This window comes from Thamnophis elegans, chromosome 3 (assembly GCF_009769535.1).
Source record: "Thamnophis elegans isolate rThaEle1 chromosome 3, rThaEle1.pri, whole genome shotgun sequence".
Taxonomy (NCBI): Eukaryota; Metazoa; Chordata; class Lepidosauria; order Squamata; family Colubridae; genus Thamnophis; species Thamnophis elegans.
The window spans coordinates 56,840,011-57,120,002 of NC_045543.1; the positions used below are offsets into that span (position 1 = coordinate 56,840,011).

General features: G+C 42.0%; 6 protein-coding genes across 6 annotated transcripts; 4 read left to right on the forward strand and 2 right to left on the reverse strand.

Moving 5' to 3' along the window:
* The first annotated feature begins 10,601 nt into the window (after positions 1-10,601).
* Positions 10,602-154,624, forward strand: GRIN3A (glutamate ionotropic receptor NMDA type subunit 3A). Its single transcript, XM_032213814.1, has 9 exons — positions 10,602-11,318; positions 94,197-94,801; positions 99,002-100,049; positions 125,105-125,250; positions 127,647-127,762; positions 132,502-132,653; positions 144,451-144,615; positions 146,642-146,715; positions 154,291-154,624. Exons 1-9 carry the CDS (start codon positions 10,602-10,604, stop codon positions 154,622-154,624), a joined length of 3,357 nt encoding a protein of 1,118 aa, XP_032069705.1.
* Positions 154,625-159,601: 4,977 nt separating this feature from the next.
* On the reverse strand, positions 159,602-201,613 carry RNF20 (ring finger protein 20). The gene is given in 22 exon segments (XM_032213582.1): positions 159,602-160,820; positions 161,068-161,169; positions 161,665-161,805; positions 171,761-171,886; positions 173,007-173,219; positions 174,037-174,186; positions 174,993-175,110; positions 175,795-176,186; positions 188,177-188,298; positions 188,955-189,090; positions 189,574-189,753; positions 192,625-192,689; positions 192,692-192,743; positions 192,851-192,928; positions 194,097-194,243; positions 196,552-196,670; positions 198,426-198,521; positions 198,524-198,607; positions 198,738-198,885; positions 198,972-199,139; positions 199,651-199,819; positions 201,499-201,613. Coding segments are annotated over 21 exon segments (2,943 nt in total). The 5' UTR covers positions 199,780-199,819; positions 201,499-201,613; the 3' UTR covers positions 159,602-160,643.
* A 784-nt stretch (positions 201,614-202,397) lies between these two features.
* On the forward strand, positions 202,398-212,059 carry PGAP4 (post-GPI attachment to proteins GalNAc transferase 4). Its single transcript, XM_032214578.1, is given in 3 exon segments — positions 202,398-202,606; positions 209,141-209,437; positions 209,440-212,059. Coding segments are annotated over 2 exon segments (1,251 nt in total). The 5' UTR covers positions 202,398-202,606; positions 209,141-209,193; the 3' UTR covers positions 210,447-212,059.
* A 17,772-nt stretch (positions 212,060-229,831) lies between these two features.
* ALDOB (aldolase, fructose-bisphosphate B) lies at positions 229,832-249,738 on the forward strand. The gene is made up of 9 exons (XM_032212514.1): positions 229,832-229,941; positions 237,882-237,998; positions 239,030-239,241; positions 239,828-239,882; positions 240,583-240,743; positions 240,903-240,986; positions 242,827-243,001; positions 244,616-244,815; positions 249,141-249,738. Exons 2-9 carry the CDS (start codon positions 237,887-237,889, stop codon positions 249,234-249,236), a joined length of 1,095 nt encoding a protein of 364 aa, XP_032068405.1. The 5' UTR covers positions 229,832-229,941; positions 237,882-237,886; the 3' UTR covers positions 249,237-249,738.
* A 1,889-nt stretch (positions 249,739-251,627) lies between these two features.
* On the forward strand, positions 251,628-254,308 carry MRPL50 (mitochondrial ribosomal protein L50). Its single transcript, XM_032212554.1, has 2 exons — positions 251,628-251,894; positions 253,790-254,308. The coding sequence occupies exons 1-2, from the start codon at positions 251,725-251,727 to the stop codon at positions 254,175-254,177; spliced, it is 558 nt and encodes a 185-aa protein (XP_032068445.1). The 5' UTR covers positions 251,628-251,724; the 3' UTR covers positions 254,178-254,308.
* Positions 254,309-263,490: 9,182 nt separating this feature from the next.
* On the reverse strand, positions 263,491-267,083 carry LOC116506163 (phospholipid phosphatase-related protein type 1-like). Its single transcript, XM_032213815.1, has 3 exons — positions 266,877-267,083; positions 265,270-265,401; positions 263,491-263,746 (listed from the first exon to the last, which is right to left on the reverse strand). The coding sequence occupies exons 1-3, from the start codon at positions 267,081-267,083 to the stop codon at positions 263,714-263,716; spliced, it is 372 nt and encodes a 123-aa protein (XP_032069706.1). The 3' UTR covers positions 263,491-263,713.
* Between the last annotated feature and the right edge of the window lie 12,909 nt (positions 267,084-279,992).

Sequence of the window (279,992 nt, forward strand, 5' to 3'; positions counted from 1 at the left end):
GGAAGAGGAGAAGGAGGGGGAGGAGGAAGAAGGGGAGGAGGGGGAAGGAGGAGGAAGAAGAGAGGAAGAAGAAGAGGAGGAGGAGGAAGAAGAAGGGAGGAGAGAAGAAGGGGAAGGAGAAGGCCTGTGACATTATAAATCACATTATACACTGCATTACATATAGTTCTCAACTTACAATGACAACGGAGCGCAAAATTTCTGTCGCTAAGGGAGACATTAGTTAAGTGATTTCTGCCCCATTTTACAACCTTTCTTGCCATATTTGTTAGGGGAACCACTGCCATTGTTGAGGTAGCAACACAGTTGTTAAGTGAATTTGGCTTCCCTGTTGCCTTGGCTTGTCAGAAGTTTTCAAAACATAATCCCCTGACTCCGGGACACTGCAACTGTCATAAATATGAGTCAATTGCCTAGGGTCTGAATTTTTATCATGTGACCAGGGAGATGCTGCAATGGTTGTGTGAAAAACGGTCATGAGTCACTTTTTTCAGTGCCGTTGTTAACTTCAAGCTGTCACTAAATGAACTGTTATAAATCAAGGACTACCTGTATATACTTCTCGACAAGCAGCAACAGAGCTCCCAGAGTACCCCATTCTACCATGTTTTCCCTAATAATCTATTGTATTTCTTTTTGCCCCTCTTTTCTTATGAAGCCACCTTTTTTTCTCTCCTACTTTAAAATATGCTAATCAGAATAGAACTTTGTACAGAATATCCCAGCGGATGCCCAAGGGTGCAATTTGAGGATGATGAAAATGATGACTTGAATGTTTTATTGGGGGTGGGTGGGTGTAATAAACTGTGGTTCCTCTATGCTACTTAACAAACAGCTTTTTATCAAGAGAGAGAAAAAGTTACTGTTTTACATATCTTGGTGTATGCAAATCAGGAAGTCTGCACTGGTTTGCAATTAGTGTAAAATCAAACTCTTCGCTTGCTCTAAATCACATGGTTGCCTGGTTCGAGATATGGACAAATCAGACGTCTGAAAGGACAGAGTAGTCATAACAGTGTCACATTATCAGGAATACTCCTAGAATTTATTATATGCATAGAGAAGGAAAGTTGCAAAAAATATTCACAATTGAGAAGTGGATTGTGAAATGGATGAAATTTGCAGGAATAGCAAAATTGACCTGTTTGATCAGGAATAAGCACTTTCATAACAGACTGGAAGCCTCTTATAGATTTTTTTTTTGCTCAAAATGGAAAAAATAGAATTCTTGATTTATAGATTTGCTGATTTAAAAAGACTGAATATGAAAACAAGGGAATCATATGTAATTTTAAGGAGCTGTGGGAGACTATAGGTTTGCTAGCAAGTGCTGTAAAGATTGGAAGTTGTTTATATTAATTTTATTTCTATCCGTATTACTTTTCAGACTTTTTCTTTTAACCTTTCCTCTTTTTACTTTTCTTACTTTGTGTTAAGTAAAGGTAAAGGTTCCCCCGCTCATATGTGAGACTCGTTTCTGACTCTAGGGGGTGCCGCTCATCTCAGTTTCAAAGCCAAAGAGCCAGCGCTGTCTCAAGAAGTCTCCATTGTCATGTGGCCAGCATGATTAAACGCTGAAGGTGCAGGAACTCTGTTACCTTCCCACCAAAGGTGGTTCCTATTTTTCGACTTGCATTTTTACATGCTTTCGAACCGACTACTTGTCCCGGCAGAAGCTGGGACAAGTAACAGGAGCTCACTCTGTTATGCGGCAGTAGGGATTCGAACCACCGAACAGCCGATCTTTCTAATCGACAAGCTCAGTGCCTTAGCCACTGAGCAACTGAGATGAATATTTTTTTTTTAAAGAAAGAGGAATGTGCCTAGAACTTTACCTTCTTAAGAATACTCAGGTAGCAATAATAGCTGAAAGGGTTCTTCATTCCTTTTTAAAACAAATCAAAACTGGGCTAGTCATTCATGAGGTCATCTTGAAGCTAATCATTTTAGAGCTCTCTATGTGAGTTTCTTTATGGACATTCCTGTTGGATCAGTTAATCACTTCTCCTTTATCAGCTTTGCTGATTACTGTATTACTTTTAGCTCCATGAAATATTATTGGTTTCACATCAATATTTCAGGAACTTTATCTCTTCTAAAGAAGCTCACCCAAAATTTCCACCCCAAATTTTAAAAATCTATCTTGCGGAACTCCCTGCCACCAGAGCTATCAATGCTCAGTACTGAGACCAGAACATTTTCATTTGTGGGGATTTGAATTAGAAATTAGGATCAGGGCAACATCATTTGAGGGCATGCATAATCTGGGAAGTGCTGAAATGGAAACTTTTGCTCTTCAAAGACTAAAAGCTCTGCCCTGCTCTGTCCTATTGAAACCATGCTGAGATTTTTTTTAAAAAAATATTAAAACTATTAAAAAAAATTTCTACATATTTTTAAACAAATGGAATCCACTATCTACCATCAACTACCTTGCAAAATTTAGAAAGTAAACACCATTATTACCAAACCTGCTACTGATTATGTCAAGGGGGGGATTTTGTTTTCCTAGCTAGTTACCATCTCTCTGTGATCCTTTGACAATAGAAGGTCAGCATTTGCCTCCAAATCTTTATGACTGAATTCTTTCTAATCAAGGTTTGCTTTAGTACAAAGTTTTTCAACTATTTCAGACTGCAGAAACTTTTTTTTAAAAAAAACCCAAAGCCCCTGACTGAGAGAAAAAGATGCAGAGATAGACAACTGGTTGCATTTCACCATGGCTTTTCTCTCATGGTCTTTCGTAGAATCCTTTCAAGCTTCTGTGGAGCCCTGAGATTCTGCAGAACACATTTTGTAGGCTATTCAAAAGATGGTTTTCCCCTCTCTTTTGAATAGTCTATAGAGTAAGGCTATTCCCCTTTCTTGCTTTTGCAGCAGCACACAATTGTTTGAGCTACTGAAGGGAAAACAAAAAAGATCTGTGTTGTTCTCAATGTTAAATAATTGCTATGTTAAATTTCATCTCTGTGATTTTTTTTTACTTGTTCAGACATTAGTGTCTAAAGAAGAATCTGGTTAAAACTCCATCTAACCACCCTTGAGAAGCAGTAACTTGGACGTGAAGGCAATACCAATTCTTCTGCAGTTATTTCCCAGCTACTGGCTACTTCTTGCTGCTCCTGTCTCAATGCTGTGCACAAAATTATTGCTTTTTAATCATATTGATATTGTTCCATGAGATCATAATCATGCCAGCAGTGGCATTCCCTGCAACACTCAATGGAAGAGAAAATTGGACCATGGAAAAAGAAGGATAGAAAGAGTGTTGATGCTTTTGAACCCTGGCATTAGAGAAGATTCTTAAGAATATCATGGACAGCCAAGAAAACAAACAAATAGATCATAAAGCAATCGTTCCAAAATTCTCACCAGAGGCACAAATGACCAAGCTCAAAATTACCTACTTCAGACACATTATGTGAAAAACCAACTTCTGGAGAGGACTCTAATGGTAGAAAAGGTGGAAGGAAAGAGTAAAAGAGGACAACCAGCAACAAGGTAAACAGACTACATTACAGCAGTTATTGGAAGATTTAAAAGGCCAGATTAGAGACAGATACACTGAGGAAAAAAATACCTACAGAATTACTAAGAATCAAAACCAACTTGATGACATATCATCTATCAATATTGTTTAAGTATACTGTAAGCCACTCTTGTAGTTTTTTAACAAGTGGATTACAATTATTAGAACAAGTAAGATAAACCTATTTATTGCATGGAGCCACTGTAATTTTACAGCTATTTGCAATTTCTCCCTTTAAAGAGTAGTATCACTAGAGAAAATTCATTCACCTTTCTTCCTGATTCCATGTGATAATAGGGAAGATTGTAAACAGATAACTGATGTTCCTATTTAATATGGGGTCTAGGTACTAACTATAAATAAATAATTTCAAAGTCTCTACATTTTTCTCTTGTACTTAAAAAAAACCATAATACATAAGGAAAGGGGGCTGAATAAGATGGGGGAGAGCTTTGGAGCCAAATGGGATGAGAAAAGACCAGACAGCAAGATGGGTAATAAGTAAGGTGACCAGATTTTCAGATTGGTAAAGAGGGACACGATTGACGGGGGGGGGGGCACGGGGGGGGGGCGGCTTGATTAAAAATTTTATATTTTGTCAAAAGGTCACACAAGGCGATTACATGACCCCAGGACACTGAAAGCATCATAAATATGAATGTTGCCAAACATCAAAATTTTGATCACGTGACCATGAGGATGCTTCAATGGTCGCTAAGTGTGAAAAATGGTCGCTAAGTGTGAAAAATGGTCATCAGTCACTTTTTTCAATGCCATTGTAACTTTGGTCACTAAATGAACTGTTTGAAAGCTAAAGCTAGCTTGCATTATGCTAGCTTACATTTTCAAGAGAGAGAAACTAAACTCCTTATTAGAATTGAAATAGAAATGAGTAGAGTAGAGCAGAGTAGAGTAGAGTAGAGTAGAGTAGAGTAGAGTAGAGTAGAGTAGAGTAGAGTAGAATAGTTTATTAGCCAAGTGTGATTGGACACACAAGGAATTTGTCTTCGGTGTACATAAAAAAAATAGAATACATTCATCAAGAATCATAAGCTACAACACTTAGTGATAGTCTCTCTCTCTCTCTCTCTCTCTCTCTCACACACACACACACACACAAACACACACACACACTCCTCCTCTGGATTCAATGGGACTTTTAGAAAATCCCCACTCCTGTGCACGCACTCCCTCTTTCTCTCTCTCTCTCTCTCTCCCCTCCTCTGGATTCAATGGGACTTTTAGAAAATCCCCACTCCTGTGCACAAACTCCCTCTTAGAGATAGAGATAGGAAAGGAGACAAGAAATGAAGGAAAGAAGGAAGGTGATAGGAATAAGAAGGAAAGAGGGAAGGAAAGGAAGGAACAAGATGAGAAGGAGGAGACAGAGAAAGGAAGGAAGGAAGGAAGGAAGGAAGGAAGGAAGGAAAGCTCCTCAAAGGCAGATCTTCAGAGATCTACTGCACATGGGAGAAGTTCTGACAGATGGGACGGAGCGAGCCAGAGGGGTGTGTGGGGCTTACAGGGCTGTCTGGAGAGGCGAGGTTTCTGAAGGTTGGTCTCCCGCACCCCACGCCCTCCCCTCCAGCCGGGCGACGCCACTGAGCTCTTTGCCACCAGTGACTCTCGGTGCTGCTGGAAGAAAGAGGCGGGAATGGAGTTTGGCCACCTCCATTGCCCGATCCTCGCTGGCCCCGCATCCCCCGCCAGTTCCCTTTTATCCACACCACCTTCACCACGCCCCTGCCTGGGACAACCACCGCTGCTCGTGGCTTTGCCAACCTCTCGCCCTCCCCTCATCCTGGGCTCTCCTCATGGTCTCTGGTCTTGTTTCCAAAGGGGAGGGGTCCCTGGCCACCCACAGCCTGTCGCCCTTTAGCCCCCCCCCACTCATCCCCTCCTGAGAAAGGAAGGAAGGAGGGAGGGAAGAGAAGGAGATCGAGAGAGGGATGGAGATAGGAAAGGAGGCAAGAAATGAAGGAAAGAATGAAGGTGATAGGAATAAGAAGGAAAGAGTGAAGGAAAGGAAGGAACAAGATGAGAAGGAGGAGGAGACAGAGAAAGGAAGGAAGGAAGGAAGGAAGGAAGGAAGGAAGGAAGGAAGGAAGGCTGCACATGGGAGAAGTTCTGGCACATGGGACGGAGCGAGCTGGAGGGGGGGGCTTACAGGGCTGTCTGGAGAGGTGAGCTTCCTGGAGGCTGGTGTCCCGCACCCCACACCCTCCCCTCCAGCCGGGCGATGCCACCGAGCACTTTGCCACCAGCGACTCTCGGAGCTGCTGGAAGAAAGAGGCAGCCATGGAGTTTGTCTGCCCCCCTGACTCCACCTTGCCCGGTCACATCCCCTTGCCCTGCGGAGGGCTTGCCTGGTGATGAAGACGCCTGGAGAGTCGGTGCCAGCAGGCAGGCGGGGCACAGAGGGAGGGAAGCACCGCTGCAGGTAGCTCGAGGAGGCACGCCTTGTCACAAGCGGCTCTCCAGCCACCTGGAAGGAAACAGTGAGTCAAAGGGTGGGCTGTTGCACCCCGCAAGCAAAGGGGCCGCTGGGGCCCCCACAAGACTGCTTCGTTTCTGGCGGGTAGTTCTAAGCGAGGCGGCAAGAAAACCATGTGCAATTCAGTAAGGCTTACTCCTTAATATATTAGTTCAGGACTTACAGCTTAATGACGTCCGAGTAGGATAAGTCTTCCCTTGAATATCTAGCCTTTCTGCTTTCCGAAAGCATTGAACTCAGAGATTAAATATTTGTCTCAACGGATTGGGATGAGTGACATTCTCGTTCCTACAGAGACGGCTATTCTTTAGGCAAAGCTACAGCGCTTTTTGTCCTCCTTCGGAAACCATCTCTCGTGACGTTTGCGAGCCAATCAAGAGTGTGGCTTTGAAAACCTGCGGCGTGATCGTGCTGCACGGGAGCGAGTGTCTCTCCCCGAATATGGAGGACGTAGTAGGCAACTTGTATGTATCCTAGAAAATCAGTAAGACCCGCTGGCGGCCCCTATCTGCCACGGCCTTGCAGCCTCTTTACATTGTAAAAAAAATCGGGCCTTTTTAAGAACGTGGTGGGACACGTGACAAATTGTAGAAAAGCGTGCCTGTCATGCTGAAAGCGTGACCTCTGGTCACCTTAGTAATAAGACAGCAAGGGATAATTAACATGGAAAAGTTTCACCTGTCTCCATTGTCATTATCTTCTGCACATTGCTGGAAATGGCCACCACTAGATGGCAGCTAAAATAAGATTACAAACAGCTAAGCCTTAACTAAAGGGATGGAATAGTCTTGTTTCCCTCTTAGAAAAGTGAATACTGGGAGAATTAACAGCTGCAGATCTTCCAGGACAAGTAATGAAAAGGTTTTTTTTTCTCTTCTGCTTTTCTCTAAGCTGATGGAACAGTTTTATTTGCATAAATTTTTAAAAAGTATATCCTGTATGCTAAATTATGCATGTTTTAATCCTAGTGGGTATTTCTCCGTGATACACTGTCTGTTATCTCCATAGCTCTCTGTAGAAGTGTTTTTAATAGATGCTTCAATTATGAGTGAAAAACAGCCAGAATTCCGAAGTGGGTCCATCTTAGAAAAGGCATATATTAATCTAATATATGTCTATGACTAAATGTCTAAAGTATTACATCAGGTCCATCTATCTATAGAAGCATGTCTAGCATTAAAACATATGCTCATTCCTTGGTTTCTTTTCAATTCCTTTTGCACCTATGGGGTTTATATTACCCTGCAGCAAATAGCTGTTTCAAAACCGACCAATAATCTTTATTTATGTTTGTAAAGCAAATGACAAGTGTCCACCAATCAGCAAGACAGCAGAAGTCCATCCAATATGACAAAAAGAAACCAAGATGATGGTAGTCCTTTTGTGCCTTCTTTTATTACAGCTGGAGCAAAAGAAAACCAACAGTTTAAACATTACCTATTGTCTATTGTCATATAAAAATGATAAAAATGGAAGAAATGGTTCAAAAGCTGATACCTCAGGCCAAAATCTAACCAGATCTATGCCTAGAATTGAACAAAATAGCAATAGCACTTGGACTTATATACCGCTTTGCAGTCCTTTACAGCCCTCTCTCAGCAGTTTACATAGAGAACATATTGCCCCAACAATCTGCCTCCTCATTTTACCCACCTCGGAAGGATGGGAGGCTGAGTCAACCTTGAGCCTGGTGAGATTTGACCTGCCAAACTGTAGGCAGCCAGCAGTCAGCAGAAGTAGCCTGCAGTATTGTACTCTAATCACTATGCCACCATGGCTCATGGTTAAATGGGCCTACCACTTCAAATTTCAGGTCTGGGATAGCCAATGCTTAAATCCAGTAAAAACACAAGCACACATCCCTTTGCAAATAAGAATTAAGAAAATCGTTATTCAAGATACCTGGAGGAAATAGCTCCAAGTATTGGATCTGTTTATATTTACCTTAACTCCAGCAGCAAGTTAGCTATCCTTCCTTATTTTTTCCTCATGAAAAACCTATGCAAATAGGATAGGCTAAGAGTAGTGGTGGTAAAATAATTAACTACAGAGCTTAGTTAGAATGTGAACATGAGCTTCCTTAGTCCTTGTCCAAAACTCTAATTTCTTCATTTTATGGACTTTCTCTTCATCTCTCAACATACAGAAGTACTAGCTGGATACCATGCTTCGCAACAAAACTATGTGATCATGCAATGCAGGAGAAATCCGGTTCACACTGGTTCAATCTGTTGGCTCAGTGGTGGTCTGTGATTGAAATACATAAGGGAATATCGCTCCCGCTGCCTTGAGTCCAGAAGCAGTTCCATAGATGGATGGCATAGACATTTTGGTGAGATACTGACATTTAATACTGTAAGGAGCCCCAGACTGCTCCTGAGTGAAGGAGTGGAACATCTGCCAGTTTGAACTGAGGTAATGGAATGTGAGGCAACTGGCAGTTGGAACAAAGTTCTTTTTAGGTTGGGAGGGGGAGTAGAATATCTAACTCAGCATCCAAGTATGTTAATATAAGGCAACTGGCAGTTGGAAGTGAGTTCTTTTCACGTGGGGAGGGGGAGTAGAACTCCTTAGCATCAGAGCGTTTTAATTACTGTATAAGAAATACTAACAATCTGATGGCCATTTTGAAAAATCCTTTCTTAGCGAGCACCTAGCAGCCAAGAGGAACATACATGCTAAATTTCAAGTTTGTAGGCTTTATGGTTCTGGAGATTTTGTTATGAGTGAGTGGTACTTGGCTTTTATATATATATATATATACTGTAGATTTAAAAAGTAGAGAACATAACAGATATGAGCTTGATATTAATTTTCCTTTCAATACAAATGATTAATTTAAGGAACAGGGAACAATTTTGATTGTTTTCCAAACTCTTGGCTATAGATGTATGATTCACTCCCAAATTTTCCTAGCAAACATTATCTCTGTGAAATACTTTTGTCTACTTGTTCAGGCTCCTTCTCTTTGTTGTTGGTGTTCTTAACTTAAAGGAGCTGAGCATGAACACCTTCCTGCAGGGCAGAATGATTGTGTTTAGTGTCCCAACAAAAAAGGAATATCAGTTTGGATATATGGTTTCATTTCTGTGATGTCCTTAGTTCTGCCATAATAAACTATCAGCTTCACGTTAATGGAGACTTCCCTTTTGTTTGACTACTCCATTGTTTCAGAGGGGTAGCTCAATCAGACGTATAAAGTCTCAGATGAACAGTATGAACAGTGCCCTATCTTCAGCATCACAGTTTTCTCTACAGAAAGTACTGGATAATATAATTGGTGGGAGAATGTCAAATACTGTGAAGGTTCTTACTACTATTTAGGGAACCGGAATGAGAGCAGGAATGAGATAGACACCTCCTGGGCTGATGGATCACAAGTGCTCCATAGAGTCTCCTGTTCTCTTCCCAGTTGTTGGAATTGATCCTCTCCATTTCCACTACCACTCATCCTTCCCTTCCCCCATGCCTTGGTTAGTCACCAAAAAAGCAAAAGGACAGGGGATCACTTTGACTCGTCTTCTTGAATGTCTCCTTCTCATCATGCAGCTCTGAACGGAAAATGAATCTGGAGGAAAGGGAAATCTCTTGCCGGAGAATATATGTTTGGAGCAAGAAATAAAACGTTTGGAGATGTATTTTTGCTCTATCCTTAAAAAGGGGGTGGGGTGTGGGTGAGAGTAGAATTTCTTAACTGCGTCCTTTTTTCCCTTCAGATCCTAATAGGGAAAGAAGAGAAAAGACTCCTAAAACATGGCTCCACTAGCACACTAAATGCGAATTACAGCAAAGCGTTTGGAGAAAGCCCCAGTGCTAGGGAGACTTCCAACAGTCCGGCGAGGGTGACTACAACTCCCAGCGTTCCTCGCGGGGCGTTTGTCCCGCTCAGAGCGCTACCTGTTCGCCTTTCCAAAGCCGTCTTGGCAGGCAGGCAGTGGGTGTTTAGCTAGCGAAGCGACCGACTGGAGCTCCATCGGACGAGGAAGAAGCGTCGCTGCTACTTGCTTACCCTCCTGCTTGGCAACTTTGTGTTCCCTTGAACAAGAGCTTTGGAAACAAACTGCCAAGGGAAGGCAGAAGACTGGAAACGAGGGGAAGGAAGAAGTGGGGGAAAGAAGCGGCGAGTAGAAAGGGGAAGTGGCCCAAGGGAGATGGGGCGTCTCTGGAGGGTGGGGTCCTGCCTCTTGCGTTCCTCAGAGGCGTCTGAAAATCTGGATCTCCGGGTCGGTTCTTCTGGTGGATTCGAGCCATGGAGATCCAGCAGATCGCCCCGAAGGGTGGCGATGACACTCCAGGGATAGAACGGAATGGATCTTAATCCTTAGAGCCTAGTCTGGTTAGGCGGCCACCGGGAGAAGTCTGCGGGAGATCTTTCTGAAGCAGGGAGAGGAAATCGGCTGTGTAGGTTTGGGGAGCCTCCGAGGGGCCTGAAGAGCCCCGCAACTTGTATGGCTGGCGGTGGGAGACCGGCTGAGAGAGGAGCGCCTAGCATCGGTGGAGGGGGAGGTGGCTGAGGTGGGAAGGCAGATAGGGAGAAGGGGGTTTCTCCTAACGTGCCGGGCATTTGGCTCTCCAGTGATGTGGAGACTGAGTGTTTGGTGGCTCCTGAGCAGAGTCTGTCTGCTGTTCCCGCCGCCCTGTGCCCTCGTGTTGGCCGGGGTGCCCCTCTCTTCTTGCCACCCGCAGCCTTGCCGGATCCTCAAACGGATCGGGCACACGGTAAGGATCGGGGCGGCGCACCTACAACCTTGGGTTGCCTTCCAAGGCGGGGCAGGAGGCTGGAGAGCTCACAATGATATCCTGCTTCGAAGCCACTCTGCTGGGGAAGAATCTGGGTGGCAGGACCCCGGGACTCCAGAGAGGTGGAAAACGGGGATCGGTGTGAGAAGGCGAGCAAACCTGGGCACGGAGAACCTGATCGACAAAGAGAGTCCGGACCAGGCGCCACAACTGCCTCTAATACCGAGGGAGGCGCTCCTGTTGGCGGCGGAGAACCTCAACCGCGTCAAGGGGCTTCTGCCTTACAACCTTTCTCTGGAAGTGGTGATGGCTATCGAGGCGGGCCTGGGCGATCTACCTCTTTTCCCATTTTCTTCGCCCAGCGCCTCCTCCTGGAGCAACGACCCGGTCTCCTTCTTGCAGAGCATCTGCCACACTGTGGTGGTACAAGGCGTCTCGGCCATTCTTGCCTTTCCGCAGAGCAGAAGCGAGATCCTACAGATGGACTTCGTTGCCACCGCTTTGCACATTCCAGTGATCAGCATCGTACTCAATGAGTTTCCTCGAAAGAGTCAGGTAAGGGACGGCGGGAGATCAGGACGGGAAGAGGGGAGGGAGAGAGGGAGAGAGACCTGGGATCTTGCCTCTGTGAATGTGCGCGGAGAAGTGGCGACATGGAGAGGACCCACGCTCCCGGATCCGCGATAAATATTTAAGATCTCCAGCAGGGATGCCGGGAGGGGGGCGGTTCCTATGTAAGAATTCGGGCGAGTTGCCTTTAGTTTGCAAAGCTGATTTCAGAATTCAGTACCATGGACAGCGTGTAATGCTTCCCAGCAGCCAATTCTGGTGCTGCAGCGGGACAAAGCCGAGTTCAACAACATTCTCTGCTCGATCCAACACCACCATCCTTTCGGTGAACGCCGCTCGTTCTGTGTTACTGCTTGAGAAGCTGAATTTTTACTTGGACTGGGTTTTTTCTCTCTCTCTGAGTTAGAAAGGTAGTCTTTGCTCCACCAGGTGAAGTTGCTGAAGATCTAAAACGACATTTGTGCTCAGACTGTTTCCACCGCATAAGAGAAATAGGGATGAATGTATCTGCACGTTTGCCTGTCTGCTTGTGCGTGTGTGTTCAACTCTAATTAACTCTGAATTCGGAGGCTTTGCATGTTCTCAGAGAATTCAGATGGAGAGCCATCCAATCCAAATAAATTAAATATACTTTACTTTTGTTGTGCAAATATCGTGGATGATTGCAGGATAGATTAAACTTCTCAAAGTGTCTTTGTTTCCCCTATTCCATGTCTCTGAGATCATTTAATGTACTGAGAAAAGAAAGGCAGCTACATATATTCCAGCAGAGAGAGAGAGAGAGAGAGAGGCAGAGGAGGGGGGGGGGAAGGATAGGGATAGGGGGAGGGGGAGGGAGGGAGAGAAAATTAATTCCTTGGTTTGTGTATAAACCAAATAAAATGATGAGATTATTTTATTTATTTATTTAATTTATATAGCCACTCATCTCTCAGACAAGTGACTCTGGGAAGTGTACTACAAAACTAAAACACTATATTTGAGGTGCTTGGCTATTAATAATGGAAGCAAGAAACTGAGCAACTTCAAATATCTGTAAAAAGGAAACATATCTGTGCCTTCAGTTTATATTTAGTGTCTAGGAACAATCACCAGGCATTAGTGATTTGACTACTAGGTTTTGAGAAAAGGCAATATTATACGAATTAGCAGCTTATTGGAACTTGTGAAAGCTTTATTTTCCCTCTTCCTTAAGCCCAATTTATATTATTTTCTTACTACTAAAAAGTCAGTTCAAAGTTTGAAAAGACTTTTTTCTTCTCCAGCTTGGAGAACTGACGAATTGGGAAGCTTAAGATTACAAACCTCACTATTTACTTTGGAACAATCCTTATTTAACTCTGTGGGATTTACTTCTATTATAAAGATAGATAAGATTTGGATGATATAATGACTGTAATGTACATACGCATGGAGAGTGGGAATATGGGAATTTATTAAGGATAACATCGTAAATATATTGACAAGTCCTATGCAATACAGAGATTGTAAGGTTGCTTTAAAACTACATGTATAATTATGATATCACAGAATCACACATCTCTAAATCTTAAACATTTCATAGAGAGAAGAAAAACCAAAATCTTCTAAAACAATATGTTCCATTGCAGTCTGTACTTTCATTCATTGAAGAATGTGTATATGTAATTTAAAGTCATACACTCAGAAACATTAGAATATGTGATTGTTCTTAATTTTAAAAATGGTCTCCTCCTTCTCCTATGCATCCAAGTTCTTCCCCTACTTTCAAAGGACTTGATCTTTACATTATTTTCATAGCCTTTCTTCAAATACATTTCAGTATGTCAATAACCTTTTTCAAGTGCAATGCCTAAAATTGGACAAAAAATTTATAGGGTGACCAGATTAAAGCAGAACAAAATTGGAACACTTTCTCCTCAACTAAAGAACGCACAGTGTTTCTAGATTGGAAATGAAAATTGCATCAACACATTTATTTATTTATTAGGCATTCCACACATCATCACTGATTCATATTTAGCTTCTCCTTTACTAACTTCTCTAGTTTCTTTGCAGACATGGTGCTTCTAAATTCACTAAACCACATTGGGTATTTAAGAGTAAATGCTGAAGTTTTGATTTAAGTCTAAAAATGCAGGTTCTAAGTGTTGACCTAGTGCTCCAAAGCATGTGACATGATGGTTAAAGTCATGAACTCAGATCAGAAAATCCCCGATTCAAGCAGTTACTTAATCATCAAACTGGGTGATTTGGGGCCAGGCATTATCTTTCTCTCTACCCACAAAAAGTCATTTATCAAAAATAAAATAAAGGGAGATCCCTTGTGTCTAACCTGGAGTTTCATGAAGGAAAAAGATGGGATGCAATTGTAAAAAATTACATTTTCTTTTTTAAAGTTAAAATTATATTTCTATCTTAAATTGATAGCCACCACTTCTAAATTGGAGATCTTTTTATTTCTTTAGTCAACATGTTAGACAACGGTAAAATTAGGAACTTTCTTCTAAATTTAATCTTCAGTTTGACAACTCTATGAATTTGAGAATTTTTGAAAAGTAAAGTTTGAGAAAGGTGCTCAATCAAATTTTTAACTTTACTTGTTACTAATCTGTATTTCCTTTGATTTACAAGCTGCATGTAGAGCTGCATAATTCTGGGACTGCTTGCCAGCTTGCAAGGCAGGGTGCAGTTGACCAAAATGGCAGAGTTGAGGATTGGAGGGACCAAGCTCAGAATGGCTTGGATTGGAGTGGATCCTCAGTTAGCAACTGGTGGAATTCAATTTACGATGGCAATGGGGAGTGCCAGAATTGCCATCACTAATTGCCATTCCTGTGAACTCATGCTCTACGTCTCTGTTGCTTAGCAGTGGGACTTCCAGTTCCAATTGTGGTTTTAAGTCAAGGACTACATACTAACATGCCTACATATATAAATACACATGTACATATTTCAGTCTTTATGTAAAAGAGACACATACATTTTTGATTGCAAGCAGGCAGCAGCACAAGCTGACATTGGCTGATTCTGATTTTGAAAATGTTAAGCAGAACTGCAATTCTGCTTTAAAAGGACAACATTAGAAAATATTGTGCTTATAGACTAGACTGGGAAATGAAAAAGAAGGCAATGGCAATTCCATTCTGTAAGGTTGCCAAGAAACAGGCATGGACATGTCCATGCAGTTGCAATGAATCAAGAGAAAAAATTGTCTCCTTTTTTTACCAAAAACTGACACTTTTAATGTACATCAAAAACATTGGTTTCAGGAATATTACACCTTAAATTGCATCGGAAAAAATATTTTAGTGCTCCTCACACAAATGTCACAGATGCTACTTCTTCCTTGCTGTAATGTGGAAGTTTATTAAATGCAGAATAATTTTAGATGGACAGGGGGGAGTTTATATGAAAAGCACTGTTAAACCAGGTAGCTTTGGATTCTGTCAACTCAATTTTATTTGTTCCATAGGCAAGCTGAATTTATATAACTTCATTCATGTATTTATTTATTGCTAGATTTATACCTTCCTTGGGTCTCCTTGGCCCTATCACCTTTGCCATGACACTCCTCTGATCTCTAGGGTAATTACTACTAGAAATTAACCTGTCAGTTTATCCAGCTATGTCATCTTTTAGCTTCTATGAGGTGCTCATGTTTCAATCCAACCATAGCCATCCCAATTAGCTCTGTTCTTGGATATTGTGCTAATGTATATGTCCTACAAGAACATAGCTCAATGTATATGTCCCACAAGAACATAGCTCAAAGAGTAGGGCTTCAAGAGGTGATCCAAATGGTGGAAAAGCATCAAGGAAGCCAACATCAAGTCCATGCTTCAGAAATATGTGCAGTAGCATATAATTAGAAGAACCTATTTGAGTAGGAATATTCAAGCATCTGAGATCCTAAAGTCTAGGAAAGACTAGGAAAAGTTATAGCTAGCATTCTATCCAACATTTGACTACCTTTTGCCCAAAGCTGTTCATGTATAAATAACAGAAGATTCTATACAAGCTTTGTCCATTGTTGAAAACTCAATAATACTTCCATTCTTATAGACTAGGAGTTGCGGATTAACTTCAAGAACTGGTGCTGGGATACATGTTCCTGGCTAGTTTTGGGATATCAGGAGAAAGGCCCCTTCTCTCCTGTTAGTGTGATGAGGATTCATCCAGGAGGTAATAACCCAGGATTTGGAAGTTAGTAGCCTTCCAAAGATTGTTGAACTGCAGGTAGCTCCATCAACATAGTTTGTGAAAAATGGTATTGGAAATGAATGGCCATAAATATGCCATGCATGTTTTCTGTTAGCAACCAGTTGAACTTCTTCCCAATAGTAATAGCAATACTGGTAGAAATTAGACCACTTTATAGTGCTTTACACTCCTCTCTAAGAGGTTTACAGAGTCAGCATATTGTCCGCAACAATCTGGGTCCTCATTTTACTCATCTTGGAAGGATGAATCAACCTTGAATCAGTGAGATTTGAACTGCCAAACTGCAGCTAGCAGTCAGCTAAAGTAGCCTGCAGTACTCTAACCACTGCACCACCTTGAATAGCAAACATGCCACTCGAAATATGTATCTATATTTGTATATTTGTAATGGCTAGATTAACACTCTATTCTTCAACCATCAGCTGGTCCTCATTATTTTTTATTTATAATACAATTTGAAATTCTGTTACATCCCCATTACACTGCAGATAGTCCTTGACTTATAACAGATCATTATGTGACCTTTCAAAGTTATGATAGCATTGAAAAATGTGACTTATGACAATTTTCACAGTTGTGTTCTTTGCAGCATCCCCACAGTCATGTAATCAAAATTCAGTCGCTTGGCCATTGGCTCATATTAATGACAGTTGCAGCCAGTGGTGAAATTAAAAAAAAAATACTACCGGTTCTGTGGGTGTGGCAGGGGAAGGATACTGCAAAATTCCCATTCCCACCCCACTCTGGGGCCAACCAGAGGTGGTATTTACTCATTCTTTGAACTACTCAAAATTTTCGCTATAGGTTCTCCAGAACCAGTCAGAACCTGCTGAATTTCACCCCTGGTTGCAGTATCCGGGGATCATGTGATCCCTTTTGCGCCTTCCAACAAGCAAAGTCAGTGGGGAAGCCAAATTCACTTATCAACCATGTTATGAACTTAACAACTGCAGTGATTCACTTAACAACCATGGCAAGAAAGGTTGTAAAATGGGGCAAAACTCTCTTAACAAATATCTCACCTAGCAATATAATTTTTGGGCTTAATTGTGGTCATACGTTGAGGACTACCTGTATGTATCTTTAGCCTTGACAATGGGGCCACATTTCAACAATAGAGTATACCATTCTAAAATTTCAGCGTGCGTCTTTCCTCTTGCTTGGTATCAATCTTTCATTTTAAGCTACACTGTTAACATTTTTAGCTCCAAAGCATTTGATTTCCTAGTATAGTTGTTTTGTCCAGAATGATCAACCACTTTGGTGAGGATTCTTTGATGGCTTTGTAAATAGGTTCATCCTCCAGGACCATAAAGCAACTTTATATCTCAGGCCCAGAGCCAGTAATTTTACTCGGAATTACTATAAATTGCAAAATTGGCCTGGTCGTATTTAATAATGAGAGTTATTAGCCTGTGCATGTAATTCTACATGTGCTAGTAGTACATCGCTAATCTAGAAGAATGAGCACGGACGCTGATAAAGGACAGCTTCATTTGCAGTGAGCTTGCCTGCAAAGCAGTATAATGAGGTTACTGTTTGTTTTTCTGTCTCTTGATTCTGTGGCAGTTCTCAATAGGCTATTTATGGAAATGGGTTATGGGATAGTTGGCATATTTTGTGCTCTAACCTCTAAAGCAAGGGGCTAAACCTGTATCATTAGAATCCTTGGACCCCGAAGAAGTTAGCCTCCAAAGCCTAATTTCTGTGATTCAGCTGAGACAAAATAATCAGCTTGTTTGTTAATGATTCAGGAGTAGAAACTGGGAAAACATATGCACCTTCTGGCACAAATAGGTTAAACAATAATGGGAACTGAGGATAGAAACTAAATTGCTGAGTATCAGAGAAGGAAGGGAACATCTTCAATCTACAGCATAAGCAAGTTGGTTCTATTTGGGCCAATTTCTCTTTCAGCCAAGCCTCTTCCATCTGGACTCACTCCAGTTCTTGGCCTTAATGACACACTTTCTTAACTTGAGGCTTCAAGGTGCTTTTCAACCTGCACCTGCTAGGAAATTATCCTGGGATTGTTGGTATACAGGACAGCTACCACTGAGCTAAGAGGCCATCTTTTTCAGAGTTCAAACTTAGGGGGGGAAATACCAAATGAATATAATGAAAAGATCCTAGTGGAAGATTTCTGGGATGTTCTCTGTAGATCAGAGGTCTTCAAACTTGGCAACTTGCTGCCTGGAGAATTCTGGGAATTGAAGTCTACAAGTCTTAAAGTTGCCCAGTTTGGGGACCCCTGCTGTAGATGGTGACAGGTATGTATGTGAAATAGTTTAAACTCTTGTTTTCAGGAAGAGAGTTTTATGCCAATATAATTTCAGTAGAAATGTGAATGTATTTAGGAATCTGCTTCAGACATCCCCCCCTCTCTCTCTCCCTCCCTCCCCCCCTCTCAAGTCAGCTAGGGTATTGGTTAAAGTGTTAGGCTAGAAACTGGGTGACCGGGAATTCTAGTTCTGCCATAAGCACAAAGGCGTCTGGGTGAACTTTAGCTAGTCCTTCTCTCAATCCTAGGAAGAAACACAAGGCAATTCATTTCCCAAAAAACTTTGCCAGAAATGCAGGGACTTGTTCACCAGGAGTTGACTTGAAGGCATCTGTCTGTCTGTCTGTCTGTCTGTCTGTCTGGCTGGCTGGCTATCTATCTATCTATCTATCTATCTATCTATCTATCTATCTATCTATCTATCTATCTCTCTCTCTCTCTCTCTCTCTCTCTCTCTCTATCTATCTATCATCTATCTATCTATCTATCTATCTATCTATCTATCTATCTATCTATCTATCTATCTCTATCTATCATCTATCTATCTATCTATCTATCTATCTATCTATCTATCTATCTATCTATCTATCTATCTATCTATCTATCTATCTATCATCTATCTGGAGTTAAATCTTCTAATCCACTCAAGATCACTCTTTCAGCTCTCCCAGGGAAAAGATGTTCATCTCCAAGGATGCAACAGAAACTATTGCTGCCACTCTCACATGAAAAGATGTATCAATCTGCAAGGGCATTTTTAAAGAGGCTTAGCTTCCAGTTTGACTCATTGTGCATCCTTGCCTTGATTCCATGCATGCACCAAAGTAGCTTAGAATGTGCTACTGGAATCATCTTCCCAGAAATCTGGGGATTTTTTTTCTTTGTTTAAATAATTTTCTATGGATTAAAGTACCAATGTAAACAGAAGCTATTGAACCTCAGAGGCAGAATAGACAAGATGAGGGCAACCAATTGACAGGAGTGTAAGAGTTTTGTGCTCTACAAGGCCTGGAATAACATAATGTAGCAAATCTATATACAGTACTTTATTGCAGCCCAACAACTATTGAGCTCTGGGTCAACTCTACCCTTCCATAACTTTGCATGGTGATGTTGCCGCATGGCTGTATGCCTTTAATACTCAGCGCTTTATACTTAGTCTGTTAAGGCTCAGTTCAAACCAAAGTCTCAAAGTTCACAAAGTAGCACCAACCTTTCCCTTCTCCAAAAGGTCTTGCACTAGTTGGGATTAAGGTCCTTTTTCAGTGTGGTTGCTTCTTCTAAGGGGAATGAGACAATTTGCCACAGCCAACTTGCTGCAGCAAACTCACTGTGGCCGACTCACCACAGCCAACATGTGGCAAGAGAACTCGCCACCGTCAGCTCGCTACATGACAACTTGTTGTGGGACAATTTAACAATTCTATTTAACTATTTAAAATAAATACAAATTATTTTAATTTTTGCTGTTCACACTTGATTCTCTCCTTTCTTTTGCATCCTTTCTTTAATTTCACCATTCCTTTGATATTAGTGTAACTCTTACCCTGCAGCAAGTTGTCCTGTGGCGAGATGGCCATGATGAGTTTTTCTCTCTTGCGCTCTGCAGTAGGACTTCCTCTGCATGGAGGTGGAAAAGAAACTCCACTCGCAGGGGAGCTGAAGCCTGAGCAGCCCGTGGGGTGCCAGGGGATTTTCAGCGGGTGAGACTACAGACCCGTGCTAAGGTGAGCAGGACGCATTGGAGATGTCCTGTAGCAAGTTGGCCATGGTGACTTGGCTGTGGCAGGTCATAGACCCTCTTCTAGGTGCTGCTGAGATCCATTCAAAGCTCTGCTCTTAAGCAGTGTTGCTTTCCAGCATTCCAGCTGAGCTTCCAAGCGAGGCTCCAGACAAGGAACCCCACCAGGAACATAGCTTGTGGTCCTTGCAACTGACTGATAGACTAGCCTGTAATAGCTATCAGTCTCCAGAATATTACCTCTCACTTCCTCACCTGCAGGCTGTTTGCTGTCTCCTTTCTCTCCTAAACACACACAACATTCTGTTTTAGCATTAGCTTTTGCAAGCTAAGGCTCTGGATGGGGTGAGACTGCCTCTGGACACCAGATGTGACTCAATTAGTCAAGTAGCTGGAATGCCAGCTTGGATGCTTGTAAGAATGAATGCATGCACGAGCATATTTCTCAGGTTTCTAGGGCCATAAACTTTTTATATCCTTTTGAGGGGGAAAAAAAGCATGAGCTATACTGAGCCCTGGGAAGGTAAATGGAAAACATTTCTGTCTGTACTCTTCCAAAGTACAGACAGCAATTCCAGCTTTACTTCCCCATACAATCTCTTCCTTGTATCTCTTTTTTATTTGGGGAAGGAGGTGGAGGTGTTTGAAATCAGAGCCATAGATGTTATATATGTTGACAGCAGCAGGATTACTGTAAGCACAAAAATGGAAGGACACTTTGATTCCCACAATGGAAAAATGGCTGAAAACGTTGACGGAGTTAGAAGAGATGACTAAATTGACTTCTGAGATTAAGAAGAAATTACTTTTCTTTCTACTTGGAAACCACTTCTGGGTTTTGTGCTTGAGATGGGGAAAAAATGAAACTTTGATTTTGGGTTTTACTGATTAGATAGGTTTATTGTTACAGAAATGTCTAGTTTTTACTATGATGTAAAAGTAAAACATTGAGGTTTGATGCTATTATCTTATTCTACTGCACCAAAGGGAGTTGGAAGTCAATGCCTTTTCTTTCTTTCTTTCCTTTTTCCTTACACTTTTCCCTTCACTTCTTCCTCTCTAATTGTCCTACTATTTTTTGTTTTTTTGTATTTTATATTATAAATTAATAAAATGAATAAATAAAATCAGAGCCATAGCAACACTCCATATCTGCAAGTGGGATTTTCCCATGCGTTGTTTTCCCAATTTAAATGCTGTTCATACAGAGACAATACAAACACCTCTGTGTCTTTTCTTCTTGGAGAGGCCTGAGCAATTAAAATTGGAAACGTGCTTGGTCTCCAAGCATCGTAGCTCCATCTTTCAGGCAGCTGATAATTGATATTCTTACTTAATTCAATTCAATTCAATTTACTTTATTTGTATGCCGCCCTTTTCCCTGAGGGGACTCAGGGCGGCTCACAGTTCAAAGGGGGGGGGGGAACAGACAAGTTACAAACATGAAAACCATACACCGTTAAAAAGCACAACAGTCATACCATTCGAGTGGGGTTGCAAGTCTTTTAGCCCCAGGCCTGTCAGAACAGCCAGGTTTTAAGGGCTATGCGGAAGGTCTGGAGGGTGGTGAGGGTACGAATCTCCACGGGGAGTTCGTTCCAGAGGGTCGGAGCAGCCACCGAGAAGGCTCTCCTCCGGGTAGTTGCCAGACGACATTGGCCGGCAGATGGAATTCGGAGGAGGCCTAGTCTATGGGATCTTATCGGTCTAGTGGAGGTAATTGGCAGTAGGCGGTCTCTCAAGTACCCAGATCCAATACCATGCAGGGCTTTGTAGGTGACAACTAGCACCTTGAAGCGCACCCGGAGATCAACAGGCAGCCAGTGCAGCTTGCGGAGGATAGGTGTTACGTGGGTGAATCGAGGCGCACCCACGATCGCTCGCGCGGCTGCATTCTGGACCAGCTGAAGTCACCAAATACTCTTCAAGGGCAGCCCCATGTAGAGCACGTTGCAGTATTCCAGCCTAGAGGTCACAAGGGCATGAGTGACTGTTGTGAGAGCCTCCTGGTTCAGATAGGGACGCAACTGGTGCACCAGGCGAACCTGGGCAAATGCCCCCCTGGTCACAGCTGACAAATGATGTTCAAGAGTCAGCTGTGGGTCCAGGAGGACTCCCAAGTTGCGAACCCTATCTGAGGCGCGTACTATTTGACCCCCCAGCCTGAGAGATGGAACACTTGGCCAATTAGTGGGAGGGAAGCACAGCAGCCACTCGGTCTTATCTGGATTGAGTACAAGCTTGTTAACCCCCATCCAGTCTCTAACAGCCTCAAGGCCCTGGCTCATCACGTCCATCGCTTCATTGAGTTGGCACAGGGAGGACAGATACAACTGTGTATCGTCCGCATACTGGTGGTATTTTATCCCGTGCCGTCGAATGATCTCACCCAGCGGTTTCATGTAGATATTAAAAAGAAGGGGGGACAGGACCGAACCCTGCGGCACCCCATACGTTAGGGGCCTAGGGGTCGATCTCTGCCCTCCCACTAACACCGACTGCGACCTGTCCGAGAGGTAAGAGGAGAACCACCGTAAGACAGTGCCTCCCACCCCCACCTCCCGCAGTCGTCGCAGAAGGATACCATGGTCGATGGTATTGAAAGCCACAGAGAGGTCAAGGAGTACCAGGATGGAGGCGTGACCTCCATCCCTGGCCCTCCAGAGATCATCGGTCAATGCGACCAAAGCGGTTTCCGTGCTGTAGCCAGGCCTGAAGCCTGACTGGAATGGATCTAGATAACTGGTTTCCTCCAAGGACCGCTGGAGCTGAAAGGCCACCACCTTCTCAACAACCTTCCCCACAAAGGGGAGGTTGGAGACTGGACGATAGTTGTTCAGGACAGCTGGATCCAAAGATTGTTTCTTCAGGAGGGGTCTCACCACCGCCGCCTTTAATGTGGGGGGAAAGACCCCCTCCCGAAGGGAGGCGGCAACAACCGCCTGGATCCAGCCCCGTGTCACCTCCCTGCTTACCAAGAAACGTCCCTGCATTTTTCCTACCAATTCTCATTTCAGTTTGATGGAAGAGAATTGGCTTTCAAAGCACATTCAAAGGAGTGAAGAAAATCTCAGGAGTGGCGTGTGATATTTGGGTGGCATTTAATTCTGAGATTGTTAAAGAGTGGTTGTAATGTCCTGTTTTTCTCTGCGCTGTACGCTCCCTATCAATCTGCAGCTTCCAGTTTCTTGCAGTTCAGTTAAATCTCGAGAGAAAACTTCAGGAAGGAAATGTCCCCCTATTCATTATTTCTGGCAGTAATGGTTACTATCACCATTGCTCTTGAAAAATGATTAGAGAATTTCTCTCTCCTCCGGAGAAATTTGAGAGATACCGACTGTCCATGATGTCTGCCCACAAATGCAATGGTAATCTAGAAAGAAAAGTTGTGGTTATCTGACTATTTATGTGATTTAGATCACAGGTGTCAAACTTGTTGTACCACGTTGCCGTCACGTGACGTTTTGTGATGTTTTTTCCCTTCGCAGAGCTGGGGTGGGCATGGCCTGTGTGTGACACATCCGGCCCACAGACTACCAGTTGGACACCCCTGATTTAGACCAACCATATGCTACTTTAAACTAGAAAGTAGTACCCAGCTGACTCTGGCTGGTCCTGAAAACAATTTAAAAAGATTCCAGCCAGGCTTGCATTTGGATAGGAGACCACCAGAAGATCCCAGAACTGTAGGCTACATCAAAGCATTGTAGAAAAAGGTAGTAGCAAATCACTTTATTTATTTATTTTCAACTTATTAGTCACCAAACTCCAATACACAGATAGTCCTCGACTAACAACAGTTCATTTAGTAGTCATTTGAAGTTACAACAGCACTGAAAAAAGTGTCTTATGACCGTTTTTCACACTTACGACCAGTGCAGTATCCCACAGTCATGTGATCAAATTTCAGGTACACTTGGCAACTGGCATGTATTGATGACAGCTGCACATGATTCCCTTTTGCAACCTTCTGATAAGCAAAGCCAATGGGAAATCTGGGTTCACTTCACAGTCGTGTTACTAACTGAACAACGGCAGTTATTCACTTAACAACCATGGCAAGAAAGGTTGTAAAATGGGGCAAAATTCACTTAACTCTCTCACTTAGCAACAGAAATGTTGGGCTCCACTTTAGTCATAAGTTGAGGAGTATCTCTACTACTTAATTGTTTATTAGCCACTCAACGCCAATGAACTATTTATTTATTTATTTATTTATTTATTTATTTATTTATTTATTTATTTATTTATTTATTTATTTATTTAAAAATGTATTAGTCTCCCAACTCTAGTGGATTTAATGCATATTGCCAATAAAACTATGTGGGCTTGTAATGACCAGGAGCTTAGCTCAAGCTTAGCTCAAAGCATATTATTATTAACGTTTGATATTATAATATTCTTTTGTGCTAAAGCTATGAAAGAATGCCTCACCAAGCATTACAGCTCAAGAGAATAAGCCATCTTCAAGGCATTAAAGCAACTGTGTCCTCTAAAAGGTTTGGAAAAGCTGCTTTGAACCTCTTCCCCTGTTGTGCTGAAGAGTGATTGAAGCTTTATATTAGTTCACCGGGCTCTATTCCACAAAATGAAATTTAACTTAGAGAAAAGCAAGATTTTACACTCAAGCAAGAAAAATTGAAAGTACAGAACTAGGTGGAAACCTGGTTCAAACTAATAAGCATGAGAGGAGTCTTAGAGTCCTAGTGGACAACCCTCTAAACATGAGCCTACAGTGTACAGCAGCAGCTTTAAAAAGCCAATGCAATCCTAAATTGCATTAACAAAGGAATAGAATCATGATCTCATGAAGTACTAGTACCGCTCTATAAAGCCTTATTCTAAGACCACACATAGAATGCAATTTTCTGGTCACCTCAGTACAAACAAAAAATGTTGAGACTTTGGAAAGAGTCCACAGAAGAGCAATGGAAATGATTAGGGGCCTAGAAGCTTAGAAAATGAAGAATAATTGCAGGAACTGGCTATACCTAGTCTAGTGAAAAGAAGAACCAAGTGTTATTCAGGAGGTTCTGACCAGTTCTAGAGAACTGGTAGCAGAAATTTTGAGTAGTTCAGAGAACTAGTAAATACCACCTCTGACTGGCCCCACCCCAGGGGTGGGTTTCAACTGGTACGGACCGGTACAGCTGTACCGGATGGTGAAATTTAACGTAACTTCCCATACCTATTGGTCAGGAGGCCCCGTACCAGAATGCTCCCGCCCCTCGTTTGCTCTTTCACTCGCCCCGCCCATTCTCACCATGCTGCAGAAAAGTTCTCAAAAGAAGAACCAGAAGAAGAAAGAACTGGTGAGGGCTGGGGTGGGGGGGAGGATGTTGGGGAAGAGGAAAGAGGCAGAGGGGCTGCTAGAAGAGTGTGTGCGTGTGCACAGGCTGTGAGTTTTAAAAAATGTCTGAGTGAATCCAGGAAGAGGGAAGAGGCAGAGGGGCTGGAAGATACTATAGGAATACACACTTCTAGCCCTTCTGCCTCTTCCCTCTTCCTGGATTCACTCAGATGTTTTTAAAACTCACAGTGTGTGCACACGGACATGCTTCCAGCCCCTCTGCCACTTCCCTCTTCCTAGATTCACTCAGACGTTTTTAAGACTCACAGCCTGTGCACAGCACACACTCTTCCAGCCCCTTTGCCTCTTCCCTTTTCCTGGATTCACTCAGACGTTTTTAAGACTCACAGCCTGTCACACACAAACACACTTCCAGCCCCTCTGCCTCTTCCCTCTTCCTGCATTCACTCAGACGTTTTTAAAACTCACAGCCTGTCACACACACACACTTCCAGTCCCTCTGCCTCTTCCCTCTTCCTAGATTCACTCAGACGTTTTTAAGACTCACAGTCTGTGCACAGCACACACTCTTCCAGCCCCTTTGCCTCTTCCCTCTTCCTGGATTCACTCAGACATTTTTAAGACTCACAGCCTGTGTACATGCACACACTCTTCCACTTCCATTAAAAATGTCTGAGTGAATCCAGGAAGAGGGAAGAGGCAGAGGAGCAGAGTGTGTGCTGTACACAGGCTGTGAGTTTTAAAAACGTCTCAGTGAATGCAGGAAGAGGGAAGAGGCAAAGGGGCTGGAAGTGTGTGTGTAAGGTGGTTAGTAATGTTGAAGACTGGCAAGGACAACCATATTTCGTCTGTAAGTAGCTGTTTTATTGTTTTTTGTACTTATTCTTATTTAAATAGTAAGTGCACAAAATAATAAATTTACTTTTTATATCTTCTTTTTGTAGGTCATTCTTTGGGGCAAATAATTCAGTGACATCGACCTGGCCACTCCCACCAAGTCACATAACTGCCAAGCCACTCCTACTCAGTCACATGACTGCCAAGCTACTCTTACCCGGTCACATGATTGCCAAGCCATTCCCACCTGGTCACACAGGCACCAAGCCCCTCCCAGAAAACAGGCCACGCCTACAGAATAGGTTCTAAAAAAATTTGAAACCCATCACTGCCCCGCCTCCATCTGCCTCCTGAGTCCCAGCTGATCGGGAGGGAATGGGGATTTAGCAGTAACCTTCCCCTGGAGTGAGGAGGGAAAGGAGATTTTACAGTATCCTTCCCCTGCCATGCCCATCAAGCCAAGCCATGCCCACCAAACCATGCCACTCCCACCAAGCCACATCCACAGAACCGGTAGTAAAAAAAATTGAATCCCATCATTGGGGTGACATGATAGCATCTTCCAATACTTGAAGAGCTGCCATAAAGAAGAGGGGGGCAACTTATTTACCAAAGCACCTGTCGGTAGGAAAAGAAGCAATGGATGGGAACTAACCAAAGTGAGAAGCAACTTAGAACTAAGGAGAAAATTCATAACAGTCAGAACAATTAGCAGTGGAACAAATTGCCCTTGGAAGTCATGAGCGCTCCATTACTGGGGGCTTTTAAGAAGAGACTGGATATCCATTTATCAGAAATAGTATAGGCCTTCTGCGAGAGCAGGGGTGTTGGACAAGATGACCTCCAAAGTCTCTTCCAACTCTGTTACTGTTACAAAGCAAAGCAGCTCATGCATGCAGAAACCATCTGGAGACATTGTTTACCAAGCCTTCAACATTGCACCTTGCAGAAGATTCTTTCAAAGGCTTTGTAGACTTCTATTTTACAACATGGTAGTGTTTACAACGTTAGCAATTTCATTTCTTAATCATTTGAAATTATTTGGGTCAAAAGAAGATGGCTGTTTAAAACATCCACAATAAATCCTATTCACAAATCTTCTACATTATCTGGAATGCCCGAAGCAGTGACTGAGGGACCCAGAACATCATTTCCTCACAAAAAAGCAGGAGAATTTGTGCAAAAAGAGTAAAATGTATGGGTGTTGTCGGTTTCTATAATTTTATACTCCTTGCAGAATTAGGTTTCTATTCATTTATTTTTTTCCTTCCTTGCTTGACTGCCTGCCTGGCTGCAGTGCAAAACCCTGGCTTTAATCCTTTTTTCAAGGGACCATGAAGGAACTATGCCAACTAACTGCAAACAGCCCTGACCTTGCCAAAATTCTTGCTGATGCTTAACGTGAGTATAATTGAGTCAAAATGTGATTTTGCTTGTTTGTATTTTACAGCAATCTTTGCAAACACTGGTTCATGCCTTGATACAATCTGCAAAGGCATGAATTATTGTGTTATTTAATAATAGGCTAATAAGAGGAGCTGAAGAAGCTTCTTGAATAAGTAGTGAAATGTCCTCAAAGAAAAACCAGAAAGTCAATTTGCCTCTTGAAAAAGCATCTTTAGGAGAATTTCCATAGACAGTTGTTTAATAAACAATAGTTAAGCAAATCCTAGGCAGCCTTAAGGTATGCCCATAGAGTTTCCTGTTGAATCAGAAAGCTCATTTAAAACCCACCACCAATCAGAAAATATCTTTATCTCTAGAGGAGAAGTGGACATTTAATGGCCCTTTGACCACATCAGGTTCTTTGGCTGTCCTTGTCTGACCTGCAACATCAGTGACAGAGAACGGGTTGACAGAGGCAAGGCGGTGCAGTGCTGGTGGGGGTGGAGCCATGGCAGGGGGCAGGGCCATGGTAGTGGCCCCACAGTCCCAATTTCTCATGTGACCCTTTGGGAAAATGAATTGCCCACCCTACTCTAGAGGTAACACCAAGGACACTTGGCTTGGAGGAAAGACCAAATACAGGTAATCCTCAATTTATGGCCACAACTGAGCCCAACATTTATGCTGTTAAGTGAAAAATTTGTTAAGGGAGTTTTTGAACCATTTTGCGACTTTTCCCACCACATTGGTTAAGCGAATCACTGCGGTTCTTCAATTAGTAGCACGGTTGTTAAGTGAATCGGGTTTCCTCATTGACTTTGCTTGTCAGAAATTCAAAAAAGGACATCACATGACTCTGGGACACTGCAACTGTCATAAATGCGAGCGAGTTATCAAGCATCCAAATGTAAACCATGTGATCATGATTTTTGGGATGGAACAATTATTATAAGTGTGAAAAATGATTTTTGGGATGGATTTTTGGGATGGAACAATGATCATAAGTATGAAAAATAGTTATAAGTCATTTTATTCAGTGCTGTTGTAACTGCGAATGGTCATTAAGTGAACTGTTTTAAGTCAAGGACTACCTCTACAATTCCTATACAAAGATAATTTGTCTCTCCACTTTAAGGTTAAGCTAGCCACATTGTTTACTAGGGGCTATTGATGTTAGAGAGTTTACTAGAGGCTTTTTATATTTAGAGTCTTCCAGGGTGCAGGGAGGGGAAGCATGAGAGATTACATGGACTAAGAAACTTTTTTGGGATTTATGGAAGAATCAAGTCCATGCAGGCTTTTAGCATTAGTAAATTAGACCATGTTGGCATTTTTTATTTTACAATCTACATCCATTATTCATGGATTCTCTATTTGCAAATTCGCCTATTTGCTAAATGTAACTGGAACAGCAAAATCAATACTCAAGGACCTTTCATGGTCATTCATGGACATGCAGAGTGGTAACAGATTTGAATCACCCGTGCTCATGTTCCATCTGAGGTTTCAGTATTCGCTAATTCCATGTTTGCAGTGACTGTAACTACCATGAAAAATGAGAATCAATGTATTTGGGGTGTACTCAATTCCTTACCCAATTCCTTTCATAGCTACAGTATTTCCCCACAATTGTCAGTCTTCAAGGGGATAAACTTAACTTCCTGGTCCTTTACTTAGTTTCTATTCTTTGAACCTACTCATTTTTCTCTAAGCCCAGTTTCCACCCGTATCCATCTTTTTGTTGAACATTTTCTAAGTTTTAAAAAATAACTTATGTTTTAAACCAAGATTTATGGTACCAATTTGTGTCTTTGGGAATGGAAACCAGAAGCATACCTCAGATAGCTTAGGCTTTTGCAAATTGATTAAAGAAAATTCCCAGTTTAAGAACGAGTACTGTGACTTATTCTGTCTTTAATCTGAATTAGTATTTAAATCAGAACTCATACTTACAAGCCACGGTGGCGCAGTGGTTAGAGTGAAGTACTGCAGGCTACTTCTGCTGATCACTGGCTGCCAGCAGTTTGGCAGATTGAATCTCACCAGGCTCAAGGTTGACTCAGCCTTCCATCCTTCCAAGGTCAGTAAAATGAGAACCCAGATTGTTGGGGGCAATAGGCTGTCTCTGTAAACCACTTAAAAGGGGCTGTAAAAGCACTATGAAGCAGTATATAAGTCTAAGTGCTATTGCTATTGCTACGAAAAGACTGCATATTATGAAACATGCCAATGACATCATCCTTCCTCAAGCCAACAAAGTTTTGAGGCTTCTCAATGCTTTTAGGAACCACTGAAAACTGCTAAAAACGAGCTGTACATGTAGTCCTCAACTTACGACCACACTTCAGTCCAAAATTTATGTTCCTAAATGAAACATTATGTTGCTAAGTGAAACAAAATTTATGTTGTTTAGTGAAACTGTTAAGTGAGTTTTGCCTCATTTTATAACCTTTCTTGTCACAGTTGTTAAGTGAATCACTTCAGTTGTTAGTAACGTTGTTAAGTGAATCTGGCTTCCCAATTGACTTTGCTTGTCAGAAGGTCACAAAAGGTGATGACATGACTCTGGGACACTGCAGAAGTCATAAATATGACCCAACTGCCAAGCATCCAATTTTTGATCGCGGGGATGCTGCAATGGTCATAAATATGAAAAATGGTCATAAGTCATGTTTTTCAGTGCCGTTGTAAGTTCAGATAGTCACTAAATAAATGGTTGTAAGTCAAGGACTACCTGTATATTTAAAATGTGCAGCTTCAGTACTAAAGCAGCTTACGTAAGGAGAGCGCTGGCCACCATTTTCAGTAATAGGCACTCTATTCATAACAAGAGTTGTTCGTAAGTCAGGCCTTAACCAGGGGCTTGTGTCAAAGGTGGTATTCAGCAGGTTCTGACCAGTTCTGGAGAACCAGTAGCACAAATTTTGAGTAGTTCAGAGAACCAGTAAATACCACCCCTGACTGACCTCACCCCCATCTATTCTCTGCCTCCTGAGTCCCAGCTGATCGGGAGGAAATGGGAATTTTACAGTATCCTTCCCCTGCTATGCAGTGGTGGGATTCAAATAATTTACCAACCAGTTCTCTGCCCTAATGACCAGCTGGATAGGCGGGGCTCGGTGGTCATGTGATAATGTGGGTGTGGCCAAGTCAATGTCACTCAGGTCGATGGGCACTTTGCCTTAGTTGTTACAATGTAACAAGGGTTAACTGGAGAGGCAGTTTCTGTAATCAGGGCAATAAAGATTAGGCTAGAAACAACACCAGAATGTTTCCTTCCTGCCTTCCTTACAGGATTAGCCCTGTAAAGTGGGGAAAAACAAAAGATTTCTTCCAACAATCTGTTCCCCGAACTACTTAGAAAGTTACCAACTGGTTCTCCCGAATAGGTGTGAACTGGCTGAATCCCACCACTGCTGCTATGCCAACCAAGCCACGCCCCCAAGCCATGCCATGCCACCAAGCCAGACCCACAGAGCTGGTAGTAAAAAAAAATGAATCCCACCACCGGCTTGTGATACAAGTGCTGGGGTTAAACTGCTCTTCTGATTCTTGTGTGAACAGAAAGAAGGAGGCAGCCCCCTTCTCTTGGCCTTGCTCCTAACTCTGGAGGTTTGGGAATGAGGGAGCAGAGGAAGAAAGTGGAGATCAGCAAGCACAAATAAAATTGGTATATTTACATTCCTTGGTCTGGTATGAGACCCTTTCACAGTGGCAACAATGAACTAGTAAAATGCCAGGTTTAGTTCAGACAACACAACAGCCCAGGAATTTTCTGACTATTAGCATCACAAATTGCATCGCATAACAGTTGTGTTAGATGCACTTAGCTGATGACATCACTGTTGCTTGGGAGACAACAGTGTTATAGGGGACTCCTTTCATGTCTCCAGCAAGAGCTTTGAGCAAAGGACAGGAGCTTACCCCATCCCATGGCAGCATTCCGGTCTCGAACACAGGATTGCTAATCTCCAACCCAGCGTCCTAACCACACGAGCCACCGTGCTCTTTAGCATCACAAATGACTCATTGTGCTAAAGCAAAATGTTTGCAATCTATGGTTTAGAGAAGGAATTCCAAAATTGTGAGGTGTCCCTCCCTTAGAAAGGTGGAGACAGAGGCCTGGGGAGGTGTGAATTATCTTTTAGTTACATTGCTACCATAAATCCACCTTTCCCAAAGTTTCATCATATTGTTTTCATTATTCATTGGTGTTCATTTTGGTATTTGGGTTTTTAGGAGAAGTTGTACATTTAGATTACACTAAAGGGAGGTGTGGTGACAAAAGGTTTCAGAACTCCTGGTTTAGAGCTTTGTATTCATGCAAAGCCATCCAGCAATTTATTTAATACATTTATTTAAGCCAAATCCTCAATGATTATACCTGTATAATTACATCCTGAAATTATGTCCCTCCAAACTTTGAATAAGCCTACATAAAGGTAAAGGTTCTCCTTGCACATATGTACTGGTTGTTCCCGACTCTAAGGGGCGGTGCTCATCACTATTTCAAAGCTGAAGAGCCAATGCTGTCCAAAGATGCCTCCGTGGTCATGTGGCCGGCATGATTAAAAGCCAAAGGCGCACGGAACGTTGTTACCAAAGGTTACCACCAAAGGTGGTTCCTATTTTTCTACTTGCATTTTTACATGCTTTCGAACTGATAGGTTGGCAAAAGCTGGGACAAGTATCGGGAGCCGCAGCACTAGGGATTCGAACCACCGAACTGCCGACCTTTCTGATCAACAAGCTCAGCATCTTAGCCATTGAGCCTATGCGTCCCAAGCCTACATAGGGTTGCACTGAAAGTTAGGAAAAGATGTAGTCAGCCAGGAAGAGAAAAATCTCTTCTGTTTTTGAGTAAAAGAAAAAGCAATCAGGAGTTCAGTAACAAAAACACAAAAGCATCTGGGGAAACTAGCAAGGAACAATCTGATATAACGGCTTCATTTTTTTCTACCCCTCCACCAAAAATGCATTAATAAGGTCTACTGACAATAAATCCAAGAACTGCTATTACCAAGGAAGGCTGCTTACAATCTGGTATCTATTTGCAAATAATAAATCCTAATGTTGTAGAAATGCTGCAATCCGAAGCAATCGGTTTAGGAAAGGCAGTCGGAATTTTCTTTCAAAATAGCACTTTGAAGCTCCGACAAGTAATTGTTTGATGAGAGAGGAGATTGCAGGGCACACAAAGAAAAAAAAAACAACTTCAGAGGTCTCTTTAAAAATATACACACACTCTACATCAGTGGTTCTCAATCTGTGGGTCGGAATCCCTTTGAGGGTCGAATGACCCTTTCACAGGGGTCGCCTAAGACCATCAGAAAACACATATTTTCGATGGTCTTAGGAACCAAGACACCAATTTTATGGTTGGGGGTTACCACAATATGAGGAACTGTATTAAAGAGTCGTGGCATTGGGAGGGTTGAGAACCATTGCTCTACCTGCTAGATGCAAACATGCTGTCAACTCTGAATTTCGATTCAGAATGGAACCTGGATGAAGCCAGGTTCACAGTTGCCATGCACTATGGGGGGACGATGAGGGGAAAATAGCAGGGATATGCAGTCAGGGGAGGCAGGGGAGGTGGGGCGTCACCAGTGTCATGAGGAAAAGAAAAGAAAAATTGAAAGGAAAAAGGCTAAGTGCTGCCACACTCCAGAGTCACAGTGGATGACTCTGAGTCTGCTTAGTGCTAACTGTAGGAGGAGGCAAGAGAACTACGGGCCTCCTTTGCATAAGGAATTTTTCACCTTTTAACCCTTGCTGAGAGTTAAGCAAGGGTTAAAAGGCGAAAAATTCCTTATGCAAAGGAGGCACGTGGTTCTCTGCCTCCTGATCTGGCAGCAGCAAATCTTGCCTAAGTTATTTTTACATTTTTTACATTTTCATCATGGCGGGCGGACAAGAGGAGAGTTGAAATCCACAGCTGGAAAAGGTATGTGGATCGCACGGAGGGGGGGGGAATTCAAAATTATTGTAATTTAATTTATAATTTTTTATTGTGAGTAATTTGTGTGTGTGTGTGTGTGTGTGTGTGTGTGTGTGTGTTTCTTTCTTCACTTCACTCAAACAAACTCTCTCTCAATTTGAGAGAGAGTTTGTTTGAGAAGAGAGGGGCAGCCCCCTCCCCCCCCACTGGGAGCCCCATCCTGCTCCCCTCTCCCTTTCCTCTTCTTCCTCTCCCCTTTCTTTGCCGGCTGCCGCCTCACCCCCCACCTCCTCCATCCCCACTGCTGTGTCTGACAGGCAGGTTTCTCTCCATATAGTTAACAGTATACAGTTAACTAACCAAGACAGCTAATGCTGTCATGATCCATTAATAAAGACCAAGATCACAAGTCCACTGCTCCGAGAGGAATACGAGGTAGAGCATGTGACCCGCTGAATGGGTTGGGCCCCGAATTACCTGGGTCAAGCCCATGGCCATCATGGAAGCCATGAACTCCTGCGCCCCATCAGAGTGTTCACCGAGCGAAGGCAAATTGAAGTCCCCCAGGACCATAAGCCTGGGGAACTCAATTGCCAGCTCGGCTACCGACTCGAGGAGTGAGGGGAGGGCTGCTGCAACGCTGTTGGGAGGCAGGTACGTTAACAGCAAACCCACTTGACCCTTGAGGTCCAACTTTACCAGCAGGGACTCACACCCGACAAGCTCCGGAGCAGGGATCCTACGAGGTGCTAAAGACTCCCGGATAACAGCAGCCACACCTCCACCCCTTCCCTGGGCTCTCGGCTGATGAAGCACCTGAAATCCGTCTGGGCACGGATTTCTACGAGGGGGACTCCTCCCTCCGGGCCCAGCCAGGTTTCAGTAATACATGCCAGGTCTGCCCTCTCGTCTAAAATTAAGTCCCGGACGAGGGGAGCCTTGTGAACAACAGACCTGGCATTTAGGGACAACAGCCTGAGACCAGGGTCCTGATTACCCGCGCCATCTGGCCTCGGAGTGGGACTCATAGGGCCGGAAGGAGGGATCTCTGTGACGTAGCGAACCCTCCTTCCCCGGTAATGGCCAGCCCTAAAGTCCCCGCCATATCTGCCCCTCCCTGTTACGACCGTAATGCTCCAACCCACTCCCGTGGCCGTGGTTCCCTCAACCACCCCTATGGCTCCCGCGTTCCCCGGCAGGCCCTCCGAATCAGTCACACTCATTTATTCACTCAGTCAGTCCCCACGTGGTAATTAAAACACATAAAATACAGCAAAATGGAATAATAAAAGTGGGATCATTCATTCAATCACTAGCAATCCCATGCACTCACCATACCAGTGAAAAATTAAAAATTACGGAGCACTGCAACAGTGCGCTATCAAACGGTGATGTAAGAAATGAGGAGGGAGCTGCTCCGCTCTTCTCCCTCTTCTATGTCCCAGAGGAAAGTCCACAGCTGGAAGGCCAGAAGTCAATGATGTATAAGGCAGTCGCATGTGGAAAAGGGCAAGGCAAAAATGCCTGATGTTTATAAGCAGGGTCTGTTCAGTCTTGTTCCCCTTAAGGTCCCAGAGGAGATCAGCAGACCACGTAGAAGAAAGTCTCTTTCCTGAGGTTATATAAGGTCCATAGTCCAGTGGGCCAAAGTCTGAAGCTGGCCCCAGCTGCTCAAGGCAGAGGGGGAGAAAGCACCAGTTTTCTTGGTGCCAAGGCCTTGTCCCTACAGCTGCCATCGTCTATTGTTCCTAATAGGCAATCGATGAGATGGTAGAGAGATAAAAAAAGCTCCCCAATGACCGGGGGGAGCGACAAGTGGAGCAATGTCTGAGGCAGCTATGATGATAAAGGGGCCAGAGGATGGGGAGAGGAGGAGCGTTCAGGCCTCTTTTCTCTTCAGATCGAAAGTGCAGAATAATAATAGAGTTACTCAGGGCTCCGTCTTCCGTCCTCCATTCAATCCCCAGCCGAACAGACAAACGGCCCGGAGGACCACAGGACCACAGGATAAACAAGGCAGCTGGCAGTAGGGCAAACAGAGTAGGACGGGGGGGAATGTCCAGAGGGGGGGCTACGGCGGTGGCAAATACAGCCGGCCGCCCAACCCACAGCTCCCAATGATTTCCAGTGAGTTCTAATAACCCCCACTGTTAAGATGACAAAAACTGAGCCCCCGAGCTCACTGCACCACTCCGAGTCCGTCACAGCCGGCAGAGAGAGAGGGAGTGCCGAAAGGTTACAAAACGCTGAGATCGGCAGCGTGGCGCCGCCATCTTCTCTCTCACGCCGAAATCGCTGATCCGAGCCGCCGTAGTTCCGCTGCTCCGAGGGACGACCACAGGCAGCTACCGATGAAATGCTGGCCCTTACAGGATTCCTGGGACCAAGCCCTTCCAGGGGGCTTTGTTCGTATTGTAGGTGGACTCCGGAGGCTCTAGCAGTCTTTAGTATTTAGCACCGGCTTCTGTGCCTATCAGCGTGATGATATTTCTACAATTCCTTTGCTTATGTATACATTTATTTTTATGTATGTGTGTTTAAATATGTTTACCTTGAGTGGAAGTTATTCTGTTGATTATTTTAAGCCACTTTAATGCTTCTTATGTGATTATCCATTTTTTTCCAAAATGTACGTGTTTATTTTTATTCCTAATGTGTAATGTATTTCTTTGACTTGTAAAAAAAAGCTCCATGTCTAATTTGTCTGTAGTTCTTAGCTTTCTTTTTACCTCTTTTATTCTTCCCTTTGAAAATACTGTCTATTTTCTTCTACTTTTCTATTGTGTTTGGCCTTGTATTAAAAAAGTGTTTTTCACAGTGTCAATGGATTTCACTGTGTTACATTATTGCTGTTGGTCTACAGTTCAAACTAACCTATTTCATAATGTATTATATATGCAATAGTGAAAATAAACACGGTGCCTAGATTTATTTTTAAGAAGTGTCATACAAGTAATATATAATACAGCGTTCTTAGAAAAGACTAACCTTGCCACTGAGTCATAGCAATAAGTCAAATTAATATAAAAAAGCAAGTGGTCAGAAAGTTTGTGAGGAAGAAGACGGGGCTTAGCAGTGAGAAGACGGACTTTCAGGCTCTCCCTGAATCTCCTTCTATTCCAAAGCATCTGTACGGTTCCTTGGACCCAAGCTGTCCCGGAGAGACAGTGAAAGGTAGGGGGAAACCCAGTGGTCCCAGAGATGTTCGCAAAGTCTCTACGGATCCTGGAAAAAACCTCCTTTGCCAGTGACTTCCGGATTAGCCACAAGGCTAATTGAAACTGCAGGCAGCCCTAAAGAGAGAGAAAGTTTTTTCAGCTGGTAAGAACATTTTATTATTTAGAGAGAACGGACCGCCTAAAAATCCAAATTTAAATTAAAGAACAGAAGAATCTAGCGGCGATTTCGATCCTTTTAATGGTTTGGACGGTGGTTTTAAATGTTATTCACACGGATAATGGATAGATTACTTCAACATCTCCTCTGATCTTCTGCAAATGGGCTTAAACCAATCTATTATAATTTGGCTGTTTACATCTTGACATTTTTATTGCTTGGCAGTATTGGCTTAAGATCTGATAAGATTGTACAGCTTTCAGCCTGCTTTTATTTTTACTTGCAAATACTTTAGAGCTCTTAAGAAAAAAATACTAACTGCGTATAAACATGGCGTCTATTCAAGCATCTATTCAAATGATTTCTTCAGCACTACAGAAAATGTCTGACACGCAAGATAGAATTGAGAGAAAATTGGATTATTTGGTGTTTTTAGCAACAAAGTACGAAGAAAAAACTGAGAATGTTTTTCAAATACAAACTAAGGATGTCAGAGATAAAGATTCTCAATTTGTTGATATTCGGGGCAACTGGTTTACTTCTGAGGGAAAAAAGGATGGAATGTTTGAAGGGAAGGCAGCAACACAGAAAATTTACTTCAAAAGACAGGGCGCAGGAGGAATGAGAAGCATTAAAGAATTCATACTTTATGAAATACCATCTGCAAAACATTTGATACCACTACTGAGAATTAAAGACAAGCTGATAAAGGAAATAAAAAGAGGGCGGCAGCATTATATGAGAGGCACCATAAACAAAAAGGTGCAAAGATTTCTTCGTATGGACTTGCTCATAAAGATGTTTGGAGAATTGGACCCACGAATGGCAGCAGATATAAGACTGTTCTGTTACTGGAGAGACACAGGCTAATAGATGGAAGAGTATAATTCAAAATTAGCTAAACCTAGTTAAATTCATTTGCAATAGGTATAGTTGAATAATAATTGATAATGATAGTAATGTATATAATGTTGAGTTGCTATGATAAATAATAATTGGATATGAGAAGGGAAGGTTAGAAATATCTTTGGACTATATATAAAGATTATTAATCACAATAATAATTATTATAAAAAATAAAATAAAACTATATACAGTTAAATCTTAACTAATAGGGGGAAATGCTATGATATAGGATATAACTAAATAAAGAAAGGAGAATGATAATAAATTATATACATGGAGGATTGGAAATTAGAAATCTTTGGTATTAAATATTATGGATGTTTAGCTAAAACAGGATATGAGGACTTAATGTTAATGGAGGATTTTACAAATAAGTAAATGAAATGCCAGGATGTGGATAGGGATTGAATTTTTGGTATAGTTAAGGATGAAGGATGTTTAAATAACTGTAGTCAACTAAAAGTGGAGGTATGATGATGTTAATATAGTAAATATTTATGTTAAGACATTTGAATTAATATGAATTAATGGAAGAGATGCACAAAAACTTTTTATAACCAGCTGATATACTTTTTTTATAACATATGCATGTTGTGTTTTTTTTGTATGTGTGTGTGTTGTTGTTTTTTACCCAATATATAAGTATATACATAATAGAGAGATACAAAGCGTGTCTGTGGGGGGAAATATAGTTAGGATAGATCAAATAATAAATGTATAAGAATGATAAATGTTAAAATACTTGTAACCAAACGACATGCTATATGTGATGATGGCTTTTTTTCTGTTTTGTTTTTTGTTTTTGTTGTTGTCTTTTTTTTCTTTCCATTGTTGTGGATATGTGTTGTCCATGTAACAAAAAAATAATAAAAAAAATTTTTATAAAAAAAAAAAGAAAGTTTGTGAATACTTCAGTTTCTAGTAAGGACATTAAAGTCTATTTTTCAGTTGGAAAATTTGAGGACCTTTGTGCTGTTCTCTCATTATCTCTGCCTTCAAGAGGCATCATATTCATGGAAGGCCTTATTTCTAGGATAAAAGATTTGGAGAAATTTGGATTGTGTATTTATAGGTTTTTCTTAACTTCTTAACATCGTTTCCTTTAAATGGTGATACTGAATCTAAGTAGCATTCTAGAGGTTCTAGTTGATTTTGGATTACTTCTATTATCTAAATAAAAACCAAACAATAAAATGCTTTCTAGAAAAGACACTAAACCATAATCATGGTTCTTATGATTTACTGCAGGCAACCAGTTGGTTGTGTTTATATAGGAAAGTTGGACAATATCTATCAGCTTGAAGGCCAAACTTCAAATGTGGATTGGGCTAGAGTTTATTTGAGGAGGCAAAAGATTTTAGTAGTAAGATGTGTGACTTAAGCACTCGTTAAGCTAAAGACACCTATTTCCCCCCATAATCTCCATCCAAATGTTTAAAAAGTCCCCTATTTTTGACCTAACCCAGTCTGATGGCCACATAAGGGATGCTGGCAGGCAAGCTCTTAGTCATCTTTGTTATACAGACTCCATTTGCCAACCACACCTCCATTTATTATTATGTTGGATGGTTGCACAGTCTGCCAGATGTTTAGACTTAGATCTGTTTAGACCTATCAAGTCCTTCCTAAGGACTTGGGGTAGGCAAGTGTTGTTGCTCAATAATATTAAAGATATCATCACAGGTTGTAAGTGGTTCCAAGTAAAGCTGCCTTTTGCAATTGACTGATGGGGATTTTGTCAATGCTGATTGTGTTCAAGTGGTGCTCCAGATGTTTTGAAATTGCACCCAAGGTACTTATTACCGTGACCCGACAAATGCGTGCACGACAAATCCGTGCCGGCAAAACCGCGGCGCTAAAACCGCAATGTCATCAACGTGACGTCATCAATGCGGCGACAACAGCACGCCAACAGAAGGACAATTTAAGTTAAGATAAGGGTTAGGTTTAGGTTTAGGTTTAGGTTTAGGTTTACCTTTAGGTTTAGGGTTAGGGTTAGGGTTAGGGTTAGGGTTAGGGTTAGGTTTACAGTGCGCTTCTGTCACCACACTTCAGTGCTCATTCGTCGGTGTGCTTTAGAACTCGCAGTTTTGTCACCGCGGTTTAGTCGGGCACGCTTTTGTCGTTCGCCTTTTTGTCGGTGAACCACTTATTACTGTAGCACTTACCCTTGCTTTCTTTTGCCAAAGTCAGTCTACTCTTATTCGCAGATCTTTACATTTTGTGTATTATTATTCATTAAACATGAAACTCAGTCAACGGAACATTCAAAAATGCATCACAAATACCATTGACTGCTGCTAATGATTGATACGGGTTGCTGCCAGCATTCTAGGTATCAACCAAGTATTTCTTAAGATGTACAATGCTCCGAGGAGCGCAGTTTTTTGCAGTTCCATTGGTGTTATTGCAGGAAGCTACAATTTCTTGATGTGTTTGTTTAAAATTCTTAGACATGGTACCAAGTGTCCCAATGGCAATGGGTATCACAGTATTTTAGATGACGATGATGATGATGATGATGATGATGATGATGACGACGACGACCTGGCAAATAAATTAATTCAGAAGCTTGCTTCTATTTTTCTCAGAATAAATAGCACTTTATTTTGACAGTAGAAAAGCATACTTGTATTCTGAATCATCTATTATCAAAAGCAGGCAATAAGTTTGATCCATATGTAATCCAGTATCACTTTAGAACCCCATGACATACTAATATGTATCAACTCTCTACTATATCACCTCTGCAAACACATTTTCCCTTATCTGTTATAGCTCTTAGCTATGCCTGGAAGTCTTTTTTCCCCTATCTCCAATAGACTTTTGAAACTGTCTCCAGAATTCTGTTCTAATACTGTATATCTTACATTGCAGTTCCTAGAATATAAACAGATGACATTGACTTTTCCACTTTTCCTCTCCGTCACATTTTTAATTTAAAAATAACTAAATGTTCAATTTATCTCGAACTTCTTGTGCACATGCCACCACAAATAGAAATAGGAACACAACACAATTATTAAGAGCAGAAAAGGAATGTTTTAGCTTACAGCAGTTAGTACATCACTGATAGTTAAAGGTAAAGGTAAAGGTTCCCCTCGCATATATGTGCTAGTAGTTCCTGACTCTAGGGGGTGGTCCTCATCTCTGTTTCAAAGAGCCAGCACTGTCCGAAAACATCTCCGGGGTCATGTGATTGGCATGACTAAATGCTGAAGGTGCACGGAACGCTGTTACCTTCCCACCAAAGGTGGTCACTATTTTTTCTACTTGCATTTTTACATGCTTTCAAACTGCTAGGTTGGCAGAAGCTGGGACAAGTAACGGGAGCTTATGTCCATGTTACGTGGTGCTAGGGATTTGAACTGCTGAATTGCTGACCTTTCTGATTGACAAGTTCAGCGTCTTAACCACTGAGCCACCACGTCCCTTTTAACTTTGGATAGTATGAATCAAAAGATTGAAGAGAATCTATCAACAGTTGAAATAATTTTCCTGGGTAAATTAGGTATTTGGACATTAAGAAATGCATCTTCATCAAAGGTGATAGTGGAATATGCCTCACCATTACCACTACCATTAGGGCAGCCATTATGATCCCCTCCACCAAAGAAGCAGTGACCATTTCACAGATCAGGCTATTCATTTCTTCCCTTCCTTCAGCCTTATGAAAAATTCAGAACCCCAGATGGCAATACAAGATATATTTTATATATATATATATATATAACTATATATAACTATATAACTATATAACTATGTAACTATGTAACTACGTAACTACGTAACTACGTAACTACGTAACTACGTAACTACGTAACTACGTAACTACGTAACTACGTAACTATGTAACTATGTAACTATGTAACTATGTAACTATACAGGGACGTGCAGTCACTAGAGGCAGGGGAGGTGGGGCCTCACCAGTCCCCTGAGGGAAAGGAAGAATTTTAAATAATTTTTTTTAAACAATTAAAGCCAGGGTAGTTGCTACCAGATTCAAAGTCACAGTGGCTTGGTGTCTGCTCTCAGTGTTAACTATGGGAGGAGGCCAGAGAACTCGGAGCCTCTTTTGCCTAAGGAATTGTTCGCCTTTTAAAAGTTAAGGCGGAGTTAACAAGCGAACACTTTCATATGCAAAAGAGGCACTGATTCTCCCGCCTCCTGATCGGGGAGCAGCGAATCATGCCTTAGGAGCTTACGTTAGCACGCTTACGTTGGGCGGACAAGAGGAGAGTTGAGAGAGTTTCCACAGCTGGAAAAGGTGGATCGGACGGAGGGAGGGGGGGGATTCAAATTTATTGTAATTTAATTTGTAATTTGTAATTTAATAAAAAAATTAATTTTTTATTGTGAGGTTTGTGTGTGTGGTTTTTTTCTTTCTTCACAGCGGTGGGGTCGGAGGAGGCAGGGGGCGAGGCGGCGGAGCACGGAAGCGGCAGGGACGTTCTCGCCGCTGTGTTTCAACAGGCCAGGCGTCTCGCAAACACGAGATGGAAAATATGAGGAGCATATCTATACTACTGAGTGCGGATAGGCGGGCACATTAAACTGCTAACAAATACACATAATGTGTCTAATTTGAGCTAATTATTGTCAAACATTCCTCAAAACCCTGTCAGGCTTCTGATTTCCATGTTCCGTTTCTGTTAGGGCTGCAATTCCATTAAAATCACTCGCTGAGGAATGAAAGTGCAAAACCTTTTTAAAAAATTTCCTGCTCCTTGTCCACCACTGAAATGGTTGGTCAGTTTCTGAATAAAACTACTGGATCCTAAGGATACATTTAAGATTTCGTTACACCAATTCTTTGAAACACATATAAGGTGGTTTTGAAAAATGCAGTTGTTTTGTATTCCCACACACTCTTTTGAGAGATCAGCCATGAATTCTGTCGTACGAGCATAGGTTAAAACTGTATTAGGGTTTACAGATTTTCCATAATTGTACATTTATTTGAGCAGAATGGGCCATTTGATTGCCAGTCTTGCACCCTTTTCTCGAAAGAATGACATTAAATAGCCTTGGGGTACATTTGGTTCATTTCAAATTTGGCTGTTCAGAAATAACCAGAATGCCAGAATTCCTATGAAATGATTTATTCCACTAAGTTCCTATTTTATAGCCCAAGCTGAAATAAAGCTGTCAAAATAAGAGCTTGCAAAGTGATGTAAAAAGTCTCTTATTTGAACAGGAACTAAAAAAAATCTTTTAGCATCTTTTCTGAAAAGATGAAAAGGATTTGCTTGCTGGATGCTGCTCTTTACAATCCAGCAGCAAAACAGGCAGGATTTATAGTTGATTAAAACTGTTGGTAGAAAGCAACCAAAAGCATCTATGAAGCTGGAATGATCTACCAAGAAGGAGATAGTGAGCTAGCGCCAAGGAAGACGAAATCAGCAGGAATAAAATACTGTAGTCCAGGGGTGTCAAATTCGATTTCATTGAGGGCTGCATCAGGACTGTGTTTGACTTCAGGGGGCTGGGTGGCTGGAGTGGGTGTGGCCAGGGTGGTTTTGTTGGGGAGCACCTGTGGTGGCCCGAGTGCTCTGGCAGAGAAAACGTTCTCCCAAGCTCCATTTTCAGCTGGGATGGCCTCCTGCAATTCTCTGCCAGTGAAAATGGAGCTCAAGAGAGACAAATGCTGCTCTCTCAAGCTCCATTTTTACTGGCAGAGACACCGCAGGCTGATCCATCGTTGTTTCCAGGGCTGCCCAGTGGGCCATTTCTAAGCATCCTGTGGGCCGATCTGGCCTGCGGGCCTTGAGTTTGACACCCTTGCTATAGTCCATTTACAAAGCAACTCTTTTCAAAAATTTGTACCTTGCAACACTAACGTTGCCCCACTCCAATATCATAAGAATAAGCTAGATGAAAGAATCCGCCTAATAGTTATGATATCAAGCTGGATGATTCCACACTGAACATTTAAAAGAACAGAAGAAGAGGATGTTACTAATTTTTATGAGCAGGGAAATGGTCAGATGTAGAAAAATTAAAATAGATTGCCTGGAAGTCATGTGTTTTTAAAATAGAAACCCTCTCAATGCTTCATGAGTAAACCTGTGTTCATACGAAATAATATTTTTTTCTGCTTTCTGTGTCATTCTTGTCAGCTCAAAGATACATTTCTGAGACATAGTCCTATGATTTAGACATTGGGAACTAGCATGATGCAGTGAAGAAGGTGACATATTGGATCTTTTCAATTATAGATTTAAATCCATCTTCAGCCATGGAAGGTCAAAGAATAACTTTGAGCCAGCAATCTGCATTTCTGAAAGCTGGCCTTCTCAGTTTCTGCTTGGGAGCAGGGAGACTGGTGCTGGTTTTTGCCTCCCTTAAGATTTTTTCCCATTTTTCCTTTAGGGGAAATGCTCTATCCTGCGTTTTTTCAATATTTCCCCAAATATTTCATTCTTCTGGGGGAGAATGGGGGGGCTTCCCAAAATGTGCTGTTGCAATTTCTGATGTTTTGATTACATTCTTGTCTTTAACTGCCGAGAAACCCATTTTCATAAGTTAGACGGTTATTCATTCTTTCTTTCTCTCTCTCTTTCTCTTTTTTTCTTTTTTCTTTCTCTCTTTCTCTTTGTCTCTTTTTTCTTTTTCTTTCTTTTTTATTATTTACTTATTTTCTATGGCTTCCCATCAGGGGTGGGTTCCTGCTAGTTCTAACCTCTTCTATAGAAGAAGTTCCACAAATCTACCGTGCCATTTAGAACCGGTTCCAGCTCCCGCCCCCTGTCCATCCGCACCACGCTTGCCCTGTCCACCGCTCACTGATTGGCTGGCTCACCAATTGCCCCACCCACCTCTAAGAGTCCTATCTAAACCTTAAAGTCTTAAAGCTGTCAAGTTTGAACATCCCTGGGGTTTTTTTTCTAAAGGTTTAGGGATGCAAGGGTCTTGTAACTGGACTGCTTTAAAACTTTCACACTTCAATGTCAGAGTTCCTGAGCCAACATGACTGAAGAAGGAATTCTGGGAGTTGAAGTCCACAAGTCTTAAAGCTGTCAAGTTTGAACACCCCTGGTGGTTTTTTTTCTAAAGGGTTAGGAGAGCAAGGGTCTTGTAACTTGACAGCTTTAAGACTTGCGTGCTTCACATGCCAAAGTTTCTGAGCCAGTTGGTTGCTAAGCAAGAGCGTTGTTAAGTGAGTTTCATCACATTTTACAAGTTGGCCACGCTCACCCAGTCAGATGACTGCCAAACCACTCCCACTCTGCAACATGGCTGGCAAGCCACTCCCACCTGGTCACATGACCAGCAAGCCACTCCCACAAAGCAGGCCACACCTACAGAAGAGGTTTTAAAAAAAATTGAAACCCACCACTGCTTCCCATCTCACATGAAGTGAATCTAGGTGGCATTCAACACTTAAAATAAACAATAAATATACATATGTACATACATACACACATATACATACATACACACATCTACATCTACATCTACATCTACATCTACATCTACATCTACATATACATATACATATACATATACATATACATATACATATACATATAGCCTCCAGTGCAGGAGATGGTAGATTAAACAGAATGCTAAAGTCATCCTAAGACATCCCTGGTACCTTGGGGGCCCCAAGTCTGATGATAAAGCCAGGTCTTGAGAGACTTGAGAAACATTAAAGGGGACATTAAAATATCCCAGTAGAATTAATGAGAGTCAAGCTTCCCATTCCCAATGTTAAATAATTTGCAATGTGGACCTTGTAACCTGGAACCACTTTTTTATGCTTTAATAGTACCAGAAGATGGAAGAGGCCATTATTTTAATCATGTCATCTGTGGTCACAGATGCAACCTGTGATTCACTGTGTATCCAAGAGGAACCTTTCTAAAAGCAGGCAAATTCCAAAGGATCTATCTTTAATGCAGCACTGGTGCTAAAAATGTCTTTTCCCTGATTCTCTCTCTCTTTTTTTAATCCAGATCCTTTTTGCCAAGCAGTTTAGGCTTCCTCTGTAAAAAAGAAAGCTTCCAAATAACAGCCCTTTTCTTTTCTTTTTTAACTAATCCTTTTGTTACAGGAGCCCTGTGCAGTGATGATTTGTACGTTATCCAGTTCTAGTTGCTCTTACCCTGTTTCCAGCGTCAGGTTTTGCTGCCAGTGATTCTCTAAGGAAGCAAATTAATTATTTCTTTCTCCAAAAGGCTATGTGAGTCCAAGCAATATATATTCATAAATTCCAATAGCAATATTTCCCCTGCTACTGCAGCCAATGTGGAGACATGAATGCCTTTCATCAGGCTTATAGGTTTCTCCATGTTTGCAAAGAGGGCACTGAACTGACTTTTAATTTAAACAGGAAAAAGAACCAAGAAAAAGATCAAAGCTATAGAAGACAGAGGGCTCAAGTTGCCTACAATCACAGCTGAACACACAAATGGTCAGTTTCAACTGGTCACTATTTAAAGTGCTATTTAAATTTATATTTAGTACTGTTTAAAAATATTTAAAGTGGACATAGATTTCCCACAAGAGGTTAGGCTATAATTAGAACAATTATGGATAAATTGTGGAGTCCCTTTAAAAGTTTTATCTCAATAAAAGACAATGTAAAGACAAGAAAGAGAAAGTGCAAAAAACAGAACAGTAAAACAATAAAAGAAAAACAAAAAAACATAAATCAGAAAATAGCAATAGCAATAGCAGTTAGACTTGTATACCGCTTCATAGGGCTTTCAGCCCTCTCTAAGCGGTTTACAGAGTCAGCATATTGCCCCCAGCAACAATCCGGGTTCTCATTTTACCCACCTTGGAAGTCAACCCTGAGCTGGTGAGATTTGAACAGCCGAACTGCAGAACTGCAGTCAGCTGAAGTAGCCTGCAGTGCTGCATTTAACCACTGCGCCACTAAGCAACTTCCAACATTCTTTTCAACTGTAGTAAATTAACTCATTATTATTCTTCCATCTTAAATATTTCAGAGATCCCCACACCCCTTTATTCAATCCATTTTCAATTGTTGAATCCCCAAATCATCATTTGATTTATCTATTTTTCATTTGCGGGGGGGAGTTCATAAAGGGTTTCCAGGGTTTTAAAAAATATTTATTGTTTTGCCCTGAACAAATAGATCAGTTTTGACACTTCTGCCATTTTCACAATCCTTTCCGCTATTGTGGGTGTTTCATTATTTCTCTGTTGTTGTGCATATCTTGCTGCAGATGATCTGAAATCCTCAATATATAACCTCCTCCATAAAATGTACATAGGAACTGCTTTTCTGATTTTATTGCCATAACAGATAACCTGTTTTGTTCAGTTCTTGATGCTAACAGAGTATGATTTTTAAGGATGTTTGGTTAACATCCTTAACCAAAGAGTCAGTCACAACTATGATGTTTTGGTTTATATATTCAAGCCAAAGGCAATTCAGTCACTCCACATCAATTTTTAATAGAATATTCCAATCAAACCAACATGATCCAGCAAACTGAATCAGTTGTGCCAAATCAGTTCAGTGATTTGCACATTCTATACATGCACACACATTTGCTCAAATTAAATTCACACTGAATTGTCTGAATTCAAGTATTCTTGAGTGAATACTTTGAATCCGACCTTGGATGATTTGCAATCAGATCCATACCCAGATGTGAACATAAACATTCTTTGAAAATAAAAATGTTTCGTGCACCCAACCTTTCTGCTTTGTCTGTTATTTATTTGTTTTTACTTACTTACTTACTTACTTACTTATTCCTCATGTCTTGATAATCCGTTTCCTCAAGAAAAAATGGGCCTCTTACAGAATTGTTGCCAAATATCTGTCTTGAATTTCCCCAAAAACATTTTTCTTCTTCCATGCTTATAACTTACAACTTTTTTCCACTGCTCAATACTGTCAAGATCATTTGGTTCTAACAACCTTATTAAGTATTTTTATGTTTCTCTCCTATGTGAACAGTATGGCTACTTGTTATCCTATATAGTCATGATGGCGAACCTATGGCATGCGTTCCATAGGTGGCACGTGGAGCCATTTCTTAGGGCACATGAGGCATTCCCCTGTCAGCTCCAGCACACATGTGCATGCTGGCCAGCTGATTCCAGCCTTCATTTTCAGCTGTTTTTTGCCCTCCGAAGTCTTCCCTGAAGCTTCCGGAGGGTGAAAAATAATAGCAATAGCAATAGCAGTAGACTTATATACCGCTTCATAGGCCTTTCAGGCCTCTCTAAGCGGTTTACAGAGAGTCAGCATATTGCCCCCAACAATCTGGGTCCTCATTTTACCCACCTCGGAAGGATGGAAGGCTGAGTCAACCCTGAGCCGGTGAGATTTGAACCACTGACCTGCTGATCTAGCAGTAGCCTGCAGTGCTGCATTTAACCACTGCGCCACCTTGGCTCTAACCCAAATAACCCAACGCACAAACCGGAAATCCATTCCTGAACTTCCGATTTGCGCGTTGGGTTGTTTTTCACCCTCCGGAGGCTTCCCTGAGGCTTCCGGAAGGTGAAAAATATCCAAACATGAAGACTGAAATCAGCTGGCCAGTGCACATGCACACTGGAACTGACAGGGCAATGTGTCCCGTTCCCTGAAGCCTCTGGAGGGTGGAAAATGGCCCAATGCGCAAACTGGAAGTCCGTTCCTGAACTTCCGGTTTGCACGTTGGGCAGTTTTTGCCCTCCAGAGGCTCCAGGGAAGTGTGCCATAAGTTCCCCATCACAGCTATATAGAGTGTATCTAAAGAATATGCCTAAGAGGTACAATGCAGTTTATTCCCATGTAAGCGAGTATAGTATTGCCTATTTAGAAAACATTAATATATTCTGCAACGATTCCTCGGTAAAACCCTTAAACTAGCCATTAAGCATTTTCCAGAGATACCTGTCATGTCAAAGCAAATGACAGTTGGTGCAGGCCTTTCTTTTTCTTTCTTGTGAAGAAGAGCCAAGAGATTCTTGCAATATTTTTTTTAAACTGACGAGTGGGCAAGATTCTGAAATTGAAATCATTATTGCTATTGATTAATGCCACGATGAAAAGGGCAAGGAAAGCCACAAATTAGAGAATATTCCTGGTGCATTTCTCAAGTAATGTTGCATGGAAAGAATATGGAATGTAGCCATTTCTGTTCTTCATTTATTTTTTGAAATAACGCCATCGGGAGACTTTTTATATGATAGGAAATCACTTAAGGGATATTCTTGGAGTGGTGATGATTATTGTGGAGTGGGAGGGAATCTTTCTCAGCATTAGGCTCTTCACTAGTGAGTCCTTCCTTCTCATTAGGTGGCCAAAGTATTTGAGTTTCATCTTCAGGATCTGGCCTTCTAAAGAGCAGTCAGGGTTGATCTCTTCTAGGACTGACCAATTTGATTGCCTTGCAATCCAAGGGACTCACAGGAGTCTTTGACAGCAGGAGTCTTCAAAGGCCTCAATTCTTTGGTGCTCAGCCTTTCTTATGGTCCAACTTTCACAGCCATACATTGCAGCAATTTTTCCCAAACCTTGAGGGAGTGAGAAAGAGTCTGTATGGACATTCTTATAAAATATTATGACCTTATATGAGCTAGGATTTTTTTTTACTGGAGATCGCTCGGATGTGAAGTTTCTTTCATTAAGGCCTCTGCATTACCTGAATCCAAGAGAGGTGTGAATGGTTTCTGTTCTTACAGTAAAATGTTAAAACACATACATTAATAGCATTATAGCAAAGAAACAAAGGTATATAGAGATTTTCTGTTATCCAAGTCATGGTTGTCCCAAAGGTGCTTTTCAAAAGGGAACTGGATTTTCTTTCTTAGTTTTTTCTTTGACAATGTTTTGCTTCTTCAGGTCATGTTCTTCAATTTAGTTCTTCAGAACTGAAGGAGCTTCTTTTCTTGAATGAAAAGTGAAACGTTTTTAAGGAAAAAAACCAAGAAAGCCCACTGGCCTTTTGAAAAGCACCTTTGGGAAAGACCATTGTAAAACGAATATTAAAGCATAGCCCAGTTGTTGGTAGGTTCCTAACTTAATCTGCTCCCAGGGCTGTCTTAAAAGTCAGATTTTTGACACTTCAAATTTAAATGTGTTGCTGTAATCAAAATAAACTCAATCTAGACTGGTATCTTAAAAGGGCATTAGCTGCTTCATTTTCAAATAATGCCTTAATCTGAATTATCTCCGTCTTTGCCTACAATTTCAGTAACTCCAAAGAAACTCTGTTATGTTATTAGACCACATTTTGGTAATGTAATTTGTGGTTGTGGGAGTTTATATGGGAGATATGCTTGATCCTGGCTCCCAAGACTTAGTCCGTTATGTTTGCTTATAATTTTTTTAAAAAGAAAATCATAGCTGCCAGCTGCTATTTAAAGAAACTTCTTTGACACTTTCTTGTTTGAGTCTGTGAAAGCGCAAGATTTTTTAAATTGGAGGCAGACAGATAGACAAATCAAAAGCGACTTGAATTTCTTCCCAATTGCATCAGAAGTTCACAATTCTTCAAGAAGCAGCATCTCAGCAGGTGTATGAAACTGATTTTTCCAAAAAGAAACTCTTGTAGTAATTTATTATTTATTTCTGTGCCACTGTAGTAATTAAATGTATATTGATGGAAGTTAGGTAAAAATATCAAATTAGGTGGCACTCTCGAGACTGGCTTACCTGAAAATTCATCTCCTAGAAGACCAAGGAATCTGGTTGTAAGTGTATCTGTTTTGAAATCCTCAATATGGTTAACAAAAGGAAGCCACCTTGATTTCAACAGAGGTGGTATTTATGGCTAGCTGATGAGAGCTAAATAGCTTGAAATAGATCTATACTAGTTTCCCTTTATTTATTTATCAGCACAAATATAACATAAATATAACAAAGGCAACAGTAAAAATATTGGGTTTCTGTCGTGATGGACTCTTGTGACGAGCCGATTGACAGATAATGGAAGCAGTTAGCTTCCTCCCATAATTGGGGCATACCAGGGGTGTGACACTATATATATATGTGTATGTGTATGTGTATGTGTATGTATATGTGTATGTGTTTGTGTTTGTGTTTGTGTTTGTGTATGTGTATATGTATATGTATATGTATATACCTCTTTTAACTTCCCCAAACTTGAAAAAAATGCCCATCATTAGGATAAACAAGAATTTTGCCACAAATTCTCTTGAGAAAAACTTGTGTGTCTTTCTATTAAGCTATATTTCAGGGTGACATCCAGCATCAAAGAAAAAACCAATTTAGGGTATAACTTCTTGATCAAAACTCTGCAGCAGAGAAAATAACCCAAAATATATGTTGCTGATATGTCCCCAGTCACCTGCTCTTATTATAATTAAGGTGTCCTAATCTAACTGTCTACTACAGCAATTGAAGAGACCTAGCTATGTAGATACATTCTGAACAAACTGTAAAGGTCCTGCATTCATTAATTCACAGTAATAAAAGTAGTGGCAGATATTCTATGGCAGCAAATGCACTAAGTCTTCTGCTCATCCAACCATTTGGTCAAGCTAGTTTCCAATATTATGAGAACAGGAGTGAGTGTGTGTGTGTGTGTGTGTGTGTGTGTGTGTTAGAAAAAAAAATAAGAATAGTGAGAAAAGAGAAGAAATGGGAAAGGAAAAGGGGTAAACAAATAAAAAATAAACCTCCAATCTTTATGATAGCGGTTATAAACACATTTATATTTTAGCCTCTCTTTTTAAAGGAACATAATAATTTCCTTCTTTCCATAAACTACACTTTTTAATCCTCAAACCCATAAATCACAAGTCCATTTTCTCTTCTTTTCAGCAATAGATCCATAAAGGGTTTCCAGTCACTGATAAATGCAATTGTTGATCTTTCTATAATTGAACAAGTTAATTTTGCCATCTCTACTTCATCTTCACTAGCCATTCCTCCACTGTGGATATTTCAGTCTCCCAGCATAATCATATTGTATATACAAAAAAAAAACCCACCCTTCCATGGCTCTTTTCTAATTGGCTGTCCACTAATCCCAAAAAGTAAAATTCTGTTTTCAGTTGAATGTTGATTTTTAAAATCCTTTATTTCATACACTGTATGTTTGAACCCAGAAATGTCTGACTTTTTCACAATCCCACCAGGCATGATGAAATGACTCTTCCAGTTATGGCATCCTATTTTCTTCACTACTGGTTCAGTAGTGGGAGCGTAGCTCTGGGCATGCACAGAAAGTTTTGATGATGTCTGAGTGGGTGGGTGGAGCCTTGGGCCGCCACCACTACCGGTTCCCCCATGCAGGTGCAAACTGGCAGAACACCATCTCTGGACTCTTCCAATTTTCCACATTTCCAACATAACTTTCAAACTTCTTTATATATTCTAAACATTTTTTTTCTGGAAAGGTATACCAATGGTACATTGTTTTATAAACATTCTCTTTTGGGTTACAACAATGTAAATTTCAGTCCATTTAGCCACATATTTTCCCATTGTTCCATCAGTATAATGTGTGTCCACATTTCTTAGCCCATTTGATCATACAGTCTTTCACTTTTCTTCCGTTTAAAATTTGAATAAAAGTTTATACATTTTGACAGCTACACAGTCATCATTTGTACATAGTTCAACTTCAAATTCTGACTTCTGTTGCTGAATTTCAAATGCCCTATTATCAACCTTAAGTCTTTCTCTTAATTTGCATGCAAAAAAACCCTCCTGAAAACAATCCCTCTACAGCCCATTGCTCTTTTGATTTGGTAACCTTTTTCTAAAAGAAAGGACAGGGCACAAATGTATGCTGTGTTTTCATGCAGAAAATACCTGTTAAAGCAAGACTATTGATATGCTTTTAGTTTAAATAAATTAATAACAGGCATATTCATCAGGTTAAAAGCCCATGTTTAAGCACTAAAATTGGTGGCCCACAAAGGTGGAAATTGTTTATTTCGTTTATAGAAGCATTATAAATCACATCTCACTCCCATCTAAAAGCTTCCAAAGTAGTTTCCAATAATAAAACACAAACCTGACCAGGCAAGAATGAAACAGAATAAAAGCATAGCCCATTAAAACTCACAGGCATGCAGAATAATAAAGCAGCAGAATTTTGTATCGACAAACTAATAGCAATGGGGAGGATTATAAGATCTAAAAAGACCAGGTGGATCCTGGATGGCAGAAAGAGACACAAAAAGTCCTGGCTGCCATGTTTTGCTTCAGCAATATTTGGATTGCTATACACCTTCAGGATTTGGTTGAACCTCCAAGGGTAAAGACTTAGCAATAGCAATAGCACTTAGACTTATATACCACTTTACAGTGCTTTACAGGCCTCTCTAAGCAGTTTACAGAGTCAGCATATTGCCCCCAACAGTCTGGGTCTGCATTTTACTGACCTCAGCAGGATGGAAGGTTGAGTCAACCTTGAGCCAGTGAGATTCAAACTGCTAAACTTCTAGCAGCCAGCAGTCAGCAGAAGTAGCCTGCAATATGCATTCTAACCACTGTGCCACCATGGCTTCCATTAATAAGGTGATCTCACCAAAAATATCTTGTTTTGTGCTCACATCAGCTACCCATCTCTTGCTGATAAAGCATAGAGCATCTAATGATGACAGTAAATCTGGAGTATGGTGCCCATGGACAGATATTGCAGAACTATAACTCCCAATCAAAGATGTGTGCTTCAGTGGTGGGATTCAAAAAAAATTACTACCAGTTCTGTGGGTGTGGCTTGGTGGGCATGGCATGGTTTGGTGGGCATGGCTTGGTGGGCATGGCAGGGGAAGGATACTGTAAAATCTCCATTACCATACCACTCCAGGGGAAGGTTACTGCAAAATCCTCATTTCCTCCCAATCAGCTGGGGCTTGGGAGGCAGAGAATAAATGGGGTCAGAGCCAGCCAGAGGTGGTATTTACCGGTTCTCTAAACTATTCAAAATTTCCACTGCCGGTTCTCCACAACTGGTCAGAACTTGCTGAATACCACCTCTGGTGCGTATCCTGACGTAAAGAATGGCCAAAATCATGCAGGAGAACTTTGTTCAGACCTCCTAATCTCATATTATTTAAAGCGGGAATGTCCAAGCTTGCCAACTTTAAGACTTGTCAACTTCAACTTTCTGAATCCCACAAGTTACAATGTTGCCAAGGTTGGACATCGCTCATTTAGAACTGGAGACCCAACGAATTTCGAATGCAGACCCAAATCAACTGAAGATCTGAGAGGAGGAAGGTTGTTTTGTGACACCATTTAAAACCCCAGCAAATAAATGGCTGCTGCATTATTCATTCACTCCATTTTGTGAACATGTTGAGAAGGCATGTCTGATTAGATCTTGTTACAGGAATCAGATCTCATGACTTTGGCAGGTGATGCTAATGAGCCTCACAAAGACCCAGAGCCTTGCTGGAAGGCTCTGTTTGATAATGATGGGAGGCATCTGTTTGATAATAGATTGGAGACATCTGTTTGATAATGGATTGGAAAGACTGGACCTGCAACGTGTTGGTCAGTAAAGGTTTCTTAAGCACAGTAATTGACAGAAAAATTTCTAGCTTCGGTCCTTGAGAAATGAAGAGAACATAAGGTTAATCATTTGACTGCTAGAATGGCATCGTCAGGCCGTTCAAATGAAACACTCTTTTCTTTTCAAGCAGGCACATGAACGTTACCTGCCATATATTCAGCATTCTTCAGAACTAGAACTAAAGAAGCCTTTTTTGGATGAGAAGTGAAATGTCTTTCAGGAAAAACAAAGAAAGTCCAGTTGCCTTTTGAAAAAGCACCTTCAGGACATAAGTTGAGATGGAAAAGATTTACTGAGAGTAGAAATTTGCTGCCAGAGTCTTTCTGTAAATATAAGAGTATCTCCCCACAGTAGACTAAATCCATATATTTTTGGAACCAGTGGTGCAGGAGTGGGTTCCTACGTGAACCGGTACTGGTTCACTCATACACGTGTTGGCCGCAAGTTGCTTGCGCATGTGCAGTTCACTGTAAATTGTTGTGCACATGCACGAAGACCACTAAAAGCTAATAAACAAGATGCCAGCAATGCCAATGGAGACCAGGGAACCAGTTTGGGGGCATGGCCAGCCTGGGTTACTACCTGTTCTGCAACCCAGACTAGATTATATCACTACCGATTCAGCCAAACCAGGCCAAACTGGGAGCAACCCACCTCTGCAATGGTGGGTTTGTACCAGTTTTACTACCGGTTTGCTGGTGTGTACTCTCTCTCACGTGTGATGCTTCTGTGAATGTGCAGAAGCATCTGGGCGGGTGGGCAGAGCCTCCCGCCACTGTCACTACTGGTTCAGCCAAACCGGGAGCAACCCACCTACGTTTGGAACTCTGAAAAATGTTTTACACATGTTTGGTAATGTGACATCACAGAAATAACTTCTTTCGGCATAAGTATGGGGAAAACCAAATCATCTTCAGGTTATTCAGACAACATTTTAGAATCAATAAAATGGAAGGAAAATTGTCAACTGAAGCAGACTGCTCTTCTCAGAATGCCTGCTCTACTACATTTCCAGAAGACATCCATCATATTGTTGATGACCGAAGCATCCTGGTTTCACAGTGAAGATTTACAACCTGCTACATGTTATCTGCTTTGCAAAACAAATATCACTTGCTTCAGCTTGGACAATCTTTCTGAACAATAAAATGACCAGGTAGAAAAGGTCTTGGTCATTCAATAGCTGAACAGGTTTACATATATACATAGATATAATTACTGAACGTATTGCATACAATACAGCCCTTTCTCTGAACAAAACAATACAATTGAGGTAGATGTGCGGCATAGGTGGATCTGATTGGGGTAAAATGGATGAGTGACACAGGAGTGTGATTTGCATTTCCTTTTAGTCTTGCCTTTTACTCTGTTTTGTTACACTTGCATTTGTTATTCTGATATGGCCAACTGGCTAATCAATAAATTATTATTATATAGGGGACCAGAATGTTAAAGTTGCAAGTAAAATAGTATCTGGAATAATGGGAAAAATTCACATTAGTGTATGAAATTAATAAGAGGTGTGCTAATAGAATTCTGGCAACACACGCACATGCACACACACACGCACACACGCACACACACACACACACACACAAATTCAATCACCAGTGTTTGTAGCAAATACATTTCTTCCAACAACCTAAAAGATAATTCTACGTATGCAGATCACCGGCTGGACAAGTCCAAAATCAAACTGCAAGCAAAAAGAGCTGTGATGGTGCAGTGGTTAGAATGAAATATTTCATTGCAGGCTAATTCTGCTGACTGCTGACTGCCAGCATTTTGGAAGTTTGAGTCTCACCAGCTCAAGGTTGACTCAACCTTCCATCTTTCCGAGGTTGGTAAAATGAGGACCCAGATTGTTGAAGACAATATGCTGACTTTGTAAATTGCTTAGAGCGGGCTGTAAAGCACTGTGAAGTGGTATATAAGTCTAAGCGCTACTGCTACTGCTATTGTATTCAGTCAGCAAAAATAAGACTCAGTGTTGACCAACTCAGATCACAAAGTCCTTCTTACAAAATTGGAACTTAATGTCAAGGGAAAAGATGTCAAATCTACATAATAAAAGATTTGAGAAATAGTGCCTAAAGAACTCTGGACCAAAATTCAAGCCATCCCTAAAGAATGAACAAAATGTTCTGCATTGTAAAAGGAAAATAAAATGAAATTTCTGTTTGTTAAGGGGTTAAAATAGCTCAAGAACAGGAAAAAGGAACAGAGACACAAGAAAAGCTAAGCTAAACTTTAAAAAATGAGTTATAGAGAAGAGTAAGATGAGATAAGAAGGTGTATCTGAGTGAGCAGTGCATACTGGAGAGAAGAATTAAATGGGAAATACCATTTTTTCCTTGGAAAAAATCTCAGAAATTAAGGAACCCTGATATGCAAAGATGGGCACAGTAAAACACAAAGAAACAAAGTTCTATTGGAGAAAGAAAATATAAACAACAGTTAGCACACACATATGCAGATTCGTATCACAGAACTAGAGCCAGACATTTAAGAAAAAACAAATGAACTCTAGAAAATACTTGGACAACAGTGCTGTAATAGTTTGTGAGTTCTAGATAAATTGTATAGAACTTCTCAAGATAATGCAATTTAAGTGATGCTTGAGGTTTGTAAACAAGTCTGGAAAATCCACCATTGGAAAAAGAACTGAAGAAGATATTCCAATGACAGAAAGGGGCAGTTCTAAATAATGCTCAAAGGTCATGCAACTGCACTTCTTTCACATTATAGTAAGACAACTCACAAGATTTTGCAATCCAGACTTCAACAATACACCTTACAAGGCCTGCCAGACCAGCAAGAATTCAGAAGAGGGGTCTGTTGTGGCCCAGCAGGAGCTGTTGGAGCTGCCGATGGACTCTGATAGCAAGGAACCCTATGAGTCTGCTATGGAAGATGTGGAGAACCCTGGGCAGGGTTAGAGACTCAGAGCAGAGACCAGAGAGGCTGGTTGGCCACCAGGAGGTGCCTGAGGCATGGAGCAGTGGGGAAGATCAAAGGGAGTTTGTCCCTGACGCCAGGCAATGGAAGGCGGAGAAACGGAGGCAGCAGTTACAGACACTGACTCATAAGAGATAATCAAGCCCAGGTGGTTGTGGCTTGGGCCCTCCCAAAAGAGTATATAAGAAGAGACTTTGGGAGGAGTCCTTTTGCCGGACACAACCGTTCGTAATAATCTGGAGAACTCCTTGTCTGGTCTGCCTTGTGTTCCCGTGTCTGTTGGAGTCTGGATTGCTGCCAACATCTTGCCAGATAGTCGTGTCTGGGCTTTCAGCCAACAGGATTATAATTGCTGTGAATAAAGAGTGGCTAAGCCTGTGTCTGCATTCATTACCAGATGGAGGGGGGGCAGAACAGGGGTCTATGTCATAAACCAGTGATGACTAACCTTTTTGTCATTGCATGCCGAAAGGGCACATGTGTGACAGCATGCACGCACGCACCCGAACTCATAATGCAATGCATGCCCCTGCCACACCCTCCTGCACATGCACATGTGACCCTAACCCTATCCTCAACACACACACCCTGAGGCTTAGCAGGCCTCAGTGAAGCCTCCTGGGACCAAAAATGGGCCATAGGGGGGGGGACACCATACCCTTCTTTGTGCTCCGTTTTGGGCTTAACAACCTCACTGAAGCCTCCTAGAATGAAAAATTGGGGGGATCACTGCATCCCCCCCATGCTCTCCCTGCCCCCTGCACATGCATGTCCAACTCCCCCACCCCTCATGCATGCACAGGACACCTGCATGCGCCCTGCATATGCATGGCAGAGACCCAAAAATCAACTGACTGGCACATGCCACCTGTGTCACAGGTGCCATAGGTTCACCATCACAGTCATAGACACTATGATTTCATTACTAGCATCTGATGAATGATGAAAATCAAAAGGGGGTATCAAAAAACTTCTGTTTTTGCTTTATTTATTATGTAAGTCTGATTTTGCATAGCACAACAAATTATGGATAGCTCTTAAATCATGCGCATATCAGACCACCTTGTCTGATTACTGAAGAATTTTGTATGACACCCAGCAATCTAGAGTGAAATATGGAACAAACAGATGATTCAAAGCTGAGAAAAGAAGGCACTGGAGTTATATACTGCCAGCTTATTTCTTTAATTTATATGCAGAACATATTGTGATAAATGTTGGACTCGAAGAAATCGAAATTAAAATGGCTGGGAGTAACAGCAATAAGCAATGATATGTTGTTGATATTATTTTGATAGTTGGAAGCGAGTAAGGCTTAAGGATTCTCTTACTGACAATGAAAGAAGACAGTTTGAAGCCCAGCCTTTTGCTCAATAAAAAAGCCACTAAACTTATGTCAGTAGGCAATGCCAATCTAGTGCAAATCAAAGAAGAAGCTGAACAAGGAACAGGCTTTATCTTTCTAGCCTCCAAAATTCACTGGTATTCTGAACTGGAGCCATGAAATAAACAGCTGCTATTTTGGGAAAAAAGATTTTGACAATTCTAGACAAAATAGAAAAAGTGTGGACATCAGATTAACAATATATAATATCATCCATAAAATATAATACAAAATAATAATATAATTTATATATTATTGTATCATATAATTATGTTTAGTATAGTATAGTGTAGTGTAGTGTTGTGTTGTGTTATACTTGATTATCCTATGCTATACTATATTACATTATACCCATACTTTGTGACAAAACTATGTGATTGGGCAATGGAGGAAAAATCTGTTTCACTCCTGTTCAAGCCGTTGGCTCAGTGGTGGTCAGTGATTGAAATGCATAAGGGAATGACTTCCGGGGTGGGACCTTGCTGATGGCGGCAGCTTAACGAGCTGCCCCCGGGTTTCTGGTCGCGTTATCTGCCTAAATACCTGGTAGATAAACTCATTCTTCAGGCAAAGAAGGGTGAGAGAGAGATCCAGCTGGTAAGAGCTTTTCTTTGAAGTTTGCAGTTTTTTTTTTGCTGCAAATGGAAGGGGGGAGCAACCGTAGGCTGAATCACATCTCCGTGCCAGAAAACCTCTGCTGGTTTTTTTACGGCGCAAAGCAAGGATCCCCCCACTTAGGACAACTCTTGATATATTTATTTGAGATTAATACAAGCAGAGTCTGTACCTGAGAACCTTATCTGCCTTTTTTCTTTTTTTCTTTTTTTAAAAAAATCCTAGCTTCCTTTTACAAGAGTTCCCTTTGTGCACGGGATTTTTTTTTTCTTAAAAAATAAGCTCCTAAGATGGTGTTGGTCCCACATTTCTAACTATCCGGCAAGAGCACTGATAAAAAAGATCAAAGGAACAGCCAGCTTGCAGTCTCTCTCTTAATTAGCTTACAAGACTTTATTTTTTCTTATCAACTTTTAAAAGTTTTAAAAGATTCCTTGTTAATATAGAGACATTCCAAACAGAGATGAATATGTTGAACTGTTTCATTACAATGCTAATCTCTTGAAACCTGCTTTGTTACAATGCTCTTTTCTGAAACCCTTTGAAAAACCTCTAAGAACAAATAAAGGGGGGACTTAATACTTCTTTTCTTCGTAAGCTACACAGTGGGCCAGTGGATTTTGAATAATTGCTGAATAAGAAAAGATATAATGGCAACAAAATTAAATTCGGGGAGACCTTTTCCTAGATGCACATCGCACACACTTGGCACAAAGTCGCAGCTTCCACCCTCTACGCCCCCTACTGGAGATTTGCTAACAAAAGAACTTTTTTTTGAAACTTTTAGAGAATTTAGAGAGCAGAATTCAAAAGCTTTCAGAGAATTCAGAGAGGAGATAAAGAATGAGATGAAAGACTTATATGATAAGCTTGATAACAAGATTGCCAAAACAAATGATGATATGTTGGGACTTGTAACTGTACTGACAGAATATGTTTCTGGAATGGAAGATAAGCTAGAGGTTCTTGAAGAAGCCAACACTAACTTGACTTCCAAAATTGAAGTGGTGCAACAAAGAGTTGAAAACGCTGAAAAACAAATTGTTATGATGCAGTACACGCAGATGGAGCTTGCATTAAGAGTCAGGGGGCTGCGTGAGGATAAACAGGAGAACTTGAAGCAGATTTTTTCAGAGGCTTTTGACCGTCTGGTGGAAAGACCGGGGTCCAACTTTGACTGGCAGATCGAAAAAATTTATCGCGCTAACTCTTGGCTGGCAAAACAGAAGCAATTTCCCTGAGATGTAATTATATACTTTGCTACAAGAGAGTTCAGAAACATAATACTACAAGAGTCTTATAATACCAGGCTTCAAATTGGCGGGCAGGACTTGATTGTCTTAAAAAAAATACCACCTCAAATGCTAAGAGCCAGGAGAGATTATGCTTTTCTAGTGGAAGAACTTAGAAACCGTCAGATACAGTATAGATGGGATGTGCCATTCAGTATTATAATTACATTTGATAAGGAAAAATATCGTCTCAACTCTGTATGGGAAGCCCGAGATTTCTATCACAAGATCCTGAAGGTGGGACACCCTGAATTATCTGGATCTGGAGAAAGACCACGAGAAGGACAAGATAAACAGCAAATCACACAACTACCAGACAAAAAGCACCATTTCCTCCCTCCAGAGTGCCAGGGGTCAGGGAACAAAGACCTAACCGTATGACTACCAGACGAATGGGAAAACAAGGTACATCGCAACAACCTCAATAACCACCGGCCATTGACCAAGGAGTTGTGGTCTGAACTTTTTACAGAAGAGAAAGAAAATATTTTACTATCTCAAACAGTTTAAGAACGATATAATTTACTTGTAAGAAATTCATATCAAATCAACTGATCAAAAATATTTGTTCAAACCTGAACTTGGTCAATATTTTGTGACCTCTGCTATGGAAAAGAAAAATGATATAGTAGTATACTTAAGAAAAGACATTAAGGCTGAACTAATTGAAGCAGATCCCTTTGGTAGATATATCACATTAGACTTAATTCTAGAAGGGAAAAAGACTTGATGGATGACTTCTAATTGAGAAATGTTTGGCGAGAAAGAAATGCAGAGGCATATGACCTCACCCTTTTTTTTTTTTTCCTGATGGACATCTACCCTTTTCAAGGATTGATTCTACACAAATTACTAATGATTTATTTTCTAGGGTGAAGAAGACAAAGATTGCGGCGAGGGTCCTTTTGGATCATAACCCAGTCTGGATGGAATTGGGAAGGGTAGTGCAGACAAGAAGGTCTTGGAAGCTGAATGAGAGTTTATCTAGATATGAAAAGTATATTAATGATTGTAAAAAATTGCTATCTGAATACTTTGCTCTGAATAAGAATAAGGGTACTTTCATGGGATTTGTAGGGGATGCAAGTAAAGCGTATATGAGAGGAGTACTGATGAATATAAACAAAATACATAGATATAAACTAGGGCAAAAACGAAAAGAATTGGAAGAGGAAATTAAAAGAAAAATTTGAAATGTATCCAAATTGTGTTATAGAGGGAAGGAGGTGTTCTAACAGGAGGAGATTTAAAAGGCATTCCGGATTTTTTTTTCCTTTTTTTTTTTTTTTTTTTTTTGCAGAATTGTACAAAGGAGACAAAATTAAGGGTTTAGATATAGACAGATACTTAGATAAAGAGATAATACCCCTGGTTAGAGAAGAGTACAGGTAAAAGTTGAACCAACAAATAACCTCTGGGGAAACCCTGCAGGTAATCAAACAACTAAGATTAGGAATAATGTAAACTGTTTAAAGTTTGAGTAATGGCAAGAAGCTGAGTTCAACGTAGAGACTTTACTGATTTTTTTCCCCTCTTTTTCCTTCCTTTTTTTTTAAACTTCTTTGGTTTTAATATATTTCGACTGTGTTTGATAAAAAACTATACCATGTACGGGCTCTGGGAAGTCGGGGGGGGGGAAGGGAGGTGGGGTTTTAGGGGGGAGGGGGGGAGGGGGGAAATATAGTATGTGCTGGATTTTAAACTGATTAGTATGATTGCACTTGTATACTGTTGCGTTGCTAATTCTAGTGTAAAAATAGGAAGCTGGCTTCTGGGGGCGGAGCCTGTCACCGAAGGAGCTCAACGGAGCTCCTCTCAGAGTTCTGGTCTGTATATCTAATTAAGATCAATAGATATCACACCTTTTTGGCAGAAAGGGGCAGGCAGAAGCTCAGGTGCTAGGATTTATTCGTAGTTCACAGCCCCTTTTCTCTTTTTTGGGGGGGCTGCGAACGGAGAAAAGATCCAGCGTAACTGAGCTCTTATCTCCAGCCAGTTCTTCTCAGCTGCTTTTTTTTTGCAGCCCTAGACAGGCGATCCCCCCCTCAGGACAATGATAAACTGCTTAAAGTTACTTAAGATCAACACGAGCGGGTTTTACTCCTGAGATGTTCCTTTTTTTATAACTATCTAAACACCAGCCTCGTTTTCCTTTGAAGCTTCTTTGTTCAATCGTGCTACAAAATGGCGTTTTTACTGTGTTGGTGATTGATGACGCAATTAACCGGCTCTATCTCCCCGGAGACTGCTCCTCATTAACAAGCAAAATCTACAAATAACTTATTGAGAACTGAGCAGGTGAAGATACTGTTTATCTGTTTATTCTCAGCTTTTATCTATAATGCCTCCCAGGCAAAACGCTCCCCTTCGCATGTGCTTAAAGAACTTGTAAGAAAATCGCTGCCCTTGCCTCCTACACCCCCTACTGGAGATTCCTTAACACAGGAGCTTCTTTTTCAAATACTCAATTATTTTAAACAAGAAATCAAAGAATTTGTGCTGGATTTATGCGACAAAATACAGACCAAGATTGCCCAAATAAAGATGGATAAGTTTGAAGCTATGTCTACTTTGACAGATTATATCGAAGAAATGGAGACTAAACTGGAAACTTTGGAGGAGGCTAATTCTAATTTGACTTCCAACATTCAAGCATTACAACAAGAGATTAGAGATACTCAAACACAACTTATAATGATAAATTACAACAGAAAGGCGTTTGCAATAAGAGTCAGAGGACTGCCCGAAAAGAAAGGAGAGAACTTGAAACAGACATTTGTAGAGGCTTTCAGTCAAGCGGTGGGAAGTCCGGGATTCAATTTTGATTGGAATATTCGAAAAATCTATCGCCAGAATTCGTGTGTAGCAGAACAGCGACAGCTTCCAAGAGACATAATTATATACTTTTTCACAAGAGAATCCAGAAATGCGATCATCCAAAAGTTTTACAACAACAGGCTGCGAATCGATGGGCAGGATTTGTTTGTCTTTAAAGAAATACCACTCCAGATGCTGCAAGCAAGGAGAGACTATACTTTTTTAACCCAAGAGCTTAGAAACCACCAAATACAGTATAAATGGGAAGCTCCAGTTGGAATCACAGTTACATTCGAGAATCAAAGATTTCGTCTCAATTCTGTCTCGGAAGCTCGGGACTTTTATTATAAAACTCTGAAGGCGGGACTTCCTGACTCACTCGGAAATGCGGAAAGACAAGGTGAAGGAAAGACAAGCAGCAATTCACTTGGTTACAAGACGGAGGGAGTTGTTCTCCCCCTACCGGAGAGGCAGAAGAGCGGAAACTGAGGATTTAGCCATATCTTCAAAGCAGCGGGACACGTGGTTATAAGGCAGAGGGTTGCCTTCTCTTTCCGGAAGGGCAGAAGAGTAAAGAATATAGACCCAGCGACGTCTTTAAAATACTTTCTAAGCTTTTGGACTGATTAAAACTTTAGGATTTCTGTTTGGTATGAAATGGTAAAGCTGTGTACTGATGAGGAATGGAAAGAAGCATTGCTTATTCTAGACAGATATTATACGGGACTTTTACAAGACTTATTTGAATTTCAATCCAAACTGCGCATGAATTGTTTTCTGGTGTGAGGAAAGCAGCGACCAAGATTTATTTGAATTGCGGTTTGGGATGAATGGAGTCGGGAGGAGTGGGGCAGAAGGGAAGGTGGAGTGGGATATCGATGAAGGGATCTTGGGACTGAATGAAGTGGTATGGATTTTGGGCACACATTTTACGGATTTACATGCTTGAAGTATAACATAAAAAGCTCAGGATTTTAAAGTGAAGAGCGAGATCCTAATCTTATGGAATTTTGGCTTGGGAGGAATGGAGATGAGAAACGAGGGGTAGGAAGAAGAGTAGCGAAAGTATGATTAGACTGCTCTGTATTTGAAGGTAAATTGATTTTTGTATAAACTATTATCTGAATATAAGGTTAAGAAAGGCTATTTGGAGAGTCTACAGGAAGATGGGGGTAAATATCAAAGAAGCAAGGGACGAAGACAAAATATAAATGGAATGATCTATACTGTTTAAATTTTAAGAATGATGGGAGGCTGAGCATAATGCAAAAGATTTTTTTTTCTTTTTTTTTTCGGAGTGTTCTTTTTATTTTATTTTCATTATTATTGTTAATCTATTTGATTATAAGATATTCTAGAAGGTGAATGGTAGTGAACTGTGCCGGGTGTGGGACCTGGGAAGTCGGAGGGGATTAGGGAGGGGGGTTTATTGGGGGTGGGTGGGTGGGTGGAGATATAGTCTCAATATATAGAATAAGAAGAATACACTTGTATACTGTTGTTCCTTATCTTTTCTTTTTATTTTTCTCTTTTTTTTCTTTTTCTTTTTATTTTTTTTCCTTCTCTTTTCTTTTTAGCGCAATTTTTAGTAACTGAATAGATTAATGAATAGAGAAATGCACCAAAGTGAGAAGTAGAGGAAAAGAAGAGGGAGAAGTAAGGAGGGAGGAAGAGGGGAATGTAAGGAGGATGAGAGGGGAAGGAGGGTGAGGAAGGCGAGAAAGGAAGATAGGAGGGGAAAGGGAAGTAGGAGGGGTGATTGTTGGAGGGAGAAAGGAAAGTTGGAGGGGGAGAAGAAGGGGTGCATGAAAGCGACAGGTTGGGTTTATGATGAGTTGTGTTTAGGTTGGTTTTATTTTTTTATATTATTATTATTGCAAATATTCAGTATATAAGTGAATGTACAAAATTGAAAATGAAAATGAATAAAACATTTGAAATATAAAAAAATAGGAAGCTGAATATATTGATAGATAGTAGAAATACACCGAAGGGAGGAGTAGAAGGAAAGAAGAAAGAGGGGTAGAGAGGGTGGGAGAGAGGATCGGAGGGAGGGTGAGATGGAAGGGAGGGAGTGTATTGGGAGAGAGGAGTGATAGAGGGGGAAGGGAAGTAGGTTAGAGGGGAATGTTGGAGGGGAGAAAGGAAAGTTGGAGGGGGGTGAAAGAAAGGGTGTATGGAGGGTTGAAGTGGTTATATGTCCCCGGTTATGCACAGTATATGTGACCGTATGAAATGAAAATGAAATAAAACATATTTTAAACCAAAAATAAATGAACAAAATATGCTCCCCCGAGATATTACTTCCTGGCAAAAAAAAAAAAAAAAGAAATGCATAAGGGAATATTGCTCCCGCTGTCTTGAGTCTGGAAGCAGTTCCATAGTGGAAGGCATAGACATTTTGGTGAGATACCAATGTTTAGTACTGTGAGGAGCCTCAGACTGCTCCTGAATGAAGGAGTGGAACATCTACCAGTTTGAACTGAGATAATGGAATATGAGGCAACTGGCAGTTGGAACAGAGTTCTTTTCAGGTGTGAAGGGGGAGTAGAATGTCTAACTCCTTAGTATCAGAGCATGTTAATATAAGGCAACTGGCAGTTGGAACAGAGTTCTTTTCAGATGGGGAGGGGAAGTAGAACTCCTTAGCATCAGAGCGTGTTAATTACTGTATGAAATACTAATGATCTGATTGTCATTTTGAAAAATCCTTTCTTAGCAAGCACCTAGAAGCCAAGAGGAACATATGTGCCAAATTTCAAGTTTGTAGGCTTTCAGTTCTGGAGATTTCGTGATGAGTGAGTGGTATTTGCTTTTATATAGAGAGATTATATTAATCCAGGAGACAGTTTCCCTAGTTGTAACATGTGCTATGAGAGCTGAACCATCAGAAAAGCTACATGAGTATATATGAATGACTTTGAATTGTGGTGCTGAATAAAATTATGTAGAATACTTTGGACCTTCCTAATCTGAATTTTCTTCTGATTTCCAACTTGAAATTTGTGAAGGAACTGGAAGGGTAGAGAGAACTGTGGTTTGTGTTATAAATCTCACAATTTTGAGAGTAGTTTGGGGGGGGGATGGGATGAATTCTGATTTTAAACTAATTAGAACATCTGTGGAAATAAACTGTGCTGATTGGTTAAGCAGCAGTCACCTTGTTTCTGTTTCCCTCTCCAAAGCAAACTACTCAGTTAAATATTTGATGCTTCTGTTTGAATTGGAAAGGATATTGGTACTTGTATTATGTGACCTTGTAGCGTATGCTCAAGTAAAGAAAATATAGTGTATATAAAGTATAATATGTAGGCAATTAGGTATTGTCTCTGTATACTAACTGAGTAACACTATGGATACACATTATCTTGCTTCTTTCTGTTCATTCTCAATGAATCTGATGAAAGGGATTTGACTTTTCATGATCTTTTTTCATTTAAGAAGAGAAAGATGGAGAAATGCTCATAACCCAAGTATAAAGCTGACTTTTAATTAAGTGGAGCCTTTCATGATCCAGTCTCTCTCAGCTGTCTGCAGCCTGCCTTGCTTTCCATTAATTCCTTAGGAAACCAACTGGGTGGGTTTCCCCCCAAAAAACCTTCTATGAAGGCACAGATTAAGGCTTTAGAGCATTACAGAAAATTACACCTAAGCCCTCCTCTCACTATAAAGGAAGTACAAAAGCACCACCAAGAGAAATATGGACAACACTCTTGAGTATCCTGAGAATAATCTAGAACAGGGGTGTCAAACTCACAGCTCGCAGGCCAGAAGTGTCACCTGCTGGCCACACCCACACCTGGTTTAGCGAAGGGGAGAAAAAGTCATGATAACCCTGTGATGATGTGAGCTTGACACCCCTGATCTAGAAGAAAGGAAGTTTTTTCACCCAGGAAGAAAACTTCACAGAAAGATAATTTTTAGCACACCATTAATACATTATTAGAAAGTACACAGTGCTGTCAGGGATGATTGGTATTTTTTCCAGATCTATATTTACTTTTTAAAACATCCTTTTCCAGAAACAGTCTTTTTGAGGATCCAAGTCACATCATATATCTAGAGATAATAATGGCACAGGCAATGATATGGGGAAAGCAAAATGAAAGAGACAGCACAGTTGAAGGCTTTCCAACAGGAGAAAGCACCAAGGGATCTTTCAATCTTCCTGCTTTATTGCCCAGGTAGAAGCCAGACCAGGAGTGGCCCATGGTCATTCATTCTATGGTCAATGTCACAGAGGAAATATTTCAAAATATTCTATTGAATGCCTTAGTAGCACACCGCCTATAAAAACCTTATCTTCCCTAATAAAGCTGGAGATTCAACAGCCCATAGCAATCTGTTTTCGTAATGATTAGTGCAAGTAAGGAAGGCTAATTAAAGCAAAGGTGGAGAAGATGCTTAGCCCCTGTGACTAATACCTGCTGTCAGTACCTGGATACCATAATGGACTGTCTGGGCACGCTCAAGTGGATGCAGTACATTATAAGGCCAATGTACCAGCCTAAAATGCATCCCTTCTTTTAGCTCTTCTAATGGGGATGTTCTGTCTCTGATAATGATTTTAATAATTGCAAGACTGCTCTGTAGATCAAAGCAGGAGTTGCAGATTCTAGGTTAGGGTGACCAGACGTCCCGCATCTGGCGGGACAGGCACGTGTTTTCATAATTTTCCCCGCGTCCCAGGCCGTTCTCGAAAAACCCCGCTTTATTTTGGCGCTCGCAGCTTGCTCGCTCCCCCACCCATCAGCTGCTAGCTTGCTCGCTCGTTCCGTTCTACACTAAAAATCTAAGCCAGCCCAGCCTGCCGCTCACTGATTGGCCTGGACTCCAGCCAATCAGTTAGCTGGCTGGGATGGAAAACTTTAAGCACACGGCGTGCTTAAAATTTTCATCCCAGCCAGCTCACTGATTGGCTGGAGTTCGCTTAGCTTAGCACACTCCATTTCATTTCATCTTTTGCTTGCTGCTTAACTGGTGAGTAACATTACCGGTGGGAATCGGGAGGCGCTGGGGGGAGGAGACGGCCCTCCTCTCCTTCTCCCCCTTTGCGGAGTTTCCCTGTGTCTCCCAGGTCACGCCCATCCCCTCTCAAAAGGATTCGTCCCGCTTCCTCCTCTTCTTCTTCCTCCACCTCCTCCTCCTCCCCGTCCATGGTGGCAGCCACAGGGTGGGGCGGCGGCAAGAGAGAGAGAGAGAGAGGGTTCCATCCCGCGAGGAGACGCCCACCGAGCTGCGGGTCCCCCCGCCGCCTTCTTTCCCTCGTGGTCGCTTCCCTTCTTTCGACTCGTTGTTGCTTCCCACCGCTGGCAGCGCCTCGCTTCCCACCATCCTGCCATCACCCAGCCGCCGCCGCCTCCCCTTCCTCCCTCCCTCCCCCTCGGACTCCTCTTCCCGCCCCCACTGCCTAGGCTTGGAAGGGCCGGGAGAGCAAGAGAGAGAGAGAACAGGGGAATCTCTTGGGGCTCGCCGGAGCGCTGCTCCTTTCCCAGAGCGAGGGCGGCACAGGGAAGGCAATCCGCCGGAGGAACCTTCCGAAGTGGAGGTGGCGGTGGCTCGGCGTGCGCTGCTCTTTCCCTCCGCCTCCTGGTCCTCTCTGTTCCCAAGCAGCCGCATCCTCTCCTCCTCCCTCGGTCCTTCCCATGGCCGCCTCGCCAAAATCTTGCTCTCCCTCCCCCCGCTTCGGCCGCTGCTGGCCATCACCCAGCCACCGCAGCCGCCTCCCCTTCCTCCCTCCCTCCCCCTCGGACTCCTCTTCCCGCCCCTGCCGCCTCAGCTTGGAAGGGCCGGGAGAGCAAGAGAGAGAGAGAGAGAACGGGGGAATCTCTCGGGGCTCGCCAGAGTGCTGCTCCTTTCCCAGAGCAGAGAGAGAGAAGGAAAGAAGGGGGGAGAGAAAACTGGTCGCCCGAGCCCTTTCCCCACATCCCTATGCAGCGGGGAAAGAGAGGTCGCTCCTGGTGAAGTGTCGCCCCCGCGCTCACTGCTTCTGCCACAGCCACCTGAGGCTGAGACGGGATTCGGGGTTTTGACAGATGCCCGTTTTCCCCCCCCTGCGCGGCTCCCTCCAGCCGGAGAGCCATGTAGATCCCTTCTTCTTTTCCTTCCCCCCTCTCTCCTTCCTTCCTCTCCTTCCCACTCCTTGCAAATGGCGGCAGCAAAATCATAGTGATCCGAAGGGTTTGATGGCTGGCACAATGAAGGTCTTCTTCATCTCCTTGACCTCCACAGCATCCCCCATTTTCCTCCCCTCCCCCCCCACCCACGGAGCCTCTTCCCTTCCCCTCCCTCCCCTCCCCCTACAAGGGATCTACAACCCATGCGGGAAGTTTTGGGGGGGTTGCATCTTTTCCCTGGCTTCTCCGAGCTTTGTTCCTCCCGCTTCCGCTCCTTCAGCTGGAGACAATTACACACACACACACCAAAGAATCCTAGGCACACAAACAAGCAGTTTCCCCACCGTGAGCTTTGTTCTTAACCGACAGCCAGCAAAGGGAATAGAGAGAGGCAGCGGCGAGGCTATCTTTTGCGGGGAGAGCAGGAGCTTGGCCAACCGTGGAAAGGTGCCCTGGGGCTGGGATCCAAGGCGTGCTTAACTAGGCGAGGAACTTGTGCGGACCCGCCGAGGTGTGGGAACTGAGGAAAAGAATAGACAGGGGGCGTGTGGAGAAGAAGAAGCATGCCGAGTCCTAAGACACTGGCGATCTGGGGCTGCTGTAAGCAAGCGCTGGGCTTCAGGGGAGGGGGGATGTGCAAAGCCCCCTCCTCTAATGCTTCCAGCTCTTCTAAAGAAGGGGGTCGGGGGGGCTTGTGCAGACCCCTCCCCCCTATTCCCGCATCTCCTTGCAGGAACCCCCAATCGCCAGGGGCATCGGACTCCAAATCCCATCGCAGGAATCCCCACTCGCCAAGATCATAGGACTCCAAGTCCCATCCCATCTGCTTCTAGATCTCCCTCGCAAGCTTCAGCAGCCCCGATGACAGCTCGGCACGCTTCTTCTTCTCCACATGCCCCCCTCTATTCTTTTCCTCAGATCCCACGCCCTGGCGGGTCTGCACAAGTTCCTCACCTAGTTAAGCGCACCTTGGATCCCAGCCCCAGGGCACCTTTCCACGGTTGGCCAAGCTCCTGCTCTCCCCGCAAAAGGTAGCCTCGCCGCTGCCTCTCTCTATTCCCTTTGCCCGCTGTCGGTTAAGAACAAAGCCCACGGTGGGGAAGCTGCTTGTTTGTATGCCTGGGATTCTTTGGGTGTGTGTGTGTGTAATTGCCTCCAACTGAAGGAGCGGAAGTGGGAGGAACGAAGCTTGGAGAAGCCAGGGAAAAGATGCAACCCCCCCCCTCCAAACTTCCCGCATGGGTTAAAGTAGAGCCTCGGGATGCCTTCATATGGAATCTCCCCCCCTTCCTCTCGGCTTTGACCTAGGGAGATCCCAGGCACTCCCGCCACCCAGCTGGAAAGGAGGAAAATCACGTGGTTGGGGAGAATCAGTGAGCCGGCACGTCCTCCGCACCCTTAAAATCCCCATTCCCTCCCCACTCCAGGGGTGGGGAGGGAATGGGGCAAAATCCCCATTTCCTCCCCACTCCAGGGGTAGGATACTGCAAAATCCCCATTCCCTCCCCACTCCAGGGGTAGGATACTGCAAAATCCCCATTCCCTCCCCACTCCAGGGGTAGGATACTGCAAAATCCCCATTTCCTCTCCCCTCCAGGGGAAGGATACTATAAAATCCCCATTTCCTCCCCACTCCAGGGGTAGGATACTGCAAAATCCCCATTCCCTCCCCCCTCCAGGGGTAGGATACTGCAAAATCCCCATTTCCTCTCCCCTCCAGGGGAAGGATACTGCAAAATCCCCATTCCTTCCCCGCTCCAGGGGTAGGATACTGCAAAATCCCCATTTCCTCTCCCCTCCAGGGGAAGGATACTATAAAATCCCCATTCCCTCCCAACTCCAGGGGAAGGATACTATAAAATCCCCATTCCCTCCCCACTCCAGGGGAAGGATACTATAAAATCCCCATTTCCTCAATGTGACCACTGTCTGTGATCTGGTTCGTGATGGAAGGAGGCAGGAAAGCGCGGGGCACCGGACAGCTCACCCAGCTGTATTTCTTTCGTTAATTTATCCATTTCGGCACAATCCATAATTTTTCTGTATAATTTTTCCGTATAAATTTTTTAATTAAGCCCCCCCCCCCCCCCGGTCAAAGGTGTCCCTCTTTACCAATCTGAAAATCTGGTCACCTTATTCTAGGTAAGTCAGGAGAATGCATTAAGTGCTGCCTCTTTATATGGAGAGGGGTTTTTTAACAAATTGTTTTTGCAAGTAATGCATAGCAAGGATTTCTTTTTTATGCCATCTTTCTTTTAGTCAAACCTGAAATAACGCTTCTGTATCAGGCCTTGTGCTGCATCGTAAGGAGGGATGAATTTATAGCTATTGTATGAAGGTCTCAATTACCAACCCTGGGCCTGCCTCCCACCCAATTAGAACCGTCCAGGGAATATTTATTTATTTATTTATTTATTTATTTATTTATTTGTTTGTTTGTTTGTTTGTTTGTTTGTTTATTATTTATTTATTTATTTATTTATTTATTGTTTATTTATTTATTTATTTATTTATTTATTTATTTATTTATTTATTTTGTATGCCGACCACTCTCTAGAGACTCAGGGCGGCTTACAAGTAAAAAAGGGAAGGGGAAGACATACAAAAACAAAACAACATTAAAAGGTCCACAACATTCACACTTAGGATGGGACTGGATAAAGTCAACAGCCCCAGGCCTGCCGGAACAGCCAGGTCTTGGTAGCTTTGCGGAAGGCCGGAAGGGTAGTAAGGGTCCGGATCTCAACGGGGAGATCGTTCCATAGGGCCGGAGCAGCCCCCAGGGAGTCGCCAGCCAACATTGACCGGCAGATGGAATCCAGAGGAGGCCTAGTCTGTGCGATCTTATAGGCCTCTGGGAGGTAATTGGCAGGAGGCGGTCTCTCAGGTAGCCAGGTCCGATACCATGTAGGGCTTTAAAAGTAACAACTAGCACCTTGAAGCGAGTCTGGAGACCAATGGGAAGCAGTGAAATGCAACAGTGATTGCATTTGAAGGCATTGTTGTCTTCGGGGGTTGTTTTTTAGCCTCTGTAAAATAAGACTACAGCAAGGCTAACAACATCTTCCTGGTTTGTCAAATGAAGAGAAAAACATAAGGGGAATTGTACTTCAGCCCAAAGCAGAGACTCCACAAGTGGTTCTTAATCTGTTTGACGTAGATACATTTTTCCTGATCTCAAATATCTTTCACACGACAAAAATACCCTAGATTCTCTTGTATTACAAGCATCTTAACAGTGATGATCCCAAACCTCAATTTACAAACAAGCACTATGGATCCACAATTCACAAATTTTGTGGCTCTTCGATCCACAAACAAGAATTTCTCTGTAATCCCTGGGATATATCCAAATTACTCCATTGGGGATAATTACCCAGTGTAAGTAGGTAGTGTAGGCCACCCAGTATAGGCTAGGTCAGAACAAAATTCAGTTCCCAAGGCTAACTGGACCCAAAATATCTAAAGAAAAGATGTATCACAACAAATAGAAGAATGGGTGGTTTTAGGGCTTATAGAGAAAGGTTTGAATCCAGGAAGGAAGTGTAAATAATAAAATAATGAGCAAAATTGGAGAGACCTTCCATAGAAATACCAGTGAAAAGACTTAGGTAAGGCTTTGACCACATCTCTCCCTTTAAAAAAAAATCAACTTATACTCTAAGCTACATTTCCTTTTGCATCTAGAAGTCAATTTGTGATGGGTCCTTTCCTACTTGAACCTGGAAGGCTTCATTCCATCTTAGAATTGTTTTTCTCTTTCTCTGGTAAGATGTTTCAAGCAAACTCTTTCCTGTAGTTAACCTCAAGGAGGGATATGTGTGCATGTAAACATTTAATAATATTTCTCTTCTGGGTGTTCTGACATTTTGACTAGGGATAAATCAAATCTTTATTAAGGTCACAGATCCAATGAGTATGTGTGTGTTTGTGTGTGTGTGTATGTTCTGAACAATCAGAGACCTCTCCGGGTTTATTTACTTTGAGATTACTGTTAAAGTACACCGATAATTGCAATTATATCTAGAAGCAGGACAATGTTTACAAAAAGTCCATCCTTACTTTCAAAATGCTGTGATTTGGGTAGACTAGGAAGTAAATATAATGGATGAAGCCAACACTAAATCACTTTCATCTTGTTGCCAATGAAAGCACATGTACTTAGCCATATCATCATCAAAAAGCAAGCTTGACTTCAAGCAGGGATGGGCTGCTGGGGGTTTGCAGGGGTTCGGGAGAACCTCTAGCTAAGATTCTGTGCAGTTCAAAGAGCCCCCAAATCCCACTCCTGGCTGGCCCCACCCACCCCGCTCCTCCAGGAGTCTCCATGCATAAGGTGACCAGATTCTCAGATTGGTAAAGAGGGACACCATTGACCGGGGGAGGGGGGGGCTTGATTAAAAATTGTATATTTTGTCAAAAGGTCACAAAAGGCGATTACATGACCCCAGGACACTGAAACCATCATAAATACGAATCTGTTGCCAACCATCAAAATTTTGATCACGTGACCATGAGGATACTGCAACGGTCGCTAAGTGTGAAAATGGTCACTAAGTGTGAAAAATGGTCATCAGTCACTTTTTTCATTGCCATTGTAACTTTGGTCACTAAATGAACTGTTTGAAAGTTAAGGCTAGCTTGCATTATAATGCCTTATGCGAGCTTACATTTTCAAGAGAGAGAAGCTAAACTTGTTAGAATTGAAATAGAAAAGAGTAGAGTAGAGTAGAGTAGAATAGTTTATTAGCCAAGTGTGATTCGACACACAAGGAATTTGTCTTTGGTAAATATGCTCTCAGTGTACATAAAGAAAAATAAAATAGTAGGATAGTGGGATCCTTGCTGCACCAAGCTCAGAAAGCAGAGATCCCACCATCTCCCAAGCTGGGAGGAGGTGTGTGAGGTGAGGGATCCTAGGTGCACCAAGCTCTTTCTGAAAGAGGAGGTGTGTGAGGTGGGATCCTAGGTGCACCAAGCTCTTTCTGAAAGAGGAGGTGTGTGAGGTGGGGGATCCTAGGTGCACCAAGCTCTTTCTGAAAGAGGAGGTGTGTGAGGTGGGATCCTAGGTGCACCAAACTCTTTCTGAAAGAGGAGGTGTGTGAGGTGGGATCCTAGGTGCACCAAGCTCTTTCTGAAAGAAGAGGTGTGTGAGGTGGGATCCTAGGTGCACCAAGCTCTTTCTGAAAGAAGAGGTGTGTGAGGTGGGATCCTAGGTGCACAAGCTCTTTCTGAAAGAGGAGGTGTGTGAGGTGGGATCCTAGGTGCACCAAGCTCTTTCTGAAAGAAGAGGTGTGTGAGGTGGGATCCTAGGTGCACAAGCTCTTTCTGAAAAAGGAGGTGTGTGAGGTGGGATCCTAGGTGCACCAAGCTCTTTCTGAAAGAGGAGGTGTGTGAGGTGGAATCCTAGGCAGATGTCACACAAGGGCCCTTCAAAGACTAAACATTTTTTTTTTACTGGTGGGGAATTAAAACTCCCCTTTTCCTCAATGGGAAATCATATTCAGACAAAGAAAATTATTAAAAATATCCTTTCCTTTCTGAAGCCTGGCTCTTTCTCTGCACCTATATTGGGAGGGGGGAATAGGGGAAATGCAAACAGCGAGGCCAGCCTGCCCCCTTCTTGTCTCCCACCCACCCCCTTCCCAACGGGACAAGAAGGTGAAGGGCTGGTCTTGCAAATGGGGATCAGCGCACTCACCACCTCCCCCTCCCCCGGGAGGAGCTCTGCAGCGGGACAGACGAATGGAGGGGGATATCGCCCTTTCCTCCTCCGAGCCCCCAAACCCCATCTTCCCTGGCCTGCACCCCTGCACTCAAGCTCCTTTGGGTTTGGGGGTAATCTGAATGGGTGGAGTGGGGGATCCCCAGGGCAGAGGCCTCCCGGTGCAGCAACGGTCTTCCGCAGCTCCGGAGTGAACCTTCGCCTTCCCCGCCCAGGATTGCAAGGCTGGAGGCCTCGGCAGCAGCCACCCCCACTCCCAGCCAGCCAACCTTCGCCCATACCATGAGTGGCAGGACCCGCGCAGTTCCTCTCCTCCCCGGCCCAGAAGGGCTTGGCCGCCATTCAGCGACACATGTTTTGCTGAATGGTGGCCGAGGGGCACGCTAAACTGCCGGCATGACTTTGAAGGGCTGGCTTGCCTTCCCTGCGGGCCGACGTGGAAGGCAAGCCAGCCCTTCAAAGTCATGCCGGCACTTTAGCATGCCCCTCGGCCGCCATTCAGCGAAACATGTGTCGCTGAATGGCGGCCGAGTTCTAAACTGCCAGCATGACTTTGAAGGGCTGGCTTGCCTTCCGCGCGGGCCAACGTGGAAGGCAAGCCAGCCCTTCAAAGTCATGCCGGCACTTTAGCGTGCCCCTCGGTCGCCATTCAGCGAAACATGTTTCGCTGAATGGCTGCCGAGTTCTAAACTGCCGGCATGACTTTGAAGGGCTGGCTTGCCTTCCACGCGGGCCGACGTGGAAGGCAAGCCAGCACTTCAAAGTCATGCCGGCACTTTAGCATGCCGGCAGGCAGGGCTAGAGCGAGCGAGTGAGCGTGCTCCGTCCCGGTGGGTGCATGAGCGGAGCACTTTTCCAGCGCTCCTGTGCCTGGAGAGCTCTGTCTGCATATGAGCCCGGTATCCGCCGCTTGCGCTCCCTTGCTCTGCCCTGCCACCCGCCTTCCCTATCTAGGGGCTCCTCCAGCAGAAGTAGCAGAGTCGCGTCGAGCGCCGCTCTGCCTTCCTCCGCGCTCTTCCTGCCTGGACGCCCAAAGCCTCCCAGCCCGCCCGGCCCGGGGCGAGTCAGCTGCAGTGCAGCGGGCGGCGATCCCACCACCATCCACCCGCTCACTTGCCCCGCCCGTCACTTACTCTGAGTTCGGAGAAGAAGCGGCGGCCCCAGGTGGCTCTTTATACAGGGGCTTTCCCACGGCTTGTCCGGAAGTGGGGCTGGAAAGGCAAGCGCGCTCCCTTGCCCATCCGCCCGCTCACTCGCTAAACTACCCTGCCCATGCAAGTGGCAGCGGATGGGCGGGGGAGCGAGTCGAAGAAGGAGCCAAAATTAAGCGGGATCTTTTGGGAATGGCCTGGGACATGGGAAAAATTATGAGAAGGTGTGCCTATCCCGCCAAATGCGGGATGTCTGATCACCCTATCCATTCAGCCCATTTTGGATGCAGGAATGCGCACGGAGGCTCAGGGAGGACAAAAAATGGGCCTACCGGAAGTTAGGGAAGCCTGGCAATGGGCCCATTTCCAGCCTCCAGAGGGCCTCCGGAGCTTGGGGAGGCAGTTTTTGCCCTCCCAGATTCCCCCCCCCCCGCCAAGGTGCAGGAGGCTGACTAGGCCACACCCACCATAGCCACACCCAGCCAGCAACTGGGCAGAGAACTCCTTGTTAAAAATTTTGAAGCCCACTCATGACTTCAACGACATATGACCTTAATGAAACAATATGGGTGAACACTCCATATTCTGACTTGGCAAGAATTCTTTGAATTCCATCCAATTGTTTCCTTAAGAGAATATTGGCTTTAACAACCCATTGTTTCATAAGGTTTCCTGCATGAAGGCAATAGTTCTTGGACTACATCAAGATAAATGTTATGGGATGTTCCCGTACATAATTCAACTTCACCTGAAACCTGGACATTCTCGACTTGAGAGGCCAATAGTGCATTTGTATCACAATCACTCATAGGGACATTGCTAGTTAAACAGGTGATCGATTACATTACCACTTTTTTAAAAAAATGATAGCAGTAACCCAATCCACAGAAGCTGTAAAATGAAACAAGAATCATTTTTAAAATATAGAATTAAAAAAAAACATTTTTAAAAGACAAGATGCAAGAATATATCTTGTCTTTTTATGTATACTCAGAGCATATGCACCAAAGACAAATTCCTTGTCTGTCCAATCACACTTGGCCAATAAATAATTCTATTCTATTCTATTCTATTCTATTCTATTCTAATATATTCCTTACAAACAGAACGACTTGGTCTATTAACCAGTCTTTGCCAGTAGCTTCTGCTGAAGTGTATCAAATTCCATTCCCAGCTCCATGCAAAAACTTGATTTTTGAATGTTTGCCATTTTAATGAGTCCATTTTTTACTTTCTAAGCAAAGATGCAAAAGCATATTGTTTAGCTGGGAATGATCATTCATTCTTCTAGTTCATATCAATAATGACTACACAATCCGTCCTTATTTACAAGTAGTCTAGAGTCCTTGATGGTCTCTGACCTTGGTTGTTGGCTTGCAGAAATTTTGTCACCTGACTAGTTAATACTTTCAATTTCAGAAGAAAGTGGGGTTTGTGCTCTGTTTATATACAGTAGGTGGCCAGAGCAAATCTCTCTCCTTTCTATCACTGAAGATATTACCTAGTTGAGGGGGGAAAAAACATCCTCAGGCAAGCAATCAAGCTCAGAGAGCACCAAGGACTCCACAGTTCAACCCTGAGCTATCTATATTGTCTTCTATTGGTTTTAACTACTCTAAATCCGGTTGAGTGCAGTGGGGCTTACTTCCATGTAATGTGTATACGTTTGTGATGTTCATTGTAAAGTGTATGGTTGTGATGTCAAAATTTATTCTCCTTTTAAAACTAAGCAGTTTTCTTATGTCTGCTGATGTAGCATATGCTATGGTAAAATTATAGTGTAGCAAATGATCTGTTGTTTCTTCATAATGCTCTTTTGTGAACCCAAGATTAACGATCCAGTTTTGGCAGAAATGATTATGGCCAAAGTTGTCACTTTCCCTATGATTTTTGGGACCATTTTTTTTAAAAAAAACCAGGATGAATAATTCACTTTGTGTTACTAGCTGGCTAAAATAATTAGCATTGCATTTGCATCCAATTATGCCCAGAAGAGTAAGCATAATATCATTCAAAATATTTATTGTGCCTTCACTTGGCTGGAATTGTGAATTTTTTTACTGTGGAAATTAAATCCTTCCAAATGAATAAAATGGTTTTCTTTCCATACGGCAGGCCGTGATCCAGCATAACATAAATCGGCTATAATTGACCAGGATCAGAAAACATCAATTCAATTATATCTATGGAATTTTTGCGATTATGATACAGTAATTCCTCAAGTGGCATTCCTAAATTGTGCCTTGAAGTTGCAGTCAATTCTGTTCATAGAAACATTTGCTTGCAAGATAGACCAAATAGATATGATATTTATACTTAGATATTGCTAAAGTTTGCAACTGGCAACAGCTACCACTTACGTGAGTTTAGAAATTGATTCATTATAATCATAAAAATGGCTATCAATGACTGTTGGGCATAATGTATAAGTAATACCTCCAGAATTAGCCTACTGATCAGAAAGCTGGTTGGTTTCCAGGATCACCTCATTGAGCATTATGGGAATCAAGCTTGTTCACTGGATAGGTTAGGGGTTGGCAACCTTAAACACTCAAAGAGCAACAAACATCCTAACTGGAATCCCATCCTTCAATTCTGGAGCCAACTGGAAGTCCAGTTCCCCCACCATAGAGTCTCCTCCTAGCACAGGATCCTTTTTCCTCTATCTGTCCTAACCGAAAGCCCTATCAATTGTGGAGCCAACCGGCGACAGAAGGATGAAAGAGACATGGGGCTCCACAGGTTGCTGACTCTTGGGATAGGTCTTTGATTTGAATCAAGAAGACTTTTCATACACTTTGCTTTGAACAGGAGGCGTGCCAAGACCAGTGATTTATTCATAAACACAAAATCAGCTTTCCTTCTGAGAGGAGGAATCGAGCCTTCATATTTCAAGTGTGGGACAACTCAACAAGAAGAGTCAACCTCTTCTTGCATCAGGTCCTGGTATTTATAGTATCATTTCACACTTGTATAGTATCCTATCTGGAATCGTTCTAAGACAGGGATGGGGAACTCCTGGCCAAAGATGCTTATATATTTATTTATCCTTTTTGAAAAGAAAAACATAAACAAACAAACAAAAGGAGAAAAGAAAAAAGGAATAATTGGTATAGAAATATAATATTGATAAGTGGACTTAGATGTTATCAGGATTATAGTCAGTGGATAGTACATCTTTGATTAGTAGAAATTAATGACTAAAAATATTGTTCAGTACATTAAATTATTTCAATAATGTAAATAATAAATTCAATCGCCAAGCTAAGTGCTTAAATCACCACTATGTGGTGCTGGAGAAGACTCCTGTGAGTCCCTTGGACTGCAAGGTGATCAAACCGGTCAGTACTAGAGGAGATAAAACCTGACTGCTCTTTAGAAGGCCAGATCCTGAAGATGAAACTTAAATACTTTGGCCACCAAATGAGAAGGAAGGACTCACTGGAGAAGAGCCTAATGCTGGGAAGGTTAAGGTTTATTCAATTTGTATGCTGCCCTATTCCCGAGAGACTCAGGGTGGCTAACAATCTGGGGGGAAGGGGGGTACAAAATAAAAGTAAAAAGACAAACAATTTAAAAAGATTGGGGGCAAAAGAAGAAAGGGATGATAGAGAATGAGGTGGCTGGATGGAGTCACTGAAGCAGTAGGCGTTAGTTTAAATGGACTCCAGAGGATGGTAGAGGACAGGAAGGCCTAGAAGAATCTTGTCCATTGGGTCGTGATGGGTCAGACATGACTTCAAAACTAACAACAACAATATGTGTTTAAAAATACAAAAAGAAAGAGAAGGATAATGCGACTAAAAATATTATAGATAGTTGTTAGTTTCTAACCCGATACACTGCTTTAAGACAGCCCTGAGCAGGTCCACATGTGAAAGCCTGATTAAAATGATGTATTACTAAAACGCCTACACAGAGAAATCTTCTCACCTAACTTCTCAATTATCCAGAAATTAATGAATCAGGAAGAGGCAGGTTTCAGGGGCCCATGAGGCAGCTGTCAAAATTCCCAAGGATCACCAATTATGCATCATTGGAACCTAGGATGATATGGTTTCTCCATAGGGAGGCCCTGTTGTCGCAGTTCATGCATTGTTTTTTTAATCACCACCACATGTTTTAAAATTTACATGACTATGGCAATTGCAGCAATTAAAAAATTATCAGCTGACTAGATTGCCACATCAGAGATATTTTTATGTAACGTGGTATCTGTATCAAATATTCCGTAGATGGGAAAGTTGGTAACTATTTGTAGACCTCTTATGTAAAGGGACAAAAACACATCAGATACTTTTGATATACTTGCTAGGGTGGACTTTTTATGTTTAACATTAGTACGAATGATGCATACATTATTTATTTCTTTTCTCTTTTTTTGTACACATGGTTTTAACGTGAGGCGTGGCAGCACAGTGATTAGAATGCAATATTGCAGGCTGTCTCTGCTCACTGTCACGAGTTCAATCCTGGCCAGCTCAAGATTGACTCAGCCTTCCATCTTTCTGAGGTTGGTAAAAGGAGGACCCAGATTCTTGGGATCAATATGCTGACTCTGTAAACCACTTAGAGAGGGCTGGGGAGCACTCTCTATAAAAGTCTAAGTGCTATTGCTTTTTTTTATTAGTATCAGTTGGTTATTAGTTTGTTTCATTTTTTTTCTTTACTTTGTATTTTAACTTTGGGGGGAATATAAAAATAAAATAAAATGGCAATTGTACAGGGCAGTGTAATACCAGATGTTAGTTGTATATTGGAGAACTCTTTGTATAATCAAAGTAGGGATCCATCTATTACTCAATATTAATGAGGACTCCCTGATCTGATTCGAAATAAGGCTTTTTTAGTTTAATTATGATACAGGAAAGGAGAATTTTAAAAGATGCTCTAAATGCACAAAGCTACCTGTCCACTAATATTCACGCATTTTAACCATTCTTAAATATTACAGTATAAGGGGCGTGGTGGCTCAGTGGCTAAGATGCTGAGCTTGTCGATCAGATAACAGAGTGAGCTCCTGTTACTTGTCCTAGCTTCTGCCAACCTAGCAGTTTGAAAGCATGTAAAAATGCAAGTAGAAAAATAGGGACCACCTTTGGTGGGAAGATAACAGCGTTCCATGCGCCTCCGGCATTTAGTCATGCCGGCCACATGACCACAGAGACGTCTTTGGATAGCGCTGGCTCTTCGGCTTTGAAATGGAGATGAGCACCGCCCTCTAGAGTCGGGAACAACTAGTATATATGTGCGAGGAGAACATTTACCTTTAAATATTACAATGCAGTTCAGGAACATCACTATTCTAAATTGTTATTTTTGTTCTGTAGTAAAAACCTATTTTAAAAGGTCTGTTCAGAAGAGGCTTTCTTTGAGAAATGAGAATACATCTCTGAAGCAAGCACAAGTGTAACATCAGCAAGAAAATCTTATCTCAGTTCTGAATGCTGACTTTACCCCAGAAGGCTGACTACAAATTACATAGAGGTAGTCCTAATTGACAACTATAACTGGGAATGAAACACCATCACTAAATGATGAGATTGTTAAGTGAGTCACACCCAATTTTACAACCTATTTTGCTATGGTTGTTAGGTGAATTCAGCTTCCCCTGTTGACTTTGTTTGTCTGAGGAATTCCCTGGGAAGTTGGCAAATAGCTATCACATGACCCCAGGATGCTGCAACCATTGTAAGTACATGCCAATCGTTAAACAGGTGGATTTTGATCATGTGATTTCAAGGACACTGGAAAAGTCGTAAGTTCAAGGACTGCCCATAAATTGCTTTTTTCACCATTATAATATTTAAAAAGTCATTAAGCATTTTGTTTAATGGTCATAAGTTGAGGACTGCCTGTAATGCAATAGCAGTTCTCTAAATTAGAATCTCCTTCAATTTAAGCTTAGTTCCTGCTGATTATATCAACAAGCGGTCCAGATTTCTTGGCAACAATATGGATGTGATATGCAATTGCCTTCTTATTTATTTATTTATTTATTTATTTATTTATTTATTTATTAGACTTATATACCGCTTCATAGGGATTTCAGCCCTCTCTAAGCAGTTTACAGATTTTTTAGAAAATTGAGTCAGCAACTTGCCCCCACAGTCTGGGTCCTCATTTCACCCACCTCGGAAGGATGGAAGGCTGAGTCGACCTTGAGCCAGTGAGATTTGAACTGCTGAACTGCAGATCACAGTCAGCTGAAGTGGCCTGCAGTACTGCATCCTAACCACTGCGCCACCTCGGCTGTTCTATTTTTTTAAACATTTTCTAGTCTATAGGTCAAAGATTCCCTGAGGATCTCTCAACCAAGCATTAATCTTGCCTAACCTTTTAAAGATCAGCTTAGATTGACTAGGTGATTATCTTCTCTAGTAACTGGAAAACCAAACCATTTATGCAGCCAATCTCCTTTTCTATTAGTCTTCTAATTCTACCAGCAGTCTTTTGTTTTTTGTTTTTTAAAAAAGATTGCTTATTGTCCTTTCTTAACTTGTGGAACCTTTGTCGGTACAAAATTAGATCTCTTAGAATGCATTCCTAAATCTATGTAGCTCATAAACCTCCTAGAATTTGAGGCTTTCTTAGTGTCTCCAGAAGAAAATCCCCTTAACTTTTCCTGAGATTCTAAGGCCTAGAGCAGGGGTGAACAATTATGCTCTCTTTACAACTTGTAGTCTTAAATTCTCCATTGCCACCTGCTCCTCCCAAGATCCTGGCTTGCATGACCTGGACCTGGACCTGCTTGCCCTCTGGACTCCTCCATCTGGCCGCCACAGCCGCCCCTCCGCTACCCACTGCCCAGTGACCCGGCCGCCCAAGAGGAAGGCAAGCCGGCAGCCAGTCAGGCAAGCGCGGCAGGCGAGCCGGCGGCGTGGCAGAGGCCTGGGGCCTAAGGGCCGGCGGGCCTCCTTGACTGTCGTGGTGGTGTTGGCGCGGGCCCGGACCAGCCCGCCTCGGCGGGGGCGCCCATGTGGATGTAACACTCGGCGTCGGCCATTTTGAGAGTGCGAGGAGGAGGAGGATCCATGGCCAAGCCAGGTGGGTGCACAGAGGGCCGCTCTCCCACTGGAGCCGGCAGCCCTCGCCAGGTGGGCCTCACCTCCCTCAGCCTCGCCCACCGCCATTGGGAGCATCGCCAGCAAATACGTGCGCATCTCCCTGCCACCACCACTGCCCGCCAAGGAAGGCCGCAAGGAAGCCCCCGCCCCACCTGAGGGGCCCCTGGCGCCTGCCATGAACCACCACCACCACCACTCGCTGCCCCCGCAGCAGCAGCCCCCGCCACCACCGCCACCACCGCCGCCACAGAAGCCGGGCGAGCAGCAGCTCAGCGAGCCGGAGGACATGGAGATGGAAGAATTAAATGAGATAAAAACTACAGTGGTGTACCCAGCAATCGAAAAACATCTTCAAAAATACTTGTCTCGGTCCGTGTATCTCATCCAGGAGACGGGAGAGGATTATAAGACCATCACTCTTCCTTTTATCAAATCACAGAGCATCAGCATTCAGAGAGAGAGGACAAGGATGAGGAGGATGGAGAGCCTGGATCTGGATGGGGGTGAACAAACTTGTGCTCAATCCCGATAAGACTGAGTGGCTTTGGATGCTGCCCCAGAAGGACAGCTTAGACAGTCCATCCTTAACCCTGGAGGGGGTGAAAATTTATGCCCTTCAGAGAGGGTCTGCAATTTGGGGGTCCTCCTGGATTCGCAGCTGAAACTGGAACATCATCTATCGGCTGTGACCAGGGGGGCTTTTGCCCAGGTTCGTCTGGTGCACCAATTGCGGCCCTACTTGGATCAGGAGGCACTTCAAATGGTTACTCACGCCCTTGTCACCTCAAGACTGGATTATTGCAACACACTCTACATGGGGCTATCCTTGAAAAGCGTTCGGAGACTGCAACTAGTCCAGAATGCGGCCGCGCAAGCGATATTGGCTGCACCAAGGTACACCCACATTACATCTCTCCTCCGCGAGCTGCACTGGCTACCAATTGGGCTCCAAGACACAATTCAAGGTGTTGGTTATTACCTTTAAAGCCCTACATGGCTTAGGGCCAGCGTACCTTCGAGACCGCCTACTGCCACATACCTCCCAGCGGCCAGTAAGATCCCACAAATTGGGCCTCCTTCAGATGCCGTCAGCCAGACAGTGTCGGCTGGCGGGCCCCCGAAGGAGAGCCTTCTCTGTGGCTGCTCCAACTCTTTGGAATCAGCTATCCCCAGAGATCTGGACTATACCCACTCTCATGGCCTTCAGGAAAGCTGTAAAAATCTGGCTGTTCCAGCAGGCCTGGGGCTGTTGACCTCATTGTTGAGGTCCAGCCCCGATTAGAATGAATGTATGTGATTTTAAACTGTCTTTTTTTTCTCTTTTTTTCTCTTATTTTTGTAAGCTGCCCGGAGTCCTTCAGGATTGGGCGGCATATAAATTTTATAAATAAATAAAATAAATAATAATAAATTCCTGAGCCAGCATGGTTAAAGCAGAGGTGAAATGATACCAGTTCAGGCCAATTCGCCCAAACCGGTAGTAAAAAAAATTCTAAAAAAAAGAAAAAAAGTTTGGACAATCATGTGGCACAGCTGATTGTTGCACAGCTGATCGCCAGAACTTTTTAAAACTTTTTAAAGCATTTTTTTACTACCTGTTCACTCAGAGTGGTGGTAAAAAAATGGTAAAAGTGGGGGGGGGCGTTCTGACAATCAGCTGTGCATGCAATTTATATTTGCTAGAAGGAAATCCTGTTTTCTAGCGAATCTAAATTGTGCAACACAGCTGTTGTCCCTCCCTCGCAGTTCTACTTACCTTTGCAGACTCAGAAAAGTCTTCTTAGCACCTGCAGTGCGCACACATGCAAAGCATGCATTTGGTGTGCATGCACGCAAAGTGTGCATGCACACACGAATCAAACCGGTGGCAGACTTTAGAACATTTCACCCCTGAGTTAAAGTCCACAGGGCCATAGTAACTGATCCCTGGCCAAGAGTCTCTCAGTGCAGTAAATTTGTCTTTCTTCAGCAAAAGGAACCTGATTTTAAGGCAACTATATCTTTGAGAGGCATTGTATCCCGTTGACAGATATTAACTTTCTTAAAAAGAAAAGGAGAAAGGGAAAAAAGATCAGTCTTTGCTTCTTTCTTTTCTGACAATCAATGGAATGCTTCTTAATGGATTCTCTTGCCACTCAATACATCTCAGCTCAAGCTTCCAATTTTGTGACTCAAAATATACAAACAAACTGGCATGACCAGCATAGCAGAGGCTGTTGTGCGTACTTTACAGCCTTTCATGGAAAAAAAAGTGTTTTCTTTGAACTGTTTATCAAGGAATATGAAAAGTTCTGCCACGTTAGCTCTGTGACAATTCAATGACATGGAAGGCAGTTTTTCTTCTTGAAGTTCTCAAGAGTTCCATATAACATCCCTGGCTCTGTTCCGGGTTTCCTGGAATTTCCTTGATCGGATTTAAAAGGGCTACATTTTTTAGCAACAGATTATTTCTCTATTTCCATTCCAAAGCCAGCTTTGAGGAGACCATGAGGAGACCATTTTCATTTGGGATGCACATTTGTTTTTGCCTCTTAAACACCCTGGACTATCCAACCAGATTGATTCACTCTGTAATCCAGTAGTGAAATTCAATTTTTTTTTAGTACCAGTTCTGTGGCCGTAGCTTGGTGGGCATAGCAGGGGAAAGATACTGCAAAATCCCCACTCCCTCCCCACTCTGGGACCAGCCAGAGGTGGTATTTCCCAGTTCTCCGAACTGCTCAAAATTTCCGCTACTGGGTCTCCAGAACCTGTCAGAACCTGCTGAATTTCACCCCTGCTATAATCCAACTTCAGTTTACCGCTGAACATTTTCCAATTGGGGGAACAGCCAGGAGAAATCCTATCTCTGAACGATTAAAAGCAGACAACATTATTTAAGCAAATGTAGCATAAGAGGGTAAGACCTATAAATCATCGCCGAGAAGGACTTTTCCTTTATATTGAAAAGGATCTCTAAAATATATGCAATTAGCTTTTTCCTCCAGTGGCAGAATGCATTGCTCATTTTATTGAGTCGTAAGGGTTTCTTTCCCCGTTGTCAGCATCCTGAAATGTTGTACTTCACACTTTCCTACATGTGGACTGTGATTGGCTGTGCCTACTGACCCCTTGAAGGTTCAGGCACTGAATGTAGAGAGTATTAGCCCTAAAACATTTTAGACAGAAAATCAGTGTTGTGAACCTGCACGAGAAAATGACACAGATTGTTCTTTTGCTAAGTCTAAGTTCCGGTTATAAGATCTTTAGGAACGTCTTCTAAAAACACTAGCAAAGTTGCAATTCAGTTATTGTTGCTGGTTTGTTATAAAGATGCTCAGTTGCTGATTTTCATGGGTCATCAAATGTGATCCATTCATTTTGTGTGGCAATTAACCATGATCACAAGCACATACTAGTTATATTCATATTTGAAATGAACACATCACAAGCTCCTTGGGGAGACTGGAACTAGCTTCAGATGGTACTAGATATGAGTACATCTATTGATTTCCATTTCCCTTGGTTTCTCATTTTTGTCAACATGTCTGATTTGGCTTGTCAAGCTTGAGAAATGGTTTCCAAACTTCAGAGTCAACTGTGTATTTTTGGTGTGGCTGTTTCTCCTACTATTTTTTTATGTGCAGTTTGGTTTGATATGCATAGTTTCTTCAACTATATATTTCCCCCCAAACTAATGTATATTCTTTTAGTTATTGTAATTTACTTTGCAGAACTTACAAGGTTTTGTATTGGTGGTGTAGATCAGGTAATATTCAGCCGGTTCTGGCAAACCAGTAGTGGAAATTTTGAGTAGTTTGGAGAACCGGCAAATACCACCTCTGGCTGGCCCCGCCTCCAATCTATTCACTGCCTCCTGAGTCCCAGCTGATTGACATCTCAGCTAATCAGCTGGGTCTTCTTCTGTTGCCCTGCACAGGAGAACAGAGCTGGAAAGCAGGTAAGTGGGGTGAGGAGGGAATGGAGATTTTACAGTATTGTTCCCCTGCCACGCCCACCATACCATGCCCACTAAGCCACCCCCACAGAATCATAGTAAAAAAATGGAATCCCATTGCTGATGTAGATGTAGATATAAGTACTTGTTCCTAAACTGCAATGCAACATTTGGAGACCTGAGAATTTAGAATGAAGATTAAATTTAAGTTGGTGAATTAACTTAAAAAGACAAAAATTTAAGATCAAACTGCACCCATTTCTTCCCTTTGTTAATAACTAAAGCAGTCTCAAAGACAAAAGAGGAATCACAAAGTTTCATTACACAAAATCTACAGTTTTCCATATTTCTCAATGGTCTCTGATCACTGCATTATTAAGGTCCTATCATCATATTTTTTTACTTATCACAATGGCTTCATGCTGCTGCTCTTGTAATTACCATGCCAAAAACTGGGAGGGGAAAAATGCTCCAGGGACCTAGAAGTCCGAACGAAAACCTTTCTTTTACTACAGAGTCATGTTTACTAGCATATATTACTTGTATTCAGATTTTATGGGTATATTGGAAATTACTGAACTGCAGAACAAAATTCAAGATGCAGGAGACCTTCGGGCCAAGCCAGCAGTTTCTGTGGCAATCAAATCAAAGAAAGGCAGCCTTAGAGAACCAATGCTGATCTGGAAAATGGATGCAGGTTGCCATCTAGTGGTCTTTGAAAAGAGAACGCTAATGCTTTCTATGCTCCAAAGAATACTGCATGCATTGCTTAAAAAAAAAAGATTAGACCCAAGTCAAATCCTTGCAATCACAGAAAATAATTGCACTAGATGCAGGAAAGATTATCTGAGTTCTTATCACTCTGCCTAACCATTGTTTTGTTTTTACAAATCACAGTTTATGGGAGTGGAAGAGGAAGGTACTGATCTTATAGCAAGAGTTAGCCATGTTAGTTCATTAGATAATAAAAATTAGGACTTTACTATGTGAGCTGGATTAAATATCTTCATTTTACAATTCTATTTTAGGGGAAAAATTGTTACAATCTGCTAAGTTATCATTATGTCTTTATTTTAGGTTGAAGAAAAGTTATAAAGGAATTAAAACTTGCAGTCAGCGGCAGTCTGAATTCAGCAACAGAGACGCAATATAGAAGTCTTAATAGAAATCATTGAGAATCTTTTTGCTTGCAAACTCCTTCAGCTTCAATCCCCTACTACATGTCCCCTTGTAACTTAAAATAGGCAATGAAGATTTGAATATTGCAGTCCTCTTTAAATGTCCTTAACAAAGAACTACTGAAAAATCACATTATTTATCCACATTTGCAAGGAGAAACATGAATTAATAATATATAATTCTTTACAAAATGGCTGAATGTTCTTTTTTTATTCCAGCTTTAAAAGCTTAAAATATTCATACTGATGAGACTGGGGGTGTCTTTGTCGCCTTTAAAATGCTAAATAAGCCAGCACAATCACAATCTGGTGCAAAGATAAGTTGCTTTCAAGATAAACTCAGACAAGCCTTAAATTAATCAAAGAGAGAATGGTTAACTTTTTTATATGTGTTTTAAATCAACAATAGAGCAGGTTGACATTTGGCAGGTTGCCTGCTTTCTATAAGGAGCAGAAGAATTTTAAGAAGATTTAAATCAACTTCCATTCAAAGAATTCCCATTTAAACATATAAGGCGTTTATTTGGAAATCAACCTTGTTTTAAGAAAAAAAAACTCTGATGGGATTAATATTTAACTGGAGCAGATGGGTGAAAGGGTTCCAAATGAAATAGTAGGTAGTCTAGAACCAGTAGGCTACCTCTCTTTATTGCTCTCCATTCTGACATTTGTATGCCTCAGTGAATTTTTGCTATTATATTAGAAGTAGTTGGTGTAGAGATGTCAAGTGTAGATAAAGAACTAGCCCAAAAGTAAACAATAACAACTTGCAGGCAAAGGTCCCAAGTTTGATTTTTGGCATTTACAGGTATAGCTAGAAAAATCATACTTGATAACCTGGAGAGCTGAACTGGCCAGTATTATCAGCCATCTAGGCTAGGTGAACCAGGAGGCTGGTCTTCTACAGCTGTTCTGACCTAGGCTTCCTTAAAAAGCAAGAAGCAGAGTCTTGGTCCCGGCAAAACCCCTTTTATTTACACGACTATGAATTCTTTTCATTTACAGTCAGCAAGGCTTAGCAAACTGCCTTTCCAAGGAATATTTATCAACATGAACCTTATCTCATTTTGAGAGCTGCCAGATGACTAGTTTTCAAATGCAGGGCAAGGCAAAATTTGGCACAGTGTCTCTTATAGTCACAAACAGAACTTTCTACTCTTGAAACAATTAAATGAACTGCAAAAGCCCATTCCCCATTCGCTCCTCTTTTGTTTCCTATGGGAAGGGCCAATAACCTCCAAGGTGTAGATTTACTCCTAAGTCAACCCTGCTTTCTTAGTTGTTCTTGTCTTTTGGCAGCTCTGCGCATGAGCACACTGGGAACAGGCTCCAGCTGTTCCTCTGCCTCACTGCTGTTTAGCTCCCTCTCCAGTGACGTGTGGTGAGGATTACGGTTGGCGAGGCAAGAGCGCAGAAGCGACGAGAAGCAATGTCCCCGCCACTGTGTCCGACAGGCATCTCGCATTTATGGTGGACATAAATGTGAGATGCCTGTCGGACACAGCAGCGGGGGTTGCTTCTCTCGCCGCTGGTTCTGCTGCCTCACCCCCCGCCTCCTCTATCCCTGCTGTGAGATGCCTGTGACACAGCGGCAGGGGTTGCTTCTCTCACCGCTGGCTCTGCCGCCTCGCCCCCCACCTCCTCCATCCCCACCGCGAGACACCTGTGACACAGCGGCGGGGGTGCTGCTTCTCTTTCCACTGCCGCACACTGCTGCCTTGCCCCCCGCCTCCTCCGTCCCCGCCGCTGTGTCCCACAGGCGTCTTGTGTTTATGGCGGACATAAATGCGAGATGCCTGTCAGACACAGCGGCAGGGACAGAGGAGGGGGGAGAGGTGGCAGCTGGCAAAAAAGGGGAGAGGAGGAGGAGGAAAGGGAGAGGGGAGCAGGATGGAGCTCCCGGTGGGGGGGAGAGGGCTGCCCCTCTCTTCTCAAACAAGGCTGCCCTCCCTGCCTCTGCCCCTTCCCTCTCTTCTCAAACAAACTCTCTCTCAAATTGACACACACACACACAAATTACTCACAATAAAACATTACTTACAAATTACAATAATTTTGAATTCCTCCCCCCTGTCCCCTCCCTCTGACCCACATACCTTCCAGCTGCATCAAAAAAGCAAGATTTGGTCTAGCCAGGGCCAGGCAGGCTAGGATAGTTGCTGCTAGAGTCACCACGTGGATGACTCTGCTTAAATGTTTTTAAAAAGCCTCTAAGCCCTCTGCAGGAGGAGGCAAGAGAATCACGTGCCTCATTTGCATAAGAAATTTTTCTCTTTTTAACCCTTGCTTAACTCTTAAAAGGCGAAAAATTCCTTATGCAAAGGAGGCCCATAGTTCACTAGCCTCCCCTTACAGTTAACACTAAGCAGACTCAAAGTCACTGTGACTTGGAGTCTGGCAGCAACTACCTTGGCCTTTCAAATTATGAGAGGGGATCTCAGGGAAGTCCTGTTTTAGCACTTGACCACCATAGGTGCCCCCAACATGAGTCCTGTGTCATGCCCACCCTGGACACACCCACCCCAGCCATGCCCCCCCTGGCCCTCCAAGGTCAAATGCGCCCCTCAATGAAATCAAGTTTGACACCCCTGATCTAGATGAAATGTGAACCTATATTGCTAGTTCATGAATGATATGCCATAAATCCAAACTAAGCTACTGCTTTGATATGAGAGGTAACTATTTCACAGAGTTCAGTTCTCAAAAAATTATTACACTGAGTCCAGTGGGATTTATTCTCAGCCAACTCTAGTTACATTTAGTGGGACTTCCTTATGAGTAAGCAATAAAGAGATAAGGGCCAAGGTTGCTAAGGGAGGAGTCAAAGTTTCCCAGGCTAAAGATAGTTTTATGTAAACATATTTAGCCTCTCAAAGCTACCAGGTTACCTGCCTAGTTGATTGGAAGAAGCTTAGAGTTTGGACCCATGTTTTTGGACCTATATGTTAGATGTTCAGTTGTACAAAATTTAGTACAATTGATAATAAAAATGACCACTACTTTCCATTGTCGAAGTGCTTCTGTTCCTTTGAAAGATTCACCAAAACCTCAGATGCATACTAAGGATTTCTGAACCCTTTTAATGATGTTGACTTCTCAAAGCAAAGTTTCCATAAATGCTAGTTAGATGAATTATAGTTTCTTTTAATGGAATGTGTCACTTCAATGACAGCCAGTTTAGCATAGTACTTAAGATACCAAGCTAAACACCTGTGAGTTCTAGCCCTACCCAAAGCTATCTGGGTAACCTTGGACCAGGCACTCTCTCTTAGCCCTTGGAAGGAAGCAGGGGCAAATCACTTCCAAAAATCCTTGCCAAGAAAATTGTAGCAACTGATCCATGCTGTCCCCACGAGTCAATACTATCACAAAAGCATAACAATGTTTTTTTTTAACCATTGCATTGCAGTCAAGGGTATAGATGATAGTCTTGTAGAATTCATGGCCTTCACCACTTTTAATCCTGTAGTTCAGGACTATAACAGACATTACAAGATGTTTATTGATTTAAATAGTGTTATCTCATATACATTTAATGAGCTTGCCTCTCTGCTTTTATAAAAAAAACACTGAATACTTAACACACAAATGATGGTAGGTAAGAGAAAGAGAAATTGGATTTGAGGTTTTTTTAATATTAAATTTTTTTAAATTTTTAATTTAAAACAAGTACAACATTTTTCTTTACATGCTATAGAAAGTGTATCAGTCGGTCACAAATAAACTTTCATACATCTCCTCCACAGTCTACAAACATAACTCATGTTAACTCAAGCATTTTAACTCAAATATTCATACATATCACCATCATCATATATCCATTTTCATTTGACTGTAATTATTATTTAAAAATATTGATAATAATAATACTCTTAAACAATACATGCCCACACCAGTGGGAAAAGAAAAAAAAAAGAGAGGAAACAAAAAAAAACCAAAGGAAAAAACAAAAACAAAAGACAAGGCAGAGAAAACAAAAACAAACACACACACACACCAAAAAAAAAATAACACAGGTATATGTTATATATATATAAAAAAATGTATATCAGCTGGTTACAACATGTTTTGGTGCATCTCTTCCATTAATTCATATTAATTCAAATATCTTAACTCAAATGTTTACCATATTGACATCATTATACCTCCACTTTTAGTTAACTACAGTTATTTAAACATCCTTCATCCTTAGCTATGCCAAAGAGTTAATCCATAACCACATGCTGACATTTCATTTACTTGTTTGTAAAATCCTCTATTAACATCAAGTCCTCATATCCTATTTTAGCTGAACATCCATAATATTTAATACCAAAAATTCCATCTTCCATGCAGTATAATTTATTATCATTCTCCCTTCTTTATGTAGTTATATCGTATATCATAGCATTTTCCCCATATTAATTAACATTTAACTGTATATATTTTATTTTATTTTTAATAGTGGTAATTATTGTGATTAATAACCTTTATATATAGTCCAAAAGTATTTCCAACTTTCCTTTCTCATATCCAATTATTATTTATCATATCAACTCCACATTATATACGTTACTATCAATATCAATTATTATTCAGCTATATCTATTACAAATAAGAGTAATTAGATTTAGCTAAATTTAAGTTGTATTCTTCCATCTGTCAGCCTATGTCTCTCCAATAACAAAACCTTCTCAGTCCTATTGCCATTCGTTGAATAGATTTACCAAATGTTTTTATAAGCAAGTCCAAACAGGGATATCTTCGCACCTTTTTGCTCAGGATGTCTCTGATGAGATAATAATGTTGTCCCAGGCTTGTTAAACTTTTCAAATTGACTTTAATTCTCAAGGGTGGAATTAAGAAATCTGCCAATGATGTTTCATAAAGTGTAGATTCTTTAATACTTCTCATTTCTCCTGCAATTTGTCTCTTAAAATGAATCCTTTGTATAGCTCCCCCCCCTTTCCAGCATTGCATTTCTTTCTTCCTCCGAGATAGACCAGATGTCATTTCTCACAATTTTCATTTGTATTGCAGGAACATTCAAACATTCCACGTTCTCACCTTTTCCTTCATATTTTAATGTCAAATAATCCAATTTTTTTTCAAATCTTTGATATGAATCAAACAGCTTCCAAAATGCAGAAAAAAGTATCTGAAATGAGCCCTTGGGAATGTAATTCGACGCCATGTTGTGTCGCAGTTAGAGACTCTAAGATATTTGCAAGTAAAAACACACTGGGAGCTGTGCGATCTTATCTGATCTTAGACCAACACAGCCAAGCAATAAAAATGTCAGATCGTAAAGGGCCGATTTGTAGAAGGTTAGTTTTACAACCCACTTAGAAAGAGTGAGGGGGGAATGTTGAAGAATTCCTTAAAGTGTTTAAGAAATAGGGTAACCACCGGCCATAAATCCATTTTTAAAAAAACCAATTCGCCGCTAGATTCTTCTGTTCTTTGGTTTCAATTAGTTTAAATTTTAGTGCGGACCATCTCTCTTCAAGTAATAAAATCAGCTTACCAGTTGAATCCACATTCACCATTCTTAGGGGCAACCTGCAGTTTCAGTTAGCATGCAGCTAATCCAGAAAGGACTTGGCAGGAGGGGTTAATTCCAAGCCCCCCAGAGACTTGCGAACGTCTCTGAGGTCACTGGATCTCCCCTCACCTTTCACTGTCTCTATGGGACAGCTAGGGTCCGACGACCCGTCCAAAAATTCCTTCGGAATAGGGGAATTTCAGGAGTAGCCTGAAACTCCGTCTTCTCACTGCTAAGCCCCGCCTTCTTCCCTGATTTGAGTTTTTCTTATCATCCTTTATGAATGAGATCCCTGGCTCATTATAAATTATTGGCAGTTTTATCGCTGGAGATTTAAATGCTGGAAATTCAGGTATATGGATGGTATCCTATCTACGCTTACTTCAGAATAAGCCCTGCCGAATTTCAGAATGTTTAGAATATTTTGATGAGATATGTTCAAAATATTCAGAATATTTTGAGTAGATATGTTTCTAGGTTGCATAACAGGATTTTATCTGCAAATAAGTTGTGTGGGACTTACTTCTACCTAGAATTATCTGCAAGATGAATCAGAATCATTTTTAAAGTTTTTATAATTTAGACATGCATTCCAGCAAGAGAGCTGACATACTTAACCACATTGCAGACAAACTCTGAATATCTTTCCAGCTAAGGCTCTCTAACCAATATTTTCCTTATTTTACAGAATCCCCTTCACCTGCAGTTGAGTTTAGAACGTTCCCTGAGTTTTGATGCTGATGTCACTTTTTCAATCTTGGCCTTGAACAACTGGTATAATTTTAGTTTGATGGTATGCCAGGAAGAGTGGAACATCACAGATTTTCTCTTCCTTACTCAGCAGAGCTCCAAATTTTATTTGGGATCCATTATAAATATTACAGGAAACCTCACATCAGCCAGCGACCTCTTGACCTATCTGCAGTTTCATCTGGAGAACATTAAGGATACAACTTCAACAGTGGTGATGTTTGGATGTGACATGGAAAGCACAAGGAGGGTTTTTGAGATAACCACACAATTTGGGATTATGCCACCTGAACTTCATTGGATTCTTGGGGATTCACACAATGTGGAAGAGCTGAGGACAGAAGGTTTGCCCCTAGGTCTTATAGCTCATGGGAAAACAACACAATCTTTTTTTGAAGATTATGTGCAGGATGCAATGGAGCTGGTAGCTAGAGCAGTTGCTTCAGCTACAATTATCCAACCAGAACTGGCATTGATTCCAAGTACAACCAACTGCTTGAGCACAGAGGAAAAGAATCTCACATCAGGCCAGTATTTATCAAAGTAAGAGATCTCTCTTCAATAAATGTTGTAAATATGAATGTCTCATACAAAACTCAAGCATCAAATCAGATTTTTCTCCATGATGATCTATCCCCAACATGTTGCTTCAGGTCTTCCAATGGTGCACTCAAGGCCTCTGTAACTGAGTTCATCCACCTTGCTACTATTGGTTGGCTAGACTCTAACTCCAGAATTCCTACAAGGCACAGAAAATTCAGGGAGTTTAAACTATCCTCAGGTTAATTCCCAGGTTGGGGAAGCTTATCTAAAAAGTGGCTTGGGGATAGATATGATTCAGAGAACGGAAGCAGCAGGTGATTAATTCCTATTCAGCTAATATAAAAATATTTTTATTTTTAATTTGTTTAAAGAAAAAAAGACTCATTTTTAATGAAAAATAATTTCAAAGTGAAATTTATTTCTAATAAACTATAACACTCCTAGGAAAGACCACCACAGTAGAGGGCACAGATTTGAGAAGTCTGATTATTATCATAAGGGCACTTTTTCTGCAGAAGGCAAGTCCATCCATTAAGTATCCTGCTGCCAATGAAAGACACTGAGGGCACAATACCAAAATCTAATAGTCACCTGATTGGAATAGACTGGCCTGCAGCATGTTGCCCTGTCTGTCTCTTCCCTTATAAGCAAGCAGCGACAACTGTCCTGTGTTTCATTTTAAGAGTTTTATAATCCATCTTCAAAATTCTGCTATTAGATGGATTAGAACATTGTGATAATAGCAAACTAAGGAGTTGAGACTGCCATGGAGTATGCAGGCTTGTGCAATATAAATTTCCTGTTACAACAGGGCAAGTGAGAAGTTCCTTGTGATTTTGTGGGTGAAAGATATCAGAGGGACACTACCATGTTTCCCCGAAAATAAGACAGGGTCTTATTTTCTTTTAGCCCCTGAAATAAGTGCTTGGCCTTATTTTTGGGAAGGTCTTATTATTTTTGAGGTTCAGGAGGCAGAGAGCATGGTCACCTCATGGCTGCTTCTGTGTTGCAATAATTTCAGAGCGGGCTTATTTTTCAGGGGAGGGCTTATTTTCAGGGAAACAGGGTAGTATCTACAGTATGTTATGATGGGAGGACAATAAACATCTCTGAAGCTTAAAAATTGGTCCTATTCAATTCACAGAGATACGGAATCTCTCCAGGTCCAAACATTCAAATGACTTTTCTTGTGCTGTGTTTTTGTAGCACATACCTTAGAAATCTTGTATTGAGAAAGTTTCTACTGTGTTAATTCCTAATCTTATGATTGCCCTGGTTACAGGGTAAAAAGCATTAGGATTTAGAAACCCCATCTAGTCTGTAAATTATGGCATTTTAATTTTGCCATTTGAGTAATTAAAGCCCCATATGCGATTTGACTCACTGCCCATTCTCGTTTTTCTCATTCTTGACTAAACTTTGGGCGATAAAGATAGAATTACCAAGTTACCAGGCTAATGAGTACAGAACAATTTAATTAACCTAACAGTGAAAATTTATTACTGTGACCCCTTTGAATCGTCAATATTTCAGCCCCCACAAAATTCAAAGAGTAATGAGCTTATGACTATGAATGCAGTACATGCAGTACTTTTGGTCACAGAGCTAAATTGAAATGATACATCAACAACACTCAGTATGAATATGACAAATGCACATCATAAAAACTTCAAATTTTCAGGAAGCCATGATTAGAAGTAACTCTACCTTATTGCAAACAGTCATTTCATGCTGAAAGGGAATGGGGTTGAATTCACTCATACTGTCCCAGCACACAGCTTTCATCCATTCACTGGAACTGTGTGCATAAGTAAGAGAGCCAAGGTGGCGCAGTGATTAAATGCAGCACTGCAGGCTACTTTGGCTGTTCAAATCTCACCGGCTCAGGGTTGACTCAGCCTTCCATCCTTCCGAGGTGGGTAAAATGAGGACCCGGATTGTTGTTGGGGGCAATATGCTGACTCTGTAAACTGCTTAGAGAGGGTTGAAAGCCCTATGAAGTGGTATATAAGTCTAACTGCTATTGCTATTGCTATCCTTGACGTATGACCACAATTGAGTCCAAAATTTCTATTGCTGGGATAGTTGTTAAATGAATTTTGCTCCATTTTACAACCTCTCTTGACGTAGTTGTTAAGTGAATCACTGCGGTTCTTAAGTGAGTAACATGATTGTTAAGTGAATCTGGCTTCCTCATTGACTTTGCTTGTCAGAAGGTCACAAAAGGTGACTCCAGGATACGGCAAGCATCATAAATATGAATAAGTTGCCAGGTGTCTGAATTTTGATTACATGACTGTGAGGATGCTATAAGAGTTGTAAGTGTGAAAAATGGTCATAAGTCACTTTTTTCACTGCCTTGTAATTTTAAACATTCACTAAATGAACTGTTGTAAGTCAAGGATTACTTTTTGTCTGTGGCTGTTCAGAGACCCTGCAAATGAATGCAGGAATGCAGCCTTTGGGTGCAGAGTGGAAAAATAAATGGGTACCCTCAAACACACTCACCAAAAATAAGAAATAGTGCTAGAAATAGAGAAGAAATGCCAGCAAGTGAAAGAAGAAATCTCATCTTAACAAAGAACATTTCACCAAATTAGATAACCCAAACAATTCAGGAGAAATATGTACATATGCAGAAAGAGATACATTTACATACATTAAAAATCTGCTAATACACAACAGCAAACAGCATTCATGAATTTAATTGGAATAACATTATGACAAATACAAATAAAGAAGTTGACTTAAAAAAGTTATTCAGCGGGAAAGTTTAACCCATTTATCTGTTCTGCTACCTTCAAGTATAAGTAAACTCCCCCTCCCCCACGTCTTAAATTAGCATGAATGACAGCTCCATAGATGGTTACATTCATCTCCATTCAGTCTTTGGGATTTTCCTCTTGTGCAAATGTGTTCAAATGGACCTTGTTTTCTGTTCGTCCTGAAAGAAATCAATAACCCATTGAGAAATCCCCATAAATAAGTCTAGTGGGAGAGAAGGATGTTCTTATATTTTAATTAACATGAAAGGGACAGCTAGAATGTATCTTGCTCTTATAAAAACAAAGCCAAGTCTATATAATATTTTAAAACGATGACTTGTTGGCCAAGCAAATTACTATTTATTAACATTTATCATTTGAAAAATATTTTAAACACAGAGGGCCTCTGCTGTCTATAGCTCAGATGACAAGGCATTTGGGTAAACAGGTTCTACTCCTACTGTTCATCCAAACATACAGTATGTGCAAATGATTTGTTCTCTGGTTTTGAGGATTTATGCATTTTAATTGTATGCCTATACAGAATAGGCAAGCCAAGCTAAGCTAGAACTCTAGGTTTCAGGCTTCCAAATAACATCCAAAAGTAAATCAGAGTCCAAGGCAAAGTATTGCTCAGTTCCAATTTATTAAGAGGGCCATGTTGGCACAACTGGGAAAACCTGAATCTGAAAGCTTCCCGATTCCCCCCCCCCAATTGAAAGTTCAAGATCTTTCCCCCCACACCCACAAGTCCATCACATGGTCCAATCTCCCACTGCCATGCTGGCAGTTCCACCCATCCAATTCCAGTCTGGTGCAGAGGTGCACAGACAAAGGATGACCTTGGCTTTCTAGAAAGAATTTTGTTATGGTTACATAGTATGTGACTCCCTACAACCCTCCCTCCCATTTTCCCACAATAGAAAACGCATAGCAGAATAATAGAAAGTGTGGCAGGCCAAAGACCCAAAAGAAAAGATGGCTGCAGGCCTGACAGTAGGTGAATATGTTTGGGTGAATCAAGCAAAACATGTGTGTATTTCAGTTTGTTTCTGTGACTAAATCCTGATGAAGTTGTGGTTTTGCCTCAGAAACTTTGTAAATTTCAGCCCTGAATGAACAAAAAAAAATCTATGGCACAAGGTGGACATGTTAAAAAGAAAAATCCCTTTCCATTCCTGGACCTTCAAAATGTATACAGATATCTATAGTTCCCAAACTATGGGACTTTCTTGCCTATTGTGGACTTGAAAAATCTTACAACATAGTCCTCTCATTGTGCTATGGGAACTGCAAAGAAGTATCTGAACTGGCCTCACTTTTGAAGAAAAAGCATAAATGTGTTAAGGGGGGGGGAACAATCCCAGCTCCAAAAGGTGATAAAAGGTTCTGTCCTCTGAATATCTGCTCATAACTTCTTACTTTTGTCCTATAGGTTTTTAGCCAACACTACGTTCCATGGGCTCAGTGGCCACATTAAGGTAAAAGGTTCTTCCATCATTAGTTCAGAAAACAAATTCTTCATTTGGAATCTGCAACATGACCCTGTTGGGAACCCAATGTGGACTCGCTTGGGGAGTTGGCAAGAAGGCAAGGTTGTCATGGATTATGGGATCTGGCCAGAGCAGGCTCAGAGGCACAAGAATCACAACCAGCATCCAACTAGGCTACATCTGAGGGTGGTGACACTCATTGAACATCCCTTTGTATTCACAAGGACTGTGGATGATGAAGGATTGTGTCCTGCAGGACAATTTTGCCTGGATCCCTTGACCAAAGATTCAGCCATTCTGGATGCTCTTTTTGAAAGCCTCCAAGGAGACAATGACACAGTACCCACCAAATTCAAGCAGTGCTGCTATGGCTACTGCATAGATCTTTTGGAAAAGTTGGCTGAAGATATGAACTTTGATTTTGACCTGTATATCGTCGGTGATGGGAAATACGGTGGCTTGAAAAATGGTCAGTGGACAGGACTGGTAGGTGATCTTCTGGCTGGGACAGCCCACATGGCCGTGACATCTTTCAGCATCAACACAGCCCGTAGCCAAGTGATTGATTTCACCAGCCCTTTTTTTTCCACCAGTTTGGGCATCCTGGTGAGGACCAAAGACACAGCAGCTCCTATTGGGGCCTTTATGTGGCCGCTTCACTGGACCATGTGGCTGGGCATCTTTGTAGCTCTACACATCACTGCAATCTTCCTGACTCTGTATGAATGGAAAAGCCCCTTTGGAATGACCCCAAAGGGAAGAAACAGGGAGAAGGTTTTCTCCTTTTCCTCTGCTTTGAATGTCTGTTATGCCATCTTGTTTGGGAGAACAGCTGCCATCAAACCTCCAAAGTGCTGGACGGGAAGGTTTCTAATGAATCTCTGGGCCATTTTTTGTTTATTTTGTCTCTCCACATACACTGCTAACCTGGCTGCTGTTATGGTGGGAGAAAAAATCTATGAAGAATTGTCTGGAATACATGACCCCAAGGTAAGGAAGGGCTTTTCATTTCATAAAGTCATTATTTTTTTGTATCACAACACAGAAGTGGCAACTAGATTTGGTCTGGTAATATTAGCTATATGGCCTTTCTGCTGAGACTAGTTTCATGTAGTTGTTAAGGTGCCAGGCTAGAAATAGATTGTGAGTTGTAGTTTCACCTTAAGCATAAAACCAGTTGGATGAGGCTTTGGGCTGGGCATTATTTCCCAGAAAGAAAGCAATAAGACGTCATTTTCAATAAAATGTTGCCAAGAAAACTCTATTGAGTCTGACTTGAACATATACACAAAAATCCCACCCGTTAAGGTACTATAGAGGTTAAGGAGGTGGTTCTTCTTTTATATGCATATAATTATGTCATTTATAATTTATTATATTATAATAATTGACATATAGATGTGTCTTTGTGTACATACATATGTAATACATGAATAATGCTTTTATTAGTGATGCTATTTATAGAAGCCAGCATGGCTGTAAGGATCACAGTGGTAACCAGTTGTTAGTTAATATTTTACACTGACAAATGAGAGCACAGAATATTGCTGAAAGATTTTTAAACAATGTTTTGGCTTCTATTATAAATAAGGAGACAAAGCATGATTGGGGCAGAAGATCCAGGGAGTGTAAGTTATGATCACCTGGCAAAGCATTTCTAGGTAAAATCCTCCAATCTGGAAGCTGAATGGAAAGAATCTATCGAGATGACAGAATTGTCTTATAGTGATATTTGGGGACCTTTTGAGCTGTGGATCCTGAAGAAGTGGACAATGTGATTTGTGATCTGAACTCCATCATGTCTGAATTGGTTCTATGCTTCCCCTGGCTGAAATCTAGGAGGCTGCTACTCTCCAACATTCAGAAAAGCCTTAAAGACTTGTTATTTCCAACAAGGTTGTGATAAAATGTGCACTTGTAGGGGGAGTAAGAGAGACTTTTGGCTACACAGAGCTTTCCAGAAAGAGGCCCAAATTAAGATATTATGCTGTTCTGCCTGGAAGGGAGAGAGGGGAAGAGGTTCTAGGGAACCACACCCTACAATTTCTCAGGATACGTATATCTAGTAGGCAAAAAAGTTATAGCTTTAGTTTGGCAAGTTTCAGTTAATTGGGCAAGCTTCTGTCCTTCGTTTGTAAGTAAAAGATTGGACTTGATTGGATCCTGCTGTCTTGTCTCTGGCCATGAGTCTGACACAGGGGATAGTACGAGGCTGGGGCCCAGAAAAGTTCCTTATGGATGTGTGGGAATGTTTTGTGATTGAGGGAATATTCTATGTTGGTCTTGTGTTGTGACTCAGCAGCAGTCTTCTGTGAGTCTTTTCGGGATGCAAGATTGACTATGCAGCTGGGGCTCGTTAGGGGCATCTTCTGGGGATAAAAGGACGGATGGTGCCACACCCTGGTTGCAGGAGTCAATGTTCATTTGTTCGTTTCAACATTCATTGATCATCGGTCGTGGTTTATTTGAAAGACACTTGGAGAAGTGATTGGCTTTCTGTAACCCTGATTCAAGGAGACACTTGGAGAAGTGCATTGCTTTGTAAGAGTTTTTGTTTGGTATTCTGTTATCTTGTCAGAGACTTTATATTTATTTTTGGGCTCACAGCCAGTCTGAGCCGAGAACTGATAAAGTGAGTTCCTTTTACGTTTGTCTGCCTGTCGTCTGTTAACGAGCGGAGAAGGGGGGACAGAACAGTCTTGTATATTTTCTATTGTTTTGTTATTGTTTCTTAGCTGCCCAAGATTATGTTGCCCAAGATAAGTGGCTATATACGTTTTAAAAAATAAATGGAAACTAATAAATAGAATAGCCAGGGATGGTAGTGAGAATTGGATCTTGAATGTAGTCAGTACTTTTTTGAGAGAAAGAGAGAGATTCAAGAAGTCTTAGAGGGGCGTTGGTTTAGGTTAAGGTTTCAGGCTGGACCTGAATTGAACAGAATTGGACAATTGTCATCATATAACTAACCCACCCTTTGTGGAAGGTTATGGAGAAACTGGTAGGGCTTCAGCTGTAGAAGACATGGATTAACTGAACCTTGGTAATATGGGTTCAGATCTGGCCATGGAAAAGAAACTCAATTGTTTGCTGTCATGGGTGACCTATGGAAATGCTTGGATGGAGGTTGTATGAATGTTATTGTGCTCCAATTTCTTTCAGCAGCTTTCATTATTGTTGACCACAGTATCTTTCTGAACCACTTGCAAAGGTTGGGAGTTGAAGGTGTGATGTTACAATGGTTGTTATCTGAGTAGGTTGGATGAACATGAGGGGAAAGGAGGAAGAGATCAGGTTCCAAACCGCTTTGGTATGGAGTGCCTCAAAGTTCAATCCTTTTTTCAACATCTATATGAAACTGCTGGAAAAGATCATCTGCTGGTGTGGGGTGATGTGTCTTCAATATGAAGATGGTACCTATCTCTATTCTGGGACAATTGGGAGATGCAGTGTATGGAGTCTGAATAAGGGAAAACAGGATCAGCCACAACCCAAAAAAGGTAGAGTGCTTGTTAATGCAGGGGGTAATTGATTTCAGCAGTGAACCATCTATGGATCTTGATAGAGTTGTACTCCTCAGAAAAAGCATACTTATATCTGGAGGTCCTCTTAGACTCATGGGTCTGGAGAGCTTTTGTAGAGTTTCAGCTGGTGTACCAACTATACCCTTACTTGAAACACAATGCACTGAAGATTGTTGATCATACCTTTGTTCTCTCTCAATGAGCTCACTGTAATGCACTCTGTAATGCACTCAATGAGCTCACTCTGTAATGCACTGTCCTGGAAGATTAATCAAAAACTTCAAAGGTTCAGAATGGAGTGGCATGCATGCTCAGTGGTCACTGGGACTGCCATGGAGCTGTGCAGTTACAAATAAGTTTCTAAGTGCAGTTCAAAGTGCTGGTCGCTACCTATGAAGCCCTGTATGACATGGATATATTAGGAACACCTTCCACCAATAGTTTCTGCCCATCATGAGGTGCCCTGAAGACATTGTCCTCTGTAGCAATGTCTCTCTTCCAGAATGGCTTTCCCATGGAGCATAAATGTCTTCCTCCTTATGACCTCCTGGAAGCAGATGGAAATGAGGTTCTTCCAGAGGGCATTTGGAGATTAATGCACTCGGAGGCATCATTTTCCATAATTCCATGATCTCATTCTTTTCCTTCCAGTTAATTAGCATTCTGATTTTGTATTGCATTTTTATTGTGTAAGTCCTGTAAACTGCCTACAGCCTGGTTGGTTTCAGGTGGTGGGCAAATTTAATGAAACAAAATGGCTGTGTCCTGCTTTGTTCAAGATCCATTGCCAACTCTTAATTTTGCAATGGATTGCAAATAGCATCATTTTTAAGGAGCTGGATCAGTCTGAAATATAGTTACCTCTGCAGCAGTTTCATATTCTTTTGTTGATGACGTAGCCTGACAATATTTCTTTCTCCTTTTTTAAAAAAAGCATTTTCATTTCTTAAGTCAGATGTTTAAAATTGTTTTTGGAATGACTTCTACAGATTTATTCTAATGTGAACTGTTTCTTACCTTCCTCTGTTTCTAGACCAGAAGGGTCTCTTCCTGTGGTGAAATTCAGCAGGTTCTGGAGAACCGGTAGCAGATATTTTGAGTAGTTCGGAGAACCGGCAAATACCTGGCTGGCCCCCAGAGTGGGATGGGAATGGAGATTTTGCAGTATCCTTCCTCTGCCACGCCCACAGAACCAGTAGTAAAAAAAATGAATTTCACCACTGGTCTCTTCCACTCCAGCTGAAGGCAGCAGAAGAGCAATTCCTTACAATACTTAGAAATGTTCCTGTTCTTGGCCAATATAGTGATGAAACAGCAGGAGGAAAATCCAGACCTCTCAAATTATGGGTTTCTTCCCTCCCTGTCCTGATGTATTTAATTAACTGGAAGGCCGGCGGGTGATTGTTGTTGATAGGCTATGACAAATTCCCCCTTTCTTCTTTGAACTCTATTAGTGCTTGCTGGCTAAATACGATACATTACTTAGGTGAAGGAACAACATTGATGGGGGGGGCGGGAGAGACCCTCCAGCATGTACTTTCTCCTAGTGGGAAAAATGCCATCTATGGATTTTTTACTCTTTTAGGAGAAGAATGACCAGCAGCTGGATAGAAGCCATGAACTTTGCAGGCCACTCACCATCTCTCAGTTGCAACTGGGCAGCAAACTATGGAGCATCTGTGGAGTAGCCTTTTGCTATTTTTTTAATAAATGTTAATCCAATTCAGATTGATAACGTATAATTCAAACATTAACATAATCTGTTGAATATTTCTCATCCATGGCATTAAAAAATGCTGAAAAGGGTAACTTGCCTGCTAATACAATCTGGCCCTCCTGGCTGCATCTTTTATAGAGCCATCTCCAAGGAAAATTGTCTGTTGCCCTTAGCCACTGAGAAAAGTAGCTCACTTCTACCAAGTTTCCCAGGGTCTTATTTTCTTTTGACCTCCGAAATAAATGCTTGGCCTTATTTTTTTGGGGGGGGGGTATTATTTTTGAGGTGCAGGAGGCGGCAAGCATGGTCACCTCATGGCTCCTGCTATGTTGCAATATTTTTGGGAGAGGGCTTATTTTAGCACATGCACTCAAAAGCCCGATTTTCTGGGGAGGTCTCATTTTCAGAGAAACAGGGTAGTGGGGAAGCGAAACTATAGGAATGAGAAGCAGAAGCGAAGGAGAGAATGCAGAGTGAAGGCTGGGTGAAGAAGCATGGCAAGACCAGGCACAAAGGCAAGGGGCCAGGCGCAGTCACGCAGGCCGGTTGGCCAGGTAGGGTGAAGCAGACAAGCTTCAGCTGTTGCTAGAAGAGTGAAGCATGTGCATGTGTGCCCACTGGTATGGACAGTCCCTTGCATTTTCCAGGACATCCCTGTGGGTTAGATTCAACCGCTTTGTGGGTTTGATGGCAGGGTGGGGCCAGTCAGCAATTTAACAACCGGTTCAGCTGAAGTGGTGCGAACTGGTTGAATCCCACCACTGAGTCTAGGGCATGTTTATATAGGATTAAAATATCTGGCTGAAATCATAGGCAATTAATGGATGCATTAAACAAACACAAGGCCCTCCAGTTCCTCCCTATCATCTAATGGTGGTCCAGATTTTTAGAGCCAGGTTTTGCAGCTCTATTCTTCACTAGCATCTCACCTCCTGAGACACTGGGTGTCAACTCTCATGATTCCCCCAAGCTTGTATGGAGTCATACTACTTGAGAGGGATTGGGGTTGTAATGCAGCATACCTGAAGAGCATCAGAACAGAGAGGGTTTAACAAGCAAACATTTAGTGTATGTAAGAGATTAGTTTCTATGCTGGATTTCCTATTCCAGAATTACAAGTGTTTCATTTCCTTTCTCTTCTCTAGCTTTACTTGTATGTTTTAGGGCTGATTTTATCTTAAGGGACAGTTCAAATAGTACATTAGGAGGCAGAATATGGAGTTGAATTCAAATTCAGAAACTGAATAGCTTGACCAAGCTGAGTTTCAGCCTGCATCATAGGAATTAGCAGAAGCCAATGCGGAAAGAAAGTTTCATCAGCTGTTCTATAGATTGAGCTAAACCAATGTTTCTCAACCTCAGGAACTTTAGGATGTGTGGAATTTAGCTCCTCAAAATTCCTCAAACAGCAGGTATCTATTTGAAAGAAAGGCTTAGCATGACTTAATCAAGTGGTCAAGGTGATACTCAAGGCTATGGGTGGGGAATTGCTTTTGTGGCTGGATCTTTGGGTGAAAGAGTTTGGGAATCTCCTCATATGCTGCTGCTGGGTTACCTTGACATTGGGTCAGGGGTTGCATCCTACCAGTTTAACAACCAGTTCGCTGCACGCATGTGAGCAGTTTACAGAAAACTCACCTTAGGCATTATTCCTAGCAAGGGAAACAGCTGAGGCAGAGCAATCCATTCTGGTTTGCTGATCAGCTCGGCTTTGGAGAAGGAAATATAGGGAGTATAGCGCAGGGGTGGGCAGGCGGGCCCACTTCAAATCGGAGCGAATTGGTTTGCTCCCAGCTGATAGTTGGAGCTACCGGTTCGCCCGAACCAGTCTGAACCGGTAGAATCTCACCTCTGCACTGGGGGGCTGGAAATGTGAGTTGTGATTTTCCTGAATTTCAGTTGTGTTGCTCCAGACTCTTTTGAAAACAAGAATTCCTGTTTTCTATGCACAAAGTTTTAAGTGGTAGGCTTTAAAGGCTTTGCATTTCTTACCGGAAACTGGCTGTATATGGACCTGACAGCATATAGCAAAACGAAAGGATTCAAGATAGTTAGAGGTAGTCGTAGGATTAGAAAAAAAAAGCTTCTCCAAATATCTTTGGAAATGTTCTGCTGATGAAAGTTAGTGGTCTATTATCTCTTTCTCCAAGCAGAGAAAGGATGGGGCAATTTCGTAGCTATTCTGCATGTTGAATTAACATCCAAGCATTGATAAAGACAGGTGCAAGCTGCAAAAAGAAAATGTTTTGCCCAAAGCGAGCAATATTTTGGGGATTCCCAGAAAGATAAAAACACAATCTTCTTTTGCACGCCAACTTGTTTCACTGCTGTTGCTGTATGTGTTTTCCATCACATCAGACTCATTTCTAAATTATGTTGGTTCATAACAGAAATAATCCCGATTGTTAATCAGATGGTGAGGCAGGGAAGGAGAGAGAGCGTGCACAGATACTTTCATATTTACACCATGTAAGCTTGGTGATCTGATCGCTTTCCCAACATTAGGTCTCTTTTATTTTGCCCCTGGCAATATGCACGGTTTGATATAGGAATAAAAAAAGGCATCACCTCTTCTGTGCTCAGGGCATTTCCTTTGAAATAACTTGATGTATTCCACCAAATCAGAATCTCTCATTATACAAGGGGGCATAATTGCTCACTGATTTTCATTCTGGAAGCATCTCCCATCTCAAAAACCAAAGAGAAAAGGTAACACCTCTGGGAGTGGTGCATTGAGAAGAGATTACTTACATTTGATAAGGCAATTACAGTTATTAGCATATTATGGAAAACTGAATGCAAACATGAATATATTTGGAATAGAGGCAGAGAACATACATAGGGTAGGAAGTGTTGTACAGTACAGATTTATTTCCACTGGTTATCTAAAAATGTTTTGTAGGTAAATAAAAGACCCAATAATACTTAGAGGGAAATTTTTAGGTATTGTAGATCACATGAGTGCTTCCTATGCCACCTTAAGTATGAGAATAGAGCCGAGGTGGCACAGTGGTTAAATGCAGCACTGCAGGCTACTTCAGCTGACTGCAGTTCTGCAGTTCGGCTGTTCAAATCTCACTGGCTCAGGGTTGACTCAGCCTTCCATTCTTCCGAGGTGGGTAAAATGAGGATTGTTGTTGGGGGCAATATGCTGACTCTGTAAACTGCTTAGAGAGGGCTGAAAGCCCTTTGAAGCGGTATATAAGTCTAACTGCTATTGCTATTGCTAGAATAGTGGTGGTAAAAAGTAGCAATATCATTCCACTTATTCATGAGATGTAAGGTTCCTACATTGCCAATGAAATATAGGGATTTGTCACTGCAAGAATGCCAAAGCTTGTAGGAATTCAGCCTGCACTACTGACAATCATCTGTGGTGCCAATAGTTTTTTCAGTATCTTTTTTATTTGATCTTGCAACGTTGAATGTATTCGACTTTTCTTCAAAGTGGGGTCCTGTCTGAAGGCTTTTTCACATGTCTATCCATTTCATCAGGGAAGAGAATTACAATTTGTATTTTTGGTTTGTTGACTTTATTATATAATTGAGGTAACACAAATATTGAGCCAATTTGGGGGTACAATTTAGAATCAGGAAGCAAACCAGAGACCTCTCTCCACCTGCAAATGACAGTTGATAGGATGGAGAATGGGGAGATAGTCATAATATAATGCAATCATTTCTTCCTTGTGCTTATTATCACAAAATGGTGGAGAAGAAGTGTTTCCCTACCCATTTCAGTGAAATCACTCCTTGGCCTTCTATGATTGACAGGAAGCAATGAAAAGTGTGTTTGTTTGTTTGTTTGTTTGTTTGTTTGTTTGTTGGATTTATATGCCACCCTTCTCCCAAAGGACTCAGGGTGGCATACAACATATTACAAAAGTTAAAAAGGAAATTAAATAAAGTATCCAAAAACAAACCCAATTAATATTAACAATAAAAATTTAAAAATTAGATTAAAATTAGCAATTAAATTAATCATTTATTTTATTCCATTCAGGCCAGGCTGGCTTGCTGAAAAAGCCAACTTTTTAGGGCACGTGAGAAGGAGGTCAGGGATTATACGAAGCTCCTGGGGCAGCTCATTCTAGAGGGAAGGTGCTCCCACAGAGAAGGCTCTCCCCCTGGGGGTCGCTAGCCGACACTGTCTGGCCGACGGCATCCTGAGAAGGCCAACTCTGTGGGATTGCACTGGACGGTGGGAGGCTACTGGTGGCAGTAGATGGTCTTGCAGGTACCCTAAGCCATGGTGCACTTTAAAGGTCATAATTAGTACCTTGAATCGCACCCGGAAAACAACCGGCAACTAGTGCAGGCTGCCTAAAAGGGGTGTAACATGGGAGCACCTAGGTACCCCCATGATAACCTGTGCGGCCGCATTCTGGACCAGCTGAAGCCTCCGGGTGCTCTTCAAGGGTAGCCTCATGTAGAGAGTAGTCCAGGCGAGAAAGGACGAGAGCATGAGTGACTGTGCACAGAGCATTCCGATCCAAGAAGGGGCGCAACTGACGTACCAGGCGAACCTGGTAAAAAGCCCCCCTGGTCACGGCTGTCAGGTGTTCTTCTAAACTAAGCCGCGTATCCAGGAGAACTCCCATATTGCAGGCCCTCTTTGAGAGGGGTAAAATTTCTCCCCCTGTCATCAAAGATGGAACAAGATGCACAAATCGAGATGATGGAAACCACAGCCACTCAGTCTTGGAGGGATTGAGTAAATGAGCTGAATGCTGATCCAAAGTTGTTTAGGAAACAAACATAGATTATTTTATCGCCATTCGTCTATAACAGCGATGGTGAACCTTTTTTGGCTTGCATGCCATAAGTGGGGGGAGCGCAGGGGGGGGTCATGTGCGGGCGTGCCACACCTATAATGCAATGTGTGACCCCCCCCCCAGTGTGCATGCATGCACTACTGGTGCTTCCCCCCATTTTTGCACGCTTTTTTCACCTTCCCCTGGCTCCAGAAGCTTTATAGGAGCCTGGGGAGGGTGAAAACAGCCTCCCCCACCCCCCCGGAAGCCTTCCGGAGGTTTCAGGGACCTTTAGGAGGCTTCCCTGAAGCCTCCGGAGCAGTCAAAACGACCCTCTGAGCAAACTGGAAGTCACTTCCGGTTTGCTTGGAATGTCGCTTTGAGTGCTCCAAAGGCTTCAGGGACCTTCAGGAGGCTTCCATAAAGCCTCTGTAGCACTTAAAACGACACTCCGAGCAAACTGAAAGTCCGTTCCCGAACTTCCAGTTTGCCCATAGGGCCGGTCTTTTGCGCTCAGGAGGCTTCAGGGAAGCTCTTGAAGCCTCCGGAGGCCCTCTGGGGGGGGCAGGGGGCTCTTTTTGCCCTCCCCAGGCTCCTTATAAAGCCTCTGGAGCCTGGGGAAGGCGAAAAATGGCTTTAAAAAGGGTAAACTCAGCTGGCCCACTTGCGTATGCTGCCCTGCCCTGACAAATGGCTCCACGTGCCACCTGTGGCGCGTGTGCTATAAGTTCGCCATCCAGGGTCTATAAGGTGATACATTTTAATGAGAACTCTGTTGTGCAAATTGGATTGTCCTGTCATTTTTCTTCCAGTTCAGGATCTTTTACAGTGTGAAAATTATAGTATGGCATGCTAATACATAATGATTACAGTGTGAATGTTCCTTTTGACAGTGAAACCCCCGGAGTGACTTTGAACTGTCACCATTGGTCAATACAACCTTCCTTTCAGGACTGCTGTGTGACTATAAATAAGAGAAGACACGATTGTGCGCCACCTTGAGCACCTAGAGAGAAATCATGGTATAAATGCAATAATAAATGCAGAGAAGATAAATTCATGCTTTAAAATGTGGGTTAGGAGAGAAGAGTTCCCAAACCTGGCAGCTTACTGAATTAGTTCCCCTTGTGAAATGCATTTTTTTTTTATTTAGAGAGAGTTTTATTATCCCAGTTTTATTTAGAGAGAGAGAAAGCGCACATGCAGGTGTGAATAAACATGAGTGTCTATATCATATGTAGATATGGGACAGGAAAAGAAATCTTGGCAAATTTGCATTCTAGAGTAGTAAGAGGAGATATTATGAAACAGCATCTTTAATGTGAAATCAGGCTAGAGAATGTAGCCACCAAACTTACTGAAAGTACCATGTTTCCCCGAAAATAAGATAGGGTCTTATTTTTGGGGAGGTCTTATTATTTTTGAGGTGCAGGAGGAGGTGAGCGTGGTCACCTCATGGGTGCTGCTGTGTTGCAATATTTTCAGGGAGGGCTTATTTATGGGGGTGGGCTTATTTTAGCGCATGCACTCAAAAGCCCAATTGGGCTTATTATCCGGGGAGGTCTTATTTTCGAGGAAACAGGGTGCATTCGTTACGTTCGTGTTTTCGACTTGTCTCTTGCCAGGCAAAACCCACCTTAAATATCCTACATTTCTGTTCTGTTCATTTTAATGAATGCTAACCTTTTCATGATACTCAACAAGGATAATATGTGGGTGGCAGATGGCAGGTATGATAAAGTCCCCCATGAACTTTCAAGTGAAGGAGCAGTCTGTGCTGAGATATTAAAAGCGACTTTCTGACCTAGAAAGCTTAAAAACAAAACCTGTCTTTGTCCAAGGTCGCTGTGGCTATGTTGGTACCTAAAAAAATTAAAAGGCAAAAAAACAGATGGTAACAGGGAACCTTCCCTTCTTGACAAAGTGCATAAGAAGAAAGGATGCTGAGTAGTTAAGGAACTCATTAGAGCTCTTCAACAAAAACATGTCTCAATCCTAGCCATGCTGGCTATGCTTAGGGAAAGCGGGAATCCTGGAGAACTAACATCCAAAGCTCCAAAATAGCATTCATATTACATAGAGAAGTCCCTGCAGGTTTTTTGGCAAGGTTTTTCAGAAGTAATGGGTCCTTCTTCCAGAGGTGGGATTCACTTACCTTCCCTACCAGTTTGCAAATGTGAGCCCGCTCACAGTTTTTACTTTCAATTTAAAATTACAGTATAGTCAAGAAATTTCTTGGTGAAGAATTTTGCAACATCAAGAGTCTACAAGGAAAACCATTTTATTGGGGCAATTTTTCCATCAACCCTAAAAATTAAACTTCAAATTATTAAGTATTTTAGGGAATTACTACAGAGGGAAGACTGGTAACAGTACTGCAATGTCACATTATTGAAATCTCCTGCAATATCTCATAATTCTGGGAAAGAGAATTAATTTCTTGCATCTATGATTTTTATGAAGATGTCCTAAAAATGTCAGCATTTTACTGAAAATTTCATAATGCAAACTCATTCTTTTTAAATTTTAAAAAAATGTGATAACTTCTATGCTACACCTGATGTGACTCCATCACATTGGCAGCATGTAATTGCACCTCCATTCTATTCTCAAAGACCCTACAAAAGAGTCAATTCTTCACTGCTTTTCCAAACCTTAAAAAGGGACAGGCCTATCCCTATTTCCAGGGTAAATTGTTCCAGCGGAACAGAGGCCATGACCAAGAAAGCTCATCTCTGGATTGCCTTGGGTCAACATTCCCTTGGAGGTAGGACCTGTAGCCCCTATCTTATGGGCATTTTAGCCTTAGATCTCATTTCAAATCTTCATTCGGCCTTTGAGAGCCAATGCGATTTAATGGTTGAAGTCCTAGATCACAGCTACGGAGACTAAGATCCAAGTTTACTTTGAGCCTTGGAGATTTGATCAGTCATTTACCTTCAAGTTCACCAGCCTGGAGTTGGTGCCTCTGTGAGCTCCTGAAGAAAAAGTGACATATAAATCAAATAAATACATGCATCCTATGTAAGTGAGATAGCTTTCATTAAGTCATGCCCCTCCAGTTGTAAAATGATAATTTTCCGTATTCCTCTGTATGACTAATAAGAAGACATCAGGCTAGGAAAAGATTTGAAACGAATACTTTCTATTGGGCTTCTTAAAAGGGTGTATTTTGGCAATTAGATGGTAAGTGAACAAAAACTATAGCGGTAACAAAAAAAGGCAATCTAAATTCAGGTAAGGCTCTAAAGCAATGAAGGATGGTAAATGAGTTCAAGATTAACATTCTGGGGAATCAAAATGGACACAAACACCAATTAAGACTATTATCTGTCACTGTTGTTTGGGAAGTGATTTTAGACAAGATTGGTAGCTCAATTTCCAGAATCAAGAAACTTATTTCATTAGGAGCACATCACTAGGATGTGTAGCAGCATTCTTAAGTTAATCAGGTGAAACATTTTGTACCAGAAGAGCTACTTGCAAATTCCACAGTAGTGATACTAGCAAATCAAGCATTAGTAGAGGAAAAGTTTACATTTATTGATGGTACAAGAAACAAACTAATTTTCAATTCAGAAAATTGTGGGTGCATTATCTAAGAGAAATACTACATGGTATTGATCAGTCAGGAGTGCTGATTTACTACCAGCTTATCAGATACTTAGGAGCTTAGAACTTGGCACCACAAGGAAACAACAGCCAATCACCAGCCATCAATACACCAATCAACCAATAGGAAGGCACCATAAATAAGATGTATAAATGTAAAGATAAAGGTTCCCCTCACACATATGGGCTAGTCGTTCCCAACTCTAGGGGTCAGTGCTCATCTCCGTTTCAAAGCCTAAGAGACAGCGCTGTCCGAAGATGCCTCCGTCGTCATGTGGCCAGCATGACTAAATGCAGAAGGTGCACAGAACACTGTTGCCTTCCACCAAAGGTGGCCCCTATTTTTCTACTTGCATTTTTTACATATTTTCGAACTGCTAGGTTGACAGAAGCTGGGACAAGTAACGGGAACTCACTCCATTATGCGGCGCTAGGGATTCGAACTGCCGACCTTTCTGATTGACAAGCTCAGTGTCTTAGCCACTGAGCCATAGCCCAAAGAACACATTCTGGTAGAGAGATATTCCCTGAGGATGGGCTCCAGGACAAGACCAAATGCTCAGAAGAGTAAACATCTCATTTTGACCGACCCTAACTGGATCTTGCATGAATAGAATATAATTAAGAAGTAGGGTTTTTTTTTCTACAGACTAAATTAGGTACATGTTGAATATATCTTTACGTCAAATGTGAAAATAGTATTGGTTAGAGGGAGGTTGATGATAATTACTGAAAATGTGATGGTGGCAAATTTTTCTTCCCTTGCTGTATTTCTCAAAATAGCTCGCCTTTCAAGTTGGCATTTGCTAAGAAAAGATATCTTCTATGGATGTCAATATTAATATTTATCAACTTCACCAGCTCCAAGCAGTGCACTTAAAAATACTTGCTAGAAATACTGGCATGTTAAATGCAAAGATTCATTTGAAGTCCACTTAATTTGGCCTCAAATTCGTAGCCGTGAAATAAATAGTGCAGCTGAACATCTGGCTCACTGTTGTGGAGCAGCATAACAGACTAGATGGGACTTGAACCAGCTACTTATAATACTCCCAAATATATCCACTTAAAAGTATGACTTGACAGTGGCTGAAAAATAAATTTCAGCAGTGTCACGAAGAAACAGAGATTATTACGGGCATTTTTAGTTGATTTATAGAAGAAGGGCTGGATTTATTCTCTAAGAATGTATGCAACTCCACATAACCTCTGATGTATAGAAATGAGTAGCAGTGCTCTTTTTTTTCTAGCAGGCAGAATAGGCATAATAATTTCTACAGATCATTAGATTGCAATAAAAATTCAAAAATGGATAATTCCACACTGACTCTTAAAGCTACACACTGCAGGCGAACCTCCCAAAAATCTTAGGGCTATGGCATTGATAATAACCAATCACTGAAGAACACTACATGAAAATATTTTCTAAAATCTCCAGGAATTGAGCTTGATCTAAAGATTTTTTTCTACTTTTTTCCATTTGCACAGATATACCAAATACATGTAGTGGAATTCAGGTCGGGGTCATAGAACTGGCAGAGACCCAGGCCTGACATGCCCCCGAACCGCTTCCCACACTGCTGCTTGGGTGCCACCATTTTGAATTTTAGTGACTGCGTGTGTGTAGTTCACTGTAAGTTGTTATGCACATGTGCGCAGAACAATTTACATTGAACAGCACACATGCATATGCGCAAAGCGCACACATTATACATGGGTTGTGAACCAGCAGTAACACCGGCAGCAACTCCCCCCCCCCATACAAAGCATACCCTCAAAAACATAAATTACAAAGATGAAAGATATAAACAGATATAATATTTCTTTTTGCATTCCAATGGATCATCTTGAAATACTTGCAGTCCCTTTTGGGACTGAGTGAGGAATAAAAGATAAATCATCTTATTAAACAAGAAGAGGGGTACAGTAAAAGTGGATTCAAAAAACAAAGGGATTTTTTGTGTGTGTCTGCTTTCAATCTCCATTATATCACACACACACACACACACACAGAGTGAGAGAGAGAGAGAGAGAGAGAGAGAGAGAGAGAGAGAGAGAGAGAGAGAGAGAGAGATGACATGACATAGGGTAGTTCACATTTGGAAAATGAAACATTCAACCTCTCTCTTATAATTATCAAAGGTCCATGGCTGTCTGGATCACAGTCTTGACAATAAAAAATATGATTTTTCGTAAGTATTTTGGCTAGCATGCAAATTGCCTCACACGATGGGTAAAGTGCCTTAATTAAAAATCCACAGCCTGAGCCCTTGCAAAACAATATATTTAAAAGTGAAACAGATTAATGCTATAAATCCCTTCAAAGGTTATGAAATTGGCTACATCAGTTTGTTAAATGGGCTAGGAGTGATCAAGGACAAGGGGATAATGAAAGGCAGGAAGTACCAGTGATTTCTCTCTTCCCTCCAGGACAGGAGAGCAAAATGTTGGTTCTATTTTTTTCCCCAGAATTAAAATCTACATAAAATATTCAGCAATTAAGAAATTGTGGCTTAAATTGGACTAATAAATGATCTGAGCAGCAACTCTTGACTGTGCATGAAATGGAAGACATGCTGTGCTCCATATGTGGAGCAAACATATTGTGCTCAGTGAGTCCAGCCACTCCATTCTGGTCTGGCCAGTTTTCAGACAGAGTAAGATCTGCTGCTGTCTGTCCATCCCAAGTCCCATCATTTCAGAATCTGGGGGGAAGAGTGGGAATCTTGACATTCCAAATATACGAAACAGCAAGATTTTATGGCATATATGGCATATTTGAATGGTGGGGGTTTTTTTTCATTCAAAGCACTATACTTTCAGATTCCATCCAAAAGTAGGCTACTCCTGCTCTATATTCTGAAAGAGTACAAAACACTGGGATTTTGCTCCATACATAGATTGCTATGCCTACAACTGTAATATTAACAACTACTTCTTCTTCTTGTGCCATATCCATCATCAAACGTTGATGATCATTTTGGCAATACTATTTTTGTCCAGAGACACATGAAAAAGTGCTGCTGAGTTTTGTCCAAACCATTCTCTTAGGTTTTGAAGCCATTATGTTCTTCTTCTGCCTTGACCTTGTTTGCCTTCAATCTTTCCCTGGAGGTTTAAGTGAAGGATGCCATATTTTTCTGGGTGTTTCATCACATGTCCAAAATATTCTATTTTTCACTTTTGCAATATTAACACTTTGCCAAAATATCTGTTATTTTTTCAAATTTGGACCAGAGGGAGATCATGCTGCCATTTTATTAGTCATGCAGCAACTAAGATGTTTAGGGTCCAAGTGATGCATGGTCATATCTATGGAAGGCTACTACTTGTTTACTAGCTGCTTATTAAAAGTTACTTTATATAGTGGTTGTTTTGCAGAAAGACTGAAAGAGGAAGTTTTATGTATGCTTCCTTATGGTCCTGGAGATCACAGGCTGGGTGCTTCATAGTGATATTCCACCCTGACAGATGTTTTTCAAAATGTACTCCTATATTATGGCCTCTGGTTACAGCAATAAACTTATTTATTTACTTTACTGGTTTGTTAAACTAAGTACATTTGGAAAATTACTGTGGAATCTTACACATGAAAAGGACTCTGATGTAGAATTTGTTAATCTAAACTCAAATTACGTGGTGGCTCAGTGCCTGAGCTTGTTGATCAGAAAGGTCAGCAGTTCAGCAGTTCTAATCCCTAGCACCATGTAACGGAGTGAGCTCCTGTTATTTGTCCCAGCTTCTGCCAACCTAGCAGTTTGAAAGCATGTAAAAATGGAAGTAGAAAAAATAGGGACCACCTTTGGTGGGAAGGTAACAGCATTCCGTGCACCTTTGGCATTTAGTCATGCCGGCCACATGACCATGGAGACATCTTCGAACAGCGCTGGCTCTTCGCCTTTGAAACGGAGATGAGCACCGCCCCCTAGAGTCGGGAACGACTAGCACATATATGGGAGAGGAACCTTTACCTTTAATCTCAAATTCACCTATTATAAGCCATTTCAATGGCAAAACAGTCTTTGTAGCTGGTGCCAAAATAGCTCATTTAAAAAAAAAAAAATAGAAGAATTGGGAGAATTACCAATTCTATAACTGCACCTTCATAGCTTGCTGTAATATTTTCCACAGATACTCTGGAATATTTTCCACAAATATTATCATGTTAAGGGCTATATCAGCTAAAGAAAAGTTGTCCTTGTCTTCCCCCAAGTTGCATCCACAAAGTCAGGAAGACTTACACTTCAAGGTACCCAAGGTCAAAGAGGAACAATATTTCCAGCATTAGACCTTTCTTTATAATTTATATTGTTTTATTAGTTTCCTAGTATGATTTAATTGCTTATTAGCAACCTATGACTGTCACTAAGTGTTGTATCTTATGATTCTTGATGAATGTATTTTATTTTTCTTTATGTACACTGAGAGCGTATGCAAGACAAATTCTTTGTGTGTCCAATCACACTTGGCCAATAAAGAATTCTATTCTATTCTATTCTATTCTATTCTATTCTATGAGCTAGGTCTTCAGATAATATATCCAAAGTAGGATAATTTGATCCTACCATTTGTGCCTTAAGTGAGAGGTCAGGGCTGATTTATTCAATAATCCATATTTAAATTGCTGCAGGAAGAAAGCTGACTCTCTTTGCCACAGACAAAATGAAAACCTGAGTAGCCACTAGAGCCCCACTGTGGTGTTGTGGGGAAATCATCCACTTTGCTCTTTGGCTCAACTTTAGATTAAATTAAAGCTAATTCTGGAGATGCTTTTTGGTTATCGAAAATTGCAGCAATGTCTTGAGATGAACCCATTGCAGTGCTTGTTTACTTGGGTGCAGTTTCTTGATTTAGATAAGATTGTACTGGCAAATTAGAAACCTGAAAAGCTTCCCTTTGCTCTCATTTGTCAAGGGGGGATCAACCCTGTCTTAACGAAAGAAAAACGGATCTATACGAATAGCGGGGCAGTGGAAATGATCACACTTAAAGCAGACCATTTCCTGAGACCCCGTGCATGTCTCATCTGGTGGTGGTGATAACGACTTATCCTATAATTAAAATAATAATTAGGAAGTTGGCATGATGCTTCCAGTACCAATACTAAATATAATTGTTTCCAAAAATACTTTACAGGTGTGGGGGTGTGGGGGTGGGGGTGGGGGTGTGAAAGAGAGAGAGAGACAGAGACAGAGACAGAGATGTAGATATAAATGTAGATATAGATATAGATATAGATATATGTTCTGACCCCCCCCTTCTTCGCTCGTTCAAAGACGACAGTCAGACAGACTTAAAAGGAAATAACTTTATCAGTCCTGGCTGCGAGCCCAAAATAAACATAAATAAAGTCTCTGGCAAGAAGATAACAGAATGCAAAAACAAAGATCTCTTAAGGCAAAACCAGGTGTACAGAAAGAAAGCAAATCACTTCTCCAATGTCTCTTTGAATCAGGGTTACAGAAAGCAAATCACTTATCCAAGTGCCTCTCACAAACAAACCACGACCGATGAACGATGAACCATGAACGAACGCCGAATGTTGACTTCTGCAACCAGGGCGTGGCACCCTCAGTCCTTTTATCTCCTGAAGACCACACTAACGAGCCCCAGCTGCATTGTTATTCCTGCATCCCGACTCAACTCACAGCAAACTTCTGCTGAGTCACAACACTATCCCCCACCGCAGGGCCCTTTCCCCGGGTCTGACAGTCTGGATGCAGTTGGAATGGGTTGTCCATAATATGGCCCGCACTCATTTCCTGTGGTGCCTCTTTCGTGATTCCCCAATACTTGCAGGAACAATCCTCTTGAGCCAAGACTCCCCAGGTATCCGGTGGCCACCACGTATCCTTCCGTCCTTCGCAGCATCAACACCCTGTCCAGGGTCCTTCACCCTCTGCAAGGCTGACTCACCAGCTCCCGTACTGTCGGAGGTTGACACCAGCTCTAACAGCTTCGCCCGAGCCCTAACACCCTGTCCAGGGTCCTCCACCATCTCCATGGCCGACTCACCAGCCCCCGTACTGTCGGAGTCTGGCGGCCGCTCCAACAGCTCTGGCCAAGCCCTAACACCCCGTCCAGGGTCCTCCACCTCCTCCAAGGCCAACCCACATGACCCCTCGCCGTCAGAGTCCAGCGGCAGCTCCACCAACTCCTGCCAAGCCACCACACAATCCCCTCCCGCAGGGCCCTTCCCCCGGTTCCAATGATTGGGGTGCGGCCCAGAAGGGTTGGTGACGGCCTCCATGGAACACAGTCCAAGACACTGGTACCCCACCGGGAACCTAGAAACAAAGTCCAGTGCTGTGGGGACCGGAGTCGACAAAGGCTGGAATTTTGGCGGAGCCCTCCTTGCAGACCTGGCCCATTGACACTGGGCACATGACTCCACGCACCTCCGCACATCATTTCTCAGATGGGGCCACCAAAATTGACGGGACGCCAGGTGCAACGTCCTGAAAAACTCCCAATGTCTCAATGCAGGAGCGCCATGAACCTGTGAGAGCACCCATCGACGGATGTGCCCTGCGGGAACATAGAGCTAGCCTCGATACTTCAAAAGATCCCCTTCCAAAGTCCATGGGGATGCCGGCCCTACTTCTGCCTTTCGTCACTCCACCCAGTCATCACCCCGCTGCGCATCCCATATCAGAGACTGCATGCTCATGGGATGACAAACGGCAGGGCAGGATGCAATGGGTAGAACAGTCCGAGGTGGAAGCAAGTTCGCAGGGTCAGAGTTCTCTACTTTACTAGGCAGGGCATCCGCCCTGGGATTCCACGCCCCCCCGAATGCACGCTACCTTGTGCAAACGGGTATCACGGCCGCACAAACGTGCTGGTTGTCCGACATGATAGTGCATTGCTGAGGGATGGCTGCACTCCGCGCAACCCTTCTGTTTTTCTTGGGGCAACTCCCTGCCAGGTGTCCAAGATCCCCACAGTAGAAGCACAATCCCTCAGCATGTTGTCTGTCCATCTCAGTACGTGACACTCTAGGTCTGACAGCACCCAACTCCATGGGCTCCTCCCAGTCCACTGCAGTCCCTTGCTGAACCGGCATGCTGGTGGTCTCCTGGAATGCATGGTGAGGCCTTCGCCTCTGCAGCCGGGCGTCTATCCATAGGCACAAGTGGACCAATGCGTCGAACGTCGGTGGCCTGTCCACCCTCGCCAGTTCATCCTGCAAGGCCTCAGACAATCCATCCTGGAATGTGTCCATTAGAGCTGGTTCATTCCACGTGGAATCCTGGCTACGCAGCTTGAATTCACTAACATAGTCCTGCAATGAACCACTCCCCTGCTGCAGTGACTTCAGACTTCTAGCTGATGTTTCCCCCTTGATAGGATTTTCAAACATCCGTTTAAAGTACTGACAAAAGCCCTGGAAGTCATCCAACAAAGGGCTCGGCTGAGTTAACAAGGGGGTAGCCCAACAGGCAGCTGTGCCTGAGAGCAAACTGATAATGAATCCCACCTTCGTCCGGTCAGTGGTAAAGTCCTCCACTCTCAAACTCAGGAACAGCTGGCATTGTCCCAGAAACGCAAACATGGCCAGACTCCCATCATATTTATCTGGCATGGCTACTGGGCACTTCCTCCTTGGCTGGGTTTTTTTTTTGCAGCTCTCTGCAGCTGTGTAATTTAGTCCACCAATACCGTTGAGCCATTTGCCTATTTTCAGCAATTAATTGCTCCATAATTAATCAAATGGAGGCTTGTCTGGCAGAAGTCAAACTGTTCTGACCCCCCCTTCTTCGCTCGTTCAAAGACGACAGTCAGACAGACTTAAAAGGAAATAACTTTATCAGTCCTGGCTTCCGCTGGCTGCGAGCCCAAAATAAACATAAAGTCTCTGGCAAGAAGATAACAGAATGCAAAAACAAAGATCTCTTACAGCAAAACCAGGTGTACAGAAAGAAAGCAAATCACTTCTCCAAGTGTCTCTTTGAATCAGGGTTACAGAAAGCAAATCACTTATCCAAATGCCTCTCACAAACAAACCACGACCGATGAACGATGAACCATGAACGAATGACGAACGTTGACTTCTGCAACCAGGGTGTGGCACCCTCAGTCCTTTTATCTCCCGAAGACCACCCTAACGAGCCCCAGCTGCATTGTTATTCCTGCTCCCCGACTCAACTCACAGCAAACGTCTGCTGAGTCACAACAGATATGGATATGGATATGGATATGGATATGGATATGGATATGGATATGGATATGGATATGGATAGATGTAGATGTAGATGTAGATGTAGATGTAGATGTAGATGTAGATGTAGATAGATATAGATATAGATGATATAGATATAGATATAGATATAGATATAGATATAGATATAGATATAGATATAGATATAGATATAGATATAGATATAGATATAGATATAGATATAGATATAGATATAGATATAGATATAGATATAGATATAGATATAGATATAGATATATCAGAAGTTCTCTTGATACAATTAAATTGGGGTGGGAGCTGCATTTTAGTGCTCTGTTTGGTAAGGGGTTACCAACCATACAGTCGGGAACGACTAGCACATATGTGCGAGGGGAACCTTTACTTTTACCTTTACCTTGATAAGGGGAATGGCTGTATGGGAGAAGGTCACAGAAATAAGGCTAGGTTGTTGGCAATATCCTCAAAAGCTAGCCAGATTGACCCTGTGTTTGCCATCATCTAATGATTGAGTGTTTGTGTTGCTGGTCACCATGGCAACTATTTTGTGAGTGTGCCCATATCATGCTCTCTAAATTTCAAATGTACCTATTAGCACATAAATGCTAGCACAATAATTGGGCAAATACATTCTGTGGAGAGATTTCACATATGTTGCCAAAAGCTGAGAAATCAAGCAACATTCCTACAAAGCAGACCCATTACCTGCAATATGGATTCCACATGTGGAAATCACTTGTTCAGGTGAAATGCCATAACTCACAATCTTGATGTAATCTCAAAGTTATTCCCACTCCCTTTGCCTTTTCTACCATAGATTTAGCTGCGGATATTAAAAATAGGGGAATGGCTGCGGATTTAGAAGCAGGAAATCACTACAGATGTTGTAGCTATTCTTGGAATCCACCTCTCCTATTTGGGGGGGGGCTGCAGCTTCCCGAATTCTGAGCCAGAATAATTTATCTCGTGCATGATAAACCTTAATATTATTATTTCCTTTTGGTTTAATGTGCTGCATTTTTCCTCTGTTCAATTATGTTCTATTCTGGGAGACTGCCTGGAGTTTTCTTGGCAAGAATTTTCAGAAATTGTTTTGTGTATTGCCTGCTTCCTAGGGCTGAGAGAGAGTGACTGGCCCAAGATCATCCAATTGATATTGTGCTTAAGGCAGAACTGGAACTTAGAGTCCCCTGGTTTCTACCCTAGTGCTTTAAGCACTACAACAAGAAACTTTCAAGTGTGCTGTTGAAACTTTCAAGTGTGCTGTTGACCCAACTAATTGTAGCTAACTTTAAGAAGCTATAGGTTAGCATCAGAGGTGGGTTCCTGTCCAGTTTGCACCAGTTCAATGGAACCAGTAGTGGAAATAGCACCTGGGTCTCCAAACCGGTAGGGACGGCATGCTTGGCATGCCCCCAAACCGGATCCCCAGTTGCCGCGACATCTTTTTTTGACCTTTTTAAATGTTCTGCGCATGCACAGACCTATTTATAGGCAACCGAACCGGCAGTAATGCCGTCAGAAAGCCACTCCTGGTTAGCATCCTTTGGCGGTGTATACAAAGGCATGGGTCAGATGGAGCCTTGAAGCTCCACAAATATTGGCTATTATTTTACTCCTCAGGAGGCATCTACTGTACAAGCTCTATCAATATGCAGTATGATTTTAGTGCTGATGTTAAAATTATGCCCATCCTAATATTCAGCCTATGAATATGGTTCTATCCTGGAAAATGGATGGGAAATTAGATCCATCCATCCTTTCATTAGCACCCCCATTTCCTTTTCTCATTCAAATTTACACCATTTATTTTATAGAGACACTTGGCTTAGGCCTACTTCAAGCCCATTTTTAATTGCATTATTTTATAAGGTTGGCAAGTTAATTGCTCTACAGTATTAGAGAGGAGGATATTAAACAGTGGGATCCAAGCCCTGAATTTCTGAATTAGGAAATTAAAGAAAATGTATTTAAAAAGACTGCTTATTCTCTGACAAGTGCTGGTTTGTGTTATTGTTTTATTTAAATGTGTGATATCACCACAAAACATCTGCATTGAGATATTGTACTATGTAAATGCATTTAATTAATTCCTTTCTGAAACAAGTAAGTGATAGAAACTTATTTGACTGAAAGTTATTATTTGTTCTATTTAAATTTTTATATTTATGGTATTTAAAGTATTTAGGTCTTTCGAATGTATAGTTTGCCAGTAGTAGTCTTACTCAAACTGTGGAATTTCTTTCCTAAGGAAGCTCCACTGGTCTCCTTTGAAGCTTTCTGCAAATTAGTAATATTTTTACCTTAAGTTTGTTCTCAATCTATTTTCTGCTTCATTGGTTTTACTATTTTAATAGATATTTAACCTCATCACTCTAAGTTGTGTATGCGTTAGAAAGGTGGGCAGACATTCTTCTCTGAAGCGGAGTATCTTTGAACATCTGCATAGTTAGTATCAATCTGGGTTATTTTGAAGTGTCCTTCAAAGATTTGTTACATATCTAAAACCTAAGGGTCTTCTTCAATTAAGCAATAGCAGAAGTGTGATAATGTGATAATGACTCTGACTATAAAATGAAGATTGAAGTAGGCCCACGACTAGTTTAATTATGTCACAGATCTATTTTCCAAATGGCACTCAAGTGAATAAATGACATTGAATATTAAAAAATAGACAGAAGTTTTGCACTTCACCTTAAAAGCTACTTTATAGCCTTAATGTTGAAGACATTAGTGAGGAAAAAACAATAAGGTTTCAAGTTTTAATGTTCCAATTACATTTGGTGAATATTAAATCTGACTCCAGAATTTTGGAGGTATGTGCTAATGTTCTTGAACAATACATGAGGTTCTCATTACCCACATTTTATAGTTGGAAGAAATATGGCTACTAGAAGAGACATGGGAACATTGGCTAAGACCTTGTGTGATCTCCAGATCTCTTCTTTGCAACTCCAGAGCCAACTGTGACCATCTTTGCAAAACAAATGGGAAATATTGCTCCATTATTATGACATGAGGAACACAGAAAAACATCAGAAAATTAAATAATGTATGAGTAAATATATAATAATTTGAAATAAAAAGAATTTCCTTATTAAACTATGTGATGCAGTGTTTTAGATCAGGGGTTTCCAAACTTGGCAATTTTAAGATTGGTGGACTTGCCATTGCTGGCTTAGGAATTCTGAGAGTTGAAGTCCACAAGTCTTAAAATTGCCAAGTTTTAAATGATAAACTATTAGATGACACCCCTGTTTTAGATGATATACTGTTTAAAAAAATAGCAGGAGTTTCAAACTGGGTATTCTGATTAGGCAGCTCTGGCATTATTGATTTATCTTTCTAACTTTCTAACTAATTAATGATTCTAAGGCTGAGCTCCACTCTGATTGAAACCATCAGCACAACTCATTAAAGGCTGTAGTGCAGGGGTGTCAAACTCAAGGCCCCAGGGCCAGATCCAGCCCATGGGATGTTTAGATCTGGCCCACTGGGCTGCCCTGGAAACAGCAAAGGATCAGACTGTGATGCCTCTGCCAGTGAAAATGGAGCTCAGGAGGGCCACACACAGCCCTCCCAAGCCCCATTTTCGGCCATGACAACCTCCTGCAGTCCTTTGCCAGCACAAAAGGAGCTCTGTTTTTGCTGGCAGAGAGCTGCAGGAGGCTGTCACAGCCAAAAACTGGGCATGGGGGGGCATGCGCAATCCACCCGAGCTCCATTTTTACTAGCAGAGGGCTAAAGGAGACTATCACAGCTAAAAACAGAGCTCAGGAGCCCATTTTCACTGGCAGAAGGCCATCATAGGTGCCCCTGACAGGAGTGACATCAAGGTGGCCACACCCACCCTGGCCACGCTCACCCCAGCCCCCAAGGTGAAACACAATCCTGTTGTGGCCCTCAATGAAATCAAGTTTTGACACCCGTGCTGTAGTATAATAGAGTATATATGTTGTTGGAGCAACCACAGGAAGACCCAGTTTCGAATTCATCCTCAAACCTGGGAGCTACTTCAGTTCCTTTAAACCAGTCAAATAGGAGGAAGGAATGCTATACATGCCATCATGAGCTGTTGCATGAAAAGTGGGATATAAATCTAATTCCCTAAGGACCGATAAATGATTCTCATCCATTTACATGGCTTGAGAGGACAAGGCTGCCTGAAATCCAAGGAACTAAGCTGTACAAATTCTTCCCGGTTTTGTTTTGTTCTTAAAATGTTTGGCATTTCTCCTCAGCTGCATCACCCTTCCCAGGGGTTTCGCTTTGGAACTGTGAAAGAAAGCAGCGCTGAAGATTATTTCAAGCAAAGCTTCCCAGATATGCATGAATACATGAAACGGTTCAATGTACCTGCAACTCCTGATGGAGTGGAATACTTGAAGTAAGTCGGTTTCCTGGGTTAGAGATAAATCAACAAAGGGCTGCCAAGGGAGAAGCCCTGGATTCCCTTTGGGCTGACATTCCAGTTTAATGGAGATAGTCTGTCATGCCATAGCTTTCCAGCTATCGCTGAACTGCAGCTTCAAGCAGCCCATGAAGGAATGGCTAATGGAAAGGATGCTGAGAGTTTGGTTCAAAAAAATCTGCAACCCACAAATTTGCCTATCTCGGATTTAGTTGTGCAGGTGCATCACCCTAGTACATATGATTAACATGCCCATAAAGGCCAATGAGAGCAGGAAGGTAGCCAATGAATAGAAAGATGGTCCCTCTATGTTTCTGAGTGCACAGAAACATATTGTAACTTCTCCAAAGACCAGTCAATAACAACTGGAATTCAGAGATGTCCACAGAAGCTGATGCTTTGCTCAAAATGAACACTGGAGCATTGTACCACCACAATTTGTCATTTTTTATTTATTTATAAAAATAAATACATTTATAATAATAAATTTATAATAAATAAATAAATAAAATGGGTGGCATACAAGACAAACAAACAAATAATTAATAAATAAATAAATAAATAAATAAATAAATAAATAAATAAATAAATAAATAAATAAATAAATAAACTTATTAACCGCCCATTTTACCATAGGGTAACCCAAGCAGCTTACTGTTAAATGTACAGTTAAAACATAAAAAAACTAAAATTGGACATGGATAGGGCGGAAACGGAGTGGGGGTGGTGGAATCTGTTATTAATCAACTACCTTCAGAGGTGGTATTCAGCAGGTTCTGACCAGTTCTGGAGAATCTGTAGTGGAAATTTTGAGTAGTTCGGAGAACCAGTAAATACCACCTCTGACTGGCCCCATCCTCATCTATTCTCTGCCTCCCAGCTGATCGGGAGGAAATGGGGATTTTGCAGTAACCTTCCCTTGGATTGGGGAGGGAATGAAGATTTTACAGTATCTTTCCCTTGCCATGCCCACCGAGCCACGCCCACCAAGCCATGCCACACCCATCAAGTCAGGCCACAGAACCAGTAGTAAAAAAAAATTGAATCTCACCACTGACTACGTCCATTGTACCATTCCCCCTCTGGCCCCAATCCGACTGAAAGAGCCATGACTTTAGGCCTTTACAAAAAGATAGGACAATTGGGACCAACCTCACATCCAAAGGCAAGATGTTCCAGGAGCCACAGCAGAGAAGGCCATTATCCTGCGCTAATCATACTGATTGGGCCTGCAGCATGTCTCCTCTGCCAGTACAAGTGGTTCGGGCCAATCCAAGTGGGGTGAGACGGTCTCTCAAGTGACCTGCTCCCTGCTTCTTTAATATGTGTTTGTAATGTCACAACTCACAACAACAAAAAGGATTAGAGGTTCCATTGCAATGGCACAGTGTTTTTTTTAACCATCTACTTATGTTTGATGCCCCCTATGGATGCCTCTCATTACATATGCCAATATTTTTTTTTTAAAAAATGTAATCATGAAAGACAGAACTTTATACTGGAGCTGGTCCTACTAGTGAGGTGGTCACTTCAGCTGGATCTCAGAATGTTCAACAAACTAGAAAGTTCCCAAATGATCCCTTTAGCTGGAAGAACGGGGCTTAGAATAACAAGTTCTGTTTGATATAATAGAGTACAAAGTGCCACAAAAAAGTTTCAATTTCACCTATATATTAATGGGATCAGAGCTGGCAGTGAGTGATCAGGAAAGAGATCTTGGAATTATAGTGGACAATTTCAATCCAGTGTGTGGCTGCTATCCAAAAGGAAAAATCCCTGTTTGGAATGATTAGGAAAAGAACTGCAAATAAAACAGCCAATATAGGAACGGTTTCACACATCAAAAGCCCAGCCAGGGGCTCTGTGTGGGTTGCAAGTAGATGTTAAAACAGAATAAACAAGCAAAGTTGACTGAAAGTCACCTGATCTAAAACCTCAGAGAAGACTTTGCAGTCCATCCCGGATCCTTTGAAGCTCCATAGGTTTTGCAGATCAATTTACTGTTGTTCAAAAATTACCAGATAAGGTTTGATTTTTTTAAAAAAATGCATTAGTTTTTTTAAAAAAATCTAATTGCTGCTTTTAAAATAATGTTTCTAGCAAAAATATATCCATTAGCTTTTAAAAGGCTTATATGTTTCATTTCACCAAGTTTTTTAAAAAAAGATACCGTAAATTGGTTGACAGACTATGACACCAGCATCAGATTACATATGTTTTATTGGCTCATAGATGAATTTTTGCTTTGATTTTTATTGGGATTAAGGAAAATAGATCTAGAATTTCCATCTGGAAACACCAAGCCTTGTAGAAATGGATAAAACTTAATCACTGCTTGTTTGTTGTACTTTGTTGACTATTTTCCTTTTCAGGCAGGATCCAGAGAAATTAGATGCCTTCATCATGGACAAAGCCCTTCTAGATTATGAAGTATCCATTGATGCAGACTGTAAACTTTTGACAGTGGGAAAACCATTTGCAATTGAAGGTAAGAAACAACTTTCTGAAACTGTGTTTTATATGACCATTTTATTTGTTGTTTTCTACATATCCTTTATAGCAGTGGGGAGATGCCCAAGCACTGAAAACCTTGGAAGGAGTCCAAATTGTAGTTGTTAGTGTCACAGAATGTCAAAGAATAAAAATCCCAGGGAATAATTATATAAATTGCATTTAATTAATACTATATAATGTTGTTTATACTAGAAAGTACATACCGTAATTGAATTCTAATTCTAAATTAAAATCAAATTAAATGTTACTTTTTGATGTTCAGTATTTAAGAGTCCCTCCTTGGTTCAAAGCAAAACAAAACACACAAGTTGTTTATCCTTTTTTTACATCTAACAGGCCCACAAAGCATCTTGCTATATTTAAATGCAAAGAATATCTTTAATGAACGAAAAAAATTGACCAGAGTAGGAAAAAGCCATCCACGAAGAAGGCAAAGCTTCCTTTTATCACGTTGTAGTTTCTTCTGCTTCAGTAGAATAACAAGGTAGGAAAGAAGCATTAAAGAAGCAGTGATGTTCAGTGGTTTGCATAATGAATAGTTGCCACTAGGAAGGAAGGAAGGAAGGAAGGAAGGAAGGAAGGAAGGAAGGAAGGAAGGAAGGAAGGAAGGAAGGAAGGAAGGAAGGAAGGAAAGCCTAAGAGTACTTTTGTAGTTGCCAAACTGGAGACAAGCAAAGTACAATGTCATGACTTATCTTCCAGTTCTTATTTCTGGCAAATACGGACTTTTAACTTTCTACAGTATGACTGGTTCCACTCTGTAAAACACTTAGCTAGTTCAAATAGACAACCCTTAAAATGAACCAACCCAGCTGGTTAAGTGTGATTTCTTGCATATCCAAACACACGACACCACTTAATATAAAACAATGTCATATTTCCCAGATGCAGAACATGGTACAGAAATTGCTGGCCTCTTGCTCTTTTCCAGTTCTGTGCAAGGACTTAGTGGACTCCACTAATAGTCATGAATTGGCAAGTGATTATACAAGCAATTAGAAATCCCCATTGGCAAAATTGCAGAGGTCTTTGGGAGTTATTCACTTAATAGGCATTTTCTTTTTAACTGGTGTAAACCTGAGGCTCTCTTTATCGGATGAAAAATTTAATAATACTAACAATAATAGGTGCCTTGGGTGCAATGCCATAACTACTGGAGCATCTTCCTCTTGACCCATTCACTCTTCCTTTATATATTTCTTTTCTGATTCATGCCTCGTATATTCTGAAGGTATCATCAAATCACCTCAATATGTACCTTTTACTTTTGTATTTAGTCCACATTTCTTCCATATCCATTCATCCTTCATCCCACATCTTCTTGTTTTATTGCACACACTTCTTTTATAACCAATCTCCATTTCAACTGATTTTTATATTTTTTATGTCACAGCGAATTCACAATAGGCAAAAGCATGCCCTTACACACATTGCTTCAATTAAATTCTCTGTTTTGCAATGCAAATAATTCAAACCAGCCACACAGCAATATCTCTATGCCAAAGTGTATGCACATCCATATTCTCAATGCAATAGCAATGTGATCCCAAGCATTCCATTCCATTCATTCATTCACTCATTAATCCATTCACTTATTCATTCATTTGTTCATTCATTCTTGCTTATACATCACATCAAAAAAGCCAATTTAAGTAGCTCTCCATAAATACAGTGCATGAAACAATTGATGGACTTCTTGTTAGCCCTCATGAATTTGCCATTCAGCATTCAATAATTCACTAAGCATTACATCTCTTCTTTTATATCCATCATATATCACACTAATTTCCCACAAAATGCTGTGCATTTTCCCTGAGTTTTTATATTTTAATAATTTTTTCTATCTTTGTCTACTTTCTTTGCAACTCTTTTTTGCTGTCTCTGAATATGTTATACAATATGTTTCCCTCATCTTTATATTTTGCAACAATTGTTCTCTTGTGTGGATTCTTTTGTCTCGTACAATCTCTTTCACATCATCCTTTCACCAAGCTTCTTTTTCATTCTTAACAAAACCACACATATTTCTGTGGAATTTGGTAACACAATTCTTTTCATAGAATCATAAAGTTAGAGATCTCAGAAACCATTTAATGCAACGCCTTATTCACTGCAGGCTAGAGCGTCTCTTACAAATGACTATCCAACTTCTGTGTAAGGACCATCATCAAAGAATGATTTACCAGTTCATGTGACAACTTGTTCCACTCAGAAAGTTTCTCTTGGTGTCTAGCCTGAATCCATCTCCTTATAGTTTTACTGCATTAGTTCTACTCTCAGGAGCTACAGAATACATTTTTTTGATCTCCTTTTTCCCAAATAGCTTCTGTGTCTACTTTCCACTCATTCTGTTGGGAGAATAATCTCGATCATTTCTTCTCATTTCTTTCTTTTATTTCCATCTCCATCCCCCTCTCCCAAGATGCACTCTTAATGCTAGTGAACAATGGTCTGTCCTATGTTCAGAAGCTCTCATCACCTTTGAATCCTTCACTAGTTCTGACTTTCGTCACAAATAATCAAATCAAGCATGGTTTTTGATTCATTCTTTTCCCATTTGTAATTATGAAAAGACTTATGCTAAAATTACATATTAGAACTAGGCTCCCCTCCCCCAAATAGATACTCCCCAAGCTATCACCATTCTAATTTATTCTTAAGTGTCCAAACCATTAAGTATCTTTTTGGGGGGGCTCCCTCATCTCATTATCATCCATCTATTCATCTCCCTCACAAAATTGCCGCAGAACACATTCATTCAGAATGTTGCAGTTTTTTCCCATTATTACTATTCATTGGAGCATACATGTGACTATCATCAACCTATAATAGCAATAGTACTTATACTTATATACTGCTTCATAGTGCTTTACAGCTCTCTCTAAATGATTTACACAATCAGCATATTGCTCCCAACAATCTGGGTCCTCATTTTACTGACTTCAGGATGATGACTGGGTCAACGTTGAGCTAGTTAGGATCAAACTGCTGGCACTCAGCAGAGTTAATCTGGAATATTGCATTCTAAGCACTGCACCATCATGGCTCTTTTCAATCTTCATATGCATTCACAGCTATCTGGATGACATCACCCTAATCTTTTTAACATATATATTTAACCCTTTCATCACAATCTCCATGTTCATTTCCGTGCATATATTTATCAGCTGACTTCCATAAAAATCACACCCGCTTCATTGAAATATCATGCATCCCTCCTCTTTCTCTTTATTTCGCTCACACACAGAGGGTTTCAGTTTATTCATTCTTGCTTCTGATCTTTTACTCCTTTTTGCATTCCATCTTCCATATACAATGTCATTACCAGATGGGTCAGTGGATATTAATCTCCCTTCCCCATATTTATTATGTGAGCATGATGATGTAAAATTCTCAAAATGGATCGCAACAAGTAAGCAGAAAAACCTTTGGGAAGAAAAAGAGCATAAAATCATACAATCAAAAGCAGCCTTAGCAATGCAAAACTTCCATTAATCTCATAGCCAAAAATACTGATTTTTGCATTAACAGAAGGATAGAATCAAAATCACATGAAATTTTAGTACCACTTGATAAAGTCTTGGCAAGACCACACTTGGAATATTGCATCCTGTTTGGGTCACCACAATATAAAAAAAGATATCAAGGCTCTAAGAAAGAGTGCAGAGAAGAACAACAAAGATGATTAGGGGACTGGAGGCTAAAACATACGAAGAAGGGTTGCAGGAATTGCATATGTCTAATTTAATGAAAAGAAGGACTAGGGGAGACATGATAGCAATGTTCCAATATCTCAGAAGCTGCCACAAAGAAGAGGGAGTCAAACTATTCTCCAAAGCACCTGAGGGCAGAACAAGAAGCAATGGTTAGAAAAGAATCAAGGAGAGAACCAACCTAGAACTAAGAAGAAATTTCCTGACAGTTAGAACAATTAATCACTGGTACGAATTGCCTCCAGAAGTTGTGGAGGCAGTTCCAACATTGGATCCTGCCTTACAAAATTTATGTTTATGTTTTAGGTTTTATTAGGATTTGTATGCCGCCCACTCCCTAGGGACTCAGGGCGGCTTACATGGGGGGAAAAAAGGGGGGGGGACATATAAAAATTAAAAGAACAAACATTAAAATTCCACAACATACATGCAGCTTGGAGTGGGGCTCCCACTAGTTCATTATACCAACCCCTATTCTCTCTAGGTGGGATATACTTAAAGGGTAACAAGGCAAATGTGAAAAAACTTTTAATCCATAATCCTGTATTATTTTCTAGGGGATGTATGAGAAGATGTCCAGTTCTTTGCTAGCTAGTAAAACATCAAGCAAGTCAAAGTGGGTTTACGGTGCCACAAGAAGCCTGTAGGTCAAGTATGGACTCATAATTTGCAGATTCACTCATATGTAAGCCTCTCTGGCTGTGAGCTTCTGCTGTTTGTGTGTAATTTGTACATCAGCTAATAGTGTCATTGACAGCAGAACTTTCTCCATCCACAGAGAAGGCAAAATTCTCACTTCCGCAAAGATTGCTGTTGCTATGAGCCAAAGTAGAAGCTAATTTCTTACTATTCAGTGAGCTAAAGGAGCAAGCATCGAATAGGAGTTATGATGCATATTTTAATGATCATCTGCCAAAACTACAATTTTAGATATTCTTGTTTGGCAATTATGGTCAAGAATCAACTAATGAGAAAAATACTGTTGTTGTTCTTTTGCTAGGGTATGGTATTGGCCTTCCTCCAAACTCTCCACTGACCTCAAATATTTCTGAACTCATCAGCCAGTATAAGTCCCATGGCTTCATGGATGTCTTGCATGACAAGTGGTACAAAGTGGTACCATGCGGAAAAAGAAGCTTTGCTGTGACGGAGGTAAGAAATGTTCCTTAGGTCCTTCCAGCAGTTGGAATGGATAAATCCATCCCTTTGAGTCTCTCATTTCTTTTAACTGTGTATTTATTTCAATCTCCTCCCATCCAAGTTTTCTGGTTGGTCATTGTTATTAAAGTATGCATAAAAGTCTATGTACATTTTCACATACCTTTATCCTAATGTATATCTCTGTTCTTGGTTATATACATTTGCTCAAATCCTTTCCTCTGGTAGAATTCATTTCTATGTTGCATTCAGCTACCTAAAAAGTTGGCATCCCTTAGTCCTAGCAGACACTTTTTTCTGGGTTTTGTGTGTGAATGTGTGTGCAAGCGCACACACGAGCATGTATTCTTTGTTTAACTAGAACACTGGATTATAAAATTTGACCATATAAACATATGAAAGCCAGTTGCACTTCAAGTTGCATGTTTGAGCACATGTAAATTAAGATACAGTAGATTGTAAACAGACATCTTTTCCTCACAGGTCAATCTTCGTTTCATCCATTTGCGGGAGGGGAGAGAGAGAGGAAGAGGGAGAGAGAGAGGGAGTTTCATGAGCAGAGCCATTGCATCAGAACCTTATACCATGTATAGTTTTAATAGCATGAACATTTCTTATACATTCAAACAGCAGTCTTGAAGGACCAGGAGTAGCTAGGGCAGAGGAAATGATCCAAAGCTTTTTTGTCAAAGCTTTCATTGTGAAAAGCTTTTTTCCCCCCAACACCAATACAGCATCCAGGTAATGATTTCTAATGAAAGAGAAGAGGGTAAAACAGCTTCTTGCCCTGCTCTTAATGCCCTGATTCCTGCTTATGTGTCTGTTAATTCATACCTGCAATTAACAGCCCATCCATTTCAGTTACAAGTGCTTGCTACCCTGGTTACTATGGGAGGCCACATGCTAAAATGAATGAACCTGAGTTCATTATGCACAGCAAAATGTAGGGCATATCTCCTTAACTGGCATTATTAACACACACAACACACAAACCCAGCAAAGTGGAAAAGAAGCAATTGGGAAACTGATTCTCTCTCCTAATAATAACCTACCTGATAAGCTCACCGTTATAGTATTATGATTATTTAGAAACCTCTATCTCTGGATGCTGCTATTCAGAGAGGGTTATTTATACATCCAGCTCTCAGTCAAGAAATATGCATACTGTGGACCCATCCATAGAAACATAAGTGGGTCAAAATTGTTTTGGAAATAACAGCATGACTTTAATATTGATTTTAATGTGCATATTGAAAGGAAGTAGCATTTTAGGTTCTCCAGCAAAAATGTGGCCCAAAATGTACTGTTCTTTGAGAAACGACAGTTTTTAATGTAGCACTCCTGTCCTCAGCAAATTTTGATCTGTGAACTCCTTGGTACTGTTGGAATTTTATTCCTTACAAAGTTCATTCTGACCTGGGATTCAAGAGATAGTCCAGCAGTTTCATGAAATTAAGTTATTTAATCTTCACTCAAGTGCAATGATAACAAGCTATGAGGAGCGTGGCCAAAAAACTCCCTCTTTCCAGCACATTTCATAATTATTTATCTAAAGGAGACCTTATCTTACTTCCATGGGTAAGCTGCTTGCATGGCCTGTGAAAGCTAAAAAGTGAGAAGGCCAACAAAATCTTAAAGAAAACATGATGAAACACAGTTTCAAAATGAGATTTGGTTTCCGTCTTAATAAAAGTGTAAATGCTCAAATACTAGATTCTATAAAATATCCTAAACAGTACTTGATATTTGGAAACAGTGTTGTCCTGGATAACATTCTGTTAAAAAGATTGGTAAGCAATTCTTGTCTTTTATAGATACCTGTTTACAGGAATAACTCTTATTTTGCCAGAAAAACATTGGCTTGAGAAGTATGTAATTTCTCTTCAGTTCCCTCTCTCCTATAACAAGCAGCTTGAAGACTGAAAACAGGCAGCCTATTAATCTTTTTAAAAGGAAAAGAAAACACTCTTTTTGCTAACACTCCAACAAAGATAGGAAAAGTGTTTCTTTAGAAGCTGGCCTCTGTCAGAATTGCCTTAAAAGCAAACTCAGGATGCAGCATTTAGTAGTTCAGCCCTACTGGAAGAGAGATATCAAGTAGAGCATTGAAGGATTACACAAATTGGTCATTGCTAGGGATGCTGAAGAGATGTATCCTTCCTTTTCCCTCTCATGCAATCCCATCATTTGAAAACTTTATTGTAAGACTTATTAAAAACTGCGATTTGGAAGTATACGTCTAATCAGCTCTAAGTATTTTTGAGACTTTTAGTTGATTAGCTTTAATCAGTTTGATGAGCAATGATTTATCACCAAGAGGATAAAATTAATAAGAAGTTAATGATTATATTTGGATCAAAGTGGAACGGTTTGAAATGGTTTGAGATCTTGAAATCAAGAAGATATGACTCAGGAGGCTTCAGACTCCTAATGTGTGATCAAGAGCTATTTCAAAAATTTAACTATTAGTTAAAGACACAGTTTGTTAGCTTGCCATTTAGCTCAGGGCTAGTACTCTCTCCACCCATTTCTCCCCATGACTGTGAGAGAAGAAAATCACCTTCTGAAGTCATCAAAGTTGCTTCTGTGAATTTATCTGAATGATTTTATCCAAAGTCCTATAATGCAGTTTGGTTAGTTGGTTTGGTTTGCTCCCATGTTTGAAAAAAAAAAACACCACTTTTTCTCCACTGCCAAATGCTTCTTTTGTTAAATTCCTTGCATGGTAAAGAGACAATATTAAATAATTTTAAGTAAACATGTTGGAAAGTTTTGATGATCTACTACAGGTAAGGTCCTGTCATGACTCTGGGGCTGCTGAGGTTCAGTCAGCTGATTGAGATTATTTATCTGATCTAACAAGATATAAAATTTTTATCTTCATAACTTTAGGGGGGGAAATGTTATTTTTATATAAACCTGGGTATATGTTAAAATAATATAGGTGACTTTATTAATTGTGCAGTGCAATTGAGAATTCAAAACCTAAGTACGTTAAGAATAGAATAGAATTCTTTATTAGCCAAGTGTGATTGGAAACACAAAGAATTTGTTTTTGGTGCATATGCTCTCAGTGTACAGAAAAGATACATTTGTCACGAATCATAGGTACAATGATAGTCATAGGATACAAATAAGCAATCAAATCATACTAGGAAACAATCAATATAAATCGTAAACCACAAAGTTACAATCATACAGTCATAAGTGGGAAGAGATGGATGATAGGAACGATGAGAAGATTAATAGTAACAGTAATGCAGACTTAGTAAATAGTTTGACAGTGTTGTGGGGATTAGTTGTTTAGCAGAGGAAAAAACTGTTCTTGTGTCTAGTTGTTCTGGTGTGCAGTGCTCTATAGCTTCGTTTTGAGGGTAGGACCCTCAAAACTTACCCAGCCATTTTTGTTTTGTTTTGCTTATGGGGGCTTGTTTTGGTTTTTTAAGCAAAAGTAAAACTTTCATGCCACCTGAACAAATTTTAGGGGTTATGCTTTTGAGATGGGTGGGAGTATAGGATAAAAAACAAAGCAACTCCCCTTCAGAGTACTAATCCAATGCAAACAAATTGGAATTTCAATAGCAAACACATTAATGAAGGTTGACAGTGTGATCAGAAGCAAACTCCAGGGACCCTATCTATTTGTCTACCTCTATATTGGATTTATAAGACAATTTAATCATCAAATGACTCCAGGCAGCATATAACAACATAACACAATAAGGAGAATCAAACAGCAAACAAACAGCCAGGGAATACCAAAAATTAAAACTGTCATGGCATAAGTGGGTTCATAAAACACCACAGTCTCTGTCTGGGGCCTGAAGGCAAAACCTATTGAAGGCAGAGTGGAATTGCACTCTGTGCTTGTGTGGTGAGTATCTGTGATTTCTCCAGATTGAAAGGATGTTGTTGTTGTTTTTTAAAAAAGGATGTTCTTCCCTGCATACATTCTACAAAAGATCTGGGTGTTTGTGATAACATATACAAGATTTTTCCCCTACCTTAAAATCTTTTCTGATCAAAGTTTCTGGCTTGCATAGCAGGAGATGTCAACACAAGAGAAATGGTCTGGCATGGCCTTATCTATAAGTGAAATATTGTGATGACCTTGCTAAACAATGAAATATCCATCTCCTGCTTTTCATCACTTTTTTGGCTCTCTCCATAACCAATATTTCAGCCTGCAGTACTTTGCACTTTATTCCCTGATGAATATCCCCTCTTTGCTTGCTTAAAGATTTTTCTTTGTTCTGTTTTTTTCCCCATAACCCAAACTTGCTTAACAAAACGTTCTGCTTTCATCTGCCAGAACAGCCTCTTCTAATCATGCATCAATGGCTTGATTGTCATGCAGTTCCACTGGGAAATAATAGTCAACTTCCAGCTGCATAGAAACTTACAGAAAACTTGGAGAGATGTTCAAATCAAAGGAGGGAAATGGCAAGCGGGTAATGGGTTCTTCAGCAAACTATACTGGTATTGTTGTTCTGACCTAGCTTTCCCCAAACTATGAAGCAGACTCCTTGTCCTGACAAAAAATTCTTTTTATTAAGTTACTGTGAATTCCTCTCACTCATATCCAGCAAAGTATTTCAAGGGAGGATTTACAGTAAGGTGACCAGATCTTCAGATTGGTAAAGAGGGACACCTTTGACCGGGGGGGGGGGGGGGGGGGGGCTTGATTAAAAATTTTATACGGAGCAACAAAAATTTTCATATAACGCAAAAATAGTATTGTAATTTTTTTTATTTCAACATAACTACAATTTACAAATATAAATTGTAACTCTTGCCAAACATCAAAATTTTGATCACGTGACCATGAGGATGCTGCAACGGTTGCTAAGTGTGAAAATGGTCGCTAAGTGTGAAAAATGGTCATCAGCCACTTTTTTCAATGCCATTGTAACTTTGGTCACTATACCACCTTTCTTGCCACAGTTCTTAAGTGAATAACTGCAGCTGGTATTTTGTATTTTGGATAGAATCTTTTTTTAAATAGTCTAAGACAATTTAAAAAAAGAATCCACACAGAATAAATTGAAGTAAAACATTTCAAAGTATTGTGCATAGAATTTTTAAAAATGGTTCACTTCAATTTATTTTGGATAGAATCTTTTTTTAAATAGTCTAAGACAATTTAAAAAAAGAATCCACACAGAATAAAACTTTTAAAAAATCCTATGCACAATAAATAAAATATTATTTTAAAATGCATTAAAAAATAAAAGAAAAAAACCCAGTTCACTTACCAGCAGGCACAAGTGAGCACTCCAAGTCAATCCAGAATGATATAGATGTTAATACAAAGAACTGAGCAAATTAAAATGGTGAAATTAGTCAGGGAAATATTTTTCAAAGAAACTTTGCCACCATTTTTTTCCACACGAGCTGACCTCCAACCTCCGTGCCCCTCCCCTCCGGAAAATCCAGGAAGTAACACTCATGGCTTCTCTAGCCAAGCATTTCCTGGAGCTCTATGGTACTTGGTCATTTTTTTCTTATAAAATGAGTTAAAGGGGCGGGGGGGTTCCATTTTGTTGCTTTAACGTTTTAATATCTTCAATGAAAATACTGAGACAGAGAGAGAGGTTAGTTAGACAGAGTGTCTTTTATCTTGCCCAGGTTAGGATTTCTTAAGCAAATCCACTGGGCTTTCAACATGAAGCCAGAAAATCGGGACTTTTTAAAAACGCCCCAGGACACGGGACAAATTGTTATAAAGCGTGACTGTCCTGCTGAAATCGGGATGTCTGGTCACCTTAATTTACAGTCACAGTTTCTGGCCTTCCGAAACTTCCAGTAGGCCCATTTTTTGCCCTCCCCGAGCCTTCACATGCACCTTGCAGTTACCTGCATCCAAAACGGGCTTTGTGGGGATTCCTGGAGGGGGGGGGCAGCCAAGAGTTTGGGGGTTCTCTGAACTGCACAGAATCTTAGCTAGAGGTTCTCCCAAACCCCTGTGAACCCCCAGCAGCTCACCCCTGGGTTTATCCCTTTTAATTACTAAGATATCAGCTGGGGCTCTTATATCAACTGCAGTGTCTTTTTCGGCATCATTCTTGAGACCTGTCACTTTCAGGTTAGTCTCAACCTTGTCTGCTAAACCTCTCCTTTCATAACATATTTTAAGCACAGTCTATCTGTAGAGGCAGTCACTCTCAAAATTAACTTCTGGGTCTATTAGTCAAAAATATTGTCCAATATGTCCAGTGTTAAAAATATTTTGGTTTATTCTATGGTAGTAAATCAAATATAAGTGTTCTTCTCCTTTATTGGTAAACTTTTATTCATTCTGATCTTCTTCCAAACTTCAAAGTTTGATCCCATCATGTTTTTCTTCAGAAAATTCAAAACAAAAGTTTGAGATCTTGGAGGTCTTCTAAATCAATCTCCAGTTCAGGGAGGAAATTCTATACAATTCTGCATAAATGTTGTCCAGTCTTTTCTCCCCCCCATCCAGTGATGGAGCACCCACAAGCCATTCTTCTGGTTTATTGTTCTCTCTGTCAGGAAATTTCTCCTTAGTTCTAAGTTCCTTCTCTCCTTGATTACTTTCCATCCATTGCTTCTTGCCCTGACTTCAGGTGCTTTAGAGAAGAGTTGACCGCCTCTTCTTGATTGCAGCCCCTTAGATATTGGAATTTAGGTATTTCCTCCTGTCACAACAAAAATTAAAATTTAGTAGCAACTTAAAAGAGCACGTGGTACTTTCTATGGATATATATTGCCTAGAACCTAACAAATGTAAGGCTAGAACTTCTAAACAAAAATTGGGCAACAAACTAAGGATGTATTTTTAAAACCATGATAATTTTGCTTGTTTTGAAGTTTGTTTTGTTCCATAAAGAATGCCTTTATGAATGTAGTATAAATCTGTAGTCCTAGATATCACTGAAACTGAGGTCCAGTTATCGCTGAATATCCATCATCTCTTCATACTTAGCACCCTAGGCCAGTGATGGCTAACCATTTTTTCATTGCATGCTGAAAGTGCATGCGACACTCCCCCTTCTCACCGGTGCCCTGCTCCCTGTGCATCCGCATGTGACCCCCTCCCCCACGCCCCATTTTGGGTCTAGTAGGCCTCCCTGTAGCCTCCTGGGAACAGAAACAGACCATGTGGGGGGGGGGCACAGCAGCAAAGACCCAAAAATCAACTGGCTGGCGGGAGGCATGTGTGCATACACTGTGGAGCTGAGCTGGGCTGACAGCTCGCGTGCCTGCAGAGAGGGTTATGTGTGCCCCTGTGGCATGTGTGCCATAGGTTCGTCATCATGGCCCTAGACCATTGGTCTCCGTAGTCGAGGCTAATGGAAGTCACACTTCAGAAACATTGGAGTAGCCATTTCCACCTCCATCCCTGGAAGGAGAATATTTTAAACACATTCTGGGGAAAGTGAGCAAAACAGCTAAGTATAAGAGCTTCATCAATGTGAATTCAATTAAAGTCACCTAGTTGAAAGCTGCGTGTTTTGTGCACTTGGATTCAGTGCTTACAATTCTCTTTGAATCTGTTGTCAAAGAGAAAATGCTGCTGCCAAGACTTTGAGATGCGTAAGGATAGAAAAAGAAGATAATCTGAAAAGATTAAGAGGTTGGTGTGAAAAGAAAACATTCCTCTTATCAAGAAAAAAATGTTTATGATGTAATCCTCATAGGAAAAAATCATAGACACCATATTTTAATTTATTGTTCATTTGCTGAGATTTGTCATTAGATTCATCAGATTAATTATTTTTCCTCCTCTGCTAACTAAAAGAGCAATTAGGCATATTACTTAATTAATCAAAGAGCTGCCATATTTTATGTGCTTTTTCATAGCATAAAAGGAACAATCTTCAGTTGAAAACTTTTCTTAACAATGCCTTCATTATACAGCCAGTGAACAGGATTAGATGTCCAAAATCAAGCTTACAAAATGCAAAAAAAAAAAAAGTATTATTGATTGACATCTGCTGGTGTTACTTCCCATTTGCTGGTTTCTATTCAGGGAAGCCAATCCTTGTCACCTAAAAAGTGTTTTCTTTGCATATTTGGACTAAGTTAAAATAGACAAAGTTCAAGTCCTTTGTCTCTATATTTTGGATAAGCCTCCAGATGAAGTTTCTGGAATGGGGAAGATGTAGCCCTCTTTTCCTGGTTCTGATCCAAATTCCTTTTTGTCCTGCATGTTTTTAAAAAAACTTTTGGGAATGTTTGGGCATGGAATTCTCTCATATGTCTTATGAAATAAGATAACACCAGGAATTCTATGAGGCATTCTGCCAGCTTTTTGCAACAGCTGACTTCTAGAAGTACTATTTGAAGGGTTAATTCTCCTGAGGTTCATCTGTACATCCCTCTAATTGCAACTCAGACTTGCTTCATTAGCTGTTTCCATCGATACTGCCTTCATCTTATCTCCATAGCTCAGGCTGCCTAACCTCTAGCTTATCAAAAAGAAGGATTAGAGGGTGACATGAGAACTGTCTTCCAGTACTTGAGGAGCTGTTAGAGAAGGGGGGTTTGACTTATTCCCCAAAGCACCAGAGGACAGGCCAAGAAGTAATGGGTAGAAGCTTGCTAAGGAGAGATCCAACCTAGAAGTAAGAAAAAATGTTTTGAAAATGAGAACAGTTAATCAATGGAATAGCTTGCCTCCTGGAATTGTGGGTGCTCCATCACTGGAGGTTTTCAAAAATAGACCAGACAATCATTTGACTGGGATAGTATAAGATCTCCCACCTTGGTTTGGACTAGAACAGTGATGGCAAACCTTTTTGTTGTTGGGTGCCAAAAATGCGAGGGTGCACATGCATGGGCTGGCACCCATAATGCAAAGCACCAGAGACGTGCAGTCAGGGGAGGCAGGGGAGGCAGAGCCTCACCACTGTCATCATGAAAAGAAAAGAAAATGTAAAAGGAAAAGGAAAAAGGCAAGAGTTGAGGTCAAGCTGAGCTAGTTGCTGCCAGAGTCAACGTGGATGACTCTGCTTAGTGCTTAACTGTTTAAAAAAGCCTCTAAAAAAAGTGCCCTCTACAGGAGGCAGCAGGAGAACTAGGTGCCTCATCTAGTCTGACTTTATGATCACTCGAGCAGAGCTAAGCAAGGGTTAAAAGCCGAAAAATTTCTGACGTAGATGAGGCACGTCGTTCTCCTGCCTCCTGTAGAGGGTGTTTTTTTAGAGGCTTTTTTAAACAGTTACGCAGAGTCATCCACACGGTGACTCTGGCAGCAACTAGCTCTGCTTGACCTCAGCTCTTGTCTTTTTCCTTTTACATTTTTTTTTCTTTTCATGATGGCAGGCAAGAGCAGAGTTGAAATCCTCTCTGAAACAGCTGGAAAAGGTACGTATGGGTTGGAGGGAGGGGGAAGAATTCAAATTTCATCCTCCTGGTGCAACTTTGTGTGTGTGAGAGAGAGGAGGGGGGAGGGAGCATATTGAGACAGTTCTTTAGTTTATGCACTATGTAACACTCTAATACTATGCCTTTGGGTCTTCTGAAATTTTAATTATCCAATCATAAGCAAAAACAATGTTTTCAGTAGAATGAATTTCCACTTCTACTTACACCTGCCAGCCAAAATGCTGCTAGTGGTATTGCTAACATGGGCTGAGGAGGAAAACCTAAATTTTCTGAATACTGGTGCAACTTTGTGTGTATGTGTGTTTGAGAGAGGGGGGAGGGAGAGAGGAAGGGAGGAAGGAGGGGCAGGGAAAAGAAAAAGAAAGAAGGAAACTTATTTAGCAAAGGAGAAAAACAAATGCTGTTGCTTTAAATCGGAACTGAGCATGCCTGGCTATGGAATTCTGGGAGTTGAAGTCCACAAGTCAAAAAAAATTGCTACCTCACCAGCCATAAAACTCACCGCACGTCACTGCAAAGTACGTACCCCACAGGTGCATGCATACATGCACACACCCCATGCCCCCCCCCAAGCACGCCATTACTGCTTGCCTCCAAGCTGAGCTTGATATTTCCTCCGGGGTGGCGAGGGAGGCCGTTTTTCGGTTGGTCCATTGGGCTTGTTTTTTGCCCTCCCCGGGCTCCTGAAGCTTTCCTGAAGCCTGGGGAGGATGAAAATGGTTTCTCCCGGTCCTCCCAAGGCTCTCTGGAAGCCAAAAATGGATCATTTCCGAACTTCCGGTTAACCTGTTGGGCCAGTTTTTTGCTCTCTCCGGGTTCCGTAGGATTTCCTGGAGCCTGGGAAGGGTGAAAATGGCTTCCCCTGGCCCTCCGGAAGGCTGAAAATCAGCTGGCCAATGCACACATGCATGCTGGAGCTGAGAGCTTGCATGCCAGGAGATATGGCCATAGGTTCACCATCACAAGATTAAAAGTTCTCTGAGGTCCCTTCTAGCCCTATAATTCTATGTTCTATATTTAGCTGATCTAGTTGAAACATTAGTATGAAACTAATGTTTCATCATTTTTCACAAACCTCATTGTCTGCATAATTTCTGGTGGGCCCATTCTTGCATACAGACCATCACTCAACTGGAGCAGTTTCCAACAAGCAACAAGAAATAACTGGACAATGATGCTAACATGGAAACCAAACCCTGAAACAAACTCAGATTTCCGTTTTGCTTCCATGCCTATACCAACAGTATTATTACAGGCCACAATAAGTACACGCACAAAATTAGAGGTGCTTCTCATGCTTATCTGATATATGCTATCATCTGCTGATAACCTTTAGGTTCTCAGTATGATACACTGGGCAAGGCTTATGTAAAAGGATTTTACATAATGTAAAGGAATTGATGGATCAAATTTGGCATTGGGACTCAGTGGTGAAATTCAAAATTTTTTACTACCGGTTCTGTGGGCATGGCTTGGTGGGGCTGGCAGGGGAAGGATACTGCAAAATCTCAATTCCCACCCATTCCAGGGCCCAGCCAGATGTGGTATTTGCCAGTTCTCTGAACTAGTTATAATGTCCACTACCAGTTCTCCAGAATCTGCTGAATTTCACTCCTGGACTCAAATCAAGGGCAATGTAAAGCATTTACCCTCCATTACAGATCTCAAAGTAGCCATCTTGGAAGAAAGAAATTTTACAAGCCCAATTGTGTGAGAGATTGCGGAACTCACCCAAAAGGTCTCAAGCTATCTCAGGACATGTCAATAAAGGATAAATGAGAATATTTGGTTGAAATGTGGGTCCTTGGTCTGAGCTCACTTGTTTTGTTGCAGATCTTTCATTGCCAAAACCAGGTACAGTAACATCATCAATGCTAGTAAGGAGTCCTTACCATTCCCTACTAGCACTGGTGAGCTCTTTGATATCAGTACTCCTCTTAAAATTATTAACCTCTCCTGCTGGTTTAATTTTCTCCCCAGAGTAAAGTCTCACAATGTTCAGAGAAGTGCTGCTTCAGGGAATTGTGAGTTGCAGGGAGTCCTTGAGTTACAACTGTAATGTAACTGTACTTAAAATTGCAAGTAGTTTACAGCCATCTCTCACTTCTACTAAGCCAGTCCAAAGGCAGCTAGGCCTTATCACTGAGTATGCAACTTTATGTTTGAACCCTGACAATAGGTTGGGTCCCAGTAACCTGGTAGAGCCAAGTTTAATTCCATGTCTCAGGCAATTAAAACTCTCTTGTGTCAGGGCGATTTTGCAAATTTTCATTTTTGGCTATAGCCCATTATATGGCATCAAATGGACTCCAGAGAATTTCCTGGGAAGAAAATCAAGTGAAAGGGTTGTATAAAAATAATTGTCGATTTTGCTGCATGTGTGTTCCCATTTTATAAATTTGTACATGGATTTCCCTTTTTTTGTTTTTCCTAACAGACCCTACAAATGGGCATCAAGCACTTTTCCGGGCTATTTGTGATGTTGTGTGTTGGATTTGGCCTGTCTATTCTCACTACCATTGGAGAACATATCATATACAGGTTAATGATACCACGAATTAAAAAGAAATCCAAGATGACATATTGGCTCCATACAAGTCAGGTACATATGCCTAAGTCTCTCAAAGGGAATGATCAGATTCTGCATTGGCTGGAACTGAAGTCCTACTGAAATGATTGGATTCAATAGATGGTATTTCCAGGTCTGTTCTTGAGGTCTTATCACATCCCAACCACAATTAAGAAGCAAAATCTGGGATAATAGTATTCTTTGTGTCTTTCTACCTTTGTTTTTTCTTTCTTTCCTTCCTTCCTTCCTTCCTTCCTTCCTTCCTTCCTTTTAATGCATCTTTCCAACTGACTGGAAAAAACAGAAATAATAATACTATTTAAAAAATTATCTGACTTTTGTTTTTTGAGAAAAATACATAAGGTAGTTTTAGGAAAAGTGACTAAGATTTCATATAATTTGCAGACAAAGGAATTTTCTCAATAAATTTGGAACTCCTTGTTAACACACTAATGCAGAAAAATCATATATCTTTAGTTTTGATTTTTTTGATTTTTCTAATAAAGTTTCTGGTTACTTGCAGTATCTAGCAGTTACAAATATCACAATATTTTCTGGATTTCAACCACAGTGTCTCAAAAACTGCATGCCAACTGTATTACATCTATTTTATTACAGTAACATAAGTCTATTTCTCCAACATGGACAGAAGGAACAAAACTTTTATCTGTTTTCATATTATAAATAATATGCATTAAAATGGAAAGGGTATTAACTCGTGAACATTTTCATAAATGTATGCATTCAGTGTAGAACTTTTAACATTTTCAAGCTGTCAAGATGCCCTACAGCTTATGTTCACCGTGAGGATCAACATCTCTATGGTAAATTTCCTGTTCCATGCAAAGCATGAGCTACAGACACAACACCGAGACATCACATCAATCTTGCGGGTTGTTTTGTCCTGCAGAATTGTCCATTGAACTTTTTTTAACCTCTACCTACAGGTGGTCCCTCAAACCACAATCTAAGCTCTCAGTAATGAGGAAACATTGCTGGTGAGCTTTTTGTGCCTTAGTCATTGCTACTCAAGAAACTCAAAAACCATACTTGAATTCCTACTTGCTTTATCCTTTTTAGCTGTCCACCATTTTGTTTTCTGTGCACATTTTAATGTTTAAGGATGACATAAGCTTCTGCCATCAGAATGTTCTTCTGGGTTGACTCCTCTCTTTCCCATACTCTTTATGATATGGAGGAAGAGAAACTTGCACTTCCATGTGATTATTCTCTAAAGCTTCTCTGTATCAGCCATGAAAGGCCATTCTTATTACATTCAGTCCCTAGGTCAGTGGTGGGATACGACCAGTACGCCCCAGTACGGGTGTACCGGTTCCTGCTGGAGCACCAGGTACTGTTCTGGTACGGTGCTCCTGAGGGCCCACTCGCCCACCTTACCTGTATTTGAGCTAATCGGGGCTTTCACTCATGCACACAGAGCGTACGGCACCTGCGCAATTCTCTGCTGAGCATCATAGGTGATAAGTATGCATGCACGTACATGTGGTGGACGCCCAGCCCCGTTGCACCGTATCGGTTGCAACGGGATCCAGAACCCACCACTGCCCTAGGTCATCTGGAACTTGCAGCCCTACAGTCTTTCCCCCAGTTTTCCATTTTGAGTGTAGGCACCATATAGTTAACATCATGATGGTCATACATTTCCCATTTCTGATCTAAAACACATACAGTAATTGGTATATTTAATCAGCCTGTTGGCCCATTTTGCCTCCAGTTAGTTACCTTGCCTGGCAACGCTTCTGGCTGTATGGCTGAATCTGTAACTCTGTCTCTGCCTCCCCCAGCTCTGCCCTAGGAAACTTCTGGATTGAATCTCCATGCAACCATCTAATCTCAAGTCCTTTACTAACGTGCAGTATTAGCAAATATGAGGAGCCACAACTTTGGACTTGTCATAAAGATACAACATTCAGTAACAATGATAAATTAGGCAAACAGTTTTATTTCCATACTGCATTCCCTCCAGAATATATTCATTCTACCTAAAATGCACGGGCAATTTCCCTTCTGATTAATTTATTTTGGGTTTTTCCTCTAGCGACTGCACTGGGCTCTAAACAACTCGTTTATGGAAGACAAGCACCAGCTTAAAACAAAGCCAGTTGAAAAGAAGTAAGAAAAATGAGTTTTTAATCTCTTGTTTGCTGATGCATCTGTAGATAAAGGTTCCCCAGACATTGTTTTGTTTTGTTTTAAAGGAGAAGAATTGTATAGTGCAGTTGACACGCTGTAGAAAAGTAGAAAGTTTTATTTATTTGGGAGTCAAGAGAATCACATATCAGACAGATCCACTTCACCTGTATTGTATAAGATAGTGAAATATTGTAGGAAAGTACAAAATTTTATCTATTTGGGATCAAGAGAGTCATATATCAGAAAAAGCCACTTCAGCTACACTGAAAGAATGAATTTAACTATATATCCTTTCCCTGAATTAATATTTTTTTTCTCATTAACTGATTTAGTATTGACTAACACAATGTTTCTCAATCTTGGCGGCTTTAAGATATGTAGACTTCAACTCCCAGAATTCTCTAACTCATATGGCTGGCTGGGGAATTCTGTGGGTTGAAATCTACATATCTTAAAAGTTGCTAGGATTGAGAAAAACTGGTTTAACACATTGTATTCTGTTGCTATGCTCTGAGAATGTCTTTTCTTTCATGCTTTCATTGTCTGTTAGCAGGCCTTTTTGCTAGGCCGTAACTGGCAGCAAAATCTTCTATAGGAAATGGTTTAAACAGGTAGCTAGATAGGACTTGCAAAGTCTGCACATCTAGCCACACAGGACGGATGTAGCCGACCACAAATTGTTCTTGATACCTATAGAATTTGCTTGTTTTGTACTTGCTTGGAAAACAGCTAAACTAGGGCGTACACGTGAAACTTAGGAAGCGCGCAGTTATCAATTCTATTATTGGTCCAGATGCATAATTTGTAACCAATGACATTTGCAATGTTTGAAAACCTAATTTGCGTATGAAAGTTTATATATTCAGCTTCGCTACATAATAAAGTGGTCGTCATGTCATTCACCCAGAGAGATCGTGCCCTCAAGTTCTTTCTAGGATTAGCTTCGTGGGTGACCCCCTTGATTGTTGTGCCCAGGTGCCGCCCTGGAGAAGCCGTTCCCTCCAGGGACGGACTGTGGTGAACAACAAGTGGTGACCTCCGACGTGATTTTTTCCGCCGGACCGACGCAGCCTCGCCGCTGCGTGCCTGAGACCCCATCGCTTACCCGCGCACTCGTCGTCGTTCGTGGAAACGACTGATCTTTCGTAAGTATGGGGGCGGATCTGTCCAAGGAGCAGGGAACTCAGAACTTGGCCAGATTCTCAGAGCTTCTAAAAGTCAATTAACAAAGAAATTTGTCTTTCCTACCAAATCTGAATTACACCAACTGTTAATACACATTTGGCAAAACTGCCCCTCCTATCCTCACCATGGCTCCCTTAAACCTGGACCATGGGTGAAAATAGGCACATATCTCCATCAGGAACCTCGTGCTCCTACTCCAATGTTCCTGACTTGGAAAGTCACACTTGCTGCTCTTAGACTCCATTGTTCTGACCCTTCTCCTGTTTTTCCCATAGAACCCCCTGATCTTACTCCCCCACCTCCTTATTTAGATCGCCCTTCAAGTTTTGTTCCGTCTGTCTCCTCTCCCTCTGTTTCCCCCCCTCCCTCTCCTTCTGTTTCTGACATTTCGCTCACATCACCTCCCCCTCCTTCTTCTGATCCTGCCGGCGTTTATTTTGCTTCCTCTCTCTCTCTCCCCACCATAGCTGGCAGTGCTGTGGCTCGTGGTTAGGCTTCTGCCCGAGCCGATCCTTCTCTTACCCCAGATGATCTGGAACTTCTTTCTGCTTTTCCCGTTGACATAACGGGCGCTGCTCCTGTCTATGAAGCCCTCCCTTTTAGAGTGCTGAAAAATCTCAGACACTTGTCCACTATTTCTCAGATACCCGCCCTTTTTGCAGCCCTAATTACAAAAGCCCTTCCACTCCAGTGGAAGCCTCCTTCAACAGCTTTTTTCTATCAAAGACGCTATAACTGTCTTTGCCGATGGGAGCATGTGCCTGGCAGGAGGATGGTACATGGCACACCCAGCTCACAGAGCCACAAAAATCTGCTCAAAGAGATGAATTGGCCACTTCCATCTTGGCCTTTCAGTTATTTGACAAACAACCGTTTAACTTAATTCTTGCTAGTCTTTATGTGACTCAGATTATAACTTCTTTGTGTGAGTCTTATCTCTCTTCTTCTGTTGATTCACAACTTTTGTCTCTGTTTCTCACTTTACAAGGTCTTGTCTCCTCTCGCTGTTATTTTTTCCATGTCTCCCATATCTGAAGTCAGCCCTTCCCTGGGCCTCTCCAGGAGGGCAATGATGTTGCTGACGCTACGGCATCAGCCCCCCCACCCCATGTCAATGTTTGTTCTGCTATCACACCTTGGGATAGCCACTCTTACTTTCACCAGAATAAAAAAGCGCTCATAAAACCATTTGGCATTACTGCAAATGAGGCATCAGCAATTATTCAACTATGCCCCACCTGTAGCCAGCAGGCAAACCCTCTCCCTATGGGAGTTAATCCCTGAGGGACAGAGTGTTGCCAAATTTGGCAAATGCATGTTATACATGTTCAGGCTACATTATGGCATCCCCCCAAAGGGGTGAAGCCACCAAACATGTTATTAATCATTCTATTCGGACCTTTTCATCGCTGGGACGCCCAAAAGAGAAATTTGGTATTCCTTATAACAGCCAGGGTCAGGCGTTGGCTGAACGCGCCAACCAGACATTAGAACATGCCCTGGACAGATATATTGGCAATAGGGGAAAATGCCCCCTGGCCTCCCAGCAGTGCAAAACACCGGCAGCCCACCATCCTCGGCAGCGACTCGTCATTTTGCAGCTCCACCTACTGCAGACACCTCCCGTCCACCTGTCTACTATCGCTGCTTGCCTGACTTGACGTGGTGAGGACCTGCTGACCTGCTGACCTGGGAAAGGAACTACGCTGCAATCTAATTAAAAGACAAAGTTCTTTGGATCCCAGGATGGCACGTAAGACCATATTTGCCAAAACCACCTATACAACCACCTACACAAACACAGAAGCAGCCTGACCATGACCAACCAACAGGAACCACAGCTTGAGGCTGTCTCTGTCTCTGACCTGGAACACAGAGCAGAGCACCCTCCACCCTCCACTCCCCCGACCGGCTGCCCTGTCTTTCGCCGCAGATCCCCCTACTATGTGTTTGGTTGAATGCTACCTGTTGTCATTATTTGAACCAGTCCGGACAAATTGAAACCAGTGTGGAAAAATTACATGATACCGTTCAAACAGTTGGACAAACATACAAAGCCTTGGACTCCTGGTAGGATTGGATGACCTCTTGGTTACCAAATTTTAACTGGTTGGGAAATGTTTCCAAGACCGTTATAACCCTTGTTGCTTTGCTGATACTGTTGTGTTGCTGTATTCAATGTGCACCCTCTTTATTCACTATGTGTAAGAATACTCTCTAGCTTGGTTCCACAGAAGAACATTCACATTGTCAACCACATGGAGTTACATGAACAGTCAACCCCTTCATGGGGAAAGCTCCCTTCTGCATGCCCAGCGATGAAGAGGGAGATGCTGCCTTTTAACAAAAACAGTGTTGGAATTCATTCCGGGTGTGTGTGTGCAGGGCAGTTTTTGCTGTCTGAAACACACATACACAGGGATGCAAAAACATCGCACCAGAAACATCCTTCCGGCCTAAACGGCCAGGACTCATTATGCAGCCTCATGTAACATGAAGTATGTGAGCCAGCAACTCCCACACATGCCCTTTCTCCCCACTAAGCTGTGCTGTAACTGTTTATTCCCCCTTTGCCATGATGTGATTTTTTATTGGTTTATGTGTAGAATGCTGTGATTAGCCCTGGTAGATGAAGAGGAAGAGTCTCTTTGACAAAAAGATAATAAAAAGAAAAGGAGGAGATGTTGCTATGCTCTGAGAATGTCTTTTCTTTCATGCTTTCATTGTCTGTTAGCAGGCCTTTTTGCTAGGCCGTAACTGGCAGCAAAATCTTCTATAGGAAATGGTTTAAACAGGTAGCTAGATAGGACTTGCAAAGTCTGCACATCTAGCCACACAGGACGGATGTAGCCGACCACAAATTGTTCTTGATACCTATAGAATTTGCTTGTTTTGTACTTGCTTGGAAAACAGCTAAACTAGGGCGTACACGTGAAACTTAGGAAGCGCGCAGTTATCAATTCTATTATTGGTCCAGATGCATAATTTGTAACCAATGACATTTGCAATGTTTGAAAACCTAATTTGCGTATGAAAGTTTATATATTCAGCTTCGCTACATAATAAAGTGGTCGTCATGTCATTCACCCAGAGAGATCGTGCCCTCAAGTTCTTTCTAGGATTAGCTTCGTGGGTGACCCCCTTGATTGTTGTGCCCAGGTGCCGCCCTGGAGAAGCCGTTCCCTCCAGGGACGGACTGTGGTGAACAACAGTATTCAGGCACCAACTCTTTGAAACCATAGTTTTTTAGGATTAATGTGTTAGCGGTTGCAGGGTGTTCATGACAGATAAAGACACCATTCTCTGTCAGATAACTGCATTGCCCTTTGAACTTTTTCTTAGTACAGTATAAACAGAGGTTATGTTATATTGTTATGTTGTGATATGATATGATGTGATATATGGTGTGATGTGATCTGATGTCACACCTTTATTATTTTTATAAATAGCTCAAGGTGGCTCACATACCCCTTTCTCTTATTTTCCCCACAACAATCCTGTGAGGTGGATTGGGCTGAGAGAGAGTGACTGGCCCAAAAATACTTTTATACTTAAGGCAGTACTAGAAGTCACAGTCCCGCTTTCTAACCTGATGCCTTCACCACTGGACTTTGCCTCTTCAAAGCCAGTTTACAATTTATCTGAGTGTTGTCAGAAGACTGTGAGGAGGTTGGGGAGGAACATTGGCAATCCTGGAGTCTGGGGAAAGCTCGGATGAGGGCTCTGTGTTGGATACAGAGAGGGGCCAAGGCCATCTGGGAGTTATGTGCAGCCTCCAGAGTTGGACATCAGCGAGGCAGAGGAACAGGGGGAGCCTGTTCCCAGTGCACACATGCGCAGAGCTTCCAGAAGGCAAGAACAGTAAAGACAAAAGGGATGACTCAGGAGTAAGGCTTGGAGATGATTGGCCCCTCCTATAAGACATAAAGGAGGAGTAAAGGCACCTGAGCTTTTGCAGGAAGAGACTTTGTTCGTGCTGGTCGGTTTAAATTCTGAAGCTCCGTTTTGACTCTGTGCTCCATGTGGCCTTGCAAAGCTAATTGCCAATTAGGTCTTTGGCAGCATTTCAAGGGAGATAAAGGTGGGTGCTTACCAGCCTTATTCTGAAAGACTTTGGCAGACTTCTGTCAGACTTTTTACAAATTATTTGTGACTTATTATAGGCTGTGAAGGAACATAATTCACAGCAGTTGAAATAAAAAGAGGGTTGCATGTGCTTTTACTGTCTCAGGAAGCCTAGGTCAGAATATTGACATTCTTATTATAGTGCCGTTGTGTTGCTTACTCCATTATGGAATTTCTCTCTGAAGCCAATTCACAAGCTAACTTTGCAACGCTGCATCAGCTTTGACAGATATGATTTTAGCTTCCTGATATTATTTGTGACACAAATAACAACACCCATGCCTGCCTGTATTTTTCTAGACATCTTTCTTTATTGGTTTTTCTCATCTCCCTTGTAATAAACCTAGTCTGGTCATAAAGCATTTTTTTAGAAATATGAGCAAACTAAATCTCTGGGTAAATGTGATTTTCCATATGGTTTTTGATAAAAATAAACATTTGATTTGAAATGTTGAGACCAGAAACCCTGGAGAAAGAAGGGTTGAGCACTAGCATGGAAACATGTCTCCCCTGTTGTATTTCTATTGATGGATACCTGTTGTGACTCAGCAGAAGTTTGCTGTGAGTTGAGTCGGGATGCAGGAATAACAATGCAGCTGGGGCTTGTTAGTGTGGTCTTCTGGAGATAAAAGGACTGATGGTGCCACGCCCTGGTTGCAGAAGTCAACGTTCATCGTTCATCGGTCGAGGTTTGTTTGTGAGAGACACTTGGATAAGTGATTTGTTTTCTGTAACCCTGATTCAAGGAGACACTTGGAGAAGTGATTTGTTTTGTAAGAGAACTTTTTGCATTCTGTTATCTTCTTGCCAGAGACTTTATTTATGTTTATTTTTGGGCTCGCAGCCAGCGTGGGCCGAGGCTGATAAAGTTCTTTCCTTTTAAGTCTGTCTGACTGTCGTCTGTTAACAAGCGAAGAAGGGGGGTCAGAACAGATACCTGTTCAATTTAATTGTGATCACGTTGCCAAACCACAGACACAAAAATAGCAAACCATTGCAGTTAAACAGTGTAAAAAATGACTTTCTACTCCTCAATAACTCTGATCAATGCTTTTAGATTTGTACGAAAGACAGAAATGAGGAACACTGAACAAAATTGCTGTCCCTGAGATACACAACCATTCTACCATCTTCAATCAGTACTGAAGCTGTTTTTCCCAATACTATACATACATATCTCCGCATAGAGAAATAATAATAATATCAGATGTAGTGTTTAAATTAAAAATACTTGAAACCTAGTTGGGGGGAATCATAGCTTTCCATAGATTTCCAGAGGTTGTGTGCAATTTCCAGCCAACCTTACTGATGACGATATAGCTCAGTGACTTCTGGAAGATCAGTTTCCTTCAAGGCTTGTTCCAGCTGAATGTTTCTATCATTCTTCTTGCCTATCCTTGCAAATTAAAACAGTGGCCAGATTTTCTGTCATTTAATCATTTGCACCAGTTACTAGAAAGACAAAGTGCAAGAATACAGGAACTTAGTCACCCTAAGCTGCTAGGAGACTTCTTGGAAGCTTCTGGGGAGTATTTTGGAAGGCAGAATACTGGGCTAGATGAAGTTTTTGTCCAATCAGGAAGATTATTCATAAAACAGCAATAGATTTGTACTCATTTTGTTGTTTGGTCAGCCTGAAAATCTGCTGGACTTAGGTTGGGACCTGGGGTTGCATCAGAGGTGGTATTCAGCAGGTTCTGACCAGTTCTGGAGAACCAGTAGCGGAAATTTCAAGTATTTCAGAGAACTGGTAAATGCCACCTCTGACTGGCCCACCCCGAGTATTCTCTGCCTCCCGAATCCCAGCTAATCGGGAGGAAATGGGGATTTTGCAATAATCTTCTCCTGGCATGGGGAGGGAATGGAGATTTTACAGTATCCTTCCCTGCCACTTCCACCAAGCCATGCCCACCAAGCCACAACATGCCCACCAAGCCACACCCATGGAACCTGTGGTAAAAATATTTGAATCCCACCAATGGGTTGGATCCAATTGGAGAAGCTCACAAGCAATTCAACACTACAATTGAATAAAGAAACCTAGCTAGAGGGGAAGCTGGAAAGGTAGGCCCAAGAAGTCGTGGGGTTCATAGAGTTTCTTTTTCCTATATTGCCTATGTGTGTGTGTGTGTGTGTGTGTGTGTGTGTGTGTGTATGTATGTATGTATGTATGTATGTATGTATGTATGTATGTATGTATATTATAGTGAGTTCCTAATGCCTTGTGTGAACATCCCCCTGCAGGTCCAGTCCCAGGAACAGTCAAGTTTCAGTCTGGAACACTGCTAGCCCTGGCAACTGCCACAGAAGGAAATACATCTGCAGTATTGAAAAACCGAGTGAAGTGATGCTCAAACAACTGCAGCATGATACAGCGTTTCCCTCCTTGAAAAGAGACTCTCCAGGGACTACCAACGGGAAAGCAGACGCTCTGAACACTGCTAGGACCTCAGTGATCCAGGAACTCTCAGAACTGGAGAAGCAGATTGAAGTGATCAAGCAGGAACTGCAGATAGCGGTGAGCAGGAAACTGGAGCTGGAGGAATTTCAGAGGACAAATAGAACTGTGGAGCTTTGAGAGGGTTCACCCTTGTACCTTCTCGGACTGTAATAATTTGTATTACACCCTCACCTTTGGGCTTTGTTTTTGTGTAATGCTAAGAAGTGGCGCCACACAGTCAGCAAGCAATAGGTCTACAGTAGCTCCCGCCTTCCTGCAAAAGCGACACTACCAAAAGATGGCCGCATTCTGGTTACCGGAATACTTCAAAGTACCAACAGGTCCTTCTCTGTGGGAAGTTTTAGCCTAAGTAGAAAGGGTTGATCTCAGGCTACAGGAATTTGAAGCCTCCAGACCACACAGCACCTATTTTCTTTCTCACTAGAATTAAATGGATTTTCCTACTTTTTACTCTTCCCCCTCCCTTGCATTAATTAAAACAAAAGAGCAAGAGTCTTTCAAAGATTATTCAGAATTGTTCTCTGCATGTATTTTGCTATTCAAAATTTTTAAACCTATATAGTTGTGTCTCAAACTCTGGGCTCTAAGGGTCCTTTGGGTACTGGCCTTCTCTGTAATTGGCACAAGAGGAGTACAGATATTCCCTACAACATCACTTGCAAAGATTAAACACATTAATAAGGGGTTTTAATTATACCCCGTTCTTAAGTACCCATTATTGAAAAATTATACCATGGTTGGAAGGAAATCCTCAGGATAGCTTTCAAAAATTGGGCATTGAGGTAGGAACATATGGAATTTCTGTCCCTTCTGAAGACAAACAAGGAAAAATCTGCTCTGAATTTGCATCCACATTAAAAACAAAGGCAGACTGGTTTTGGTTCAAACTTTTGCTGTTCCAAGGCATTACGTAACCACATACCAGATATCTTTTATATGTGGATGTACTCAAAATATGGCTTCCAGTCTCCAATTCTACTGGTATAGCCCAGCACTCTGATCATACTATTTTTGGATAATATGTGCAGATTTCTTCTCACTGACAACTACCATCTTATATTCCTTGCTATTTCCATTCTCAGAATTGCAAAAGTAAGGTTCACCCAACTTTCTCTACTATATAAAATAATTCTACAGCCACCCTCAGCAGATGTTGTAGATACACACTCTTAATTTTGTTCAAAGGTAGTATTTTAAGATTCTTTCATTTTAAGTTCCAAACAGAGTAGGGCTATATTTTTTTGAGTTGTTCACTTAAGACAAACAAATAAGCAAGCCTTGAATTATAAAACATTTTGTTTCAATGTGTTGAGTGCTTATAGAAAATTTTGTACTTGGCAAAGCATTCAAAATGCTTTCCTGTCTCCTCACATTTTACAACCCTTACAGCATCCCGTAGACCCTTAATTGTCACTTCTGTGCTTTACAACTAATTTGCGACAGAGTGAATAGAGAACACGGAAATAAAATCATAAGTCACAGTCATGTGATGTTTCACTTAATGACTAGAGCAAATGTGCAGTGGTATATCTGTCACAATCATGTGATTTGCTGCCTAATATCCCCAGCTTCGCAAACAATCTTATTAAGAATGAAAAAGTATAAAAGCAAATGTTTTTATACCATGAAAAATTCAAATAGCAAAAAAACCCCAGTGTGAAAGTGTGAAAAGGGAAAGTTTGAAAAAGAAAGGAGTTTTGCTTTCACACTTTTTCTTTCTTGTTTCTTTACAACAACTGCGACAGAATTTCTCATTTAAACTGTGGTCACTACGCAAGGACTACTTATATACACTTTGGACAAAGATCTACTGTTTTGCCACTTTTTTCAGACTAGACCCTTTTCCAAGAGTTTGCTTCCACAAAATAATCCTCTTGCTGCCCTTGACAGGATACATGGCTTGAGCGTATTTTTTAAATATCAAAGGAGAAATTTTAAAACTACCAGTTAAAATATTCTTTAAAGTGTTTTTCTATTACCAGAGTATTATTTATATATATAAATATTCCATGTCATGTTCTGAGAAGCTACCATTTTAGGCTGGTGGTGGGGAAACTCTGGTCCCTCATTAGTCCAAAACTAACTTTAGTGGCTAAATGTTTTTTGAAGCTCGGTGGTATCCTTCAGTGAAATGTGTTGTGTAAGTTGCCAGTGATGATGGCTTGCTCTCCAGTTGTTAAATGTGTATACTTCATGCGGGTGCTATACAAGCAGTGGGTGCAACAATATATGGTGTACAACCAATCAACATTATCATTCTGTCTCCCATTCCCCTAAATCACCCTGCCTACACACACACACAAAATCATTGTTAGTATGGTCCAATTTACAAGCTACTCTAAATGACATAATCCTGGGTCTCAAAGATGATTTTATATTATTCCAAGCAATATGCTTCTTTTTCTTTCTACTGTCAACACTGGGGCCTCATACATAGTTATATATCAAGCCGATAATGCTCACCCTGTACAGAGGGGGCTGCTGACAAGGAATATAACTATGAAATCCAACCTAATCAGATCCAGAGTATGTATTACATTATGTTGCTTGGCACAGGAGTAGTGACAGAAGAGGCAAGTCAAATCAAAGTAATGTATATATTAGGGCCTTGTATAATTTGACCGGTTCACTTTCAAGTTTTTCTGCCAATCAAAGATTGAGAAAACATAGCCTATACACATGGCACATAGATTTAACTTTTGCATCCAAGATAATTCGTATGTGAGAATATGAACACAGACCCATAATAGGGGTTTGCCCCTAAAAACTGCCAACAGTTTTTGTGTAGAAAATGCAGTACAGTAATCCACCAACAAATGTGCTAATTAATGTCTAGATGCCTAATGCCTGACTAATGTCTCTCTACTCACTAAGTCACCAGTGATTTTATCCAATTATTAAGAAGCCCCTCTCTTTCCTTAAGTATTTCATTGGCATCTTCAAATATCCAAAGCCAGCACTACAACACATCTTATACCTTCGGCATCAATGAGTGAAGTCTTTCCTTGACTTCTGTAAGCTGCCCTGGCCATCGCCTTTTCTGAATGAAAATTCTGGTTGAGGAATGTGCTGGTTTTTTGTTTTATTTTGGTTTTAAATAAATTTTAATACTACTTGTTCAGGCGTGTTCATTTGCTTTACAGCTTGGATCTAGCTGACAAGCTGATTGGATGACAAAATGCAAACTCACTCTGTGGAGACGAGTTATGTTTTATTTGCCCAATATGAAGACTGTTTTCCATGAATTATCTGTAAATGTGGGGGGTGGAGAGAATCAACTCTCATTCAGAGACAGAAATTGATAAAAACAAATAGGTGGAAAAAGACATTTCTGTTCCAAAATCTTGATTCTTAAAAACTAATCATAATTGGGATGGCTGCTTGCCTAGTGAATTTTTACCCTTCAAGGTAACTCATGCCTAACCAGGGCTTTTGGGTTAACTTCATCCATTTGTATTCTTCTCTGTACCATATAACTGTTCTTTTTTCTTCCCTATCTTCATTTTTGCCAGTTAATCCAAACATAAAATGGATTTCATCACAGAATGAATCTTCTATGTGATACAATTCAGCAGAATATATGTATTTTTTTTTCTTTTAATGACCCTGTAATCCCATTCATCAGGGTGAAGTTGGGACGACTGAATGGAGCTGAGCGGTTACTGGCCAGATGCCCTTCCTGACATCTACATGGAGTTCACAGCAGACAATTACTCATTGCGGCCAGATAGAGAAATATCTGCCACTACCTAGGAACAAATCCATAGCCTCCTGATTGTGAGGCAAGAGTCCCATCTCTAGGTCACCACATTACTCCAGGAGAATATGAGAGATTCATCAACATTTTAGACATTGTATATCCACTGCAGGATGAAAGCCTCTCTCTTCCGTATGTTTCCAACCAATATGATCCTGCAATACTTGCTGATGTCATCAACCTATCTTGCTTCAAGGATATGAGATTACCATACATTAAATCAATTACTGGTTCATCTTGGTCTTGGACAGTATCATCTCAAGGACTGCATACCCAGAAAATAAAAGCCCTTCAATATTGTCAGAAGCAAAAAAAATATTCAGAGATGATTCTCTTTATTAAGTGGGTATCTTGCAGCTTAAATGTATATTCTAACACCCTAAGATGGTCTTGAAATTCAATAGCAAAATACCATGTTTCAACAGCTATTTTCTTATTATATATTGCATGTAAGTACATCCTCAACCTGAAATCAACTCTATTTTGCCTAAATTTGGTGGAAGATCAAATTTAGATACCAATAGGAACAAGAATGAGAGTCAAATCATTCCTGTCCCCACCTTTAGCATTCCTGGGAAAAGGCCCAAAAGCATCACTGAAAGTCTAGGGAGTTTTGTTGGTGATTAAGGGAAGGAGTGTGGTTGTTTATGCATTTCACTGAATTTATTAACTCATCCCAATCCCACAGGATATTGTGAGCATACCACATCAATGAGAAGAAAGTTATTATTATAACATAATAATAAATGAGTCAATTGGAATAATATCAACTCCCTTCCAATGAGCAAATATAAGTCCCAAAGAAAACCCAAGAAATGTGCCCACACTTTAAATCAGCGGAATCAAAACTATATTAAAATGAAAATAGTTTAAATCTATTTCCAGCATTGCAGCAAGTGGAAACTGTACTTGGGAGGGGGGGGGGGAGGAAAATATTCCACAAAGTGAGGACTATACCAAAGAGGTTCTGCTGTCTCAACTCCTGCCTTGTGAACCTCACAAGGGGAGGGAATTTTCAGAAGGCCCTCTCTCAATGACTAAACCAAATGGACAGATTCTGACATATCCTGGTGTACTACAGAATTGGAATGGGTTGTCTCCCAAAGCCAGATATTTCTATTCCCATTTCCCACCATTCCATTCAAAAAGTGCAAAAACATACTTGGCTCTCGCCCTTTAGTTTAGCTCTTACATAATAGCTCTTTAGCTACAGTATGTACATGGATATACAAACATCAAAATCCCAAACTCTCCATATCTAAAATCAATTTACAGACTCAGTCTGTTCGCAAGAATGAGGGCAAAACAACAACAACACAACAATCCCACAAAGCAAAAACAAGAGAGAACCATGGCAATTTATTGAAGACAATGCCCTTTGAAAAATGTCTATGAAAATCTCATTTTCATAGCAAAAGAGACAGTAGCAGCCAATATAGCCTGGACCATTGTTTGACAATTCTCTGGCCAACCAAAAGGAGGTGACTTCCCTGAAAAAACTAGTTCTGGTCCAGAATTGCTTCCTTCACTACACAGAAAACATTCAAAGCGAATCAGGCTCATTACATTTGAGTGTAATCCAGTTCCCATTTATGCAACAGATTGGCTGCAAGAAAGCAATGGCCAAATGTTGTCAACAGCTACCATTTGTGCTTACCCTTAGTATTAAAATTCTCCAGGCAATGTGTCAAAAAAGTGGTCTTTTCTCAAAACAGCATCATTATATAATCGGATCCAAAATTATACATTATCGGAGCAGATTACATATGATGAAGAGATGAAATATATGAAGGTCACTATTTTCTCAATGCCTCAACTTCCACGATGTACTTTGTTGGCAATTTTCAGAAAACGTGAGTTAAAAGTTCAGTTTGAAATAGGATGGGTACATTGCTGTCTTCTTTCTTCAGACATAGGAATGCCTTCTGTAGACTGCAGCATTCCACATGCACAAGCAGACATTAAAAGAAGAGTTTCCTCTTTTATCCAAAACAGAGAAACAATTAGCTAAAAAATCATCAGAAAGCCAACAAGCTATCTCAATTGGATTTCCCAATTTAAATGTTGCTGCCTGGTTTAGTTCCAAGCCAAATGATGGCAACACTGATGAATCAGGGATCAATTGACTACTTGGACCCCACAAAAAGTGTATTTAACCAAACAAGTGAGAACTGGCTTCTGAATTGGCAGTACTTTAAAAAAAGTGACGAGAAAAACAAAAAGAACACATACGCAAAAAGAATAAACCAACATATTCCTTTACAAAGAAATCAAAATAGGGGGAAACCTAGCTGGCAATGAGCAGTATCCAGCCTGCTGAAGAATGGCAGGTATGGGAGTGGACAGCGGAGTTCTTCTGGCCATACATATCTGGCCATATCAACCAATGTAGATCCGATGGAAGTCATTGGCTCCAAATGCAGCATTGCACTTGGGACATTTGCGCTGTCGAGTGTCATAGCGAGTCTTCACACATTCAAAACAGAAGACATGAAAGCATTTAGTGAGCACAGCATCCTTCTTCCGCATGTTGCAGCAGGGGCACGTCAGGCGAGCCTTTGGGAAAGACAGGGCAGGGTTTAGGAGCAGATGTCAACAGACAAGACCTCCCCTTTTAGTATATGAGGGAGAAAATGTTCATTCTTCACCCTGGAAAGGCGAGAGGGCTCTTTCCTTCCATAATGTATTTCCCAAATGAGCCACCCCAACTGCACACTAGTGGCAATTTTTATATTTCTCCAAACATACAAAGATATGCCTAAACCCATCACACCCAAGAGTCTATAGGCCTCACATGATCTACCTTATAGTCTTTGATCTCTTCCATGAGGATCTCATCACAGTTGGGAATCATGTCCGGTTTCTTAGTTGTCTCCAGTTTTCTTCGTAGCCGTGAAATATCCTCCTACAAGAAAAATATTAGTCAGGTAGGCCTGTTATCTTTTGCCTTTCAGATGGCCGATTCCTATTGTAATGGAAACAAATCTGGTAAAAGGTTCATAAACACCTACATTTTGGCTTTTACAGCCCTGCAGTGTTTCACATGAATTAGAAAAATTCATGGATCTATTTTAAGTTATTATGAAAATGAGAAAGCTGTAGTTCTTCCATTAATATTAGAGCCTTCTAGAACTCTTTGGGGACTTAAAAACTGAATTAAAATTGATATGTGAATAGTAGAAGCTTCAGTTTAGGTGTTCAGCACCAGCATTGACAATTAACAAAAGCAACAGTGGAAACAATTGAAAGTGAGTCATGTAACAGCGACCAAGCTATTGAACTAGGAACCAAAATGCTGTCAGAAAACAAGAGGCAGACGTATAATCTGAATGAATGAAACTGGAAATAAAGACAAATTGTGAGAGGTAGCTATCCAAGCAAAGGACTGCATGCCGGTTACCTGGGCTCGTTTGAAGTTGAACATGTCTTTTTCCTTTGTTACACTATTTTCCACAATCTCATCCTGGAAGTCATGCAATTTTTTCTGCGCCAGTTCCAATTGGGCCCGAAGGTCCTCAGCTAGCTGAGCAGCATCCATAGCCTAGAAAACAAAACTGTAATGTTTTCCCATTCCACTTATTGAAATTTGCACAAGGAATAGTAGCACTCTAAAGATTAAATCAGAAGTTTCATCTTATGCTTTGGGATTGTATGTAAACTTTCTTCTGGAAAAAGACAGAGGGAGGGAGGGAGGGAAGGAGGGAGGGAAGGAGGGAGGGAGGGGGGAAGGGTTTCAGCACTTACCTACAATAGCCACTATTTCCATTATTTGATTATTATGTGGTAAATAACAGGGCCTCCTTGGCCTAGGACCAAACATCTATTTGGGAGCCCAACGGCCTTCTACCTGAAGATTAGATTTACATCAACATCGACTTCCTGGGAGGAGCTTGCTGGTGGAGGCAGCAAAAAATCAGCTGCCTCCGAATTCCTGGCTACGTACCTGTTTAGAGGATCTTCCATCTGACGTCTTATCAGGTTTTCTTATCCTTCAGGCAAGAAGGAAAGAAGAAACTGTTTTGCTGGCAAATGCTCTTCGATTTTTGCAGCTTTTGTGCTTGCAAGGAAAGGGGGGCTAGCCCAAGGCAGAACGGCTGTCCGTGCTGGGAACTTCAAACTGCCTTGTGCAGGGACAAAGTAAGTCTCCCCCACTCTGCTCAAAGTTTTGTTTGATTTAATCTTATCACGAGCTGAATCCGTTTACTGCGTGGACAATAATTGTTTATCAACATTTTAGCTTCTTTTCTTTTTCTCCTCCGAAAAATTATTTACTTAGAGGCTTTTAAAATGGCGCCGAGCAGGCTGGTTTCTCCGGTAATAACGAACACTTTTTGCTAATCCTCACAAGAATTCAAAACAAAAGAGATTGCTTATCAAATGTTTTGGTTTCACAATAGAAGAATTTTACTCTTTCATTAACTTTGCTTATTTGGAAGTTAAATGGTGATGAATCTGCTGAACGGTTTTGATACAATGTTTACTCACTGAAAGTTTTGCCAAGCCTTAAACTTCAAAATAAAAGCCTCTTTACTTAAAGCTGCATATTCAGGCAATAGAGTTCTACTAACTGCAGGCAGATAAATTTTGAAATGGCCTCAAAACCAAATATTAACTTGAAGTCGTCACCCTCTACTTCCAGGGGCACATCTTCAGTGCCTGGCACAAAGCTGCAGCCTCCGCTTCCTACGCCCCCTGCTGGGGATATGTTAACGAAAGAATTTTTCCTGAGTAATCTAAGCGAGGCTCTTAATGCACAGACAATTAAAATGGAAGATAAGTTTAGAGATAATAGAGAGGAGAGAAAAGAGGAAATAAAAGAAATGAAAGAAGAAATTAAAAGTGAAATAAAACGACTTAAACAGGAGCTGTATGAGAAATTTGACGCTAAGGTTGATAAAATTAGAGACGACATGCTGAGTCTTGTAACTGTATTAACAGAACATATTTCTGGAATGGAAGATACTCTAGAGGTTCTTAATGATGCCAATGCTAACTTGACATTGAAAACAGAGGTGGTGGAACAAAAAGTGGAAAATGCTGAAAAAGAAATTATTATGATACAGTACCGACAAATGGAGTTCGCATTAAGAGTAAGGGGGCTGCGTGAGGAGAAACAGGAGAACCTGAAACAGATCCTATCGGAAGCTTTTGATCGCCTGATGGGAAGACCAGGGACCAACCAAGACTGGCAAATTGACAAAGCTTACCGCGTTAACTCCTGGCTGGCAAAGCAGAAGCAGCTTCCTCGAGACATCGTTATATATTTTACTACAAGAGAGCTTAGAAATATGGTACTGCAAGCGTCTTATAACACTAAGCTTCAAATTGGCGATCAAGACCTGGCTGTTTTGAAAGAGATACCACCTCAAATGTTAAGAGCCAGGAGAGACTACGCTTTTTTGGTCGAAGAACTCAGAAATCGTCAGATACAGTATAGATGGGATGCGCCATTTGGCATCATATTTACATTTGATAAGCAAAGGTACCGCCTCAACTCTGTATGGAAAGCCCGAGATTTTTATTATAATATATTGAAGGCCGGACACCCTGCACCATCTGGACCCAGAGAAAGACCACAAGAAGGACAGGATAGACAGCAAACTACACAACCACCAGACAAGATGGAGCATCTCTCTTCTCTAGAAGTGCAAGGTGCTATGGAACTAAGACCTAGCCGCATGACTACTAGACGTATGGAGAAACAAGCTAAAAAGCAACAGCATCAACAATCATCGGCCATCGATCAAGGAACCACAATAACAAATCTGGAAGCAGTGGGAGGAGCTAGACCTAAGGTTAAACAGGCCGTGCAGGAAGCTCTAAAAATGCTTCAACCAACCAAAGATGACAACTAAGATTTTAACATGCAATGTTAATGGACTGAATTCTCCACAGAAGAGGAAGAAAATATTTCATTATCTCAAACAGTTTAAGAACGATGTAATTTGTTTGCAAGAAACTCATATCAAGTCAACTGATCAAAAATATTTGATCAACTCAAAACTTGGTCAACATTTTGCAGCTTCTGCTATGGAAAAGAAGAATGGTATAGTTGTATACTTAAGAAAAGATATGAAAGCTGAATTAATAGAAGCAGATCCCTTTGGAAGATATATTGCTTTAGACTTAATCTTAGAAGGGAAAAAGACATTACTTTTGGGAATTTATGCTCCCAATCAACAGCAAGATAGATTCTATAGAAATCTTCATGCTAAATTAGTACAGTGGGACTATAGTTCCTGTATACTATTGGGAGACTGGAATGGAGTGATAGATACTAAGAGAGATAAGAAGATTTCCCGCCTAAATACCAAGATGCGAGCAAAGTTACCCAAATCTTTCTTTGACATTATGGATGATTTTGAATTGAGAGATATTTGGCGAGAAAGAAATGCAGAGGAATATGACTTCACTTTCTTCTCGGACAGGCATCAATCCCTTTCAAGGATTGATTTTATCCTAACCACTAATGATTTGCTTTCTAGGGTCAAGAAAACAAAGATTGCAGCTAGGGTCCTTTCGGACCACAACCCAGTTTGGATGGAGTTGGGAAGGGTAGTGCAGGCAAGAAGGTCTTGGAGATTGAATGAAAACTTATTTAGATATGAAAAGTATATTAATGATTGTAAAAAATTACTATCTGAATATTTTGTTTTGAATATGAATAAAGGTACATCTATGGAATTTGTATGGGACGCAAGCAAAGCGTATATGAGAGGAGTTTTGATGAATATAAATAAAACACATAGAAATAAGCAAGGGTTAAAACGAACAGAACTGGAAGAGGAAATTAAGAGAAAAGAGCTGGAGTTAACAATGAACCCAGACGATACAAAGGTTAAGGAAGCTATTAACATATTAAAATCTCAATTTGACATGTTGATCTCTGACCAGGTAACTACTAATTTATTATATGCAAAACACAATACTTTTTGTAATGCAAACAAACCTGGCAGATGGTTAGCTTAGCAGATTAGGAAAAAAAGGAAAACTCGAAATATATCTAAACTGATTTACAGAGGGAAGGAGGTGTTTCAACAGGAAGAGATTCAAAAGGCTTTCTGGGAATTTTTTACAGAACTGTATAAAGGGGATAAAATTAATGGTTTAGACATAGACAAATATTTAGACAAAGAGAAAATACCTTCAGTTAGAGAAGAACACAGGCAAAAATTGAATCAACCAATAACCTCGGGGGAAATCCTGCAGGTAATTAAGCAATTAAAGTCAGGGAAAGCACCAGGTACAGATGGCTTGACAGCGGTTTACTATAAAAACTTACAGTTAGAAATGGTAGAACCTCTTAGAGAATTATTTAATATGATTCAAACGGAAGGTAAAGTCCCTCCATCTTGGAAGACAGCGTTTATATCTTTGATACCCAAAGAAGATCAAGATACTACCCAACCAAAAAATTATAGACCTATTTCATTACTGAATGTAGATTATAAAATTTTTACTAAAATATTAGCAAATAGGTTAATGTTGGTCATTCAACAATTGATACATATGGACCAAACAGGTTTTATACAAGGGAGACAGATGAAAAGTAATGTTAGATTAATTATTAATGCATTAGAATATTTGGGAAAGAACAACCAGATCCCTGCTGCGTTTATATTTTTGGATGCTGAGAAGGCCTTTGATCGAGTTAACTGGCAATTTCTGCTGAAGATACTGCAAAAAATGCAGATAGGAGATAATTTTTTACAGTCAATTAAAGCAATATACCAACAGCAAACAGCACAAATTATAGTCAATGGAAATTTAACAGACTCTTTTCAAATTGGAAAAGGTACAAGACAGGGCTGTCCTTTGTCCCCATTATTGTTTATTATAACTTTGGAAGTATTGTTGAATAAAATACGGGGCTTGGATGGTTTAAAAGGGATCAAGATTAGGCAGCAAGAATATAGAGTCCGCGCTTTTGCGGATGATTTGGTCATAATATTGGAACAACCGCAGGAATCCAGTATGGTTTTAATGAATACGATTAATCAATATGGTCAAGTGTCGGGTTTTAAAATAAACTTAGGAAAAACCAAAATATTAGCTATAAATATGAATATTAAACAAAAGGAAGAATTAGGAGTGATGCTAGGATGTGAGGTAGTTAAAAAAGTCAAATATCTTGGAGTTAACATTTTAACTTCAAATGGGAAATTATATAAGCATAATTATGAACCACTTTGGCATAGCATACAGACAGAGATGAAAAAATTGGAGAAATTGCACTTATCTTTGCTGGGTAGGATAGCGGCAGTGAAAATGAACATTTTACCAAAATTTTTATTTCTTTTCCAAATGTTACCTATACTTAAAAAAGATGCGAACCTTTTAGAATGGCAGAAGGGTATCAACAAATTTGTGTGGGCAGGAAAGAAGCCGAGGGTAAAGATGAAAATAATGCAAGATGTACGTGAGAGAGGAGGATTGAAACTACCTAATTTAAAACTATATTATGATGCAGTGGCATTATCTGTAATTAGTGATTGGACTCATTTAACCAATGATAGAGTATTGAATATTGAGGGACACGATCTGGTATTTGGTTGGCATGCTTACCTGTTATTCAACAAAAAATTGGATAAGAATTTTAAAAGTCATATTTTAAGAAATGCTTTATTGCGGGTTTGGAAGAAATACCAATATAAATTAAATGACAAGATACCCATGTGGGCAATTCCTAGACACGCAATTGAAAATATGAATACAGCACAAAAACAGGACAGAATTACTTACAGACAGCTTCTTACCTCGGGAAGGGGGGTATTACAATTAAAATCTTTAGAGGTATTAAAAGAGGAGAAGGTAGTTCAAACATGGTTTCAGTATGGGCAATTACAGGCTAGGTGGAAAATAGATCAAAAAATTGGTTTTATCCAAGTTGAGGATAATCTGTTTAAACAAATAAGAGATCAAAGCTTAATGCATATAAAGAGGATATATAATGTATTAATACAGATGGATTCGGAAACAGAATTAGTTAAAGATTGTATGATAAAATGGGCTCAAAATATTGAGGAACCAATAATGTTGGATACATGGGAAAGAATCTGGGTAAGAAATGTGAAATTTACACAAGCTCAAAATCTGAGAGAAAATTTTTACAAGATGTTCTATAGATGGCATTTAGATCCTAAAAAGTTGGCTTCTATGTATCCGAATGTACAGCCTAAATGTTGGAGGTGTGGATCTCTCGATGCTACATATTATCATATATGGTGGACCTGCCAAAAGGTTAAGGCATTTTGGATAAAAATATGGTGGGTCATGCAAAATGTTTTTAAAAGAAGGATAAAGTTTATTTCTCAGTTATTTTTACTAGGTATATGTACTGACTTTACAGTGGTAGAGACCAATTTGATTCTGCACCTGATAACTGCAGCAAGACTGTTGGTGGCGCAATATTGGAAGAAGGAAGACTTGCCTACAATCCAAGAATGGACATTGAAAGTAACAAACTTAGCCGAGATGGCTAAAATATCGGCATATCTCAAAGATCATTCAAATGAGATATATAAACGAGACTGGAAAAAATGGATTGACTATATACAAAATAAATACGGGACTAAGAAATTCCAGTTAGCCTATGCTTAAGATCAGAAATGATTTAAACTGTTAAAAGTCAGTTCAGTAAGAAGAAGCTAAGGTCAATCTAGAATGTCATTAATTTCTTTATTTCTTTTTTCTCAATAGATTTTAGACTGTGTTAGTTAAAAATCCATACCGTGTACGGGTTCTGGGAAGTCGGGGGGGGGGAAGGAGGAGGGGGGTGGGGGGTGGAGGGAGGGAGGGGCACACACAACAAAAAAAAATTGTACTTCAATGTCTTAATGATTGACAAATGATGACATATTTGTGTTTTTTTTTAAAGAAAAATAAAAAAGTTCTGTTTTCAAAAAAAAAAAAATAACAAAAAAAAAATAAAGAAAACACCCCCCCCCCAAAAAAAATAGATTTACATCAACATCAAAAGAAAGTGAGGACATTGGGGGAACCTGCACCAGTTCTGACTGCAAAAACAAGCTGATTTGTTTCTCAAATTTAACTCTGCAGAACACATGGGTGAGCCTGTTTCTTTGGTTTGAGGGTCCCAAGCCCATTCTACCACCTTATTCTGCAGATAAACATGGAAATATTGCTGAAACTCCAGGAGGGGAGGAAGGGAATGGAATGGGATTAAATGGAATATGTTAGGTAAGGGAGGGGGGAATTGGGGAGAATGATGGGGAAGAAGAATCAGTCCAAAATATATACAAATACATTCTAAGTCCCATCTCATTATCCTATACCAAAAACTAGTCAGGCAATCTTCATGGAAAACTGCAGCCAAGAAGACAACCTGCCATCTGTCTTATTTTCATCTCAGTGCCTTTGATCAGTTTCCTAAGCTTTTAAAACACTGCACAATGCTTTGTTCCTCCTTTCACTATTATGATTACTTCTTTCTTCTGAAAAATTCTCTTTATACCATGATGTTTCATTATTATTTTTTTAAAAACCTGAAACTGGTGTTTAACTTTTTACAAGCTGCCTTGGCACTCTAATTAAGGAGGGTAGAGTGAGGAAATAAAATTCCCCAGAGATCTACCATACAGAAATGAAACCCTGGCAGAGAAAATCCCCCCATGCCCAGTGATCTATAGACCCAACATCATTCCTATCTTCCGATGTTCTCTGCAGGCCTCAGAGATTTCACACTTTTGAAAATTCAGTGCTGGAGAACATTTAACGTTTAAAAAAGGGTTCCTTCTCAAAAAACAAAAACAAAAAAACTCCTGCAACAGTTAAACAGGACTTTTGTCTCAGTGACTGCTATTTTTGTCAGAAATGTTAATGTGTTGTCAAGAAGAGATCCAGAATTCTTGGGCAAAGGTTCACTCAAATCCTCAACTAATTGCTGATCTACAGATTAGGGCAGCCCTAGATGTCTGGTAAATGGGTCCTGCAGTTCATTCTGATCTAAGAATTGAAGACACAGAACTTCGGTTGACACAAAATTATAAGTTGCAGTCATATTCTTTTCTACATGTTAACAACCAGTGCTAATACAGTAACGAAAATGGCAAGCTCTCAACAAATTATTATCAACCTATCTTCTTCTCATGGCATTCAACCCGCCCTCAGCTCATTCTGTTTTTCATTTATCCTCACAACCTTTTTTTGCTGGAAACCTTCAAACCATCTAATTATTTACATCAGACTACTCTGTTAATTTTTTTTTTTTGAAGTTCAATTTTTTCCCCACACTTTTGCTCCTTGTCCATGAAATCACTTTGCAGCATCGCTTTTTCTCCTAATTACAGAAATAATTTGTGATTTCTCAGCATTTCCTTAGGAGGGAGAGATTTATCTGCTCTAGCTATCTCTTCCTAGGGAGACACTCATTTGAAAGGATTCACACAACTGGAATAGCTGTTTTTCATTTGGGGGCCCAACCTAAGTCTATCAGGCTTTCAATAAAAATTTCCTCTGCCTTCTAGGGAAACCTGTCTATTTGTAAAATAGAGACCTTTGCAGCTGCCAATCCATTCCACTCACCCTCTTGGTGCATATTTCATAAATAGATATATGCACAGTCTTAGCTTGAGGATCAATGTTCAGTGACCATTCAAAATTGCAACAGTGCCGAACAAATGAAAGTCATGACCAACCCTTGAAATTACAGTCATCACAGCACACACACACACCCAGTCACATGATCAACAGGCACTTGGCAACCCAGCCACATTTACAACCTCAGCATGCACTTCAATTCCCATCTGCATATCTTCCCCCCCCCACCTCATGTCTGCCCTTTTGCCACCCTGCAGTCCACCACTCCTGATGCCCCTGCCTCCGTGCACTCCGCTGATGTCTGCTGGCCCTTTGTTGACATTAGGCACACTTTTGAAAGCAACAGGAGGAAGAAGATAACATAGTTGGCTGGGGTGATCATTTAAATGGCAGCAGCAGAGTACATGACAGCCAAAAGGGCAGAGATGGGAGACAGGCAGTGGCAGTTGGAGCACACACATTGTGATAGAGGAAGTTGAAATGGAGGTGAGCTCAGCAGGTCAGTGGAGCCTCTGCCAAAGGCAACTCTCTGGGTCCAGCTGGGAAGGAAGCAGGAGGATGGAGCTGGCAGTTCGTGCAGGGCAGAAGTGCAAAGTCCTTATCTAACGATGGGGCAGTCCTCATCTAGCCACAAAAACCGGACTACTAGAACTGCTAAGTGATACTGTTATGTGATGCTTCGCCTAATGACCACTATGCTTAACAACGGAAATTCCAATCCGAATTAGGATTGCTAAGTGAGGGCTATCTGACTTGCTTAACATTCACAGGATTAATCTTAAGAGCCTTCAGATTGAATATACGTATATGAATCCAAGTTCAGAGCTTACAGCTGTGAAGAATGGAACTTTTTCCAGTTTCATTGCCTGGAATTGCATGGTCTTTATCCTACAATAATTTCTTAAGATCGCTTAACTGAAGGGTTTCTAAGGAGATAGGAGCAACTTCTAGGAGGGAAATTCAAAGTGAATGCTTGTTTCTATAGATAACCAAATTAAGAATCTTCCAGGCGAGTCTTCTTTAGCATAAGGCTGGTTGACAGAAGACAGTTCAGGATGGAGTTCCATATAAATTTTGGTCAGTTTACCCCAGGGGTGTCAAACCCGCATCATCATGGCGTTGTCACATGACATATCATGATTCCCCCCCACTTGCTAAACCAAGCGTGGCCAGTGTATGATGCATCCGTGGCCCGTGAGTTTGAAGCCCTGAGTTACACCCAAGAAGATCCTTCCTTAGAGAACTGATTAGGCACAAGGAAGAGGAAGACATGATAATATTTATCATGGTGCCATTGCTCTTTACACATATTTGTGGATCCATTCCTGCTTTTAATATACATAAAATGCATAATATGCATACATGTATACATATTGTACAATTATTATACATATCTGCATTTATGGATCTATTCCTGCTTTTATTATGCAACTTAGTTTGACTCCCGTTTCTTTTATTTATTTTTAAGTCTCCTTCATAAATGTAAAAAAACAAGAAAACTTTCACAAGTGTAAAAAAACAAGGAAACTGTCCCATGGGATTTTAATTTCGTTACACACACATACACACACACACACACACACACTACCACACCACCACCACCACAATTGAGGCAAAAATTTGTTGGTAAGTGAGAATTTTGTTAACTGAGTTTTTCCCCATTTTACGCAGTTATTAAATTAGTAACACCGTTATTCAGTGAATCTGGTTTCCCCATTGACTTGGCTTGTCAGGAGATTGCCACTGGTGATCACATGACCCTGGGACACTGCAACCATCATAAACCTGAGTCAGTTGTCAAACATCCAAGTGTAAATCACATGGCCATTGGGATGCTGCAACTGTCATAAGTGTGAAAAATGGTCATAAAATCACTTTTTTCAGTGTCTGTAAGAGAACTGTTGTACGTTGATGACTACCTGTATATATTCACTTACTTTCCGCTTGTTCATCTCCAGGGCCTGGGTTCGCAGGCCCAGCTCCTTTTCTCCAGTGCCAATGTTGCTTTGTAGCAGATGCTCTTTTTCCTCCAGCTTGCGCACAACTTGCAGCTGGGCATCCACCTTCAGGAGGCAAAAACAAGGAAGAGGAAAGCATTCAATTTAGGATTTTGCATTGGTCAACTTATTTATGGTTCTGTCTCTTAGGATTGGAACCTTTAAGTAAAGTGTACAGTTCTGCTTGTTTGATAATGATTGTGCTTTTTTGTCCACTATGGAATGAGAAACTAAGTACAGCCAACAGAAATCTTCCCTTTAATGGATCCTGAAATGTCAAGCAGTCATAGCTCACTTTCTTCTAAGAAGGGCTACAAATTAAAGGATGCTGAACCATGGTGGCACAGTGGTGTCCATGCAGTACTACAGGCTACTTCTGCTGCCTGCCAGCTGACTGCAATTTAGCAGTTCAAATCTCACCAGGCTCAAGGTTGACTCGGCTTCCATCCTTTCAAGGTCGGTAAAATGACAATCCAGATTGTTGGGGGCAATATGCTGATTCTGTAAAAGTGCTTGAAGCGGTATATAAGTCTAAGTGCTATTACTATTGCTCCAGGAATCAATGTCTATACTTAATACCATGTTTGCACTTATCAAATTAGCATTCCTCTGCAAATACCACGCCTGGATCAAAAATGTATTATTGTTTCAGAATAGGAATGGATCATTTTCTTATGAATTGAACCCCCCCCCCCCCTTAAAAAATGGCTTCTACGGTATATAAGGGGCAAGTCAATAATACAGGGATATCACCTGAATGAGCAGAGTTGAAAACTGCAGCCCTTTTTTGAGTGACTACTCAGAATAGTTGCATTAAGGGTATTGGAGGCTTAATGCATCTATCAGGGGAGTGGTTTTGTTTTGCACAAATCAAAAAAACATGCCACTAGAAATTGAACATTTGCCACAAAATGTTGGCAGCTTGACATGGGGGAGGGTGTGTGTGTGTCTCAAAATGGGGCTCGTGGTCACTCGTGGCTATAGGTCATCTTCCCCTATGTAAAAAGATGCCAGATTACCGCCAAGCTGCTCAAAAGAAAATTGTGGTAAAGATGTACGCAAAACCCAATCTTAAAATGCAGTCTCTCACTGATGACAACAACTGCACTTTCAACTTATCTCTTGGTCAAAGAATTTAAGACTTCTGGGTTCCTACTTCGCTTCTCTTCTCAATTTCTCCACTTGCCTGGGTCTTCAGGGTAAGAACCTGGTCTGCGAGTTCCTCCTTTTCCTCTTTTAATAGCTTATGGATCTGGTTGGATTTGATGCGTTCTGACATGAGCTTGAAGTTGGCGTCGTCTTTTTCCCTCAGCTGCTGCATCAGGCGGATGTTTTGCTCTTGCATGTCTTCAAAGGCCTGGCCTGTCACATCCATTTCGGATAACAGGGCTTCTTCCTCCTGGAATTGAGAGGGAAACAGTTTCCACCTTTTCTGGATACTATGATACAAGTAGACAAATGTGTCGGCACTTAACAGGAGGGGATATAAATGATAACCTTTGAGTGATATCATCATGCAATCAAATACAGGGAGTTTATTCTTTAATAACTAGAATTGGGACTGGCAACCTGGTCATCGAGCAAAGTGGTCGCTAAGTGAAACCGCAACCATGCTTAAAATCTCACTTCAGCTTTCCTTTGCTCTACGGACCTACAAAAATTGTAAATGCAAGGGCTGGCTGCAAAGTCACATTTTCATCACCTTCATAAGGGGAAAGGGTTGCTGTCACTAAAAGAGGACTATTTTTATATTGCAATCTATGTATTTACTTCAGACATCAGGACTCAAATATGTAAAAGTAGCATTTGCACAATGGCATCATCATAAGCATGTCATCATTATGGCATCACCTGTTTGTGATTATGTTTGTGATTATGTTTGTGATGGAAAAAATAACTATCAGGAGTGTCTAGATTTTTTTTAGTTATTGGCATATAATTTAAACCAATTTATTAATTAACATAAATTATCTAAAATGGATTCTACCTTTCTGATACATATAATTTGCCACAAATATGCATTTTCCTAGCGAAGTAGATGACTCCATTGGGACATAGATATCTGGTGGGGGTGGTAGTAAGGAGAAAAATATCAACACTCTAAACTCCAATCATCTCTTACCTAGTCATTAAGAGGGAATCAAAGATTTAACATCCTTGAGGAATAAGACTATTTACTCTATTTGCCTCTCAACCATCTGATTACTACTTCTTACCTGTTTTGCCATGGCTAGTTTCTTCTGCAAGTATTCTATCTGTTCTTCCACAGCCCGGATTTTTCGAAGAGCGTCCTCATCAGCCATCTTTTTGCTCTCTTTCTTCTCCTTATCCTCCAATTCCTTCAGTCTTTGTCTTAGCTCTTCCAACTATAAAAATCAGAATTGTCCAGGAGAAAAGTTTTTTTTTAAAGGAATAGAAAATGAATATGCAAACAGTAAAGGAGGAGGATAGCTCAAAGGATCCTAAGGTTTGTTCAGAATTACTTGGAGGAAATAAAAAGGTTTGATAGATATGCTAATTAGCACTAGACAGAATGCCATCTTACAAAATTTCACAAAAAGAGGATTCTGCATCAACCCATTAAACTGCACCATAGCAGTTGAAGAGAAAGGAAGAGGAATTACATCACTGGTTTAAATGGAGAAAAAAACAGAACTAATTCCACTCATTTGTGACACAAAAAGATAATGACTTGTGGCATGTTCTTTTATATTCATTATAAGATCAGTATGTCACTAAAATCCAATACCCAATTATTCTTGTTTTCCTGTTTTCTTTTGTTTGGTTCCTGTTCTTTGTTTGTTTCATGCCTTTTTAGACTGCAAGGAAAAGGCAAGGATTCTTTTTTATGGACTTGTAAGCCAAACTATTTTTTTAAAGCTTCATAAAGCAATCTGGAAACTTGGAGGCGAATTAGAAGTGATCTCCATTGAATAGTTAAATCCTTTAATATTCTGTATTTCTGCCTGTCAGTTGGTATCAACTGACAGGCAGAATCTGAATGTTTGAAATGCAGAATATAAAGGGATAGATTTTAAATATTCAATGGAGATCACTTCTAATTCGCCTCCAACTTTCTAGGTTGCTTTATGAAGCTGTAAAAATCAGAGTCCATTATATTATGGGAGAGATTAGAACAGAAAATACTTTGGACCACCTTGAATACGATTACCTCAGCTTTAGCCTTTTTTTCAGCAGCCATCAGTTGAACTTTGTCTCTCTGCTCTTTGGGAGCAGAGCGGTACATATCTAACAACAACTTCATTTCTTTCTGGCTTTCTTGTGCCTTCCTGAATAGATTGGAAAATAAAACAGAAGGGTAAAACGGTATAGCATTGTCTAGTGACAAACAACAATTCAGCTCACTCTTCCCACTAAGTTAGGGCTTATTGTCCCCTGGAGTGATGTTGGGGACAAAGAAGAAAAAAGGCTATTCATTTTGTTCTATAACTGTGCTGGAACAAATTAATAAATGATCTCGACCCTAGAAAGTGTCACAACTGGAGGTTGAAGGCCACTTCTTGCTACTTCTTGCTAAGTGAAAGTTCCAAGAAGGTGAGTGTCTCACAGGAGAAAACTTGAAAAAATGCTGGCTGTAGAATGTGATGGTATTGCTTGTCATCAGCTCTTTGCATATGGCCTAGAAATTGCAAGTTGTATAGCTGAGAGACTAATTGGTGCTGAATGCTGTGAGCATCTCGCACAGATACTTCATCACTTCATTGGTGCAGGCAGTGTAGAAGCAATCCCAGGTGACTTCCACAAATCCAGGGATCCCCCTTGTAAATTGACAATATCTGCAAAGTTTAACCCACTGTTAAAAAATAAAACACCTTTTAAGATCTAGGACCCAACTTCAATCCCTGTTTCTTTTCTTTTGACACAGTAAAGTGTCACAGGAACCAAAAAATAAAAATCATCTTCAGCTATCACAGTACAACTCTCCAAGGGAAAAAAAATGCAGATCAACTTACTTGAGATCTGCTTTCAATTGCTTGACCAGCTCAGCTTCTCTCTTCCTTCCATCATCATGTTTTCCCTTGTCCTTTTCTTTGGTAGATTCTCTCTCCTTCTCGGATTCCTTTTGCTTCTGCTTTTCCCTTTCCCTTTCTTTCTCCTTTTCCCTTTCTCTTTCTTTTTCTTTCTCTTTTTCTTTTTCTCGTTCCCGCTCCTTTTCTCGTCTTTCCCTCTCCCGTTCTTCTTCATCTCGTTTTGCTTTAGTTTCCAAAGCATCCTCAGAGGGTCCCTTGGAGGTTGCAGCATGAGAAGGATCCTCAGCTTCCTGTTTGATCTCTGATGGTTCCTCCTTGGCATCTTCAGTGCTGGATTGAGAGTGCAGGACAGCACTGCCACTACGAGAACGAGTCTGGAGTAGAAGAACAATTTATTAAGGATACTTTTGATATGGGTTTTCAAAAAAGACCACTCTTCTTTACCTTCGTTTTACATTGTTAGCCAAAACACATCAAAGCAGGGTTTCAAAAATGGGGTAGGGTGGGTCACTTTTTTGTGAACCCGAATATGAAAATACAGAGATCATTGTATATTATCTTTCATGCCCTGTGTAGTTGATATAAGCAAATATTCTGTTCTGAAGATGTAACATTATTGATAGCAGCAAGAATGCTCTGTGCATAAAAATGGTAAGAAAGTTTATTTCCACAATAGATGGCTGGCTGAAAAAACTGATGGAACTGGCAGAAATGGCTAAATTGACCGGCCTAATCAAAGAATATAGCTAACTTTGTTTCCAGTGGGAAACTTCTCAACTTTGTGCCTGAGGTGGAAAAAAGTGAAATGTTGATTTTTGGGTTTTGATGATAAGGTAGGTTTGTTGTTATAGAAATGGCTAGTATGTATTATTATGCAAAAGTAAAAAGTTGAGGCTATATATTATTTTATTTTACTCTGCTAAAAAGGTTATGAAGTCAATGCAATGCTAATTTTTCCTTTTCACCTTTTATCCTGCACTTGTCTTCCCTTCTTCCTCTCCTGCTTTCCCACTATTTTCACTTTTCTTTGTATTTTATATTTTTATAAAACTAATTTTAAAAAATTGGAATTTGAGGATGGAATATTATGGGGAATTATGAACTGCTATAATACATTCTGGGGGGTGGGCCAGCAATCTTTAGAAATAAAAATTTCTGAAACAGGCCATGTTTCGTGGTGGTCTGGATATGGTCTGGAACAGTAAGAGAACCTTCCAAATTATCTGTCTCCAGATTGCAGTGTTATCTGCACACAAGTTGCTTTTCTTCCACTGTTTTCCACAAGTTTCATTTACTGTGCTTTTATGTAAAAATAGCCAGAATGGATCAATTAAGGCAACTAATTTCGGCTTCCTGGGCGGGACCTTGCTGATGGTGGCAGCTTAATAGAGCTGCTCCCGAGTTCCTGGTCACGTTATCTGCCTAGACATCTGACAGATACCTCATCCTTCAGGCAAGAAGGGGAGGAGAGAGATCCAGTTGGCAAAGTGCCTTTTTTTGATCTTTGCAGCTTTTTTGTCTGCAAAGAGAGGGGGGGCCAGCAGAGGCTGAATCATCTCCGTGTCGGAATCTACAGCTGTTTTTTTTTCCAGCTCAAAGTAAGATCCTCCCACTTAGAACAATATTTGAACTATCTATTTGATTTTAATACAAGCAGAGCCCGTATCTGAGAACCTCATTTGCTTATTTAAATCCTAGCTTCATTTTTTTACAAGAGCTTCCTTCGGTAATTTGGTTATCTAAAAAAAAAAAAAAAGCTCCTAAAATGGTGATTGTGTATTCTCCGTAACAACGCTCACCTCCCTAATCTTTCTGCAAAGAACAGCTATAAAACTTCAAAGGGAGGGAACAGTCGGCCAGCAGCTTCTTATTAATTAGTTTCATTTCTACAAGATTCTACAAGACTTTCGACTTCCTGGGGGCGTGGCCTGTTGCCGAGGAGGGCTCCACCGAGCTCCTCAGAGATCTGGTCTGTATATCTAAATAAGATCATAGATAGCACCCCTTTTTGGCTAAGAAAGGGGCAGGGAGTAGCTCCGTAGACTAGGGTCTATTCGTAAGCCACAGCCTTTTCTTTTTTTGGCTGTGGAAAGAGATTAGATCCAGCCGGAGCGGAGCTTTTATCTCCAGCCAGTTCTTCTCAGCTGCCTTTTTTTTTTTGGCAGCCCCAGACAGGCTAGCCCCCCCCCAGGACAAAACAAAGTTTTTTCAAGCTAGAATTGATACGGGCGGGTCCCACCCCTGTGAGATTTATGCTTTTATTACTATCTTAAATACCAGCACCATTTGTCTTAGAGACTTCTTTGTCTAAATAGACCTCAAAATGGCGATTTCTCTCCGTGGATGATTGATACTGGATGTACTTAGCCGGTTTTATCTTCCTGCAGACCGCTCCTTAACAAAATAAACTCTTCTTTTGTTAGGTGCTTATCGCGTTAATTCTTGGGGGGCAAAACAGAAGCAACTTCCCCGAGACGTAGTTATATACTTCACCACAAGAGAGTTCAGAAACATGATACTACAAGAGTCCTATAACACTAGGCTTCAAATTGGGGGCCAGGATTTGATTGTTTTGAAAGAAATACCACCTCAAATGCTAAGAGCCAGGAGAGACTATGCTTTTTTAGTGGAAGAACTCAGAAACCGTCAGATACAGTACAGATGGGATGCACCATTTGGTATTATATTTACATTTGACAAGCAAAGATATCGTCTCAACTCCGTATGGAAAGCTCGAGATTTTTATCACAATATTCTGAAGGCGGGACACTCTGCACCATCTGGATCTGGAGAAAGACCACAAGAAGGACAAGAAAGACAGCAAACCACACAACTACCAGACAAGATGTACCATCTCCCCTCCCTGGAAGGGCAAGGTGTTATGGAATAAAGACCTAGCCATATGACTACCAGATGAATGGAAAAACAAGCTAAAAGGCAACAACCTCAACAATTATTGGCCATCGATCAAGGAGTTACAGCAACAAGCTCAGAAGCCATGGGAGGAGCTAGGCCAAAGGTTAAACAGGCCATGCAGGAGGCTCTAAAAAAGCTTCAGGTAACCAAAGATGACAACTAAGATTCTAACATGGAATGTCAATGGACTGAACTCTCCACAGAAGAGAAAGAAAATATTTCACTATCTTAAACAGTTTAAGAATGATATAATTTGTTTGCAAGAAACTCATATCAAATCAAGTGATCAAAAATATTTGCTTAACCCAAAACGTGGTCAACATTTTGTAACTTCTGCTATGGAAAAGAAAAATGGTATAGTCATATACTTAAGAAAAGACATCAAAGCTGAACTAATTGAAGCAGATCCCTTTGGAAGATATATCGCGTTAGATCTAATCTTAGAAGGGAAAAAGACATTACTTTTGGGAATTTATGCTCCTAATCAACAGCAAGACGGATTCTATAGAAATCTTCATGCTAAATTAGTACAGTGGGACTATAGGTCTTGTATACTATTGGGTGACTGGAACGGCGTGATAGACACTAAAAGAGATAAGAAGACCTCTCGCCCAAATACTAAAATGCGAGCTAAGCTACCCAAACCTTTTTTTGACATGATGGACGACTTTGAATTGAGAGATATTTGGTGAGAAAGAAACACAGAGGAATATGATTTCACCTTCTTTTCTGATAGACATCAATCCCTTTCAAGGATTAATTTTATACTAATCACTAATGATTTGCTTTCTAGGGTGAAGAAGACAAAGATTGCAGCTAGGGTCCTTTCGGATCATAACCCAGTTTGGATGGAATTGGGAAGGGCAGTGCAGGCAAGAAGGTCTTGGAGACTGAATGAAAACTTATTCAGATATGAAAAGTACATTAATGATTGTAAAAAATTGTTATCTGAATACTTTGTTTTGAATATGAATAAGGGTACACCTATGGAATTTGTATGGGATGCAAGCAAAGCGTATATGAGAGGAGTGCTGATGAATATAAATAAAACATATAGACATAAAAAAGGGCTAAAACGAACAGAATTGGAAGAGGAAATTAAGAGGAAAGAGTTGGAGTTAACAATGAATCCAGGCGATACAAAGGTTAAGGAAGCAATTACCATATTAAAATTTCAATTTGACATGTTGATCTCTGACCAGGTAGCCACTAGTTTATTATATGCAAAACACAATGCTTTTTGTAATGCAAACAAACCTGGCAGATGGTTAGCTTATCAGATTAAGAAAAAAAGGAAAACTTGAAATATATCTAAACTGATTTATAGAGGGAAGGAGGTGTTTCAACAGGAGGAGATTCAAAAGGCATTTCGGGAATTTTTTACAGAATTGTATAAAGGGGATAAAATTAATGGTTTAGATATAGACAAATACTTAGATAAAGAGAAAATACCCTCAGTTAGAGAAGAGCACAGGCAAAAATTGAACCAACCAATAACCTCGGGGGAAATTTTGCAGGTAATTAAGCAACTAAAGTTAGGGAAAGCACCAGGTACAGATCGTTTGACAGCGGTTTACTATAAAAACTTACAGTTAGAAATGGTAGAACCTCTTAGAGATTTATTTAATAAGATTCAAACGGAAGGTAAGGTGCCTCCATCTTGGAAGCCAGCATTTATATCCTTGATACCCAAAGAAGATCAAGATACTACCCAACCAAAAAATTATAGACCTATCTCATTACTTAATGTAGATTATAAAATTTTTACTAAAATACTAGCAAATAGGTTAATGCTGGTTATTCAACAATTGATACACACCGACCAAACAGGTTTTATACAGGGGAGACAGATGAAAAGTAATGTTAGATTAATTATTAATGCATTAGAATATTTGGGAAAGAACAACCAAATTCCTGCTGCGTTCATATTTTTGGATGCTGAGAAGGCCTTTGATCGAGTTAACTGGCAATTTCTGTTGAAGATATTGCAAAAAATGCAGATAGGAGATAGCTTTTTACAGTCAATTAAAGCAATATACCAACAGCAAACAGCACAAATCATAGTCAATGGAAGTTTAACAGACTCTTTTCAAATTGGAAAAGGTACAAGACAGGGCTGTCCTTTGTCCCCACTATTGTTTATTATAACTTTGTAAGTATTGTTGAATAAAATACGGGGCTTGGATGGTCTAAAAGGCATCAAGATTAGGCAGCAAGAATACAGAGTGCACGCTTTTGCGGATGATTTGGTCATAATATTGGAACAACCGCAGGAATCCCGTATGGTTTTAATGAATACGATTAATCAATATGTTCAAGTGTCTGGTTTTAAAATAAATTTAGGAAAAACAAAAATATTAGCTATAAATATGAATACTAAACAAAAGGAAGAACTAGGAGGGATGCTAGGATGTGAAGTAGTCAAAAAAGTCAAATATCTTGGAGTTAATATCTTAACCTCAAACGGGAAATTATATAAGCATAATTATGAACCACTTTGGCATAGTATACAGATAGAGATGAAAAAATGGGAGAAATTGCACTTATCTTTGCTGGGTAGGATAGCGGCAGTGAAAATGAACATCTTACCAAAATTTTTATTTCTCTTCCAAATGTTACCTATACTTAAAAAAGATGTGAATCTTTTAGAATGGCAGAAGGGTATCAACAAATTTGTATGGGCAGGAAAGAAGCCGAAGGTAAAGATGAAAATAATGCAAGATGTACACGAGAGAGGAGGCTTGAAATTACCTAACCTAAAACTATATTATGATGCAGTGGCGCTATCTGTAATTAGTGATTGGATTCATTTAACTAATGATAGAATATTGAATATCGAGGGACACGATCTGGTATATGGTTGGCATGCTTACCTGTTATTCAACAAAAAATTGGATAAGAATTTTAGACCGGGGGGCGGAGCCTGTTGCCGAGGAGAGCTCAACCGAGCTCCTCTCAGAGATCTGGTCTGTATATCTAATTAAGATCATAAATATCACCCCTTTTTGGCTAAGAAAGGGGCAGGAAGTAGCTCTGTGTGTTAGGGTCTATTCGTAATTCACAGCCTCTCTGTCTTTTTTTGGCTGTGGACAGAGATTAGATCCAGCGTGAGCGGAGCTTTTATCTCCAGCCAGTTCTTCTCAGCTGCCTTTTTTGCAGCCCCAGACAGGCGAGCCCCCCCCAGGACAAAGCAAAGTTGGGGGTACTACAACTAAAATCTTTAGAGGTATTAAAAGAGGAGAAGGTAGTTCAAACATGGTTCCAGTATGGGCAATTACAGGCCAGGTGGAAAATAGATCAAAAAATTGGTTTTATCCAAGTTGAGGATAATGTGTTTAAACAAATAAGAGATCAAAGTTTAATACATATAAAGAGGATATATAATGTATTAATACAGATGGATTCAGAAACAGAATTAGTTAAAGATTGTATGATAAAGTGGGCTCAAAATATTGAAGAACCAATAATGTTGGATACATGGGAAAGAATATGGGTAAGAAATGTGAAATTTACACAAGCTCAAAACCTGAGAGAAAATTTTTATAAGATGTTCTATTGATGGCATTTAGATCCTAAAAAGCTGGCTTCTATGTATCCGAATGTACAGCCTAAATGTTGGGGGTGTGGTTCTCTCGATGCTACATATTTTCATATATGGTGGACCTGCCAAAGGTTAAGGCATTTTGGATAAAAATATGGTGGATTATGCAAAATATTTTTAAAAGAAGGATAAAGTTTACTCCTCAGTTATTTTTACTAGGTATATGTACTGACTTTACAGTGGTAGAGACTAACTTGATTCTGCACCTAATAACGGCGGCAAGACTGTTGGTGGCGCAATACTGGAAGAAGGAAGACTTGCCTACAACTCAAGAATGGACATTGAAAATTACAAATTTAGCCGAGATGGCTAAAATATCGGCATATCTTAAAGATCATTCAAATGAAAGATATAAACGAGACTGGAAAAAATGGAATTGAATTGAATTTATTATATTTCTATGCCGCCCTTTTCCCAGAAGGGACTCAGGGCGGCTCACAACCCAAGTCAGGGGGGGGGGATAGGGGATACAAATAGGGGGGGGGGGAAGACATTGACAAACAATACCACAATTTTAAAAACAACTCAACAGGCACAGCATTCGAGCGGGGACAGGAACTCATCAGCCCCAGGCCTGTCGGAACAGCCAGGTTTTAAGGGCTTTGCGGAAAGCCTGGAGGGTAGTGAGGGTCTGAATCTCCACGGGGAGCTCGTTCCAGAGGGCCGGAGCAGCCAAAGAGAAGGCCCTCCTCTGGGTGGTCGCCAGTCGGCATTGGCCAGTGGATGGAATTCGGAGGAGGCCTAATCTGTGGGATCTAATCGGTCCATTGGAGGTAATTGGCAGCAGGCGGTCTCTCAGGTACCCAGGTCCAATACCATGAAGGGCTTTATAAGTGACGACTAGCGTCTTGAAGAGTATCCGAAGGCCAATAGGCAGCCAGTGCAGCTCGCGGAGGACAGGTGTAACGTGGGTGTACCGAGGTGCACCCACAATCGCTCGTGTGGCTGCATTCTGGACAAGCTGAAGTCTCCGAATGCTCTTCAAGGGCTGCCCCATGTAGAGCACATTGCAGTAGTCCAGTCTTCAGGTCACAAGGGCACGAGTGACTGTTGTGAGGGCCTCCCGGTTCAGGTAGGGACGCAACTGGTGCACCAGGCGAACCTGGGCAAATGCCCCCCCTTGTCACAGCGACAAGTGGTGTTCAAAAGTCAGCTGTGGGTCCAGGAGGACACCCAAATTGCGAACCCTGTCTGAGGGGCGTACTGTTTGACCCCTCAGCCTGAGAGATGGAAAACTTGGCCAATTAGTGGGAGGGAAATACACCAGCCACTCGGTCTTATCCGGATTGAGTTCAAGCTTGTTAACCCCCATCCAGACCCTAACAGCTTCGAGGCACTGACACATCAAGTCAACCACTTCACTGAGTTGGCACGGGGCGGACAGATACAGCTGTGTATCGTCCGCATACTGATGGTATTTTATCCCGTGCCGTCGAATGATCTCACCCAGCGGCTTCATGTAGATATTAAATAGGAGGGGGGACAGGACCGAACCCTGCGGCACCCCATAATTCAGGGGCCTAGGGGTCGATCTCTGTCCTCTGACCAACACCGACTGCGACCTGTCCGAGAGGTAGGAGGAGAACCACCGTAGAACGGTGCCTCCCACCCCCATCTCCCGCAGTCGTCGCAGAAGGATACCATGGTCGATGGTATCGAAGGCCGCTGAGAGGTCAAGGAGCACTAGGACGGAGGCATGACCCCCATCCCTGGCTCTCTGGAGATCATTGGTCAGTGCGACCAAGGCGGTTTCCGTGCTGTAGCCAGGCCTAAATCCCGACTGAAAGGGATCTAGATAATCGGTTTCCTCCAAGGACCGCCGGAGCTGAGAGGCCACCACTTTCTCAACAACCTTCCCCACAAAGGGGAGGTTGGAGACTGGACGATAGTTATTTAAAACGGCTGGATCCAAAGATGGCTTCTTCAGGAGGGGTCTCACCACCACCGACTTTAAAGCGGGGGAAAGAACCCCTCCTGAAGGGAGGCGATAACAACTGCCTGGATCCAGCCCCGTGTCACCTCCCTGCTGTTAGCAACCAGCCAGGAGGGGCACGGGTCCAGCACACATGTGGAGGCACTCACGGCTCCCATGGCCTTGTCCACTTCCTCAGTGGTAACAAGTTGAAAATCAATCCAGAGATGTCGCTCCAGATTCTCCCCTAGTGCCTCAGCTGGCTCTGCACAATTGGAGTCCAGGTCCGCCTGAAGCCAAGCAACTTTATCCGAGAGGAATTGGACGTATTCCTCAGCTCTACCTAGCAAAGGATCACTCGTATCCCTCCTATTCAGGAGGGAACGGGTTATCCTAAAAAGGCGGCTGGGCGCGACTCAGCGGAAGCTATCAGAGTGGCAATATGTGTTCTTTTTGACGTCCTAATTGCCCGAAGGTAAACTCTGATGCAAGATTTTAATAGTGCCCGGACTGACTCGGACTTACTGGATCTCCAGCGGTACTCTAGGCGTCTCTTTTGGCACTTCATCTCCCAGAGTTCCTCAGTAAACCAAGGAGCCCTCCTGGATCCACTGCCTCGGATCGGCCGTAAAGGTGCAATCCGGTTGAGAGCCTCTGACGCTGCTGAGTTCCAAGCAGCAACCAGGGTCTCCGCCGGACTGCGGGCGAGGGTATCAGAAACAACACCAAGCGCCGTCTGAAAGCCCAAAGGGTCTATAAGGCGCCTGGGGTGGAACCACCTAATCGGTTCCTCCTCCCTACAGTGGGGGTTTGGCCTCCGAAAGTCAAGCCTCAGTAGGTCCGACCATGACAGGGGTAAGATCTCACTACCCCTCAAACCAAGATCACAACTCCACTGCTCCGAAAGGAATACGAGGTCGAGCGTGTGACCCGCCGAGTGAGTCGGGCCCCGGATTACTTGGGCCAAGCCCATGGCTGTCATGGAAGCCATGAACTCCTGCGCTCCATCAGAGTGCTCGCCGAGCGAAGGCAAATTGAAGTCCCCCAGAACCATAAGCCTGGGGAACTCAATTGCCAGCTTGGCTACTGACTCAAGGAGCGAGGGGAGGGCTGTTGCAACGCTGTTGGGAGGCAGGTACGTTAACAACAAGCCCACTTGACTGCGAGGTCCAACTTCACCAGCAAGGACTCACACCCGACAAGCTCCGGAGCAGGGATCCTACGAGGAGCTAGAGACTCTCGGATAACAATAGCCACACCCCCACCCCTTCTCTGGGGTCGCAGCTGATGAAGCACCTGAAAACCCTTTGGGCACATCTCAGTGAGGGGGACTCCACCCTCCGGGCCCAGCCAGGTTTCAGTAATACATGCCAGGTCTGCCCCCTCATCTAAAATTAGGTCCCGGACGAGGGGAGCCTTGTGAACTACAGACCTGACATTTAGCGACAGCAGCCTGACACCAGAGTCCTGATTACTCATGCCATCTGGCCTTGGAGTGGGACTAATAGGGCCGGAAGGAGGGATCTCTGTAACGTAGCGAACCCTCCTTCCCCGGTAATGGCTAGCCCTAAAGTCCCCGCCATATCTGCCCCTCCCTGTTAAGACCGTAATGTTCCGGCCCACTCCCGTGTCTGTGGTCCCTCCACCCACCCCCATAGCCCCCGCATTCCCCGGCAGGCCTTTCGAATCAATCATCCTGAGATTGGGAATGGCCCAGATCCCCCCAACACTTCTGCAGAGCACTCAGTGTGGGGGAACCCGGTTCCAATCCCAATCCTCACATACACACCCAAGCGTTTGCTCACTCAAACCCCCACAAGAAATTTAAAAAGTTACAACAATATAATATGAACAAAGGGATTACATTAAGTTAAAAAGGTGGGATCATTCACTCACAGTCACACACATTCACACTACATACAGGAGAAATTGCGCAGATATTAAAAAGATGTTAAAGCTAGGCGAGTAGATCCTTACGTAGAAACGTAAGTACATGGAACGAGGCACAATAGGCTGGTCAAGGCCGGCAAGGTATAAGGGAGATAGAATAACCTCTTTCTCTGGTAGTCTAATATAAGAGGAGTAATAGTCCAGGTGGCTGAAATAAAGTTCCTGAGATGGTAATGGTAATTGCCGGTGATGGTCGTAATAGTGGTCATAGTCCGGGAACGAAGATATAAAACTAGGAGTCCAACAGGCCAGGTCCATAAAAAAGAACTGGGGGAGCCAGCTAACATAGGTAATAAAGGTGGAATACCGCAAATACCACCAAGCGACCACAGTCCACAGCATCATAGTAAAGAGGCTTAGATGGAATAAACAGGCACTCTCCCCGTTGGTAGTCCAGGGGTCGCAATAGGAGGTAATAAAGCTGTCAATGCTGGTAGTCCACAAGCCGTGAAAGATGGTAATACTGGCAGCAGTTGGAGCCAAGATAACCAATCCAAAAGTCCTAGAAATATACTTGAGGGCAGTCAAATGGTTAAAGCCCAAGATGATAAGGGACCAATATTGATAGAGGGGACAGCGTTGGTGGAAGTGTTGATGGAGAAGGCAGCGTTGGTCAAGGGAATAGTATTGGGGGGGGGGGGCTATAATGATGGAAAGAGCCACGATGGAAAAAGCCACGTTGATGTAGGGGGCAGCGTTGATAGCAAAAGCAGCGTTGGTGGAAGGAGCAGCGTTGTTTAAGGAGGCAGCGTCGTTGGAAGAACTGAGCCAAATATGAGGGGGGTGGAAATCCAGAGAAGGCTACGGCCATGGCAGGCTCAGCCAGCCGCCCGATTCGCCTGCTCTGGGTAGGAGTCCTGTTTGATCTCCTCCTTTCTAAAGGCTGGTAAGGCTGGCAGTAGTTGGCCAGCACAGTCCATATCACCTTAAGAGGCTCACCAAGTTCACCCCGCTGTAACAGCTGGAAGGGGAGGATTGAAAAACCCCGCAGACGCTCAAACCGCCGCAAAATGTTTTCAAACGCCTCCGTTTTCCTTACGGGGCCGCCATTCTCACCGCTAAAGACGCCGGGACGCGCTGGAGTTTTTGATGTCCAAGGCTGGTCAAGGACGCCGGTTCCCTTCAAGTTTTGGTCCACACAGACCCCCTGAAGGTCGCTCATCCCGGAGGCCTCAGAAAGAGCGGAACGAAGTCAGTTCCTGGAATTCCCCAGCGCTTTTTCACCAGCTCATATTGGAGCGAAAAAGCTTAGTCGCCATTCCGTTCTCTCGCACATGCGCAAACATGGATTGACTATATACAAAACAAATACGGGACTAAGAAATTCCAGATAGCCTATGCTTAAGATCAGGAATGATTTAAACTGTTCAAAGTTAGTGTAGCAGGAAGAAGCTAAGATCAATGTAGAGATGTTATTAACCTCTTTTTTTATTTCTTTTTTCTCAATATAATTTAGACTGTTTGTTAAAAATCTATACTGTGTACGGGCTCTGGGAAGTCGGGGGGGGAGGGAGGTGGGGTGTTGGGGGGGAGTGGGGGAGGGGGGATATATACTATGTATTAGATTTCAATGTAATGCAACTTTACATATATACTGTTTCTCTTTAATTTCTCTGTAAAAATAGGACAAGTTGAGTACACTGACATATAGTAGAAATACACCAAGGGGAGGAGGAGTGGGATAGAAGAAATATGGATAGAGAGGGCGGGAGAGAGGATGGGAGGGAGGGTGAGAAGGAAGGGAGGGAGTGGATCGGGAGAGTAAGGCAACTAATTTCAATGTTTCTTAAACTACTTGGATAGTAGTTGAAGAAACATTTCTAATAGGAATACTTATAAAATGATAAGTATCAAGCACTTTCTTTAAATAAAGCACAGCTGGTCATGCAAAGACTATCCCACATGTTCTTCAAACCTGAACTAATGCACACACCTTTGTTGCTTCCAGTTTTTTGAGACAATCTTTATTTTTCCATTTCCCTTACCTTGCTCAAGTCAGACTGAGCCTCCCTCAGCTTCCGCTTATATCTCAACACCTCCCCTTTTAACTGGTGATTATGATTTTGGAGACTGCTGATGAGGTGGCGCATCTCTCGATTGATGGGGCCTACAAAACACACACATATAACAGATGTATTACATCAATTTCTCCTCAATTTTGCCATTAATAACCCTTCCTCAAATAGACTCATTTCTAGACTAATTGTAACCAATGAAGATTTATATTAGGGACACAACCTAATACAAGCCTCCAAAACAAATGAAATGCTACCTGTCAATGACAAAAAGACCCTCCTTTTGACCTCTGATCATTTGCAGTTATTGAAATGCTGCACACAAAGAGTGTGTCATGTTCATATTAATCACAAGTACCAGCCATCCTTCAAAATGGTGCTTATAAAGGGCTTTACCTCCTATGATTCTAGCAATCCAATTACAAAAGAACTTATGGTGGAATAAAAAAAATATTGCAAGAACGCACAGAAAGTGCCCTTTAAAAAACCCATGCTAATGGATCAAAAATAATGTACTATAGAAGTAGAATCCTCATGACTCACATCCCACCCATCCATTAGATTTGTGTGACATCATACTTCAGGCTTACTTAAAAGATCATATACATCTTAAAACCAATGGCCCTTTAATGTTCAATCATGACAAGCTATGTCATTGGTGAAGTTATGCAGTATTAAAAGGAGTATTTGTGCAGGTTTTATAAAATCAACAAAGTAGGATTATTATGAAAGACCTGGTATGAAGTACCTGCTTGTTCGTTAGCTGCAAGAGTCTGTTCAAATTCAATCCGCAACATCTCATATTCCTTGCGAACCTGGGCAAGAGTGTCTTCCAGCTGAATAACCTCTGTTCGTAATTTCTTGTGTAAGCTGACTTCATCCCGCTGGCAAGGCAAAACAATGGTTATTGCATTAATGCTGCCATGATGACGAAAGGCTGTAGATACACTTTCTAGAACCATAATGGGAATTCCGATAACAGAAATTATGCAGTTTTCTTGAAACACAACTAAAATGTGTTATCATCTATTTCTGTCTGCACTTTTTTTTTTTTATTCTAAACCCTTTCTGAGGGATTTTGGCCAGAATAGCTGCTATTCTACTTGCTATTTATCTACTGGTAGTTTTGGTCTTTGCAACCTTCACCTGATTATCCTGATGTTGACACACAGGCTTTAATGTGTGTGTTGCAAAAACATTTTCACCCTGCAATGTCCCAGGCCAGCAAGAACCACATATCACATAGCTGGTCCTAGAAGGAGTTACTGTCCAAAGCATTTGGAATGAGCAAAGCTGTAAAATATATAATACTCACTTTCTTATATTTTCAGGACAAAGTAAGAGACACAAAGGGAGAAAGCCATTACCTCAATCAGTTCCACCTGGCGCTGGTGAGTATTTCGGGTACCATGTAGCAGAGTGCGGGCTTCATCCAGCTGTGATTTTAACTGGAGACTCTCATTATATAATACAGAGAACTGGGACTGCATGCAACGGTATTCTGGAGTTTCCTTCACTACCTCTTCTACTGCCTGCCTTAGATCCACCTGGTTGGGCCCATGAAAGAGAAGTGGTTCATATATATTTGATAGAAATAAAGGCAATAAAAATGCAATCCAAAAAAATACATGAAGAAAGCAACTGTCACCAATCTGAGAGTTATGTTTAGGTATTACCCTTTCATTCATAACAACAAAGATAATCCTTGGAACCAAATTCTTTCCAAGGTGGTTAATAAAATAAAATTGCTATCAAGCTTTTACATAAAATCCTATATGGCCATTTAAAAAGAGAACAATACATGAAATCTGGCAATATAATCTGAAGCTACTCGTTAATTGTTAAATTAAAGAATATACATGTAGTAAACATTTATGTAGCGCTCTGATTAAATATAATCAACAGCCTGCATATTTTGTAGCATACTTTATATGTGGCATAATAAAGTAAGAGGATGCAACATGATTTCCAATCTTTATTAGAGTATCTTGAAAGCAAAATAAAGAGAGAAGCTAAAAGAACAGCAGGACAACTTCTTAAATTGAAGTTATCCCATCAGAGATTTGCATTCAATTCATACCATGGGATGTATCACTGGATATTTAGATGCACTCTGGTCAATATGAAGAATGGCAGCTTTAGTTTTGTTTCTTCAACTGATCATTGCATACAAACAAAATATGCTGGGACCCAGTTATTTATCAGTTTGATGACATTGCTGAAACCGTGACACCCCAAAGACATACCAGTGTACTTTCCCCAAGAGCAACAAGTTTTCAACACTGCCATTTCCACCTGCAATATGCTCCGAATGCTTGATTTTTACAGAGACCTGACTTTATTTTATATCATATGAGTGATGTCACCAATTAAATGTTACAATTATAAAACAAGGCTAAAGCTTCAGGAAGTTTTTAACTGATCAAAAATCAATGTTATTCTAACTGTATATTCCTTGCAATAAAATATGTATCACAACATGTCCCTAATTTCAAGAGACATTCAAGAGACAAGAGTTCTTTAAGGCAATGGAATGACTTTTCCCAAGTAAAATCAAAACACACAACATATCTAGGATATCATATATACAACTTTGCTCATGTATATTTGGGGCATACTGTAAAAAGAACTATGTAGATGGACACTATTAGAAGATGGACAATTCAACAGCAATCTAGTTAAAGCTAAGCAAATCTGGGGAGTTTTCAGAGACTAGATGGAAGAGTGCTTCAAACCTTAACTACCTGGCTTTCAGCTGTATGAGGAAAATATATATTAAACAATGTATGTAATAATCTTGTTTCTAGTTTGGAATAAATATTAGAATAATATTTAAGATAATATAGACAAAGTATGTTACTAATATTTCCAGCTTACTTTATTAGTCCAGAGGGGGGCAGCATTGCATCAGACAAATCTGCTTCCTAATTACTGGTATACCAGTTACAATGAAGCTAATGTATTAAAATCAACACATCATATAGAGAATGTGGAGTTATACACTCTTACAATACTTTTTTAAAAGGAAAAAAAGGAAGTAATGATGAATTAAGACAATATATCAAAGCAGTTTTTATCTGCCGAATTCTGCCCATACCATAGACCTGGAGAGGTTGCAATTTATATCAGTTTGAAGCAATGGTGGGTTGCCATTTTTTTACTACAGGTTTGGGTGCACTCCCGTGCACATGACATTTCTAAACATGCATAGAAGCATCCGGGCAGGTGGCCGGAGCCTCTCACCACTGCTACTACTGTTCGGCCGATCTGGGCCGAACTGAGAACAACCCACCTCTGGTTTGAAGGGTCAATAATATACGGTTTGGTATGTTGAGGGCTTTTCTCCAGTAAAGGAGTTCAAGACTTTTAAGAGATTAAATGGATGTCTTAACCATCTGCTAGACTTAAGACTTTATAAAATTTACTAAAGCTTCCTAAAATGTTTTAAAAGGACCAATAAATTCATAGATATGAGAAGATTTCAGGCATCACAAAAGTGATGCCAGCAGGCTGCAATTCAGTATGGATGCAAGTTTTGCATCTCTGTCCTTTAGAACATGCACATTTTGACAAATAGCGAGCTCCAGGCTAGGTAGGAAACTGCTTATTTTATTCAGACCTTGGGCTCTTGTAGTCCCTTAATCATCCTGATCCTTTTGGATCCACTTGGAACAATTCATCATTCACACTTTTCCTCTTGAAACCTGGCAGGCCCCTACCCTTTTGACTTTCCAGTAAACACTTAAGAACTTATTTTCCCCCAAAGTATTGTTATGGACTGCACTGAGGATGTTTGGTTGCAAATCATGTTTTTCTGTTCTTGGTTTTATTGTTTCCTGTTTTACTGCTTATATTCCTGGTTTGTGAATCCCCCAGAAATTGGTTTTAAGATGGGTAACTATACAAATGTCATTAATAAATACACAAATTCATTATACAAATGCAATGATCTGCCCTTTATGGGAGCTGTTGTGGTTAGAAAGAGCTACCTTTGGCTCCAAGAGATATTCCCGTGGGCCAAAGTCTCTTCTTGGAAAGAGAGCAGTTTTCAGTTCCTGGATTGGTCCGTCTCACCCACATATCCAGACTGACTACTATTGTCTTGATGAATAAGCAGCAGACTGTAAAGATTTGGGGTTAGGAAGCTAACCAAAACTAATGGTCTTCCTGACTTAAACATCTGATAGTATCCTCCAAATACTGCAGAGATTTCATATCTTCATACATTCCTTCATCCATTCAGAAGACACACCTGGAAAAACTGGTCCATTCAATAACACAAAGATAGGAACTATTGACTGTTAATTCTGACTCTTAGATGGACTCCAAAATTAAAGCCTTGCAGATGTGAGAGTGAACTACACTTTCAAATTTAACAGTGTTTCCAGACTTTTGGGAAACGCATGCCCTATTCATACCTTTAGCTTGTCATTCTGAGTTATCACCTCCTCAAGATCCTGACGCAATTTTTCTAATTCACTCAACGGTTTTGGGCCAGTTCCTTGTTTTCCTCAAGTTCTGCATTCATCTCCTCAAACTGCAAAATAGAAAAACACCAGGACCATAAATGTGTAACATCCTGTGCTTTGTGCTCTCACTCTCTGATCCCCCCACTACCTCTATGCGCTGAACCTTAAAAGTTACCTTTCGAGAGTTGATTGTGATTGTACCTCCATAGAGACTGCTACCTGCTCCATATACCTTGTATCCTTTTGAGTTTACCTGTAACATTTACAATTTAAAAAAAAAACATAAATATTAAGATTATCTTTGGAAACATTTAACAGCTGTTATTACGAAGGAACTGTTCATAAAAATGCAAATTGTACGAAATGAAAACTTATCCAATTGGAGTTATGGACTGATCCTCGTTGCCATCATTAAATAGAAAATGATAATGTATTTGGTCTCCCCAGCTTTTTGAAAACATTGTTTTAAGATTTCCCTCTGCATATATAAAGGTTAAAAAGCTTTTTGGTTGTTTTTCTGTATGTGCATTTTAACTTTTGAAACTAAATTATCAATAGCAATAATTTTGTCCCTCATGGAGATGTATATAGATAATGCAAAAATGGATTAGAGAAATATTTAGCCATGGTTTATAAAGAAAACAACACTAAATTAAAGACTTTATTCTGATTCAAAACAATTTCAAATGAGGTGTGAAAGCAAGCCAATTCTAAAATTTATTTTATTCAATTTATTTATTTTATTAATGCACTGCTTTTAGAATAGCATATTTATTATTATAATAATACAATTTTGTTTCTTTCAGGGAAAGGCAGGAAGCTATTCACAGCACTACCACAAGCTATTGGTGGCGCAGTGGTTAAATGCAGCACTGCAGGCTACTGCTAGATCAGCAGTTCAGCGGTTCAAATCTCAGCGGCTCAGGGTTGACTCAGCCTTCCATCCTTCCGAGGTGGGTAAAATGAGGACCCAGATTGTTGGGGGCAATATGCTGACTCTCTGTAAACCGCTTAGAGAGGGATGAAAGCCCTATGAAGTGGTATATAAGTCTAAGTCTACTGCTAAGTCTACTGCTATTGGAAATCTTTCATAATAAATGAGCAGCCCTCAACAGTTGTCCAAAAGGTGGTTTCTACTGTCTTTCAAGAACAATTTTCCAAGAGGAAATTTAAAGAAGGAAGCTTTTTTTTCTGAAAAGAGGCTTCCACCAATTTTATACATTTGGTTTCCGGTTCTCTTTAAAAAAAAACAACAAAAAAAACCCTGCTATTCTTTACTATCATTGTACAACTACAGAGATCTTCACTGAAATGCAAATGCCCATCTAAGAAGATAGGAAATTCCAAATTGATGATCACATTTTCACATTAACCAAGAAATATGATATGTTTCTATTTTTTAATCTGGGACTGCTACTTACTCTTTCTAGAACATCTGCCAGGTGCCTGTTCAACCGCTGTTCTCGTTTGCGGATTTTGTCCGTATCCCACTGCAAGTCTTCAATTGTAGTTTCTAGCACAGATACACGAGACTCTGCTGTCTCTACTTTCCCTTGTAATTTGGAAAACTGAGGCAAAGAAATTAGAAGGGAGGGAAGTTAAATGAGATTCCTGTATTTATTCTTGAGAGCGACTATTCAGTTTTGACATTCTGCGTGTTACACAAAAATCTTAAATTTTACTTCTACCTTCACCAAGGATGCCATTGCCACATGCGTGCAAATAAAGTAATTTCCAGGAGCTAATGAAACCTCCCTCCCTGCTCCTCCCTTTCACTGCACTCACACCCTATCTCATTCAGGATGTCACTACAAAGTCCACAATTTATAGGCTATATGCATCCTATGAATGACTTGTTTCTGTGCCACAATGTTGAACCATAACTCTAAAGGCACCTTTACAACATTAGAATCATTTTCAGTTTTAAAATGTCACACTTACAGAATGCCTCTTTGAAGCCAATGTTCAAGCTTACTAATAATTATGGGATTGTTCTCATACAACAGGAGAACAATGAATTAAATACAGGCATATTTAAAACGGAGAAGGCAAGTTTTCTCATTTATTAATTTTCTGTTTAAGAAATGTATGACGTGCTTCTCCTCTACAAAAGAAGGCATTGCTTTGACAGACTCACAATTTTTAAAGTGAATATTTAAAAAATATTTAAAACACATTTATAACTGAAAGCAAGACACAAAGGGAAAACTGTAACCTAACTTAATTGTTAGTGAGTAGGACTAACAGCATCAGAATAAAATGTTCATTAAAACTGTTGATTCTTGGAATGCTGGTTCCAAGAATCAACATCTTGAACATCATTGAGAAACAAAGAAGCTGCCAGTGCAGTTCAGAGAACAAATGATAGTGAACAAAGCACTCTGCAGAGAGCAATATAGCATTGCTTTCATTTCTAAATACTGTCCAGAAGCTTCCCCCTATTCTCCATTCAAGGCACGAAATGAAGGTGGCCAGAATCACTTTTTCTTAGCCAGAGTAGCTATAGTCTCTGCCTCCAAGAACAATGTAGGGTACAGAACTACCTAAGGCTGTGGTTTTTTTTTTCAGAGAATGCAACCCTAACCACAATATATTGCACATCAGTCCAAAACTAGCTTGATGGTTAATTCACCTCCATATATTACAGGTAGTCCCTCGAGTTATAAATACAATGGAGCCCAAACTTTTTGTAGCTGTGAAATATCTATTAAGTGAGTTTGTCCCATTTTACGGCTTTTGTTGCCACAGTTGTTAAGTGAATCATTGCATCTCTTAAATTAATAACATGGTTGTTAAGTGAATCTGGATTGCCTATTGACTTTGCTTGTCCGAAGGTCACAAAAGTGATCACATGACCCCAGGAAACTGCAACCGTCATAAATATGAACCATTTGCCAAGCACTGAATTTTGATCATAGGGATGCTCAACGGTCATAAGTGTGAAAACCATTGTTTCAATGCAGTTATAACTTTGAATGGTCACTGAATAGACTGTTGTAAGTTAAGGACTACCTGAACTGCATCCATATTCTCCATCTAGGACCCATGAATTTCAACAAAGCCTACAGCAATCATTGGGGAGCAATATGTGTGAAGCCTGACTCTCTGAGTAGCTGAGATTGTCATTATTTGAAAATAAGTTGAGAAGTATATTAAGAACCAAAGAGGATGGTGAAACTATAACTTGGTAGAGATGAGAAGCCATAATCTTATGGCTCATGCTCCTAGCAGAAAAATTATGAGGACACTGCTGCTGCTGTCCCAGTAATATCTGAATAAACAGAATGTTTGAGTGCAGCCATCTGTACCACTTCTAGTAACCTCAAAAGCCAATTCCTACCTCCAATCAATATATAAGAAGCAGTGTATTTATTTAACTTGGGGTATTGGTGAATTCTAAAGTCTCCGAGTTTTAGACTAAAAATAAATTTAAAATTAACAAATATTTGCACTTCTCATGATAGCTAATGAATAAGACCAGTTGCACCAATAGGATTTGTAACACTGAACTGCACTCAATGTTGTTTCAGCTTTACTAGTGATGTGATACACATAAATGTATACTATTACCTAATAACTGGCTGGCACTATGAGAGCTCTGCTTCGTCCCCCGCCCCCTTTTCTTCTTCACAATCTACTTTTAGGTTCCACAGTTGAGTTTCCCCCTTCATTGAACATCAACAACCTATTCTTCTTCTAGACACCTCAAAATTTTGCACTGTGTAGGTTATAAGGCCTAGCAAATAATGTATATGTAAGATTCAGCAGCTTCTTAATTAACATCCTTCTCCTTTATGTCTTTTCCTCTGCTTCCCAAAATTAAAATCCTAGCCCCATCACTTTTGCTACATGGCTTCGTAGAATCTTTCCTTGTACCTCCTGAGACATAGAGCGATGTTTCTCCTGAAGCAAATCAGCCAATTCCTGCAGCCTTCTATTCTCATTTGCTAGAAAGGAATTCAGCTCTTGAACAGCTTCTTCCATTAGGGATACATCTGAAGATGAGCGGTGGAAATGAACATTATCATATTGAAGCTATCAAGCCAATAAATATTTTCTTTAAAAAATAGAAATAAACAAGACACAATAATTATTATATTTTTTATAGGATGATGGGAACAATTCTAAATAATCTTACAAATTTTAAAGTATTGTTTCAAAAAACCAGGATAACTAATAAGGTATCTGCATTCTTCACAGTTTTTATGTTAAAATTTGGAAACAAGTGTCTAAAAATACATCTAATGAAGCAATGTATAGCAATAGAGCCGTGGTGGCGCAGAGGTTAGAATGCAGTATTACAGGCTTGCTACTGCCTGCTGCCAGCAGTTTGGTAGTTTGATTTTCATCAGATGAAGGTTGACTCAACCTTCCAAGGTTATTAAAGTTAGGACCCAGATTGTTGGGGGCAATATGCTGATTCTATAAACTGCTTAGAGAGAGGCTGTAAAGCACTGTGAAGCGATATATAAGTCTAAGTACTATTGTTAGTGCTAATAGCTCTTGGATTTATATACTACTTCATAACAGTTACAGCCCCTCCCTAAGCTATTTACAGAGTCAGTATACGGCCCCAACAACCTCAGTTCTCATTTTACTGACCTCGGAAGAATGGAAGACTAAGTCAATCTTGAACCGATCAGGATCAACAGCTGGCAGTTGGCAGAATTAGCCTGCAATACTGCATTCTAACCATTGTGCCACAATGGCTCTGTAATGTATATTTTGATTCTATACTACATCAGAAGACTTTAAGATTTTACTTTCCTACAACATTTTATTGTTTTTTCTTTTTGTTTATTTCTTTTCAGTTTTACAGATATTTCTAAATATGTTTATAATGGTACAAATAACATTGTAGTGAACTCCCTATTACACAGAACTAAAGTACAATAAAGAAATCAAACATAAAATGAAGTAACTACAAATTATAAAATATATAAATAATCATTGTGGATTCAAACCTCACGCAGCAAAAGTGTACCATGAACAAGTTGAAATATTAATGATGTTGGTACTATCTACATAAAGAAACCAAATGAAGGTTTTTCACGGATTTTATTAGGAGTTCAACTAAATCAGAAAACAAATGTAATTTAGCAATAGAAAGATGGACCGAATTTAAAAAGCAAATGAACCAAATAATACCATATGCGTGATAAAAAACATTACAAAGATGCCTTTTGAGGAGCTACAGTGTAGCCTGGATTATATACCAGGTTAACCTGCAAGTAGTTTGGACCTAAGCATGTGAGAATAGACACATCATTTAACTTGGAAGTCATGGTAAATCATCAGAACCTGTTCTTTCAATTTTCGACTCCAACAAGATACTGCACTCAAGAATATCAAAACACATTGTTGGATTGATAATCTTCAGACAATATGGGCAATAGCCAGGAGCAATTGGAATTGGAAATCTAGTAATATGAGAAGAGTCAAAAAGTGTCTTTAATATAGTTTATCAAGTTCAAAATTCATTTTATCTGATAATTCCAGTTTACTACAAGGTGCAATCTGCCCTATTGTGGGACCTCTCTTGATGTGAGTTGCAATTCCAGCCAAATATCTATTTTTAGCATAATTTCAAAAGAACCAACTGCTATAAATCATTATTCATTTGTCAATTGGCAGCAAAGTCAATGGATTAGCAACAGATTAGCCCTGAATTATTCCTTGAAAGGTTATCTAAGTACAAATGTTTTGAAAATGCAGTATGGTATATTCATAAATTCTGGAAAATGTCATACCTCCACTGTTCAGTTTCTGAGACAGCACATCCACTCTCTCCTGAAGTTTATCACACATTGTCACAATCTGTGTGACTGCACGGCGGGAAGACTCAAACGTTCCTGTAGTTGGGATTCCATTTCTTCACTAGTGCTACTAGCCAGTGTAGCCAGAAAGGAGAATGCAGGTTCAAATATTTCTCCTAAATTATAATAGTGCAAAAAAACAATTATAACTAGATGTAATCTGGATCCAAAAAATAAATTATTTCATACTACCATGAGATCATAAGCATATGTAAAACATCTACCATCCTGTAGCAGATACTTCACCTCGATCCCTCTCATCTTTACGCTCTTGGTTGCTGTCTGAATCGGGTTCTGGTTCTGGTACCACCAATGCTTTTCGCTCTGACAGAAGGTCCCCAAGGCCTTGATCCAAGTCATAGCGTTTCAAAATGATGCGAATGTTCTCATCAAACTGAAAAGAGGACATGTTTCATTGATAACAAAGTTTGCCAAGCATAATTAAAGGGATGGGACCATTAGGAGAAAAATGCAGCAGACCTGACTCCAGTAGCGGTTGACAATCAGTAGTGAAGCATCATCTGTGGCTTGACGCTTTTCCAGTTTCTCTATATGCTCTCGCAGCTCATCTTCAATAGCTTGCCGTTGGTCCAGCATCTCTGCCAGTTTTCGGTTCTTAGTCTGAAGTGTGCGAATGTCCAGTTCTTCCTGAAATACAGCCAACATAGTATAGTGGTAATAATGTTGATCTAGGTTTGGGAAGAATAACTATTCATTTCAATGTATGTCTGAAGTAGTAAGTCAGCAGTAAGCCACCTGATGGTCTCCACATTTTTTGGACCAAAGTATCCACAATTCTTTGCTACTGAATTCCAAAATATATAGAGAACGCTAGGTATCTACATATCAAAATCTGATACATAACATTTCACGCTATAGGAAATGGGTTATCACACAAAGTTTCTCAAATATCCCCCTTCCTATAAAAATTCATAGACAAAAGTAGTATGAAAGGGAAAAGGAATGAGGAAGGACTCACAATTAATCACCCACATCCTATCCTAGAAACAAGTTTATCACTTCCATGACAGTGATACCCAAGTCCACACAGCTTTGTGATAGAAACCCATCCCAGAGGCTGTGGGAGTCCAGAAGAGCATAATAATCAAAATAATATTGCATTCCACAGAAAGAGTAAAACCCAACAGGAGATACAAACCGTTGAGGAAATGCCACCAAGCTTAATAGTCTCCACAGTGGTCTCAGAGTCCTCAACTCCTGCCTTCTTCTCTGGAGGAGCTGATGGGCTTGTCTCTGCAGCCACTCGTTTGTTCCCAATCCCAGACATAGCTACAAACTGGAGGTTCCCACTTCTCCAATTATTCTTCCTGAAAGAATGAGAATGAACATTGCAAATATTTGAATTTTAACTTTTCTCATTTGTCTTACTGAGACATATTTCCAATATGAGGGGGGGGGGGGGACTAAACAAGTCAACAAATTGTATTTGAACCAAAATGCTTGCAAATCCCCTCTCCTGTATTAAAATTTTTGCACTCAAGGCCTCATTAGTTTTAAACAAAGAAAAAAACATTCTTCATCTTAGAATCCACAAAATGGTCTCAAAATGCTTGTTTAATTTGCTATTTACTGCTTTTTTTTCCCCATTTGAGATCTGCTGACAATTCTGATCCCTTTGGGACATTCAGAACATTTACATTTGATTTAATTATTTTGAAGCAAACAGGGATTGAACTGCATCTGGTTATGGAGTCTTTAATGGTCTCTGAGCTTGGTTGTTAGCTTGCCGATGTTTCATTGCCCTACTAGACTCCCACCAAAAACTGGCAAAGCAAGCTAAAGTATATAAACAGAAAGCAAACACCACACTTACTGGTACTGATGAAGTTACCTAGTTGGCTAATGAAACATCTGTATGCAAACAACCAAGCTCGAGCACCAAGGGCTCCATACTTCAATCCTGAGCTACAGATATTCTACAGATAGTCCTTGACTTATGACAATTGAGCCCAAAAATTATGTTTGCTAAGTAAGAAATTTGTTGAGTGAACTTTGTCCCGTTTTATTACTTTTCTTGTCAAATTTGTTAACTGAATCACTGCAGTTGTTAAATTGGTGACATGATTGTTTTCACGCTGACTGTCAGAAGGTGCAAAAGGTGACCTGCAAGCATCATAAATGTGAGTCAGTTGTCAAGCATCCAAATATAAACCATGTGACCATGGGGATGCTGCCATGGTCGTAAGACTGAAACATGTTCATAAGTCACTTTTTTCAGTGCTGCTTTAACTTCAAACGGTCACTAAGTGACTATTGTTAAGTCGAGGACTACCTGCATTGTCATCTAGCTTTCCGTAAGCTGGACATCACAAAAATAAAGACAGCAAGAAGATGGGGGAAGAGTTAACAAATAAAACATGACAGGCTAAGAAATAAAGTAGTATCCCACCCCTGGATCAAAACTGTGTTCCTTAGCCTGTCATAGGTTTCGTTTGGTAACTCTGTCCCACTTTCTTGCCGCCTTTGCATTCTTGCTGTTCTGTTACTGAAAACTTAAGATAACAATAGAATATCCGGAGTTCAGGATTGAACTATGAGTTCTTGGTCCTCTCTGTGATCGGTTGTTTGCGGGATCAAAAGGTATCCACCAACAAGGAGGCATATGCCCTGGGGAGCAAAAAACAAGAAGCGATAAAACATACTGAGAAAATAATAACAACAGGTGCTCCACTGTCTTCTAAATGCTGCTTGTTCAAAGAAAAGGCGGATAAAAAACTTGCTCGTGCTCAGGAGAACTCTTAAACGAGAGACACCTACAATGTCCGAAGCTGTCAACAGCCGCCCAGGGCAGCACACGGTTTACCGCTCGCTGGGTCTGCAGTCCAACGTTCTCGGTTCTTCCACCCCCCCCCCCCACATTCCTCGCCCCAGCACCCGCAGCCACAGAAAGAGGCCGCTCGGTTTACGACAGCACTGAATTCCGCCTCTTCAACCCCACCTCCTCTCCCCAGGCGTCGTCCCAGGAGATAAAGAGGGCGACACCCACCCCACAAAAAAGCGGAAGGCCTCCCCGACCGCCGATAGTCCCTGCCTCTTCACTTGCTCACCAACCCCACAGAGCCTGCGGCCTACAACGATTGCCACAGGAAACCGTACGCCGACGATAAATGCCAAGCAACCAATCCGGCCTCGCTTCTTTCCCTCCTTTAGAACGGCCTCTTTTGCCCTGACGTAAAATGGCCGCCGCACCATAGCTTCACAATTGTTAGAGGGAGCGAAGAGAGCTAAGGTGCTGAGATTCCGGGTTCAGTTTTCATGAACTTCTCTTTCCTTTTATTTATTACATTTACACGCCGCCCGTCTTCTCCCCCCCAACCATCTCTCTCTCTACCAAGCGGTTCTAAACGGCTCAGAATGCCATATTCCGCCAGTCGAAACCTCTTGTTCTTTAAAGAACGGAGCGCAAGGTTTTTGGAAACGGCCATTTCAGGTATCTCAACGGCTGCAGTAGGGATTATTTAGCTCGCCGGCTTCCTGCTGCCACCGAAAAGGCCGTTTTTCTGTGAGGATTTACTATTATTATTATTATTAAAGAAGTTTTGGGAAAAGTTAACACACATGCTGTTTAAATGAAAAAAAGAAAGGTCGAGGTCCTGGGGAGCTCTGGTTGGTCGAGCTCTGTGGCGCTGTGACGACCATTCCCCCTTCGCGGTGCTTTTCGAAACTACAATTCCCAAGCACCCCTCGAGGTCCGACTCCTAAGAGTTACGTTATCCACGGAACACTCCCCCTGGGGTTTTGGTTCCGCAGCCAATCGGCTTCTTTCTGTCAAAACTTGTGGCGGCGCCTCAGAGGGGTTCCGCCCCCCCTTTTTTGTTTACGGTTGCTGAGCTACGGTTAGTAACTTCCGTTCCTTATATATCCGCCTTCCGTTTCCTTCTCGCCGCTCTGTGGCGGTGTACATGTTGCTCTCTATGCCCAGATAAGCCTAGCAAGGATAGGAGGAGGTCGCTCTGGGAGACCTTGCAAACAAAGCTGGAAACGAGAATCCACACGGAGCCCCAGACCAAAAGGTGAAGCCAAAGAGTCTGATGTTGAACACACGTACTTGGATTGCTAGGTGCATGTATAGGATGTGTCCAATCCTTCGAAAGGTAGGTAATAGCAATAGCATTTGGACTTATATACCGTTTCGTAGTGCTTTATTTATTTAGTTAGTTAGTTTGTCACTCGTGTACAAGATAACAGGAATAGGAATAACATGAATAAGAACACAAGAAATGAGTACAAATAATAGGAGCAGTAGGACAGGGACGGTAGGCATGCTAGTGCGCTTATGGCACGCCCTCACAGACTTCTTTAGGAATTGGGGTGAGGTCAACAGTAGACAGTTTAGATTAAAGCTATGGGGATTAGAGGAAGTAACACAGAGTCAGGTAGAGGCATTCCAGCATTGACCACTCTGTTGCTGAAGCCGTAGTTTCTACAATCAAGTCTGGAAGCCGTTTACTTGAGTTTGTATCTATTGTTTGCCATTGCATTATTGAGTGTTGAAGCTGAAGTAGTCGTTGACAGCTAGACGTTGTAGCAGATAATTTTGTGTACTACGCTTAGGTCAGACCATAGGCAGCGTAAATACAATGAAAGAACACTTTAGTTTCTCTTTGGCTTTCTTTTAATCTTTTAATATCAATAGCTGTTAACATTTTTGTGTGATTGGGTTTTAAAATTATTTCTAGTATGTTTACTATTCATGACAGGACGCTATTTGTATAGTCTAAGGCCATGATGGTGACCTATGGCATGCGTATCACAGATGGCATGCAAAACCCTCTTTGCGGGCACATGAGCCGTTGCCCCAGCACAGCTCCACTGTGCATGTGCACACACCTCTCACCAGCCAGCTAGTTTTTGGGTCTCTGTTAACGCATGCAGGGGGGGATGAGGCATTTGTGGGAGACACATGCGTGGGGTGGGGCATGCGGGCAGGGGGGGGTCATGCATGCATGCACGGAGGTTGCATGCGCATGTGGGGGGCAAGGGGGTCATGCATGCATGTGCAGGGCGCACCTGGGGATCATGTGCACCTGGGAGTTGTGCGCGCATTGCATTATAGAGGCTCATGTGCATGTTTTCATGCACACATGCACTTTCAGCACTCAGCAACAAAAAGATTAGCCGCTGGTCTAAGGAATCCATCTGTCTCATCAGTTGAATCATATTTCAACCTTTCATTGTTTCCATCCGCATGCACAGTTTATGGGTGGTTTATATTTCACACTGGTTGTAGGATATGTTGTCATTACTATTCATGCAAGAAGAATAGTGTAGCACGGGGGTGTCAAACTTGCAGCCCACTGGCTGGATGCCTCACGCACTGACCATGCCCACCCCGGTTTAGCAAAGGGGGAAAAAGTCACAATATGTCATGTAACGACAATGCAAACACTGCGAGTTTGACACCCCTATAGTAGAAATATGAATCTACAAGGCTTCCCCATTTCTGAACAGGATGAAGTGTTTCACATTACTGTACCAGGTAACATTAGCAGTGCAGGAGATTCAAGGAAATGAATTTTGTTCATTGGCACCATAAATCTTTTTCTTTTAATAGGGAAATAAGTTTGCCCATTTAGGATAAAAAATGACTTTTCCTTGCTTTCCTAAATACAGTGATGCAAATAAAGGCAAATTCATCCATAATGATGGGTTATTAACATTCTTACTGGCATCACCAGAGCACTTTTTAAAGTCTAACTGGAAAACTGGTTGGAAAGAGCACATACCCTTGTCTGTTTTGTCTTTTCTTTCCCTGCCCTCCTCTGAATCTATCAGAGCCCCTAGGTGGATTAGACTAGTGGATGGGTGGAGGTGGCTTTTGGCCAGGTTCATCGAGAACCCATGGTCCTTCAGGATTGTCATAGTGGTGTCTAGATCCCTTAGAGCCCTCTCAAAAGAGGATGACTGTATCAGCAGGTCATCTAAATAACATTGAATCCTGACCAAGACCTGTCTCAGATGCGCTGCCAGGGGCAGCCATTATTTTGGTGAAACTCGTGGGGTGGAAGACCAGGCCGAAGGGCAAGGCCCGGTATTGGAAGTGATGCCCTAGGTAGTAGAACCTGAGATACCTCCGGTGGTCACGAATGATTGGAATGTGTAGGTAGGCCTCTGTGAAGTCTATGGAAGTAGGAAGTCTCCCTGCCTGATCCCCTCCAAGATGGAGTGGAGAGAGTGCATTTTGAACATCCTATAACAGAACAGCTGAACAGCTGTTCAGACGTTTCAGGTCGAGAATTGCCCTCCAGTCCCCTGATGCCTTTGGGGATTACGAAAAGGATAGAGTAATGCCCCTGGCCTTGCTGGTCTAGAGGCACTGGCTGGATGTCTCGGATGTCCAGCAGGTGCTGTATGGCCTCCTGCATCAGTAATCTCCATGCCGGGTTATTTGAAACCGGGCAGATCGGAAAAACTTTGGGGGGCTGGAAAGGAACTCCAGTGACAGGCCGTTGTCTAATGATGTTCTACACCCACTTATCAGATGAGTGGTCCCCAGTGATCAGCGAAGTACGCCAAGCGCCCACCAATGGGAGGTGAATTGGTTTAGAATGAGTTTTTGCAGGAGGAGTGCCCCCCCGCCTCCTCCGCCCCTCGAAAGGTTGCTTCTGCTGCCTGCCTCTCTGGGTCTATCTGAGTATCTCTGCCTGGCAGAACCCCTCCCTGGTATTGCCTGGCACCTGAGTACCCCCCCATCTGAGCCCCTGAAGGAATCCTGACCCCGGAAGGAGGGCCCAAATCTTGTCCCCGGGAGTAGGACCGTCTGGGGTAAGGCGCCGTCCTGAACTGTCCCTTCTTGCAGCTGTGGCAGTCTTGTCCTTGTTCTCGACCAGGTAGGGGTCCAGAGCTGCCCCCAAAAGGAGCAGATACCAGGTGCCACTTGTGGCATACGTCAACCTGCCACTGTCTCAGCCACAGCAACCTATGAGATGCGATGGCTGAAGTGATCGCCCTGGAGGCAAACCTGGCTGCGGACAAGGTGGCGTCCACCCAAAAATTGGATGGCTGCCACCATTTGTTGATGTCTTGGGGCGCTCTGACCTCAGTGATGGGGATACGTTGCTGCAGCTCCTGTAGCCAGAGTAAGGAGGACCGGTTGAAGAAGGAGGCGGTGGTGGCTGCCTTCACCGCCCAGGCAGCTGCTTGATGTCCCTTTGGAGGGTGAGGTCCGCCTTCCTGTCCTCCAACTTCAGAGCCTCCTCTGGTTCCCCTGGCAGAGTAGTGGGGGTATGCAGAGCCAATACTGGAGCATCAATGGAGGGCTGATAGCACCTCGGCCATGTCCTGGTCCACATTGAAGAAGGTCTTGTCGGTGGATGTGTGCATGGGTCCCTGCTGTGGGTGCTGCTCAAGAAAGGCCTTGGGGGTTGGCACTGTGTCGGTCTCAATGGCCTGCTCATCAAAGATGGTTTCTGCAGAGAACCCCTGGTGTTGAGGTGGTGCTTCTGCTACTCTGTTTCCGAGCTTGGCAGCTGCCTTGGCCTTGAACAGGAGTGACATACAATGAGGGCTGGAACAACCCAGTGAAGGCCGGCTTAGGAGGAGGCATGCCTTCATCTTCGGATAGTTTATCCTCCCTAACTTCCCCATCTTCGCAATCCAGGTCACTGTCCTCTTGTGATGAGGCTGAGGAACTAGAGCTGTCTTCCCCCTGGTTTCCAGGCCCTCTAGTATCCTAGGAGAGGATGCCACCTGAGGCTGCATTTGTGGCTGCTGAAAATGCCGCTGTCATGCATTGCTGGAAGGCCAACATCATTAGGTCCTGAAAATTGGGGACCCCTGTGGGGGTTGCCAGCTGGCTGTGGGAGGGAAACCCAGAGGTGGTAGCCCTGTGGGCAGGGGCTGAACCAGGGAAGCTTATGTGGGAGGGATTGCCACCCCTGAAGAAGACCCCAAAGACCTGATGTGCAATAGGGATTCTTGCTTGCAATGTGGTGCCTCCCCTGTGGCCCCGCTGTTGCAGGGACTCCAGGGGCCTTCCCTTTCTGTCCCAGGCCTGGGATGGACTTAAGGCCACTTGCCTTTTTGAAGAGCTGCCCCAGCTTCCGGTGCCTTCGCCTTTCATATTTAGAGGGTTTTGGAAGGCTTGTGACCACCCTCTGCCTCCAGCGCCACCCTGGGGGAAAAGTGCTTTTTCTTGTCTCTAGCCTTTGTTCCCCCCTCCTCCTTCTGGGCAGCCTCTGGGGTGGTCCTAACCTTGGTTGATCCTCTGCCCCTCTGGTGGGGCTGCTGGCTGTTGCTGCAGGTACTTGGGTCCTGCAAGTCTCCTCATTGCCGCTGGGTGCCGCTATCTTGGAACACGTGGCTGCTCCCGGGTTCAAGATGGCGCCACGTCAGGAGACAAAGGGTGCCTCTTTTAAGTCTCCTCTTCTGGTGCTTGTGCTCCTAGGAGCTGCCATGCGCCTCTGCTGCCGGTTTTTCCTCCTTCTGCTTCTTCCTGGTGCCGCTAGAGGCTTGGCTCTGACCGTGGACCCCCTCCAATGAGGTGGGCCACGTGGACAATGACGCGGGTGCTCCGCGGCGTTTGGGAAGCCACGGTTCGCTGCTCGACCCTGCGGGGAGCAGTGGAGCGCTCCAGCGCCCAGCAGAGTTTCCACGGCAAGGCTCACCTTCTGGGTGGGGATCCAGTGCCGCCCTCGCTTTCCGGTGGCCCGATTCATGACCCACGGCACTTGAGGAAGCTGCGGCTCACCACTCAACCCTGTGGGGAGCGGCGGAGCGCTCCCGCACCACCGGAGCCTCTGTGGCAGGGCTTGCCTTTGGAAGACTTGTGCCTTTTGTTTTCTGCTTGCCCAGCAGATTTCCTTTTCCAAGTGATACTTCTCTCACTCAGATACCTGGGCCAGCATGCCGCCCCAAGGGAGCTTTTGGCAGGCCTTTTTTGCAGCTCGCTGTGGCTCCTGCTTTATGGAGATGAATTAATCCTCTTCTTTCTTTAAAATTCTTCCAATTATTGGTGATCCAGGATGGCAAACCGTCCAGTTGAGGGACTGAGTTGATAACTGGGCAGTGCCTGGTGGACCAGGGGCATATCCCAAGAGCTTATCTGACTCAATCCAATCAACGAGAGGATAAGGTCAACCCCATCCTGGATACTCCTCCTTTCACTATGGAGATGGTATAGTCCTCCTGCTGAGCAGGGGGCTAGACTAGAAGACCTCCAAGATATCTTCTAGCTCATTCTATATATTCTAACTTGCAACTCCAGAAGCTTCAGTAACATCTAGATCAAATAGACTAAATAATAAAAGCTTGAGCTGAATCAAGAGAAAACTTCAAGATGTACTTTGAGGTAAAGCAAGCTTGTTTTTTAATACTTTTGAAGTTTTTTAAAAAGCTTCCTTATAACTGAATTGATTCAAAAGTAATCATTATTATAAGAGGCCCAGTTTACCCATCAAATAGATTGCCCACTATTTTAAACCTGGATTTCTCATAGTTTGAGTCTTTATGTGTAAAAAAATCAAGCTATATATCTGTGACCCAATATTTTCAGTATGCACGTTAAATATAAAATATTAAATTATGAAATATAAATATTGAATGTCAACTAAGTACAAAGAGAGATATTCACATACTTGACAGAATTTAATTTGGGTCTAACAATCAATCTCACCTTGAGTTTAAAAAGGAGCATGGTACTAAACGTCTTAACGCTAAAGGGTGACGAATTTAGAATAAATGCCTAGCGATAAAACTAAAAGTGGGGAAATTAAATTCTTAAGAGGTAATTATAATTTATACAATGAAAATCTCACAGGATGACCTTGTTAGAGTAATTTATTCAGTGTCCTGTAAAAAAATAACATATGAAAGAAGCATTGAAAGGCCTCTCAAGAGTCAAGCATCTTTAGAATTAATTCATGTTAATCATGTCCTATCCCAAAGACTTAAAAAGAATTCTAGAACATTCTAGAATTCTGCCTTGTTTTTTGTTCTTTTGTCTTCTCTGTGTTTTTGACTTTTTGATTTTTTCTTTTCCCACTGGTGTGGGCATGTGTTGTTTAAGTAACAAAATAAAAATAAATTAATAAAAAAAAGAATTCTAGAACAAATATCTGGAATTTCTTTGGATGAAACAATGAATTATTTTACACTTGCTTGTTGAGAAAACGTCTTGAAAATACTTACATAAAGAGTCAAATACAATGTAAAAATTCCATTCCATGTATGTGACAAAATTACTGTTGTGCCCCAGTGGCATCTCATATAATTTATCCAATTAACAGAGTAATCAGATAGGAAAATAAAACTCCTGAAGTGAGTTTAGGAATAGAATGCTCAATAAATGAAATACATTGTCTGCTTGTAGCAGGTCCTTGTGCGCAGCGGTCTCTTAGTGCAATTCCATCAAGTATTTAGTATTTCTACTTAATGCAAGAGGTTCTAAAGCCAAATTAAAAGGAGGAGGAGGAATAGTATGGACCTTGATTTCAATTAATGGCATGTGAATGCACCTATTAAATTGGCAAAAGATCACGAATATGAACCGGTCATCATTGTTTAAAATGAACTTTTAAGAAGGAGTAGTAATCATGCAAAATATTGTTTGGAATAGATAAAGCTTTCAGTACAACTACTTCTTCATCAGGCATGAAATCTCCAAATATTTTTTTCTTTACTTTTTACAGAATTGGATCTAATCATGACTTGCTAGAAGGCCCCTGCCACAGTCTGCCTCTGCATGAAGCAAGAGGCTGACCAAATGGCACACAGGAAAAAACCAAAGGACTCTCGAACTGCAGATGTGGCAGCCATTGTCTCGCACAGATTACTGTCTTGGCGCTGGCTATGCCGTTTGTCCAGCCCATTCCTGCAACTCCTTGTCTTGAGTGTCGTGACATTTGGTGTGATTGCTCCCTTCACTTGCCAAGACCTCCTGCATTCTTATTTCTACTTGCGTGGTTGGTACCTGAACTCAATGACCCAACGTTTTTAAAGCAGAACCAAGAGGAGGGTTTGAGTGCTCTCCGTTACTTTGAGCGACTGCAGAATACATCAGAGAAGATGACCAAAGAGGCCTTGCAGCCATGGTTGCTGATTACCATCATTACTGTTCAAAGGAGCCCGGAACTCCACTATGTCCTTCAAGTAGCAGCTCACTTCCACCGTCTGCTCCACGAATGTGGCCCTTCTTGCCAGCACCATCAGCTCTTACTCTGCAATGTGGAAACAGATCCCAGCAACCACCAGGATGCTAAGCTGCTTGCCACTTTCTTTCCTGTGGTGAACCGCTTCAGTGGTCAGGAAAATTTGGATCTCTTTCCAAACCAATTTGAGAAGGAGAAGCAAGATTACACCTATTGCCTTGAGAAATCTCTTCAGCTGTATAGACCAGAATACGTCCTGTTGGTGGAAGATGATACCCTCCCAGAAGAGGAGTTCTTTCCAGTCCTCCATCACTTGTTACAGACACGATTCTCAAAGCCCCACCTCCGAGATGCTCTCTATATCAAACTGTACCATCCAGAGAGACTTCAACATTACATCAATCCAGAACCCATGAGGATCCTGGAATGGCTCGGATTAGGCATGTTTTCAGGATCCTTCTTGGGCTTTGTCTACTCCTGGGCATCCAGCCGCTCCAGCCTTAGTTGGTCCATTGTGTTGTTTTTCGCCCTGTACAGCATGCTGCTAGTAGAGCTGGTTGGGCGCCACTATCTCTTGGAGCTTCGACGCATAGCGCCATCCTTCTACAACATTATGCCTGTGACTGAATGCTGCACTCCGGCCATGGTGTTCTCTGCTTCTTCAGCACACCGTGCATTGGGTTACATGAAAGATGTTCAATGTCACCTAGGTTTTGCCAAAGATATTGCTCTTTATTCAATGCTTCGTATCAAGGGCGAGCATGCATTTGTGGTTGAGCCCAATCTGGTGAGACATGTGGGGTTGTTTTCCTCTGTCAGGATCAATGAAAAGCCAGAACTGCTTTGACTTTTCCATATTTCCTAAGGACTGAAACAGATGAGCAAAAGCTCAACCCAAGATATTTACCGAGCTTTGCTGAGCTAAATCATCTCCAGTTGCAAGCCGGGGATTGAATCAAATCAATTGATTACAGTCACTGATGTTCTCTAGAAGTAAGCTTGGAATTCAGTTTAGCATTCTATGTTAAAAAAAAAAGTATGTAATAGCTCTAAATCAGCCTTCCACACAATGCCCTTCCAATGTGAAGTAGCAATTCCAAAAATTCCAGCCAATGTGACTGGTAGTAGTTTTGGCTTATGAATTCTAGGTTGTGAAAGCTAGCTGTGATTTATAGCTTACAGATAATGAACAAGAGTTCTTCAGTTTGGTAGAAATACCAGAGATGGTGCTTTAACTCTTCTGCATCAGCATAAATTATTTTAAATAGTTCTTTTCCATAATCATGAGCATTCACTGAAAAGAGAAACTATTTTTTAATTGCTTTAGTCTATTTTTCCTGAGCTGATGCATTTGAGATATGTTGGCTGCAAAATTACCAACACTACCCCTCGGTCTTCTGGAGCTCAAGTCCTAAAAGATCAAAAACATGCCAACTTGGGAAAGACTGGTCTACATTCAAAACAAATGATCATATTCAGTGACGTGTTAGGACTGTCTTAATGTTTACTTCTTTCTGTTTCGAATCTTTCATTTCTGTCACTTTTAAGTATGCTTTTGTGCATACTTCCTGAATATATCTTCAAGAGCCCTTGCAAATGGCAAACTCTCCTTGCATGTAGAAACTTTTAAGTTAACAAGGTAAGATCACTCAATTTGAAGTGGCTAAAATGTTGGAGATAGCTGAATTGTGCAACATCCTAATCTGAAGTTTATGTCAGAGTTGCCACGGCTAAGAAAATGAAAAAGGCCATTAGATTCAATGAAAAATCTAATGATGCTAATATTATGGACAAGCCATATCTGCAGAAGGTTTGATTGTGCTAAAAGTGTGGCTCTTCCTTTGCCCTATCTATTCTTGTCCCTATATTAATTACCTGGCTGGTGTATCTTATACCAAATGCTCAAATCACTCCATTAACAAATTTTTGGAATCCGCTGATCACCAGAAAAATCTCATACTCAAACCCTCCATCTACGATTTAGAACTGGACTGTCAATCACCAACTAATTTTTCTCTTACTAGTTCTTACCATTTCTTTTCCATTTTGTTCCCCCAAGACAGGAAACCCTGGAAATATTTTCTACAACTGCCAATCCAATCTCTTGTTTTCTTTTGAAATGTACTGATGGTACTGTTTAAAAATCTAATGCGCACCATTCAAAACCATCCTAAAGGAAATGTAACGTTCTCATTTTTCTTCATTTCCTCTGCATTTGCTACCTCACATATAACACTATTGTTCTTTATTTAAAAAAAATACAAGTGCCTTACTTAGATGATACATTAACAATTTTATAGAGAAGCTTTTCTTCCTCGTCCTCTAACTCTGGGAACCTGTGAGAAGAAGCATGGCTTTTTCCACCTTACCTGGAAAAAAAAACTTGAACAAGAAATGTATTTTTCTTTCCATGAGAATTCAATTGAAATGAATTAAAGAATAAATGCACCATCGTCCATATACACGGTTCTTGGAAAAGTTGATGTATTGTTCCAAAGTTCTTGCTATTGTAATTTTAGAAAATGGGAAAAAAAGATAGTAGTCAGGGGTTTCTACTGACATCTATGTAGAAAGAAACAATTCATGTTCCAAAAGTATCTCTGGAGGATCCAGTCAGAAGTATTACATAGCATAGCTAAGTAATATCCCTGATAAGTATCAATTTGTATAGTTGTTTATTGAATTTCTATGCCACCCATCTCATTAATGCATTGACTCTATTAGTTATTGATAACAAGTTTTTAGCTGCTGATGCATGCAGCCTCATGAGCTTTGACAAGCTTTCCTCCTGAGCACCCTCCTGTTCATTGCTACATATGCAAGTGGATAAAAGTTGACAGGCATGGCATTGAGGACAGCAAAAGAACACACCTATCAGTCAGCCCTACACACCTAGGACACAGAAAGTAGGTAGGGGCTGATCAGCAGGACCAGGCATCTGTGCTAGTGATAGTTTATGCCACTCTGGGCAGTACAGACAGAAAGCAGCCAACAGAAGCTGAGAAGATTCCACCCTCTACTGCCTGATCAGCTCATTTAGTGCCGAAGTACCACAAGTTGTGCAACTAGCAAAGAGTTAGTGGGAGAAAATACGTGGCGCCACATCAATTTTGGTTCGGGTTTTGTGCTTTGGATTGGGGAGGAATGGAAAGATGATATCAGGTGGTGTAGTATTCTTCAAGGCGGCTTCCTTGATCAAAGTTAGATATGTAAATGTACCTGTAGCCTAAATTCTAAGCTGACTAGATAACACATGAGCTGCCCTGATTACATCAAAGAATCAGGTCTGTATCTGTGCTAGGTTTCTGAAACACACGCTTTCCTCCCCCACACAAGCATTGCCATTGTGCTGTGGATTTGTGCATATACCCGCAGGAAACTGTAATCATGCCAAGCTGTAACCAGAGGATGAATTAGATTCAGAGATTTTCTTCAGACTCTGCTTGTAGCTTCCCTCTGCGTGTAGCTGCTGGAATGATTTGTATCCTCCGTATGTTCTCTACCATTGAATGACAGCCATGCCCACAAGCAGCTCTTGAGCCTTGAAGTATAAGATTCAATGCAGCAGCTCAAAAAACACAACTTACATAAATGTAAGTCATTTATTTATTTTAACAAGAGCATATTGGTGCTTATAAGTATTGATCCAAACTCATTTTTAGATATAGATATCCGGTGTGCAAGGGGGCAACTGATGAAATGTGCTTTGCAACACGAATATAGAAGAGAGGTGCTTGCATGCTGCCACCATAATGCAAATGTTAGCATTATCGTGGAAACAAATGATGATGTTTTCAAAATTTGATTGCAAGAATGGTGCAAAACTAAGATAAAACAATGCCTTGCCAAACTAAATGCACCAAATTAAGAATATTTGGGTATGCCTTGTTCTACCCACTTAAAGTAGCATATCACACACCCCCACATATTGGGTCTTACCTAAATGTCTAGAGTTGTAATATATAATGGAAACTGCCCTAGCAGACCTTTCTCCTTATGCTCATAAGATTTCATAAGCTTTGGTACTGAACAGATAAGGATACTTTATTTAGTAAATTTACAGGCAGCCTATCTTATATACATGACTGAGGCGCTCACAATTATAACACGAACAAGAATTGATTTTTTAAAATCATCTAAAATGACAAAACAACTATTTTTATTCAATTTCCACAAAGTTGTTTGAAATCTTGACCACTTAGCTCTACAGAATGTCAACGTTGTACAAGAGCAATATAGTGACTTCAGTTGCTATTGGAGATTAATGCAGTTGACCCAGTTGACAGAAGCAATAGAGTAGAGTCAAAGAGATGTGGCAACCATTTGGGAGTGATGCAAAAACCGTGCATGAAGGTGACCTGAAATAAAACTTTTTTACCTCCTGTCTGGACAAATTCTCACTATGATTTGTCATGTGCGGATTGCAGTAAATCAGTCATAAGCATGGGGGAAGGGAAGAATCACATTTCTCAATGTACAACCTCTAGAAAAGTCTTAGAATGCTGAGATTCTTTATGAAATATACATGCTACCTGCCCTAGATTCTCAACATATTAAAAATCAATTTTTCCAACTTCTTTTCCAAAACTAAATCAAGCTAAGGACAAGAATGAAAATACTCCTGCTTCCGAAGTGAGGTGTGGAGGAGTAACCAATGGGTATTAACCCAGTCCTTTTGCCTAGGAGACTGAGGTAATATTTGAGGCCACACCTATGTTCCTCCTTCTGACCTCCCCAGATTAACCTCAGTCTCCGGCCTGAAAGGAGTGTTTCTCTGACTCTCCCGTCACTTCGAAGACTCAGGAGTTTTTTCCTACAGGATTTTTCCACAGCAAAGCATTTTACCTTAGAGTTCTTCAGCTGCGTTTCACCCCTCTTCTGCCATGCTCAGTGCTGCTGGATTACAAGCCTCGCCGCTTGCCAGCGTCTGCGCGCGCCCCAGGCGACTGGACAGTCGCGTAAGAAGGAGGAAGCCTCCGCATCGCAGAGGCGACAGGAGCGACCGCGTGGCCTCCGAAGGGACCGATGACCAGCGAGGCCCGGGGATCCATCAAAGATCACCCCAACGTTCCCCAGCTCCAGGAGGAGGCTCGGACCGCAGATCGGCAGTCGGCATCTTGCCGCCGCCATCTTGAGCACGTGAGTGAGCGCTTGATCAGCGTTCTGCTACGGAGGCCGAAAGCGCTCAAGAGGCACCAGAGAAGCAGAAGAGGCTTCCTTTAGGACCTACTCCGCCGGTGATCCGGGGAGGGCTCCAGAGCAGTGCCTGCCGGCAGTCCAGACCACAAATCAGCAGCAGAAGAACGAGGAAGCGGATTCAGGGGCAGAAGACTGAATCCAAACTTTAAAGCCAGCTGCGGAAAGGAGGAGGTTGGTGATCACCTCAACTGTGAGTAAATGGCAGAGGTGGCAAGGAACAGGAATGCTAGGCCTAGAGCTCCAGGGGGGTGTGGATCCGACAAGGGGACCTCTGGGGGAGTCTCCCGGCTCCCAGGGGGAGATCCCCAACTAGGGAGGGACAAAGCCAAGGCCCCCAAGAAAGTAGCCCCTAGGAAGGAGGCTAGGATGACCAGGGCCTCGACCAGAAGATTCAGGGCTACCATCAGCCCTTCCCCTCCAGGTCCCGATCTCCCCACAGTCCTGGATGAAGCCCGTGCGCATCCCCTGGTTCCCCAAGGGGCTCAGGTAGAGGGCACAGCTCCCTATCACCCTCCCATCGCCTGCACGCCCAGCGGAGGCGAGGGCTGATCCATTTGGGCGCAGGGCTCCCATGCCAGCGAGGCATCGGTTGGCTCCTCTATCTCCTGACCCCAGGGAATATCCTCAGCCACCAGAGCTCCAGTCTGCCTTACCTGAGCTCACCCATAGTTTTCAGGATATGCTAGCTAGGGCCTTAGCCCAAGTGATGGCCTCTGGGATAAACCAGCAGCCTCAGAGCTCCAGGAGCAGAGGCCCCCAGGAGCATTCCAGGGCCCCCCAGGATCGCCCCCAGTACATCGGCTGCCAGAGGGCCAGTTCTCCCTCCCCCTCTACTGCAAGTGAGGCTTCCGATTTAGAAGAGGGAGAGTTAAAGGAGGTGGGGTTCTCTGAGGATGAGGAACCCTAGGCAGAGGACGACTCCACCGTCGCTGGCATTTTCCTCTTCCTTGTTTAGCTCCTTGCTCCGCAAGGCAAATGCCACAGCAGATCTGGACCCCCCCACAGATCCTAAGCCTGTGTCTGAAACGCCTAGCACTAGCAAGGGCAAGAAGAGGGGCCCTTCCATAGACCACCCGTGGCTAAGGAGGAGATCCCCACGCCAGAGATGTTTCTAGAGGTGCTCAAATCCCAGTGGGTGAAGCCAGGGTCCTTTCCCACTCCAGGGGAAAGGGGAGGAAATTCTATAACCTTAACCCGACCTTTGCTCAAGCTCTCCAGGTTCCTGAGGTGGACAAGCCAATTGCCACCCTAGCCTCAGTGTCAGCAGTGATCACAGGCAGACATCGCCAGCTGCCTCAAGGCAGAGGATAACAGGCAGACATCGTGCTGCGCAAGATGTTCCAGGCCATAACATGGGCCATTAGGGCGGCTGCTTCGGCTTCTTTCTTTAACAGGTCGATGGTGCTGTGGTTGGAGCAGCTGAGGGACAGGACTCCGGACTCAGAGGTTCGCTTGTTGCAGGACATCTCCAAGATCCTGGCAGCCACGCAGTTCTCGGCGGACACCACACTGGACGCAGTTAAGTATGTGTCTTGGACAATGTCATCCTCAATGGTGTCTAGGCGCCTGTTGTGGTTACACCATTGGCAGGCAGAGTCCCGGATGAAGTGGCACCTAACAGGAGCAGACTACACCGGTGATAAGCTGTTTGGTACTGCGCTGGATCCTATCCTGGTGAGGATAAGAACAAGCGAAGGTCTTCCCAGCACTACCAGACGCTCAGACTTCCGGCATGCACCATAGCCCAGGAGATCCTCGTACAGGCCGTCTGACGTGGAGACCCAGAACCAGAGGTACCAGAACCCCAGGTCCTACAGGGAGGGGGATAGGCAGTTCCATAGGGACAGGTTCAGAGACCAGCAGCAGGGCAAGTGGCCCTTTCGAGAAGGAGGCAGCCGGCCCTTCCGCAGATTCAAATGATCCGTCCATGGATCACCCTATTGGCGGTCGCCTCTCCCTTTTCGCGAATGCCTGGGAACAAGTCACCCTCGGATGAGTGGGTCCTTCAGACTGTAAGGCTCGGGCTGCAGTTGGAGTTTCGCTCACTCCCCCCTAGTAGGTGCCGCACCTTCACCTCCTCCACAGATCCGGCCAAGCGGGGCCCTGAAGGCCAAGGCCATCAAACACCTGTTAGAGATCAGGGCCATTGAAAGGGTCCCAGAGGGGGAGAAGGGCTCCAGTTTCTGGGCCAAGAGGGAGGAGTCCCCCTCACTGAAATGTGCCCAGAAGGGTTTCAGGTGCTCCACCAGCCGCGACACCAGTAAAGGGGTGGGGGAGTGGCAGTCATCATCCGAGAGTCACTAGTTCCTCATAGGATCCCTGCTCCGGAGACTGTCGGGTGTGAGTCCCTTCTGGTGAAGTTGGACCTTGGGGGTCAAGTGGGTTTGTTCTAACGTACCTACCTCCCAACAGCATTACAACAGCCCTGCCTGTGCTCCTCGAGTCAGCCGAACTGGTGGTTAAGTTCCCCAGGATTATAGTGCTGGGGGATTTCAACCTGCCGTCGCTCAGCGAACGCTCTGACGGAGCACAGGAGTTCATGGCTTCCATGACAGCCATGGACTTGACCCAGGTAATTCAGAGTCCAACTCATACAGCGGTCACACGCTTGACCTCGTGTTTCTCTCGGAGCAGTGGAGACGTGATCTAGATTTGAAGGGCATTAAGATCTTGCCCTTGTCATGGTCAGATCACTTCCTACTGAGGCTTGACTTTCGGAAACCAATCCCCCACTGTTGGGAGGGGGAACCGATTAGGTGGTTCCGCCCCAGGTGCCTGATGGACCCTATGGGATTTCAGACAGCACTTGGTGAGATACCTGACTCTCTGGCCCACAGTCCGGCGGAGTCCTTGGTCACTGCTTGGAATATAGCGGCGGCGGAGGCTCTAAACCGGATTGTGCCTTTACGGCCTCTCCGCGGCAGTGGATCCAGGAGGGCCCCTTGGTTCATGCCCAAGGTCAATTCCCCCTTCCACAGGGCCCTAGATATAGTACTGCAGGATTTCTGTCCCCAACCCTCCAGGGATAGGGAGAGATCCTGGCACAAATTGGACGTCAGAAGGGCCTTGCGCATTTACCTGAAGCGCATGGCCCCCTTTAGGCATTCGGAAGCCCTCTTTGTATCCTATCAGCCATCCACTCGAGGGGCCAGGGTCTCCCCGGCCACCATCAGCAGGTGGATTAGAGCGGCCATATCTCAGGCCTACGGGGCACGGGGACTTCAGGTCCCAGGGGGCATCACAGCGCACTCCACCAGAAGTGCGGCCACCTCAGCAGCCTGGTCCACCCAGGCACCCATAGAGGAGATATGCCGGGCTGCCGCCTGGTCTTCTCCCTCGCCTTTCATTAGGCATTACCGGCTAGAAACGTATGCCTCTGCAGAAGCTGCCTTCGGCAGGAGGGTATTACAGGGAGTCCTTGACTCTCCGGGGGGCTCAGGCCCATCAAATCCCTCCCAGGACATCTAGCTTTGGTATGTCCCATTGGTTACTCCTCCCACACCTCATTTCGGAAACTGGCAGTTGGACTTACCTGAACTGCATGTTTCAAAGAAGGGTGTGGGAGGAGTCACTCCCCCCCTGGTGTAGAGCGCCCAGCGCCAAGGGGGCCTGAGTTAGCTCAATGGTTAAGCAATAGCCGACAGGAAGGATGTGTGTTGTGCTGTTCTTGTCTGTCCTTCCTTTCAGGTGTTCTGCTACAATTCATCAGTTAATCTGGGGAGGTCAGAAGGAGGAACATAAGTGTGGCCTCAAAAGATTACCTCAGTCTCCTAGGCAAAAGGGCTGGGTTAATACCCATTGGTTACTCCTCCCACACCCTTCTTCGAACATGCAGTTCAGGTAAGTCCAACTGCCATTCTAGATTACCGATCCCAGGAATTCATAATCCTGAATAGGAAGCACAAACAGTCCAGACTGTTGGGTCTCAACATGGCCATATATTTCTCATGCCACATTTCTGTGGTGCCACTGTCTTCTATGACACTGTTTAAATTAATAAATAGTGCAAATGATAAAATACTTCCAGCTAAAAGCAACTATGAGTGGGGTCACTGAGGTACATGAAGCTGAGGAGCCATGAGTAAAAGGCGGGAGGGGGGGGAAGACTCACGATTTCTGGTTTAGATAGCAGCAGGTCTTCAGATACATATGACAGACAAATGCAAGAATGAATTAAAACTGGAATCTATAACTGATATAAATTGTAGGAGGGAATCAAATTATAGGAGGGGATCAAGTGTTCCAATATCTCAGGGGTTGCCACAAAGAAGAGGGATTCAACTTATTCTCCAAGGCACCTGAGGGCAGAACAAGAAGCAATGGGTGGAAACTAATCAAGGAGAGAAGCAACTTAGAATTGAGGAGAAATTTCCTGACAGTTAGAACAATTAATCAGTGGAACACCTGCCTCCAGAAGTTGTGAATGCCCCAATGCTGGAAGTCTTTAAGAAGATGTTGGATAGCTATTTGTCTGAAACAGTATAAGGTTTCCTGCCTAGGCAGGAGGTTGGACTAAAAGACCTCCAAGGTCCCTTCCAACTCTGCTATTGTATTGTATTAAATCAAGAGGAGAATGTTCTACATTGTGCAACTTTTTGAGAACCGTGATGGCACACTGGTTAGAATGCAGTATTGCAGACCATCTCTGCTGACTGCCAGGAGTTCAATTCTGACCAACTCAAGGTTGACTCGGCTTCCATTCTTTTGAGGTCAGTAAAATGAGAACCCAGATAGTTGGGGCCAATATGCTGACTCTGTAAACCACTTGAAGAGGGGTGTAAAGCACTGTGTCTTACTGATCAAAACTTCAGGGTCCCTTACTGTGTCTGGTGCTAAAGTTCCTGCTTGTTTGTCTTTTCAACTTTGGAGAGAGAATGTCAGTGACTTAGCAAACATTGCATCTCTCAGAGAAAGAGCAGACTAGTGATCAAGGCCCACCGAGAGATTGCATTAAAACTGAGACAATGTTGGTTTAACAAAATTCTTGAGCTTTCACCTTTCAGGGCAACTAATCAAGTAAACCTCAGAGAGATTTTGCAGAGCCAACCACCAGCTATCTTTCATGCAATGAATGTAATGGATCCATTAAAAAAAAAAACTTTACTCTGAACTGCATCAGAATTGCATTTCCCCCAAAACATAGTGTAGCTGTGTGACATACCCTTTGTTAACATACCGTCAAATATGCACTCTCATCAAAAGGGCCCAAAAAGGTTGGCAATATATTAAACAACAGCAGGAGCATAGAGTCACTGAGATAAGAAGATATGGATGAAAAAAATGATAGAGAAGTTGAGGAATGAAAGATGTTATGCCTAAGGTAGGTGTGGCTTTGTGGGTGGGTATGTAAGTGAGTGTTATGTCCAAGCACCTGGTATGCCCAAATATGGGAGGGAGCATACTGCTTCCTTTTGCCTTTCAGCTTCACCCTAGGAGCCTTCCAGGCAGGAAACCATTTTTTGTGTTGCATTTTGTGCTGATATGGGATTTGAACCTGGAATGTTTTTACATGCTAGGCAGTTGTATTAGCCACTAAGCCACAGGCTCTCCTCCCTTATCAGCTGAGCCAAGGAAATAAGTAAGTGTTATGTCAAAGCAACTGGTATGCCCAAATATGGGAGGGAGCATACTGCTAGGAACCCTGCTCTGACTTCATTACCTGTGCTACCTACATGTAGCCACTAGGCTATTGTGGAAGAGATACACATCAGAACAAACTTTACAGCACTGGTCCTCAACCTTCAGTCTGCGGACCCCTAGTGGCTATGATGTCATAGGGGTGTCCACGAAGGCTTGAAGAAATCTTTTGATTTAAATCTTGAACTAAGTCTTGTTGGTCCGTGGCTATGATCCATGACCACAAAAGTTATTTAAAAGGGGTTCCAAGCAGGGGTGGGCTTCAAAAATTTTAGCAAGGAGTTCTCTGCCAGTTGCTGGGTAGGCGTGGCCTAGTCAGCCTCCTGCACCACACCGGGGTGTGTGTGTGTGTTTGCTTTTGCTTTTGATTTAAAATTTTATATTTTGTCAAAAGGTCACAAAAGGCGATTACATGACCCCAGGACACTGAAACCATCATAAATACAAATCTGTTGCTAAACATCAAAATTTGATCACGTGACCATGAGGATACTGCAACGGTCGCTAAGTGTGAAAATGGTCACTAAGTGTGAAAAAATGGTCATCAGTCACTTTTTCATTGCCATTGTAACTTTGGTCACTAAATGAACTGTTTGAAAGTTAAGGCTAGCTTGCATTATAATGCCTTATGCTAGCTTACATTTTCAAGAGAGAGAAGCTAACTCCTTGTTAGAATTGAAATAGAAATGAGTAGAGTAGAGTAGAATAGTTTATTAGCCAAGTATGATTGGACACACAAGGAATTTGTCTTTGGTAAATATGCTCTCAGTGTACATAAAGAAAAATAAAATAGTAGGATAGTGGGATCCTTGCTGCACCAAGCTCAGAAAGCAGGAGATCCCACCATCTCCCAAGCTGGGAGGAGGTGTGTGAGGTGAGGGATCCTAGGTGCACCAAGCTCTTTCTGAAAGAGGAGGTGTGTGAGGTGGGATCCTAGGTGCACCAAGCTCTTTCTGAAAGAGGAGGTGTGTGAGGTGGGATCCTAGGTGCACCAAGCTCTTTCTGAAAGAGGAGGTGTGTGAGGTGGGATCCTAGGTGCACCAAGCTCTTTCTGAAAGAGGAGGTGTGTGAGGTGGGATCCTAGGTGCACCAAGCTCTTTCTGAAAGAGGAGGTGTGCGAGGTGGGATCCTAGGTGCACCAGATCTTTCTGAAAGAGGAGGTGTGTGAGGTGGGATCCTAGGTGGCACCAAGCTCTTTCTGAAAGAGGAGGTGTGTGAGGTGGGGATCTTGGTGCACCAAGCTCTTTCTGAAAGAGGAGGTGTGTGAGGTGGGGGATCCTAGGTGCACCAAGCTCTTCTGAAAGAGGAGGTGTTGGAGGTGGGATCCTAGGTGCACCAAGCTCTTTCTGAAAGAGGAGGTGTGTGAGGTGGGGGATCTTGGTGCACCAAGCTCTTTCTGAAAGAGGAGGTGTGTGAGGTGGGATCCTAGGCAGATGTCACACAAGGGCCCTCAAACACTAAACATTTTTTTTTACTGGTGGGGAATTAAAAACTCCCTTTTCCTCAATGGGAAATCATATTCAGACAAAGAAAATTATTAAAATATCCTTTCCTTTCTGAAGCCTGGCTCTTTCTCTGCACCTATATTGAGAGGGGGGGAATAGGGGAAATGCAAGCAGCGAGGCCAGCCTGCCCCCTTCTTGTCTCCCACCCACCCCCTTCCCAACGGGACAAGAAGGTGGAGGGTTGGTCTTGCAAACGGGGATCAGCGCATTCGCCGCCTCCCCCTCCCCCGGGAAAAGCTCTGCAGTGGGACAGACGAATGGAGGGGGAGATCGCCCCTTCCTCCTCTGAGCCCCCAAAGCCCGTTTTCCCCTGGCCTGCACCCCTGTGCCCAGGCTCCTTTGGGTTTGGGGGTAATCCGAATGGGTGGAGCAGGGGATCCCCGGGGCGGAGGCCTCCCGGTGCAGCAATGGTCTTCCGCAGCTCCGGAGCGAACCTTCGCCTTCCCCGCCCAGGATTGCAAGGCTGGAGGCCTCGGCAGCAGCCACCCCCACTCCCAGCCGGCCAACCCTCGCCCGTACCATGAGCTGCGGGACCCGTGCAGTTCCTCGCCTCCCCGACGTCGTCCTATGGGCGTGCGAGCACTGGGTACGAGCACTGAATGGCCGGCCGGCCCGGAAGGCTGCCGGCAGGGCTCAGCCGCCATTCAGCAACACATGTTTCGCTGAATGGCGGCCGAGTTCTAAACTGCCGGCATGACTTTGAAGTGCTGGATTGCCTTCTGTGCGGGCCAACATGGAAGGCAAGCGGCAAGCCAGCACTTCAAAGTCATGCCGGCACTTTAGCATGCCCCTCGGCCGCCATTCAGCGAAACATGTTTCGCTGAATGGCAGCCGAGTTCTAAACTGCCGGCATGACTTTGAAGTGCTGATTGCCTTCTACACGGACCGACGTGGAAGGCAAGCGGCAAGCCAGCACTTCAAAGTCATGCCGGCACTTTAACGTGCTGGCACGCAGGGCTGGAGCGAGCGAGCGAGTGTGCTCCATCCCGGTGAGTGCATGAGCGGAGCACTTTTCCAGCGCTCCTGTGCCTGGAGAGCTCAGTCTGCATATGAGCCCGGGATCCGCTGCTTGCGCTCCCTTGCTCCGCCCCGCCAACCCGCCTTCCCTATCTAGGGGCTCCTCCAGCAGAAGTAGCAGTCGTGTCAAACGCCGCTCTACCTTCCTCCGCGCTCTTCCCGCCCGGATGCCCAAAGCCTCCCAGCCCACCCGGCCCGGGCGAGTCAGCTGCAGTGCAGCGGGCAGCGATACACCACCATCCGCCCGCTCACTCACCCCCGCCCGTCACTTACTCTGAGTTCGGAGAAGAAGCGGCGGCCCCAGGTGGCTCTTTTCGCAGAGGCTTTCCCACGGCTTGTCAGGAAGTGGGGCTGGAAAAGTGAGCTCGCTCCCCCGCCCATCCGCCCGCTCACTCACTATGCTACCCTGCCGATGCGAGCGGCAGCGGATGGGCGGGGGAGCGAGTCGAAGAAGGCGCCAAAGTTAAGCGGGATCTTTTGGGAATAGCCCGGGACGTGGGAAAAATTATGAGAAGGCGTGCCTGTCCCGCCAAATGCGGGATGTCTGGTCACCCTAGGAAAAAGACACTGGAGACATGGAGGTTGCTTGGAAAGATGGTTTATTGTTGGACAGGGCCACATGGCTTGAGTCCCGAACAGAAAATGTGATCACATGCTTCAATGTTGATGGAGAAGAAGAGAAGGGCTGAGGAAGGGGCTTGCTAGGCTTTTTATACCCTGTTTAGTCCCACCTCTCTGTTTCCTGTTCCTTTGTAAGAAATGTATTCTGATTGGTTGTCAGACTCCCATGGTGCCATGCAGTGGGCTACATTCTAGGCTGTTTTGAATCCATAGATGAGTTCTCAGATGCCATGTGAAGAGTTGAGTAATATCCCTTCCCCCTACAGGTGCAGTGGAGAAGTCTTTATTATGTAAAGTGGGCTAGCCTGGCCTTCTCAATGGCCTATTGACAAAGTGTGGATGGGCAGGAAGCTACAGGCAACTATTCTGTCTTTTAAAGCATGTTTCTTTCTTTTCACATCCAGAGAAATATTCTGCCTTTTCAATATTTCCTAGGATATTTCATTTTTCTGGGAGGGGGGCTGGATGAAAACTTCCCACAATCCCTCCTTTTTTTTTCAAAACATGTGAGTGGAACGCACATGTTTTGACAAAAGATTAAAATTGGTCAGATCAGGGAGACTTCTAGTATTTGTAAATTACACAGCCTGGGGACTCCTACTCATGAGACCATCAGTGCAACATATCCTGCTTTACTGGGCAGTGTGGGTTTTTTGTCACAGTGAGGGCTTCGGGTTGTTTTTGGAGATCCTCTCTGCCAGCTCTTCAACTGGGGGAATTGCCTGAGGGGAATTGACCCTCCCCCATTGGAGTAAAAGGGAGAAATCACTGTTTAGGCTTTTGTGCCAGGGCAAAAATCAAGCTAGGAAAAACTGTGTGTAGAGGAGATAGTGTCAATCTAATTCTGAATGGGCTCTCTCCCTCTCTCTCTTTGTGTGTGTGTGTGTGTGTGTGTGTGTGTGTGTGTAGCTGCTTCTATAATAGAGAAAATACAGACATTTGGGACAAAATTTCCCTCCCACTAGACAGAAATCTAAGGTGTTCAAAATTGCTGTGCTAGCCATTCTCAAATACAATTCTTACATGAATACATTAAACTGATTACAATATAAATGAGACAAGAAAGAAACCTTACAATGAATTTCTGTGAAGGAAGCAAAGAAAGAAAACTTTAGGATCAATCTTCACCCGCCCCCATAGTCTTTACAGCTGTCTTCTGGGGATAGAAGAGAGTCTTTTGGTCTTTACTTCTCCATCTCAGGGTCCATTCTTTCATATCTGTTGGATAGCATTAGGCTTAGCTTGCTGGTAAGAGTGGTCAGTCAGGCTTGGTAGAGTCTGTCCCAGGCTTGGCTAAGTTTTTTCCCCTCATGTCAGGTTTTATCAGGATGCAATCACCAGCAGCCAATTCAAGAGTTATGGTTTGAGCTAGCAGTCCTTTGTTTCTGAGGTGAAGAAAAGAGGAGAGGCCAAGTATACAGTTCTTTACAGACATATCTTTAGTCCCTACATGGTTTAGGACCTGGCTACCTGAGAGACCGCCTCCTGCCACTTACCTGCCAACGACCAACAAGATCGCACAGGTTGGGCCTCCTCCGGGTGCCGTCGACCAGACAATGCTGACTGGCGGCCCCCCGGGGGAGGGCCTAGCTGCGCCGGCCCTGTGGAACGATCTACCTGTAGAGATCTGGACCCTTACCACCCTCCGGCCTTCTGTAAAGCCACCAAGACCTGGCCTTTCCGGCAGGCCTGGGGCTGTTGATCAATATCCAGCCCCACTTAGACGGAATGCATGATGTGGAATTTTAATAATTGTTATTTTTTTTAAAAAAAATGTTTCCTTTTACCTTGCCTGTAAGCCGCCCAGAGTCCCAAGAGAGTGGGCGACATACAAATCTTATTAAACTAAACTAAACTAAACTCATGTTGTGGAATCTCACCCATTCTGTCCAAGTGGAAATCCAAACATTATTCCGGAAGGCAGACAATGTAAATTTCATGGAACATGACATTCCCACTGCTTCTATGATTGAAACACTTTTGTGGTAAGATGAGTAAATTTTCAAAAGGGACAACAACTTGTGTTGCAAACAAACAAACAAAATATCATAGGGTAGAGCACGTTGACTCATAAGCTTTTAAAAATGCATTCAGGTGTAAAAAAGGGAAGAAGAACAGCTTTAAAAAAATGCAATTAAAAAAAGAGGTACTTTGAGTCAACTCTCCAAAATATTAGATTCCATTCAGATGGAAGCAAATTCTCATTAAGTATGTTAAAACATTTACAAATGTAAGCAAAATATCTCAAAATCATTTCTTTTTATAGGCTTAATTAAGCATTTTAAACCTCAAAAATTTCCAGAAGAAAAAAAAATCAAAATTGTATTCAGAGCAGAAAAGGAAATGTAATTGCATAACTTTTATAGATGAAAAGATCACAACAGTGAAAGGTAAAGGTGTATGAGCAGGTCACCCATGTACTCCAAATTTCTCAGAGAGATAGGAAAATAGTGGTTAAAGTGAGCAGAAAAACTTCAGCCCCCCTTCAATGACCCAAAAGTCAGGAGGGAAAGAAGGGGGGGAAATGCACAGAGGCATTCACGGGTATCTCTGGGGGTATTTCATACACACGCTCATTGTAAAATGAACAGACACTCACTCTCCCCACCTTTCCTGCTTCCCTCCAAAGAATGACCCAGAAGGAAGAAGGGGGGGGGATTCACGCAGACAATCACAGGTCTCTGAATCTCTTCACTTAGCACTCCCTGGGGCATTGGGGACATATACATTCATACTGCAATCATGCTTGCTCATGCCAACCAATCATTATAACTATTTCAGGAAGCTTTTTCACAAACCACCAAGCTTCATTTTATTTTATTAGAGGATCTCACCCTCCCTTCAGGTTTGGAAATAATAACACATAGGCAAACACACACATACCATTAAACAACCTTGCAACTTACTATTTCTTTATATGAAAGGAAATCAAAGTATATTCATACCAACTTTTACCATTGACATATTCACATTTGCACTGCAATCAGACTGTGTAAATTAATTTCACATACAAAAAAAAATCCCATTTCATTATTTCTTCATACAAAGCAATTATTACAATTATTTCAGGGAGCTGTACATAAGCCAATAAGCTCCATTTTCTATTATTAAGGGATCTCAACTTCCCTCCAGGCCTGGGGGAGGTTCTGTCCCTTTAAATCTTCAATTTCCTTTACTTGGGGAACATGTGGCTCATTCTCCAAGCAGTGGGGAAACTCAGCGATTAAATCCTAACTACTCTCCCTCCCCCACAGCTTCAAGCCCAATATTATTTATTTAGGTAGCTGGTCAAACATATCACCATCAATTCCATTCAATTCTACATGTTATTAGATGCACACCTAAGAATTTTTTTTTTAACAGACTTTAAGGTATAGGGAAGGAAGGAAGGGAAAAAAAACTTCTCTGTACTCTGGGTTTTTTGGGGGGCGGGGCAACAAACTGAGCGAAGGCAATTTCTGCCAGTTTACTCTTTTCTTTCATTGAACACTTTAAAATCCTTGTCTTTTGGATTGGAGAAATCTTAGTTACAATTACCTTGAGGGTGCACAAAGACTTAGGCACACATTTACACAAGGACAAGGAGAAAATAAGAGGGAAAAAAAAGAACTCTCAGGTTTTCACATCCGACATTCCCAGCACAAATCTGTTAAATTAGGGAAGGCACAAATCTTAACAAGCAAACCATGTGGTTACATAGAAGACAAAGAGACAAACAGACAAAAGAAAAAAGAAACCCCAACATTTTTCCCTTTTCTTTTACGTACCTTTATGTAGCCAAATTAGTTTTCCTGTATTATCTTTCAGCAAAGCCCATTTCTCACACGATTTCCTTGCCTTCATGTCTGCCAAGATAGGCATGTGCCTGGCGTCCCAGGCTTCTAGGAAATCTCCAAGCGATTTTCCCGTCACCCTCGAGCTAACGCTTCCCATGACCCATTACATGGAGGCTCACTTTGGCTTAGCCGGGTGACCACCGCCCCATAGGTTTTCAGAAAAAAAAGATTCTGGGAAGGACTTCAAATTCCCCAATGAAGTATTCTGTCCCTTCCTACCAGGGAATTTCCACTGGGGTTTTACAGATCAAAAAGGTAATCTGCGGAGGACCTTTATCCCTTTACAGTTAGTACCTGCTTCTCTTTACATACAATGAGCTTTTTCTTTTTCTTTTTGCTTTCACAGGACAACAGCAACAACAACAAAATTTTCATTCATTTTTCCATCCATTTTCACACACACTCTCCTTTCCTAACAGAAGGTCCTGTGCTCTGGCCTGACCTAATACTTTCCAGGCTCTCTTGGTAAAACACACAAAGGAACCAAGGTCCAGCTGTGATCAGAAGGATCCCTCCCAGAGACCCTAGGGAGTGGGTGGCATACAAATGTCAATAAATGTCAATAAACTAAACATGCACACATACACACATCTCCCATGCTTTGCCATGCTTTAAATTAAATTTTAGAGAATTAAAATTTAGAGGTACTCACCTTCTTTCCAGGCAGCCTTTGAGTTCAAACTCAAAACCCCTTTAAAACTTAGATCCAATGGTTAACGCCAAGATAAAGTCCACCCACAGACTCAATGGGATCTGTGCCAGCATGGGAGGCTTATCTGGGCCATATCCATTGGTTAGGCTAGCTTGGAGTCCCATCTGGGTTGCCAATTGTTGAAAGAAATGTCCTTCTGGGTTCAGCTCCAAGTGGGGAAAAAGACACTGGAGACATGGAGGCTGCTTGGAAAGATGGTTTATTGTTGGACAGGGCCACATGGCTTGAGCCCCGAACAAAAAAGGTGATCACATGCTTCAATGTTGATGGAGAAGAAGAGAAGGGCTGAGGGAGGGGCTTGCTAGGCTTTTTATACCCTGTTTAGTCCCACCTCTCTGTTTCCTGTTCCTGTGTAAGAAATGTATTGATTGGTTGTCAGACTCCCATGGGGCCATGCAGTGGGCTACTCTCTAGGCTGTTTTGAATCCATAGATGAGTTCTCAGATGCCATGTGGAGAGTTGAGTAATATCCCTTCCCCCTACAGGTGCAGTGGAGAAGTCTTTATTATGTAAAGTGGGCTAGCCTGGCCTTCTCAATGGCCTATTGACAAAGTGTGGATGGGCAGGAAGTTACAGGCAACTATTCTGTCTTTTAAAGCATGTTTCTTTCTTTTCACATCCAGAGAAATATTCTGCCTTTTCAATATGTCCTATATTTCATTTTTCTGGGAGAGGGCTGGATGATAACTTCCCACAAAACATATTGGGCAGCTTAGCACAGTTGGGAAAACTGAAGAGGTAACACCTGCACCTGTTCCATATGTTGGCCACGTACAAAATATTTCCAAGTCCCTGCCTTCCCAGGTCCTGGACCTATTTTATTTTATTTTATTTATTTTAGTTTGTCAAACATGTAAAAGATAAAAGGTATAAGTATAAACATAAATATGAACACAGGAAATGGGCACGAATAAATGGAGACAGTAAGAGAGGGACGGTAGGCACGCTGGTAAGCTTATGCACGCCCCTTACAGACCTCTTAGGAATGGGGTGAGGTCAACAGTAGACAGTCTTAGGTTAAAGTTATGGGGGTTTGGGGATGTAACAAAAGAGTCAGGTAGTGCATTCCAGGCATTGACCACTCTGTTGCTGAAGTCGTATATTCTGCAAACGAGATTGGAGCGATTTTCATTGAGTTTGTCTCTATTGTTTGCTCGTGTATTATTGTGGTTGAAGCTGAAGTAGTCATTGACAGGTAGGACGTTGTAGCAGAAAGTTTTGTGTACTATGTTTGGGTTAGAGTTAAGGTTTAAGGGTTAGGCATTAGGGTTGGAGTTAAGGGTTAGGCTTATGGCTTTAGGTCAGACCATAGGTGGCGTAGTTCTAGGCTAAATCTAGGCTGAAGTTAGCAGAAACAGCCCTTCACAAACAGCTTCAAAGCAAGGGAGAACTTTCTGGCTCTGATTTCCCCCTTTGCAAAATCTTGTTTCTTTCGTCATATGGAAGCGTTGCAAAATGTATTGCACTTGAGTACACAGGGCAGTTGCTTGTGTACTTATTATATCGTGGGGGTGTTTGAGGGGGAGGGAAGTAGGCAGGCAAGCAAACACACACACACACACAAAAACACCACTACCTTCTTATTGGGCCGACCTTATCACCCTTCACAGCCAATCAGAACTGCTGAGGAGTTCCACTGTGCCAACCAGCTTGAAGTGGAGGAAGAGGGAAAGAAAATTCGGGGAAGAGTTAACCAGCCGCGTTGCGCGAAAGGTATAAAAAGTTTCCGCGTGGCAGAATTCGTCCCGTTTGGCTGAAGCCACCTCATCCATTCACGAGAGCTTCTGGGAGAGGCGGTGAAGATCCACCGAAGCGGTACGTGCAAAGGCGCTCATGAGGGTTCTTGGGAAACTAGGGAAGAGAGAGAAAGTTTTTTTGGGTTGGTAAGTGGGGGGGGGGGGAGAGGAGAAAAGTCTAGATTGCCGGAGATGCTGCTTCTCCGCTCCAAACGGAGCCTCTCTAAGCTTTTACTGAAGGGTACAGGAGCTCCCTAGAGCTTTTGCCCATTGGTCGAGAAAGGTGCGAGTCAGTTCAACAATCTGGGAGAATTCTGGGAGTTGAAGTCCACAAGTCTTAAAATTGCCAAGTTTGGAGACCCCTGAGTTAAAGCCTCCAGTCCCTCAGAAAGCTACGTTCAGGAAGAGAGAGCGAGGATGTCTTCGTCTTCAAGAGTTGTGTAATTGTGTAACTGCAATTCGTTACACCATTGTACAGAGGCTTTTGGTCTTCCTATTCGGAAACGAGTCGCTTTTTGCGTCTGAAAATGGTTTGCATCTCCGGTGTAGAAAAGCCCTTTTCTCTTCCTAAATCTTCACTCGAGGGATTTCAACCCCTCTTAAAGCCGCTTACGGAATGTCTCCCTATCCGGAATAAGGCGACAAGTCCCGGATCCCTCAATGTCGTTAACAAGATTTGAGTGTCGGCTCTAATGATGCAATAAGTTAGTCCTGTTAAAAGCAGCCTAATTCTTTGCCACGTCAGCAATAAAGATGGATCGCCAAGTAAAAAGGAACAGAATGTAAGATAGAAGAACAGGTCAAAAGCGCTCCAATGGAAGTGGGAAGGGCAGAGGGCTGAAGTATGGTTAATACTTCTCTTTTGGGGTCTTTTACCATCTTAAATTGGAGGGATGGATCTGTGGCTCTTCCAGATATTGCGGAAGAAGAATTCTCAGCATCTCTGCTTTTAATCATGGAGCAACAGGACTGGAAGGGCTGGTCCTTCATTGTAAGGATAAGCAATCTTCATGAGATGATGACACACTTGGAATTTGGAAATTTTATTTATTTATTGGGCTTATAGAATCTTGTGAGCACTCTTCCACATACCACGAGAGAGGATGTACACCAGAGATTGTATTCAGCAGGTTCTGACCAGTTCTGGAGAACTGGTAGCGGAAATTTTGAGTAGTTTGGAGAACCGATAAATACCACCTCTGACTGGCCCTGCCCCCATCTATTCTCTGCCCCCATCTATTCTCTGCCTCCCGAGTCTCAGCTGATAAGGAGGAAATGGGGATTTTGTAGTAACCTTCCCCTGGAGTAGGGAGGGAATGGAGATTTTACAGTATTCTTCCCCTGCCACGCCCAGAGAACTGGTAGTAAAAAAAAATTGAATCCCACCACTGATGTATACAGGATTGACATACAGAATTGACAAAAGCTAAGCAATGACAGCCAGTCCCTAAAGAGCCATTTACCCAAAAGCAAACTGGTGGAGCTGTTCCTATTCCCCAGTAAGCATACATTTAAATCCCTCAGTGAGAAATATGTTACCCTTCAGGTATTGTTGGACTGAGGCTGCCATCAGTCTTTCCTATGACCGTGCTATCTTGGACTTATGACAATTAAGAGTTTGACAACATTCAAGGAACCACATGTTGCCCAACTGTACTCCAAGCAAGGTGGTTGTAGAGTAGGTTTGAACAAATGCTTAAGATGTAGGTTAATGTTCATCCAAGATTTCAGGCAAACATTCATTAAGGCTATGATACATGCCTTGTTAAGTCAAGGACTGCAAAATCTATTAGGAAAGCTGATTTACTGTCAGATAAGAAAATCCTATTATCTTCTCTACATAAAGAAGGTTCTTAGTTCTTACTGTGTGCCAAAACCAGAATAGTGGCCATGTGTGTTTTGACATACCAGGAGGAGGACAATATAAAGTCATTCAAAGAGTCATCTTTGGATGAGGAACACAGCTAGGCTTCCCATGGCTGTATCAGGACTACTTTTCTCCCAATGGTGTTCATCAGGGACATGGACTTTCCAATATTTTATTTTATTTATTTATGTATTGCTGGTATAGTGCTACCTTTTCCTCTATTACTTCTAAGAGCCCTGCTGGCACAGTGGTTAGAATGCAGTACTGCAGGTTAATTCTGCTGACTGCCAGCAGTTTGATCCAGACTGGTTCAAGGTTGACTCAGGCTTCCATTTCTCCAAGGTTGGTAAAACAAGGATCCAGATTGTTGGGGCCAATATGCTGACTCTGTAAAATGCTTAGAGAGGGCTGCAAAGCACTATGAAGCGGTATGGTGTATAAATTCTATTGCTATTTATTATACAAATACCGCAAAACTTTAATAGCTGGACTATTAGTGTTTATGCAATGGATGTGGAAAAAACTGAGATCCATTTATGGCTGAGCTGCATGGAAGCTGTGGTTCAAAGGATAAATATATAGATGAACACAGAACTGGAATGTTGGATTTCAAAACGCATTAATTCTTTTAAAGTCTGGGAATAATTCATTTATTGTCTGGGAAAGTCTTGTGGAAAGTGCTGGCAATAATTAGATACTTATCTCTGTGGTAGTACTATAGAGCCCCTGGAACATTAAAATTCACTAATGATAGGTGGCAAGAATTTCTTGGGTGCCTTGGGATACTATAGGACTTTTTTGGTGAAAAAAGAATGCATGCATATCACGACTAGTTTTTCCCCCCTTTATCAAAGCAATATTGGTCAGTTCTACACAAGCAAAGAGGCAGAAACTTCTGTTTTGCATGTTCTTTTCCATTATACAATCAAATACTTATTTATAATTCTTTTCTTTCAGATAAACTTTACACTCTGGAATCCTCCCCCACCCACACACATACATAACTAAATAAAATAAATATTTTTGTGAGCTCGTACTGTTACTAATCAAAAGACAGTATGGATGCATTCAATCCTTTCGTTCCAAATACTGTATATATTATTGTGTCCCATATTATGCTAAGTCAAAGAGGCATACATTGGTAAGATCACCCAGGAGAGTTATAGCTGTAATGTGATATTTGGACACTCATATATACCCATTGCATTCCATGAGCAAAGTGGAGAAATGTGCAGTACATCACATCTAGAAACTGTGAACTGATGGAAGGCTCCTTTTATTGGACTCAATATTGTGCTTGAAATAGTGAGTCCAGTAAATTCAATGGAGCAGGTTATGATCACCAACTCTTTGAAGTTGCCCTACTTTTGAAGAAATTCATGACTCTTGACCATAGTACTGCATACTATTCTTTCTCCTCCCCCACCCCACCTCCTCTTGAAATTTTAGAGCTTTCTGCTTGACTGAATGCTGTGCAAAAGGCAAGTTTTATCTTTTCACTCTTGCAGGTCTGCAAAAATCTACAAATGCACCTAGTGCATTTTAATGTTTAGTTGCACTATCGCTCTCTCTTCCTATGGCAAAGGCACCTATTTATCTTTGGCATTGCATGCTTTCAAACAGCTAGGAATGCAGGAGTTGGGCAAGGACAGGAGCTCAACCTGTCACATGGCACTTGCGTCTTGAACCCATCCACCCACATACCTTCAAATTAGTGTTGACTCCTAGCAACTGCCCTGACTTGTCCCTGCAGTTTTCTTGGCAAGATTTTTCAGAAGTGGTTTGCCATTGCTTCGTTCCTAGAGCTGAGAGTGTGTGACTGGCCCAAGGTCACTGAACTGGCTTTGTGCCTCAGGTGGGGCTAGAATTCACAGTCTCCCAGTTTCTAGTCAGATGTATTAACCACCACACTAAACTGCTTCTCATTCAATTGTAGTATAGAAGATTTATTTATTTATTAAATTTGTATTTTGCCTTTCATCCAAGACCTCAGTGAGCCACCATAAATAACACTACTCCTTCCTGTTTTTCACCATCATATCAATCATGTAAGGTATAATTAAATAAGTACTTTATAAACGCACTATAGAAAAATTCTGCTAATCCAGGATTCTTTTTAATCAATACAGCAAATCACTGTATTATCAAACCTGCTTAGATTGCTACTAAAGTCGATATCTTCTGGGTCTAGGAAATGAAAAGAGCAACCATTCTAATCCATGTAATGGCTGTACTCAGTGGTTAATTATTCTCCACACAACCATGGTTTAGACTTAGCAAAACTAAACATTAACTGTCCATTACCTAGGAACAAAAGTTGGACACACATCCTAAAAGACTCACAAGAGACCTTGCAAATTGTACATCTATCTCCCCTCCTAAAACACACACACACACACACACACACACACACACACACACACCAGTCCACACTGCAACAACCCTAGCTGGAAGGCACAATCCGCTAACCCTCTTCTGACCTCAGTTCTTGCACTTTGGTCTGTCATCTGATGTAATATTAACAGAAGACAACCTTTGTGCTATTTCTAATAGGGAAATATTTTCCCCCTCTATCTTCTTCTATAGCACTAAAGAAAGAGAGGGGGGACATGGTTTTTACATTCCAGCTAGGTTGACTGTTCCTGCCCAGATCCTGTTGTTTCGCTGCCAGAAACTTGATTAGGCAAACAGCCAAAAGTTTTCTTTACTTTTGATGCTCCTGATATATCTTAAATGCCACCGCATTTTTATAGTACTGCAATACCATGTTTTCACTGTGAAACTTTTAAGCTTGGAAAATGCAAATTATTTGTGTGACAAACAGGTTCAATCAGCACCTTATGGTGGGGGAGGAGGGAGTGGAAATTTTTTCCTAGAACCCAAAGTCTGTTATTTTATTATGACTTGTACTTTTCAAAAAAAAAAAAAAAGAAAGAAACTTTAATGGGTTTTTTTTTCAATGCAGTGTCAACTTCCTTTTAAAAATTGTCTCCAGAATTAGTCAAGTACAGGATGCCAAAATCTATTGATTGGTGATGGGGGAAATGGGGGGGGGGGAATAGGGTATAACTGCAATGAGCTTAACATCTATTTGCAAGTGAAAATATGTTTTTCCCTCTTGTTCACACTTATTTAGTTATTTGATTTATATAGTCGCCCATTTCACACATGTAACTTTATACTGCCAATTCTAAAGAACTCTCAGCAGTTTGCAATAAGACCTCAAACCAAAACCGAACCCTTCAATATTAAAAACAGTTTAATGGTTAAAACAGTTAAAACAAACTTTTTTAAAAGATGCATTTTAGTGTCTTCTTCCTATCAAAGATGTTTAGAGAGAAACTTTCCTTATATAGTCAGGCATTCATTTATTCAGATGGAAAAAACTTTGTACAATTTTTCTTAGGATCATATTTTGTGATCACCTGTGGTTTTGGATGCTCTTGTCATCCCAGGAAATATTTTTTTTAAAAAAGTGGTAGTGTTACACACATACAGACATTCACATGCTCAAGAAACAACAACTGAATGAAAAATTGTTGGTGACCTTCTACTTCTGCACCATAGAGAGTATTTTAACTTACTGCATCTGTGTATGGTTTGCCAATTGCACAGTGGCAGATAGGATAGCACTCCAGAGGGTCAACCTCATTGCCCAGAGGATCATTGGTTGCCCTCTCCCCACTTTGGAAGAGCTCTATAGCTCCAGCTGCCTTAAAAAAGTTCAAAACATTCTTAAAGATCCATCTCATGCTGGGCACTTTTTAAAAAAAAACTATTACCATCTGGCAGACGGTACAGGATAATAAAAACAAGGACAAAGGCTGAAAAACAACTTCTATCTCAGGACAGTAACCATATTGAATTCTACTGTATAGTGCAATACTAATGCAATATCAGATTAGAATTAGTAATTAGAAAATAATTACTACAGTCTTGAACGTCATTCATAGTGGCCAGTGGCAGATAATAGAACCACTTATCTTTTCTCTTAACAGAGTCTGAAACAGGACAATCCACAGCCTGCAATGAAGATTACCTGACCCATACCTACATAAATCATAGAAATTCACATGACCATTGCAGCCTCTGCATATATCATGTTTCCCTGAAAATAAGACCTCCCCAGATAATAAGCCCAATTGGGCTTTTGAGCGCGTGTACTAAAATAAGCCCTCCCCCCAAAATAAGCCCTCCCTGAAAGTATTGCAGCACAGTGGCAGCCATGAGGTGACCACACTTGCCACCTCCTGCACCTCAAAAATAAGAACTCCCCCAAAATAAGGCCAAGCACTTATTTTGGGGGTCAAAAGAAAATAAGACCCTGTCTTATTTTCAGGGAAGCACAGTAGTCATGTGATCAAAATTCAGATACTTAGCAACTGGCATATATTTATGACAATTGCAGTGCCCCGCAGCCATCTTTGGCAACCTTCTGACGAGCAAAGTCAACAGGGAAGCCTGATTCACTTAACAAATGGGTTATTAACTTAACAACTGCAGTGATTCACTTAACTGTGCTAAAAAACGATCGCAAATTGAGGCAAAACTCACTTAATAACTACCTTGCTTAGCAATGGAAGTTTTGATCTCTGGTTTTAAGTTGGGGAGCCTATTGTATCATTTTTATCAAGCCAGATGTTAATTAGATCAGAATTACAGAAAGGCAAAATGTCTTGGGTATCAATCTTAACAAACATGGAAAATAATTGCTCAGCTTGTTGTTCTTATTACCCAGGATCTAATAAACAGGAAAGGCTGAAAATGTGGGATTTCCCTGATTTTGTTTACCTTTCTTTTCTAAGTAAGGAATTTGTTTATTTGTAGGTTTTTATTAGAAGAAAATAATCTTATAAACTCCCCACTTCCCAGCCTTAAAATTAACAGGGTGCCACATATTACTTACATTTGAGATGGTCAGAAGGAGGACCAATTTCTAGAGATGCCAATGCTTCTTGCTTGAAGAATGTAGGACTATGTAGATATTGTTCCAAATTCTGAAGGTCCTTTGTGCGTGAAGCAAAGATGCACATTGAGAACATGTCCACATGAGGATTCTAAGCAGCTCCAGACATGTTTTCCATGATGTCAGCAGTGTTGGAAAATTAAGCTGGTTTATCTCCAGCTCAGCTGTGGCTTAGATGAGAGTGCTGCAGAACTCCTGTTATTCTTGCCTTCTCGTGTGGAGATGTTGCTGTTCCATTTTTCTTTTAGCAGGAACTCTTGCTTTATTCCTTCATCAACAAAATTTGGGCACTTATCCACCAGCCCTTATGACAGACCTCAGGGATACTCCTACCTGCATCCCACCCCACTGGGCCCCTTGGGCCTACCTTCCACCTGGCTGGGTCCCCACAGAGGCCTTGGGCTTACTTCCTGCCCCACTGGGCCTCACAGTTTTAGTTCCATTCTGGAATAAGAATGGAGAATTTGGTTTAAGTTGGTCCAACTACATACATTTCATTTGGCAGGGTGCCAGGGTTGAGTCTGAGTTTGTTTCTCACTATCCAGACCTTCACAGCCTCTAAACACTGAGATAAGACCTTGATCTCACCACTTAGTCAGGCTTAGCTTAGATATATCATCAGCTTAGTGGTCATACGTGATACTAAACAAGAGAGGGGAGAATGCCAAGTCCTAAGGCTCCCCGTATATCAAGGAACTCAGGTTCATAGTCTCCTTCCCACCAACACTGACTTGGACCAGTTATAAAGGAAGAGGAAAATCACTACAGTACAGTGCTTCCCATTCTTCATCCCCCAAAGTGGTCCAGAAAGACACTGCAGTCAATTGTATTGAAAACAGTTAAGACATCAAGGACTAGGATAGTCCTGGTTCCTCTAGAGATCACCAAAATTTGCACAATGGTATCTCTATACCAGGTTCCTGTCTGAATCCCAACCAAAATAAGTCCAGGGCCCTTTGAAGCTGAAGACATTTTTTAAATCCACTATTTATTGTTCTTTTGTTGTTTTACTGATATATAATGGCTGAAAACCTCAGTGTGGGTAAGAACGTGTCATTTTCCTGTTTAAATACACTATGCCAATATAATGATGCTGCTGTTGCTAAAATAAAATAAAAAAATCATAAGATTATTCAGATATCCAAATAAATGTATTTTAAAACTTTGGAATGATCTTTTCTTCCAGCCACCATGACCCACCACTTTCCAACTCTCTCTCCGGAGCAGAAAAAGGCACTCTCTGACACAGCTCAGCGGATTGTAGCTACTGGCAAAGGGATCCTAGCTGCAGATGAATCTGTAGGTAAGTGCCATCAAACCATCACTTTTGTTCTTTTCTATCGAGGCTGAAAGGTTAGATTCATTCATTTCACTAGTGAATGATTCAACTATAAGGGGCACCATTGTAAATGATGAATGAGGCTCATTTTCAGAGTTGCCTTAGACAAGCCAAGGGAAGATATTCAGAAAGGAATTTCACATTGTTTTCTAATCTCTCTCTGCTTTTCCTAGACTGCACATTTTCAGACCACAGGCAAAGGATAAAAAATGTGAATTTTTCAAATCAAAAATTGCTAGTATAATCCCAATTTCCCCATATGATATAGGAGAGAGAGATTAGCCAATTTTCTATAAATATCGAGAATATTTCCACATGATGTTGAAAGTGAAGTTTAAATTCCATGCCTGTGATCTGAAGGAGTATAATCCACATGGGTGATACTACCAGCAATACTTTAGATCCGTGATGGCGAACCTATGGCACATGTGCCTGAAGAGGCACACCTAGCCATGTCGCCTGGAATACGCAGTGTCATCCGTTCCGAGTTTCTAGCGTGTATGTGCATGCGAAGATCCGCTGGCTTTTGTGCTTGCAGCAGTGCCGGAAACCAGAAGAACTGATCTTCCATTTTCCAGAGTGAGCATGCACGCCAATCAGCTGATTGGTGTGTGCGCATGCACAGCGGTAACTGGAAAACTTGCTGGCTGCTGCGCATGCACGTACCGGAAACCGGAAGTTTATTTTCTGGCATGTGCATGCCCCCCGGGCAGCTCCTCTTCCTTGTCGCGGCTCAGATGAGCGTGCACCTGGGCAAAGTGTTCCCTTTTCAGCACTCAGTGCTGCGCACATATGCGCATGCTCTCTTTTTCGGCACTTGGTTCACCATCACTGCTTTAGATGATGGCATTTTACAAATCATTGCTTGTTATTCATGGATGCACACTCTACCATCTTCTTTTGCTTTTAAAACTTGTTATAAATAAAAGGACAGATGATAGGTAAAGGTCACCAACACGAAGTTCCTGACTTTTAGTTATTTCCCCTCTCCATAGGGACAATGGGGAACAGGCTGCAACGCATCAAGGTGGAGAATACGGAAGAAAACCGCCGTCAGTTCCGTGATATTCTCTTCTCTTCCGACCAGTCCATCAACCAACAGATTGGGGGAATTATTTTCTTCCACGAGACTCTCTATCAAAAGGACAATGCTGGGAAACTCTTCCCAGCTGTCATTAAGGACAAGGGCATCGTGGTTGGAATCAAGGTAAATAGTTTCAAAATCCTTTCCTGGATGTCTCAAAGGTGCTTTTTTCAAAAGGCAGCTGGACTGTTTTTTTTCCTTGAGGAAGAAGAAAACATTTTGCTTCTTACCCAAGAAGCTTCATCAGTTTTGATGAAGGGGGGATGGAAGGATCAGAACTGATCCCCACCATCAGAACTGATGAAGCTTCTTGGATGAGAAGCAAAATGTTTTCTTCTTCCTCAAGGAAAAAAAACAGTTCTGTTGCCTTTTGAAAAAAGCACCTTTGAGACAACTATGACCTGGCTGGCTGAGAATCTCCACAAATACCCTTTCCTAAAGTTAGTTGCTGCAGAAAAGTAGAAGTAGCCAGCTTTTATCTGCACTTCTATTGTAGTATGGATTGCAGGCCATGCAAAAACAAGGATAGTAAAGAGGGGGGAGTTGTGTTTTAGTCGAGTTACACAGAGTTTATGTGTGGTAAATCATCTGGGTAAAGTTGATCCCAGACCATCCAACATATATTGGTCGTACCCATGTTTAAATGATCTGTGTGCTTTACTATATTTTGTGATACATGTGCATTTAATGCTGTGTTAATTTTCTACAGCTGGATAAAGGCACAGCTCCATTGGCAGGAACTAACAATGAAACCACCATTCAAGGTAAACTTTCTTTTACGTCAAGGGTGTCAAACTTGTGGCGTCATGTGACATATCGGGACTTTTTTCCCCTTTGCTAAATAGGCCGGGAGTTTGACAGCCCTGTTTTACATCATAGAATTTTCAGAAACATTAGCTAGAATGTTAGATAAAAGGAGTGAAGAACAAGACTAAAGAACACAGTGCTTTTAAGTTGAAGGAAAAGACTTCTATAAACACTAAAAGCAAGAATAAATTAACCTTGGGAGGAATGGAACCCTAGATTGGGCAGGCAGGGTTGTGTTCTAGTTCTGAAAACTCAAGAAATTAGGAATAAAAAAGTAGAATTTATATTCAAATAGGAACACAATTACATGCTTAAGGTAGCAAAAGTAATTATTGTCACATGCCATAGGGGCAGTGCTTACAAAGTTTTATTGGTGAGTGGGGAGGAATTCTTGTCTAAAGCTTCCTCCAGATCACAAAACAATTCAACTTTTCTATCTGGTATTCCAAGCTTCCAGAAGGCGGTGGTTTTGTTTACATGGCATTCTTATCCATGGTTAAGATTGGTTGATGCATGGCCAATCAAGTATTTTTCAGTGCAACTAATATATTCAGTATTGGATTTTCATGACAAACAGAGCCATTAACTAACTTCATGGACTGAGTTTGCCGCATTGGAAAAACTCAACTGCTAAAATACTTCTACATTTGTCTTCAGGTCTGGATGGGCTTGCTGAACGCTGTGCCGAGTATAAGAAAGATGGAGCCGATTTTGGCAAGTGGCGTGCTGTGCTGAAAATTACACATACAACTCCTTCTACCCTTGCCATCCAGGAGAACGCTAACACATTGGCACGCTATGCTAGCATTTGCCAACAGGTATAATAAGGTCCCCACAAATATTTGGGTGCTGGAGACAGTTTGTCCAGAGGCTTGATAATGAATATGATTGTGAGCGTTCCTAGTTTTAACCTGGCTAAACTTAAGTATAGCCTATCTAGATTTCAATTAAATCTTCTCTCTCTGTTTAAATACCAGCATGGCTTAGTTCCTATTGTGGAACCTGAAATCCTACCTGATGGAGATCATGACCTGCAGCGATGTCAGTATGTGACTGAAAAGGTAAAGAGTTATTATTGTTGTTGCTGGTGCTGCTGTTGTTATTATTCATCATTGCACTGTCAGCCAGATGTTCAGACTGGGTTTGGCATTTTAGTTTACCTATCAAGTCCTTATAGGCAAATCTGGATGTTTGACTTTGTTAAGTATATCTCCTTTTGGAGACTAGAGTTGAGTAGCAGAAGGTAGCAAGGAATGTGCCGCTGAATAGTCACACTATCAATCACAGCCGCCGAAGTTAAAATAACTTTACTTGTTTTAACAAAAATAAAGTAGGATAAACTTTCTCCAAAACAAGCAATAAGTAGTCTTGAATTATACAACACGTTGGTTTACAGATGCTCTCCTCACGATTCACCATGTAGACAGGTAACTAATATACAGAGTAGCCACCATCCAATATACAGTATTCAACTCTAATAACAAGCATGGAGAACATACAGGAACAACCAGGAACAAAGCAGTAGTAGTTCCTGCTCCCTCTTATGGCTGATTAAAGCAACAGCATCCAATCGCATCTCACTTGAGCATTTAAAGTGACAGATACATTATTTCAATCATGGCACACACACACACACACACACACACACACACACACACACACACACACAGAGTATATTGTCAACCCAAGATTAAGATTATATCCCTAACAGATATTGTCGCAGGATAGAAGCTGTTCCAAGTAAATCTGCTTTCTGCAATTGACATCATCAACATTATTAGTCTGGTCCACTTTTCATTCTAAAATTAAATTCCCTTGGGTGCAATAGTCTCATCCCTGGTTATCAGGGTTTACTCACTTAAAATGTATTTCTACTCTTCAAGGACTTCAAGTCCAAACTGTTTTGTGTCTGTCAATATTCATTCTACTCCTAAATTATGGGTACAAATTAGAGGTTTGTGCAGACTTGTAATTTTATTAGAAATAAATAGGCAAAAGTACATGCAAACCATGAAAAAAAAGTCAGCTTTGAAATCTTGGTTTAATGCCTTTTGAAGTGAAACAACTAAAGATCAAGATTTGTTTTCTCCATTTTTAAAAAATATAAGACAAGCATATGTTACTGAGTCACACCTTCCTACAATTCTTATCCTGGACCATAATGGCTGAGGTTAAAGGAAGTTGCCTACTTGACATCTACAATAGCGGTCCTCAATCTTCGTGGCTTGGCAGCCCATCAGGGGAGACAAGGGAATCAGGCCATGTGAGTAGCGGTCCAGCACACACACACACACATGCTCACGTAGCTTGACTGCAAGTTGAGCTGTGCACACTTGATGTACACGCTGGCCCACTGATCACACGGCCCAGTTCCGAATAGGCCACCGTCCAGTAGTGGGCCGTGGGTTGGGGACCCCTGATCTAAAGGACCTGTTTAGATGTAAGCAAAGTGTAATCAATGATAATGTGTTGCACTCCTATCATTTTCAATCAGTGTGAGTCAGTGGTGGGTTTCCATTTTTTTACTATCGGTTTGCTCGTGCGTGCATGTGCGCTTGCACACACTCGCATGCACAGAAGCATCCGGGCAGGTAGGCAGAGCCTCCCGCTGCCACTACTGGTTCACCCAATCTGGGCCGAATGGGGAACAACCCACGTCTGGTGTGAGTGTTAATGAATGATAGAGGCTATAGTCCGACACCGAAGGAAAGTACCAGACTGAGGAAGGACAGCCATCTTGAGTAGCCATGGAGACACTGAAGAAAACTTATTGGCAAGATTGTTGCCGAAACATCTTGTTTGAGGATAAAGGTACACTTATCTGAGAATTACCACACTAAAAGAAGTGGGCCTATAAACATGTTCTAAACACTTTCACCATCACTTTTCTTTGCATTCCAGGTGCTGGCTGCTGTTTATAAAGCCTTGAATGACCACCATGTTTATTTAGAAGGGACACTGCTGAAGCCCAACATGGTGACAGCTGGACAAGCTTGTCCCAAGAAATATACCCCACAAGATGTGGCCATGGCAACAGTTACAGCTCTCCTTCGGACAGTTCCAGCAGCTGTTCCAGGTAATTCTTCAGACCCTATGATTTGAGCAACAGAACTCTCTTCAGTTATTATTTAATTTCAGGTTTTCCTACCTAATTAAGGCTGTTTTAAAGATAATTTGAGCATCCTGAATCAATATTTCTTGGTTTGTGAAGGGAAAAAAATGTGGCGTTTTCATGTGAACGTTCTATCCAATAGTGAGAATTGATTTTAGGCACACAAAATCTTTTTGCACTCACACTTGCCAATTGTGCAGCTACCTTCAGAGCTGTCAAACTCACATCGTCACGGTGGCATCACGTGAGGTATCAGGACTCCACCCCCTTTGCTAAACCGGGCATGGGCATGGCCAGTGCGTGACGTATCCGTCCTGCAGGCTGGGAGTTTGACAGCCTTGCTCTAGCTCCTTATTCCAGAAGTGTACTGGGTCTTCACATCTTACTTTCATCTCATGCTTTAATGGAGTGACTAGGTACGGCAGTTCCTGCTATCACTCCCATCTTGCATGGTAACTTACTGGAGTTCACTCCCTTCCTTAGGTATGTGAGACAGTCCATTTTTATTTTAAATGAATGTTTAAAGCACTAAATAGCTAGAATCAGGTGATTTGAAAGGCTCCCTACAAAATGTGGCCTATTAGGGGCAATAAAGGTCCATCTTATGTTACTGAGATGTTTTTTACTGGGGCAGCCCCATCTTTATTACAACTTCTCAGTAGAAAGGTTCCTGTCTTCCTTTGAATAAGCCAGAAAATTTCAGTCTACATTTAAATGATTGTACGATGCAGGTTCAAAATTTATCAATCCTAATTTGACATCTTGCTGGGTTTGGTTTTATTATGTTTAGATGTGGCCTCTGTTGAAATGGAATGTTTACAGGATAGCGTAGTTTAAATTATCTGTCTTTTAATTGTTCTTTTTAAAAATTCTTTAAATTCTTGAAAAATAAGAAATTCTTGAAAAACATGAAAAGTAAACTACCTTGAGGAACTTTCTCCCTTGAAAGGGGAATTTAAAAAAAAATGATTTGATAAGAAATATTTGAGGCACATAAACAGAAGTGAGTGAAGTTGAACTTCACATATTTTTCATGACAATACGATAGTCCTCGACTTATGACCATAATTGAGACCAAAATTTCTGTTGCTAAGCGAGACAATTAAATGAGTTTTGCCCCACATTACGACCTTTCCTGCCACAGTTGTTAAGTGAATCACTACAGTTGTTAAATTAGTAACATAGTTATTAAATGAAGCTGGCTTCCCCATTGACTTTGGTTCTCAGAAAGTCTCAGAAGATGATCAAGTGGCTCTGAGACACTGCAACCATCATAAATATGAACCAGTTACCGAGTGTCCAAATTTTGATCACATGACCAAAGAGTTGCTGTAACGGTCTAAGTGCAAAAAATAGTCATAAGTCACTTTTTTCAGTGCCGTTGTAACTTTGAATGGTCACTAAATGAATGGTTGTAAGTCAAGGACTATCTGTAATATGGAAGTAGCTAACCATCATTTCTTTCTGAGATTTTGGTCTAATCATATAAAACATCATATGAAAGATCACTATGAATCCAGCACAGTTACTTTATCATTTAGAAATTTGAGCCATCTTGTAATCTGATTCAAACTGCAGGAATTTGCTTCCTTTCTGGGGGCCAAAGTGAAGAGGAGGCCTCCATTAACCTCAATGCTATCAATCTGTGCCCACTGCCCAAACCCTGGAAGCTGACTTTCTCATACGGACGAGCTCTACAAGCATCAGCGCTGGCTGCCTGGTCTGGCAAGCCTGAGAATAAGAAGGCTTCCCAAGAGGCCTTCATGAAACGGGCAAAGGTAAGCCAATATCCTTAAGAACTAGAATCTCAAAGGTGCCAAAACTAAACAACATAACCAGTATATGTTTCAAACTGAAATATTATTGCTTTCAGTCAAGCTATTTCTAGCATTTTTTCACTAACAGAACAGGGATGGATGCATCTTCCCTCAAATTTCATTTCTTTTAAAATGATCCAGCTATCTGTTACCATACTACTGGATACACTCTTTGGAGGACAAATTTATAAAAGGGACCCATAATTATAATTGAAAAATGTGCCCCAAGTACAAAAAAGCTCATCTGTCCTGGTATATCAGGTAAAAATCTAAATATGTCATTAAGTCAGTAAACCCAAGTTAAATGAGATACACCTGAGTTAAACCAAGCTCAGAATGATAGAACCTCACCATGCAAATTTTGTGATCAAATCATAGTAGTTGTACTATAAAAGGGATAGTTTAGTTTAGTGGTTAAGGTTAAGGTGACCAGACGTCCCGATTTTTGCGTGACAGGCATGCTTCCGCACAATTTGTCCCGTGTCCCAGGGGGAGGGTCTTAAAAAGTCCTGATTTTTGTGACCGGACCCGGAAATAAGCCTGCCCTGCCCCCAGTCCCAGCCGGCCGGTATTTTGTCCCTTCTGTCTCCCCGTTGCTCAGAAAAGCAACTCTGGGAAGGTCCTTTGCTAGCAGGCAGGTTCTTTGCCGCCACCAAAGGACCTTCCCAGAGTTGCTTTTCTGAGCAACGGGGAGACAGAAGGGACAAAGTACCATCCATTTTCCCCGTGCCACGAGGGCAGCAGGAAGACTAGGACAAGGATCTCCTCTCGGCTCCAGCCTGGGAGAGAAGCAGCAGAGAAAGGTAAACCAGCATTTTATATTTTATTTGCTTTATTTGCTTTCGGCCCGAGTGGGGTGGGGAAAACACCTTGCCAGAGGCTGCTGGAGAACTCTTTCCGAAGAGAGGGTTTGGGAACTGGGCGGGCGAGATTGGAGCGGGCAGGCGCGGAGTGCACTTGCTCCCCTTTCCCATGGCCCACCTTTCCCCACGGAGGCTGTGGATGCAGCTGCTGGCTGTGCAGGTGGCCTGGAGGGAAGCCCCGAACCTCCTGGCATGGACCTGGCGTTGGAGATCCTCGTTTCCAAAGCATAGCATTATTTCACTCCTCTCCCATTTTCGGGGGGGGGGGGAGCTATGAGAAGCGGGTGGTGGGCACTTGGGGAATATTTGTGTCCTTGGGAGATCTGCTCTTCCCCACCCCTTACCTCCGAAGGGGAGGCCAGGCATGGGAGAGGGTGCTAATGATAATGACCAATTCCCTCCTGTTTCTGCGGGTTTGGGGGGGGGGGAAGAGAAGGTAATTGCAGAGCCTGGACTGAAGTTAGGAGGCTGACTCGCTACAATAAACGGTGACCATTATTTGGAGGAAGAAAAAAACGTAGCCATGCGATGGAGATTTGCTCTTGCAGAACCTGCATGATCTTTTTTTCCCCAATTTTTTTAAAAAGCCTTTTAAACATTCTTATTCCTAAAGGCAAAAAAAACCCCATGAGGCTTGCTGGAGAACGGAGCGGTGACGTGCGAGGGGGGGGTGGAGTGCCGTGGTGGGGGGAGATGTTGCTGAAATAATTCCATCTATCAGGAACTCGGAGGTGGGGGGGGGGGAGGTCAGTGGGAAGCCTTTGCCGGCCAGACGCCAGCCGTAGCTCTGAAGTTGCTTTCCTTTCTAACTGAAGCAACAGATGTTTCTCCTGCTTAACATCTCAGCGTTTTTCGCATGGGGCGGGCTGCAAGAGGGAGTGAGTGAAGACGTTTTTCTGGATTGCTGCAAAGCAAGTCTGGGGAAGTCCTTTGGGCCGGCTAGAAAAGGTCTTCACTCACTCCCTCTTCTTGCAGCATGCCCCGATGCGAAAAACGCCGAGATCGGCGCACTTGGGGCTGCTGCTGCTGCGACGTCCAGGGAGGCTCAGCTGGTCTGAGTAACATGAGGGATCACCCTCATGTTACTCGTCTTCCCGGATGGGCTCTTTTGTTCAGCCTGTAATTAAGGTTCTTTGTTATGTCTTAGAAAATATCACCTGGTTAAAAAGAAGGAAGAGGCTCCGCTGGTCCGGAGCCCATCTGCAGGTTGGGAGGGAGGGAGAGACACACAGAAAGACAGACAGACAGAGACACAGAGAGAGACACACACACACAGAGTGAGTGATTGAGTGAGTGAGTGAGAGAAGACAGACAGACAGACAGACACGCACACACACATACACACAGAGTGACAGAGAGAGAGGAAGGGAGGGGAGAGAGATAGAGAGGGAGGGAGGGAGACAGAGACACACACAGAGTGATTAAGTGAGTGAGTGAGAGACAGACAGACAGACACACACACACATATATACACACAGAGTGACAGAGAGAGAGGAAGGGAGGGGAGAGAGATAGAGAGAGAGGGAGGGAGAAAGACAGAGAGAGACACACAGGGTGAGTGATTGAGTGAGTGAATGAGACAGACAGACACACACACACATACACACAGTGTGACAGAGAGAGAGGAAGGGAGGGGAGAGAGATAGAGAGAGAGGGAGGGAGGGAGACAGAGACACACACAGAGTGATTAAGTGAGTGAGTGAGAGACAGACAGACAGACACACACACACATATATACACACAGAGTGACAGAGAGGGAGAGGAAGGGAGGGGAGAGAGATAGAGAGAGAGGGAGGGAGAAAGACAGAGAGAGACACACAGGGTGAGTGATTGAGTGAGTGAATGAGACAGACAGACACACACACACATACACACAGAGTGACAGAGAGAGAGGAAGGGAGGGGAGAGAGATAGAGAGAGAGGGAGGGAGGGAGACAGAGACACACACAGAGTGATTAAGTGAGTGAGTGAGAGACAGACAGACAGACACACACACACATATATACACAAAGAGTGACAGAGAGGGAGAGGAAGGGAGGGGAGAGAGATAGAGAGAGAGGGAGGGAGAAAGACAGAGAGAGACACACAGGGTGAGTGATTGAGTGAGTGAATGAGACAGACAGACACACACACACATACACACAGTGTGACAGAGAGAGAGGAAGGGAGGGGAGAGAGATAGAGAGAGAGGGAGGGAGAGAGCTTTCAATTTGTAGGGATGTAACCTGGCTGTTTTTGCCTGCTCTCAAAAAGATGAGCAGGGTTGAACCTGGCTAATAATTGGAGGGGAACCCACCTGGGAATCTCAGTACTGTATATTTAATAGGAAAATATTAAAAATTGTCCAAAAGCAACAATGACAATTTCCATACTACTGCTAAGAAAATTACGACACATCAATAAAATTATAGGAGCTGAGTTTAACTCAAGAGAAACTTTTCTAAAGGTAGACAGTTATATAACAATTCCACAATTCTGAAAGAACAAGCTTGTTCTATATGAAATTTAATGCTACAGCAGAATGAAGTAACACTGAAGATAAGCGCAGGTAGTTCTCAATGCACGGCCACAATTGAGCCCAAAATTTATGTTGTTAAGTGAGAAATTTATTGAATTTTGCCCCATTTTACAATTTTTCTTGCCACATTTGTTAAGTGAAAAAAAATTTTTTTTAATCAACACCCCCCCCCCCCCCCCAGTCAATGGTGTCCCTCTTTACCAATGTTAAAATCTGGTCACCTTAGTTAAGGTATTGGTTAAGTGGTTAAGGTAGAAGCCAGGAGACAGACAGTTCGAGACCCATGCCACCTTAGGTATAAAAACCAGCCGGGTGATTTTGAGCTCTCTCAGCCCAACCCACCTCACAAGGTAGTTGTTGTGAGGAAAATAGGAGAGAGAAGTATTAGGTACGTTTACCGCCTTGAGATGTATTTAAAGACATTAAGAAAAAAGAGGAGACTTCTATGATAGCATCATTAAAGTGAAATGTACACAGTTAGATGTGAGGATTTTCTACCATTGTCTTGTGGTATATTTAATTCACAATTCCTCTTGATTGTCTCTATAGCTAATGCATTTGTGCTATCTAGAAAAGATTTATTACTACATAACACATATAATATACAAATATTTCAAATTTAATGCAATTTTTCACATTTGATATAAAATTACATTGTTTATATACTGTAATTACATGTTATCATAGTTGATATAAATATAGTCTGTGAACAGGTGTATTTTTCCACCAGTCAAATTGACCGCTTAACGTCTTGTAAAAACTGTTCAGTATAGTTAAATACAGTACTATAACAAGGGCACGCTGAGTAACACCATGCTTAGAAACTTAAGCTTGGCTTAGATTAACTGATTTTTCTCAATTGTTTATTTTTGTTACTACCTGTATCTTTCCCTTTTCTTTTTCAGATTAATGGCTTAGCTTGCAAAGGCCAGTACGTCACATCTGAAAAGAGCAGTGGAGCAGCCACCCAATCACTGTTTAGTCCCAGTTACACATACTAGTGTTAACAACCAAAACAACCAATCTCAAGAACACCAAGGATCCCTCATTTCAACCCTGAGCTACAAATATTCTCCTTTATTGACATACTAGTACATAAAGCATGGCAGTTCAGTCATCTTCTCTCCTACAGTTGGCAAAAGGCCAAAAGAGAAAACATCCCACAATATATATTCCTAGTAGGAACAGCAAATGGATGAATTGCAATAAAAGCCATCATGGTACTTTGTAAATCTTTTGGCACCATGCAAATGAATGTAAATACATTCATAAGGAACCAGGCAGGTTTTAAGGATCTAATCTATCATTCATTGGTCTACTGCCTTTTTATGACTCCCTCCCTTCCTATTATTATCCAAGAGGAGAAATGTGAATAAAATGTCCATGTAATGAGAACAACGTGAAAATACCAAGAAAGAGGAAGCAGAGAAAGCCTTTTCCAGTCTATAAACTCTGAGCAAATGTCTTACCACTGTGAAAAGATTAAACGGCTGTGAAACTTTGGCCAAGACTGTATCCGTCATTCATTTCTGGTCCCATTGTACTTTTGCTTTTTGTGGGACAATCCAATTCTGCTATGGAAGGCACATCTGATTTGAAAATCTCTCTAAAGACCCTTTCAGATGTTTTTCCTGCAAAGGGGGGAGGGAGGGAAAGAGAGAGAGGTTTTATATTTAAAACAGAATACACCTAGAACCTGAACTATGTAAGTGCAAGAAATGAACTATTTATTTAAGTACTTAAAAGAAACACATTGTATAGAAAAGCCATCACCCAGGGAAATCCTGCTTTAGATAAATGATCCATAGGCCCAAATTATCTATTGGCTAAACCAAATTATATACTTGTACAAATGGACCTGTCTGCTCAAAAACTCTATTGACCCAAAGCAACAAGAGATCTTTGGTGGCAGGAATCAGGCATAGCCTAATTTCAATGTCCTTGTTTAATCACAGCCCTTTTCAGCTTCTGCTCATAGGGAGGTTCTATTTTTCTGTCATCTATTACAATTTGATGTTTAATGTCAGCAGAAGCTAGTGGACCAGGGGTATCAAGCTCAAGGCCCAGGAGCCGGATTTGGCCCACAGGATGCTTAGATTTGGCCCGTGGGGCCACCCTGGAAACAGCAAAGGGCTGGCCCATAGTGCCTCTTCCAGCGAAAACGGAGCTCCCTCCCTAGCTCCGTTCTCCCTAGCTCCGTTTGCAGAGGGTTGCAGGAGGCTGTGCCAGCCAAAAACAGAGCTCGGGGGCCCGTTTTCGCTGGCAGAGCACTCTGGTCTCCACAGATGCCTTGAACACAAGTGATGTCAAGCTGGCCACGCCCACCTTGGACTCCCAAGGTCAAACACAACCGTGATGCAAAAATTGAGTTTGACACCCCTGCAGTAGACAGTTCATTTCTGTTTTCATATAAAATCCATTCCTTTGTGGGAATAGCATTGAAGGTGTCTGCCGAAAGCAGTATCTATTCTAAACAATGCACACAGTGCGCATGGACATGCTACCAACATAAAACAGCAGTGCTTCAACGTATTGGTCTAGAGGTGGATTTGCAGGAATACTTGAGTAGAAATAAAATAGCCTGGTTTAATATCTTAGTCAAGAATGAGTCTTGAGTCCAACCGGACTAAAAGGATGGGCTGGGCCATTTTTGCAACTTGGAAAAAAACGAGAGTGTGAACAACGCCTCAATCAGCCATCAGCTGCCTCTTGGCTTCAAAGCTCACCTTACCAGCATTTCCAGTTTTCACATGCCAATCTTTCCAAGGGCAGGACACAAAAGACACACTTTTGTGGGGCCGTCTTTGGCCACCGCCCAAACAAAATGGAGAAATGACAGATAGTCCTCAACTTATGACCACAACGGAGCACAAAATTGGTTACTTGAGACATTGGTTAAGTGGGTTTTGCCCCATTTTATGACTTTTCTTGCCACAGTTAAGTGAATCACTGCAGTTGGTAAGTTACTAACCCAGTTGTTAAGTGAATCTGGCTAGCCCATTGATTTTGGCTTGTCAGAAGGTCGCAAAAAGTGATCACATGGCCTTGGGACACTGCAATGGTCATAAATATGAACCAGTTGCAAAGCAAGTGAATTCTAATCACATGATCATGGGGAAAATGCTGCAACGGTCGTAACTCTGAAAAATGGTCGTAAGTCACTTTTCTCAGCGCAGTTGTAACGTCTTTGAATGGTCACTAAACAACTGGAGGACTAACTGTATAAATCTCACCCAAAGAGAATGGAAATCACATTCCAGCTAGACCCAGCGATCTTCGCTTCTCTGCGGCGGAGAGGGGCAAGAAAGTCACGGTGCAATTAAAACCTGCTCAGTTTCAAACTGATGCTGCTTGTTTTCCAATAAAAGCTGAGCCAAGCTGTTCTATTTTCTGATTACAAGAGACTCCGCATTAAGGTAGCACTAATCGCGTCGAGTTACCTCTAAGTAGTATGTCTCTTTGGGAAAGGCACAAACTACACATCCCACAATGCCAAGGGTTTTCGCGGAAAGGGCTTTCCGCGCTCTCTCTTGCCCAGCGGCAGGGCGGCGCTTTCTATGCGTCGGCAAGATGGCGGCTCCCAGCGTGCTGCTGAAAGTGTGGAGACACCGGCTGAGTTTGGGGGTTCCTGGACGCAGGAGTTTCTGGGGAGGAAAGAAGTAAGTGTCTGATGGGCCTCTTTCCATGCAGCAAGCGCGGAAAGAGGCTCACCATATTGGGATGGATATATAACATGGGGATAAGTTGGAGTGAGATAGTGGGGGAATGGTTAACGGCAGGGGTTCCCAAACTTGGCAACTTTAAGACTTGTGGACTTCAACTCCCAGAATTTTCCAGCTAGCTATGCCAAGTTTGATGACCTCTGGTTAACGGAATTGTGGTGCCAAAATTCAAATGCCACTAGATGGCAGCAAAGAGAAACTCTGGGCTGCCCTCTTATGGTCGCCCAGATATTTGCAGGAGAGAGTGAGTCCTTGGAATGCAACATCCAAATTTTCTCATCCTGCAGCTTTTACCTGGAGAGCCTCCAGTTGTGTGTTGAATGTCAGGCACTTTTAAACTTAAGTCTTTCGTATTAGGTTTTCTGATCTCTGAAGTTGCAATGATTAATAGTGCTCTTCCCAGGGTGATATGTTTTTCAAAACCCTGATTTACAGTTCCACATTTTCCTGCCAATGTGGTTGGTTAGATTCTTTTATTGCTGGCAACTTTTAGCTCTTTGAAAATAAGGGGGGGGGGATTCCCCATGTCCCAGTGTACAGTGGGACCTCAGTTCCCGAATGGCTCAGACCACGAATAATTTGGGTGCCAACCAAAAAATCACTTAACACATTTCTCACTTAGCAACATAAATTTTGAGCTCCGTTATGGTTATAAGTTAAGGACTACCTGTATAAGTACCATCCACTGAAGGAGGGTACAAACAGCCTTTATATGGTTGTATAATAAATGCTGATCAGTCAGTAATGATGTCAAATGCTGATCATAACACAGATTAGGTTCTCTGCCTATAGTGAGGTAAGCAGAACAATAAATTGGAGGTCTGCATTAACTAGTTTTTGTGGTTAGTTCCTTCCTATTTTCCATTTAAAAATAAAGTGCTAGCTTAAGATGACTCTTGAGGGAACATCAGCAAATACCTAAGCAATCTATTAAGGAGATGTACTTTTGCTCAAGGGCTTTGGTAATTTGAAAATTTAGGTTCAAGTAACTGATTTATTCCTTCAGCAAACTGAGCAAAGTAGTCAGATTGGTATTAATAAATATGAGGTGTGTCCCTGAAGTATGAGATTTTGAGGGAAAGGATTCTGAGTTTAGATGTATGCCTACATATGCAGCAGTTTTAAACAATCCCAATAAGATTAGGTGATGTCAAGGCTTTTTTAACCAGTTGATCTGTGGGACAGATCTCTGAACCAAGAAGACTGCCAACAAAATTCCACACAACTTATTTTTTTATTTGTCACAGAGGTCTATTACTACCCATGACTTTATGAAAAGAGTTGATCATTGACTTCATTTGTTTGGATTTAAGTAATATTGTGTTTTGATTTACAAACATTTATACAAGCCACAAACTATTTTGGGAGAATGATTACCTTGGAATAAAGGATATAAATTATAAATAGTAAGCCTTTGAATATGAAGGTGACGATAAGGTAAAGGTTCCCCTTGCACATATGTGCTAGTCGTTCCCTACTCTAGGGGGCGGTGCTCATCTCTGTTTCAAAGCCAAAGAGCCAGCGCTGTCCAAAGATGTCTCCGTGGTCATGTGGCCGGCATGACTAAACGCTGAAGACGCACGGAACACTGTTACCTTCCCACCAAAAATGGTTCCTATTTTTTTACTTGCATTTTGACATGCTTTCGAACTGCTAGCTTAGCAGAAACTGAGACAAGTAATGGGAGCTTACTCCATTACATGGCACTAGGGATTTGAACCGCCAAACTGCTGACTATTCTGATCGACAAGCTCAGTGTCGTAGCCACTGAGTTCCCCATCCCTTTGAAGGTGACACTAGGTTGGGTTAAAAATCCTCTTCTATTTCAACAGGAAACAAGATCAACCATCAGTAGTAGAACCCGTGAAAGATGTTTACCCTGTGATAGATGTCTGCCCTCCACCACGAAGTAGAAAATACCTTCCTCCTGAACATGTCCAGAATCATCTAGAATCTCATGTGAGAGAGATTTGGGGAGCCTCAGTTTCGAGTGACTGGCAGAGGATATCCCTAGCAGATGTTGGTTTAAAGTATCGGCTATTGGCACAAATGGCAGCAGATCTGGACCATACAGTCCCCAATAACCAGCTCCATCAAATGAAGAGTGTGGGCGATGTCTTGGATTTCTACAGTACACCTATAAAAGACATCTCAAAGTTAGATGAGCTGGGCATGCAAGAGCTTCCATCAAATCTGAAGATCAATTGGACTATTGATTAAAACAAAATTACTGCTGTCATTTGTCCTCGGTAAAACAGCATCAGTATAAGTGCAGATAAAGCTTACTTTTGTTTTCCCAAGTTTCCAAATAATGTTTCTTACCCCCCTGCAAATAATAATACTGTAATTCAGTGGTCCCCAACCTTTTTATCGCCGCGGACCAGTCAGCCTTTGATAATTTTACCGTGGCCCGCTGAGCGCGCGCAGGGGTGGAGGGGCGTTGTTCGCTGCAGCGATCATGGCCCCCAGCCATTAATGTCTAAACTGCTGCAAGATATACTTAAATATTGATAAAATGTGAGGGGGTGTACTCACTTCTGTGATATCTATCCATCCATGTCTGTCTCTGTCTCTCTCTCTCTCTGTGTATGTATGTGTGTATGCGTGTATGTGTATATATCCTCTATCTATCTATCTATCATCTATCTATCTATTTATCTATTTATCCATCCATCCATCCATCCCTCTCTATCTATCAATCACCTATCCACCATCTATCTATCTATTCTAGCTGGCTGGGCAATTTGGGGAGTTGAAGTCCAAAAGTGTTAAAGTTGCTGAGATTGAGAAATGAGGACGAAACAAAAGGGAAGAGAATGAAACAAGGTCGTAGAGAGAGATTGCAAAATGAAAGGGCAACTTCTCTTTTTATTTCCTTCCACCCCCACCACCCCCACCACCCCCACCGTGCCTCTCTGGCAATTGGCTGCCCAGGAGGTGGGGAGGGGAAGATGTTTCACAGACAGCTGCCACCCGCCCATCTCTCTCTCTCTCCCCGCCTCCCCATCTGACCTCGGCTGCTCCACGGCGGAGACCCCAGAAGGCAAGCAAAAAAAAAAAGGGGGGGCTCAGGAGTGGGGGAAGAAAACAAACCCCATCACGTTCCTATCTGTGAAAGCTCCCCGCTCCCTTCCTGGGCAGCCAATTGCCAGAGAGGCAGTGTGTGTATGTGTGTGTGTGTGGGGGGGGGATTTGGCAGCCCGCGGCGCGCCTAGTCCGCTGTGGAACGCGCTGCCACCCGCCCAGCACTCGCTCTCTCGCTCTCTCCCCCCCTCCAATCTCCTGCTTCTGCTTCGACCGGCCAGCAACTTGTCCCCGCTTGCCCGGGGACTGGCCTCTGATTGGCTGGCGGGGAGAAAGCCTCGCCAGGGAAGGAGGCGAGGACTCCGCGGTGACGTCATGGGGACGGCGCCCCCAGGTAGCGGCGAACCGAACGCGCTCCGTCTCCACGGGCTACCAAGGCGGCCGGGCGGGCGGCCGGGGTGGGAGTGGGGTTTGGACCGGAGAGGCGGCTCTCGGGTTCGAGTCCCGGGGTTGATCTCAGGCTGCGCGTGTGGGTGAAGAGGCAGCAGGGATCATGGCCCCTGGCCGCTGCAGCGATCATGGCCCCCGGCCGCTGCGCGGCCCGGTGCCAGGTACTCCACGGCCCGGCACCGGTCCACGGACCGGGGGTTGGGGACCACTGCTGTAATTCATCCAAGCAAATAATTCATGCATGCTTTTTTTTGAAACAAAGAACTGGAGAGGGTGATTTTTTTCCCAGGCTGTTCTTCATCGGAGGAGACTATGGAGATCCAAATGAGTCGCCAGAAAATAATATTTGAGACTTGATTTTCCTCTTCTTCTTTTTACCTTCATTTATCGTGTATATGTTCATCAAGAGAAATTCTTATGTTGGTCATATATAAAATGGTGTTGAGGCAGCAATTAATTTAGTCTATTAGACATTGGAGGCCTCTCACACATAGCAAACTTCTCTTGGGAAGAAATATGCACCATCTTAACCATATAAGACAGCTGTGAATACTTTTTTTTTAACCTACATCAGTGAATTTCATTTGCTGTATTCAGTATAGAGCCAAGATGGCGCAGTGGTTAAATGCAGCACTGCAGGCTACTGCTAGATCAGCAGGTCAGCGGTTCAAATCTCACCGGCTCAGGGTTGACTCAGCCTTCCATCCTTCCGAGGTGGGTAAAATGAGGACCCAGATTGTTGGGGGCAATATGCTGACTCTCTGTAAACCGCTTAGAGAGGCCTGAAAGGCCTATGAAGCGGTATATAAGTCTACTGCTATTGAGTAACATGATAATAAAGACAGATTTCCATTTATGACACAAAAATAGTGGGAATCTCATGTAAGAAAATAAAGCTATCCATTACAAGAGAATATTTATATACATGGCTCAGGGTTGAACTATGGAATCATTGATGTTCTCCTGGCATTTAACTGGCTGGCTTATGATATCTGGGCCCCATTACACAACTAAGTAACCTCTGTGTGAATAAATATGGGGTTTGTTTCCTGTTTGTATACAGTAGTTTTCTCTGTCAGTTGGTGGAGTATATGTTTTTCTTCATAGTTCTTTGATTGAAATATTGTTTTCTTGATAGTTTGTCTGATATTAATCGCTATTTGTCTGGGCGTTGGCTTTAGAAAATGATATTCTGGTCTTTTTGTTTCTTACATTTTGTTTGTCTCTTTTGAATGGTATGTAGATAAGTCTGCTGATGGTATGTAAGTAAGTCTGCTGATGGTTGATTTGTCTGAATGCTAAACTTCTAAGCATTTATTTTTTATTTTGGTTTAAGATGCTAATAGTTTTCCAGTCTACATTGCAATTGATTCTGTCTATATTGTGAGATTAAGGAGCTTTAATTGTTCCTTCTGACTGCTAATTGGTGTTTACAGATATGCTCTGCTAGTCATCAGCATGATATTCATAATGGCTGTTATAGTCCTTAACCCTGGAAGTTATAGATGACTCCTGTTTTATTTTTTTGTTTTTTTCCTTCTCAGGGTCTTTTGGTTTACTTAAAATGTTTTGGAGGGCTTTAGTTGGTGTGTGCTATAGTGTATCCGTGCAGTTGTAATGGTATGGTAATGTATATTAATGTTATCCTTTCCATGGCTCGTGTGGTTGTGCTGTAGTGGCTCAAATAGTCAGGCACTTTTTAATTAAGTTGTGCAGATATTCATTTTGTTGGAAGATGTTTGAAGGATCTGTTTCCTTCTTCTGGTATTCTTGGTCTAATGTATTTATACTTTTTTTAAAAATTCAGGTAGTACTCAACTTACAACCATAATTTATGTTGCTAAGTGTGAAATTTGTTAAGTGAGTTTTGTTCCATTTTATGACTTTCCTTGCCAGTTGTTAAATGAATCACTGCAGTTGGTAAATTAATAACACGATTGTTAAGTGAATATGGCTTCCCCCTTGACTTTGCTTGTCAGAAGATTGCAAAAGGTGAATCACATGACATCTCTGAGTCCATGCCAATTGAAGAGACAGCAGATTGAAGGAACTCCAATGCCTGTCTAACCACAGATTTGAGCAGTTCACATAGGAGGTTACTATCCAATAGGAAAAGTAGTACATAAGCCAGAGTCTCTTCTCATGCTATAACTGAGCCATAGTGGTGCAGTGGTTAGAATGCAGTATTCCAGGCTAATTCAGTGCTCACTGTCAGGAGTTTGATTCCGACCTGCTCAAGGTTGACTCAGCCTTCCATCCTTCCTCCATTTTACCAGATTGGTAAAATGATGACTCAAATTGTTGGGGGCAATATATTGATTCTCTAAGCTCCTTAGAGAGGGCTGTGAAGCACTTTGAAGCAGTATATATCCAAGTGCTATTGCTGCTGCTAGAATTCATCTTCACAAACAAGGCCCGAGACGCTTAGCAATCTGCAAAGCCATTAGGGTGTCTCGGATAATCATTGCCACATGTCTACTGTGACTCTGATTGTGACCGATGTAATGCAGGAAATCTGGCTGGGCACATCTCCAAGAGGGGAACATCTCACTCACCCACTCCTGTGTCCAGGTAAGTTTCAACAATGCAAAGATCCATCCCCTCATTCAAAATAAATCTATGGATGAGACCAATTTTATTACAGGCTTGCCGTGCATTCATCAGCAGCAGCAAGGAGTCAAGGTCTCTAGACATAACTACCAGGCCATGGACCCAGCATAGAGGTAGGGCTGGAAAGTGATACTAACATCAAAGATGACTTAATGGTGACATATTTGCATAATGACATATCAATTATACAAACACTATTTGTTTGCATAATATTGCTTAAATGATATCTTTGCAAATGATGTGAATTATAGACACTCAAGAATAACTCATACACTCCTCTTGTATAGCATGATCAATTAAGGATTCACTGTACAAAGCTGTTGGGTTCATTTGTACAACTCGTTAGACTAAAATGGGATTGGATAGTTTGTGGGACAACACACAGAAATCCAGCGATTGTTATTGTATTAGGTGAAGGCAATTTCATAAAACCAGAATATGCGTTCAAAAGCCCGATTGGGGAGGGTTATTTTCAGGAAAACAGGGTACATTATGCACATCCAGCTAATCAACTATAGAAAAGAGTCTATTTCAAGTTGAATCAATGGTTACTTTAAAAAAAAAATTTCCAGGTTTGTCTTATTACCACTTGCCCCACTTATGTGACTTGTTCCCACTTTTGCATGTGTGGAATGTGGAATCTGTAGCAGCCCTGCAAGCTACATGATCCATAGAGGTATGGCCAGAATGTGTAGAATGCATAGCCAGGTTATCCGCGGTGAAAGACTTGGAGACACAATTTACTTTCAACCAAATGGTGAGACTGTCAAATTTGAAGCCATAACAAAGCTTTACCGGTTTTAAGTACTATATGTTTTGGTCTTACACTCATTCACTCTTCTGCACACCCTCACTTGCCCACATCCTACTCATTTAGGCTGGCTAGATAGAGGAAGGGAAGTCACCAAGCCCAAACCCCAAATGTTTCAAACAGCTCATATGAACAAGATCCTTCCTAGCACCCAAAGTTGATTGGGTGCTAGGTGCTTTATTGATTTGTAAAATTCATCAACGGTTAATGGGACAAGCGCTTGCTTGCACGCTAGGCATTTTTGCCTGATGACATTTCTATTTGGTGCATACATAAGGGTTGCCTTGCGGCAAGAAGGGCAGAAAATAAATTCAATAAATAAAAATATTGTTTGGCTCTTAATGCTTTGATACTTTCTTAGCTATTTTCTGAAGGTGTGTTTTTGATAAGATTCCTGGTTTTGTCCTCTGTAAGCTCATATTTAGTCCAATTTTAGGTTATGGTTACAATTGTCAATTTCGGTCTGGTCTCATTCTTGTAACATCCAGTTCTGGTATTTTAATGTCTTTCCCCAATGAGTGACTCCAATGGACTGTATTGTGTTTATAGTGGTTTTCATCTTGTGATCGGTGAACCCCTAGGTGCCATAATATCATCAAGGGATCTGGAAAGATTTGTGGAAAATTTTGATTGATTGATTTGATTGATTTTTATTACATTTATATGCCGCCCTTTTCCCCGCAGGGGACTCAGGGCGGCTCACAATTCAAATCAGGGAAGGGGGGTACAGACAGGAAATAAAAAGATGAAACATAACAATACATGATTTAAAACACACAACAGTCATACCATTCGGGACGGGGGGGCAACAGCTCTTTAGCCCCAGGCCTGTCGGAACAGCCAGGTTTTTAGGGCTTTGCGGAAGGCCTGGAGGGTGGTGAGGGTACGAATCTCCACAGGGAGCTCGTTCCAGAGGGTCGGAGCAGCCACAGAGAAGGCTCTCCTCCGGGTAGTCGCCAGCCGGCATTGGCCGGCGGATGGAATTCGGAGGAGGCCTAATCTGTGGGATCTGATCGGTCTATTGGAGGTAATTGGCAGCAGGCGGTCTCTCAAGTACCCAGGTCCAATACCATGAAGGGCTTTATAAGTGACGACTAGCGCCTTGAAGCGTATCCGAAGACCAATAGGCAGCCAGTGCAGCTCGCGGAGGATAGGTGTTACGTGGGTGAACCGAGATGCACCCACGATCGCTCGCGCGGCTGCATTCTGGACAAGCTGAAGTCTCCGAATGCTCTTCAAGGGCTGCCCCATGTAGAGCACGTTGCAGTAGTCCAGTCTAGAGGTCACAAGGGCACGAGTGACTGTTGTGAGGGCTTCCCGGTTCAGGTAGGGACGCAACTGGTGCACTAGGCGAACCTGGGCAAATGCCCCCCTGGTCACAGCCGACAAGTGGTGTTCGAAAGTCAGCTGTGGATCTAGGAGGACTCCCAAATTGCGCACCCTGTCTGAGGGGCGTACTGTTTGACCCCCCCCAGCCTGAGAGATGGAAAACTTGGCCAATTAGTAGGCGGGAAACACACCAGCCACTTGGTCTTATCCGGATTGAGTACAAGCTTGTTAACCCCCATCCAGGCCCTAACAGCCTCGAGGCACTGGCACATCACGTCAACCGCTTCACTGAGTTAGCACGGGGCAGACAGATACAACTGTGTATCGTCCGCATACTGATGGTATTTTATCCCGTGCCGTTGAATGATCTCACCCAGCGGCTTCATGTAGATATTAAACAGGAGGGGGTACAGGACCGAACCCTGCGGCACCCCATAATTCAGGGGCCTAGGGGTCGATCTCTGCCCTCCAACCAACACCCACTGCGACCTGTCCGAGAGGTAAGAGGAGAACCACCGTAGAACAGTGCCTCCCACCCCCACCTCCCGCAGTCGTCGCAGAAGGATACCATGGTCGATGGTATCGAAGGCCGCTGAGAGGTCAAGGAGCACTAGGACAGAGGCATAACCTCCATCCCTGGCTCTCCAGAGATCATTGATCAGCGCGACCAAAGCGGTTTATGATTTAAATCTCAGGTTAAGTCTTGAGGGGTCTGTGGCCACAAAAGGTATTTAAAAGGGGTCCATGGTGAAGACAAGATTGAGAATCACTGGAATGTTGTATTGTGCATCAGATGTATTGTGGGTTCAACAGGACACTCTTGTAAGGAATTTTGGAACTAATGGTGTTTTTATATCATATGCAAGAGAAAAATACAATTATAGCCACTAATGATCCCAGTCTTCTCTGAATTACACCTTCTAAATGTATTGGATAACAATTTTGAGAATTATTAGCTAATTTAACAGGATTCTTAATGACTTGCACTTTATAAAGTACCAGTGAGGTATCAACAGGATGACTGATTTAAAGGAAATCTGTGATTGGAGGTTAAGAAATATAGTTAAGAAACAAGACAGGTCTTATATATCCCTCCCAACTCCGAGGAAAATGACAAAACCCTGATGCAAACAGTTTTGTGATAATTTTTTTTATATCTTTTGGAAAAAAAATTATATACAAAAACCCAGGAATCAACATCAGGCAATCCAGCAAAAATACAGAGAGAAGTTCCATTTCTCAAAGGAAACACTATTGTGATTATGATCATGCTAGAAAAATGGGATGTAGCAGAAAGTTTCAAAGAATCGAGGGAAGGAGAGGACGAGACCAGCAATCTTCATTTTCTTTGATTTGTTAACAATAAACCGCAAAACGAAAATCAGTTTTGGATAAAAATGTGTTACTTTTTGATTCAGAAAATTAAGTCAGCATTACTTGGAGGAAGGAATACCCACATTTTGAGGGAATTCAAGAGCTGCTGTAGGCATTGCATTTTATTTTAACATGCCAAGTTCTATCTCTTCAGAAGGGTCCCTCCCTGAAAACAAGGAAAATTGCTGAAACCCAAATTCGATTTTGGCTGCCTTTTCCCTTGGTGTTTCCGTTTAACTCCTTGACAGCTTATCTTCCCAGGGAGCTGAGACAAGGAAAAGCAGAGCTAAGGTACCAAGTTTGACCAGTCTTCCTCCTCGAGCCGGTGTTCTCAATTTCTTTTGCATTTCCTTATGAATGAGGAGGGACATTTCTGAAGAGGCACAACAAAGATGCTTTTCACATGGTTCGTATTTGACATGCACATAGTTAGCAGCCAATTTCCTGTTTGTGTCAACGTGAAAGGTATTACAATATATTAGCACCAGTGGAACTGAATCACAAATGTATTGGCCTCAGGCATCTTTGAGTTGCAAAATACGCTCAAATGTAGCAATGAAACTTTACACTTTCTATTTTACAAAACACCAGTTGGTAACACAGTGATGGTTTCCAATTTTCAGGATCAATTTGGAGCCTTCTGTGAAGCACTGTATGAAATAACAGGATTTTGAGTGGCTCTAAAGAGATTAATATGTTTGTTCCAAGGTTAACTGCTACTTCCAAAGTTTATCATGTCTTAGAAACGCATGCATATGTCACAAGAAAGCGATACATATAGATCTACAGCAAAAAAAATGCTCATTTGGTAGAATTCTGATTCAATCATGATTCAATGATTATGGCTACAAAATTTCCTACATGATTTTCATGCTTCTTGGGAAGAGACAGTCCTTAAGAAATTTAAAAGTATCACGCTGAGGTGGATTTCAGCTTAGTGAAGACCATTGTTCTTCGGCCTGGGACTGCAATAATACTGCAATAATACTTCATTCTCCTAAGTTTCCCAACTTGTTCTTCTGTTCCTCAAATCTACTAAAAGGCTAATGATACAGTCTTTTGACTAACACTATGAATTCTTGATCCAATCTGCTAAACTATTAGTGCTAAATTGGACTCCAACTAAAAGCTGCAGTCATTTGTTCTTGCAGTTCAAGGCAATAATCTTAAGGATAGTGCACAACAGGTGTGCATTCACACACAGACTTTCTCTATAATTTCTATCATGCCGAAAGAAATTTTTGCTGTTGCTTTACATGAAGAAAGTTTGCTTGAAGCAGACTCTACAAGACAACAAAAAGCTGCTAAGCAAGTGGTGTGAATTATGCACATTCAATGAAGACCTTGGGGCATAGGAAACTAATCTTGAGTCAACAACCCAAAGATTACACACCATGAGCCTAACCCCTTGGGACAATTTCCTGAGCAAGCTCCATAAAAAAAATCGGACTCCTGAAAGAAAAGTTCAGGTATTTCCTGCTCTAGTCACAGTCACATTTATGGGGCTTGTATAAGAGGAATCAAAGTTTGCAAACAGACAGGTTCTTAGTCTTGCTATGTTAAACCAGCATTCAAAATACATTTCTCATTATCGATAATCTATTGAGGGCCAGATAGCAGTCATGCAGGGACAATTCTACAGTAACTTCTAGAAAACAAGTATGAATTCTATAGAATTGCACTGTCAATGCTGAATCTGAACCTCCTCACTCACTGAAAGCATCTCTGGTAATAAAAATGTAAAAAATGAATTAGTAGTATAATTATCATTTAATTTATTGTATATAAAACAAAACAAAACAAAAAAGTCTGTGTGTACAAATATCACAAAACATCAACAATTCCCAAAGGTGTAGTGCCTCAGAACACATTGTAATCAAAAAAGAGTTCATTTTTTTCCTCTTGTTTCTTTTTTGTTTTCATTTGTCTTAAATTCTGGCATAAATATATTAAAGCTGACAACAAGAAAAAAGAAAGTGGGTGGGAATTCGAGGGCAAGCTATATCACTTCCTCATACAAAAATGTACAAAACATTAGTTCCTAACTAGACATAACATAATAATACTGGTCATCGCAGTTTGACAATTAGTATAACTGTATTCTGGTGGGAGTACTGTAGCAGAGGGCAATAAAAAAATTCTCTTGATGTTGGTCAAATCAGGTTACTTCGGTCATACAGGCAGAATGATTCTGCAGAACAAAGAGGAGACAGAATATGCTTTAGTATGCAGTGATGTAGTCACAACTGTTGATCTTGGGACAAATAAGAAATAAGGTAGGGGAAAGCACAGAAAGTATGATGTCTGGAATTGTTTTAACCCATTCAAAACACTTATACCCTAGGACACATGACCAGAAAGGAAAAGGAAGGAGGGTTTAATGGAGAATCCATCCATTTTTGAGAGCACAGCCTAACTGCCTGTTTCATAACAATTTATCAGGCTTTTTTTTTTAAGTAATTTTTCTCCTGTTTCAAATTCTTTCTGTTCTCTTTCTCCTCCAAATACCAAACATAATTCCATTTTGTTCATTTTGGGAGCATTATCCTGCTGGTGGACAGGTGAAGAGACATTGATCTGATACCCTTATTTATTACCAACGTTCTGTTCGGTTGGAAGCAATAAGGCTGAAAAAATAATCCAGGGATAATTACTTAAGTAGTCCTGCCCATTACAGTCAGAAGTCATGACAGCCATTAAGTGAAGCATTCATGTGATTGCCTTACTTATGACCTATCACTGGTTTCTAGATGTGGTCATTAAACAAATGTGTGGGTTGTTAAGCAGAGCACATTCAGGGCCACCGGGTCTGTGTGCGTCCTGAGATGCCTAGTGCAGGTTCTAACCTGGGGTTCCCATGGCTTCCCCCACCTCAATGCATCCCATGCTCCTCTTCCTGTCCTGTTCACACACTGGGCCTACTCTCCACCCCACTGGGCCCCACACCCTCCTTCTCACTTGCATTGCCCATACATACCTTTCAAAGCATTCCAGAGTGTGGCTTAGAGAAGCTTTGTTGGGCTGTGCAGTGCAATCCCAGAAGTAGCCACCATTTTCTGAGACCCCCCAATTCAAGTCGGCTATTTGGAAAATGGTGGCTGCTTCTGGGATCATGTCACTCAGCTCAGCAACAAAGCACATAGTTTTGCTTAACAACTCATACAGTCCTTGCTTAACAATGACAACTGGGACGGCCAGAACTGCTGTCACTAAGCAGCACAGTCAAGTGGCTTTTTTCAACTTACAACCATGTCACTTAATGCAAGAGTTTCCAGAACCACCTAGCATAATTAATGGGGTTCTACCCTGTTAGTTCGAGTTAATGGGAACTGGATTACAATATAGTTCCTCTTCCTGCTTTAAAAACACTTGTACAGGACATGATATCTGAAGTAACTCAGAGGCTCAAATATAATTGCCAAGAGTGGATACCTGGGAGGGTATTTGTTATTGAGCAGATTGTCCCAATTAAATGATTACCTTTAATCCAGAATGGATGAAACAGAATATAAAAATGCAGGATGGAAAGACTGGGCTAACTAAATAATAGGGCTCCTAAATGGTTGTCTTTTTTATGCTGTTATTTATCCTGCCAAAAATGCTAAAAACATAAAAGCAAACCCACTACCACATTTATTTGTAATATAAAGAACCGAACTATTGAAAAAGAGTTAATCAAAATGAGAAAAGGACAAACAGAAGGTTATATGGTACCTGGGCACTCAACGTCTCCAAAGGACTTTCCACTCGTGGAAATGCCATCAAGGGCACGCCTCGCTGTTCATCCAGTTTTGATTTTGAAGGTGTCCCATGTGCTCCTTTGAAATTATGAACTACACAGATGCCCTTGTGAATCGGAAAAAGAAAAGAAGATCCTTAAAGCGATCATATTTACTAAAACCCAGATGATATTTGTATGCATTTTGTGGCAGGGGCTTAGTTTCTATCACTGAATGGCATTCTTTTAGATTGACATAAACTAACAATTTTATCTTGTTCATACTTGTTAATGACTACTTTTACTTCAACCGCAATATCACAAGGGCTATCAATAGATACAAACTAAATGTAATCCGCTCTAACCTTGATTGCAGGAAAAATGACTTCAGCAATATAGTAGTAAATGTCTGGAACACTCTACCTGATCCTGTTCCTCTAACCCACATACTTTTTACCTCAAACTGTCTACTTAAGACAGTCCCTAAGAGGGACTTAAGAGGTCCTAAGGGGGCGTGCATAAGCACACCAGCATGCCTACCGTCCCTGTCCTACTGTCCCCATTTATGTATATGTTTATGTACTCATTTTATGTGTTTACGGCTATGTTTTGCTTATTTATATCCATTTATTTGTGCCATATTTTCATGTGTCCATATCTATACTGATACTTGTTTCCTTGTACCTGTTGACAAAATAAAATAAATAAATAAATAAATTCAAAGCTTTTGTGTATTCCAAAAGCATTTCATGTGTACTATATAATGTTGGCTCATGCTGAGCAACATCTAGCAAAGGTGTTTACTGACTCTCAGGATCATTAACACTCTTTTTTCTAAAACATCTGCTAATCTGCTAAAACTTTTCAAAGCAGATTTATATTACAGAAATCCATGATCGTACCACATAATTCCCAGGACATAACAGTGTCCAAACTTATGACTGATGTTGTGTATTGAAGAAAGTCCTCGCTGTTACGAATGACAGCTCGGAAGCAGCCAGGCGCGTCTTAGCCAATCAGACGCGCCTGTCAGTTGCCGAGCTGTCATCCGCGCGAGCTGTAACACGAGCCTGCTGCCTGCTGTATAAAAGGCAAGCCGTTTAACAGTTAACTGCCTTGTTAGAGCAATCACCTTGCTGATTGCTACATTGTTTCAGCTGCTTCTGCTGCCGCCTAGCCGGCTTTCAATTGTTACATTTTTGCGAGTTTTGTTACAATCCTTCAGCTACCGAATAAACGGTTACAGTGTTTAAAAGAACCTGCCTGGTTTTTCAGTTATAATAACTGAGATGAAAAAGAAGCAGCTATTTCACAGGACAGATGCTGTAGGAAGAAGTAAACCAGAAATGTTGGGAAGCAGAGTTTGCCACAAGTATAGCTGAGGCCAAGAACCACTGACCGACCACAGTGATTATAAAGTCTGATCAATTTCTGTACAAGTGATGGAAGCAGGAAGTAGCATGTCCTTTGCTCTCTGGATGCAAACTAATCTTGAAAAAGACTTTTCTGTTTACTTCAGCCTTGTATTAACAAGCTGGCCCAGTTTGGATGCTGGCAGGGGAATTCTCCATATGAAAAAGATAGTAAACTTTTATCCACCTACCAGGAAGAGTGCTACTGTGCTTCCCAAGATGAAGCCTGCAATGACATCTGAACAGTGGTTTCGATACTCAGAAACTCGGTTGAGCCCTGTAAGGAAGGCAGCACAAAGTGTCCCCAGACACAACACTGGCTTGGCAAGCCGACTGCTCTTGGTCTTGATTGTGCTAGTGATGTACATCTGAAATATCAACAGATTGACCTTAGTCATGTAACCTAGCCCTCTACAATCCAGCACCAATCACCTTATATGATGGTCATCTGTATACAGGTAGTCCTTAACTTGCAACAGTTCAATTACTGACCATTCGAAGTTATAACAGCACTGAAACAAGTTATTTATGCCCGTTTTACACACTTATGACCATTGCAGCATCTCTCTGGTCATGTGATTAAAATTTAGATGTGTAGCAACTTATGATAGGTGCCAGGATCATGGGAATCACCTTTTGCGACCTTCAGACAAGCAAAGACAATGGGGACCCAAGGCGTAACAGCTTGTTATTAGCTTAACAACTGGAGTGATTCACTTAGCAACCGTGGCAAGGAAGGATGTAAAATGTAGAGCAAAATTCATTAACAACTGTCGCACTTAGCAACAGAAATTTTGGGCTCAATTGTGATCGTAAGTTGAGGGCTACCTGTATTGGTATGTTACTGCAAGATGCAAGCTTCAAATCTTGGCTCTTGTTCAGCTTTCTTACGATTTTTAAAAAGATGAAATTTTCAGAAGAAATTATTTGGATCGTGCATAGTAAAAACACAACATCTCACATTAATTTCTTAAAGGATAGATTAGATTAGATTAGATTAGATAGATAGATAGATAAATAGATAGATAGATAGATAGATAGATAGATAGATGATAGATAGATGATAGATAGATAGATAGATAGATAGATAGATAGATAGATAGATAGATAGATAGATAGTTAACGCTAATTTTTGAGACTATAATTACAAGGGTGACATGAGTAGGCAGATACTGTAGCACTAAAATAAAAGTGACAGGCTAAATCAGCAAATACAATAGAAACTTCTCCAGCAATTTATGCTTTCCAAAACACAGCCTGGCTTCATTAAGACCTCAACTTCCCAAAATAGCATCATCTCAATAACAGATGCTTTCCAAGTATCAAATGAGGCTGAATGAGATGCAAGCTAAGGTTAGGCCATGTTAGATCAATCTCATGGAGATACAAATTAAGAAAAATAAAAATTGCAAAAAATTTGGGGGATATAATTACAGTGATTGGACTGCTATAATTGTAGTTTGTTGAACAATCACAATAGCTTGGTTAGGATTAGGATTTATTTCATTTATATGCCGCCCTTTTCCCCGAAGGGGACTCAGGGCGGCTCACAACCCAGTCAGGGAAAGGAAGTACAAACAGAGGATAAAAAGACAAACAACAATATACAATTTAAAAACACACAACAACCATACCATTCGAGAAGGGGGGCAGAAGCTCTTTAGCCCCAGGCCTGCCAGAATAGCCAGGTTTTAAGGGCTTTGCGGAAGGCCTGGAGGGTGGTGAGGGTTCGAATCTCCACGGGGAGTTCATTCCAGAGGGTCGGAGCAGCCACAGAGAAGGCTCTCCTCCGGGTAGTCGCCAGTTGACACTGGCCGGCGGATGGAATTCGGAGGAGGCCTAATCTGTGGGATCTGATCGGTCTATTGGAGGTAATTGGCAGCAGGCGGTCTCTCAAGTACCCAGGTCCAATACCATGAAGGGCTTTATAAGTGACGACTAGCGCCTTGAAGCGTATCCGAAGACCAATAGGCAGCCAGTGCAGCTCGCGGAGGATAGGTGTTACGTGGGTGAACAGAGGTGCACCCACAATCACTCGCGCGGCTGCATTCTGGACAAGTTGAAGTCTCCAAATGCTCTTCAAGGGCTGCCCCATGTAGAGCACATTGCAGTAGTCCAGTCTAGAGGTCACAAGGGCATGAGTGACTGTTGTGAGGGCCTCCCGGTTCAGGTAGGGACGCAACTGGCGCACCAGGCGAACCTGGGCAAATGCCCCCCCTGGTCACAGCCGACAGCGGGTGTTTGAAGGTCAGCTGTGGGTCCAGGAGGACTCCCAAATTGCGCATCCTGTCTGAGGGGCGTACTGTTTGACCCCCCAGCCTGAGAGATGGAAAACTTGGCCAATTAGTAGGAGGGAAACACACCAGCCACTCGGTCTTATCCAGATTGAGTACAAGCTTGTTAACCCCCATCCAGGCCCTAACAGCCTCGAGGCACTGGCACATCGCGTCAACCGCTTCACTGAGTTGGCACGGGGCGGACAGATACAACTGTGTATCGTCCGCATACTGATGGTATTTTATCCCGTGCCGTCGAATGATCTCACCCAGCGGCTTCATGTAGATGTTAAACAGGACGGGGGAGAGGACCGAACCCTGCAGCACCCCATAATTCAGGGGTCTAGGGGACGATCTCTGCCCTCCAACCAACACCCACTGCGACCTGTCCGAGAGGTAAGAGGAGAACCACCGTAGGACAGTGCCTCCCACCCCCGCCTCCCGCAGTCGTTGCAGAAGGATACCATGGTAGATGGTATCGAAGGCCGCTGAGAGGTCAAGGAGCACTAGGACGGAGGCATGACCTCCATCCCTGGCTCTCCAGAGATCATCGATCAGCGCGACCAAAGCGGTTTCCGTGCTGTAGCCAGGCCTAAATCCCGACTGGAAGGGATCTAGATAATCGGTTTCCTCCAAGGACCGCCGGAGCTGAAATGCCACCACTTTCTCAACAACCTTCCCCACGAAGGGGAGGTTGGAGACTGGACGATAGTTGTTTAAAATGGCTGGATCCAAAGATGGCTTCTTCAGGAGGGGTCTCACTACCGCCGCCTTTAAAGCGGGGGGAAAGAACCCCTCCCGAAGGGAGGCGGTAACAACTGCCTGGATCCAGCCCTGTGTCACCTCCCTGCTGTTAGCCACCAGCCAGGAGGGGCACGGGTCCAGCACATATGTGGAGGCACTTACGGCTCCCATTGCCTTGTCCACGTCCTCAGGGGTAACAGCTTGAAAATCAATCCAGTGATGTCCATCCAGATTCTCCCCTGGTGCCTCGTCTGGCTCTGCGCAATTGGAGTCCAGGTCCGTCCGAAGCCGAGCAACTTTATCCGCGAGGAATTGGACGTAGTCCTCAGCTCTGCCTTGCAAAGGATCGCCCGTATCCCTCCTGTTTAGGAGGGAACGGGTTATCCTGAACAAGGCGGCTGGGCGCGACTCAGCCGAAGCTATCAGAGAGGCAATGTGTGTTCTTTTTGTCGTCCTAATTGCCCGGAGGTAGACTCTGATGCTGGATGTTAAAAGTGCTCGGTCTGACTCAGACTTACTGGATCTCCATCGTTGCTCTAGGCGTCTCTTACGGCGCTTCATCTCCCAGAGTTCCTCAGTAAACCAAGGAGCCCTCCTGGATCCACTGCCTCGGATCGTCCGTAAAGGCACAATCTGGTTAAGAGCCTCTGCCGCTGCTGAATTCCAGGCAGCAACCAGAGTCTCCGCTGGACTGCAGGCGAGGGTATCAGGAACAACACCAAGCTCCGTCTGAAAGCCCAAAGGGTCCATAAGGCACCTGGGGTGGAGCCACCTAATCGGTTCCTCCTCCCTACAGTGGGGGTTTGGTCTCCGAAAGTCAAGCCTCAGTAGGTAGTGGTCCGACCATGACAGGGGTAAGGTCTCGCTACCCCTCAAACCAAGATCACAACTCCACTGCTCCGAGAGGAATACGAGGTCGAGCGTGTGACCCGCCGAGTGAGTCGGCCCCCGAATTATTTGGGTCAAGCCCATGGCTGTCATGGAAGCCATGAACTCCTGCGCTCCCTCAGAGTGTTCCCCGAGCAAAGGCAAATTGAAATCCCCCAGAACCATAAGCCTGGGGAACTCAATTGCCAGCTCAGCTACTGACTCGAGGAGCGAGGGGAGGGCTGCTGCAACGCTGTTGGGAGGCAGGTACGTTAACAGCAAGCCCACTTGACCCTTGAGGTCCAACTTCACCAGCAAGGACTCACACCCGACAAGCTCCGGAGCAGGGATCCTATGAGGTACTAGAGACTCTTGGATAACAATAGCCACACTCCCACCCCTTCTCTGAGGTCGCGGCTGATGAAGCACCTGAAAACCCTCTGGGCACATTTCAGTGAGGGTCCTCCGGGCCCAGCCAGGTTTCAGTAATACATGACAGGTCTGCCCTCTCGTGTAAAATTAGGTCCTGGACGAGGGGAGCCTTGTGAACTACAGACCTGGCATTTAGTGACAGCAGCCTGAGACCAGGGTCCTGATTACTCACGCCATCTGGCCTTGGAGTGGGACTCATAGGGCCGGAAGGAAGGATCTCTATGACGTAGCGACGTAGCGTAGGTTCCCATAAAATGGTAAGCTCTAAACCAGGGACCCCAAACTTGTCAACTTTAAGACTTGTGGACTTCAAGTTGAGTCCACAAATCTTAAAGTTACCAAGTTTGAATGTCCATTGCTCTAAACCATGATTTCCAAGTGCCAGCTCACAGAAATGCCACTGAGACTTAGCGTAAATGACTGAAAACTGAGTTGCACTAAATTCATCACACAGAATGGAATCACAGTTCTATTCAAATGTCTTCAAAAAAATAAGCAAAAAGGTGAATCAACTGTGCTGTATAAACAAAGTACTGAGGAGACAAAAATATCTGTACAAATTCAGCACAGGAAAATCTGTTCTGCATCTTTACCATTATATTTTTTATAATAAAAGCAGCCCAGAAGACCAGCTCAAGAATCCAAAAGATCTGGACAGACTTGAACATTAGGCCCTATCTAATAAAATGAAATTCAACATACCATATTTTTCAGAGTATAAGACGCACCAAGATTTTGAAGAGGCAAATTAAAAAAAAGTTTTTGCACTCTGTAGATCTCCCAAAAATGGCCCATTTTTCACGAAAACGGGCCCGTTTTTTTTTTCTTCAAAAAAAGGGCATGAATAGCCTTTAGGAGGCTTGTAGAGTGCTCATGAAAGGTCCCCCCCCCACAAAAAAACAAGCAATTTTTCAAATGGGATGCATAGCCTGTAGAACAGTGGTCCCCAACCTTTTTATCGCCGCGGACCAGTCAGCCTTTGATAATTTTACCGTGGCCCGCTGAGCGCGCGCAGGGGTGGAGGGGCGTTGTTCGCTGCAGCGATCATGGCCCCCAGCCATTAATGTCTAAACTGCTGCAAGATATACTTAAATATTGATAAAATGTGAGGGGGTGTACACACTTCTGTGATATCTATCCATCCATGTCTGTCTCTGTCTCTCTCTCTCTCTGTGTATGTATGTGTGTATGCGTGTATGTGTATATATCCTCTATCTATCTATCATCTATCTATCTATTTATCTATTTATCCATCCATCCATCCATCCATCCCTCTCTATCTATCAATCACCTATCCACCATCTATCTATCTATTCTAGATGGCTGGGCAATTTGGGGAGTTGAAGTCCAAAAGTGTTAAAGTTGCTGAGATTGAGAAATGAGGACGAAACAAAAGGGAAGAGAATGAAACAAGGTCGTAGAGAGAGATTGCAAAATGAAAGGGCAACTTCTCTTTTTATTTCCTTCCACCCCCACCACCCCCACCACCCCCACCGTGCCTCTCTGGCAATTGGCTGCCCAGGAGGTGGGGAGGGGAAGATGTTTCACAGACAGCTGCCACCCGCCCATCTCTCTCTCTCTCTCTCTCTCTCCCCGCCTCCCCATCTGACCTCGGCTGCTCCACGGCGGAGACCCCAGAAGGCAAGCAAAAAAAAAAAGGGGGGGGCTCAGGAGTGGGGAAGAAAACAAACCCCATCACGTTCCTATCTGTGAAAGCTCCCCGCTCCCTTCCTGGGCAGCCAATTGCCAGAGAGGCAGTGTGTGTATGTGTGTGTGTGTGTGGGGGGGATTTGGCAGCCCGCGGCGCGCCTAGTCCGCTGTGGAACGCGCTGCCACCCGCCCAGCACTCGCTCTCTCGCTCTCTCCCCCCCTCCAATCTCCTGCTTCTGCTTCGACCGGCCAGCAACTTGTCCCCGCTTGCCCGGGGACTGGCCTCTGATTGGCTGGCGGGGAGAAAGCCTCGCCAGGGAAGGAGGCGAGGACTCCGCGGTGACGTCATGGGGACGGCGCCCCCAGGTAGCGGCGAACCGAACGCGCTCCGTCTCCACGGGCTACCAAGGCGGCCGGGCGGGCGGCCGGGGTGGGAGTGGGGTTTGGACCGGAGAGGCGGCTCTCGGGTTCGAGTCCCGGGGTTGATCTCAGGCTGCGCGTGTGGGTGAAGAGGCAGCAGGGATCATGGCCCCTGGCCGCTGCAGCGATCATGGCCCCCGGCCGCTGCGCGGCCCGGTGCCAGGTACTCCACGGCCCGGCACCGGTCCACGGACCGGGGGTTGGGGACCACTGCTGTAATTCATCCAAGCAAATAATTCATGCATGCTTTTTTTTGAAACAAAGAACTGGAGAGGGTGATTTTTTTCCCAGGCTGTTCTTCATCGGAGGAGACTATGGAGATCCAAATGAGTCGCCAGAAAATAATATTTGAGACTTGATTTTCCTCTTCTTCTTTTTACCTTCATTTATCGTGTATATGTTCATCAAGAGAAATTCTTATGTTGGTCATATATAAAATGGTGTTGAGGCAGCAATTAATTTAGTCTATTAGACATTGGAGGCCTCTCACACATAGCAAACTTCTCTTGGGAAGAAATATGCACCATCTTAACCATATAAGACAGCTGTGAATACTTTTTTTTTAACCTACATCAGTGAATTTCATTTGCTGTATTCAGTATAGAGCCAAGATGGCGCAGTGGTTAAATGCAGCACTGCAGGCTACTGCTAGATCAGCAGGTCAGCGGTTCAAATCTCACCGGCTCAGGGTTGACTCAGCCTTCCATCCTTCCGAGGTGGGTAAAATGAGGACCCAGATTGTTGGGGGCAATATGCTGACTCTCTGTAAACCGCTTAGAGAGGCCTGAAAGGCCTATGAAGCGGTATATAAGTCTACTGCTATTGAGTAACATGATAATAAAGACAGATTTCCATTTATGACACAAAAATAGTGGGAATCTCATGTAAGAAAATAAAGCTATCCATTACAAGAGAATATTTATATACATGGCTCAGGGTTGAACTATGGAATCATTGATGTTCTCCTGGCATTTAACTGGCTGGCTTATGATATCTGGGCCCCATTACACAACTAAGTAACCTCTGTGTGAATAAATATGGGGTTTGTTTCCTGTTTGTATACAGTAGTTTTCTCTGTCAGTTGGTGGAGTATATGTTTTTCTTCATAGTTCTTTGATTGAAATATTGTTTTCTTGATAGTTTGTCTGATATTAATCGCTATTGTCTGGGCGTTGGCTTTAGAAAATGATATTCTGGTCTTTTTGTTTCTTACATTTTGTTTGTCTCTTTTGAATGGTATGTAGATAAGTCTGCTGATGGTATGTAAGTAAGTCTGCTGATGGTTGATTTGTCTGAATGCTAAACTTCTAAGCATTTATTTTTTTATTTTGGTTTAAGATGCTAATAGTTTTCCAGTCTACATTGCAATTGATTCTGTCTATATTGTGAGATTAAGGAGCTTTAATTGTTCCTTCTGACTGCTAATTGGTGTTTACAGATATGCTCTGCTAGTCATCAGCATGATATTCATAATGGCTGTTATAGTCCTTAACCCTGGAAGTTATAGATGACTCCTGTTTTATTTTTTTGTTTTTTCCTTCTCAGGGTCTTTTGGTTTACTTAAAATGTTTTGGAGGGCTTTAGTTGGTGTGTGCTATAGTGTATCCGTGCAGTTGTAATGGTATGGTAATGTATATTAATGTTATCCTTTCCATGGCTCGTGTGGTTGTGCTGTAGTGGCTCAAATAGTCAGGCACTTTTTAATTAAGTTGTGCAGATATTCATTTTGTTGGAAGATGTTTGAAGGATCTGTTTCCTTCTTCTGGTATTCTTGGTCTAATGTATTTATACTTTTTTAAAAATTCAGGTAGTACTCAACTTACAACCATAATTTATGTTGCTAAGTGTGAAATTTGTTAAGTGAGTTTTGTTCCATTTTATGACTTTCCTTGCCAGTTGTTAAATGAATCACTGCAGTTGGTAAATTAATAACACGATTGTTAAGTGAATATGGCTTCCCCCTTGACTTTGCTTGTCAGAAGATTGCAAAAGGTGAATCACATGACATCTCTGAGTCCATGCCAATTGAAGAGACAGCAGATTGAAGGAACTCCAATGCCTGTCTAACCACAGATTTGAGCAGTTCACATAGGAGGTTACTATCCAATAGGAAAAGTAGTACATAAGCCAGAGTCTCTTCTCATGCTATAACTGAGCCATAGTGGTGCAGTGGTTAGAATGCAGTATTCCAGGCTAATTCAGTGCTCACTGTCAGGAGTTTGATTCCGACCTGCTCAAGGTTGACTCAGCCTTCCATCCTTCCTCCATTTTACCAGATTGGTAAAATGATGACTCAAATTGTTGGGGGCAATATATTGATTCTCTAAGCTCCTTAGAGAGGGCTGTGAAGCACTTTGAAGCAGTATATATCCAAGTGCTATTGCTGCTGCTAGAATTCATCTTCACAAACAAGGCCCGAGACGCTTAGCAATCTGCAAAGCCATTAGGGTGTCTCGGATAATCATTGCCACATGTCTACTGTGACTCTGATTGTGACCGATGTAATGCAGGAAATCTGGCTGGGCACATCTCCAAGAGGGGAACATCTCACTCACCCACTCCTGTGTCCAGGTAAGTTTCAACAATGCAAAGATCCATCCCCTCATTCAAAATAAATCTATGGATGAGACCAATTTTATTACAGGCTTGCCGTGCATTCATCAGCAGCAGCAAGGAGTCAAGGTCTCTAGACATAACTACCAGGCCATGGACCCAGCATAGAGGTAGGGCTGGAAAGTGATACTAACATCAAAGATGACTTAATGGTGACATATTTGCATAATGACATATCAATTATACAAACACTATTTGTTTGCATAATATTGCTTAAATGATATCTTTGCAAATGATGTGAATTATAGACACTCAAGAATAACTCATACACTCCTCTTGTATAGCATGATCAATTAAGGATTCACTGTACAAAGCTGTTGGGTTCATTTGTACAACTCGTTAGACTAAAATGGGATTGGATAGTTTGTGGGACAACACACAGAAATCCAGCGATTGTTATTGTATTAGGTGAAGGCAATTTCATAAAACCAGAATATGCGTTCAAAAGCCCGATTGGGGAGGGTTATTTTCAGGAAAACAGGGTACATTATGCACATCCAGCTAATCAACTATAGAAAAGAGTCTATTTCAAGTTGAATCAATGGTTACTTTAAAAAAAAAATTTCCAGGTTTGTCTTATTACCACTTGCCCCACTTATGTGACTTGTTCCCACTTTTGCATGTGTGGAATGTGGAATCTGTAGCAGCCCTGCAAGCTACATGATCCATAGAGGTATGGCCAGAATGTGTAGAATGCATAGCCAGGTTATCCGCGGTGAAAGACTTGGAGACACAATTTACTTTCAACCAAATGGTGAGACTGTCAAATTTGAAGCCATAACAAAGCTTTACCGGTTTTAAGTACTATATGTTTTGGTCTTACACTCATTCACTCTTCTGCACACCCTCACTTGCCCACATCCTACTCATTTAGGCTGGCTAGATAGAGGAAGGGAAGTCACCAAGCCCAAACCCCAAATGTTTCAAACAGCTCATATGAACAAGATCCTTCCTAGCACCCAAAGTTGATTGGGTGCTAGGTGCTTTATTGATTTGTAAAATTCATCAACGGTTAATGGGACAAGCGCTTGCTTGCACGCTAGGCATTTTTGCCTGATGACATTTCTATTTGGTGCATACATAAGGGTTGCCTTGCGGCAAGAAGGGCAGAAAATAAATTCAATAAATAAAAATATTGTTTGGCTCTTAATGCTTTGATACTTTCTTAGCTATTTTCTGAAGGTGTGTTTTGATAAGATTCCTGGTTTTGTCCTCTGTAAGCTCATATTTAGTCCAATTTTAGGTTATGGTTACAATTGTCAATTTCGGTCTGGTCTCATTCTTGTAACATCCAGTTCTGGTATTTTAATGTCTTTCCCCAATGAGTGACTCCAATGGACTGTATTGTGTTTATAGTGGTTTTCATCTTGTGATCGGTGAACCCCTAGGTGCCATAATATCATCAAGGGATCTGGAAAGATTTGTGGAAAATTTGATTGATTGATTTGATTGATTTTTATTACATTTATATGCCGCCCTTTTCCCCGCAGGGGACTCAGGGCGGCTCACAATTCAAATCAGGGAAGGGGGGTACAGACAGGAAATAAAAAGATGAAACATAACAATACATGATTTAAAACACACAACAGTCATACCATTCGGGACGGGGGGGCAACAGCTCTTTAGCCCCAGGCCTGTCGGAACAGCCAGGTTTTTAGGGCTTTGCGGAAGGCCTGGAGGGTGGTGAGGGTACGAATCTCCACAGGGAGCTCGTTCCAGAGGGTCGGAGCAGCCACAGAGAAGGCTCTCCTCGGGTAGTCGCCAGCCGGCATTGGCCGGCGGATGGAATTCGGAGGAGGCCTAATCTGTGGGATCTGATCGGTCTATTGGAGGTAATTGGCAGCAGGCGGTCTCTCAAGTACCCAGGTCCAATACCATGAAGGGCTTTATAAGTGACGACTAGCGCCTTGAAGCGTATCCGAAGACCAATAGGCAGCCAGTGCAGCTCGCGGAGGATAGGTGTTACGTGGGTGAACCGAGATGCACCCACGATCGCTCGCGCGGCTGCATTCTGGACAAGCTGAAGTCTCCGAATGCTCTTCAAGGGCTGCCCCATGTAGAGCACGTTGCAGTAGTCCAGTCTAGAGGTCACAAGGGCACGAGTGACTGTTGTGAGGGCTTCCCGGTTCAGGTAGGGACGCAACTGGTGCACTAGGCGAACCTGGGCAAATGCCCCCCTGGTCACAGCCGACAAGTGGTGTTCGAAAGTCAGCTGTGGATCTAGGAGGACTCCAAATTGCGCACCCTGTCTGAGGGGCGTACTGTTTGACCCCCCCCAGCCTGAGAGATGGAAAACTTGGCCAATTAGTAGGCGGGAAACACACCAGCCACTCGGTCTTATCCGATTGAGTACAAGCTTGTTAACCCCCATCCAGGCCCTAACAGCCTCGAGGCACTGGCACATCACGTCAACCGCTTCACTGAGTTAGCACGGGGCAGACAGATACAACTGTGTATCGTCCGCATACTGATGGTATTTTATCCCGTGCCGTTGAATGATCTCACCCAGCGGCTTCATGTAGATATTAAACAGGAGGGGGTACAGGACCGAACCCTGCGGCACCCCATAATTCAGGGGCCTAGGGGTCGATCTCTGCCCTCCAACCAACACCCACTGCGACCTGTCCGAGAGGTAAGAGGAGAACCACCGTAGAACAGTGCCTCCCACCCCCACCTCCCGCAGTCGTCGCAGAAGGATACCATGGTCGATGGTATCGAAGGCCGCTGAGAGGTCAAGGAGCACTAGGACAGAGGCATAACCTCCATCCCTGGTCTCTCCAGAGATCATTGATCAGCGCGACCAAAGCGGTTTATGATTTAAATCTCAGGTTAAGTCTTGAGGGGTCTGTGGCCACAAAAGGTATTTAAAAGGGGTCCATGGTGAAGACAAGATTGAGAATCACTGGAATGTTGTATTGTGCATCAGATGTATTGTGGGTTCAACAGGACACTCTTGTAAGGAATTTTGGAACTAATGGTGTTTTTATATCATATGCAAGAGAAAAATACAATTATAGCCACTAATGATCCCAGTCTTCTCTGAATTACACCTTCTAAATGTATTGGATAACAATTTTGAGAATTATTAGCTAATTTAACAGGATTCTTAATGACTTGCACTTTATAAAGTACCAGTGAGGTATCAACAGGATGACTGATTTAAAGGAAATCTGTGATTGGAGGTTAAGAAATATAGTTAAGAAACAAGACAGGTCTTATATATCCCTCCCAACTCCGAGGAAAATGACAAAACCCTGATGCAAACAGTTTTGTGATAATTTTTTTATATCTTTTGGAAAAAAATTATATACAAAAACCCAGGAATCAACATCAGGCAATCCAGCAAAAATACAGAGAGAAGTTCCATTTCTCAAAGGAAACACTATTGTGATTATGATCATGCTAGAAAAATGGGATGTAGCAGAAAGTTTCAAAGAATCGAGGGAAGGAGAGGACGAGACCAGCAATCTTCATTTTCTTTGATTTGTTAACAATAAACCGCAAACGAAAATCAGTTTTGGATAAAAATGTGTTACTTTTTGATTCAGAAAATTAAGTCAGCATTACTTGGAGGAAGGAATACCCACATTTTGAGGGAATTCAAGAGCTGCTGTAGGCATTGCATTTTATTTTAACATGCCAAGTTCTAATCTCTTCAGAAGGTCCCTCCCTGAAAACAAGGAAAATTGCTGAAAACCCAAATTCGATTTTGGCTGCCTTTTCCCTTGGTGTTTCCGTTTAACTCCTTGACAGCTTATCTTCCCAGGGAGCTGAGACAAGGAAAAGCAGAGCTAAGGTACCAAGTTTGACCAGTCTTCCTCCTCGAGCCGGTGTTCTCAATTTCTTTTGCATTTCCTTATGAATGAGGAGGGACATTTCTGAAGAGGCACAACAAAGATGCTTTTCACATGGTTCGTATTTGACATGCACATAGTTAGCAGCCAATTTCCTGTTTGTGTCAACGTGAAAGGTATTACAATATATTAGCACCAGTGGAACTGAATCACAAATGTATTGGCCTCAGGCATCTTTGAGTTGCAAAATACGCTCAAATGTAGCAATGAAACTTTACACTTTCTATTTTACAAAACACCAGTTGGTAACACAGTGATGGTTTCCAATTTTCAGGATCAATTTGGAGCCTTCTGTGAAGCACTGTATGAAATAACAGGATTTTGAGTGGCTCTAAAGAGATTAATATGTTTGTTCCAAGGTTAACTGCTACTTCCAAAGTTATCATGTCTTAGAAACGCATGCATATGTCACAAGAAAGCGATACATATAGATCTACAGCAAAAAAAAATG

Bases quoted from the DNA above. Each gene is read 5' to 3' on its own strand.
- ALDOB (XM_032212514.1), top strand. From the start codon at position 237,887: ATGACCCACCACTTTCCAACTCTCTCTCCGGAGCAGAAAAAGGCACTC. The intron at 240,744-240,902 runs GTATAATAAGGT...TTTAAATACCAG, and splicing joins ATGCTAGCATTTGCCAACAG to CATGGCTTAGTTCCTATTGT. The intron at 240,987-242,826 runs GTAAAGAGTTAT...TTTGCATTCCAG, and splicing joins GTCAGTATGTGACTGAAAAG to GTGCTGGCTGCTGTTTATAA.
- GRIN3A (XM_032213814.1), top strand. From the start codon at position 10,602: ATGTGGAGACTGAGTGTTTGGTGGCTCCTGAGCAGAGTCTGTCTGCTG. The intron at 132,654-144,450 runs GTAAGAAATGTT...TTTTCCTAACAG, and splicing joins GAAGCTTTGCTGTGACGGAG to ACCCTACAAATGGGCATCAA. The intron at 144,616-146,641 runs GTACATATGCCT...TTTTTCCTCTAG, and splicing joins ATTGGCTCCATACAAGTCAG to CGACTGCACTGGGCTCTAAA.
- MRPL50 (XM_032212554.1), top strand. From the start codon at position 251,725: ATGCCAAGGGTTTTCGCGGAAAGGGCTTTCCGCGCTCTCTCTTGCCCA. The intron at 251,895-253,789 runs GTAAGTGTCTGA...CTATTTCAACAG, and splicing joins AGTTTCTGGGGAGGAAAGAA to GAAACAAGATCAACCATCAG.
- LOC116506163 (XM_032213815.1), bottom strand. From the start codon at position 267,083: ATGACTAAGGTCAATCTGTTGATATTTCAGATGTACATCACTAGCACA. The intron at 265,402-266,876 runs GTAGGTGGATAA...CCGATTCACAAG, and splicing joins GCACAGTAGCACTCTTCCTG to GGCATCTGTGTAGTTCATAA. The intron at 263,747-265,269 runs GTACCATATAAC...TTTGTTCTGCAG, and splicing joins TGGAGACGTTGAGTGCCCAG to AATCATTCTGCCTGTATGAC.